The following is a 210993-nucleotide window of genomic DNA, read 5'->3' as shown; positions in this document are numbered from 1 at the left end:
TTCAGGGAAGGGTGCCAGGAACCTTCTTTCTGCTGCACTCCAGTGCTTGACTTCCTTAAATGTAATCTTGTCCTCAAACCTCAGCAGCTCCTCCACACAGCCTGGTGCCATCTCCTTGCCTGCTCATGGGACCACAGCAGCTCCCCCTATGGGGCACAGCTTCCCTGATGGGGCACAGCTCCCCCCAAGCTTCAAGACATGGGTACAAAGCTGTGTAGCCTGACAGCTGCCTGTGACCTGACACAGTGCTGCTCTGTCCTGTGTGCTGCTCTACCCTGGTGTGATGGTTTGAAACTGGCTCACACTGACACACCTGGGTGCTGCTCTGCCCTGGTTACCTGCTCCCAGCAGCCCCTCACAGCTTTAGTGGCAGTTTTTGGCAAACAAACCTCCCTGGCCTTCCTTGCTCTTCTCCTGCAGCGAAGGGCTCCTGCACCCATCTCCTGCAGCGAAGGCCTCAGTTCACCCTCTCCAGAGCAGTGCACATCACATGGGGCACATGCAGACAGCAGACACAGTGACAGGACACCTGCTCCAGAGCTTCAGTTGGAGCAGGCCCTGTGCAGAAGTTCTTGACCTCCCACAGCCAAGGGTTGAGGCTCTGAGGGAGACAGTGCCACTAAAGCTTGTGTGGGTCACTGGGCACACTGTGCTCTGCCACCACAGGGCAGTTCTGTGTGTGCTGAAGTGAGCCCTGAGATGCAGACTCAGAGACTTCCCTCACTCTGCCCTCCCAGAAACACCCTCTGTGGGGTGGGGAGAAGAAGCTGGAACGCAGCCTCGCTTCAAACCAAACCCAGCCCTGGGCCCAGGGGCCTCTGCTGCAGTCATTCTGATCCAACAGTTCTGTTCTGCACCACTGGCACAGATCCAGTCTTGCCAGAGCCAAACTTGCCAAGGACTCTTTGCCTTTACTCCAAGCCTGTGAAGGCTTTGGGGGCTGTGGTGCAAAGCAGAAGTTGTGCCTTGAGCTGCACCGTGTCCACAGGCAGGGATGCAGAGGTCATCTTCAGACACTGTTCACAGGAGTCCATCTGATGGAACTGGTTTCCAAGGGGAAGGAGGGGAAGCAGGGCAGGAATTCTTGCGGCAGGGAGGCAGAGTCTCAGTCTGCAGTCTACCACGGCGCAGGAGGCTCAGTGCTGAAGGCAAACCAAAGGCAAACCCAGAGTCAGATGAGTGGCTGCAAAATTTAATATCTTGCTGTCATCTCTGTTCTTAGCAGGGAGTTGCTGTAGCAACAGACCAAAAAAAGAACTTGCAGGAGAGGAGGAGCTTGGTGCTGTGCTAAGGACGTCTGTGCTCCGTCCCTGAGCCCCTGTGCCTGGGCACTCACACCCAGCAGCAGCTGCAGACATGCAGCCAGGTCCTGCCAGAGTCACACACGGATTAAAGCCTCCAGCTCCTCTCTGGGGTACACCACAGCACTTCTGTTCCCCGGGCCTGAGCCTGTTTTTGTCACATGTGAGAGGCAGTGACCCTCGACCCGCTGCAGCCTCCCCAGGATGCTGCTTGTGAGTCTATACATAAGGACAGCTTTGCCTGACCCCTTCCTGCCCCACGGTGCAGCTGGCACATGGGCACAGGGCAGCTCCGGGGCTGGCTGCAGGAGGCAGACGCCCAGCTGACACCACAGAAAGGCTCACAGAGCACCACTGCCCCTCTCAGAACACCACTGCCCCTCACAGAGCACCACTGCCCCTCTCAGAACACCACTGCCCTCACAGAGCACCACTGCCCCTCTCAGAACACCACTGCCCCTCACAGAGCACCACTGCCCTCACAGAACACCACTGCCCCTCACAGAGCACCACTGCCCTCACAGAACACCACTGCCCCTCACAGAGCACCACTGCCCATCACAGAGCACCACTGCCCTCACAGAACACCACTGCCCCTCACAGAACACCACTGCCCCTCACAGAGCACCACTGCCCCTCTCAGAACACCACTGCCCCTCACAGAGCACCACTGCCCCTCACAGAGCTTGGGCACAGCCCTGTGTCCTCTTCTGCACATGGGCTGAGCATTCCTGCTTTCCTCTGAGGGTGCTGCTGATGCCAGGCTTGCATGTGGCTGTGGTATCCCTGCTCTCCTGCCCATGCCAACAAGATTCAGCCTGGCTTCATGGGGTTTAAACCTCACCCTGCTGCTCCTTACTCCAGCAAGTCCCAGCAGCAGCAGGGCAGGGTCCCCGGGGCACTGCACCTCCCCACAGCAGGCTCTAAGCGTGCCAGGGAGCACACCCAGGCTGCCTCCACCCCTGTCCCCTGTGAAGCTGTTGGAGAGGGGCTGGAGCCCTGCCCTGCACTGCATGCTGAAACCACAGATGGGTTGAAAAAGCCTCCTAAGATCCAGACCAGCCATCAACCCAACCGCACCATGGCCACTAAACCCCCAGGTGCCATGGCCACAGGTTTCTGGAACACCTCTAGATGGGGACTCCACCACCTCCCTGGGCAGCCTGTGCCACTGACCACTCCTGCAGCAAAGAAATTTTTCATCTCCAGCCTAACCCTCCCCTGGCACAACCTGAGGCCATTTCCTCTCCTTCTGTCACCTGAGACTAGGCAGAAGAGCCAAACCCCCACCTGGATCCAGCCTCCTCTCAGGGAGCCGTAGAAAGCAATGAGGTCTCCCTCAGCCTCCTCTTCTCCTGACTGAACACCCACAGCTCCCTCAGCTGCTCCTCCCCAGCCCTGCTCTCCAGCCCCTTCCCCAGCCTGGCTGCCCTGCTCTGGCCATCCACAAGTCCTCGCCACTGGACCCAGGCACGGGGGCGGAGGGACCCCCACGCCAGGCGGGAACCCCCAGGGCCCTCGGCTCTTTGGTCGGCAGCCGGTGGCAGCAGCCCCTGGCCGCTGCCTTGTCGCCGGCGGCTTGCGGCGAGAGCGGGGAAAAGGCCGAGCCTGGGAACGGGCAGCGCCGGGACACAAAGCGCCTTTGTGCGGGGGGCTCCGGCGGCATTCACCGCCCGGGCCGGCCCCTGCCAAGGGGGAGCGGCGTGCGAATGACAGCGATGGATGGGGGAAAGGGGCCAGAGGGACGCCGCCTTTCAGGGACAGCTCAGCGCTCTCATTAGAGCCGCATCCAGCCGGCTGGAGGGGCCCTCTCCTGCCGGAGCCCCGCACCGCAGCCGCATTCACAGATTCATTGGGAATTCCAGCACGGCGCTGCCGCTTCCTGGAGCGGGCTGCAGCGCTGGGCTGGGGCGGGGGGGTTAAGCACCCTGCTCGGTGACAGACCTGAGCAACCCTTCCTCTGCCTCCGGCATCAGCCCTACAGCTCTCCAGACCCGCACAGGGAGAGGGAGGAAAGCAGGCAGTGCTCTTCTGCTGCTGAGAAAGGACCCCCAGAGGGTCCTGATGCTGAGAAAGGACCATCACAGAGGGTCCTGCTCACCTCATTAATTATTATTACAACAATTTCATCTCTGAAGACAGGAGAGGCCACGCTCGTGTTACACTTTGGTGCTGCTTGGGGCAGGGGACAGCACTGATAAAGGAGAAAACTCGAGAAGTGCAGCAAGGAGAGGAAAGAGCAGAGAGCAGCTTGGCTAGTGCAGCAGCTGGCTGCAGCTGAAGGCACCTGGGGAAGGTTTAAGCCACCTAGCTGCAGCCCAGCTGGGGGTCAGGCAAGGCACAGGGCAGGGGGCTCGGCATGGTGTTCATGGCTCTTGTGTCCCAGGGAGTATTTGCCACGGGGCACAACCAAGAAAGCACCAACACCAACAACCGCTCCCGAGTTCCCGGCTTCAGTGTTAATCCATCAGACAGGGATTTGCTGCTTTCCACCAGCTCAGCTGCATGCAAAGTAGCTGAGGATAATCACAGCTACAGGAGCTGAGAGGCAGCCTGGAGAGGGACACAGCAAACGCTCAGCCTGCCGCGTTTGTGCACTGGGACATGCCCAGGTTGCATCTGGCTGAGCCTTTGCCTGTGTGCCCACATGGCAACCACCGCTAGTGCCCTGAGACATGGAGGAGCCAGCACTAACCCCCTGTGCTGGACTGGTTGAGGAGAGGGAAAGGGAGAGGGAGAGGGAGAGGGAAGAGAGGAGGAGGAGAGGAGGAGGAGAGGAGGAGGAGAGGAGGAGGAGAGGACGAGGAGAGGAGGAGGAGAGGAGGAGGAGAGGAGGAGGAGAGGAGGAGGAGAGGAGGAGGAGAGGAGGAGGAGAGGAGAGGAGAGGAGAGGAGAGGAGAGGAGAGGAGAGGAGAGGAGAGGAGAGGAGAGGAGAGGAGAGGAGAGGAGAGGAGAGGAGAGGAGAGGAGAGGAGAGGAGAGGAGAGGAGAGGAGAGGAGAGGAGAGGAGAGGAGAGGAGAGGAGAGGAGAGGAGAGGAGAGGAGAGGAGAGGAGAGGAGGAGAGGAGGAGGAGAGGGCATCCAGCTGACCGCAGTTCTAGCTGACAATGAGTCCCTATGCCAGTCATAGCACTGCCACAGTGCCAACAGCTGGGAAAGCACAGGGGACTCCTGTGATCCCAATACAGCTGTGGCTCTAGCCACAGCTCCTCAAGTAGAGTCAGGGTTAAGTGCAGTGCTCTGCTCACTCTGCCCCTGTCTGCTGCACAGTGCTGCTGAAGGAAGCCCTGCACTCCCTGCACCCCAGGAGTTGTGCTGCTGGAGCTGCATCTTCCCACCAGGGGCTGGCTCCTGGAACAACATACATCAAACCTCCCCAGAAGAGCTGAAGCAACCCAAGCACTTTGCTAACATCTGCTGGATCAGCACACCTGGCATGGGCCAGGGGCCCTTCCTGGCTCTGCAGCAGAGCTTGGGCAGATGCCCAAAGCCTTGTGGCGTGCCCAAGCCATGTACTGCCACCCTCTGAGGAGGGCCAGTGGCCCCTCTGCCAGGGCTGGGGACAGATGCTCCATGCAGGTCCCTAAGTGTGGCTCCTTCACACAGGCTGCAGCTTGAGCTAAGCAGGGCTCTGTGGTGTCATAGGGGAGGGAAGCAGCCCCCATCCCCAGGGATGCTGCAGCTCCATGGGCATGGGGAGAGCACTGCCAAGGGAGCTAAAGCACCACAACAATTAGCTGCAGGCACAGTTGCGCGGCCCTGGCATGGCCTCCCCTGCTTGTGCCTGCAGAATGCAAAATGACTGCAGGAGCGAGGAAGGGACAGCATCTGCCCTCCTGCCTTGGCTCCACAGCTCTGCTCTCTTCCCTCTATTCCCAGCATGGCTTTGACAATTTGTGTGCAGAGAGAATCTAATTGGATTTGTATCCCTCTGGTTCCTTCCCTTTGCACACTGCGTTAGGCTTTTGTTCCCATGCAGTTCCGAGCAGCCTCAGTGTGTGATGAGATGCTGCTGAGCAGTGGCTGGCACAGCTTCAGAGCAAAGCCAAGTGCAGCACAATGGATGTGCTGTGGGGAAGCTGGGGAAGCTCTCCCACCAGAAAAGTAGGGATCTGGGAGCAGCAGCAAAGCCAACTGTGTGTGAGCAGGTTGGTTCTGCTGGCTGCAGAGCTGCAGCAGCCAGGCTGGAGCTGCAGTGCCTGCGTGGGACTGTGTCAAGAAGGGCTGGACTGAAATAGCAGTGCTGCTGCTTCCCCCCTGCTGTTTGCTTTCTGCTTTCCCTTTTTTAAGCCCACCATGTGCTGTCTGTGCTGCTTTTGCAGATCTCTGAGACAGGCAGGTGGGCAGAGGAATAGCCTTCTGCCACTAGAGCTCTGGCCTAGCACAGCCATGTGTCACCCCTGTGTGCCCAGCCTGGGCCAGCCCCTCTGGTGCTGCTGCTGAGCAGGCTCCTGGGAGTGCCCCAGGAGTACCCTGGCATGCCCTGGGCAGAGCCACCCAGAGAGGAGGCTGCACTCACTTGTGCTGGCACTGGCTTGGTGCTGGTTTCTCATGTGCCAGCCATGGTGATGTTTCCTGTCCTTCCCCTCCCCCTGACACTGCAGGGACAAGAAGCTGCAGGGACAGTGGCACTCCCTGGGCTGTTACTGAAGCGTGCACAGTGTCAGAGATGTTCCAAGGTGCTTAGGGCCCAAGGCCTGGAGCAGGAGGAAGCACAGAGGTTGTTCTGTCATAGGATGGTCAGCCACTGGTACGGGAGCAGCTGAACACTGCTGGGAACATTTCATTACTGTGCACCTTCAACACCTGGGGGTTCAGCCTTCAGGAAGGGGACTACGCTCCCTAGCAAGCCACATGGGGCTCAGTCCTGGAGGAAGGGAGGGCTGAGCCAGAGCTGCTGCACTCCCATGGCAGCAGGGTGAGGGGCACAGGTGATCTACCCCCCTCATTAGTTATACCCCTGGCAGAACCAGGGTGCTGGCACTTAACAAGGGATGGACCTGAGCAAAGCCCTGCTCGGGACTGAGCCAGCAGAAGAGCTCTTGCTTGGTTTAATTCAGAACACTTCAAAGAGGCAATCAGCTCTTGGGAGAGACCCTCCTGACATCCTGTCCTGGCAAAATGGAGATCAGAGCAGGCAGGATGAGGAGAGAGGGAACAAAGGTACAGAACTCCTTGGCCATGTCTCCAGCAGTGCCCAGGACTGCACAGAGCCCTGCTCCTTGGTTCACACCACTGCTGCAGCTGGCAGAGCTGGACCCTGGTGGGCATTGGTGACAAATTAACCTTTCCTTGCAGTCTTTAATTCAGTTTCCCTGCCTCAAAGCTGAAGAGAAACATCCTGAGCAGTCTCATCCAAGGGCAGAGTGAAAGCTCAGCTGTGAAGGAGGAGCAAAGGCCTTGTTGTTTTCACTGCCCTCAGTGTTCTGAGGGGAGCAGCATGGTCCTCAAGGACCAGCTGGGGATGCTCTGTGCTCCCAGCCTGTGCGTGGCACACTGATGCCAGCCCAGGGGCACTTGGGGGCCCCTTCACTCTCATCAGGAGATGCTGATTCAGCTGCACTCAGGGTACTGCTTCCTCCAGCCCCTTTCTCCCAAATAACTCAGAGCTCTCCTGGTGTCACAGCCTGAAGGACCTCTCCAATCCACACTTCTTTCCTTACAAGCAAGTTTCCAGCCCCTTGTTCCTGGGCAGCATGACCTGAGCTGTGCAGGGTCCCCCAGCACCCTCCTGGGCACACAGGCAGCCCCTGCCATAGTCACTGGACAGTGCCACCGACTTCTGCTGACAGCTGCTCCTTCTGTTCTCTCTGTGCTTCCCAGTGTGTGGCACAGGCTGCTTCCAGAGGGTTTGCCTGGGATCTGGTTGTTTTTCCCCCGGGGCAGATACACAGGTAGCTCAGGAAGATTCACAGGAGGAGGCCAGAAGCTGTCTCCAGCATAAGCAGCTCCTCTTCCTTGCACTGGGCTGCAGCACAGGGTGCTGGAGATGTGGTCCTCCCTCAGCCCCCATACTGGCAGCTGCTGTCCCTTGTTTCTGTGAGCCTTGGCATGCTGCCCATGTCCCCTTCTGCTCCTGCTCTAGGCTCTTCCCAGAGCTGCTTCATTGCCAGCTTTTGGCATCTAGCCCCTGGCATACACTTGGGAGGAGGAAATGGAGCAGGGAGCAGCAGCAGAGGCTGCAGCAGGTGGGAGGGGACTGCTGCATGCGCAGGGAGCGGGGCCAGCACCGAGCCAGCAGCACCTCCCGAGAGGATCCCCCAGCAGTGTCCCTGCTCTCATAGCAGCCAGCCCGGGCCGGGCCACGGCAGGGCAGCATGCAAAACACTGCAGACCTCCAGCTGCAGAGCCTGCTGAGTGCTGGTGCACCGACGGCACCAGGCTGCTGCTACAGCCAGCGGCAAATGCCCTCAGCCAGCGGGGCTTGGCCAGGTGAGGGCATTGCAGGTGTGAGAGTGGGGCCGGAGGGGCTGCCCCCTGCTCCCTCGACTGGCAGCTCTCATCCAAACCAGCTCCAGCCCACAGAGCATCCAGGCTAGGAGAGCAGACCCAGGTCAGCAGAGACAGTGACTGACACCTCCATGCCCTGTGACATGAGAGCATGAGGGACTCAGCAGGCAAGGACAGCCCCAAATTCAGGGAGCCTGCTGCCTCCCCAGGGCCACCCCCATCCCCCTCAAGGGCACTGACCCACCCCCAGACAGCACAGGCTGACAGGACAGAGCTTTTCACTCCTGCTTGGGAACCACCTCTGACACCCTGCAGGTGGCTTTGCACTGCAGCCTTCACCCAGATGCAGGGAAGTTGGTGCCCTGCAGACCACATCCCCCACACATGACCTAAACCACAGAGGGACATCACAAGTGCAGCTGGACTGAGGCAGACTGCAGAGGCCATGAACACAGAGGGATATCCCAACATCCTCCTGCAGCCAGGAGCTGGGAGCTGGATGTGCTGCCCCAAAGGGTCCTCCCCTGGCCCCATGACCTTTCACAGTCTGATGATCCCTCATGTATCAGGGTTCCAAACAGCCACTCTTGACTGTCTGGCAGCTATCAGAGGTCACTGTCTGGCACTGCAGGGATTCCCTCCAGCCCAGGGCGAGGCTCCCTGGTGGGGCAGCATCAGAAAGCAAGATAGGCTGGCCAGGGGTGGGCACCCACGGCCCAGGGAACCAAGGAGGCAGGAACGACTGTGACAGCTGCACAGGTTCCATATGAGCCACAGCTAATGAAAAAAGTCTGCTTCTAACAGCTAGGTAGTCATAGATATGGAACAAACAAACTGCAGAAAACCAGCCAGAAAATCCAACCTGGAGCTGCTTCTAGGCCCTGCTCCCTGGGCAGTTGCACAACTCTCCCAGTTTCACTTCAAAATACCTTCCTGATTTAATGCCCAATAGCTGGGCCCAAGTCTGGATTCCCCACAGCTGATTTCACAGACTGAGTTCAACAATATCTAACCCAGAAGGCATCTCCCTCCAGCAGTGCTGTTGAGTAATCAGTCAGACATCTGCTTGGGAAGAGCATCCCTGCCCCTGCAGCACCACTGACAAGTTCCTGTGCACACCAGAGCGTGCCCGGGGGCTGCCCTGGCCTGAGGATGTCTGAAGAGCTGCTGCAGACCTGTGGTGCTCCGTAAGACCCTGCTGGTGACTGCCGGTTTGGAATGGGAACCTCAGTATCAGGTGTGAGTTGTCAGCTCACTGCCTTACACCACATGATTCAGAGGGAAGGTGCAGCAGGAAGCCTCTGTGGCACCCAGGGTTGCTTCTCCTGGCGTCACAGAACCACAGAATGGGTTGGAAGGGACTTCAAAGCTCATGCAGGGAGCAGGACAGCTGAGTGCCCAGCACCTCTTTAGTGTGGGGGATCCACCACAACAGGCCTCAGGAAGGAGGCTCTGGGGCCCCTGCATCCTCAGAGCAGGGTCACAGGGACTTTAGCAGCAGGTCAGTGGATGCAGCTCTTGAGATTGCAATGCAGCAGAGGTGCTGCAAGGCTGCTTCCCAGAGAGGAGTTAAAGACTCTCTAAGAGCTCCTCTGGGAAAACAAACACAAGAGACTGAGACTGCATCGTTCTGCTAGATTCCATTCTGCCCCTAAGGGATGTTTGCAGGTCCTTTACCATGCAAGCCTCAGTCTCCTCACTAAGGAATCAGCTCCTAGGAAAACAAAGCTTCACACAAAAGGTGCTAAAAAAACACAACTGGGCAGCAAAGCTCTGCAGGGCCATCCCAAACCAGCCACGAAATGGATGCTGTCAGCTCATCAGGAACTGTACTGGGATAGAAGTGAGGCCAGCAGCTCTGCCCAGCCAGGGCCTGCTTTCCTCCATGGCTCACTGAGTCACTTAGTTTGCAGGAGACCTTTGAGCTCACAGAGTCCAACCCTTACCCCAGCACTGCCAGGACACCACTGACCCATGGCCCTCAGCACCACATCTGAACAGCTCTGACACCACTCCAGGGATGGAGACTCCACCAATGCCATGGGCAGCCTGAGCCAGGCCTTGACAACCCTCAAGGGGAAGAAATTGTTCCTCATGTCCAACCTGAACCTCCCCTGGGGCAGCTTGAGTTGAGTCCCTTTCCTCTTGCCCTCCCTCCCCTCACTCCACCCCCCCGCCCCCGACAGCCCATCGCTCTGGTCCCCAGCTCCTTTCAACCCCAGCTGCTGCTGGAGGCCTTTGCTCTGTGCTGTCTGCAGTGAGGGTCAGCAGGAGTTGTGGCACAGCACAAGCAGGGCCATGGAGTGGTTTCCTCAACTGGAAGAGCAAGAGCTCCTCAGCCATGCAAGCTCCCCTTGCACACAGGCCACTGAGGTGGCATAAAGGACTGGAGGCCATCAGACCTGCCTGGCTGCTTTGCAGGCACACCACAGGCTGGGCTGTCCCTCTGCATCCAGACCTTACCCACACAGCTCAGCCTCAAACCCTGGGAGAAAATCTGCACTCTGCACTTTGCCTTCTTCATCTGTGTGCCTGGGAGACTTTGTTGTCTCCCAGCAGAGCCAGCTGTCAGCAGGGGACGAGATGCTTGGAGGTCAAAAGGTTATCTGAGCAAATCCCTCACTTCCCCCTGACTCCTGCAGTGACTAGGTGGCAGTGGCAGGCAGAGAGGAGGTGAAACCAGCACCAAAAGGCAGGCAGCAAATGTGACATTCAAAGAGGAAGTGGTAAAGCTGCTGCCCCAAGTCCTCTGAAAGCAGCACTTTGCTACAGAGGGCACAAAGAGCCTGAGGTGCACTTTTCACTGAGAAGCTCCTCTGCCACTCAGAAGGTTTTAGACTGGAAGAGCAAAGGTCTGTTTGCACCTCCCACTGTGCAGCCTTCAGTGCAGTCAGGCACTCAGCAGGTTTGCTGCTACTCCAGGAGTCAGAGCAGCAAGGAAGGAGAAAACAGAGCAGCCCTGGCCAGCCAGCTCCTTTCTACAGGCAGCTGGCAGTGTGCACACCACAGCCCAGCAGCCACTGAAGGTCCCCCAGAGACATGTTAGTGACTGCAGAGCTGTTAGGTGCTCAGAGCAGGAGTTCATCCTCTGGGCTAGGGCAGCCTTAGATTCACAGAATGGGTTGGGTTGGAAGGGAGCTCAAAGCTCATCCAATGCCAATCCCCTGCCATGGGCAGGGGCATCTCCCATCAGCCCAGGTTGCCCAAGGCTTCATCCAGCCTGACCTGGAACACCTCCAGGGAGGGGAAATCCACAGCCTCCCTGTGCAACCTGTTTCAGTGTCTCCCCACTCTCCCTGCCAAGAATTTCTTCCTCATCTCCAGCTTTTTTCTGCCCTCTCCCAGCTCAAAGCCATTCAGGATACCCCAGAAGTGACAATGAGAGCAACCCCCCCTGGATCCAGGGGTCAGAAACTCATGGTGCTAGGCCCCTGCATGGAACTTCTGTGCCCTTGTTTTACAAGGAGGCAGAGATCACCAACCTGTGAGTGCCAAGGGCTCCTCTGTGGTGAGCAGATCCCCACCTACAGAAACTACATCCCTGCCCCTCAGCCATTCCTGCTGTCTCCAGAGGACTGTCACAGCTCTGGAGGTGCAATGCAGCTCCTCTACAAACCAAACCAGAGCTGCAGTTTACAAGTTCAGACCTGAGCAGAAGCCATGGAAGTGGCTCCATGCTTTTAACCAAGTTCAAAGAATTCTGCCTTGGCTTTGCTGCAGTTTGCCAAACCCACAGAGCTGCAAAGCTCATCAGCACCTCCTCTCCTTTGGCTTTGGCCTAAAGGATGTCCCACAACAGCAATGGGCCAAGGGACCTCTCCTGTCAGAGGACAAACTGGGAGAAGCTCTTTCCTCAGCCCCCTGCTCTGAGCTGTCCTCCACCATCAGGCTCCAGCTCCACTTTCCAGCCAGCCAGCAGAGCCCCAGCTCAGGGCTGGTGAGGAGTACTCTGTGCCAGTTTCTGACTCAGCAGTGGCCCAGTGTAGGTGTTGGTGTGAACAGTGAAAAGCTCAGCTCCCACCACCTCTTTAATAGCTTCAAGCTGTGAAAGACCATTTTGCAGACCAGCCTCTGGAGCCAGGAGCCAGTCCTGTGAGACTCCACCAGAGCGCAAACATGAAGCCACAGACACCTGCTCTGTATTTTTGAACATTACCTCCCTGAGGGTGGTGCTTAGGAGTCCTCACAGATGGATCTGGTAGTGCTGGGAATCAAATTCACCTTCTCCAGGTTCTCAGTCCTTGTGCTTGTTGAGATGGAGGCCATAAACCAACAGCCAGAGCAGCTCAGCTCCTTGCTCAGGGGACAGCTTCATGGCATGAGAGCAGGCAGGGACCTGCAGCAGGGAGAGAGAGAAACTGCTGGGAAGCAGAGTTCAGGGATTGCCATGGACTTCCAGGGAAAGAAGTCTGCTCAATCCCACTTGAAGTTTGCTCAATCCCATTTGAAATCCACTCGATCCCATTGGGAACTGCTGCTCAACCCCCCTGCATGTCTGAAGTCTCCCCCTACCCAGCAGGGGTCTGTTCCCATTCCCCACACAGCAAGCCTGGGCCAGTTAAATGCAGGTCCACCAGCAGCTCCTGTGACCTGCCCTCGGGGAAGCAGGCGGCTTCCTCCCTGCTGCCAGGGCTGGACCCCTCTGTCTCTGCTCTTCACCTGCTCCTCAGCTGATCTCTGGTGGTGCTAAGTGGAGCAATTTCCATCTCATGGCTCTTGCAGGAGTCTGGCTGCTGAGCCCTAGTGAGCTGTGGATGAGAGCTGGCTGAGCACAGGGAGCTGCCACCTTCCCTGTTGGCAGGGGTTCAGACAGCACCTCCCTGGTACTGTAGGCAGACCACAGCCGTTCACAGCAAATGAATTAATTCCACAGCTCTGAGATGAACTCAGCCTAAGCAGTTCCTGCAGGCAGGGCAAGTGCAGGCAGAGCTCCATGCTTCATCACTGCAGATTCAGTGCCACCTCTGCAGCTGCTGATGCCCTTCCACATTGCTTACAGCAGCCCAAGCAATTCCCTTCAGCTGCTCTGGTCCAAACTAAGCAAGGCCTTCGAATGCCTTTCGCTGCTTCCAGGCAGCTCTCGGTGCTGTGGAGCTCCCTGTGCACACTGCTTGGTGCCAGGCAAGGCTCCAGCAGCAGAGCGTTCCTTCCACAGCCTGGCAGAGGACACAGCTCACTGTCCCTGGGCAGAGGTGTGCCTGACCCAGTGCTCCATGGCTTGGCAGGCTGGACACATCAGGCACATCTTTACCACCCTGTGGGATGAGCTTCTCGTTGTCATGCCACCTTCTCACCCAGCTGGCTCCCAGGGCAGGCAGCTCTGCAGCTGCCCAAGCTGCCAGTGGGGCCTTGTTGGTTCCTGTGCCAAGCCTGCTGGGGACAGGAAGGGCAGGATAGAGCCTGACTAACAAAAGGCCTCCTGTGCTAGGGGTTTGCCATACAATTTCTCACTTTGAGCTGCTAACTGCCTGAGCTTGTCACCTGCTGCCCTCAGGTCACACCTCTGCTGCCACAGGCAGCGGGCTCAGCACTGCTGCAGCAGCACTGACTCTGCCCCTCTGCCAGTCCCCTCCTCTGGGCTGCAGTCACATCACTGTGCCCTGCTGCAGGCTCCCAGCACTGCTCTGTCTTGTTCCAGGTGGAACACTAAAGCTGGAGAACAATGGAGTAGCTTCATGAAGAACACAGCTGAGGGCTTCAAGACCATTGCCTCCCAGGCTGGTGTGACAGAAACAGCCATGAGGGCTCTACAGCCCAGCACTGCACTGCCCAGTGCTCCTCAGGAGCTGTGTGACCACCAAGGCTTTGCCAGCACCTGGTCATGTCAAACCACCACAGGCTGGAAACTCCTCTGGCCCCCTGGCTTTGGCCAAAATTGGACTCCTGACACTGCCTCTTGCCCCAGCACAGCATGTCCTGCTCACACTGTCCCCTGTGGATCAGGGGAAGGGTGATCCCAACCCAGCCCAGAAGTGGCAGCTGAACTTCCGAGGAAGGAAAGTTGGCTGAACTGTTTGAGGTCCTTGGGGTTGGGGGTTGCCTGCTTGTGGTGCCTGTGGTCACACAGCTCTGCAATCACCTTCCTGAAGGGCCTGGCACCTGAGCTGCCTTGCTGAGGTGTGAACTGAAGGACTCCAGCCAGCAGTGCAACCCCAAGGCCAGAAACTCAGCATCTCTCCCATAGCAGCAGCTTCAAACAGTGCCCAGTGCTCAGCCTGAGAGATCCAAACCACACTTCTTACAAACACATTTGCCAATGATGCTTGAAAGACTCTGCCAAGGTGCCCCAGCAGCCAGCCTGCTGCTGGGCACAGCCACAGGCCCACCCTGAGCCAGGGGGTGATGAAGATCCAGAACATTCTGCTGTGTGTTCCTTCTATGCCCTAGCCACAGGTAACTGCCTGTGCTCAGTGAGGTCAGTTCATGGCCAGGACCATGAGCCATTTACTGGAGCTCAGGAGACTTCTGCAGCTGCAAACTGCTGCTGAGCTGTGAGGAGCAGCAGTGTCCCCTGTCCCGAGCAGACCCAGCTCTCCTGGGCTGCAAAACCTTCCAGAGAAGAGGGCAGCAAAGCTCTGCAACCCCTAAAAGCAATGCTGGCACAGCACCATGTGGAACTGCCACTGCCCCCATGCAGGCCTGGCCTGCACCCTGGGCACAAACCTCCATGTACCCAGTCACCCATGCTGCTGCTCTGGATGCTCTCCCTGCCGCCATTCACCAAGGGAACATCTCCACCTGCAAAGATGCTTTGGCTCTTCTTTCACAGAGCACCTCAGGAGTCAGTAGGAGGAAGCCTGCAAGCATGGTACTGTCCTCAGTGAGAGCCTAACACAAAGCCCAGGCTCAGCTGTGGCAGGGCCTGGCCACCAGCAACAAAGAATTCCATGAACACTGCTGGGACAGGCTTCAAGAGCGGAAGCACAGGAGGCTGGTTACTGCTTCCCACCTTTCCAGCTGGGACCAGCTGGGAAAGGTCAGAGATGCTGCTGCCAGGCCAGGCACAGGGAATCAGTGCCTGGCAAACAGCTTGACCAGAAGGTGCTGCAGATTGTGCTGCTGGGAGCAGCTCAGAGCATGGCGAAGCTCTCCCTGGCTGTAGGAGCTGCTGCAGCACAGAGCTGAGAGAGATCTGGAGGTGAGCAGCAAGACACAGCCCAGCACCTGGCTCTTGGGGCCATGCTGCTGCAGGAGCTGCGTGCCCACAGCATGCCCACCCTGCTCTGCAGGCAGGGAGCCTGGGAGCAGGCCATGTAGCACTGCAGCAGCCACAAAACCACCTCAGCATTATCCACACCTTGAAATTCACTGCAGGGCCACAGATCACATCCTCTACCCTCCCACTGCTTCAGCAGCTGCCAGGGGCACCTTACCTCACTGTGGCACAGGCCCTGCTCCATAAGCAGCTGTGGATGTGCCCCACGGCTCTCCCTGCTGCAGCTTGTTTTCAAATCTCCTCAAAGGAGACACTTCACAGAACTTTCTCCCCCAGTATGTTCCTGACCCAAATTCCATGGTTCTAATTCTCTATTTTCAGACTCGACTCATGAGTTAAAAATAACTGGGTGGCACAGAAGGCACAGCTCTGAGCCCTGCCTTCACACACCTCTCTGAGGAGGCAGAGCCTGCTGCAGGAGGCTGCCCGGCAGCAGCAGTTCTGCAGGTGTCCTGCTCCCGAGCAAAATGTCACAGCAGAATCAGCATGCAGGGAAGGCAAATCAAACAGAGCTGCTGCCAGCAGGCGCTGCAGCTGCTGCAGGAGGAGCTGCAGGGACAAGGGCTGTTTACATTTATAAATCTGGGGCTGAGGAAAGGTGAAGGGGTCAGAGAGCAGGGGGGAGCAGGGGACCTCTGCAGCTGCACACAGCTCACACCTTGTCACGCTGCCCTGGCCATGCAGGACACTTAGGGTGGGCTACTCTCTGTGCCTCCTGAAGAAAAACATTCAGCAGATAGTTTTTCAGTTAGAAATCAGCTCTGGTGCTGCAAAGGGGCCAAGGACAATAGCCAGCAGAACAAGGAAATTCTGCACGTTTTATAACAAGGAAAGAAAGAAAAGAAGGCTCAGGGCAGACCTCAGAGCAGCCTTCCAGTACCTGAAGGGGGCTACAGGAGAGCTGGGGAGGGGCTTGTTACAAAGGCCTGGAGTGACAGGATGAGGGGGGATGGCTTCAGAGTAGAAAAAAAAAAAAATATTTAGATTAAACATTAGAAAGAAATTCTTCCCCACGAGAGTGGTGAGGACTAGAACAGGTTGCCCAGAGAAGCTGTGGAGCCTCCAAGCCTGAAGATGTTCCAGGCCATGCTGGATGAGGCCTTGAGCAGCCTGGGCTGGTGGGAGGTGTCCCTGCCCATGGCAGGGGTTCCCTTCTAACCCAAGCTATGATTCCAGGGTTCTATGAAGCGGCCAGATAGGGTCTGCCCCCCACAGCAAACACCTGCAGCCACCGCACCGGTGCCATGTGGGTGCGGAGCTGGCACAGCACCAGCTGCCCAGCCACAGCCTGCGCAGCCCTGCACACCCAGCAGCAACACCTCCGTACCCAGCACGGCACTGGGGCCTCGCAGGGTCTGGGGGACATGAGGGCATCCCCACACTGGGATCACGGAGGGCTCCTGGGTGCGTGCCTGAGGCTGCACCATGAGCTGTTAGCACTCCAGAGGGGATCAGCACCCAGGAGTTACGGCGCTCACGGATCACCCTTCCCGCCCTGCTTTGGTCCCTGTGCCCGTTCTCTGCCCCTCCGGACAGACACCGACCTTCAGCTCCCAGCACAGTGTCACACAGGCACCCGCCCACCCGGCAGCGCCTTCTCCGGGCGACAGGCAGCGGCCACAGCGGCTTCACCGCCGAGCCACAGCAGAGCCCAGCGAAGGGGCCGCTGCAGGCCTCTCCCTGGGCGGCTGTCCCGCCGCTCCTCGCTTCGTTCCCACCACGGCCCGGCATCGGGCATCGCCTCCCGCCCGCAGCGAGCAGCGGAGCACACCGCCGGGGCACACCCCCGCTGGCCAGCAGGGGGCGCTGCTGCCCGGCCGCCTGCGCTCGGGAGCCGCGCCCGACCCGGAAGCGGAATTGGCCGTGGCACGTGCGGGAGGGTCCGGCGCCGTCCACCGGTCACCGTCCGCAGGCCTCCTTCAGTGGCCGGGCATGGCGGAAACGGAGGTGGCCGGCGCCGCCGGCGGCGATCAGGGGCCGGCCCCGTGTGAGGAGGGTGCGGAGCTAGCCGCCGTTATCGGCGCCACCGTCCCCACTGGGTTCGAGCTGACGGCGGCCGAAGAGGTGCAGGAGAAGCTGGGCTCAGCCTCCAGGATCAGCAGGGACCGGGGCAAGATCTACTTCGAGGTCCCGGCCGGGAGCCTGCCGCAGGTCTGCACGGGTTGCCCGCTCCGTCCCCGCTCCCTGCCTCGCTCCCAAGCCCGGCCTCGCTGCCCACCCAGCTGCGGCCGTGGCTCGCCCCTCGGTGGCTGTAACGGGAGGGACAGGGTCCTGGCCCGGCCTGAGCGGAATGCTGCCGGTGCAGAAGCGTTCGTAATGAAAAAAAAACACCCAAAACGCTGTCCCAGTTTCAAGAGGTAGTTCCAGGTCACGTTGTGTTTGCTGGGGTGGGTGAAGTCAGAGATGGGAAGCTTCAGCTTCCTGCTGACTTTGATATGGGTAACCCCCATATCAACACCGACTGGGAGGATGTGGTCTTGAAGCTGGCTGTAAGGTGACAAAGTGCCGATTGCAATAAACAACCCCCTGGGCATGCACAGTCACTAACGTGCACTGGGGCTTCTCATTGCTTCTAGGTGCGTCGCCTGAGGTCAGTGGATAATTTATTTGTTGTTGTTCAGGAGTTCAAAGACTATCAATTTAAAGCAAGCAAGGTGAGTTACTCTTTTTTCCATAGTTTTGGGGTCTGGCGTGGGTTTTAATTTAAGGCAAGCTTCAGAAAATATCCTGTTTCATGAAGAAGTTAGGGAGTTTGTGATGTTATCCCAGTTCTTTGCTGGCTGGGGAACTGGAAGTGTATTTCTTTGGTTCAAGGTGTTGCATAGTTAATATCTAGGACAAGAGCTGATGCTATGCTGGTAGAGGACAGTGAAGTGTCACTTCAGCCACTTAATTCAGTGTTGGCTCATTATTTAACAAGAGAAGTTATTAAATTCTCTGGGTCCTGTGACTTCAAGTGCAGCTCAGTTTAGTCAGGGCAGAATTCACAGAGGAAGCTGCAAGCCTGGCTCGAGTGTGTGGGGGGTTACCTGTCTGAGGAACTGCTTTGGGACAGACATGTAAAGGGATGGACTGACCACAAACATGACTCTTTTGTCTTTTAAAGGAGGATGCCCTAAAGGATTTGGAAGATTTGGTTAAAAAACTGCCTTGGGCCAATCCCTTGAAGGTTTGGGAGCTGAACAACAGCTTGAAAAAGAAAAAGAGCAAGCGCAAAAAGCTGAGTGTGCAGCGTGCTGCCAGCAGAGAGAAGCTGCAGGATGGGGGGGAGGAGGAAGGCTCAGAGCCAAAAGGTATGAGCAGAGAGGAGGACTCTGCCCAGAACTCTGCCAGTGTGGAACCCCCCCATGACCAGGACACAGGGGAGCCACAAGCAGTGGAGGCCCAGAATGGGGAAGAGGAGCAGGAGGAGGATCCTGAGCAGTCAGACCCCAAGGATGAGCTGCAGGAGGGCTCTGGGAGTGAGGCCAAGGCTGGTGAGGGGCAGCCAAGCCAGGCAGGCACAAAGGTGCTGAAATTCCGAGTGACCTGCAACAGGGCTGGGGACAAGCACAGCTTCACCTCCAACGAGGCTGCCAGGGACTTCGGGGGAGCTGTGCAGGAGCACTTCCAGTGGAAGGCTGACATGACTGACTTTGACGTAGAGGTACAGTCTGCTGCCTTGGCCCTGCTCACCTTTCTGTCTGTAACACTTCCTAGTTCTGATGCTCAGACGTCTGAGAATGCCTTCAGCAGCTGCCCCTGGAGCTGAGGCTGGCAATGCTGAGTCACAGCCTCCTCATTCCACTGGCACACTAAGTGCACCCAGAGGTCCCACCGCTTCCTCGTGCTTTGGCTGCCCAAATAATCATCTTATTGTGGCCCAGTGGGGCACTTTTGCCCTTCCCTGAGTCCATCTTTGCCAGCACTGTTGTGTTCTCCCCAGGCTCATTGGCTACCACCATTACACACAGGGCATCTGGGCTGGGTCTCCCTGAACCACAGCAAAGGCTTTGGTGCCAAGGCTCATCTCCTCCTGTAGCATTTGGTTGCATTTAGGTACATGCAGCACCTTCAGCTGTAGTTGCACCTGATGCAACCTTCCCTTAACCCAGCGGTTTGTGTGAGTGCAAGCTGACAGCAGGTGCCTCTTCCAGAAGCTGTAGGTTGATGGCTGAAGAGAAAAAAAGGGTTAACAGTAGCTGCCCAGAGTTTCTTTCTTACCATGGGGAAAGCAGAGATTTGAAAGGACAGCCAAGGACCTGCTCTACTTCTGAGGGGCAGAAAAGGGAAGTTTTCCCTGCAGGTCTGTTAAGAGCTGGCTTAATGTCCTGGGCCTTCTGAAGTGCTCCAGTGGAGGAGATCAAGAGTGGGATTTTTAGTGCAGCTCTGCAAATGCTTCACTGTGACTTGCAGGACTTGCCAGATTTCTCCCCCATACTTACCAAAGAGAGCCTTTTAAGAGCCAGGCTGCTGTTGTAGCACTTCTGAAGGCTTGTGTGAAAGGAAATGTTCTGTATGAATGAGGACAGCTGTGCTCCATCAAAACAGTGCCTTCCAAGAATGCTCTCTGTCCATTTCTTCTGGCTCTGAATTGCCAGCTGAGGTTCACAGCTCTTCCCCAGGCTCACTGTGGAAAACTGCTGCTGCTCCTGAAACTGAGTCCAGGGTTTTTCTTTAGGTTCTTCTGAACATCCACAACAGTGAAGTAGTTGTGGGTATTGCACTGACTGAGGAGAGCCTGCACAGAAGGAACATCACCCACTTTGGCCCTACCACCCTCCGCTCCACACTGGCCTACGGCATGCTGAGGTCAGTGTGCTGCCACAGTGGGGCTGTGCTGGGGGTCACAATGGGGTCCTTTAGCCCCCCACTGCTTCCTCAAAAGCTAATTGTTAGATGAGAAAGCAGCAAGTGGTGAAGCAGAATGCCCTGTGATTACCTGGGGGTGTTTGCTGTGTTAGCTCCTTGCCAAGTGCTGGATCACGCTGAAGGTATCTCTGTGTTGCTGCTTATGAAATGCTAATGAATGAGTAGAAAAAACAATCACAGAGGGAGGTTTTGGTAGGATAAGAGTGATTAAACTAGTTCACTTTCCCTTCCTTGCAGAAATGCAGGTTTTCAGACTCCTCTCACCACATCTTTTTCCATTCCCCAGGCTCTGTGATCCACAGCCAACAGACATCATCGTGGATCCCATGTGTGGCACTGGTGCAATCCCCATAGAGGTGATTTTTACTTCACTGTCTAGGGCAGTAAAATTTGATGCTATCTGCAGCTGATTCATACAGGGAAGCTTTATTGGTGAGAATTGAGTAGTGAACCCCAGAAGTATCTTTCCAGCTTCTGAACAGATGCAAGTACCATGACCACATTTTCCTTCCCAAAGCTGCAGCAGGAAGAGACCAAATCCCAAAGCCTTTTGATCTGTTAAGATGCATAATGCCCATGACAGGTACCTGTTGGGGAATTCTGCTTCCACTGCCAGGTACTTTGTGGCATTCTGGCACTCTGGGTGACTCTCAGGTTTTGTTACAAGTGAAGCAGTGTTGGTGTTGATGTTGCTGATTCTCAACGTTTGCCCCCAGGGAGCCACAGAGTGGCCAAGCTGCTACCATATTGCTGGAGACAACAACCCACAGGCTGTGAAGAGAGCAGCAAACAACATCTGCTCTTTGCTAAAGAAACAGGAGAGTAAGGAAAGGTGAGAGGAGCAGCAGGGATCTGTGTTTCCTGCAGTGTTGTATGTGAAGAAATCCACTGTGCCCTGGTGCATTTCTGTCCCTTGTTGGTACTTCCCCCTGCTTTTGCTAACCCAAGAGACTTTCTCAGCTCAAACCTTCTGAGTAGGCCATGTCTGAGGCAAAGGTTTTGCACTTGTAGCAGCACTGCTCCAGGCATAGCTTTGGACATCATCCAGTGGGACATCTGCAACCTGCCCCTGCGGACTGGCTGTGTGGACATCATCGTCTCGGACATGCCCTTCGGAAAGAGGTGAGGCTGGGGTGGCTGGAGAGGCCTCTGAATGTCACTGCTGCCTGGGGCTGGGGTCCCTCTGCTCACTTCCCTGGGACTGATGGAGAAGTTCTGGTGTGCTCTGTTCAGAACACAGGCTGATACTGGCAGTGCACTGGTCCCCAGTGAGCTAGCCCACGTCTGGAGGACCAGCAGCAGTTGACTGGTTTTCAGCAATCACAAAGATAAATTTTGCAGGATAGGGTCAAAGAAGAAGAACTGGGATCTGTACCCAGCCTGCCTGCTGGAGATGGGCCGGATCTGCACACCAGGGACTGGCAGGGCTGTGCTCCTGACCCAGGACAAGAAGTGCTTTGCCAAGGTGTGTTCTGTGGGACAGCAGACCCCCCTGCACCTGCACAGACACTCAGGGAAGCATTGTGAGCTGACTTGTATACAGAAGATAGAAGGTGTTCAAGGTCAGGTTGTCTGGGGCCCTAAGCATAACTGATCTAGTTGAAGATGCAGGGAGACCTTCTGGCAGCCCTCCAGTACCTGAAGGGGCTACAGGAGGGCCTTTTGCCAAGGGCTGGGAGTGCTTATACAAGGGACAATGGCTTTGAGCTGGGAGAAGGAAGATTGAGACTGGAGATGAGGAAGAAATTCTTGGCAATGCGGGTGGGGAGACACTGGAACAAGTTGCCCAGGGGGGAGGCTGTGGATGTCAACTGCCTGGAGTTGTTCAAGGCCGGGCTGGATGAGGCCTTGAGCAACCTGGGCTGGTGGGAGGTGTCCTTGCCCATGGCAGCGAGTTGGGACTGGATGAGCTTTGAGGTCCCTTCCAGCCCAAACCAGTCTGATTGGATGATCTGTTCACAGTGCAATCAGCAATAACATTTAAACCATTTTGTACCTGAAGAGTCATTTGATGTTGCCATCAGGCACGGGGTTTAGAATAACCAAGCTCTTTGCAAAAGCAAACTTACCCTCTGGTGAAGCCCCAGCACTCTGTCTCTGTGCTCTGCAGGCCTTGTCGCGGCTGGGCCACATCTGGCGCAAGGGGCAGACGGTGTGGGTGAATGTCGGGGGGCTGCACGCCGCTGTCTATCTGCTGAGGCGCACCTGGGAGCGTGCCGAGGAGAGGAGATCCTTCTGGTGACCTGCCTGGGGCAGCAGGGACAGCCCCAGAGTCTGCTGAGCACCCAGGAGCTTTGCTCGCTCAGTTCCTGAGCAAAGAAACCAAACCATCTGTCTAGAAGTTGTGTAACAAACACTAACCTGGGGATCAACTTGAGAGCTGCCACTTGTGCTGTGTGTTCTGAAACCTTGTTTACATCACCTCTTTCCTCCCTGTCCCCCAAACTGAAAGTAGGGGAATTAGTAATGGTTTCCTTCACCTGAGTTTTCCATGTCTTGTTCAGTTAAATGTTTGTTTCCTCTGCTTATGGTAGGGAAGGTTGAGGCAGCTCTTGGGGTAACAGCTGATTTCCTTCCCAAGCTGGAGGAATCTCACTTGTATCTTCACATCACTAACAGGGCTACTAACCTGTCAGCCTGAAGGCTTTACAGATGTTTCCTCAGGTGGCATCTCTTTGCTGTAAGGTTTTCCAAACTGAGGTTATCTAATTATATAGCCTTGACCCAGTGTAAGCTACTGATGAACCAGACTCTATATTCTGGCAAGCAATTGCCTGTTGGTACGTGGTGTGGTGGTGCTGCTGCCTTCCCTACTGCTCCCCCAGCTTACTGCTGACCCCCAGCAAAGGTCTGAGCCACACCTGAGCAGGACACTGCTGTGGGCGAGGGGCTGGCACACAGCCAGAGCAAGCTGCAGGTGCTGCTTGAGCACAGCCCCTGAGCACCCACTCACGTTGCTGGTGTCTGCAGTGTGTGCTGGGGACACGGCGAGGGGTGAGCAGGGGGCTGGCTGCCATGGCTGTGGCACCATGGTCACAGAAAGGTTTCCCTCTTCAGCAGCCTGCCCTTGCAAACGTCTTGATCTCTGTAGCTGTAGGGTCTCAGGCCTCTTGCCCTGCTCCTCAGGGGCTGAGAACAGCCCTGCCCACTTCCGTTTTCCCGAGTCCATGCTGTGTGTGTCCCTTCAGAGATGAATCAACGAATATTAAACTTTGGGAAGTTTTGCACAGGAGCCGAGTCTCAGTCGTGTCCTTTTTCCTGCCTGTGCCCAGCGGCTCCTTATTTACCACACGCCAGGCTGCCCGCAGAGGTTGTGGGAGCTCTGCAGGGTGCCAAGGGCATTCAGCCGCTGCCCGCTGAGCCCCCTGCCGAGCGCTGCCGGCCCGGGGCAGTTCTCCCCCTCGGGCTCAAGCGCGTGCGCCGGGAGCGGCGGGGCCGGGCCCGCCCTTGGCGCGTGCGCACGGCGGGCGCGGGAGCGGAGCTGAGATGGCGCCGGCAGAGCCCGGGCCCAGGCTGCGCTCCCCTAGCAGCGGGGAGCTCTCCGAGATCATCTTCAACAACCGCAGCCCGCGCTCCGTCCTCCCGCTCTGGGTGGATTTTGAGGGCAAGCTGCGTTCCTATCCCGTCTTGCGGCCGCGCACCGGCAGGCTCATGCACAGCTACCGGGGTGCGTGAGGCACAGAGGGCCCCGGTGGGTTGGGGAACCGGCTGGATGGTCCCGGTTAGCTGAGAAAGGTGGTTTGGGAGTCCGTGGCCGGGCGTACAGGCTGCGAGGATCATGAAGCCGCAGCACTGTCCTGTCCTCGGTGACTTCCTTCCCAGACCGCGGTGGTGGCCTCTGGCCTGGGATGGGTCGTTCAAAGGAGGGGTAACGGTTCTGCTTCCGCCGTCCCAGGTCACCTCTGGCTGTTCCGGGACGCGCGGACAAACGATGGACTCCTCGTCAACCGGCAGGAGCTGTTGGTGGTGGCTCCAAACGTGCGCACAGCAGACATCACCCTGCCAGGTAAAGGCATAGGCTGCGGGTGCCCAGAGAGCAGCGAGGCCCAAGAGAGCTGAGGCTGGAAGAGACCTTTCCGGTCACTAAGTCCTAACCCTGACCCCAGCACTGCAGCACACCACCAAACCATCTCCCTCAGCACCACATCTACACAACTTTGATACCCTGCCAGGGATGGGCATTCCACCACTGCCGTGGGCAGCCTGGCTAGGGTTGGACAACCCTTCTGGGGGAGAAGTTGTTCCTCATGTCCAACCTGAACCTCCTCTGGGGCAGCTTGAGGCCATTTTCTCTTGTTCTGTCTCTTGTTCCTTGGGAGAAGAGCCCACCTGGCTCCAGGTTCCTTTCAGGGAGCTGTAGATAGTCAGAAGGTCTCATCAGCTGTATCAGGCTGAATACCCCTAGTTCCCTCAGCTCCTCCTCCCCAGCCCTGTTCTCCAGGCCCTTCCCCAGCTTTGTTGTCCTCTGGAGCTGCTCCAGCCCCTCAATATTCTTCCTGTAGTGAGGGGCCCAGAGCTGAACCCAGTACTCCAGGTGTGGCCTCACCAGTGCCCAGTACAGGGGCACCATCCTTGCTCTGATCATGCTAACCACACCTTTTGTGATCCAGACCAGGCTGCTGGTGGCTTTCTTGGCCACCTGGGCACACCCTGGCTCATCCTCAGCTGACCAACACCTGCAGTTCCTTTTCCACTGGGTAGCTTTCCAGCCACTGTTCCCCAAGCCTTTAGCATTGTTTGGGGCTGTGATGTGCTTGGATTTAAGTGTGATGATTTAGTGAGAGATCTGGGACCCAATCAAACCTGCCTCGCAAACAGGAAGAGGTGGTGAGGGTTCCTGTGTAGAGCTCCGAACAGACAGCCCTGCCATGCAGAGACCTCTCTGATGGGTTTCAGGGGGTGTCTCACACAGCAAATGAGTTCTTGTGTTTGTAGTGAACTGTGAAGGCTGCTGCTGCCTGTTCTGGAGGAATGCTTGCTGGCTTGGGGCAGCAGCTGGCCAGCCCAGGTGACCAGCTGGTGCCTGCGTTTGCTTCTCACCCAGTGTTCACCCTGAAGCAGAGATGCCTCCAAGTGGTTCGCAGCCTGGTCAAGCCCATGGACTACAGGAAGCTGGACATTGTTTGGTCGCTGTATGAGGAGCTGGAGGATCATCCTGACGTTGGGAAGGATCTTCAGAGGCTTTCCCTGGAGAGAAGCAAGATGCTGAAGAACGGAGCTGTGGAGCAGGGTCAGTGACCCCAGACTGCAGAGCGAAGCACTGAGGTTGAGCAGGGATGGTCCTCACCAAATGTGCACAGAGCTGCTGCCCGTGTTGTAAGTTCTGAAATACAAACTCAGGCTGTGGGGAGCTCGCTGTCATGGTAGAGCAGATCCAAAGGACTCAACAGCATGGAGAAGTGCACCTGGTCTTCTTCAGCATTCCAGGGAGGTGCCTGCTCCAAGTCCTTTCCCATCACAGGGCAGTGGCTCACATTGTAGCTGGAGGCCTTCTGGGGGAGCATGGACCACAGCAGCTGCTTGTGTCTCTCAAGGGCTCCTGAAGGCCTGTTGCAGGATCAGCTCACAGAGCCCTGCTTTATTCAGGTAGGGAAGCAGGGAAAGCATTCCCTTGCCTGTCTTGTGTTCCTTGGTGGATCTGTCTGCACAGGCTGCATCCAGAGCAGGACTGCTGTCAGCAGGCACATGCTCGTCCGCCCAGCAGCAAGTGCAGTGCTGCAACAGCTGGCAGGGGAAGGGGCAGCTGGTTTGTGTGACATAGCTTGGCAGCTACACATCCTAGTGAACAGCTGTGAACAGGAGGGGATTCTGTGGGTATCAGTGTCCTCCCTTCTGTCACTTCCCTGACATACCTGAAGAGTATGAACTGATCTTTGTCATAAAAGTGTGAGTCCCTGCTGGCTTTTTCACTCTGGGGCTGTCCAGTCACTGCCTGTGTGTTCATCCTGCTGAAGGGGGTTGCAGCTGATCAGTGCCACACTCTGGCTGTGGTGTTGCAGCTGTCAACCCCCATGGCTGCAGGCCTGCATCATGGCCATCACCAGGCTTACCACAGCTTTAGGCAGTGTCTGTGTGAATATAGTTATGCTACAATTGCAGCTTTTGTCCTCTTTTGCCCAAAAGCCAACATTAAAACTTCCTCATGATGTCATCACTCACCTGAGTATCCTCTCTTTCCTTAATTTCTAGTTAACACCACAGAGTTCCAGGCCTCTGAAATCCGCAGCTCAGAGCAGCCCCTGAGAGCAGCAGTTAGCTGTGGGGGTTGTGTCCATTTGCTGAGGTCCAGCCCATTGTCTAAGGGACATTTTCTGCTCACCCTTCCAACACTGACTCAGGGGTGGTCTGTGACCACGTGGAAATGAACCAAAGATCCACCAGTCCCCAAAAAGCTTGACTGAGGAGGGCACACCTAAAACAGGCAGCATGGCATCTTTCTTCAGTGACTGAAACTGCACAGACGTGCAGAAGCAGAAGAGTGGCCTTCAGCTGTGTGCTGCCACCTGCAGTCACACCCTTCTGTCAGCAATTTGAAGTTTAAAAGTGAAGCTCATTTAATTCCTTGGGAGTCAGTGCATTTACTCACAGAACCCTGAGTGGAAGGTCTTTGCCTGAATCCTTGAGGTATGTAAGTCCTAGGACAGGAACTTTACAACTCTGCTCCAGTTCTTTGGCATTTTCATTTTTCTGGTGCTCTCCATCCCCTCCTGGAGTGGCCAGTGCTTCACTGGTACAGAATTTGGGATTCTACATCAAGTTTGGCACTGTGGTGTCTGATTTCCAGTACCAAAGTGCATTTTCTGGATCTGGCCTCCTTTCATGCTGTCCACAGCAGCTGGCTGTCCTTTGCACAGCCCTGAAGGGTGGGAAGTGCTCTGCTTCAGAGCAGGCATTGCCTCTTGTTTCCTGTGCAGGGGCAATCCCTGCTTGAAATCTTCCCCTTTCCTAGAGGAGGTAACAAAGGAAACCCTGGCCTCCCTTCTGCAACTGAAATGGAGTTTCCCAACATTGTGCAAGCAGTCTGGGAGAGGAAGGGAGTAAACACAGAGCCTGATGCAGAGCCCTGTTTGTGCAGCTGCCACCCCAGTTCCACCCACAGCTCTTTCCTTGCAGTGGGGATGTCTTCTCTTGTAACGTGAGCCCTGTAACTACTTAACTAATTTTAGCTCTCCCACACTGTCCAAGTGTTGACTTTCCTGTTGACACATAAAATAGCATTTTCTTTCCATATATTGCGTTTGAAAACTCAGCAACTTCCTCTTTAAGACAAGGAGAAGCACTTCAAAACGTCTCTGACCAACAGCTGCCAAGGTTTGGTGTCTACAGACCTCTGGGCCATACCTGGTCAGGTGTGAACCTCTTGCCACAGCCTGACAGCACTGTTGGAGGCCTTGCCATTGCAGGCCTTACTGGCTCATCCTTCTGAGCAGCATGGCAGTGGCTGGGCGCATTAAATGGCACCTTCATGCAGCTGGGCTGGTTGTGATGAAGGACCTAGCCTGGAGTGGTTCAGTGACAACATCAGGCCAGCTGTGGATCTTGCTGATTTTACTGGCAGAGGCCCTGTGTGATTGCATATTGTAACAGCTCATCCTAGTGCTGACGTCATTTGGGTTGCAGTCTTCAGCCAAACCCCTGCCTTGGTGTTTCTTGCAAGTACAAAGCACTGGAAGGAAGCAACTGCCACAAAAGCCTGTTCCTTTACAGCTGCTGAAGCAGGTGCACAGATGCTGTGGTAGAAACTTGGGGTCACTAAAGAACTGCTATGGATAAAATACATTGAAACAAGCCACAAACCCAGGTGGAGGCAGCTCAGCTTCTGGAGGAATGCTCAGCCCAGCAAAGAAGTTCCTTTGTTCTGTTGTAGAGTGCTCCTTTTGGTCAGAATGGGAAAAGAACAGAGCAAGCCCCAGCTGGCTCTGAGACATGAACGTTGTATGATCAGTAAGAAGAGAAAGCTGTCCTGGACCTGCTGCAGGCCGTGGGAAGCTGGTCAGTTGGTCATGGCCTTGTCTCCCTCCAGGGTCACAGGAGCAGCCTGGAACCAGGAAGGGCAGCTGCTGGTGGAAAGCACCAGAGATACGAGCAGCTGCCCTGTCACTGGTGTAGTGTCTGAGGGCTGGGGGGCAGCACTGCAGTCCTGCCCTATCCCTCGCTGTCTGACAGGGAAGGCTAAACAGGAGTGCTGGGGGCCTTCTGGTCTAGCTTGAAGAAGTCCCTTTCAGTTCTCTTGCAAACCTTGCAAGCGGGTCCAGGGCTGGCTGCCAGGCTGCAGTCCCCTCACAGATGTGCTTTCCCGTGGCTTTCCCATGAGCTAATCAGTTGAGGTTTCACAGGTGTTTTCCAGGGCTCAAGGGGAAGAAGGGTCCTTCCTTCCTGCTTTGATCCAATTCTTTGCCACACGAGTTTCAGTCTCCTCTTAAGTGACTTTCAGAGGTGCTCTGCTTGTGTGCCTGTGATATAGAACTGAGGTGTGTGAGGGACAGGGATCAGGGAAAAGAGAGGGGGAAACCCTGGCTGTAACTTGGCCTCTTGAAATAGCATCTCTGCTAAAGCAGCTGGCTCCCAAGGCAGCCTTTGAGCTGTGGTGTTTTAAATAACCCCCACTCTGGAGGTGTTTGGGTAGGGTTGCTCTACTTTGTCCTTGTAATAGCATGGTTTTCAGCTTGTCTGTGCCACATCGGGGGTAGGAAATTCGTTGTTACTTCAGTGGTACTTGAGAGGTTCATGATTGCTGAGGTAAGAAACACAGAACACTGCCAAAGACTGGAAATCAGGTTCTGGAAAGGAGTTAGCTGTACTGCAGATGTATGCAGGATACAAAGGAATAGTAAATAAAGGGCTCCTCAAACTCACAGTGCTGTTAGTAACGAATAGAAAAGACCTGGAGATGAGGAGGTCCAAAAAAGACCAGAGGGAGGAAGGGATCACTGCAGCGTTGCAGGCTGCCCTGTGGCAGCAGAGGTACAGCTGCAGGGCTCTCCAAGTGGAGCATCTTGCCAGCAGCAGCCTGTGGAAAGAAACACGTAAGAATGTAGGGAAACAGTTGACTCTGAGAACATACTTGGAACTCCATCCCTGATGAGTGAGGCCTGGCCATCTGGCCACTCTTATGTGTTATGGCTAGAATTGTGCCAGGGGAGGGTTACGTTGGAGATGAGCAACAATTTCTGTGCTTCAGGAGTGATCAGGGATTGGCACAGGCTGTCCAGGGAGGTGGTGGAGTCCCCGTCCCTGGAGGTGTGCAAGAAGGGTGTGGCCACTGCACTTCGGGACGTGGTTTGATGGCCATGGTGGCTGGACTCAATGATCTTAGAGGTCTTCACCCAAAACAGCTCTGTGATTCTCTCCACTGCCACGCCACAGGCCACAATGAGTGCTGAGTGGCTGTAGAGCCCTGGCAGCCGGGTCACTGCTGGGAAGGAGCCTGTGCTCTCTATCCTGCCCTCTCTGCTGGTGCAGCTTCTTGTGAACTCTTGAAACGTTCCCCATCCCCGGGGGCACAGCGCCCAGCTGGGAGCATGGCTGCTGTAGCTCCTGGCGGGGGTCCCTGTCTGAACACAGCCTTTGGCAGCGGGCAGCCGCCCCGCAGCCCCTTGGCAGCCCCCGCGGTAGGTGACAGCCGCCATGGGTGTCCCTAGGAGCGCGTCGTGCCCCCCTGTCACGCGGAACGAGCAGTGCGGCCCCGGGCCAGGGCAGCCACGGCTCCTGGAAAGGAAAAAGTGAGCTGTGAGCTGTGCCCAGCCTGACGTCAGCGGGCAGGAAGCGGCGCAGCGGGGCCGTCCCTGCCGGCAAGTGCCCGTCCGCGGCGCTTGGCTCTTCCTCGGGAAAGCGCTGGGCCGGGGCGGGGACAGGCGGTCAGGGCCAGCCCCTGTGACGAGAGGAAGCCTCCGGAGAAAATCCAGCTCCGGCGCGCACAGAGGCAGGCCGGGGAGCTCGCTGCTGTACCCTGCGTACCATGCCCGGCCGCCGCTGATGGCCGCAGCGGGGACCAAGGACTCTCTGGAGAGGGACTGCGAGGCCATGACCATGCAGCAGGCCCCCGCGGCCCTGAAACGGGGCTGCCCCCCGGCCCTCTACATTCACAGCATGCCCGCCTGGGTGCTGGAGGACTTCTGCCAGAAGATGGACTGCCTGAGCGACTACGACTGGATGCGCTTCGGTGAGCGGACAGCGGGGCCGCGCCTGGCAGGGGCTGGCTATGGAGCAGCGACGTTTGGACGTGCGGTGGCAGGGGGCGAGGGCCGGGCGGGGCGTGTGGCTGCCCCACTCAGGGTCCCTGGCCGGGCCATCCCCGTTCCGCTGGCAGGGAGTTCCGTCCCGCAGCCGCGCCGGGACCGAGCGAAGACTCCGCGGGGTCACTGCAGTTCTGACTGCCGTGTGCCCGTGGCTGTCCCGGCATCCCAGCCCTGCCCTGCCTCTCGGCTCGCACTTCCCCTCTGTTCCGTTTGCTGTCTCACAGCAGCCCTCGTGTGTCCAGGGGCTGCTTTTGTTTCCTTCCCTCCCTTCACAAACGCCCCCTCACCGCCCCTTCTTTTCTCGGGCCCGGCCATGTCCAGTTAATGGGTAATAGAAAATAAAGGCCCTGGGTCTTTCATGCTTTTCTCTGTACCACTCTGCCAACAGCCGCGAACCTCCTCCTCCCTTCGTTTAGCACGATTTCCTTTCGTTCAAGCCCTCCCTAGCTCTGCCTGCTGAGGAAACTCTCACCCAGTACCTTACTGACCCCGGGTGGGATTCATCTCCAGTGCCAGCTGTCCTTCCCTCACCTGATGCTATTTGGGAATTGGGGCAAACTGCGTGGAGTTGGCTTTAGCACAGTGTCACCTGCTCCTAAAACCAACAGCTTTCACCCACAGCTTTACCTGGCTGTAAGCAACACCCAGGTGAATCAGCTGCTGCTTGGCTGACCCCAGTGCAGGCAGGACTCAGACCCTGCTTGGGTTATCATAACTATGGTATTTGCTCAGCAGGAGGGCAGTCTCACCACTGACTTCTACCTGCTTTGGGAGAATCACACCAGCAGTCTAACCTGGACTTCTTTGGTACAAAGCATTGAGGTGAAGGCAGATTATGGGGAAAAGATGCTGAGAAGTGTGCCTGGGTTTTCATGGTGGGGCTCTGGTGCCACATTTGAACCCGAGTGATTGAAGGGATAAAACGAGAGTCTTGCTCTAGGAGCTGAGTTCTCCCCATGTCCGGATGGCTGCTGTGTTGTGATCCTTCCTTTGCAGAGTGCAGGGGAGCAGCAGTGTGTCTCACCCCAGGCCCTGCCTGCTCCTGCTTGCCTTTCCCAGCTTTCAACAAGAGCTTCCCTTATCCCCCTGCAGCCTCCTATGTGATAACTGACCAGACGGAGCTGCGCAAGATCAAGTGCATGGAGAAGACAGGGATCAGTGTCACCAGAGAGCTGATGTGGTGGTGGGGAGTGAGGCTGGCCACGGTGCAGCAGCTGCTGGACCTGCTGCAGGGGCTGCAGCTCTACCGAGCGGCAAAGGTCATTCTGGACTGTGAGTAGCTGCTTTCCTCCTGCAGGCAGCCTCTGCTGCTTCCCAGAGCTCCAGCCCAGCATCTCTCTCATGCTGGCTGAAGGGACTTGGGGGGAGTCTGATGCTCGAATTCTAAACGTTCTCCCCTGATGATGATTTTCTACTGCCTCAAATAACATTTGTGTGGGGTAAGGAGAAGGTGAGATAGGGGGGGAGGAATCACTGGTCCCTCAGGGTCATCACCCCACCTTTGCAGTGCCCACCTTGGCAGACTGTCTGTGGGTTGAGGTGCCCCAGAAAGCTGAGTGGCCTACATCCCCCGTTCCCCCATGTCCCCCACATCCCCCGTTCCCCCGTGTCCCCCACATCCCCCATTCCCCCATTTCCCCCACATCCCCCACATCCCCTGTGTCCCCCACATCCCCCATTCCCCCGTGTCCCCCACATCCCCTGTGTCCCCCACATCCCCTGTTCCCCCATGTCCCCCACATCCCCCATTCCCCCATTTCCTCCACATCCCCCACATCCCCCGTGTTCCCCACATCCCCCGTTCCCCCGTGTCCCCCACATCCCCCATTCCCCCATTTCCTCCACATCCCCCACATCCCCTGTGTCCCCCACATCCCCCGTTCCCCCATGTCCCCCACATCCCCTGTGTCCCCCACATCCCCCGTTCCCCCGTGTCCCCCACATCCCCCCTTCCCCCATTTCCTCCACATCCCCCACATCCCTTGTGCCCCCACATCCCCCACATCCCTTGTGCCCCCACATCCCCCGTTCCCCTGTGTCCCCCACATCCCCCGTTCCCCCATGTCCCCCACATCCCCTGTTCCCCCATGTCCCCCACATCCCCTGTTCCCCCATGTCCCCCACATCCCCCCTTCCCCCATTTCCTCCACATCCCCCACATCCCCTGTGTCGCCCCCATCCCCCGTGTCCCCCACATCCCCCATTCCCCCATTTCCTCCACATCCCCCACATCCCCTGTGTCCCCCACATCCCCCGTTCCCCCATGTCCCCCACATCCCCCGTGTCCCCCACATCCCCCATTCCCCCCGTCCCCTACATCTCCTGTTCCCTCATGTCCCCCATATCTCCCCTTTCCCCCACATCCCCCGTTCCCCCTGTCTCCCACATCCCCCATTCCCCCTGTCTCCCACATCCCCCCTTTTCCCCCTGTTCCCTACATTGCCTTTTCACTCGTGTTCCCCACATCCCCCTGTTCACTCGTGCCCCCCTCAGAGCCTCCTTTCTGGCAGTCAGGGGTGTGTGTGAATTGTGCCAGTCTTCCACCCTGACTTCAGCCCCAGCACTCAGCTCAGGAGACCCAAGCAATCCTTGCTGCTCACTCCTCAACACAGCAAACAGCTCCAGGAGAGTAGCCTTGCTTCTCTTTGTGTCTTTGTGTCACTAACCCCACTCACAGGGCCAGTCTGAGCAGGCAGGATTGCAAACTGGACTTTGGTTTGTGACTTTATTGGAGACTCTGAACTGAATCAGCCTGGTCTGGACACCAGCACTGCACCAGGCCTGGGGTGACTGCCAGCATGTGGTGACAGCCTTGCTCTGTGCCTGTGCAGGACTTAAGGAGATTGCTTCCAAGGCCATAAGAGAGTCTCTGAGTGTTCTTGTGTCAGACAGTACAACCCCCAACACCTTGAACTCTGATGGTTACAGTCCCTGTCTTCTCTCCCTGTCAGAGCACGCTGTGCGCCCCACCTTTGTTTGCAGCTGGCTTGTTTCAGTGCCTTGCTCTGGAGCTCTTTCTGTGGTCCCACTTCACACATTGTCATTTAATAGACACCTTGCACTCTGCTCATGAGGAACATGCAGGCTGGAGCTGAGCAGGTGCTGTGTGTTTTCCCCACTCCATAACAGCAGTGGTACTTTTCACCCTGCTTTTCCTCTGCCTGGCTTGGAGCACTTAGGTGGGATGCTTTTTCTTTCCCATCTGGGTTAATTTCACCATTTTTGCAAAAGCTCAGCTCAAAGAGCTTAGCAAATGTGCCTGTTACAACAACTGAGGTGCTGCTTTTACCCCAAGGTAGAGAATTTTCTCTTCTCCTAGCAGCCTTGAGAACAAGGTCGTGAGTAGATTGTAAGCTGAGAGTAGCTCCACACAACTCATTGGTGAATCATTCCCAGAGAAGCTTAATGTGTTCAGTGTCAGAGCAGCATTGCTTGCAAAACCACAGCACTGCTGGACTGATGCAGAGCTGATGTGTTCAGTGGAAACCCAGAGGCTGTGCAGAGGATCCCTGATCCTGTGTGCAAAGGCCAGGATGTGGCAGTGGATGAGAAGCAGCACATGAAGCCCCTGACAAGGCTGCTCACACACAACCTCTCTGACGATTTAAAAGGCAAAGGCTCAGGCTTCCATTCCACCTGCAGCTTGCACCAGCATGGCCAGCGAAAACACAGGTACAGCACAGCCCAACCAGTCATCATCCCTTCCCAGAATCATTCCACACCCTCCTGCTTGGCTGGTTTGCTTTTAGCTGCTGTGTAAATACCTGCAGCTTGCACAACAGGCACCTGCCTTTAGCCTCTGGCACGGGAGGGGGTTACCTGTTTTCACTTCTGCTTCTTTCAGCTAAGCTTGCTCAAAAACATCTCTGAGACCTTTTGAACTTCACTTACCACAAGCTGCCAAGCCAGGTAAAAGCCCATGGTAAAAATGACTGCACGCAGCTTCCCCCAGGCTGCAGGAGGACACTTTGTGACTGCTGAGGCAAGGCTTGGGTTGTAAGAGCTGGAGCTGCCTGCTGCACCTCAGCAGGGTTCTGTGTTGTGGTCCCTGTGGGTTAGGCAGTGAAGAGAAGAGAGGCTGTGAGGAGATGATGGCCACACTCAGTTCAGCTCAGAGAGCCACTGCAGTGGGGGATCTATCAGCCTTTGGCTCTGGTTTGCTTTGTGACTGTGGCACTGTTCCAGTAAGGGCTTCCTAGGGAGTCAGAAGTGATGTGGAGCGGGACTGAGTTCCATAGAGCAATGTGAAGGCTAAACCCAGAGGGTTTAACAGAGGCTGTGAGAGACACCCTGGGCAGGGAGCAAATTTTAGATGCGTTTCTAGATGATAATTTCTGTCCCAGATCAAATGCACTAAGTTGCAAAACTGCCTTGAGCTGATCCTTTTCCCACAGATGTCTGTTACACCAGAGGCCAGAGCAAAGCCTGACATGAAATGAAGGGGCAGAGTCTGCCTTGATTTGTGGTTCTGCCAGCTGAAGCAGCTCTTGTTTGCTGGACTGCACTGAGTGCTTTCTGGCAGACCAGGTCGGTGTTTTGCTGGCAGATGACTTGCAGGAGACCTCTACCTGCCCTCCACAATCGCTTGCACTGCTCTAGGCCCACCTCTGGCTGTCCATCGTAGTACTTGGATGTCAGTTCTTTGCCTGATGTGCAGGAAGTTGCAGAATTCATGAAAGCCCCTGCAGAGCAGGTTGAAAGAGGGAAGTGATCCTGGCTGTGGCGACTGCTCGGCTAAAGCAGCAGAGGAAGAGCCAACAGCTGCAGGACACAGGGACTGCCACCTTGGCCCAGAGGCCTGCAGGCTGTTGGATGGCTGCTCTCAGACCCTGTGGAACTGGGGACTTAGCATCATAGAGTTACTTTAGTTGGAAGAGACCTCTAAGACCATCCAGTCCAACCATCAACCTAACACCACTGTGGTCATTCACTGCATCCTGGCACACTAATAAAGAAATGAACCTGATTTTCCTGAATTTAGGCTGAAGACCTCCTTTCAATCCAACCTGCATTCCTAGGTGATATTAGAGCAGGTCCAGAGGAGGACATGAAGGTGATGCAAGGACTGGAGAACAGCTGCTGTGTAGGCAGGCTGGGAGAGTTGGGGTAGTTCAGCCTGGAGAAGAGAAGGCTCCAGGGAGCCCTTGGAGCAGCTGGAATGTTCACTTTCATGTCCATGCTCATGCACTCTCTCTTTCCCTCACTAGGATTGTTTCCTTACAGCTGACTGCAGTCAGACTCTGTTTTTGTGGTAACCTTCATCTTTCTTTCTTCTTTTTCCAAGGGACATCAGCCTCCAACAGTAGCAGCTCTGAAAAGGAGGAGCTGGTGCAGCCCCACAAACAGGAACACATATCTTTACCCCCCCCAGAAATCAAAAAGAGAGAGAGAGAAAATGAGTTCAGTCTGTTGCCTTCAGCAGGCTCTTCCCATCTGGGAGCAGCAGCAGCAGCTGGTAAGTGGAGGCCTAGTTTCTGAGTTTGCTCCAACACTGAAGTGGCCTAGGCCATGCTGCTTCCCACCTGCCTGCTGTGCCACAAGGAATGCCCTGCTCACAGTGCCCACCTTGGCTATTTGACTTTCTCCTAGTTGTACCCTGAGCTGATTATTCCTAACTAGCCCATGGCCTCCTCCTTCCTGGAGAGATGCTGCCTGTATCTGCCCTTGGGATCTCAAGATGTTTCCCAGGTGTCCATGAACACCCTGGCTCCATACCAAGGGTAGATCTGTGCCTCATGTCCCTCTCTGTGCAGAGGGGAGCTGTGGAGGGTCAGCAAGTCCTTCTGCCTGTGACAGGGGGGAGCAGAGCCGCAGGACATGCTGAGCAGAACCTCTCAGCAGCAGTGTAGGCTCAGGGAGCTCTGTGTCCCTGAGCCAGGACTAGAGAGGCCTCTTGCAAAGAGGAACTGGGGAAGTAGCTCCCTCCTTCACCCAGTGTCCCACACCTCAACAGTGTGCCACAAGCTGTCCCTGCTTAGGAAACTCAACTCAGCCACCCTAGACCTCCACTGTTAGTCCCAAGCTGTGGTTTGCCACAGTGAGGTGCATTTCAGTGCTGCTGTTTCAGTTTCAGGTGCTGTTGCTGAAGGAGTCTTCTCTTCACTCCCTGGTCCACCACCTCCCCCAAGAGACCTTTTGAATTCCTTGCAATCAAACCCTCCTGTCTCATCCAGTGTGAAGGTAAATCCTGCCAGAGCTTACTGCTCCCAGCCATTCAAAGGGCCTTTGGGACATTCTGGGGGGGAATCAGTGCGTACTCCTCCTCTGCTGGTGTGAAATACAGACCTGGGGGCTTGACTGCAGATGTGGGAGTCCACAAACAGCAACTACATGGGAAGGAACTTCCAGCAGGGGTTTTACAGAGGACTTCATAGTTCTGGTGTGATCACAGGGCAGTGCAATACACAGCACTTACAGCCAGAGGGGCATTCTGGCTGCTGGTAATTGTACACTTCAGCTGTGCTTTCTGCTCAAAGCTGGGCTAGTGCTGAGTTTAAGCCAGACTGCCCAGAGCCTTGTGTGGCTGACAAGTGAGAATCTCCAAGGATGGGATCCCATCACCTCTGGGTTCCAGGGGTTCCAGTCCTTAGACATCTTGCAGTGAAGTTTTCCTCCTGTTCCTATTGACTTCAGCACTCTCCTGCTCCCTTCTCCCTGTAGCTCTCTTGTCTCTGAGATGGTCCAACTGGATCTGTCTTGTGGATCCTCAGGGTTTCCAGATCCACATGCACACTCTGGTCCCATCAGGCCTTGGCCTGTTTTCTCTGGCTGATTTTTCTCTGGGGTGTTTTGAAGCAGATTGGTGTTCAAGACTTGAAACTCTCGCAGAGTGTCCCAGTTCAGCAGCAGCAGCCAGCAGAGCAGTGCTGCAATGCGTGCCAGAGCTTCTGGAGAGGGGGAGGTTTTGTTTTCTCCAGCCTGGAGAAGGTTGAGGGTGTGAAAGCTGCATGACTAGGCTACAGTGGAACTGTAATAGCAGTTGGTATTAGGACTTGCCAGGCTGGAAGCAACAAATTGTTGTACAAGCAGCAGCAGGTGCTTCAGAAAGTGGATGTGAAGTTCCCACCACAACATAAATATGTTAGGAGGGACCCAGCCTTCTGGTCCAGCTGTTTGTTAACATCTGCCCCAGGCACAAAGCTGAATGGGTTCTGTTGCTTGAGCTGATCTCCCGTCAAAGAACTCTATGGACAGACAAAGTGAAGCCCCTGGGCAGGGTGGAGGTGCAGGCTGCTAACAGCAAAGGCGTCAGGAACTGCTCTGCACCTTCCACAGTTTCTTTCTGCCCACAGAGATTGCTCAAGTCCCAGAACAAACCATGGCTCCTGAAAGGAAGAAAAGGCACAGGAATCTGCATGAGCTAAATTTGTTCCTTCTACAACTCTGTAGCCTTGCAGCTCCTCCAGCCCTCAGCAGGAGACCATGGCTGACCTGCCCAGCGGGAGCCTGCTCTGGACACAGCAGGAAGTTACAAGTGCCACCAACAGCTTCAGTGACAAGAGCAGAATTGGGGAGGGGACTTTTGCAGATGTCTACAAGGGTCAGAGGAACAAGGTGGTGTATGCCATCAAACGACTCAAAGAGGCAAGTACCTCCCTTTGCTCCTTGGAGGGGGGTGTCAGTCGTGTCTGCTGGAGTGAGCAGTTGTTGCTCAGTGCTGTATGGGTGGGGACCCAGCAGGAGGGGAGACGACAAGGGGGTGATGGAAAGTACCCCCAGGCTCAGCAAGCACAGGGGGCTGCTGCCTTCCTGGTATGAGCAGCTCTGTGAGCTCTGCCTGCACTGGTGGCTGGATCAGAGGTGTCTCTGTGCTGGGCTGTGTTCTAGCTCTCCAGTGCTGCCTGGGGCACAGAGCTGCTTTCTGGAGTAGTTTGTAGTCTGGAGACTGACAGCTCTGCACAAATTCAACATCCCAGTGGCTGCTGCTGACATTCTGCTGCACCTTTGCCTTTTTCAGACAGAATGCACTAGCCCAAGTGCCACCCAAAGGTTCTTTCACACAGAAGTGCAGATCTGCTTTCGGTAAGCAGCTGGCTGTCAAGTGCAGCCTGAGCATACCCTGCCTGTGTGCTTGCTTCCCTTACCAGTGCTGTGCCCTTCGGGGACCAGCAGGGTTCTGTGTGGTCTTCACAGGAGCCCTGGGCAAACCATGTGCCTCCTGGTGCTGCTGCAGGGCTCTGCCAGTCCTGGGATGGTGAGAAAGAGCTGCCCTGGGAGCTCTTGTGTCCCTCCTGCCTGCTCAGAGTAGGGCTGCACTGCAACCACCTCTCTGCTGCTGGGTTAGTCAGCCTGCTGCCAGCCTGCTGCTGTCCTGCTATCCTGCTGCCAGCCTACTCAGGGCCACTCTGCTTCCTGTTGCAGGGGCTGGTGGCCAGTTGCCAGTTGCCTTGAAGTTATGATTTGTTGCAGCTCAGGACTGTATTTATGTTGCTCTTACATCCTTGGCAAACCCCTGGTGGTCTGTGCCTGCAGGTGTTGTCATGTCAACATTCTGCAGCTGCTGGGTTTCTCCATAGAAACTGGACTGCACTGCCTGATCTATCCTTACCTGCCCAATGGATCCCTGCACAGCAAGCTCCACTCTCAAGTAAGCAAGCAGCTGTCATCCACCCTGGTCTGGCAGTGCATGCAAAGCAAGTAGAGCTCTGTCAGTTCTGAGAAGCAGACCAAAACCAGCTAAAGGTGCCCAGATACCCTGACTGCCAGTCCCAGAAAGGCTGCAGCAGTCTTGGGTTTCTTCTTGTAAAGCAGGTCAGGGCAGCTGGAAGTTCCTGCTGGGCAGCCTTTATGTTTCTGAAGTTCTAGGAAATCTATTCCTGCTGTAATGCTTCAGCGGGTTGGGAAATGCAGTTCTCCAGAACCCATCAGCATGCTCAGCAGCATTGTGTGCTGCAGGTGTCACAAGGACCCCAGAGGGAGCAGCTGGAGGTGTTCACACCTGCTCAGTGAGCATTGCAAGGGAGGTCACAGGGCAGGGAACAGCAGCCACACAGAGTCCATCCCAGCAGTGCTCTCAGGGGTGGACTTGTCCTGCTGCCTCCTCTGCCTGCCTCCTGTGGCAGGCAAAGCGTGCAGCAAGATAGAGCAGAACTGGTTCCCTCCTTGGCCTACAAATCTGCCTTGCACCAGACTGGAGATTTAGCTCAGCCTTGACTGGGGCTAGAGCCAAGTGTTTGGCTGGAGGGCAGGGGTCTGTTGTGTCAGCTGCCTTTGTGTCCCAGCAGGACAGCTGCGTGGCGCTGCCCTGGGAGGTGAGAGTCAGCATTGCAGCAGGGCTTCTCCAGGCTGTGCAGTACCTCCACAGCTCAGGAATCCTGCATGGCAACATCAAGAGGTGAGCACTCTCCTGGCCACCTGCTGATTCCAGAACGCCTTCAGCAGCAGTGGCTGGAAACTGATGTGCAGAGCCTCAGTGCTAGCTCCTGCTGTGGGGTGCTCACTGCTGTGTGACTCAGGCCCCATTTCTGAGCAATGGGATTCTCTGGATCCAGTTTCTTACTCTTTCCTCTCTCCCTTTCTACCCTTTGTTATCCTTATGTTTACAGACAGCAGCCAAAGGCTGGACATGCTCAGCACTTCCCTTCACACGTGTCAGAGTGCAGCTGTGTCCCTCAGCTGCATTGCCTGACCAGCCTTGGCATCACCTGCTCCAATCTTGCTTTGTCTTTGTCACAGCTCAAATGTCTTGCTGGATGAAAACCTGACTCCAAAGCTTGGCCACTCAGGCCTGAGGTTGCTTTCTGCTGATAAAAAGTCAGAATATGCCATGATGAAAACCAAAGTGCTGCAGGCTTCTCTAACCTATCTGCCAGAGGACCTGGTCAGGCATGGGCAGCTGGCAGCCAGGGTGGATGTGTTCAGCTGTGCTGTGGTAAGTTGCCTGCTCCATGTGTTCTGCTGCATTCTTTAGTGCTTCTGGACAGCAGGATGAGTAGGGGAGCAGGGCCTGATGCCATTGTTCTGTGGTACCTTCACAGTGCAGCTGTTGCCTGTGCAATGTGTTGAGACCCTGCTTTAATCATGGTCACACTCCAAATGCAGCTCAGTGTGTGGCAAGCTGAGGCAGATCTTTTTGAACCACAGTCACAGAATGGGTTGGGTCGGAAGGGACCTCAAAGATCATCCAGTTCCCACCAGCCCAGGCTGCTCAGGACCTAATCCAACCTGGCCTTGAACACCTTCAGGGAGGGGACATGCACAGCCTCCCTGGGCAACCTGTGCCAGTGTCTCCTCACCCTCACTGGCAAGAATTTCTTCTTCATCTCCAGTCTCAATCTTCCCTCTCTCAGCTCAAAGTTCTCTTGTCCTGACACTCCCAGCCAGTCAGAGGTCCCTCCCCAGCTCTCCTGGAGCCCCTTCATTGTTGCAGAATAATTGTTCCTGCTGTTCACTTGAAAATCCCAACAGAAGGAGCACAGTCAGGCTCCTTGGGGCCTTGCACCCTTGGCTCTGGAATTTCAGCTGGGACAGCTGTCTGCAGGTGTGACTGTCCTGCGTGCTTTTTCTTTACCCTCTGTTTCATGGCTGTTGCACCTAGCTGTGAACTCTGCACTTGGCTCTGGGGTGGATCAAAAGTGTCCTCAGGCTTGCCCAGGTCTGGCATTGTGAAGCCACTTGAAGTAGCAATGTGATTCCAGACACTCTGGCAGTGCAGCATTTCTCTAGCTCCAAACCTCAGTTTTGAAAGCAGGATTGATTCTGAGCACAGCCTCTGCTCTTTCACCTGTGCCCCATAGGTCTTGGCAGAGATCCTGACAGGGATGAAGGCCCTGGATGAAGGGAGGCAGCCTGCTTACCTGGTAAGAGAGAGGGGTGGTGAATGCCAGCAGAAGGGGATGGGGCTGCTGTCACAAAATGACTTTTCATTGTCTCTAGTTTGTTATTTGCAGTCTGCTGTGCCCATCCTGAGGAAAGGATGTTTGGAAGCCATCCCCTGGTCCTGCTGACATCAGTAGCTGCCCTGCTTTAGACATTCCCATGTCACATACCCCACTCAGGAGTGCTGGCCTGCCCCTAGGGAGGGACTCCAGAGTAATGAGTGCTCCAACAGCAGGGCACTCAGTGTTACACAGCTGCCTATTGCTGCCAACCCGAGTGGGGCAATGCAGGTGGGCAGGAGGTGCCAGCACTCACCACGGGGCTGAGGGTGGCTCTGGAATTCACAACATGCCCAGGCTGCGCTTGGAGCTGCACCAGCTGCCTTCACAAGCAGCTAGGACTGGCCCTGCTTGCTGATGCCATCAGCAGACCCTCATGGAAGCAGGCTCCACCTGTGTTCCTTGGATGGAAGGTAGTCCTCTGAGGCCTTTGAGGGGAAACCCAGGGGATTATACCCCTGTTTCCAAGCAGCTCATCAATGCCCCGAGGTGTTCAGAGGACAAAGATCCCCAGGTCTGGGATGTCTTTAGCAAACACTGGAGAGGCAGTGCCAGAGTGGTGCCATGCACAGCATGGGCTGCTCTTCATCCCTGTCAGTGGCTCCAGCTAGCAGAGCTGGTTCTGCCTCAGTGAGCCTGACAGGAGCCACAGCAGAGCAGACCTCTGGCCTCCTCTCTTCTGTGCTAACAAAGCCTTTGTCAGCTGCACCAGTGGAGACTCTTCTGGCTCTGAGGCCTGTAAACAGCTGTGAAGGAGCAATAGGCTCCTGCTCAGTGGTGCAGAGAACAATGCTGGTGATTTTGCCCTCATGGCTGCCTCTTTCTCCTGCACACAGAAGGACCTAATTGCTGATGAAATGCAGCTGGCAAGAGAAAGCTCCTGCTCTAAAGGAATACCTGTTGAGAAGCTGGCTGCCAAAGAAATCTGCTGTAAATACCTGGACATGAGAGCAGGACCCTTGCTGGAAGAGACTGCTGTGGACTTTGCCTCAGCCATCTGCCTCTGCCTGAGAAAGAAGAATCCCAGCATAGCAGAGGTAACAGCTGGAATACAGCACCAAGGTTTCAGTCTTCTTGACAGCCAGGGCTGAGGCTCCACCGTCCCTGTCTTGCTTGGTTTGAGGCAGTTGGTGTGGGAGAATGCAACAGACAGGCTGAGAGAGTTAAGGCTGCTCAGCCTGGAGAAGGCTCCAGGGAGACCTCAGAGCAGCCTTCCCATACCTGAAGGGGCTCCAGGAGAGCTGGGGAGGGACTTGTTAGAACGGCCTGGAGTGACAGGATGAGGGGTGGTGGCTTCAGAGTGGAAGAGGCTGGATTGAGATAAGACATGAGGAAGAAATTGTTCCCCAGGAGGGTGGTGAGGCAGTGGAACAGGTTGGCCAGAGAAGATGTGGTGGCTCCAGGGCTGGCAGTGTTGAAAGCCAGACTGGATGGGCACAAGAGCTGCTGTGCACTGACTGATGTCGTTGTTGGAAACAGGCCCTTGGCATGGTGGGCACAGCCGAGAGCAGGCTCAGAGAGCACTGCCTCTGGGGGGGCAGCACCTCTGGGCTCTCCATCAACACCCCAGAAGAAACTGATGACGAGACAAGCAGCGTGAGCAGGGAGGTGCCCTCTCCGGGGGGCAGTGAGAGCAGCAGGCAGCCCCTGGTGCTGAGCAGTGCCCCCCTGTGCCCACCTCTGCTGGCAGCTGTGTGCCCTGACACCTGCTGCGAGCCGGTGTCCAGGGTGCCCTGCGAGTCAGACGAGTCCAGCAGCTTCACCTGGGGCCCTTCAGACACATCTGCAGAGGAGCTACCCAGCAACAGCTGTGACACCTCAGCACAGGCAGCAGCCTCTGCCCTCGGGCAGCACAGAGCCGCAGCTGGGCTGCAGCAGAGGAGTGCAGCCTGCAGCAGCCAGGAGCCCACAGTGCTCTGCAGCCTTCCTCCCCACAGCGCAGAGCTGCAGCCTCCCTGTGCGCAAGGTAAGGGCAGACCAGGCTGCAGGCACACACACAACCTTCCAGCCTCTGCAGGCTTCTGTGGCAGAACTGTGCTCTAGGTAAGGAGAAGCTGGGCTGCAGGGCACACACACAGCCTTCCAGCTCAGCCTCTGCAGGCTGCTGTGGCAGAATTACCCCTGCCTCTCTCATGGTAGCAGACTGTGTGAGTGCTCCAGTGTCATAGCAGCAGGGACCAGTCAGCCTCTTCTCTAGCTCTGCTGAGCCTCTTCTGCCTGCTTCTGAGCTCAGTGCAGGAAATCTTTCCTCCTTAGTTACCAATTTACCAATGGCCCCTCCCTGCAGGTGTTCAAGATCAGGCTGCACAAGACCTTGAACCACCTGGTCTAGTGGAAGGTGGTGCCCATGGGAGTAGATTGGAACTAGGTGACCTTTTAAGGTCCCTCCCAGTCCAAACCTTTCTGTGATTCCATGGAAATGGTTCTGGGGCTTTAGTAGACTTTTTCCCTAGACCAGGTTTGTTTGCATTTGTTCAGTTTGAAGCTGTCAGGCAACCCTCAGACAGCAGGTGAGTTGGTTTTGTCACTATTTAGCTTTTTTGTTTTCCAGCATTACCCAGAGAGACATCTTGGAAAATAAAGATTAATGACCAAAAGAGGAAGCTCATGGAAAACATTTTGCTGTATGAAGAAGACAAATTGAACAGTTCTGAACTGTTTGACTCCTAAATGGATGATTTCTCAGCCATGGCCAGCTCAGAAGAAGAAACAAGGACTGTTCCTTCATCAGAGAGATGGCAAAGGTGCACCTTGCATGTAAGGCCAAGTAGCAGATTTGGATCAGAAACATTAGCCCTGCTGAGCAAAACAAAAGTGATCACCCTGAGAAGAAACTGAAAATACCTCTTGTGCAGCAGAGACGAGTACAGTGCCACTGTCAGCAGCCATGCCTCTTCCTGCCCACCTGCAGTGTGCAGAGGTGGCAAGCAGCTGCCAGAGCAGCAGTCCTTTTGCAGTGCATTTGCAGTGTATGGCAGCACCTCTACCTTTAACCTGTGTCTGAGAGCAGGGCAAGCAGCAGCAGAGAGCAGCACCACTGTCCAGACAGGCAGGACCCTCCAGAGGCTGGAGCAGGCTTCATTTTGCAGAGCAGCCCACCCTGTTCCATGCCCCATTCTCAAACATTGCAGTGCCAGAGGGGATCTTCATGCAAGTTCTCAGGAGTTCTGCCTGCCTGGGTCACAGCCTGAGCTGCACTGAACACAGCTGTAAGTGACTCCCTAAAACCAGGTCACTCTGCTCCACTACACACACAGAGCACAGCTCAGTCTCACCTCTGAGTCTCACTCAGCAGCTCCAAGGCACTGTTGATATTTCCTAAGAGTCTTTCTGGAAGTTAATCTCCTAAGTGTCCTTGAGCTGTCACTAAGGCTTCTCACCAAGGGTTCTCACTGTTTCACGACAGAACTGTTGTACAGTTTGGATTAGGGACAAGACTTTGATTTAAAGTCTCTTGAGTTTTGTTCCAGGCCACTTGTAGGTGGCTGTGTTGTATTTATTTTGGCAGTGGGCTGAGGATCCAGTGAAGATGAGCTCCTGAGGGCAGCTGGTGCTGCTGCCATGCTCTCAGTGAGGAAGCCTCTTGCCCAGCACTATTGTTGTGATTCTCTATTGTCTGTAGTGTTGTTGCTGGGACCCCCTTGTGTGCAGTCCAAGGAAAGCCAGGTTTATAGTCAGCAAAAAACACTGCCAGACAGGGGCCTGGTGCCTCCTGAGCACAGGGGACAGGGCCTGCTACACAGGACTGGCTCAAGCTCCGGGGCAGGTCAGGCTCTGGCTTTGCTCTGGCCAGGGCCTCACTAACTGCAGGTGCTCCCAGGAGCAAGTAGAAGGATCCTAACTAAAGGCCTGAGCATTAGAGCCATCTGCACACCTGTCACACTGATTTCTACAGTAAGGCCTGGTAAAATGCCTTAATCTTAAGTGCCTTGGATGCTGTTTGTCTGTCTGCCAGTGTCAGTCCCTGTATTTTACCAGAGTCAAACCAAGAGACCCCTGGCACTGACACAGGAGACACTGAGAGTGCCCAGAGTGGTCCAGAACTGCTTTTTTCTCCAGATTTTAATTGAGATGCTTTCTGGAGCTGGAAATTTGACAGCCATTGTCTCTCATGGGTGAATCTGGGATATCCCTGGGGAACAGCTGGGGTCTCCTGCAGGAAGCAGTGCACCCAGAGACAGCCCAGGGCTGGTTTTGTGTCAGAGGGACACAGGTCAGACAGTTCAGTTTCACACAAACGCTTGGCAGATTTTGTTCTCCTGCAGCCATGAACTGGAAATGTTTCTCTCTGCCTTGTTCCATGGTAGTGTGGAAGCCTCCCAAGGTGAGAGCTATGGGCTTGGAGAGTTCCATCAGCACATGAGGGGACCCTCTGTACCCTCCCAGCACTGGTGCTGTGCTGCACAGCTTGGCTAGCCAGGAGGATGCATATTCTAACCCCACCCTGGCAACCACCATTGACTAACACCACCTTTGTGAATAAAACACCTGGAAAACAACCTTCTCCTCACAGCATCTTGTGCATGGGGAGCAGCACAGAGAAATGGCTCAGTCCCCCCTTCTCTAGGTAAATTTGCATTTGCAGGGCAGCAGCTGGTGGGGTTCCTGTAACAGGACATGGCCACAGCCCAGCTGAAGCTGTGAATCCTCACCTGTGTTGAGGAATAAAGGGGAAATGAGACCTTATTGGTGCTTTGTCTCTTGAAGGGGGGGAAGTGCCTCAGCTTTCAGCCAGAGGTGCACTGAGGTGTGGTTTGCTACAGCTGAAGGTAGGGGCCTGCAGGGCAGTGTCAAACTGCAGGCAGCCTTTTCTCACAGGTCTCCAGTGAACCTGGGACCTTCCCAGCTGTCCCATCAGGGGTGGGAGCACAGCCTGGCTGTGGCCTGACAGAAGGCAGACTGCTGGCAGCCTCCACAGGACCAGTGAAAAGAGCACTGAGCACCCCACTGCAGGCTCTAACCAATAGACTTTATTCTGTTGGTACTCAACAAAAGACTCCTGAGGTACAGAAGCATGGCTAAAAACCTCTCCAGGTTAGGGTTTGATTTGCTGCTCTGGTTAAAGAACCAGCACAACTGCAGAGCAAAGGACCTATGCATTGCACCACTTCTGGCCAGCCTCAGGAGGTACAGAGGCTGTCAGCTGGCCAAGAACATCACTTCCAGGACAACCAAATCACCACCTCGGTGCCCCTGCAGGGCCAGCTCCACGCTGCCATCCGCTGCCAAGGCTCCCACCTGCCCTTCCCTCCCTCCACACCTCTGGCCTCTGAAGGCTGTTTTCACCTCCTCAGAGGCCTTCATCTAAGGACTCAGAGCAAGGAGCAACTCCAGATTTCTACCACTGATTACTTCAGGCCCTTTAACCTCCCTCCCAGATTTCGGTGATTCTAGTGACTGCTTGAGGGTGCAGGCAGCCCTGTGACTGCCAGCCCAGTCTGCCACCATCAACTGAGTTTTGTAGGCAGTCAGCTTCCTCTGGGCAGCAGCTCTCTGCTGTGAGCCAGCTCACTCCTATGTCTCCTGGCACACAGGAGGTCACAGCTCATCACTTTGACAGCCTCCTCCTGTTCTTGCCCAGGTGCTGCATGTCTGACCACAGCACCACCGACTGGATCTGAGCCCTACCCCACGGGAGCAGGAGTAGCCCAAGGCACAGTGCTTTGCTCTGCTCTTTACCTTCAGTTTCAGGGAATGTCAATCAAGGCTGGAGCCTCCCAGGAAGGGTTACAGAATGCTGACAGAACCGGCTCCCTGCTGCCCAGTTGAGCTGCAGTCAGTTCTGGTTGGTCAGGAACAGGGCAGGTGAGGAGCAGCAGCAGCAGGGCCGTGCTGCGGGGCCCTGCGGGGGCAGTGGGGCCCTGCAGGGGGTCACTGCTCGTTCTGCTGCCCCTCTGCGGTGGCTGAGACCCCACCCTGCCCTTTGTTGACGTCGCTGATGCAGGCCCACAGTCCATCCACCGACTCCTTCCACAGCGTGACCTCAAAAACACAGCAGGCAGCAGCCTCAGCACAGCCTCAGCCTCCCATTTCCCCACAGACATCATTTTGAGGCCTCGAGCAATCCGGGCTAGTGGAGGAGTCCCTGCCCATGGCAGGGGCGTGGGACTGGATGAGCTTTGAGGTCCCTTCCAACCCAGGCCAGTCTGTGACTCTGTCTATCCCCTCCCTGGTTGTGTGACATCCTGGTGACAGCAGTGAGCCCTGCAGCCTCCTGTCGGGCTGGCTGTGGCTGCATAGAGTGCTCAGCCAGCGGTGAAGGAGAGCACAGGAGTGCTACTGTTGGTCCCCTACAACAGGAAGCCAGGCGTGGACTTGACTCTCCAGTAAGGACTAAGAATGCAGCCCAAGTAGCTGGCAAAGGTTGGGGTCCCCTCTTGGTAAGTGAAAAGAAGACAGTGGCAGTACTGCAGCAAAGGGAAGCCTGCAGCAGTCCTGCCTGCAGCAAAGGGACCACAGCCCAGGCCAGGCCAGTGCAGGCTGGAAGGCAGGCAGCAGTACTCACTTTGTTGTCTCCTCCAGACACTGCAAGGATGTTGGCAGTGATGGACCAGCTCACGTGCCAGACCACATCGTTGAACTTGTGCAGCAGCTTTGGGGACCAGGAGTTGCCAGAGGCATCGTCACAGCTCCAGATGAACACTCTGCCATCCTGCAGAGGCAAGCAGAGCAAGGTGCTTGGTCACAGAGAAAGCCTTCCCACAGGACTGAGGGCTGCACCTCCGACCCACAGCCCCAGGCGTGGACCCCAGTGCTGTCTGTGGCTTTTCAGCCAGCACAGCAAAGGAGCTGTCACTGTTAGGGTAGAGTGCAGCTCTGAGGGCAAGAGCTAAAACCAAAAGGGGACCTGCAGACAAGAGAAAAGCTCCCAAAAGCCACACAAATGGCAGGTGCCATTTCTTCCCCACAATGAAGTTTTGCTTTCCAGGCAGGTGACAGCAAGTCAGCAGAGAACTGAGCAGGCTCCTTGGTAACACAAACTCAAGGCATGTCCAGAATGGGTAGCAGCAGGAACAGTCCAGCCAGCACGAGGGCTGAGGACACCAGGGCTGCTCAGGAATGCCAGTTAGCAAACCCTAGCACTTGCAGCTGGAAGCTCAGTGAATCTGACCCAGACCTACTGAAATATGATCTCCATTGAAGGTTTTCCCCATAGTCAGATCCCCCCTGCCCATGAATTTCAAAGCAGAAGCTGCTCTTTGGTCTAGAGGCAGGTAGGCCAAGCCTTTGTTCAGAAAGGTTTCCACTGGTATATGGGGGGAACAGGAATCAAAGGCTCCTAGCCAGAGACAGCAAAGGACTGCCAGGAGGACCTGCTGCAGCAGCTCTGCCCTTCCTGCACTTTTGCCAGAGGGAAGGGAGTGGAAGCAGGGTGCTGGGAACCTGCCTCTGTCCTGCAGCAGAGGCCTCACCTGTGAGCAGCTGGCAATGGTGCTTGTGGGCAGCCCTATGGATGGAGCCCAGGCCACATCCCGAACCCAGTCACTGTGAGCCTCCAGCTTCTGCTCCTCCTTCCATTGCCCATCTTCTTCCCTGGAAACACACAGTCAGGAGGTTGGCAGCACCAGCCCCCAGTTATGCTCCTCATCCTCTCTTCCAGCAGCTTTTGTAGCTTCCAGCCTCCTGGTTTGCTCCAAGGGGTCCCCACTCCTCTCCAAAAGCTCTACAGCTTAAGCAGAGGCCCTCAGGGGACAAGGCAGCAGCAGGGCTGACACAAAGTGCTGTCACCACTGATGGGTTGCGCAGCACCACAGCGTCTCTGTTTCTAAAGCACTGCTCAAAGAGCAAAGCACCTGAGAGACTGCTGAGGACGTTCAAAGGGTTTGTAAGGGACAAGCCTGGCCACAGAGTACTTACTTCCAGATCTTGATGAGGTTGTCACAGCCCCCAGATGCAAACCTCTTGATGTAGTTTGGTTTCTGACCAGATGGTTGCTCTATGAGGCTTCCTGGGACCACAGCAGGAGCCCAGCTGACTGCATTGCATCCAATCTAGGGAGGGAGAAGATCCATCCCTTAAAGCTGCTGACTTTAAATAAGCAAATCAAAGCTGCTGAGGGGGCAGGGTGCCCCAGGCATGCTCTGTCCGGGGGTAATCCCAGCTCAGGAAGAGAGGAGTCTTGCACACTGCTGAATGGATCTCAATGAGTAAAAATGCAGGCACAAGCTGGCCTCAGTGGGGCACTTACTCCAGAGGCCTGAGGGCGCTAAGGAACTGTGGTGTGTGAAATATCATCTTGGAGCTGTGAGCAGTGGAGGCAGACTCCAGCTGGAGGGATACAGGAACACTTGTGTTGCTGCTTAGCAGCTGCTAACATTTAGGAGTGCAGGAGGAACCTCTGGAGCCCAGTTTCCTTTTACTGCTAGCCACTGCCATTACTTCAAAAGCTCTGCTAAAACCCCCTGCTTTGGTCAACCTACGAGTCCTGCAGCTTACTCACAGACACTTTCTAGAGGTGTCCTTAGTGCCAAAGCCACATCCCCCCAGAATAACCTCCAGCACTGAGCTCAACACTAACTCTAAGCAGAGAGCTGTTACCAGTGCTGCTGAGTGCGCTCCATGGTCCCTGCTGCACTGCAGTAATCACCTTCCCACTCTGGAGCAAGGTCAGGCAAGGTACTGCTTGCTCTAGGCACTGCTGCACAGTATTTCATTCCACCTCGGCGTTCACCCAGGCCTCAAGGTCATTGAAGCACCAACCTGGTGTTTATCCATAGCCCTGAGACCCCCCTGCTGTCCCAGGGACCCCCCCCTGCTGTCCCAGGGACCCCCCCTGCTGTCCCAGGGCCACACTCACAGTGTGAGCGTTGCTGATCTTTTTGACTTCCCACTGCCCATCTCCTGTGTAGCTCAGCAAGGAAATGGCTCCGTCGGAGCTGCCGCAGGCCAGGATCAGTCCATAGTCGTGTGGTGCCCAGCAGACAGAGTTCACTGCAGGGGGAGAGCACTGGGTTACACCACAGTGACTGCCTCGAACCAGCCACCCACAGCACTGCTGAGCACAGCAGGCATGGGCAGGGAGCAGCTTGCTTGCATCTCAGCACAGGCAGAGCTGCCTTTGAGCCTGGCACCCTCTTAAGAGAGCACCCACAGAGCTCTCAGTGAGAGTATTAAAACAGGGACTGCCCCCTGCAGCAGGGAGCAGAGCTGTTGGCTCCAGGACAAAAGCCAAGCAGCACTGAAAGCCTGGGCTGGTACCACAGCCAAGGTGCAGCCAGACCTGCAGACAGGAGGAGCAAAGCACCTCCCATTGTGAACACAGTGTGCTGAACCCCACCTTGCCTTCTGCTCCTGGACACATACAGTATTGCCCTCCAGAACTCAGCACTCCACCATCTGAAAGCTGATTTATTTGTAAGCTAGATCCCGCACAAGCATGGCACCAGTCAGCACTGGAGGCCCTCCAGCAGCATGCTCTTGTTTAAGCTGTACAGCCTGACTGTCTCTGCACTAATTCACCCCTGTGTGACAGAGGCTTCCTTCCTCACCACTGTGGATTGATTCCCCCTTCCTGAGGGCTGCCAGCCTGCCCTGCCCCCGCAGTGCCCAGGTACCTGAGGAGTCATGCCCTGTGTACTCATAGGTCTTCTCCCAGGTGCCGTTTTCCTCCTTCCAGATGATGACCTTCCTGTCGTAGGAGCAGGAGGCCAGGATGTTGCCGTACATGGGATGAGCCCAGGCCACCTGCCACACAGGACCTTCGTGCCTGCAAGAAATGCTGCTGGTTGGGGAAGCTGAGAAACCCTTCCACACCTGGCTGGAGTTGCCCAGTGTTCTGGGGCTGGCTGACATGGCCCTATAGAGAGGGAGCAATGCCAGGCAGCTCCAAACATTCTCCTGTGTCAGCACCCAGGCTGGGAGTTCACTTTCTGGAAAGCGAGGGTGGCAAAGATTTCATGAAGGGAGCAGTCCCTGTGTGGCGCTGGCCCAGACTGGCTCTGTGCCCCCTCACAGCTGTATAGCCATAGCCACACATTGCAGCCTCACTGGTGCCGACCATGCCTCCCACATCAGCAAAAGGACAGCCTCTGAAGCCCCTGCCCAGCTGAAGCCCTCCTGCTCAGCAGCCTTTACCCTCTCAGGTCAGCGATGAGGATCTGGCCACCGTTGCGCACGTCGAAGATCTTGAGGGACCTGTCAGAGGAGCAGGTGGCCAGCCTGGTGCCATAGTAATCCATCTGGGCATCATGCTGCAAGGGAGAGAGCTGCCTCAGCACTGTCAGCTCTGCCTCCTCAGCCACTCCACCACTGCTGCAGCAGCTCTGAGGAGCTCAGTCCCAGCACAGCAGGTTAGAAGAGAGAGCAGTGAAGCCACCCAGGCTGGCTGCTTCCCTCCTCTGTTTCCCCAGCTGCTGTTGGGGCACCCTGGGGATGCAGAGCAGCAGCGTTTTCAGCAGAGGGCAGGAAACGAGTGGTAGAGACTAGAAAGCCTCAATCAGTTCCATGTTTGTCTTCCCTACAACGTGAAGCGGGTATGAGAGGACTGATAGCTCTAACTTCTGCTTGAAGCTTCAGTAGCTAACCGGGTTCCTTACTTCTCCACATAACTCATATGTCCTCCTCCCCATACCTGCACATCTACTCCTGGAAATATCCACACACAGTTACAGAATTGTTTAGGTTGGAAGATACCTTTGAGATCATCAAGCCCAACCCTTACCCCAGCACTGACAGGTCACCACTAACCCATGGCCCTCAGCACCACATCTTCATGGCTTTCAAACCCCTCCAGAGATGGAGACTCCACTGCTGCCCTGGGCAGCCTGGGCCAGGGCTGGACAACCCTCAACAGAAACAAATTCTTCCCCATGTCCATCCTAAACCTCCCCCGGTGCACGTAAAGGAAAACCAGGGTCCTCTGCTGCAGCTCTGCACCACTCAGCACCTGCATAGGCACACTGCCAGAGCACCGAGCAGGAACAGGCCCAGCAGGAAGACTAAAGCTTGAAATCATTTCCTCTTCCCCGCGCCGCAGCACCCCCCACACTTACTATCATGTCCTCGTGAGAGGTGTCCACGGTGTTAATTACCGAGACCTGCAAGAGAAGGAGAACTAGGAGCAGGCACAGCGCACACCGAGGCCCACCACCCGCACACGTCAGCACCTAGGCCCAGCTCGGCCCCACCAGGGCACCAGATGAGGGAGCTGGCACCGGCCGGGGCTGCCGTTAGGGGCGGCGCCGTGCCCAGGTGCGGCGCAGATTCCACGCTCGAAAGGCCGAACCCGGCCGCACTGGGGCCGAGCACCGGGACGCGCCGGTCCTCGCCCGCGCCGCCCCCGCCGCCTGTCCGTCGGGCTCTGAAAGGTGCGCGGAGCCTCCCTCAGCGGTCACCCCGCGGAACCGGCCGTAGGCTGGACCCCCTCAGCCTCCGTCCCGAGCCTACCATGGCGACGGCGGTGCCCGCGGTACTCCCCGGCGGCGAGCGGCCCGGGCTGCCCTCCGGCCAAGCAGCTCAGACGTGGCACAGCGGTCAGCACCGGGCGGCGCCCCCGCCCGCGCCCAGAGGTTCCTCTGCACCGAGGTTCCGGCGCGGCCGCTGCCCCCTGCTGGAGGGAGGCAGCCAAGCACCGGCCGTGCGGCCGGCCCGCTCCTGGCCGGGACAGCCAGCCGGGGCCGCGCCCTCTGCCCTTGTGCTCCCCAGCTGCGCTCCGGCGTTCCCGCAGCGCAGGAGGCAGCAGGGGTGAGGCGCGGCAGCCTGCCCTGCCCGCTGCTGGGCGTCCGTGGGGCGGGCCGAGCCATCTATGGCGGCGAGGGGCACCGGCCGAGCCCGCAGGAGCAGTCCGCAGGGGCTCCGGGCCCGCACTGCCCGTGGCCGGCCGGCGGTGCTCTGAGGGGAGCGACCCCGGGCCCGCGCCCGCCGCCATCTTCCCGCGCAGGAGCCGCGGCACCGGAGCTATGGCCGGCGGCTCGTACCATATCTCCAGCCTGCTGGAGAAGATGACCTCCAGCGACAAGGACTTCAGGTGCGGGCCCCGCGGCACGGACCGGCCGTGCGGGGGCAGCCGCCCGCGGACGGCGCCTCAGGTCCCGGGAGGTGCCGCACGGGAGAGCGGCTTCGGACTTGGGTTCCGCTTCGGACCGGAGGGGGGTTCGTTCAACTGGGAGGGCGAGCTGTGCCCACTGGAGGGGTCCCTTGTACTGGGCAGACCCTCGGGTCAGGAATGGACAGGTTTGCGGGCAGCTGTGCGACTGTGTCTCTGGCAGAGAAGGGATCACTTTTGTTTTCGGTATTTAACCCGATTTGGAGCTTCTAGCCGAGAGGGGAACGCAGAGAAACCATCAGCGCCCCCGTCCCGTGCCCAGAGCTGCATGAAGCGAAGTGGAAGGGAATGAAAGTCCTGACCGCGGGACCTGAAGCTCTCACTTGTCTGGCAGGCGAGCAGCAGGGTGCAAAGCGCTGCAAAGTTTCCTGCTTGGTTTCTCTGATGCAGGGTTGGGTGGGGGGGGCTGAGCAGAGAGAGGGACAGCGGCTTGAGAGCTAGCACCTGGAGGGTGGGCGCTGTGATGGCTTTGTGTGCGAGGGGCCTGTCCGCCGGGCTCCGTGCCCCCCTGCCCGCCAGAGTCTCTGCCCCTGCCCGGGTCTGTCACTCTCTTTATGCCAGCAGATAAAGTCGCTCTCTCTTTAGGGCTGGGGCTGGTGGCTGGGTGCTTGATGTGATCTGCAAAGAGCTGTTAGAACTGACAGGTGAGGGAGGCTTGACCCACGAGCGTGGTGTCCTCTCAGCACCAGCCTGGAATGGAAGGTTTGTGCCAGACTTGGTATTTGGAGCTCTTCTAGAAGAGAGGGGCTAATGGTGCCCTCAGAGGGGGTTAACTTGTGCAGGGCTGTTACAGCAGGGACTTGGTGAAGGAGGCAGTGGGGAGGGTTGCATACAGTGTGTCCAGAGAACTTGTGTTTGCTTCCCCAGACAAACTGTGCCCACTGCAGGCTGTGCCATGTCACAGCAGTGTCCCAGGGCAGTCTGGACGTGGTCACCCTGCAGGGTGCAGACACCCTGCACACAGTCAGAGGTGAGCTCACTGCACAAGTAGCCCGAGGAGCAGGTCTGCCCTGCCTCCCTCTCCTGGAGCGATCCATGTGCCACCTGTGAGGTGCTGTGGGCAGGATGGCAGCAGGTAGCCAGTCCAGGGCCAGCAGTGCTGCCGTGGGAGCCCCAGCTCAGCCCCTGGCCATAATTGGTCATGCTGGTTCTGCTGGGCTGAGCTGCGAGCAGAGCCACAGTCAGGCTGTGTTGTGACCCTTACAGGACCTATGTGTCCCTCTGCTTGGCTCAGGCTGTGCTGTGACCCTTACAGGACCTGGGTGTCCCTCTGCTTTGCTCAGGCTGGGTCTCAGGCTGCCTGTGCACCACCACAGCAGCCCCTGGCTCCAGGTGTGCCCAGCTGCTGCTCAGCAGCAAGCTCACAGATTGGGAACACAAACACTGCCCTGGTACAGGAGGGCCCTTACATGCTGGGTGAGCTACCTCAGAGCCACATTTAAAGCAGAGGCATCACCTGGAAACTAAGAGGTGAGAGCCTTGAGACACCTATGCCTGTGCTGGGCTGACATTAGAAAGCAGCCAGTGCAGCACAGCCACGCAGAGATCTGTCAGAACCTCAGCCTGCTGCCCTGCTCCAGCAGCACAGACCCTCCCCAGGGCTCCTCAGCCCCCATTTGGATGCTGTCCCTGCTGGAAGGTGGCACTGCCTGTCCCTGCTAGAAAGTGGCACTGCCTGGCATTCAGCTGGGAGTTTGTTTTCCCTTCTGAGCTGGAGTGAGAAATGCTTGCTTGGGTTTGCTCACAGCAGGCTAAATATAGCCGGGGGGGCTTCTGCAGTTTGCACAGAGGCATGGCTCTGGCTTTCATTTATCAGCCTGAGCAGCCTTCCCCACACGTGTGCTACTGCTGTTGGTGCTGGGTAAGGCAGAGTCAGCAACCACATGGGCTCTGAGCCCCCACTCTGCTTTTCCTAGGCTGGGCAGTTGGGGAAAAATCCTGTCAAGAGTTTTCCTGTCACGGTTAACCATTTGGAGTTAGTCACTGGGGAAACCTACACCAGCTGGGTGCCACTTTGAGGGCTTTAGTTCACCCCAGCCCTGCTGTGTGTTTTAGGGAGAGGAGAGAAGGTGTCTGTGACAGGTTCTGCAGATCCCTTAGCTAAAGACTCTTCACCACCTGCCTCTAGCAGAGCTTCCCATTCCTGGTACAGTCACCATGTTTTGTGCCTTGCTTTCCAGGACAGTGTGAAGAGCTCTGAGGTGCCCTCTGCAAGGGTTTTCAGACAATCACTCACTGCCAGGCTTCCGTGTCCAAAGTGATGTTTTGTGCCTGCTTCTCAGCCAGCCCACTCCTGCTCTGTGCTTTTGCAGGTTTATGGCCACCAACGACCTGATGATGGAACTGCAGAAGGACTCCATAAAGCTGGATGAGGACAGCGAGAAAAAGGTTGTGAAAATGCTTCTAAAATTGCTGGAGGACAAGAATGGGGAAGTGCAGAACCTGGCTGTCAAGTGGTAAGAGCCTGGCTGCCCATCTCCCTTGGCAGCCCTAAAGCTGCCACAGACTGCAGAGTGTGCTCCTGTGGAGCCTGGCCCTGAGCCTGGGCACCTCACTAAGGAGCTTGCTCCCTCTCATGCTCAGAGGGGTGAGCAGAGTGGTATCTCTGCTTTGGGGAGCTCAGTGTCAGTGTCAGGAACCTTGCCATAGCCCAAGGAGTCTTCCTCGGCTGTCCTTTAGCCCAGTTTAAAGCTCTGCTCACCGAACTCCTCTGCTTCCCTGTGCCAGAAGTGGGACCGAACATATGCAGCCCTTCAGAAACAGCATTGGAATTTCAGGGGCATCTCCACTGCACTTTGTGGTGCACTCAGGTTGTTCCCTGCCTTCACTTCACCTGCAGTTCTACCAACCTTACCCAAACCCCACTGAAGGCTGCTCTGGAGGCAGCAGGGCAGGGTGCCTAAGGCTGGGGACATGACCTGTGGTGGGCGGGGGGGACTGATGCTGAGGCGTTGGTGACATTGGCACTTGGGGCTGAGCTAGGGCAGGAGGAGTGAACCTGAGCATGCCTGTGGGTGGTGGCAGGCACCCTGCTGCTCTCCATTCTGCCCTCTCCTCCCACAGCCTGGGCCCGCTGGTTGGCAAGGTGAAGGAGTACCAGGTGGAGACCATGGTGGATACGCTGTGCACAAACATGCTGTCAGACAAGGAGCAGCTGAGGGACATCTCCAGCATTGGGCTGAAAACTGTCATTGCTGAGCTGCCACCAGCTGCTGCGGGTGAGCTGTCTGTCTGTCTCTCTGTCAGACTGGGGCAGGAGAGCTCACAGACTTGGGACATGCATCATGTGGGCTGAAACTGCTTTTGGGTAGCACCAGAGGAGTCTTCCCCTTGAGGGCTGGCACTGGCACTGTGTGGGGAGAAAGCCCCCAAAGCAGTGTGGGTTTGCTGCAGAAGGCAGGGGGTGAACCTCTGCCCTGTGCTTCCTTCACTCTGAGCCCCACTCTGAGGGGTTGCTGTTGCTGTGGTGGTTTGGGGCAGCCTGTTCTTGAACCCAGGCTATATCCTGAGCCAGATTTATCTACTCCTACCCTTAAATTCAGTTATGGAGCTGAGAAGCAGTTTATGTCAGGAGTGCCCTTCCTGCTGAGCAGCCCTTGCCTTGCTGAAACTGAACATCTGCAAGGTAAAGAGCAGGGAAAAGTGTGCCAGGAGCTTCCCACCCAGCTCTGCTCCTTGTGCTGCAGGGGCCTGGGAGCTGCCTGAGAGACAGCCAGGAGGGTAGGGTAAAGGGCACTCCCAGAGGAGAGAAGCCTCCTGGCAGGCCTGCCCCTGAGGAGTTCTTGCTGTAATGAAGGAGGGACTCAGTCATCCTCAACAGTCAAAGGGCTGCTTCTTGACTGGCAGTGGGGGAAAAAATCTCTCTCTTGCAGGCTCCAGCATGACAGCAAACGTGTGCAAGAAAATCACAGCCCAGCTGACAGGAGCCATTGGCAAGCAGGAGGATGTCTCTGTGCAGCTGGAGGCTCTTGACATCCTATCAGATATGCTGAGCAGGTACCAAAGGGCTTCCTTCTGGCAGCTCTGCCTGGCAGGAGCTGCCTCTCTCTGCCTGTTTTCATTTCTCTGCTTCCATAATCCTGCTGTGAGGACTTAAAAATGAGGGATTTGGGTTGGCTGCCACTGGGGGCTATCACCAGAGCTTATCCCCCAGCAGGGGTGAGAGGTGCCAGGCTGAGTTGTGCTGTACTGAGGAGCAGCAGTGGTGCTGCTCCTGAGTCCCACAGGCAGGTGTGGGGAGGCAGGGGGCAAGGCAGGGAGGCTTATTTTAGCCCTGTGACCTGAGCACACATGCAGTTTTTTCCTGGCTGCCTTTCTCTTGTTACAGAAGTTAGAGTGACAGTGTCATATGTCAGCTGCATGCAGGGAATTACTGACAAAGCCCCAGGTCACCTAGAAGGACACAGCCAAAACCAAGCCCTCCCTGTGTCCTACAGAACAAGTCCAGGCCATGGTGCCAGGCCCACTCTTCCCTCTCCCTGCCCACACACAGGGAGTCTGCGCAGCTGAGGGGTTTTACGTTGTTTGCTGCCAAGAGGGGGAGAAGAGAATTAGCTCTGAGGCTTTTCTGCCTTGTTCTGTTGGTTGCAGGCTAGGGGGAACACTCTGCTCTTTCCATTCCTCCATCCTGAGCTGCCTCCTGCCCCAGCTGACGAGCCCCAGGCTGGCAGTACGCAAAAGGGCCATCATTGCCCTGGGCCATCTTGTCTTGACCTGCAGTGGAAACATCTTCTCAGAGCTCACAGAGCATCTGCTGGCCGAGCTGAAGAGGAATGAGTCTACCTCCACTACCAGGACCTACATACAGTGTGTGGCTGGCATCAGCAGGCAGGCTGGGCACCGCATCGGTACGTAGCCCTGGGAACCCTGAGTATGGTGTAGAGCAGCTCCTGGCAGTGGTGAAACACATCTGCTCCCTCTGTTCCTGCTGTGTCAGTGCTCTGTGATTCCCTCTGTGCTCCTGGCCTGGCTCTCTGAGCTCCACTTGGAAGGGAGGAGACACCTGAGTAAGCCTCTGGCTATCCTTCCATGGTGATTTCATCTGAAGGTCCTGCAGCGCTTCCCTGCCCTGCATTAACACCTCTGGGAAAGAGGACAGAAGATAATCCCTGTCCAAAGGAGAGGAGGAAGGGAAGGCAGCATACTGTGTCACCTGTCTAAAAGACCTGCCAGAGCTGAGGCTGGCTCTTACAAGATCACTAATCCCTGTCTGTGACTGAAATGCCAACAAGGGGCTGAAGACAGGGAGCAGTGGGTGGGCTGCTGAAATGCCTGCAGGGCTGGGCCTTGGTGGGCTGCTGGCCCTTGGCCCCTGGGCTTCAGGGCAGGAAAGCTCTGCCAGCAGCCAGCACATGAAGGAGGTGGCAGAAGGCTGTTAGCTGCTGGGTGGAGTGAGGGCTGGAATGGTTTTTCAGTGCTGCTGCCTTTGTATCCCCCAGGAGAGCACCTGGAGAAGATTGTTCCCCTGATCGTGCAGTACTGCAGCGTAGAGGATGATGAGCTGAGGGAGTTCTGCTTCCAGGCCTTCGAGTCCTTCGTCAGCAGGTGTGCCCCTGGGGGGCAGCTCTGCCTGGCCTGGGTCACTGGCCTCCTGCTGGGGCTGGGCTCAGCACCTTCCTGTGGGCATTGCTGGTGGGAAGGATACTTCATGAGTTCAGGCTCTTCTGCATGAGGAGGGCTCAGGCAGGAGAGGTGCTGAGCTGCAGCTCTCCTGTTGTTTGGCCAAGCATTTACTGCTTGTCTTGGAGCAGGAGCCCTGCAGGGCTGCTGAGGTTTTCCCCCATGAAGGGAGCACTCAGCCAGGGCCTGGAGGCAATTTATTGGATTTTCAGCTCCTAGAAATCCTTGTGCCCTCCCCAGGGTAATGTGGCCCAGCTCAGTGCACAGCAGGAAGGAGCAGCTCTGGTTTCACCCCTGTTACCAATACGTTCCTGTAGCCTGGGAAGCATTTGGGGTCCATGTGAGGATATTGCATTATTTGGATGTTTAAGAGAGCTTAGTCTTCAGTTTGCTCCCTCTTTGTGTTCTCACAGGTGCCCAAAGGAGATTGACCCTCACATCCCCACTGTGATGGGGCTGTGTTTGAAATACATCACCTTTGACCCAAACTACAACTATGACAATGAGGAGGAAGAGATGATGGAAACTGAAAATGAGAAGGATGAAGAGCAAGGTGCCTGCTTGTGAGGGTGACTGTGCTCAGCAGCTCCCTGGGTTCACACTTCTCCCCTTCCTGCTCCCTCACCTCTGTGATGTTACCTTCCAGACCTGCTGCCAGTCAGCTCTCTCAGATGGGCTCTTGTAGTTCAGTGGTGATGACACAGCTGTGTGTGCAAAGTTGCAGCAGGAATTGACTCTGGGAGTTTTACTTCTTTTTGAGAAGGTCCTCTGAGCTCTGCCTGCCTGAAGCAACTGAAACTTGACCTCTGAGCTGTCTTAGTGGAGAGCTATATGAGGAAAGTGCTGCTTTGCTCTGCCTGCTGTCTGCAGGACTTCCTCAGCACAACCAGCAAGCAGCCAGGCTTGGCACCTAGAAATCCTGAGGGGCAGGCATTCTGCCATTCCCGCTGTCAGGAATACTGCCTTGTGCTCCCAGTGTTGTGTTTCTTGCAGCCTGCCAGGCAGAGCTCAGAGCATGCTCCATGGGTGTTCTTCAAGGGCAGGAGGGAACACTGCTGCCCTTGCCTGCTCTCTGGCTCATCATCCAAGCTTCAGGTGTCTGCCCTCACAGCTGAGCTTGAGCGGTCCTGGGCTCCTGTGAGAGATGGCTCCTCATGGGGTGCTGACAAGGCTGCTGCTTCCAGGGGAATGTTGCAGGCAGTGAGCAGCTCCCCTCTGGTGCAGCCCTGATGTGACAGTGTCAGGGCAGCTACCTCAGCCTACAGAGGCAGTGCCCAGGCAGCCACAGGTTTACTCTAAGCAGCTGTTTTTAATTCTTTGTGGTAGAAGAGGGCAAGGCTAAAGTCCTGACCATTTCAAAGTCCCACCATTAAAAACATCTTGGCCCAGCACTGGAAACATCCTGGTGAGCAGGGAATGCAGCCTGATACTGGCTGCAAAAGAGGCCTTGGACTGGGTGGGGGTTAACTGTGGTGTGGGAGTGCAGCCTTGGGCAGAGGGAGGGGCACCCTCAGTGCTTGTAAGCTGCAGACACTTGGTGCTGCCTCTGCATAGCTCCACACTCTGCAGGCTGAGAGCAAAGGTTGGGGCAGGATCCTTGAAAGAAAGGCATTTGTGTCTCATACTTATTGGGGTAGGATCCTGAGGGGCTTCCTGCCAATAACACAGGAAGTTTTTAGGCTGTTCAGTGCCATCCAGGAATTGCTCAGACAAATATTTACATACTTCTGCCCTTAAAATTTGCAAACCTCCTTCTCCCTTCAAAACCAAAGCCTCAATGCCTGAGCCGAAGAGGCCAGGAACGGCAGCTACAGGAAGGTTTATTCACTGTCAGCTCTTGCTGGGAGTGGGAGAGCCTGGCACAGGGCAGCCCTAGGTCACACTGGCTGGCACAGGCTGCTCTGTGTTCCCAGCTGTGTATCCTGGCTGCAGAGGGAAGCTCTGAGGACCCAGGGAGCCTCTGCCTGTGGTGCTGTCCTGATGGAGGCCTCTCCTCTGCAGAGAGTGATGAGTACAGCGATGACGACGACGTCAGCTGGAAGGTGCGCAGGGCTGCAGCCAAGTGCCTGGAGGCCATGGTCAGCAGCAGGCACGACCTCCTGCAGGACTTCTACAGAATCCTCTCCCCAGTCCTGATAAGCAGGTTCAAAGAGAGGGAGGAGAATGTCAAAGCTGACATCTTCAGCACTTACATCTCCTTGCTGAAGCAAACGCTGCCCACCCAGAGCTGGCTGCACACTGCCGATGCTTCTGGCAAGGATGAGGTTCCTCTGAGGATGCTTCAGGACCAGGTGAGTCAGGACCTGCTTGGCTGGCTTCAACCTGGGAGCAAAGAGAAGCACACATAGTGCCACTGATGGATGTGCCTGGTAGTTAAGCTTGAGCACACTGCTTCTTCCTGAAGATTTTCCTTTTTCAAATGGCAGGTCCCCAAAATTGTCAAGGCCTTGCACAAACAGCTCAGAGAAAAGAGCATCAAGTCCAGACAGGGCTGCTTCAGCCTCCTGACAGAGCTAGCCAACGTCCTGCCTGGCTGCCTGGCAGAGCACCTCCCTGTGCTCATCCCTGGTGAGCCTCTCTGGGGGCTGAGGGAGCAGGGCTGGGGCTGAGAGAGCTTTCACAAGACGTGGTACCCTTTAAAGCAACTCTTTGTGCTGACTGCTGATTGCATTTGCACCATCACATTATCCTCTGAGCTTTCCTGCCTTTGGGCTTGGGAAGCATCCCACTGAGGGAGGGCTTGGAATGCTGCAGGGAGCAGGAAGGCACCAGGAGAGTCACTTTGCTCTGCTCCCCTGGGAGGCTGCTTGTGAACCCCCCTGCGAACTGAGAGCAGTCACTGCCGTCTCCCCTCACAGGCATTGTTTTCTCCCTGGCTGACAAATCCAGCTCCTCCAACATGAGGATCGACACCCTGGCTTTTCTGCATGTCCTCCTCTGCACCCACCAGCCAGAGGTGTTTCACCCTCACATGGCAAGCCTGCTGCCTCCAGTTGTGACCTGCATTGGAGACCCCTTTTACAAGATCACCTCTGAAGCCCTGCTGGTGGCTCAGCAGCTGGTGAAAGTCCTCAGGCCCCTGGACAAGCCCTGCATGTTTGATGCCAAGCCCTACATGAGGGACCTTTTCCCCGCTACTCTGAAGCGGCTGCAGGCAGCTGACATCGACCAGGAGGTGAAGGAGCGTGCCATCTCCTGCATGGCATACACCATCCACCACCTGGGAGACCACCTCAGCACCCATCTCCAGCCCACCCTGCAGATATTCCTGGAGAGGCTCAGGAACGAAATCACCAGGCTGACAACAGTCAAAGCCCTCACCCTGATTGCTGCCTCTCCCCTTCACATCGACTTGAGGCCCATCCTGGGGGAAGGGTTCCCCATCCTGGCTTCCTTCTTGAGGAAGAATCAGCGTGCCCTGAGGCTGAGCACTCTGACCGCCCTGGACGTGCTGGTGAGGAACTACAGCGACAGCCTGAAGCCTGTCATGCTGGAGGCCGTGCTGGCTGAGCTGCCTGCCTTAATCACCGAGAGCGACATGCACGTGTCGCAGGTGGCCATCCTCCTCCTCACCACTCTGGCCAAGGTCTGCCCCTCCTGCCTCTCCAAGGCCAGCGGCCCCATCCTCGCCGAGATCTTCCAGCTCGTGCACTCGCCTCTGCTGCAAGCGGGGGCGCTGGGCGCCATCACGGACCTCTTGCAGGTGCTGGTTGTGGCGCCAGCGGCGGCCGCGGGCTGCGCGGAGCTGCTGCGGCAGCTGACGGAGCCCATCCACCGCTGCGGCGCCGCGGAGCCGCCGGCCGCGCACCGCCAGACCTTCCACGCCGTGGCCAAGTGCGTGGCCGCCCTGTGCGCCGCCTGCCCGCGGGAGGCTCCTGGCGCCGTCAGCCGCTTCCTGCAGGACGCGCGGAGCCCCGGGCGCAGCTCGGCCGTCAGGGTCTTGGCCTTCCTATGCCTGGCAGAGCTGGGCCGCGGCGCCAGTCTCGACGAACAGGGAGAGCTCCAGGCTGTCCTCCTGGAGGCCTTCGCCTCCCCCAGCGAAGAGGAAAAGTCGGCGGCGTCCTACGCGCTGGGCAGCATCGGCGTGGGGAGCCTGCAGCAGTTCCTGCCCTTCCTGCTGCGGGAGATCGGCAGCCAGCCCCGCAGGCAGTACCTGCTGCTGACCTCGCTCCGGGAGCTGCTTGGCGCCTGCCCGCCCGCCGCCCTCGGGCCCTACGTGGAGGATGTCTGGGCGCTGCTGTTCAGGCACTGCGAGTGCGCCGAGGAGGGGACGCGCAGCGTGGTGGCCGAGTGCCTGGGCAGGCTGACGCTGGTGAACCCTGCCCTGCTGCTGCCCCGCCTGCAGGAGCAGCTGGCCTCAGGTGAGGGGCTGCGCGGCAGGGCACTGCCCACCTCGGCTGCCGTGGGGGGAGAGGGAAAGGAGGAGGCTCTGCGAGGGGCCGGCAGAGTGATGCTGGTGTGCCCGACGGCAGGAGAGTTCTGGGAGCAGGCGCTGCATACGAATGGTGTGGGAGCAGGGTTAATCAAGGAGACTGTGAAGACAAATGCTCCATTCTGTCCAGCCCCTGTGCAGTGTGATCTAGACTGGGACGAGCCTGCAGTGGTTTGGGGGCAGTGATTTTGTCTGGTGGCCTTTCACTGTCTCTACTCCCACCCCACAGGCTCACCACACACCCGCAGCACCATTGTCACCGCCGTCAAGTTCACTATCACGGACCAGCCCCAGCCCATCGACGCACTCCTGAAAGGCTGCATAGGTACCAGAAGCAGGGCTGGGGGCAGCTCTCGCTGGCTTTGGCAGCTCTGGGACTTCCACACCTATGTGAGACTTACCCAGGTGGCTGCCCTCTGTGCTGCTCTGCTCTGGGGCTTTAGCAGCACTGCTGTCACCTGAGTCCTTGCATAATGCTCTGACACCTTACTCTTGGGTGGGTTCTGTGGGTGCCAGAGTTCTTAGGGAGCATAAGCTCCATCTGCCTTGAAAATGATGGTTCAGGCATCTGCTGACAAGGATCTTGGCAAACGCAAGCTACATGAGAAGGGTCTCATGCCCATGGAGGCCACACCTCAGCTGTGTTGTGTAAAACAGCCTTCTGCTTCAGAGGAGTCTGAGCTGATGAGAGCTGAGCAAGAGAAAATCAAACCCAGCTTCCTTGAGTACTAAAGCTTCTGGCTGGACTTCAGGATGAGGTAGCTGAATTGTGTGGGTTGGGTTTCTGTCCACAGCCAGGAGATGTGGCGCTGTGTGCCAGCTAAGGGAGGGAAAGCATCTCCAGTATCTGTTAGACTGTGCCCCTGGAGCAACTTTGCCACAGGTCCTTACATAGCCAGGTTCCTTGGGCTCCATTTTATGTGCTCCTGAACAGCAGCTCTGACAAGGGTGTCCTTACCCACAGGTGACTTCCTGAAGACCCTTCAGGATCCGGACCTCAATGTGCGGCGTGTGGCCCTGGCCATGTTCAATTCTGCTGCTCACAACAAGCCCTCTCTGATCCGGGAGCTGCTGGGCTCAGCCCTGCCCAGCCTGTATGCCGAGACCAGGGTCAGGAGGGAGCTCATCCGGGAGGTGAGTCCTGCCAGGGCTGAGGGTGACCTGCTGCTGCTGCCCTGCCTGCTCCAAGCTGTCAGCTCTGCTTTTCTCCTGCTCAAGGTAGAAATGGGGCCCTTCAAGCACACGGTGGATGATGGCCTGGACGTGAGGAAGGCTGCTTTTGAGTGCATGTACACTCTGCTGGATAGTTGCCTGGACCGGCTGGACATCTACCAGTACCTGGACCACGTGGAGGATGGGCTGAAGGATCACTATGACATCCAGGTGGGTGCTGTGCCTTAACCTGCTGCAGGGTGGCACTGGGGACCTGGGATTGAGCTGAGCTGGTGTCACCACAGCACAGAGTGCCTCTGCCCTGCCTTTCCTGCTCCTTGTTCCTACAGGATGAGATGAAACAGCCTCAAGTTGCCCCAAGGGGAGGTTTAGGGTGGACATGAGGACAATTTGTTCTCCCAAATGGCTGTAAAGGCCTGGCCCAGGCTGCCCAGGGCAGTGGTGGAGTCCCCATCCCTGGTTTCAAATCCATGGAGATGTGGTGCTGAGGGCCATGGTTTAGTGGTGCCCTGGCAGTGTTGGGTTAAGGGTTCGACTCAATGATCTTAAAGGTCTCTTCCAACGAAAAGAATTCTGTGATTCCATGGTTCTGTTTTCTGCAGCCTGTGCCCTGCCATTGTCTGGCTCTGGTGTGACCATGCTGGCCTTGGACACACAGCCCTGGGGTAGTTGTTTTACAGGAGTTCTTTCTGCTTTCAGCCTTAAAACTGTCATTTGCTCAGTGGGGCCAGTGACACTGGATTAAAATACCCTTAGCACTGTCATATTGGTGGCCTCATTCCTCAGCTGCTTTGCCTCCACTCAGCCCTGACCACAGCAATGCAATGGCAGGAGCCCTGTGCTGTGTCAGAGGCCATCAGCCCTCCAGAGTCAGCCAGCAGCAGGACACAGCTGTTGCAGTGTGACCAAAGCTCTTGCTGCAAGAACCTGCCCCCTGTGGCATGGTGCCTCAGCTGCTGCAGCAAGGAGGGTCCCAAGTGCAGGCTGGGGCTCCCCAGGTGGGGGCTCAGCAGGCAGGGCAGTGACCCCCTTTTCCCTGTGCAGATGCTGACCTTCATCCTGCTGGCTCGGCTGGCTGCGCTGCGCCCCCAGGCCGTGCTGCAGCGCCTCGAGCGCCTGATTGACCCCCTGCAGGCTACCTGCTCCACAAAGGTGAACTGGGGCCCTGGGGGTGGGCCCTGGGAGGGGTCTGCCCCACAGCTACCACTGCTGAGCAGTGTGAGTTTGTGAGTGTCATTCTATTGTCCCTCTCAGGGCAAGAGAAGATCTGTCTGGCCTCAAACCAGCACAGCTCCTCAGCTGGGGAGCCACTTGCTTGTCCCCATCCCCACTGGCCTGTCCCAGTCCCTGTGCCCTCCCTGCCCGAACTGCCAGCTGAGGGGGTGCCTGTGTCTGCAGGTGAAAGCTGGCTCTGTGAAGCAGGAGTTTGAGAAGCAGGACGAGCTGAAGCGATCTGCCATGAGAGCAGTGGCTGCCCTCCTGACCATCCCTGAGGCTGAGAAGAGCCCAGCCATGGCAGAGTTCTCCTCTCAGATCAGAGCCAGCCCTGAGATGGCCTCACTTTTTGAGAGCATTCAAAAGGACTCTACTACCCTGTCCAGCGCTGAGTCCATGGACATGAATTGAGCTCTGCCTCACCACCTCCTGCCCTCAAGGCACCCACCCAGTGCAGACACCAAGGACATCACCCAGCTGGTCCACAGCCACCTGCGAGTCACTGGGCACCAGCAGGAGGAAAGGGCTGGCTCCAGCTGCACTTGGAGCTGGAAAGTGATATCCTTAGCTAGGGAGGGGCAGGAACATCCCAGTCCTGCTTTCTCAGCAGGTTCAGGGCGGGGTCCACGTGAGTGTGGTTCCACAGCAAAGGGAGATCACTGCGTGGAGCCTTTCCTTGCTGCAGTACCGAGAGTTGCAGAGATTTTTAAGTACTGCACCTGCACTTTCTGCCCCCAGCTGCCTGAAGAATGAGTTTGTAGTGTTTCACTTCAGAACATGGCTAAAGGCTAATCAGTGGAGAGCATCACAACCACAGGCCCTGTTTCAGAGGGCACTCCTGCTGGCAGAGCTGCATGGGGAAGGACATCGCCCCAACCCCCAGCCTTCCACCTGGAGCCACCTCATGGCACAGGCACCAACAGCTTGGTGGTGTTGCCTGCAAAATACCTCAACCAGCTGCCTTCCAGGAGCAAACTCACACTGAGCTCACCTCTGCCTTCAGCTCTGGCTTGTCCCCCTCCAAGCAACTCAGTGTGTCATGACCAGCAAGTGTGTGCAGAGCTGTTCAGCATCACAGCAACAAGAGAGGGAAGCCACCCACCATAGGCATAAGCACACCAGCAGCCCCCACTAACCCCTCTTCTGCCATCTAAAAACTTGCCCCACAGCAGCTGCAGTGGCCACAGCCTGCTCTGTGGAGGGCAAAAAGCTTTAAGACAGAGGCCACGGCAGCAGCTTAGAGAAGAGGGGCCCCACCCACGCTGCACTGCTGGAGCCATGGAGCTGCACCTGCTTCCCTCCCTCCTTTCCTGACAGAGTGCTTGATGCAAAAAATATTTACAGTGCCGTGTGAAAGAGCAGCTCTTGTGTGAGTCCTGTCAGAAATAAACCTGCCTGTCAGCCAGGAGCATCCCTGGGCTCCTCAGCTAGGGGGGAGATCAAAGATCACCCCTGCAAACAAGCACATTGCTGGGCACAGCCAGGCTGTGCCAGGGCCACCCAGGGCCTCCTGACCCCACTGGCAGCAGCCACAGCCCTGCCCTGGTGTTGCAGGCAGGCCAGCAGCAGGCCAGCCCTGCCCTGGTTGTTCCAAGCGGGACAGTAGCAGGCCAGCCTGGGTTGGTGATACCCTTTATTTAAGGGTGGCTGCAGGGCTCACTCATTCTCCTCGCTGCGCAGCCGCGCGTTGGGATTGGTGATCTTGATGGCCAGCTGGGCTGCACGCTCCACGATCACCTTGCGGTTCTTGGAGGACACGTTGTGAGCGATCTCTGCACAGAAGGACCTGGCAGGAACAGATCTCCGGTCAGCCTCAGCTCCAGCACACACCCAAGCTGGCCAGAGCTGGCCCTGGCAGTGCCAAAGAGCACCCAAAGCATCACCACGCAAAAGCCACCCTCACCGCCATGCCCAACCAGTCCTGTGGTGCCCCACAGCAGCAGCTCACCACCTGCTGCTTTTCCTGCTGCAGATGGAGTGAGGGGCACCTTCAAATGCTGCTAATTAACTCCTCATTACTTTGTTTTAGGAGTGCCTCAAGCAGCTGCAGCGTGCGTCTGAACAGACCTGGTACTGTGCTTCTGACCATACAATCACAAATGGTTTGGGCTGAAAAGATCTCAAAGGTCATCTAATGCAATCCCCCTGCAGCCAGCAGGGACATCCCCAACCAGAGCAGGCTGCTCACAGCCACAAACAACCTGACCTGCAATGGTGCCAGCCATGGGGCAGCTCCCACCTCTCTGGGCAGCCTGGGCCAGGCTCTCCCCACTCTCAGGGTCAAACATTTCTCCCTTCTCTCCACTCTCAAGCTCTTGGAGTTCAAACCATCCCCCCTTGTCCTGTCACCACAGGCCCTGCTCAAGAGTCTGGCCCCAGTTTCCTGCTCAGCCCCTTTCAGGGGTCCCTGGACTCTTCTCCAGGCTCAATAACCCAAATCAAAGTGACACTGGGCCAGCACTGCCTACCACCACTGACCAGCACGTTTCAGCCCAGCACATGTGATGCGCACCAGCACCAACACTAAGGAAGCCTGAGACAACCTTGAAGAGCACCACAAGGCCATCCCTCATCTTCCCTTGACTCTCTACCCCCCAGCCTGATGCCACTCAGGGATGGGCAGTGGCTCCACAAGCACAGGGAGCATGCGGGCCCCACACTCACTTGTTGCTCATCATCAGCACCTCCAGCTCCTTGACGTTGTGGACCAGGAACTTCCTGAAGCCCGTGGGCAGCATGTGCTTTGTCTTCTTGTTGCTGCCGTAGCCAATGTTGGGCATCAGGATCTGCCCCTTGAAGCGCCGGCGCACGCGGTTGTCGATGCCCCTTGGCTTGCGCCAGTTCCGCTGCACAAACGACAGACAATACTCAACAGCTGCAGGAAGCAGCCTGAAAACATCTGCCCAGAGGTGACAACCAAAATAGACCCTGCAAGTCCCCACCAGCCCTAAAGGCCACCACCTCTGACTGCCCCAGGATCCATCTGCCACCCGACTTCCCCTGCCCTGTTACCTTGATCTTGACATAGCGATCAGACTGGTGCCGGATGAACTTCTTGGTCCTCTTCTTGACGATTTTAGGCTTCACGAGAGGCCTGAGGGCGGGCATGGTGCCTAGGAGAAGCAGAAGTGGCTGAGCAAGGGTCCTGAAGCAGCGGTGCCTTGCTCCCGGCGCCAGCCCATGTGGCAGACTCTTCTTCCACTCGCAGGCCACTGACGGGGCGGGCGAGGGAATGGGTATGGCCTGCAGTGGCTTTGCCTCCCGATTCCGAAGCTGGAAGAGCACGGGGAGCTCTCCAGATGCGATCCTGAGAGGTGCTGCCTTGCTCAGGCCCTTCGGCAACCGCCCTCGCTGCCATTACGTTCCCCACGCGTCCTGCGGCCCGACCGGCCCCAGAGCCCTCCTAGCCCAACTGCGACTCCTGCTCTGCGGGCCCGCAGTGACCGAAACTCGCCCATCGCCAACCCCCGGTGGGTTCAGCCACGGCAGCCTTTGCTCAGGTCCGCCAGCCGACGCAGCCTCCTCAGCACCAACACCGAAACCATTTCACCTCAAACTCTCCGGTTCAGCGAAGCGCCGGCCGCGTCCCTACGAGCCCTGCCGCAGCGACGCGCCGAGGGCCAAGCGCCAGCGCTTCCCGGCCCACGCACGGCCCCGCTGCGTGGCCGGGAGCGCGCAGCCGCCGCTCCCGTGGTTATCCAGTTATAACACTATGGTTATCCACGCCGCGGCTACCCACGCCGCGGCCTCGGTACACGCTTCGCCACCCGGCGGCAGCCTTTTCTCGCCCGCCCCATGCAGGATGCCCGCGCCCAGTGCGAACCGGTAGCGGAGGGAAGGGGGTGTGCCCGCGGGATACAGCCGTGCCGTGCCCCAGGTGGTGGAGCGCCGGGGATGGGAGCAGATGGCAGCGGATAGGACTCACCGGGAGCGCGATGGCGCCGTCCACCACGGGCGCCGTCGAGAGAGGGGGGTGGAGGGGGCCGCGCGCAGGGGCTTATGGGATACGCGGACGGTCCTACCAGGCCCGTACAGCGCCCGGGCTGCCCAGAGCTGGCACCGGCCCTTCGCGGGGCACCGGCCCGCGGCCGAAAGCCGTTGTCTAGAGCATTCTGTTCAGCGAGGACGTCCCGGGAGAAAGGGTCCGTGTTCGTACCCCGTCTAGAACCGTGCGCTCGATACAAGGGTGCCAGGACCTGCCTGACGTCACTTTCGCCGGCTATGCCCGGGAGCGCTGATTCCGCCAGTGCCGCTGGGCGGGTGGCGCCACCTGGCGTCCAGCTGGGGCGCTCCGCCAGGCCCCGGGCCCGCCGACTCGGGAACGGCAGCGGCCGCTCGGGCGTGGGTGCGACGGCAATGACCTGGGTACAGGCGGTGTGTCTTCAGCTGAGCAGCGACAAGCGAGCCCTGCTGGGGTGAGGCGCTCAAAGAAGCGATCTGAACCCACTGGTGGCAATAGCCACTTGTCACAGCCGCGGGGCCAGGGCCGGCCGGACAGCGGCAGCAGCGCATTCTGCTCGGACCCGGCCCGGGGGCAGGCGGCGGCTCGGAGGACCCCGGAACGGCCCTGCCCGAGCCCCCGGTTCCTGCTTCCGCGGCGGAGCCGAGCGTCGCCGGTACAACAGCGAGGCCTCGCCCCTACCCCTGCCGCAGCCCGTACCCGACACGAGCACATGCTACAAAACCTGGGATACTTTTTATTAAAAGAGAGAGGTTAAAGAGGCCAGGCCCGCGGCGGCCCGAGCCGGTGTCAATAGGCATAAACAGAGAACTCGGGGACAGAGCAGCACTGCGGGCACCCGAGGTACTGCTGCCATTCAGCCCCTGCCCAGCTGATGCTTGTCCCACGTTCAGCCGATGCTCAGCCTCTCATGGTTCTCCCACAGCCACGTGTGGTACACGTTCAGCTTGTGGTCCTGTGGCTGCACCTGAAACACAGCAGGAGCCTTCAACACCGGCTCCACTACTGACTCCTACAGCACCCCCTGCTCTGGTCTGGGCTCTGGCTCCCCCACACCTTGTTCGGAGCAGTGTAAACCATGGGGTACCGTGTTTGGTCAGCCCCCAAACCACCCACTCGCTGTGAATCAAGAGACTGTGCTGGAGAGCAAAACAGCTCAGCTGCTCCTCAGCCCCCTGCCATAGCAAAGGCCCCACCACCAATGATGTGATGCCAGGATCACAGGGAACTTGAGCATCACGAGAACAAGAGGAGAAACAGTGAAGGTGGAGAACTGCAGAAAAAAACCCTCAAGGTGACAGCCACCTTCATTTGGGGGTTCAGCACTGGGGAAGTACCATTCTGAAAACAGGTAAGCTGCATTTTCTCTGCCTCAGGGATCCCACAGGGCCAGGCCCCCACAGTGGGCAACAGCACCCACCTCCTGCCACTCATTGACACAGAAGATGCGGTAGGAGTCGTTGCCGTACTTGCCGATGCCGTGCAGCTCGATGGGGTAGCGCCAGCGCTTGCTCAGGTACTCGCCTGCAACACAGCCAGGCCTCAGTGCCCAGCCACTGCTCTGCCCATACCACACGCCTCGTGGGGCAGCGTCTGCCATGCCAAACACAGCTCTGGGCTATTTCCTGGGGAGCGCGGGCAATGGGAGTCCTGTGGGGCACACCTTAAACACCTCTGAAATCACTGAGGGTCATTTTAATTCCAACTCTCTCCCCAGAGCCTGCAAAGGAATAACTCAGTTCACAGTATAAACCACAGCAGGGTGACTGAAAAAACCCAGGCTGGAAGGGCCTTCTGCAGGACCTGTGACAGCACAGGGCAGAGCTGCCTTGGCACAAAGCAGCCTTGCAGGTGTCTGTGTCATTCTCTACTCAGGGAAGCCTCCTGGGCAAAGATCTCCTGTGGAGCTCATTGTGTTCCTGGCATTTCATTCTCAGCAGCTTTGCACAGAGAATCCCAGAGTGGTTTGGGTTCACAGAATCAATAAGGTTGGAAAAGACCTCAAGGATCATCAAAGTCCAACCTGTCACCCAAGAACTCATGACTACTAAACCATGTCACCAAGTGCCACGTCCAATCCCCTCTTGAACACCTAAAGGTTGGAAGGCATCTTAAAGGCACACCCCCTGCCATGGGCAGAGACACCTCCTCTGGAGCAGCTTTCTCAAGGCTCCATCCAACCTGCCTTTGAACACTTCCAGTGTTGGAGCCTCCACAGTTTCTCTGGGCAACCTGTTACAGTGCCTCAGCACCCCCATGGTGTGAGCCCAACCTAACCCAAAGCTGCAGGAAATGAACCATTTGCCATACAGAAGGCAGTCAGGGAGCTCAGCAATGCTTTGTCTCTCCAGCCTAATTCAGACTCCTCCACAGCCATCTGCAGAAAACCTACCTGAGAACCTGATGATAGTTTTGGCTCTGAGCTCATAGAGGCCAAGAGGTTTGAGCAACTCTGACATCTCTCTCTGGTCTGCAGCCCTGGCTACTTCTGGAGAAGGATACTTCTTGAGGAACTCCCAGAGCACAGGAATTGCCACCTTGCCTAGAGAGAGAAGCCACCGTCCACAGACACTGCACAGGGAACTCCGATTTCTGGTCACTTCTTGAGGTGAGCTTTGCCAAACCAAGAGCCACCAATGAAGGATGATTTGTCACATCGACACATTCACGCTTTCATGGATGGCACCATAAATGGCAGCTGTGCTGCCTCCTCTGCCACCACCCCAACACTGACACCACATGAAGCTGCACTGCTCCATTTACCTGAAGTTTTGTTGAGAAATATGGTTGCAATGAGAAGCTTCCAGGGGTCATGGAAAAGTGTTTCTTGGACCAAGTTAAAAGGGGAACGTGGAGGAATCCATTTTCTGAGGGCTTTCCTTCTGGGTGGGCTGAAAGCTGTGTACAGAGGCAATAAGGGAAATTTATTGGGAAGTAAAATATAATTCACCTATTTAAGTGAAAATAACAAAACTAAGAGCTTCAGAGGCAGATTGATCTTTGTGGGGGCCTTGTACATGGATGGGGCCATGGCAAGTCCCACACAAAGTCAGAGAACCGCAGGGGGCTGAAGGCCAGGTGAGGGCTGGCTGTGAGTGGCCTCTGGCTGCATGTTACATCCATGCTTCAAGGACAGAGACTCTCCTCAGGTACCACTGCACTCCTGTGCACGTGCAGAGCAGCAGCTGTGGGGGGCAGGGCTCACCCTGGCAGGGGAAGCAGCTCAACAGCCTGAAGAGGTCTTCCCCAAACACACTCACACCAGAGCCATGGCAGAGCTGCTGAGGTGTTTGATACTCCAGCAGTTGTTTGCAAGACACTAACCCCGAGGTTCAATGTGGGCCAAGCTCCCCAGTGCCACCTGCGCATAGCCAGCCCACCCTGATGTTGAGCCACCCCCAGGAGGAGCTGCATCTGCCCAGAGGATTCCTACCTTCTTTACTGCATTTATTTGAAAAATAGGGGCTTGTCTTCCTCCTGTCCACTTGTGTCCGTAGTATAGACTTTCCTGTAAAGAAGTGATTCTGTACAATGACAAAGATAACCCCAGGTGCTCTGCTGTCACCCCACTGTGCTGTGAGGAAGTGCCAGGATTTCCTGTAGGTGCCCGGAACATCAACATGCTGTAGACTCACTCCAGCATTTCAACTCTGTGGAAGATCTCAGGAAGACAAACCATGACTCTGCCACAGTCTGAGGAAAAAGCTCAAGCGGCAACCAGGAATTCAGTGTTTGCCACACAGCCCAGCACATCAAAACAGGCCAGAAGTGACACTCTTGGTGAATTAAATTGACCAACGACATCCAGGGTGTGCAAGAGCACCCAGGGCGTCAGTGCAGCCATGGTAATGAGGGGAACAGATTGCACCACAGCTGGAGGGAGCAGCAGAGCAAGCTCCAGCTGCAGTCTGCACCAAGTGAAACGCTTCTTCAGGCTGGAGAGCAGTAGCCTGAGAGATCTTATTAATGTCTGTAAATATCTGAAGGGTGGGGGGCAAGAGGAGGGGGGCAGGCTCTTCTCAGGGGTGTCCCGTGACTGGAACAGGGGCGAAGGACACAAACTGGAACCTGGGAAGTTCCACCTGAACACAAGGCAAAACTTCTTTGTGTGAGGGTGCTGGAGGCCTGGAGCAGGCTGCCCAGCGAGGTTGTGGAGTCTCCTTCACTGGAGACTTTCAAGCCCCACCTGGATGTGTTCCTGTCTGACCCTGCTCTGGCAGGGGAGTGGAACTTGATCTCTGGAGGTCTCTTCCAACCCCTATCACTCTGTGATTCTGTGATTTTATTACAAGGAAATGAGACAGATTCAGATGCTGAAGCAGCTTGACCTGAAAGGGGACAGTTTGCCTGCGCAGTAGAACCCCTGTAGCAGGCTCAGGTACCCCTGGCACCGTAAGCACTGTGAAGCTCATCTGCACCTGGCATCAGCCCCAACCCCCTGCTTACCCAGGCTCCCTCGAGCCCTCTCTCTCCATGTTCCCAGTGCAGAGGACTTCTCCTCCAGTGCTGCAGAAGATGCATCATCAGGACCCTTCTCCACAGACTCCTGTGCTGGGCTGCCCAGTGTCCTCTGTGAGTGAGCCATGGCAGAGTCCAGCTGCCTGCCTGCCTGTGCCCTCTCTGTGGTCAGCAGAGCTGCCCCTGCACCCATGGGATCTGTGTCTTGAGTGGCTGTGCCCTGGCTGGCAGCCACACGTGAGGTTCTCCTCCTGCAGAGCTTCTTGCTCCCAGCGCCTTCCTCCTGCCTGCTCCATGCTCCTCTGTGCCTCTTGGCATGGCTGTTAGCTTGACTCCTCTCTCCAGAGCTCTTGCCACTTCCCTTACTCTGACCACTTTTTCCACGTGCCTGCTGCTCTCTTGTGGTTTTCCAACACTCCCCTGGGTTTAAACCTTTCGTGGTCAGAGCTCCACTTGTAAGAGAAGCCTCTCCCTGGGGCTCCTTTCCAGTTCTCTCCTCAGCACTGTTCTGCACGCTGAGGCCTTGCACGTGGCTGTGACAATCCTCAGCCCCTGCAACAGTTCCTGCAGCTTTTCTGCTGCATCTCTTCACCCTTGCTCGGGGACTCCTCTGGGGTGAGGCTGCAAAGACAAAATCTTCTGCTTTCAGCTTTGTCTCCCCAGTTTTCTGCAAATACTCCACAAGCTCTCTTTTCGACCTCAGCTTATGTCCTGCAGGGCTGTGGTATGAAAAACAAACCAATTAGTGATGCCTTCCTCATTCTCTTGCTCTGCACTAGAGCACATCTATTCTAGTGTTTAAAAAAACAAGCATCAAAAACAGTTGAGAATTTTCTGTGCCTTGACCCAGGCAGGTATACACAAGAAGTTTACAGCCAGTCCTGCACACATGGAGCTCCCTGCGTGGCACACTCATGCCATGTGCACCTGCAAGTCTGCACTGTGGGGATGAGAGAAGTGGTTTGCCCAAGAGCAGGCAGTGCTCAGCCCTCCACTCCACGGAGTGGGTTGGGTTGGAAGGCACCTTAAAGCTCATCTGGTTCCAAGCCCCTTCCGTGGGCAGGGACACCTCCCACTAGCCCAGGTTGCTCAAGGCCTCACCCACCTTGGCACTGAAGACTTTCAGGGATGAGGCACTCAAAGCCTCCCCGGGCAGCCTGTCCCTGTGCCTCAGCACCCTCACGGTGAAGGATTTGTTCCTTACATCTACCCCAGCCCTCTCCTCTCAGCTGAAAGCCTTCACCCCTTGTAGGAGGTCCCTCTCCAGCTCTCCAAGGTTTCCTCCGCAAGCAGCCCGCCGGCCTCACCTCACAAAGTAGACATCGATCCTCCCTGCCGTCCTGCCCGACTGCCGCCGCCTCGCCACCTTCTGCCAGCCGCTGAGGGCGGCACTGGGCCTAGCCGCCGCAGCCGCCAGTCTTCTTGCCAGGCTCCTCTCCGCCGCAGCGCCGGTGCCGCCGGTGCCGCCGGTGCCGCCGCCGCTAAGGCAAGGGCCGGGCCGTCCAGCCGCCTCCACCACCGCTTCGTCTGGGCTCCCACCCGGGAGGCTGCATGGGGAAGGAGATGCTCGGCGGGGCCCTGTTGGGAGCGGGGGACTCCGGGGCCCCGGGCCTGCCAGGCCCCGGGCCTGCCACTGCCCAGCGGGGATCACCTGCCGCCATCACCCCCATCCCACCGGTGGGCTCTGCGCTTTCCTCTCCGCCCCACACACCTACCCGCGGCCCGCCGCTCCTGGCGCCGCCATCGTGGGCGCCTTAAGTCACCTGACGCCGCTGCCGGTGCCGCCGGCTGCCGGCGCCCCCTGCCGTGGCGGCGGACCGGGGACGCTCCAGGCGCGTGCGCGTTGCCCGTGGCGCCGGTGGCGCGCGTGTAAACAAGCGCGCGCGGCGCTGAGGCGGCAGCGGCTCGGCCCGGCCCGGCCCGGGGAATGCGGGCCGCGCTCACCTGGCGCGATCGGGCTGACCAGTGGTGAGCGGTCCCGGGGGCAACCGGCCCGCTCCCTGCTGGGGAGGCCTTCGAGTAGCCGCGGTGGCGCCCGGCGGTGGGGCTGAAGGCCGGCAGCGGGCTGAGAGCTGGCAGCGGGCGGGCGGGTTGCGGCCTGGCCGTCGGAGCGGCCCGGGGAGCGGGACTGGGTCTTGGGCTCAGCGTCGTCTCTGCAGGCAGCACTTCTCTTTCCCCTTGGCCGGCCGGAGCGGCCTCGGCTGCTGGGGCGGATCTGGGAGGGCAGAGCCTTTCTGGACTTTCAGCCTTGCTTCCTCCACATGCGGCTCGCGGCTGTGTCGGGGCGGTCCTGCCTGCCGGCACCCCGCCGCGGCCTCCCACCGAGCCTCCCGGTGGTGCGTGTCGGGCTGCAGCCGGGCGCCGGCTAGGGCAGGGAGCTCCGGGAGCGGATCCCAGAGGGGCCTGTTTGTCTGGGGACTTCTCGGGGATCGGAAGGTCTCTCACGGGTCTAATTCCCAGGATTTGTCATGGGGCATCGCTGACATGAAAGGAAATATGTTTTCTAGTAACAGGCATCTGCTTGTGTTTGTGTTTGTTTGCTCTTTAGTATTTACGATCTTGCATTCAAGCCGGATGGGACTCAGCTGATAATTGCTGCTGGAAATAGGCTGCTGGTAGGGAAATTTCTTTTTCTCTTGCAGCTAACAGCTGTAGGAATAGGATTTCTTTCACATTAACTTCAGGATATGACTGATCAAAAATCCTCTTATCTCTTCTGTTCCAGCCTCGTATCTACATATATATTAATGCTTGCTAACTGTAAAGTGTTTGGAAGCCTTTTAATGTTTCTTACCAAGTTTTAATCTCTCTTTCCAGAAGTAATGAGGTTTAATTTCTTTGTGTCATCTCATCCTCTCTCACCTCACCCAGGGCTTTGAAATCCATTAACTTGTACCAAGCTGCACAGTGGTGTGCTGTACAGATGCTGTGGTGGTACAAGGTTCATGCAGATCTCTGTGAAAAGGGGAAATGAACTCAGATTGATGTCCCTACTTTGTGGAGGGCCTCAGCTAGAGCTTTGCACAGTTCCCTGGGGCCACTTGCCTGCTGCTAAACCCTCAGTGAGAGCAGCTCAGGATCATGCTCATGATTGCTGCAGAGCTTCCAGATGGGGCAGGGGTGGAAGCTACAGGCAGGGAGGGATGGCTCGGGTATCAAGATGCAGCTCGGAGCTGCATGGATGGTACAGGTATTAAGATGCAGCTTAGAGCTGCAAGACAGCAGGCTCTTTATTTTCAGTAGAGTGGCACGTTAAGTGTGGTCCTTTCCAGGAGCTGATGAAGTTTAAGTATCTAATGCAAATTAAAAAGGTAAAAAGTAAAGCAAGCTGGGCAAATTTGCTGCATGCAATTTTCTAAGACTGGTTCTTCCTCCACTCTGGGAAGTTGTAGGTTAAAGAAAGCTGCTTCCACACTTTGAAAGGTTTTGTCTTGCATATGATGTGGCAGTGCTGGGTAAACAGCTGGGCTCGAAGGTCTTTTCCAATCAAAATTTTTTTGTGATTCTGTGGTTCTATGACTGCAGGCTATGGGGAAAAAGCTAACACAAAAGGAAGGACAGAGTTGGTGGCCTTCAGGAGCTGTATAGCGTAGTCCTCAGTGGAAGGTTTTTTAGTGTATGGTTTTTCATTCGTGTGTTTGTTCTTTTTCCTGTTCAAACAGGTGTATGACACTTCTGATGGAACCTTAATTCAGCCTCTGAAGGGACATAAGGACACTGTGTATTGTGTGGCTTATGCCAAAGATGGTAAATTGCACTTTGTGAGTGTCTGTCTCCCATTCCCTGCTGCCAGTGGATCCAGAGAGCTCAGAGCTGCTTCAGCAGCAGTGGAGCTTGGTTGGGTATCATGGAGAGGTTGAGCTTCCTCTCCCTTTGGGAAGTTTCTGTTTGTGGAAGGAGAGGGTTTACCCCAGAGATCTCTCCCTGGCACTCCACCTGCTTTTGATTTTGATTCCTGTGGTTCCTCCACACTAGAGCTTCCTGATCTTTGATCCTTCACACGTTGCCATGCTCACCATAGACCTTACTCTGCTTCCAGTTTTTCCCTTGGCTTTGATTCTCAGTCTGTGGGGCCTTGCTGTCTGTGACCTTGGGACTTCCCTCCCAGATACCTCTCTGAGTGCCAGGGATAGCTGTGACAATGTCCCCTTTTCCCTTGCTGCTTTTGACACGTCTCCAACCTCCAACTGGCTGTTAGTAGGCTGCTCCCTGCTGCTTGGCTGGACCGTAGTGAGGTGTGGGAATGGCAAAGTAACCTCATCAGAGCTGGTATTAGGCCCTTCGTTAACTGAGCCATGTCAAGTTCAAGAGCTCCCTGCTGTCTCTCTGAGCATTTGGAGTGCCAGTGTGGCACTGAAGTTGTGTTTCCTTCCTAGGCAAGCGTTTTGCTTCTGGCTCAGCTGACAAAAGTGTGATCATTTGGACTTCAAAGCTGGAAGGAATTCTGAAATACACGTGAGTGATACTCTCACTTCTCTGCCTCTCTGAAGCAGCTTGGCCTCTCTGAAGCAGCTTGGATCTGCACCTGCCCTCCACCTCTGCCTTGAGATTTGAGAGGTGGCTGGCTCAGGTCAGAGAAGATGCTGGAGGGAAGAGGGAAAGAACAGCTCAAGTAGCTGAACCAGACGGGAAAGCAATTAAAGGCATAAAAGAGGGTGGAGAATCTAGAAAACTCTCTGAATGTAGAGAGCTGGCAGAGCACTGGGGAGACTCTGTAGATTGAAATTAAATAGGATATGACTCTGGCCTTGTGTGCTGAACAGAAGTCAGGTAATTCTGATTCAAAGGCTAAACTCAGTGTAAGCTTTGGCACTTTCAGAGTATTTCCCCCTTTTTCTGGCTCTGTTTTTGTGCCACCCCTCTTAAGGGGCACCTTCAAGTGCTGTGTGTGCATGGACTGCCAGGCAGTGTGCTGCTGCAGCACACAGCTGGGTTACAGCTTGGACTGGACCTTTAATTGCATTTCACAAGCCACTGCCTTGCTCTGTTTTAGCTGCTTGTGAGGAAGTGCTGCAGGTCCTGCCCCTCAGAGAATAGCTTAGCCAGGCTGTCACTGGTGCACAGCAATTGCAGAGTGATCTGATGGAATCTAAACTGATCCAGTTGTTTCTGGCATCTGGGAAACCTTTCAGCTGTCTTGCTGGCAGTCAGAGAAGGGGGCGTTTAAGGGTGGAGTACTGAAATGTGATTGTAACTTCCTTGCAGGCACAATGACTCCATCCAGTGTGTATCCTACAACCCCCTCACTCACCAGCTGGCCTCCTGCTCCTCCAGTGACTTCGGTATGTCTTCAGCCCCCCCTTTGCCGTGCCAGCTGTGTGGCTCAGCTAGCTACAGACAGGTGGAGTCAGAGCTCTTTGTGTCCAGGGAAGATGAGATGTGAACTACCCTTGGATAGTGTTTGAACCACTGCAGCTCCACTGGAAGGCTGTGTGCAGTGAGGTCACGTGCAGTGCATTGCTAATTTCTTGCAGACACCCTCTCTGTTATTCAGATGGCTTTTTCCCCCTTTACTGATAAACAATAAGTACTTAAATGTGCTTCTGGCAGTGCATGAGTCTTTGACCCCTCTGAAGCCCCAGCAGAGAACACCAGTCTCACCCCTGGGAAATGCTCCCTTGTAACTGTGGCTTTTTGCTTGCTGTCCCCAAGGCCTGTGGTCTCCTGAGCAGAAGTCAGTGTCTAAGCACAAAGCCAGCAGTAAGATCACTTGCTGCAGGTAAGTAGAAAGGGTTCCCTGTGTCATCTGGGTCACTTCCAGTGCAAATCACTCTCAATCATTGGCAAGCTTAAAGAAAAAAGGGTCCAGAGCAATAGTCAGTGAGCAGAGGCAGCACCCAGCAGTGTAAGGTGGACTGTCCCACCTCCCTCTCCTACTTCCTGCTGCTCTGCCATTCTCCTCATTCAGACACCTCTGTGGTGGTTGTGGTGCTGCTGGAGGAGTCTGACTAACGTTTATTGGAGATGAGATGTTCTTTCTGTGGAGTCTTCTCAAACAGAGCTCCCCTCACCTTCCTTTTAATACAGAGGGCTGTGGGATTGGTTTGGTGCTGTTCAGAACTGAATTCTTTAAGTTTCAGAGAGATCTCCTGATCTTCAGCAAGTGTCTTAGCTTCTCTCTGTCTCTGCTCAGCCCTCTTGTGCAGCAGCAATAAAGTGAGTTTAGGGGAAAAATGCACTTTGTAGCGCTGCTCCCTTCCTGTGCTGGTACTTTCAGCAGGAGACATTCCCAGTGAAGGCAGAGCACATTGATCTGTGCAGAGTCATCCACCTGACTGCAGTGGAAACAAGAGCCAAAGCCCAGGCCCCTGTCGTGCACCAGTGGCTTCCATCAGTGTTCTTAGTGTAGCTGTTGGTGCAGCCTGGTCTACTGCCAGCTCTCTCGTGCCCAAAGTGTCTGTTTCCTAGCACATGTTGAGATGCTCAAACAGATGCTGGCTGTGATGGGTTTGTTTCTGATTTCCCCACGTGTGGTCTGTGCCCATCTCAAAGGCCCTCCCTGTGCTGCCATCAGTGTGGGTTTTGATGCACAAACAAACTGTAGTTTACTGCCCACCTCCCAGAGCTCCCTGCTAGCAGGGGATGCCAGTGCCTGGCTGTCTATGCATGCTGTGCCATGCTCCAGCTGGCTGCTGTGTGTGTTTGGCAGCTGGACCAACGACGGGCAGTACCTGGCGCTGGGCATGCTGAGTGGCGTGGTCAGCATCCGCAACAAGAGCGGTGATGAGAAGGTCAGGATCGAGCGCCCTGGGGGCACTGCAGCCCCCGTGTGGTCCATCTGCTGGAACCCTGCCAGGTAACTCACCTCACCTTGCCCCTGGCCTGCTGAGCCCTGGCCTTGTGGATTGCAGCAAGCCTTGGCTTTTAGCCCTGCTGAGAGAGATGAATGCCACCTGTCTTACTCTTTCTGAGTGATTAGCTACTGGGGTTTGGGCTTTGCTACCAGGCCTTAAGAGAATAGAGAAACTGGGAATGAGTTCCGCTGGGATCATGGAGTCATAGAATCATGAAGAAGAGAAGGCTGGAAGAGACCTTTAAGATCCTTTTTGTTCAGTTCATGGCTAGGGACATTGTTCATCTCTCTTCCTCCTGGGCAAGAAGCTGTGGAGCTGGCTGCTGTGACTTGCACCAAGCTGAACAGACTGTGTCAGGGTAGCAGAGTGAGCAGATCTGAGGCTGAGGCCTCTCCTCACTCTGCTGCTGGGCTCTCCTGAGCAGCTTTCCTCCTCCCTGACTTGCATTGCTGACTGCAGTTCACTTGTGCTCAGTGCATTGACTGGGATGTGCTGGCTTTGTGCAGCTGGAGCTGAGGCCAGAACCAGGCCAGGTGCTTCAGCTGCTGAAGGGACCGCTGACCATAGCCCTGCTTGCAGAGCTTTCTGCAGATGGCCCCTCAAGCCCTGCAGTTCATGAGCTCTCTGCTGTGTCCCATGCTGTCTCCCTCAGTTTTAAGCCTGTTGAGATGTGCTGTGCTGTTGGTGGGGCTTTGCAGAGTGCTGTGACATAGTTGTGCTGCTGGGGGTGTTGCTCTGAGCCATGCAGGACTGAATCCCCTTCCAACTGTTGTTGTTGCCAGAGATGCTCACAATGACATTTTGGCTGTGACAGACTGGGGGCAGAAGCTCTCCTTTTACCATCTCAGTGGCAAACAGGTATGTTGCAGGAGGTGCCCCCAGGAGTGGCAGGCTGTGTGTGACTCTGCTCTGTGTCCTGTGCTGCCACCCCAGTGCTTTACTTGCACATTAAATCTTTTCTGCTTTCCCACACTTTGATGAGGGCCATTTCTTACCCACCCTTTCCTCCAGCTCTTGTTTCCCCTATGTGAGTTGCTTGCATTCTGAGTAGACTGGTTGGGGACCAGAGGGGTTCTCAGGTGTATTTGGGAGCTGCCTTTGGCAGCCTCAGTGCAGTTCTGGGGCAGTGAAGAGCTGTGTGTGGCCAGAGGGTGACAGGAAGGCTGTCAAGTGAGGCCCCTGGTGCCTTGGGAAGGTGTGAGCTGATCCTTCGTGAGTAGTTTATTGGTGAAGTGGCTTTCCCCCTGCAGATTGGGAAGGACAGAGCACTCGGCTTTGACCCTTGCTGTGTCAGCTACTTCAGCAAAGGAGAGTACCTGCTGCTGGGGGGCTCTGACAAGCAGGTCTCCCTCTTCACCAAGGACGGCGTGCGCCTGGGTGCCATTGGCGAGCAGGGCAGCTGGGTCTGGGCCTGCAAAGTGAAGCCAGACTCCAACTATGTGGTGAGCAAGGGCCTTGCTCTGACCTTCTCACAGCTTGTCCTCCGAGCTGGGACGTGAATGTCACACTCAGTGTCACTGTGCAAATGTGGAGAGAAGTTAAAGCAACCAACTCCTCACCCCCCAAAAACCAAACCCAAAGCCACTAACAAAATACAGCCAAATCACACCCCACCTGCTCAGCATGATGGGCTGGGGGCAGATCAGTCAGAGAATGGGGGGGTTGGAAGGAGATCATCCACTCCCACCCCCTGCCAAAGCAGCATCACTTCAGACAGGCCATGCAGGAACACATCCAGATGGGTCTTGAGAGTCTAGAGAAGGAGACTCTACAGCCTCTGGGAGACTCCACAGCCTTTCCTCATTTGCATTGTACCTCTGCTGCTGTTTGAGTGCAAGCAGCCTGTAATTAGAGTCCAGCCAGCAAGCAGGAACAGCCCATAATAATCACATCAACGCTGCATGCTGCCAGCTCTCCCCTCTACGTCCCAGCTAACTGCAACCTTTCTCCTCCTGCCCAGGCAGTGGGGTGCCAGGATGGGACCCTGGCCTTCTACCAGCTTATCTTCAGCACTGTTCATGGGCTGTACAAGGATCGCTATGCCTACAGAGACAGCATGACTGATGTCATTGTGCAGCACCTCATCACTGAGCAAAAAGGTAACCTCAGCCTTGCAGCTGGCCACAGCCTCACTCCTTTCTGCCTTGCTCTGGGGTTTCAGTAGCTTGCAATAAATGCTGCATGTGGCAGGCAGGCCGTGGCCACTCCGACAGCACACCTGAGGAATGCTATGGACAGGAGAAGAGTGCAAGCTAGGCTCCTGGAGGATCAGCTATGACAGGCTTAATGGAAGATATGGGGATTTGAAAGGACATTGGGAGGGGCAGAGGCTTTTAAGATAAGGTTTTAATCTCTGCAAATGAGATAAAATACATCATATCGAGGTGGGGTTTTTTCCTTCAGTTTGCAGCCTCAAGGATTTGTGCTGATTTTGCTTCTTTTTACGGCAGGGAGTCAAAGCATTGCTCTAGGATGTGCTGTTGACAAATAACAGAGGATGATGGATGGGGATGGTGGATTACGTATAGATGCTGAGCAGCAAACTTCTGAGCAGGAATCTGCTTTTCATTTCAGTGGTGCTGAGGAAGATTCAATCTTAATGCATTGCTAAGGTTTGTGATTTCTGTATCCATTATCTTTGGCTTGGCCTAAAGTGTGTTGTTTTTTGTGGTTTTTTTTCTCTGTAGTTAGAATAAAAGGCAGAGAGCTGGTGAAGAAAATTGCCATTTACAAGAACAGATTGGCCATCCAGATGCCAGAGAAGATCTTGGTCTATGAGCTGTACTCCGATGATTCTTCAGACATGTACTACCGAGTGAAGGAAAAGATAGCCAAGAAGTTTGAGTGCAACCTGCTGGTGGTATGCTCAGATCACATCATCTTATGCCAGGTATGTGCCTCAGAGGCTTGGGCTGCACCCAGAGCTGGAGAGAGCTGTTCAAATAGCTGCTAAGAAAAGCTTGTGCCACTTGAGCTGTGATGGTGTTACGCCAGGGTACCAACGTGTAGAGCTGCTGTGTGTGCGATGCTGCCATCCTCCCGCAGCAGCTGTGGCTCTGTGTCACTGCAGCAGCCTCTGGAGTGGATGTGGTGAATGAGCAGAGTCCAGGGAAACCTTTGGGTGGGGGAGAACTCCAGGGAGGGGGCAGGGGGTGGGTTGGTTTGGTTTTTTTCATAGTACATTGAAAGCTTTAAAGAAGAGACCCTGTTGAGCTGACTCAGCACAGCAGGTGCAGGGCCTGTGTTCACCTCCATGCTCTGCCCCTGTGCCTGCAGGAGAAGAGGCTGCAGTGCCTCTCCTTCAGCGGCGTTAAGGAGCGAGAGTGGCTGATGGAGTCCCTTATCCGCTACATCAAGGTCATCGGAGGACCTCCAGGGAGAGAAGGGCTTCTGGTGGGGCTGAAGAATGGCCAGGTAACAGCAGAGTGCTCTGAGTCTCCGTGTGCGAAACCTACTCTGTGCTGGGGTGGGCAGAGCTCAGAAGCAGCATGCTCTCTGATGAGCCAGGCTTTTGTTGGGCAGTCTCAGCTTGTGATGGAAACCTGCTTGGTTCCACCTGAGTGAGAAAACAGAGATACGGTTAACTTTGTCTGAAGTCCAGAAGCTGTTAGGGGCCACCGACAGCAAGGGACTCTTGGTGAGCTGAGAGAGAGTTTGTCTGTGATGAGGCTTGGTGTGGTTCTCTTGTCTTGGTGAGCCCTCATGGATGGTCAGAGTGGACATGGCTGGCTGGCCCACAAGCTGAAGTCTACAGCTGGAGCCCAGAGGTGTTGGTACAGAGAGGAACTTGAGGTCCTTTGTGCCTCCTGCAGCTGTGCCATACATTGCTGCAGTGCATTCATGGAATTGTTTGTCTAGTGGAGCACTGGCAGTCCAGGATGTGCAGCATACAGGTGTTTGGTAAGCTTGCAACCTAGAGCGTGCTGGGGAGGCTACTAACATGTCCTTGCCTATGGCAGGAGGGCAGAACTGGCTGATCCATTAGGCCCCTTCCAACCCAAACCATTCTGTGACTATGAAAGGAGTCTTCAGGAGAGAGCTTAGACTGAAAGCGTTTCCCTGGTTTTACTGCCTGGTGTCTCTGAAGCAGGCTGCAGTTGCACCCATCAAAGAGCATTCAAGGCTGCAGCTGCTGTTCTTGGTCTGAGAAACAGGGGTGGCCTGACTGTGGTTTCCACCATGCCCAGATCCTGAAGATCTTTGTAGACAACGCCTTGGCCATCGTGCTGCTGAAGCAAGCCACAGCTGTGCGCTGCCTGGACATGAGTGCGTCCCGCAGCAAGCTGGCAGTGGTGGATGAGAACGACACCTGCCTGGTCTATGACATCCACACCAAAGAGCTGCTCTTCCAGGTCAGCTTCCATGTGCTGTGCTTGCTTTACTTAAACAGGAAGGAGGGCATAGGAAGTGGTCTGGATTCAGAGAGCTGTCATTTAAGCCATCGATCACATTGGTAGCATTTGACTCCCCATTCCTCCCCAGACTACCTTCCTAGAGATAGTTAGGAGTTTGGAACCAGGAGCTGCATGTGAGCAACAGCTGACTGAAGAGCACTTCAACACATGACCTTTCCAGTTTAATTTAGAGCTCTGTCCTGCTTCCTTTGAAGCGTTACAATTAATGAGCCTTTTGGCTTTGTCATCACTGCCAAACTGCTTTGTTCCTCACATATTCCCTGAGTGTAAAATGAGTAATGATCATCCTCTCCTCCCTGGAGTTCAGCAGCCACTCCAAGAGTTCTCCTGTTAACATTGATGGAATGTTTGCAGAGAGCCCTGGAGAGAAAGTAGCAAGTGCCACAGAGAAAGGGTCTGTAGCCTGAAGTTTGTACCAGGCAGCAGAACCAGCAGCTCAGTGTGCTGTGTGTTGTGGTGCATGCTAAGTAATGTTCTGGAGCTTGATGGTCCAGGTCAGCAGTAAAACACAAGCTGTTCATTGCAGTGTCAGTCTGGGCAGCAGTGTGCTGGGCTTTAGGTTATCCCAAGCGCATACAGTGAGGGTGTGTGTGCTGTAGCAGGTCAGACCTAGCCGCAGGCTGCCTGCTCCATGAGAGCTGTGCTGGCATCTGTTGTGATCATTGTTCCTTGTGCTCCTCAGGAGCCCAATGCCAACAGCGTGGCGTGGAACACGCAGTGTGAGGACATGCTTTGCTTTTCTGGAGGGGGTTACCTCAATATCAAAGCCAGCAACTTCCCTGTCCATCAGCAGAAGCTTCAAGGCTTTGTTGTGGGTTACAACGGCTCCAAGATTTTCTGTCTTCATGTTTTCTCCATGTCAGCTGTTGAAGTCCCACAGGTAATCCTTTAATCTCATTAAGTGGTGCTTTACATTTCACAAGCAGTGTTTGAGGAGGGAAGAGGCTTTGCTGAGATTTACCCCCCTTCCACTACCAAAACCATTGCACTTCACACTCTCTTCAGCATCCTTGCAGTTCTACTGCATGGTCTGTTTAATTAAGCTAACTCCCTTCTTGCTGCTGCTGATTGTTCTTGATTCTCCCTCAATTTGCAGATGCACACAACCTCGAAGCAAAGCTGAAGATCTGTGCCTGTGCCTCTGCCTGTGTTTTTACTGTCCTTTCCCTCTGTCCCTCTTGCCAAGCTGTAATTTCATTTCTTTTGTCAGTACATCAAAACTGTTACTGCTGCTTCATCTAGAAGTGTTTAGCCAATATTTAAGCTGTGTATTTCAATCTGGATGTGTAGTACATCTAAATTTAGAGAGTGTCTTCCACAAAATGCTATTTTCTGACTTGGGAAGCAATGGAGGAGTCTAAAACTGTGCAAGAAAGGAAACAAAAAAAGAAAAGGAAAGAGAAAAAGAAAATACTCTGACTTGAGCACCCAGGTGTGGGCAGGATTAGAAGCTGAGGATCAGTGAAGAAGGCTGTGCTGGTTTGAGGCCAGACAGATCCTCTCTTGCCCCGAAAGGGACAAAAGAACGACACACACAAACGGATTGGAGAGTGATGGAAAGTTTAAATGGAAAAGCAATTGGTGAAGCTACAGAGAACTACAAACTACAAAGCATAGTGGAAAAGAACATACTAAAGCATACAGAACCCCTCACAGAATTCCCAAAAGCTTCCCAATCCTCCCTTCCTCCCACCTGAGGGTCTACCCAAACCCCCAGGGCTCTTTCTTCCCCCTCCCACTGCTAGGCAAGTCTCAGGCTGGCCAGGTCTGAGATTGCCCCCCCCCTCCATTCTCCTCCTGGCATTAGGCCTAGACAGGCCTAAGAGGCCTTGAGGATGCTCCCCCGGCATTACCCGATAAGAGAGGACATCTCCCATGGGAGCAGAGAGGGAAGAAATAGGAAGAGAATGACTCTGCAGATGGCTTTATAGGGCGCAGGATTTATGGGTAGAAATACGCCATTTCCTGTGTCCACTCCTATTGGCAGGGCACCCAGGACACCAGAGGTGTATCTCATGCAGCAGTGGCAGGGGGCACCCAGCCCAAACTGCCACAAAGGCCAGAGTGCCTTTGGTGCTAAAGGATGCCTGTTGTAGGCCCCTCTCTGCTCCTTGGAAGTGTTGTGGAGATCCATAGTTGGGCTGTGGGCTGTCCGAAATGGTGGATAGCTGTGAACTTGAACAGGCCTAGCCTACAGCTCATGGCATGCTGGAGGCACCAATGTGTTACAGCATTCTTGTGATGTGTCACAGAGGCAGCTTTTACAAAGCCACCTTTCTAGAGGGGGAGTACTAAAAGTTCTACCATTTTCAGAAAAATAACCCAGAAATCAGTCTGCACAAAGTCTTTGGTTGCAGCCCCAGAGTTCCAGGAAGTCTGGCTGCAGTGCTCCCCATTAGCCCAAAGGGTTCAAGCTCTAGCTGCAGACGTTGAGCCTCAGCCTGTGCCAGCCTGCAGCTGGTGGTTTCTCTCTTGAATTCCCTTCTAAGGCCAGTCCTTGAGGTCAGTGGGTTTGGGGCTTAATAGTCACAGTTGTGGTAAAACAGCTTTGTCATCAGGGTTTGCACAGAGGGGTTACTTCCTCTTGTGTCTGAGTCTCTCCAGGGATGCCTCACCAGGTTGTGCTGCCACTGCTCCTGGCCTCTGAGACCAAGCTGTCCCCTCCTTTGTGCTCGGAGCCCCAGCTCCCATTAGCTTGCTGTACCTAATGTTTAGGACCTGCAGTGCTCAGAGAATTCACATTCTTAACATTCCTGATGCACCAGGGACTGAGGAGTCTGAGGTAGATGAGTCTGGAGTAGAATTCACCGAAGATACAAAGAGCTTACATCTCCTCTCTGTGGAGTTTGCCATGGCTGTGATGAGGTTTTTCTGTTCCCCAGTGTCTGGGAAGGGTTTCACTGATGTCTCTCACCCTTGCACCTCCTAACGTGTGTTTCCCACTGGCCCTCCCCAGTCTGCCCCCATGTATCAGTACCTGGAGCGGAAGATGTTCCCAGAAGCTTACCAGATTGCCTGTCTGGGAGTCACTGATGCTGACTGGAGAGAGCTGGCCATGGAAGCCTTGGAGGGGCTGGAGTTTGAGACTGCTAAAAAGGTAAAGCTCGAGTTGTGTTTGCTGAATGTCTGGCTCCTGGTTGGAATACTAAGCAGTGTTCCTGGGTGCCCATCCTGCTTGTCTGTTACTGCACAGCCCAGAGGTGCTGCTTCGTTACAGACGCAGGCTGCTGAGCTGCGGTGTTAAACTGCAGTCTCCTTTATCTCTCCGGATGAATGCCACCTCCTCAGCCCGAGTGTTAAAAGCAGGAAATTATTTCTTTCATCTGCTGCAAAAGGCGCTAATGAGTCAGAGGGGAGTGGGAGCAGGAGGGGACCCTTCGGTGCTGCCGACACCGGGTGGCAGCAGAGAACGCAATGCTGACTGCCTTCCCCCTAACCCAGAGCTCCAGACTTCTCCCCCCCCGAGTGTTTAATGTGACCTCAGTTCAGCGCAGGTTTCATGCCTTCCTGCCTGCGCACGAACGCTCTTTGGAGGTAGCCGTGTTGGGGCATCGTGGTTGCAGCTCATTGAGGGTGCTCTGTAAATGGGCATGTCCTGAAGAACTAAGTTTTCTGCAGCATGAAATACTTCCTCTTCTGTCACCACCTTTTCTCAACTGGAAGAGGGTGAAGTGAGTTCAGTGTCATGAATATTGTATGAAAGGCAAAACATGCTAAAAATACCCAGGGACTGGCCTGTAGTGACAGACCTCTTCTGATAACAGAGTTTTAAAGGAAATTAAAGGCTTTATTTTGCTTTTTGCCTTAAGTGGAGGCATCAGAATAATTCCAGTTTCATGGAGGGCTTTATGCAGATAGATGTTCTTAACAAGAAGTTTTCAGTGCCTCCTTGGAATTTGAAAGTGGTGCCCTCTTGGAATTAGAGCGGATTAAGCTGAACAAAAGCAGCTTCTTGACATTAAAGGCTCTGGTAGTGCCTAGGCCCATCTGCTGTGAGCAGAGTACTCTGTGCCCTTTGAAGCATTACTTTGGTTAGAAGCCTTGAACATTCAGGCTAAAGAGTTAAATTCCTGGCTTTTGAAGAATGTCAAGAAGTGCTAAGCTGCTGCAACTCAAACGTGACCGTACCACTGGAGACCCTGGCTTGCACATTTAGATCCCTTTGTAAAGGCACTGCCTTGCCCTGAGCTGTTCTTGCTCATATGAGGATGGGAGAGCTGTAAGGCAGCCAGAGCAGAGGTCTACAATGTTTGAAGGGTCATTTTGTGTTTCCTGGGGGGCTGCTGCTGATGTTCAGGGGTGAGCATTGTAGACTGCACCTTGTCCTGCCGCAGTCATGGGCAGAGCCCAGGGGTCAGGGACTGCAGGAATCCTCTGGCCTGCTCACAAGGCAGCAGCCTGCTTTGTGCTTCACAATGTGCTGCTTTTCCTGGTTTTTCAAGTAAATTCCTTTATCCTTTTTGTCTTTCCAACAGGCATTTACCAGGGTCCGAGACCTGCGCTATTTAGAGCTGATCAGCAGCATAGAGGTGAGAGTGCCCAGCTGTGCCCCTTCCTGCTGCCCCAGAACCAGGGTGCTCTGGGGAGACTGTGCTCAGAGTGCTGCAGAGTGCTGGACAGGTGTTCAGAGTGAAAATCCTGATCAGCAAGGCTGACAAATTCCAGCATGTGACTGAAGCTTCACAGGGATAAAAAGGGATGTGTGGGACACTGAGAGCTGCTGAAGCAAAATGTGCAATACTCAGTGAATGGTTGGGAGAGCAGCACTGTGCTGGCAGAGCTTAGGACAGAGTGCTTCATAAACATGAGTCAATTAAGCCTTTCCTTACCCCCTGGAGATAGGTAATTACTATTATCTCCTCCTTGCAGGGCCAGAAACAGGCCCAGAGAAATAAAATTACAAACTCAAGGTCTCCTGACAAGTCTGTGACAACTGGAAATAGAATTTGGGCTCACTCACTCCAGTACTGTGCGCTAATCGCTGGTTCTTATTCTTCACACTTCTTGATAGAAAAGAGATGGTACCAGCCTTGTCCTGCAGGGTGTGTGTGGCAGTGCTTGCCCTAGAGATCTGTGGTGAGAGGGCAAGTGCTCCTTCTCAGGCTCATTAGATTTACACTTTCCCTGGAAGAATACATCCCATGCCTTCCACTTCTGCACAGCTGTCCTGGTTCTGCCAAAATACCAGCTGGTTGTAGTTAACTTTTCGTGTCTGACATGGGACAGAGGTCTGTGTTGGGAGCCCCTCTGCTTTTCCCTTTGCCTTTATAGGGTAGGCAGGGAGATGAGAGGATTCTCTGACCACTAGTAACCTCTTGTTCGTACCTGCTTCTCCAGGTCTGCCTCTGGTGAGGATGCCCTGGAATTGCCATGCTCCATTCTGCTCAGTGAGAAAGGTTTCCTTTGGCAATAGGCATCAGCTTCCTTTCAGGCTTCCTGACAGTGCTGCTGCAGAGCTTTGCACCACTGCCTCTTGCTCATGGTGTGTTGGGTACAAGCAGGGAGACATGAGCCATTAAGGGGATGGCTTCCTCTCAGGAAGGACGCTTTCTTTTCTAATTGCTGCAGCAGGAAACACAACTGCCAGAGCTCTGTGAAGTCTTTAAAAGCTGCTGCAAACATTCCTGTGATGATGATTCTTGTGACCAGGTGTCCAACGGGAGCTTGCAGCAGCAGTGCAGTGTCAGCCTGGGCCGTCAGTGTGACCAGGAGCGGTGGCCTGGAGCTACTTTGGCAGCAGGGAACTGAGTTTGTTTGCTCTTCTCTCATGCAGTTTTCTTTATATTCAGTGCACATCTCTGTTTCCATGTGGGGAGGGCTAACAGCAGGAACAGTTTCATGTGGAGCAGGGCAGCAGTGTGTTCCCACACACATTAACCATGCACACAGACACACGTGTGTGTAACACTGACCCCTGGAAGTCCTTTCACCCCTGTGGCTCTGATGGATGTGGAGGGTTTCTCCATGGCACTGCTCACACCTTGCCTTGGTGGCGCCTTCCCCACAGTCCCTGAGCAGTGTGGATGTGCAGGAGAGCATGTTGTTCTGGAGCTCTGCCTGCCTCAGGCAACAGCCCCTGCAGCTGGGGACAGGGCTGGTGGCATTGGGCTTTATGCAGAGGCAGGTGGAGGTGCTCTATGAATCTGCTTGTTGCTAGCAGTGGTTTCCCTGCTTGCCATCCCACATAGGTGTTGGTAATTCAGCCAGATGATGTGTTGGTGAGTTTTGGGCAGGAGGTGAGCCTGCCAGAGGCCTCCCTAATGACAGTGCCTGTTCGGTTCCCTGTGTGAGAGCAAGGGAGGGCAATTTTCATCACTTTGTGTAGTGACATTTAATTTTGTTCTTCCTAATTTTAATTAAGAAGAGATTTAGTCCCTCAATTACAAATTCACCAGGACTGTAGGAGAGGCATAATTATGATATCCTCTTGCAGGCTTTCATTAACTGGTAGAGTCAAAGCCTGAGAATCCAGTTCTGCAGTGGCTGTTTCTCACCTGGGTCCTGATCATCCAGAGTATTTCCCGCATCTCTCTTTTGGTTTTGTTTCCAGGAGAGGAAGAAGCACGGAGAAGACAACAATGAGCTGTTCCTAGCAGAGTTTTATGCCTACCAGGGCAAGTTCCAGGAGGCAGCAAAACTGTACAAGAGGAGTGGGCAGGAGAGGTTGGCCCTGGAGATGTACTCAGACCTGCGCATGTTCGACTATGCGAAGGTAGCAGCTTGCAGCAGCAGGCACCTGCCTGTCACTGCTCCCAAAGCATGGTCCTGCAAAAGCACTGGGGGAGAAGCAGGCTTGGAATTCCAGCTTCATTTTCCCTGCTCAGTGGTTGGAGGTCCTTTGGCTATAAGGGGCATCATGGCTCCCATCAGTGTCTGGCTGGAATGGAGGCTGTTTCCTTCAGGGCCTGCTGCTCAGACAGCAGCTTCTGCTTCCTGTGCTCTCAGATGTGTCCATGGCACTGTGTGGGACACCCCCAAAGGTGACTCTCTTCTTGTTTAAAAACTGAAAATTCCCTTTTTATGGCTCTTTCTTGCCCATGGTCTCACTTGAGAGCCTTTCATTTTGCTCTTACAAAGGTAATTATGCAGCACATGGCAGAGTGGAGGTGAGAGCAGCAGGTATTACTGCTGCATTGCAATGAAGCTCTTGCCTTGGAGAGTCTGGTCTTAAACAGGTGGCAGTTCTGTGTTCAGGGACTCCAAATGTCTCATCATGTGCTTGATCACCTCCTGCACAATGCATTAACCTGGCTTGGTGCTTCTCATGGAGGATGTGCTGCAGGGGTCCCATGTGCCTGGGCTTTGTTATTTTCTCAGGCTCTGTCTGCATGCAGAGATGACCTGAACATGGTTTTACAGGAGATGGTTTTCTGTGGTGATAAGAAAGCATTACTTGACTTTTAAGTCTTTATGGTGTTTCCTTATCAAAATCCCCAAGAATGCCTGTGCTGTTCAGCTTCATTCACCACTCAGCACAGGACCAGCCTTTGCCATGCCATGCACAGAAATTCCACAAACTCTGCTACAGAAAGAGCTTTTTCTTCCAAGAGCTTAATATAACTACTTTGGGGCTTTGCTATTGTAAGTCTGACTTCCCTTGTTTTTGGCTGATGAGTCTTTGTTAGCTTCAGTGTTTTGGCTCCTCTTGAACATGAATGTAATTCACAGATGAACATTTTCCCATCAGCCTTTGTAGGGATCTTTTAATTCTTGGCTGCAGCCATGGCTATGTTTAACTAGCAGAGGGCAAAAGGTCCTTCAGAGACACTCCAGGCAGGGGAGATTCAAGGTATATGAAGGAGGCTTCCTGTTGGGTACTGTAGAGAAGAATACGGACCCCCCCCTGCTAGTTTGCCAGGGAAGAAGGTGGACTGGGGGTGGATTTGTGGGTGTTGTTTCAGTGCTGTCAGAGTTCTGCAAAGGGACCCTTACAGAGTCTGACTTCTTGTGCTCAACTGTGATTGGCCCTGGCTAGCAAGGCCAGGCTGGAGGCTGAGGTCAGGAGGCCTTTGATGTCTGGTCACAGGTTTGTTTTCATGGGGCTGGATCGCTGAGGGCTCACAGGACACTTTTTATGCTGGGAAAGAATGAGTTTTGGACTTGAGGTTTGCTTGTGTGACCTAAGCTGGGAAACCAGTTGAGCCAAAGATGTTGTTTGGTTTCTCTTACTCAGGGATTGTCAGGACATCTGTGCAGAGTTACTCAGGGCTGGGTGGCAGCAGGGATGCTGGAGCTGGCAGAGCTGGACTGTGCAGTTCTCCACCTGTCAACTGCCTGCGGCAGGGAAGCTGCTGAGGTGTAGGAGTGGAACAGATCTGGTGTGTGTGTGCTTTTGTGGGTGATTTTTGGCCTGTTTGTTGTTTTATTAAACCTCAGTCAGAATTTATCAGTAATACAGAGGATAAGGTAATTTTCCACTCTCACCTTGCCACTTCTCTGTTCCCATTTTTCATTTGATGGAAGCTGTTTTAATGGCCAGGAGTGTGTCCTGTTAACAGACAAAACTGTCCCTAATCCATCTTCTGCTGCTGGAGTATTCTCCTCCTTTCTTCTCCTTCCCTGGCACAAGATGTCAGCAGATGTGAACTGTATGGTGCCAGGGCTTTGGTTCTGGCAGAAGCAGCTGAACAAACCACTAGGAACATCTCCAGCCCAGCATCCAGGTTTGATGCTGGCATTCCTTGCAGAAGTCCAGGCAGCAGTTCAGAGCCTCTCTCACTTTTGAGCAGCTTCCCAAAGCACTTCTCTGCTCTATTGTCATGCACTTACTGTTCTCTGCAGGAGACAGAATTTCAGCCCTTAGCTGATTTGTGGCTGGGCATCCTGGTGCTAAGCTGTGATTGAGTGGGCATAACATGGCTAGCTGGGTCACTGCACAGAGTGAGGCTGTACCTGCTTGGCCTGCAAAAGAAAATATGACACTTGGAATTCGTCTGCTACAGCTCTTGAGATCAGCTTCCTGTTTTGGAAGAGCTGTTCCTGAAAAGCAGAGGTCAGAATGTGTCCCCTCTACACAGGCTCAGCACAGGCCAGGCTTGCCAGGATCAAGGGGCATCTGTTTGTTACCTCTGAGACATTGCTGCCATCCTTCTCTTGGCCTTCACACCATCCCACTTTTTTTGTTTTTATTAAATCTTTTAATTGTAAACTACCTAACTGGCAGAATTGCCATTGCTGCCTGCCACCCCTGTGCCCTGGAGAGCTGCTGAGGCCTCTGGGAGCAGGTCGCTCTGTGTGCAGCATTCCTTTCCTTAGGAGCTTCATTACAAAAGCCTTCATCTGCTCCAGCACCCGGGCTGCAGCAGTGTCTGTGAGCAGAAGCTAATGCACATGTCTGTTGCACCCTGTTGCAGGATTTTCTGGGGTCTGGAGACCCCAAAGGCACCAAGATGCTGATCAAAAAGCAAGCAGAGTGGGCCAAGAACATCAAGGAGCCAAAGGCGGCGGTGGAGATGTACCTGTCTGCGGGGGAGCACATGAAGGCCATCGAGATCAGCGGGGACCACGGCTGGGTCGATCTGTGGGTTGGGTTGCACTCACAGCAGAGGCTGGGAACTTGGAGCAACTGTTAGGAGCTCTGCACGTTTTCCAGCCAAGGCTAAGCTGGGGGCCAGGTGCCTTTGTTTGCATCAGATTGGTATTGGAAGCACAATTCAAAGTGCTTCCAAAGTTAGATGTTTGGAGGGTAGGGACAGAAAGCTGTTAGGAAAACAAATGGCTTGAGCAGGCAGGGGTTCAGCTGTAGTGTGAGAGGCTCCTGAAATATGCATGGCCTGAGCTCCCGGAGCCAGCCCCAGCAGCGTGGGGGTGCAATAGCCTGCACCTGCTGCTGTGAGCTGTAAGGGTAATCACCTGGGGGGCAGAGCAGGCAACTGGAGCACAGCATCCCTGGCAATTCCAGGGTTGCTCCTGCCCCTGGTTAGGTCCTGCTGGGTGTGCAGTAGGTGACACTGTGAGTGGTTTGAAGTGCCCCTGGATCCCAGGCAGGTCACTCAGCCTTCCCTTGCCTTGGTTTTGCTGACTCAGGCAGGTCAGGTTTTGCTGTGTGGCAGAGGGGGTGACATTTCTTTGGGAGTCATTTGTCGGGTTCAGGGGTGAGGAAGTGTGTACTGTGTCACTCAGCAGGACCTACTCCCTCCCTCCCTCCCTCCATCCTTATGGCTCTGCAAAGAGCCTGGGTATGGAGCTGCACTGTGAGAGAAGACTGAAGGAGGGGGTGCAGAGCTGGGACAAGGAAAGGAAAAGACTTTTGCTGAGAAGTGGCTGGTGTGGGTGGGGCTTTTTGTGATAGTTGTTCAGGGGAGTTGCTGCAGGGGTGAAAAGGCAAAGCAGCTCTCATCTGACACCCAGCTGCTCTCTGCTCCCACAGGCTGGTGGACATCGCACGGCAGCTGGACAGGGCAGAGCGGGAGCCCCTGGTCAGGTGTGCTCTCTACTTGGAGCAGCTGGCTCAGCCTGGCTATGCAGCAGAGACCTACCTGAAGGTCGGTGACCTGCAAGCTTTGGTCCGGCTGCAGGTGCGGATGCATCGCTGGGAAGAAGTAAGTTTGGGCTCACCCCTGGGTTCCAGCCAGCACCTGCGGCCCTGCTGCAAGGCAGGGAGGCACAGCTCTGACTGCCCCCACTGCAGCCTGGGCTCAGAGCATTCCAGTCAGATCCCTGTGCTCAGGGATCTGACCCAGGGTTGGGTTGGTGCTGCCTTTGCGTTTATTGTTCTGTTTTCTGTTAGCTTCCTGGCCAAATGTTTCTTGCTCTTAATTCTAAGCACCTTTTTTGCCTGCTAAGTTAGTTTCCCACTTGCCTTGGTAATCCAGGGGATGCTGCTAGCCCACTGGAAAGCATAAGCAGTAATTCTGCCATGGGCAATGCTCTTTGGAGCTCCTCACACATCACCCTGATCTGATGAATGTGTGCTGGGTTAGTGTGGACCCCACTCTGTAACTGGGTAAAGTTCTGACCTCACTGGACTAGCCCATAAAAGCATGGCCCTGCTAGTGCCATCCACATCACCCTCGGGGCCCTCATGCATTCTGCTCTCATTTCTTCACCTGCAGTTGTTGACAGGAGCAGTTTCCTAAGGAAATGTTCTCAAAATGCTGCTAGAATTGGCAAATCCTCTGCCCCAGTTTTGTGGGAGCTTTGGAGAATGGCAGGCTTGGTCCTTTGTGAGTTTAGTAAGTGCCTCCAAACTGCATTCCCAGCATTACTTCTTTCCTTCAGAAGATGCATTCAGTTAAAATAAAGGTATTTGTTGTCCCTTGCTGTGAAATCTGCTGCATTTCCTAGCTGATCACTCTCAGGTTTGCCTGGCTCAGTAACCAGGCTGCTGCTGTGCTTTAGTTGTTGATTGCTTTTTATTTCAAAGTACATCAGGTTCCTACTGGAGCAAATCTGGATTACACTGCCCATTCCCTCTGTGCATTATCATTGTGAGTTCACTTTGAGCTCAAGGTTTGGTACCATGGAACATTCTAAAACCTTTAACTGTTTAAACCATGCGGTATTCTAAAAATGAAATTTTTCTTTACCTCAGGCATTTGCTTTGAGTGAAAAGTATCCAGAATTCAAAGATGATGTCTATGTGCCATATGCTCAGTGGCTAGCAGAGAATGATAGGTTTGAAGAAGCCCAAAAAGGTAAGAATGTCACCAACAGACCACTGGCCACTCAGAGTTCACTCCTGCAGGGCAGAATGTTCAGTCTCTGCCCTGGAGACCTGGGTTTGGACAAACAAAATCCTCCTGTTTCTCTAAGAGTTCTGATGTGTTTTGCTAGGCCTATAAAAGCAGCTCTCAATAGAGCTGTCTGCCTCCCAGCCTGGGGACAGGCCTCACAGTGTAGCTCAGGAGCTGTTCCGGGGACAAAGAGGTGCTGAAGCAAGCCCCAGGTGGAGCCAGCAGGTTTTCAGTAGTTGCTGTTCAGAGGTGCAGCTCCATGTGAGTGGTGCAGCTGCTGTCTCCAGACCACTCAGCTCTGAGGGTACAGCTGCTTTGGCTCACAAGGGCCAAGCCAGGGCACGTGCCAGCCACCAGCTGTCTGCACACAACCAGTCTGTGTCTCTCCACTCCAGACCCTGGAGCTTCTGGGTTAGGGCAGCTTGGTGGTTTGCAGGTAGAGCTCTGTGCATACAGCTAGGCTGTCCCCGGTCTGTTCCACAGAGCTCTGTGCTGCTGTGCCTCAGCAAACTCCCCAGAGCTGGGTGAGCTGCAGACCATTGTGCAGCTCTGTGAGAGCTTGGATATAGCCAGGCTGGTCGAGTCAGGAGGCAGCTGTGCCACGGGGCTGAGTTTCTCCCCCCATACAAGGGCTGCGTTTGCACAGTGTGTGTGTAAAGTAAGGTCCTGCTTTCACACCTGGTATGCTGAGCATCAGGAGTGCTGTTAGCATCTGCCATTAGCAGATGACAGGAGGAGGCAGGCAGTGCTGTCCTCTCCAAGTCCCTCAGCACTAACGTCGAGCACTAATTTACTGTAGTTTCGAGTGAAGCTGTGATTGGCAATGCTCGGAGATTGCCCTGTTTGCAGGGTGATCTAATCATCACAGCACTTCTGCTCTTTGCTCTCTTCAAAAAACAGGCAGGCAGTGTTGCTCAAGATCTATGAGCTCAAGAGCTGCTGAGTGCAAAAGCCACAAAATACCTACAGATGCTTCTCATGTTCCATTAGTGCTGCCGCTTTCAGGGAGCGAATACCAGCGCTTAATCCTTTCCATCCTGCTGCACAGGCGGTTTGATACTGGCTGAATGGATTGCTCTTAATTTAAAAACATTAATTTCAGTTAATTGATATAATCATGCTGTAAAATCCTCTTTGTCTTGGCCCTTGCAGCCTTCCACAAGGCTGGCAGGCAGAGCGAGGCCGTGCGGGTGCTGGAGCAGCTGACGCACAACGCGGTGCTCGAGAGCCGCTTCAGCGACGCAGCCTACTACTACTGGGTGCTGTCCATGCAGTGCCTAGAGATAGCCCGAGGTGAGGAGCTGGCAGGGACCTGCTGCTTGACCCTCCTGCATGCAGCTAGACAGGCACTGGGTTGTGCTGGCATCGCTGCAGCCACCCCACAGGCCTTGTCAGTGCTGTGCAGGACTCTGGCTTGTGCTGGTTCTGTCCTCCCCTGGTTTTCCTATGTGCTTGTTTTAGACAAGTAAGCAAACAAGCAGCATCAGCACGCACAGACCTCCCTTGGGAGGCTGACTGGAGTTACAGTCCTGTGCCCCAGGACCATATGTCCTCAGCACACGCTGGCTGGGGAAGCAGCTAGAGGGTTAATATCCTGCTAAATAAAAGATGGTCGTGGAGTGTAAACTGCAGCTGGGGTTTGAACAGGGTTTGCAGAGGAAGTTGACAAAGTTTTACCTCTGTGGACACAAATAATCATTGTCACCTTGCCATCTGAGGGGCTGCACTGGGAGAGAGCTGGAGCTGGCAGTGAGTAGGTGTAGTTCACAGCTAACAAATGCAAAGTGTTGGTGAAGAGGCCCTTGGCTGCTGCTGTCCTCTGCCCAGCTACTGCATTGCCCCTCAGCTGCTTTGGGGAGGTGCGGATTCCTCCAGATGCCTTAGCAATGTAAAATCAAGTGTCTTAATTGCTGAGCTCTGGGGTTATGGGTGAGGTTTCCAGTGGTGCACATCTCCTGCTTTCTACCTTTACCTGAGCTATAGCTTCTAGCTCTGTTCAAACCATTGCCTCAACTGCTTGGTGTTTTGCCAGGCTTGCTTTAGACCAGAAACTTGCTCGTAGAACTGGTAAGTCTGTGCAAGGTGTGGTCTGCAGAGGTGGATGGAGCACAGTTAAACTGCTGCACACCTCTTTAGGAAGTGCTGGGGCTGAAATCCACAGTATGCTGTTTCCTTCCAGCTGAGTCTCACAGCCTCCTCTTGGAGACTGACCCCAATGCTTTGCCTCCCACAGAGAATGAGGAGCAGAAGGCTGAAATGTTGCAGAAGTTCCATCACTTCCAGCACCTGGCAGAAGTTTACCATGTCTACCACTCCATACAGAGATACACTGTAAGGACTCACTGTGGAACCTGTGTTTGTGCTTCCTGAGCTTTTTTCCTTGGGAAATAACTGGGAATAATTAATGACTCTGCAGGCAATTAACTCTTGAGTGCAGATTAGTGATACTGTGCAGCAATTGCATTTATTTCTTTGCCTTCTGCTGTCTCAGTTCCCAAAGCTGCAGTGCAGTGCCAGCAGGTCTGTTTTTACCTCTGTGGGTGGCAGACGTGAGGATGAGTCGCCACCCCCAGCAATTCCTGCTTGTTCTGTTGGTTTGGCTCCACAGTGCCCTGAGCCTCTGCTCCTGCACAGTCTACTTTTGGCTTTTGCTTTAACAGGGGAAAACAAGGCTGGGCAGAAGCACCCTGGCTAAGGGATTCCCTTGGTGTGGTTTGTGTGTCACCTACTCCAGGGTGGAAAACAGTCACAAGTGAGAGGCTCCTGCTGCAGTGGCAGTAATGTTGTCACCACTGCCAGTGAAAATATCTTTTGTAAGACGTCTGAGAACCCTGATCTGTGTTCTTGCCCCACAGAAGCCTCCATGCTGGTCAGACCACTTAGGTCTTAACATGCTGGAGCCCCTTCAGAGGTGCTGTCCAGTCTGCCCCTATTAGAAATGGCCTGTTGGAGACTGCTTCAGCTACAAGGATCCCTTCCTCTCTCTTTCTGCATGTGGCAGGCATGAGCTCTGGTGATAAAGACATGCAAAATCCACTTGCTGTGTGCTGTCAGCACCTCATTTTGCAACTGTATGAAAGAAACAGAGTGCTTGAGGTGCCTGCTGCTGTGGTGTGTGGTGAGAGGGGTTGTTAGTTTCCCAGCTTAGAAAGACATGTCTGTATTTTTAATACTGCAGGAGGAGCCTTTCAGTTTCCACTTGCCTGAAAACCTCTTCAATATTTCCAGGTTTCTGCTTCACAGCTTAACAAAGGAGACTCCTCTGGGGATCTCAAAAGTGTATCCTTCCAATACAGTACAAAACCCAGAGGTTATCTTGTGAGATACATGAAAGGAATAATTGATGTTGATCCACAATGCAGAGCTCTCCTGTAGGCTATCTTCATTCTCGGCTCTTGGTTGTAGTTAATGGAAACTGACTTTTGTCCCTCTGGAAATAATCGGCATCTTCAAACCTTTGTGTGTTTAACTGCACTGCATTTTGGGGCTTTCCAGGAGTTTTATAGAGCTAGACAAATGAACCAAGGTGGAGCTCAAACCCAGCCAGCCAGCCAGCATGGGGTATCAGCTCAGTCAGAGCAGCAACTCCCAGCACAGCAGCCACTGCAGGAGGGTGTTGGCTCTGAGTCCTGGCAGAGTGGCTGCAAGGAGACTGAGCTGAGGCAGGAGGGAGAGAGAGCCATGGGGCTGATGGAGCTGCAAGGTCTGTCAGACTGACAACTGCACAGTTCATCCTCGGAGAGAGCTCCACAAAGCGAGGCACCTTGCTGGAGAAGAGAGCAGGGAGGGTCTCTGGATGCCTTGTGCAGACCTGGCTTACTTGGGCTGGCTCATTTGTGGCCTAGGGGATGTTAGCCTTCCTCTTCAGAGCCTACTCGCCATAACCTGAGTTGAAGTCTTTCATAACATGCCTTGTTAGGAAGTTGCTGCTATACCCTGATGAAAGGGCAGGGCAGGCCTTGGCCCAGGGCAGGGCTGTTGCTCTCTTTCCAGTAAGGTCCTGTGTATTAAACTGGTGTCTGTGGGTTGCTGCTCTGCTAAGAATTTCTTTTTCTTTTTTTTTTTTTCTGGCTGGGGGAAAATCCACTGAGCCTAGAATGACTGAAATTGTGCAAATGGAGTCAGAATATGTAACCAAAGCAATGTTTAAGTAGGGTCAGTTCATTACCTTGCTAATAATCACCCACAGACATTCTGGTGGCTGTTCCACACTTGAAGTTAAATGAAGAGATTCTTGTCAGAGCCCGGCTGCAGCAGCAGCGCTGGATGCAGCACAAGTGCCTGGATGAGGAGGAATGCTGCAGCTTTTCCTGGCTGCCATATGTATTTTTATTCCTTAATTAGATGCTAGCAATACCTTGTTTGCCCTGGCAAAGCAGAGCAGAGCTCTGGGGGCATACAAGCTGGCTCGCCATGCCTATGAGAAGCTGCAGGGGCTGCAGGTCCCAGCGCACTTCCAGCGGTCGGTCGAGCTGGGCAGCCTGACCATCCGTGCCAAGCCCTTCCACGACAGCGAGGTAAGGGCTGCTGCCACCTGGCAGCTACCCCAGGCTGCCTGTCCCTGAGCCTCAGCTGCTGTGCACACAGATGTGCAGCATCTGTAATTTTCATTGCTGAACACAACTTTGTTGTTGCTCACAGGTCAGCCTTGTGCTGGCTCCAGAGAGCAACCTGAAGCCAGCCCTTTCTTCCTGGCAGCTTCTGTCCTTCCTCTCCTGTCCTGCACCCCTCTTCTCTCTGCCTGTTCATTCTCCCCAGCCTTTTCCCTCCCATTCACAGGCAATTACTCCTCAGTCTTTGTTTCTCTCTTGGGATGGAGGTCACTTTCATTCGTCCCACTCCTAGCTCTGCTCCCCTCCCTTTCTCCCTTACTTACTTTGAACACCTTTTCTTTCTCAGCTGCAGTCTGCCTGTCTGCAGTGCTCTACAAAGCCCCAACTCATGGAGTACTCACTAAAAATAAACTGTATTGTGCCAGGGAATGTGCACCTGGCCACCTGAAATAATGGAAACACAGCCTTAAGAACTGCCTAAAATAGTTGCTGAAAAAGGGAGAGGAATCAATGGGAGAGCTTCAATCTGAACAAACCTTGGAGCAAAAAAAACTTTACGTGGGTGACCTTCCCTGCAACTTCTGCTCTCGCCCTGTGTTTGGCGCAGAGTTTTGCTTCTGTTGCTGCAAGGCAAGGTAAAGATGCAGTTGTGAGAGTGGTGAGGGGGGCAGGTTTTAATGTGAAAACTTGTGGTTTGTGGCCAAGGAAAGTATTGTCAGGTGCTGAAGGATCAGAGTTCTCATCAGCGTTTCTCCAGTTCAGCACTGACAGCACAGCAGTGGTGCAAAGCGAAGGAGCCGGTGGGAAATGGAACACAGAGAGCTGAGCAGGTGTTACTGTGTTCACCATGCTTGTGCTGTGTCTCTGCAGGAGCTGGTGCCCTTGTGCTACAGGTGCTCCACCAACAACCCCCTACTGAACAACCTGGGGAACGTCTGCATCAACTGCAGGCAGCCTTTCGTCTTCTCTGCCTGCTCCTACGGTGTGTTGGGGTGTCCCAGCTGGCTCCACCTGCCAGCAGCACAGTGCTGCCTCCTTTGTGCTCTCTGCAGCTGGATCAACAGATCTTACCTTTGAGTAGTGCTGAACAGATCTTGCCTTTGAGTGGTGCTGGATGTGACCGAGTGGCTGCCTCTTGTCCCAGGGACTGTTTGGTTTCACAGGATCACAGAATGGTTTGAGTTGGAGGGGGCCTCAAAGCTCATCCAGTTCCAACCCCCTGCCATGGGCAGGGACACCTCCCACTACCCCAGGGTGCTCAAGGCCCCATCCAGTTTGGCCTTGAACACCTCCAGGCTTGAAGCCTGGACAACCTGCTGCAGTGCCTCCCCAGCCAGAGCAGCAGTTGAAGCCTCCTTTGTCACAGGGCACTGGGTGTGCAGTGCTTCACTGCCGCAGATGGGACCTGCTGGGGCTTGGGTTTTGAGTTTTCTTTACCTGTCTTTGTGAGAACGTGTGGTCAGGACACCATGGCCACAGAGCCAGAGGTGTTCATTTCTTCAGGGGCACAGCATCTGCTGAGATCTCAGGGCTCAAATGCTTCTTTCTTTCCCACCCCTCAGAAGTGCTGCATCTGGTGGAGTTCTATTTGGAGGAGGGCATCACAGATGAAGAGGCTGTAGCTCTCATTGACCTGGAAGCTCCAAGACTGAATAAGAGAGAGAGTAAGTGGCAGGAGACCATGAATGACTGTATCCTTTGGAATAAAGCTGGCTTCCAGCTCTTTCCTTGGGGAGAAAAAGCCACAATTTGGAACTGGTTTCCCCCCCTCCCAGGTTAAAAGTTGTCTTTGTGCCTTCTGACTGCTGTGGGTACAGTTCATAGTGTCCCCTCCTGCAGCCCAGTGTAACCAAGTGACGTTTTCACTGACCCTCTCCTCCTCCTGAGGCTTTTTCCCAGGCACAGTTTGTTCCTAGTGATGTGAACCATGCCTGTGTAACAATGGAGTGCCATTGCTCTCCCCCTGCTCTTTGGGAGTGGGGCAATCTGGAGAGTGTTACTCAGTTCCTGTAACAGCTGGCCTCAGAGGCTGCCCTCTTCTAGCCAGGGAAACCAGCGTGGCCTCCTGGAGCCATGGCTGTTGGAATCCCTTCTGCAAGGCTCTGGCACGCAGAGCTCCCAGCTGCTGTGGGGGCTGTGTAATGTTAGGTGCAGGGCCATGAAGGAGCAAACAGTCCTGGCTAGAGTTGCTCAGGGCTGGACTTGGAAGGGGCTGCTGCATTTGCTCTGTCAGGAGAGGGCAGAGAGGGAAAGGAGGCAGAGCTGCTGTGGCTGTGGTGGGTTTGCTGTTCCACAGCAGATGCAACGACAAATTCCACCAACTGCTGTGAGTCACAGCAAGGCCATCTCTGGCACTTTCTGCCGTCATCAAGACACTGCAGCAACCTGAGAATGCTCTGGAGAAGCCAGGACAGAAGTCCTGCTGCTGTGCTTTTGTGTTTCTCCTGTGCGTGCTGGCTGCTGTGAGCACAGACAATTCCATAGCAGCTCTTCTCTTCCTTAAGAAAGCCATCCAGATGCACAGAGCTTGAGGCTCGATGACAGTGCAGATGTCTCTGAGGAGTCTGATCCCTTTACAGCTAAACTGAGCTTTGAGGTAAGAGCCTCACTTGTCTCTTCCAGTTGTTTCCATCTTGCTACCAATGGAAACTAACAGAAATTTGTAACTGGTAATCTGTGCTGACTTTCTGGGGTGAGTGTGTCACAGATTGCAGGAGAGGTGCGGCACTTGAGAGGGAAAGGGATTTACCAGTCACCTCTTCTCTTAGAAAGAAAAACAACACCAAAACCCAGAAAGCAACAAAGAGCTTAAAAGAAATATTCTGGGACTTGGGTTGTCATCACAGAGCTGTTTCTGTGTGGGCAGCACTCCTACAGGCCGTTGCTGGGAGGTTCTAATGCCAGGCTGTGGGCACAGGTGTCATCTACAAGGAGTTGTGTTGAAGTGGGTGTAGGAAGCTCCAGACACCAGCTTGGCTTACCCAATGCACCCTACATCACAGCTGGGTGCTGCTGTTGCTAAAGGTGCTGGTGAGAGTGGCAGTGAGCGTGGTGGGGCCAGGTCAGGCAGTCCTCAGCTGACTTTTCCGACTGAATTTTACTCTGCTTCTTACGGGATCTTGGTAGTGCTAGGAGGGCTTTGCAGCTGGTGACTAATCCTCTCTGGCCCTGCTGTCCTGCAGCAGGGCGGCTCTGAGTTCGTGCCGGTGGTGGTGAGCCGTGCAGCGCTGCAGTCCATGAGCCGCAGGGATGTGCTGATCAAGCGCTGGCCGCCGCCGCTGCGCTGGCAGTACTACCGCTCTCTGCTGCCCGACGCCTCCATCACCATGTGTCCCTCCTGCTTCCAGGTAGGCTGTGCCTAGGGAGGCCTACAACAAATCACACCCAAACACAAAGCCCTGCTGAGAACCCTGTGGCTGAAACAGCTCTTACACTGAAAGCTCCTACTTGAAAATGTGCAAAGCAAATTCCTGTGCACTGTCGAGACAGCGGAAGGCAGTGGAACCCACAGACCAGCTAGACAGACAGAGCAGCAGCTGCCTCCTGACAACTGTGAGGGAGCTGAATCTGAGAAGTTGCACTGACAGCAGAGCCAGAGCCTCTTGAGTAGAGCTTGGCTGAGCAGCAAACGCTGCTTTGGATTTATTCCTGCAGCTCTGCCCCTCTGACTTGCAGCCTGGCCTAGCAGGGTGCACCAGTCAGCACCTGGCTTAGCCTTCCCTGCCTCAGGCTTGTGCACATCCTGGGGCCCAGCCACATTTCTTACACACAAACTCTCATTTTTGTCCTCACTTCTGCAAAAGTGATTAATTGCTTTGAGCCTCTTCAGCACCCTTGGCAGTGGCTGAGCTGCTGGCTGCTCAGCACCAGGTTGTGGTGCGCTTGAGCAGCTGCGAGACAGAGGAGCCGTTCCTGTAGCAGCAGCTTGACAGGGGCCAGGCTCTGTGCTGTGAAGCCCTGCAGCTCAGTTTGCATTTCCTTTGAGCTAGTCACAGCCTCACTTGTCCCTCACTCTGTTGCTAATTACAGATGTTTCACACAGAGGACTACGAGCTGCTGGTGCTGCAGCACAACTGCTGCCCCTTCTGCCGGCGGAGGACAGATGAGTCCGGCCTGTGAGGGCACACAGCCTGAACCCTCAGCTGGCTGCCTTCCCCCTGTGGCTTGGAACCACTCTGCTGGGCTTCAGCCAGCTTCCTCACAGCTTCATGAAGTCATCTTATGCTTGTTTGTACCCAGGAGTGGAACTGAGCTGCAGAAATACAACTGTTTTTTAAATGAGGTTGTCTGTTGTTGGTGAATGTCCACCCAGGTGAGCAGCTGCAATGCCACAGCTGCTTGCAGGAATGTTTGTGGGGTCAAGGTCAGCCCTGGTTGTGCTCTAGCTTGTGTTTGAAACTTGATTTACTCTGTAATGGGCAGGTCTTCAAATAAAGGGCACTATTTTTCACAACTCTTTGTCTCAGCATTTGCTAAGAATGCTGCTACTCTGAGCTTCAGGTTTTATTTCCTCCTTTCTTTTCTACTTGGGCAAGAACAGCATCAGAGTTTGCACCTCAGGAGTTCCCCTGATCTTGGCTTGCGGACCATCTCACAGCCATGCTGAGAGGAGGCAGGGGGGAAGCTTTTCAGCTGTAGAACTCACCTTGTTCCAGGGCAGAATGCCAAGGTGGAAGTGTTCCTCTCATGGCTCCCTGCCCACTGCAGTGCACACACTCTGAGCAAGAGCCCCTTCAGGGGAGGAAGCTCCACGGCCCCGAGGGGCTGTGCTGGGCAGATCTGTGTGCTGGCAGCAGCACCACGGAGCCAAGGGCTGCCAGCCAGTGGCTCCCACAGCTCCTCTGTACCCAGGGCAGGAGTGTTCTTCACTGCTGTGAACATCAGCAGTGATGTTGTTAGCTGTGATCCTGAACCCAGGGGATAGTTGCCAGGACTCCTGGCAGGCCCTGAGCCCCGCCTGACCTTATGCAGGCCCCTCACTGTCCTGCTGACCATCAGTGATGTCTGAAGGAGAGCTGCTCAGTGGTGTTCCCCCAGCATTGTTTCAGTCCATGGTCATGGGCAAATGATGCGTAGAGGTGGAAGGAGATGGACCTGCTGCCACCTGCTTCAGCCTCCTGCTGAGGCCCAGGGACTTCTCCTGATGCAGCTGCCTGACCAAAGGTGGTGGGTCAGCCCCAGGCAGCAGCTCAGCTCCCAGGCAGCAGTTTGCTCACAGCCTCCTCCCCTCCCTGCAGGAGAACAAAAGCAAAAGAAGCTGAGGGGCTGAGGTAAAGGCAGTTTAAGCAGTGAAGCAAAGCTGTGGGTGCAAGCAGAGCAGTGAGGAACATGCTCAGTGCTTCCCAACAGTGGGCAGATGTCCAGCAGAGCAGGGCCCCGGCATGAGTGATGGTCACTGGGGAAGGCAAACACCACAGACACAACATCCTCCCTCCTTCCTTCCTGCCCTCAGCTTTTATTATCCAGTGTGCGACAGCTCTGGCCAGCTTCCCCAGCCCTGTCCTCCCATTGCTGGGGGGAGACTGAGAAGAAAGCCCCAGTGCTATGCAAGCTCTGCTCAGCTGTAGCTACAGCCCTGCTGTTAGCAGGAGTGGCTATATACCCAAAGCCACCACACAGCTGCTGGGAGGAAGGAGTACCAGGGTGGTGAGACTGGCACAGGCTGCCCAGAGAGGCTGTGGATGTCTCCTGCCTGGAGGTGTTCAAGGCCAAGCTGGGTGAGGCTTTGAGCAGCTGAGTCTAGCTGAGAGGTGTCCCTGCCCGTGGCAGGGGGTTGGAGATGAGCTCTGAGGTCCCTTCCAGCCTGAGCGATCCTAGGATTCTGTGATTCCATGACAACTCCATCCCAACCTCTGTCCTGCTCCAAGGGGCTTGGGTCTGCTGAGGACAGCTGCTGAGTCGTTCCCTGGCAGCAGGAGGGTCTGGATGGTGAAGCAGCTGGGCTGGGCAGGAGCTGGGACAGAATGGTTTTCCTGCCTTCCACACAGCACAGCCTGTGCCCATGTTGCCATCAGCTGCACTGTTGTGACATCCTGCCTGTCACAGCCTCCCTTTGTTGTGAGTGGAAAATGTTCTGCTCGACTGCCTTCAGCTGCTGGCTGGGCTGGCTGGGTGCCTGCTGAGGCAGCTACCACGCAGACACCACTTTGCAGATGGGACTGGGGATGCCCCCGGCTCTGCTGGGCTTCTCCTTGGGAGTGCCAGCCTGCCATGGCACACCAGGGTTCCTGAGCCCCTCAGTGGTTCCTGACCAAGCCTGCTTCATTTGCCACTTGGCAAATGCTCTGCTCTGACACCCCTCTACTCCTTCCCTGCTCCCTGGCTGTCTGTAGCAAGGACTCTGTGCAGTGCTGGTGGAGAGAGAAGCCAGGATGGAATCCAGATCCTTCTCCAGGAACTGAGCTGGCACTGTGGCACCGCTGGGAGCGGAGAGGGATACAAGAAATAGCTGCTGCCCTGACAGACAAAGTGGATCTAGCAAGGGAGCTGCTCCCTAGTTTCAGACACCTCTGACCACAGCCCAGCTTGGGCCAGTGTGTTGGGCAGAAGAGGGTGGGCAGAGCTGGTACAGTCTGAGGGTGCTCTGGGCCCAGGCTGCCCTGTGCTGGGCAGCTCCACCAGCAAGGAGCAGTCCCACCCTGGGCTCTGCCTGGGGCTGCTGTCAGTGGCTGACCAGCTGCTGCCTTTGATTTGCACCACTGCAGCCCCCAGCCCCACACTGTGCTCCAGCAGTGACGCAGGCCAGGCCTAAGCTCCAGCAGCAGCTGCTAAGCTCAGCAGTGGCTTTGCTGCACCAGAGCTTAAGGTGCCATATTGGGACCATAAACCCTTAATCTCCTGTGCCAGCTGCAAGCACCAACAGCTGTAGGTAGCTGGTGGCACTGCTCTGGCTTTGGCAATGTGTGTGGAAGGTTAATCAAGAGGGACTTGGGAGGTGCAGGAGGATTGTGAGGACCTGGGGATTGCATGGGAATGTGGAGGAAGACCTTTGAGACTGTCCCCAGTGATGGTTGCCACAGCCAGCCAGGTCTTCTTTTGTCTGTGGTGTACCACCTCAGCTCCTCCAGACCTTCCCTGCTTAGAGTGAAGGTCTCCCAGCTTGGTCTCTCTCTAGAGCCCGGCACTTGGTGCTTTTCCTCTTTCAACTCTCCATCTGCTAAACTAACCCCAGGGAAGACTGGACACAGCCAGGCCAGGCCTGGAGGAGTTTTCTTCAGGTCTTTTGCAATCCCAACAATTCTGTGTCTCAACCAGCGCAGGAAGCTGAGTCACAACCACCCTCCAGTGCTGCTTTGCAGCAGTCTCCTCATCAGTGCTGGTACCTGCCTGGGACAGGTTATCTGTTTGGTGTTGCCCCTGCTGTTGACATGACCCAAAGCTGGTCACAGGGGAGATGGTGCAACTGGACCCTGCCAGTAGGGTCAGTGCCTCACTGTGGCCTTCACAACGCCCCAGCCAAGCCCCGAGGCAGGAAAAGTAATGGCTAGGAGCATGTGAAGAAAGGGTTGGTGATGCTCCTGCTGTGGAGAGCACCCCTGGCGGCCTCCTACAGGGAGCAGCTGCTGCTCCAGTGGACACTGACTGCTGGGGGGGAACCCCACGTGCCCTGTGTCAGGCCCAGGCCTGGGACACCTCTTTGTCACTGATTGACCATACCACATCTGCCCAGCCTGGCCACCATATGCAGCCCCCAGTACTAGTCTGGGGCTTTGAACTGCAAACTTCCCCCCCTGGTAGCAGGGAGTGGAAAGGATCTTCGGGCTGTTGGTGGGAGCTGAGAGCTCAATCTGGGCGCCCTGCAAATACACAGCCAAGAGAAGAATCCTTGTGTGTGTTGTCTTCCCTGGCACCCCCATAGGCACACATCCCATCCCCAGACCTCTCTGTGAGGAAATGGAAGCTTCACCCCAGCACAGCCCTGTGAGCCCATGGTGGGTGGCCTGGGTGCCTTACAGATGTGAGGGCAGCAGGAGCCACAGCTCAGCACCAAGGGTGGCAAGATGGCTATGGGGGCAGGGCCCACACCAAACCCTTGCTCCCAGTGCATGAGTGGATCTGCTGTCTGGGTTGGGGCCCCCCAAATGAAGGGGGTGGTGCTGAGCTACCTTCACAACTATGAGCTGTGGTCTCCAACAACGACAGTGGCAGAAGCAGGAGTCACCTCAGTGCCCCCACAGAAAGCCCCTTAGCCTGGGTGATTATGATCAATAATGCTCTGAGCCCTAATCATGCTGACTCTGGTGCCTGTGGCTTACCCTGGGGCAGTTTATAAGGGTGGCCCCACTCAGGGGAGTGCAGCCACATCTGGAGGTGACAACAAGGGCTGAGAGGTGGCCACAGTCCCACCTCAGAGCCACTCAGCACCTAGAGGGAGCGCGGCAGGTGCTGCAGGAGCCGCAGCCATGAACGGCACAGAGGGGCAGGACTTCTACGTGCCCATGTCCAACAGGAGCGGGGTGGTGCGGAGCCCCTTCGAGTACCCCCAGTACTACCTGGCTGAGCCCTGGAAGTTCTCGGCGCTGGCTGCCTACATGTTCATGCTGATCCTGCTGGGCTTCCCCATCAACTTCCTCACCCTCTACGTCACCATCCAGCACAAGAAGCTCCGGACTCCTCTGAACTACATCCTGCTGAACCTGGCGGTCGCTGACCTCTTCATGGTGCTCGGAGGCTTCACCACCACCATGTACACCTCCATGAATGGGTACTTTGTCTTTGGGGTGACAGGCTGCTACATCGAGGGCTTCTTCGCCACGCTGGGTGGTAAGCTTGCCAGGCAGCCACAAGCTGCCAGGGCTCACCTCAGGCTGCAGCAGGAGGGAGGATGCCCAACAGTCTTGGAGAAATGGCATGTGGAAGGTCCTGGGGCTGCTGCTGCTGGGGGCTGAGGCAGCTGCAGTGTTTCAGGGCGGGAGGTGAAGTGACAAATGACACTTTTAGGGGTTTTGACCCTGTTTTGGTAGCCATCTGGTCAGTATCCTGAGCACGCCCCTGCAGCAAGCACAGCAGCTCCTGCAGCTCTTCTTGGCTTGCTTTCTGACTTGAGAGATGACAAATTGGTTCCTCCTGTTCCATGGGGCTGGTTCTGTCACTTGCTGTCATGCGGTGTGTGGTGTGCCTGGGCCAGCAGCGTTGGATCTCCTTCCAGTGCCAGCCAGCTGTCTAAAACCACCCTCCTCCATCAGCTTAGCCTTCTAGCCACCAGAAACTGCTGTCCTGGTCCTTGGGGCACCCTGTGAAGCTCGCATTAGTGAGGGGCAAGCCTGGGGGCATGGCTGCTCATCGCATCTCAGAGTGGGGCCATAGGCTTGTGGGGGCAGGTGCTGCACAGGACATGGTGGGATCCAGCCCTGGGTCTCAAAGCACAGCAGCCAAGCAGTGGCTGTGGGTCAGTCGTGCAGTGAGGAGGTCTCTCTCATGCCCTCTCATTGCATCCACACTTGGCCTTCATTCCTTTCCCTTTGCCAGCCCTTGGTGGAGATTCTCCTGCTGCCAGGTGCCCTCCTTGGGAGCGGTGCCCAGAGGAGGCCCTGTGCTGCCAGCTGCTCGTTCTTCCCCTCCTGCAGCTCACAGCTCCCTGTGCCATGTGCCCTCTCTCCTTGGTGCAGGTGAAATCGCTCTCTGGTCGCTGGTGGTCCTGGCTGTTGAACGGTACGTGGTGGTCTGCAAGCCCATGAGCAGCTTCCGTTTCGGGGAGAGCCACGCGGTCATGGGCGTTGCCTTCTCCTGGCTTATGGCACTGGCCTGTGCTGCTCCCCCACTCTTCGGATGGTCCAGGTAGGGAGGGCCCCATGCCTGCTACCCTGTGCCCGCTGCCCAGGGGGAGCCTGGCTGGCAGCAGCTTGGCTGTGGCTCCAGCCGCTGCGCCCTGCGGGTGCTGAGCCACCCGGCGCCCCTGGCAGGTACATCCCCGAGGGCATGCAGTGCTCCTGTGGGATCGACTACTACACGCTGAAGCCAGAGATCAACAACGAGTCCTTCGTCGTCTACATGTTTGTGGTTCACTTCATGATCCCCCTGACTGTCATCTTCTTCTGCTATGGCAACCTGGTTTGCACTGTCAAAGAGGTTGGTACCTGCCGGCAGCGGGGGGCTGGAGGCTGCTCCCATCCCTGGTTCTGGGAAGGGGTCATGTCAGGCTCCAGGCTGGCAACCAGGCTGGCAACCAGGCTGGCTGGTCCTCCACCAAGGGAGAAATAGCGAACTCCAGATGTGCAGCTCAGCTGTCCCACCCCTGCCCCTGTCTCCCTCCCAGTGCAGCCCTCCCTAGCCCCATCATGGTTCCATTGGCTTCTGCCCACAGGCTGCTGCCCAGCAGCAGGAGTCTGCCACCACGCAGAAGGCAGAGAAGGAGGTGACTCGCATGGTCATCATCATGGTGATTGCCTTCCTGATCTGCTGGGTGCCCTATGCCAGCATCGCTTTCTACATCTTCACCAACCAGGGCTCAGACTTTGGGCCCATCTTCATGACTCTCCCGGCCTTCTTTGCCAAGAGCTCTGCCATCTACAACCCTGTGATCTACATCGTGATGAACAAGCAGGTAACTGGCAGGCAGCAGGAGCTCTCCAGCACCTCCAGCTGTGGGTTTTGCTTGGTAACAGCTTGCAGAGTTCCAGGACTCTGAGGCACTACTGGGCCAGGAGCGAAGTTCCTCTCCAGGCAGCCTTGTTCTGCCGTGCAGCAGGGACACGGTGCAGCTCCTCCTTGGCATGGCACCCATCTCATACATGCCAACCCACCCTGTCAGGAGGGGCTTAGGAGCTGGCTCGGTAGAGGAGATAGAGGCTGCAGCTGCACCGGCAGCCAGGCGGGCAGCAGGCAGCGGGGAAGGAGCCATGGCAAGGCTCCGCCGGAGCTGCCTTGCGTCCAGCCGCCTCACCCGGGCTTCCCTCTCTCCCAGTTCCGTAACTGCATGATCACGACCCTGTGCTGCGGCAAGAACCCGCTGGGTGACGAGGACACCTCTGCTGGCAAGACAGAGACCTCCTCGGTCTCCACCAGCCAGGTCTCTCCCGCCTAGGCGCCGCTGGAGCGGCCGATCCCGGGGTGCGCGGCGCCGCCCGAGGAGCACGGAGCCGCCCCCACCGCCCCCAGCAGCGGGCCGTGGTCCGGGGCGGGCTCCTCTCCCCCGACGTAGCCCCCGGGCAGCAGGCTGCACCTGCATACGTTTGTAATTAACACAAAGGCTTTAGCCCATGGCCGGGAGGCTTCGTGCTCCTCTCTCCATCTGCTGCGAGCTCTGCCCCCTGCTCTGGCGCCTGCCGGACGCGAGTGAGGCCATTGTAGAGTCACCTTCACCATCCTAATATCTCCACCCGCCAGAGCCTGGGGCACATCCCTGCTCCCACCGCAGGGGCCAGAGCCGGGGTCACTTTAGAGACGGAACCTGGCCAGTGCCACCCAGCTGCTTGGCCCGGATGTGCTTCCAGCTGCCTGGGAGCAAGTCTGGCTGCTTTGAGGTGCCCCGAGCCCTGTCAGATGCTCCCAGCTCCAGCCCTGCCAGATGCTCCCAGCTCCAGGCCTGCCTCACCTCCAGTCTTGTCAGAAGATGCGGGAGGCACTGTGACCCCTGCACTGGGGGATGGGACAGGGCACCAGTGCACATGGGTCCCTCCGTGCCACAGAGGTGCTGGCTTCGGATCCTGCCCAGCAAGCAGGTGGCACAGAGGGGACCTGGTGGCATGGCACGGCACAGCCATGTGTGGCCACAGTCAGATGTGCTTGGGGAAGGCTTGGTGCCTGTCCTGCACAGCATGGCACCCACGGGCAGTGTCTGCACCCCAGGCAGCAGCCCCACTCCGTGCACCCCAGCAGGCAGCCCCCTCCCCATAGCCCTGCCATGAATCCGCAGGTACCTCCTGGCCGTGCCTGAGACTCACTCCCTGCCCCTGCTCCTCCAGGCCCTCCTGGTCTTGCCCTGTTTCAGCTGCTCTCAGCCTGGCATCAGCCCCGGCAGGGGGCTTGTTCCTGAGCCGGGCTGGGCGTGTGGCAGAGCTCCCCTGGCGCAGTGCCAGGGCAGCATACGGCGCAGCGCCACGGGCATATGCTGTGGGCATGGCGAGCGGCAGATTGCGATTGTAGCAGCACTCCGCCGGCGTATTTTTAGCTCAGCCATACAAATAAGATGTTTTTCTCCCTGTTCAGTGTTATCAACATTTGAAACTATTTTTGTACATTATCATCCTCTCTGATTTCTAATCCTGTGCAGCTTTGCAAGGTCTAATAGGGAACACACAGAACCTGTGCGAATGAAACCTTTAATAAAGAGCAATTTGCAAGTACAATTCTCTCCTTAATTCTGTGATACTTCTGCATATTCAGTGAAATCCGAAGATTAGAGGTCATGAATAATGCAGTGTTCAGGGTGATGGTTGATTCATGTGCTTCAACTCTGAGAGATGGTTTTGGAGGGAAGAGGAGGAAGGGCTGGGGGTGTGTTTGCTGGCCACAAGGCCCTGCTCAGTGGGAGCTGCTTGAAGCTTAGCTCTGTGGCTTTCCCACCTGCACTGGACCAGCCCTGGTACCTCCTGGAGATGTCCTGGCCCTGAGCCCACAGGCTGTGGCCCCACATGATGTCTAGCCCTGCAGCTGCTGCTGGTGGTGGTGGTAGGGGCAAGCAAGGGCTTGGGATCACCTCACCAAGCCAGGTGGGTGCTGGAGGCTTCATGGAATTGGAGGTGTGGTGGCAGGATCCAGGAGGAGATGGGGTGGAAGAGATGCATCCTTCCTACTGTGGTGTCAGCCCTTCCAACTCTCCAGTGCCCACACTTGCCCCTCCCTGGGTGACTCAGAAATGGACTGGAAATGGAGCAGGGAACAGGCTGGCAGTACTGGTCCCAGGGGAGCCTGACACACAGAGACTAGGCACTGGGTGCTTCTCCTTGCTCCAAACCAAGCTCCTGCTGGCACCATGGTCCCCTGCCAGGGCCTAGCTGCTGCACTCAAGAGGTGGGTGCAGCACTTAGCTGTCTTTCCCCTGGGGCTCAGGATGACCACCCCACAACCCTTTATCACTTAGCTCTCTCCAAACAGTTTGCTCAGACAGATCCCCTCTTCCTCCAAGCCCCTCACCAAACACTGGCAAAGGGCTCTTCATTTCTCCACCACCTGCTCTCCCGGGGGCAGGGACCAGAGCAATTAGCAGCTGCCAACCGGCCCCAGCAGTGAGGGTGCTAATCACATAAATGAGCTGTGGCTGAGTCTAGCTTGTGAGCATGGGCAGTGGTCCTGGATCTTTGAGCTGTATGTGCTGCCATGGAGCCTGCTCTAGGTAAGGGTGGGCTGGGGCTCCGCTGGATGCGGTCCCCGTTGGATGTGGTCCCTGTGAGGCTATAGGGATGAGCAGGGTTGTGGCTGCTTGTTGTGAGGGGATGAGCAGGGTTGTGGCTGCTTGTTGTGAGGGGATGAGCAGGGTTGTGGCTGCTTGTTGTGAGGGAGCAGGTTGGCGTGTGAGGGAGCAGGGTTGTGGCTGCTTGTTGTGAGGGGATGAGCAGGGTTGTGGCTGCTTGTTGTGAGGGGATGAGCAGGGTTGTGGCTGCTTGTTGTGAGGGGATGAGCAGGGTTGTGGCTGCTTGTTGTGAGGGGATGAGCAGGGTTGTGGCTGCTTGTTGTGAGGGGATGAGCAGGGTTGTGGCTGCTTGTTGTGAGGGGATGAGCAGGGTTGTGGCTGCTTGTTGTGAGGGGATGAGCAGGGTTGTGGCTGCTTGTTGTGAGGGGATGAGCAGGGTTGTGGCTGCTTGTTGTGAGGGGATGAGCAGGGTTGTGGCTGCTTGTTGTGAGGGGATGAGCAGGGTTGTGGCTGCTTGTTGTGAGGGATGAGCAGGGTGTGGCTGCTTGTTGTGAGGGGATGAGCAGGGTTGTGGCTGCTTGTTGTGAGGGGATGAGCAGGGTTGTGGCTGCTTGTTGTGAGGGGATGAGCAGGGTTGTGGCTGCTTGTTGTGAGGGGATGAGCAGGGTTGTGGCTGCTTGTTGTGAGGAGCAGCTGAGAGACCTGGGGGTATTCAGCCTGCAGAAGAGGAGGCTGAGGGGAGACCTCATTGCTCTCTACAACTCCCTGAGAGGAGGCTCGAGCCAGGTGGGGTTGGGCTCTGCTCCCAAGGAACAAGTGATAGGATGAGAGGAAACAGCCTCAAGTTGTCCTGGGGGAGGTTTAGGTTGGGCATGAGGAACAATTTTTTTTTTTCCCCAAAAGGGTTGTCCAGGCCTGGCCCAGGCTGCCCAGGGCAGTGGAGTCTCCATCCCTGGAGGGGTTTCAAAGCCCTGGAGATGTGGTGCTGAGGGCCATGGGTTGATGGTGCCCTGGCAGTGCTGGGGTCAGGGTTGGACTCAACCCTAAAGGTCTCTTCTAACCAAAGCAATTCTTTCATTCGATGCTCAGCTTCTGGGGGCTTTGCAGCCCTTGGGGGCATGAGTGCCTCAGGGCTGTGCCAGGCTCCCAAGAGCTGCCTCTCACTTCTCCCAGGATCTGAGGCTGCTGGCCGAGCCCAGGTGCCAACACTGCTGGCCCGGGGTCACCGTCCCCTGCATCCCCCAACCCTGCACATGGTCATTGAGGCACTAGAGGCCCAGGGCCAAGACCAGAAAAAGGGGGTTTCTGTGGTTGCCATCAAGAGGTTCATCCTGAGCAAGTACCCTGCTGTGGACCCCATCCGCCTCAAGTACCTCCTGAAGCAGGCCCTGTGCAAGGGGCTGAGCCATGGGGACCTGGTGCGACCCCACAACTCCTCTGCCATGGGTGCCACTGGGCGCTTCAAGGTGAGCTGCTGGCCCCAAGGTGGTGGGGCTGAGAGCTGAGGAGGTGTCTGGCCTTGCTTCCACCCTTCTCTTGCTCCCAGTTAGCTCCCAAGAAGCCACAGAAGAAGCGATCACCAGGCCAGGCAGATCCTGACAGAGGACAAGCCCCAGAAGCAGGAGGCAAAGGCAGCAGCAAGACCCTCCAGGCCCCCACAGCAGGTGAGCAACAGCAAGGTGCTGTGAGCCACCCTGGGCTGCTCCAGCCCTGTGGAGGGGCTCTTGTAAGGGCTCGTCTCTGCTCCTCTCCCAAGGAGGCACCAAGGAGGAGAAGCCACTAGTGGCAAAGAAGCCAGCAGCAGTGAAGAAGCCAAAGGCAAAGCTTGTGGATGTGAGTAGGGCTCAGCAGTGGGGCTGGGTGGCTCATGCCATGGTGTGCCCAGAGAAGGGCAACCAAGCTGGGGAAGGGTCTGGAGAACGGGTCTGATGAGGAGCAGCTGAGGGAGCTGGGGGTGCTCAGCCTGGAGGAGGCTGAGGGAGACCTCATTGCTCTCTACAGCTCTGTACAGCTGGAGCCAGGTGGGGGTTGGGATCTTCTCCTAAGGAACAAGTGGTAGGACAAGAGGAAATAGACTCAAGTTGTCCTGGGGACGTTTAGGTTGGACACAAGGAACAGTTTCTTGCTGTTGAGGCTTATCAAGGCCTGGCCCAGGCTGCCCAGGGCAGTGGTGGAGTCCCCATCCCTGGAGGGGGTTTCAAAGCCCTGGAGGTGTGGTGCTGAGAGCCATGGGTTGGTGGTGCCCTGGCAGTGCTGGGGTCAGGGTTGGACTCTAGGACCTTAAGGGTCTCTTCCAACCAGAACAGCTCTGAGGCAGCAGGCTGAGGTGCTCTTTCCTCCCCAGGCCAAGCCACCAGCAGCAGGGAAGCACAGGAGCGATGGAGCAAAGCCCTCACAAGCTGTTGGCCACCCCCGGGCCCCAGGCAAAAGCTGTTCCCGGCCCCCCATGGCTGCGGCTGCTAAGAACACAGGACGGGGCCCTGACACCGCCCCCGCGGGCGCTGCAGCCGAACAGCCTCGAGAAGCCCCAGCGGGACAGAGCAAGCGGAAGGCACCCAAGGCAGTGCAGAAAGACCCCCTTGAGGCAAAGAGGGGCCCAGGCAAGGCGGGGAAGCCACGGGTGACTCCGGGAGCTGGCAAGGGGAAGGCAGCCCCCAAAGCTGCAGACAGGAAGGCTCCATAGAGGGTCCCAGACTGCCCCATGTCCCAGCCTCACGTGCATCTGGTGCCCAGTCATTGGGTCTGGGTCAGTTGTTGTCCCTAGGACAGGTTTTAACCATGTTCACCTGCTAATAAAGCTGCTTCACTGCCTCATGACATGGTGTCACTGCTGCCCTGCCCTCCCACTGCAGACCCCCCCCAGCCCTTTCCTAAGAGGCAGGGTGGAGAGCTGGTGCTGCCAGCAGCTGCACCATGCCTGCTTTCATGGAGGTGCCTGGTCTGTCTCCACTGTGCCAGCAGTTGTCAGGGGGTGTTGGGTTGTGGAGTCTGGTGGTGAGCCCCAGTGCTGGGTGATGGCCTGGAACCCAGCACAGTGGCACTCATGGGCACTGTGCAGCTCAGGTTTGGACAGTCCTGCCTCAGCACAGAGTGGGTATGCAGACCTCTGCCCCCCTGGCTGCTGGGATTACACCAGTGCTAGGGCAGCAGGTCCAGGAGAGGGAGGATGCCATGGGCAGGGGTCCCCAGCCATCTGTGTGCCAAGCAGGGCAAGAGGAATATAGGTGTGGGTTAGGGCTCAGAAAAGGAGTTCTGGGTGTTTGCTGTGGCCTGCAGCATTCTGTGGCACAGCTCCCACCTCCAGACCTGCTTCTATTGAACAGCTTCCCATGCCCACATTCCTTCTGCTCTGTGCACAGCAGAGCCCTTCTGAAGGTCAGCCTGATAATGCAGTAGGCTGCAGCCCTCCTGGGCAGGAAGAAATCAGTAGAAGTGAAACTCTTCCTAAAGAGGATTTGACTAATCTGTGGCTGGCCTTGCCAATGCCCTCCAAGGCTCCTGGCCTTGCTTTAGGGCTTAAGCAAGAGCTGAGCAAACCAACTTCTCTTTAAACTTAGCCTTGGCCATGCTGATCCATCTTTAATGGAGCTGACGCTCATGTCCCCCCAGGGGCAGGGCTGGGGATGCTGCAGTGACAGCTGACCAGAGCTCACCCAACACTTGGCTGCTGGTGAGCCTCCCAAAGCCCTGATCACAGGACTGGCAATGTTCCAGAGGAGAGCTGGGCAGGAGCTGTGCCCTTGCTCACCAGGCACTCCCTGTGAAACATGAGGTACTTTGAAAGAGGCTAGCTTCTCTGATGGCTGGATTTAGCTGCACTAAGAATCCGCTTCCCAGCAGGAAAAGCAAATCCCTCTGGTGTCTGGGGAGCAGCTTTTACTGAGGGAGGGGGAAGAGAGAGGATTTAGCAATGCTATGGTCATTAAGAGCCATGGGCTGTGGCTGTTATCACTGCACTGAAGCCAGAAGGCAAGTGGTGGTGGTGGTGCAGAGCACGGGCTGGGAGAAGACACTGTCCTGTGGCAACTTGGCAGGGGGGAGGCTGCCCAGCACTGGGCACTGCCAGAGTGTTGCTGGTCCCTGTGGGTGCAGCAGTGTGTGGTCACTTCAGCAGCATGGCTATGTCCCCAGGCACATCTGTTCTGGTGGGAACCATGGTGCCAGCAGTAGGAGAGTGCTCTGCAGCCCAGAGAGGTAAGGACCCATGGGCATGGGACAGCTGTCAGCAGAGCTACCACACCCAGGCACACCTCCAGCAGGTGAAGCTCCCCATGCACACCCAGGCCAGCCCAGAGGCTGTGTCCCTGCAGGCAGTAAGGCAGCAGCAGGTTTCAGCACCTTGTTTTATTACAAAGAGGCTTCTCCAGGAGTCTGCCACTTCACCACACAGCAGGTAAGGGCACCACAGCCACCACATGTGCCAGTCTAAAACCATGGTACAGAGGGCTCGGGGTTGGAAGCAGCCCTGCCAGCTGCTGTTCCCTTAGGAAGTTCTTAGTAACGACTTTCTGCTCTGAGAAACTTAAATAACGAAGCAGGAGGCTCCAGCACATGGCCCAGGCATGGCACTTGGAGGCAAACTGTACTGGCTGCCACCTCACTGTGTCCTTCCTTGTCACAGCATGGAGCTATTGCTCCATCGACCCTTCCCCACCTCCAGCCAAGCTCCACGTCCTCTGCACCTTTCTCCTTCCCATCCCTGCCCTCCCCATGCTGGGCCTGCCTGTCTCTGGCAGCTATTCACAGTTTCTAAAAGAAAACAACAACAAAAAATAATTGAAGACTTTGTGTGAAATCACTTTCAAAATAAAATGTAGCCCAGCTACATTGTTAGTTTCTGTCCTGAAGCCGCCTCCTCAGCAGTGTTTGTACTTCTAGAGTTCGCCTTAAAAAAAGCTCTGCTCTCCCCTCCCCTCCCACCCCCCCACTGGATAAAGTCTTTGCTTTGTTTAAAATAGACATCTATGTACACAGGGCTGACTGGCACAGTGCTCACAGGCGTGGCACTGCTGGGCTAATGGGATGGAGGCCCCTGGCACTGAGCCACCCAGGAGGACTTGTGGTGGACCAAAGTCACCTAACAGCAGGTTGCATCCTTGCCAGTGGGAGGAGCAGCAGAGGCTCACCTGGGACCCTGCCTGTAGTGAGGTAGTAACTTCTTCTCTTTATTTGGCAGATGAAATGCAGTGGCTACAGCTGGGCTCAGCTGTGGTGGGCAGGGTGCTGCTGCCTGCAAGTGAATGCTGGCTCCAAGGTGCGAAGGCAGCTGCAGTCCAGCCCCTGCAGAGGGACCAGTGGGAGGCTGGAGAGCACTGGAGCTGCCACAGCTCCCTGGGTGTCCCAGCAAGCTCGGGCAGGGGTTCTGCCCAGTGCAGAGTCTGAGGGGCAGCAGAGAAGTTGCTAGGTCTTGGACAAGCTCCATCTGTCTGTGCAGTGAGACCCTGCTGCTGAACCCAGCAGAAGCGTGGGACACTGTCTGCAGCTTTGGTGCTGGAGCTGCTCTGCTGGTGTCCTGCTGCCAGGGGCTGGGGTCCAGTCCCTCTGCCTGAAGGGGCTGAGGGAAAGACCAGACCTAGCAAAGCTGCACTCTTGTGGCTGCTCTCAGGTGGACTGGCTCCAGAGCTGCTGCAGCAGACCCTCTGTAGCACTGACCTTGCTTTTGGTGGCAAGCGCAGGGAGATGCTGGTGGGGCAGGGAAGGGAAGGTGCTCCTGGTGTTCTGCCCTGCGTTGCTCCACCCAAGGGCTGTCAGCAGCGGCTGCCCCATGCTGGCCTGAGTAGCATTGCCAGGGCTGGGCTGGGGCAGTGCCACAGCCATGGGCACAGCTGGAGGGTGGGGCACAGCTGGAGGGTGAGTCACAGCTCCTTCTCCCCCACTTCAGCTGCTGCCTGGGCAGAGGCTGTGCCTGTGGCCAGCTGGCTGGAGGGTAGGGAGTCTTCTCCTTCCCACAGCAACTCCAGTGCACTCTGCAGGCAGAGGTGGAATCCAGGAACAGGGAAGGAGCCCTCCCCCCACCCTCTCTCTGACACCAGCACATTTCCCCTGGCTCCAGAGCAGCCATCACCAGCTAGGAATAAAGTGCTTGCTCCATGCCTCAGCTCCCTGGGAAGCGACTGCTGTGCCTCAGCCCCATGTTCCCCGTTGCCCAGGTCTCAGATGGAGGGGTGGTTATGTTTACGCATACAGTACAAAAATTAAAAGGCACAAAAATACACAGAATGCAGCAGATAGTGAACAGCTGAGCCAGTCCCTGGTGGTGTTAAAACAAGGATGTCAGAGGGATGGTGTGGAAGGGAGCTCAGATGCCACTCCCGTGGCCTTTGCCGTCACTGCTCATTACTCCCTGAGGCTGCTCTTTGCTTCACCTCCCGTTAGACCTTCTGCAGCCCCACCTCTTGTCCTGAGGAGCCACAAGCAGGGGTGCACGGAGCTGCTGACCAGAGGGAAGTGGTGATCTGAGCTTGCCACGAGTGTCACATCTCCATTTCTGTCTGGCAACAGCAAATAAATTATGGGTGCCATAGTGCAGACCAGAGGGGTTTTGAGCTGCTCAGAAAAGCTGCTTTTTAGGTGAAGGGAGCCTGTCAGCCAGGGGCCAGGCCCACCCCCACCACGAGGCTGGTTGGGGAATGACCCTGGCAAGATGATCCATGGCATATGGTGGCTGAAGGCCCTGTGCTGCACAGGTCACTTCCAGGGCTGCAGTGGGCCTAGGCTTCGCTGCAGCACTCGTAGATGTTGTCTTCCATCAGTGCAATCACTTGCTCAAACTTGTGCTGCAGCTGGGTGCGCTTGGTCGTGGGGTTGGTATCCAGGGCGGCAACAATCTGCAGGAGATGCGGGCAGGTGGGTGGCTGAGGCATGCAGGCAGGGCTGGCTGCCCACCCACCAGCCCAGCTCTGCTGAGCCAGACTTTTGATGGGGAGAGCCTGCCCTGCCCCGCTGCTCCCTGGACACTCACTCTCTGGCTGTTCTAGGGGCACAGCTGAATCCCTGGGCAGGGGAGCACAAGCAAAACAAACCCAAGGTGCTAATGAACTGCTCGCAGCACAGGGTGCAGGGGGTTGGGCAGCAGGCAGGGCCGGTGCCCCAGCTGGGGGCTGCAGATGGTGAGTTATTTGGGTGTGAACTGTATCAGCAAGCATCTGGGGCAGCCCAGCACAGCATGGTGGCCCAGGATTAGCTGCCCTGCTCTACCAGGAAGCCAGCAGCCTGGGGACAGGGGAGCAGTGTGCCTGCCTGTGCATCTATTACATGTGCTGGGATGGTGCCAAGCTGGAGGGCTGGGTGCAGGCTGGGCTGGCACCACTGTGGGCACTCACCTGGCAGCGGTAGCGCTTGGCATATTTGTAGATCTCAGCCATGGCCACGTTGGTGTTGAACTCATTCCGGTATTTCTTTAGAGGCAGAAAAAAGAGGGGGATGTTAAAGTTCTGCAGCAAGTGAGTTAAAGCCCCATCAGCAGGTATTACCCAGACTGGCAGAAGGTTGTGCCTGGGCATTTCTGTCACCCCTTGAGGCAAGGGGCATTTGTTTGCAAAAGGCTCAGCCTCTGCTATCCATGCCTGACAGTGCTCCTCACCCCTGCCTGCCCAAAGCCATCTCACAGCATGGGACAGCACAAGAGCTGGACAGAGCACTGCCAGCAGAAGCAGCCTGCTGGGCAACTGAAGCTAAAGCAGCAGAGGGAGATGGTTTGATTCACAGGGAGCCGTGGCACATTGCTGGCAGGACTTGGATTCGGAGCACAGCTGCCAGCTCCTGGAGCTGGTACTGGTGTCTGACACCTGGGCTGGCTGCCAGGGCCGGCTGCCAGCAGGCTGCCTGGACTCAGGGCTGGCCCTGACGGTAGGTGCCCAGCAGCCAGCTGGCTGGGGGCTGCAGGATCGCAGAGATCCTTTTCCATGCTTCCTGGCTCTTTGGCAATGAATCTCACTGCCAAGTCCCAGCGGTGCCAGAGCTAGTTAAGTCCAAGCTAACTCATGGGTGTTTACCACAGCTCTGGCAGTAATTGAAGATGCTCGGAATTAGGTCAGATGAAGTTTGTATACGGAAGTTTGAGGCAAAAATCTCCGTTCTTGGTTGTAGCATCTAAGCAGTAGCCGATGCAGCCCTTCTGCACTTCCTGCCGCCACCAGACCCCTGCCTCTCAGGGCAGGAGGCTGCAGCCCTGGCCCCTCCCCACAGCCTTACCCGTGACTCCTCGGCCAGGTGGGCGTTCATCTCCTGCTCGCTGAGCGGGGGCATGTCGTGGATCTGTTTGTAGTATCTCTGCACGATCTTTCTGTACTCAGGGATCTCCTTGGCATACAGCAGCTTGTTGGTCGGGGAGTCCTAGAGCAGGGGCAAGACGCAGACATCAGGCACCTGCTGCCGGCTGCCAGGCTTTGATCTGTTTGACCAAAGCGCTGACCATCAGCCATGGGCTCCAGGGAGCAGCCATGGCTTTGGTCCTGGTTGTAGAGGAGAGTGTGCTGGGATGGCACAAAGCAGCTAATGACAGAGGTGCTGCCCAGGCACATCAAGGTGCTGCGGACGGGCACCGCCGGCCTGCGGAGCCAGAGCTCTGGCCCCGGCCCTGCTTCCTGCCGAACATTTGTTAGCTGCGGTGCCAGGGAAGGTGGCTGTGGCAGCCTGGCTTAATTTGCAGCAAGGGCAGGCTCTGAAGCGTGCCCGGGATCAGGCAAGGTGGCTTCTGCCGGGCACTGCTCTGCAGATGAGTGGAGCAGGGCTGTGCCAGATCAAACGCTTGTGCTCCACCACCCTGCATGTGCAATTGGTAACGAGAGAAGGGCTTCTGCAGGCTTGGCTCGGGTCTCTTTGAGCAGCCAGCTCAATCTAAATGGAAGAACAAAGCCCTCTCAAAGCTGAACTTTGTCAGCTCAAGTGTTCCTCTCGGATTTTTCATGTAGCTTTGATTTATTTTGCATTGACTAACCCAGCCTGCCTGGCCTATATTGAGTGCATCTGAAGTAATTAACAGAAAACACTAAGCTCTCTTGATTAATGTCAGCTTGGACAAGGCCATCTTAACCTCATACCCCCTGCTTGGGTTGTAGCAGGGCAGGCAGAGCCCCGGTGCCCTCCTGGCACGCAGCAGCATGACTGATCTTCACCTCACAGCGCTCCTGCCCCGCTGACATCATTACCCTGGCAATGAACCTGGCTGCCTGGCCCAGAGCTGTGCCCCGAGGGCATACGGCTCCAGCTCGGGGACAGGGAGAGGAGTGAGCTCAGCGTGTCCCACTGCCCCGACATGGTGTGTCAGGTGGGGAGGGAGGCTCTGTGGAGGAGAGAAGCCCGGTAGGGTGTGTTGGACAGTGGCCATGGAGCCCCGGGGTAAGTGCAATCTGCTGCTGCAAGCTGTAGCACAGCTGCAGGGGAATGGGAAATGGGCACCAGGCCGTGGCACTAGATCCCAGAGCAGTTTATTTTCAAACCCAGCAACAAGGCATTGCAGGAATAAAGCCAAGTTATAGAGCTGCTCACAACAGAGGTTTTTTCCCCTTGGAAACACAAGAGGAAGCTGTGCTGCCTCATCCCGGGAAGGGCTTTTAATTTGTCTGATTTCTCTGCATGATGAAGAGGAAGGTACTGGGTCATTAACCAGTATATGTATGGAACCTGAGCCTTGCAGTACCACGAGCAACATGCTGAAAGCAGGGGACGAATCCATCCTGGAAACCATTCAGTGAGCTGCTGCATGGATTTGCAAGCTGATTTTTACGCTGAGGATTTATTCTTCCCACATTACTCAACAATTCCTTCCCTTATGTTATCGTATTCCTGGAAACTGTTTCCATCTGCTGTCTGACTCCAGCTGACCTCTCTTCCCCTCATCCACAGCGTGACAAGGACAAATGGGAGGTGTTTCCTAATGCGTGCCAACAGAGAGCCCCGAACCCAAACAAACAAACCCCAGTGCTCATTAGATCTTCCTCCGGCCTTAACCTCTCCCAGCCAAGGCTTCCTGTCGCTCCCAGGCTGGGGGATGCATAGAGCAGCTCCCATCCCTTCTCTGCAGGGTCCCCCTCGACGTCAGAGCCCACGCTGCTGCCAGGCTCTGCGCATCACTTTTTAATAAAGCTGCTTTCTGTGGGAAGGTTTCAGATGTCAGCCCGGGGCTGGGCCAGGGGCAGAGCAGGAGAGCTGGGGGCTGGAGTCCTGCTGCCTGCCTGTCCCGCGGGACAGCAGCCCTGGAGCCTTGCCTTGGCTCCGTGCGCCGGCAGCTGTGCTGAGCCCACAGGGCTCTGCTCACACCCTGGAGGGGCCCAGCATGTGATGGGGATGTCCTCAGAGAGGTGCAGCAATGGCTCTGCTGGCAGCACTGTGGCAGCATCTGCCAGCTGCTGCCCAGGTCCTGATGGCTGGATCTGAGAAGCACAGGCTCATTCTCTTTGGGAGAGAGCTTTGGGATCATGGAGTCCAACCCTGACCCCAGAACTGCCAGGGCATCACCAACCCATGGCCCTCAGCACCACACCTCCAGGGCTCTGAAACCCCTGCAGGGATGGGGACTCCACCACTGCCCTGGGCAGCCTGGACAACCCTTCTGGGGAAGAAATTGCTTTTCTTGGCCAAACTAAACCTCCCGTGGGACAACCTGAGGCCATTTCCTCTTGTCCTACCACTTGTTCCTTAGGAGAAGATCCCAACCCCCCACCTGGCTCCAGCCTCCTTTCAGGGAACTGCAGAGAGCAATGAGGTCTCCTCTCAGCTTCCTTTTCTCCAAGCTGAACAACCTGGTTCCTCAGTCACTCCTCAAAAGACTTAAGACTCATTAACGATGGTGTCAAGGGGATGGCCCTGGGTGGTTCCCACACCTCCAGGCTGAGTCTGTGCTGCCTGGGAAGGCAAAACCCACATTCCTGAAGGCTCAGCTGGCCTCCTGAGCTTCTCACAGCTCTCCCAGGCAAGAGGCTTTGCAGAGACCTCTGACAGCAGTGAGTAAAGTTTCACCTGAAGCTACATCATAGAATCATAGAATCAGTCAGGAAGGGACCACAAGGATCACCCAGTCATAGGTAGGGACACCTCACACTAGATCAGGCTGGCTAGAGCCTCATCCAGCCTGGCCTTGAACGTCTCCAGGGATGGGGCCTCAACCACCTCCCTGGACAACCCATTCCAGGCTCTCACCACTCTCATGCTGAAGAACTTCTTCCTCACATCCAGTCTGAATCTCCCCACTTCCAGCTTTGTTCCATCCCCCCACCAGTCCTATCACTACCTGATAGCCTAAAAAGTACCTCCCCAGCTTTCTTGTAGGCCCCCTTCAGATACTGGAAGGCCACAAGAAGGTCACCTCAGAGCCTTCTCTTCTCCAGACTGAACAGCCCCAACTCTTTCAGTCTCTCCTCACAGGAGAGGTGCTCCAGCCCTCTGATCATCCTGGTGGCCCTCCTCTGGACACCTTCCAGCATGTCCATATCCCTCTTGTAATAGGGGCTCCAGAACTTTACGCAGTACTCCAGGTGGGGTCTCACCAGAGCTGAGTAGAGGGGGGGAGAATCACCTCCCTCGCCCTGCTGGCCACACTTCTCTTGATGCAGCCCAGGATCTGGTTGGCTCTCTGGGCTGCAAGTGCACATTGACAGCTCCTGTTGAGCTTCTCATCCCCCAGCAACCCCAAGTCCCTCTCCTCAGGGCTGCTTTCTAGCCAGTCACTGCCCAGCCTGGATTTGTGCTTGGGATTGCCTCGACCCAGATGCAGGACCCTGCACTTGGTCTTGTTGAACCTCATGAGGTTGGCTTGTGCCCACCTCTCCAGCCTGTCAAGGTCCCTCTGGATGGATCCCTTCCCTCCAGCTTGTCTTGCACCACACAGCTTGGTGTCATCAGCAAACTTGCTGAGGGTGTACTCAATGCCACTGTCCATGTCACCAACAAAAATGTTGAACAAGACTGGTCCCAGGACTGAGCCCTGAGGGACTCCGCTTGTCACTGGCCTCCACTGGGACATGGAGCCATTGACAGCCACTCTTTGGGTGTGGCCATCAAGCCAGTTCTTTATCCATCTCATGGTCCACCCTTCAAACCCATGTGTCACTCAGGAACTCATCCTTGGACAGCCAAAACTCAACCACATGAACCTGAGCGAGTGGCTCAGGGGGATGGGCTGGGTGACCTGGGGCTGGCTGACCCGGGATTGGCCAGCCCTGCCCGAGGAGCGGGATGCCCCTCGGGAGGGTACCTTGCCCAGCTGCAGGTCGGAGAGTGAGCAGGCGTCGATGAAGGCCTGGGCGATGACCGAGAGGCAGGCGTCGATGTGGTCTGTCTTGTCGATGTCGAAGACAAACTGGGGGTTCTTCAGGATGTTGACCCAGAACCTCAGAGGCAGGCTGCGAGGAGACAGCCCCGGAACACACATGGGTGAGGGCTTGTGCTCCAGGGGCAGTAGGGAGGAAAAGCAGGGCAGATGGGAGAAAGTGAACAGTAGGGAGCAAAAGAACGAGTAGCCAGGTTCTGCTCTGCAGTCACAGCCTGGCAGGGGCAGGCACAGCCCTCTCCAGGGGAGTGCACACCATAGCTGTTTCAGCAGTTCCTGCAGCTAGTGTGGCTCCAGAAATGCCTCTGCCAGGTGTGCTGGCACTCGGCTGTTGAGCCAGACGTCCCCACTTGCTGATTTTCCTAGCAGTGGTGTCAGCTCTTTCTCCTTTCTCCCCAACAGGACCTCTCATCTGGTTCTGATGTCTTGCCTGGCCCCATGAAATGCAAATCCTGTGTCTTTCTTTCTGCTACTAGTTTTCCCCCCCAGTTACTTCACTGCTTCTCTGGCCATGACAAGAGTTTCAGTGCTGGCCCCTCCTTACCTTGCCTCCCTGGCAGCTGAGCAGTGGGAGCTGCTCTCAGTCTGTGCTTTACCAGCAGCTACAGTCAAAGAAGGGCAGGCAAGGCTGCAGCTCAGTGCTGGTACTTGCCCCGCGGCTGCCCAGCCACACTTGAAGTTGATTTTCACATGCTGGAAATGGCTCCTGTCCCTAGGAGCACTCAGCCTCTCCTCAATGCCCCTCCAACCTCCCTGCTTCCCCTCTGGTTTCTCCCCTGCTCCATTTCCCCCCCAAATGTGGGCTCCCCCCGAGTCCTGCTGCTCCCCGTGCCCCTTGGCATGGCTGCAGGCTGGTGCCAGGGCTGCAGGGCAGGCAGCAGGCAGCTGTCATGGCACCAGCAGCCCTGCCAACAGCCAGCAGCCCCAGCCTGGGTACAGAGATAAGTCAGGAGAAGTGCCCCAGGGGCTGAAAAGCCAGAAAGCAAATGGCAAGGAGCCAGCCACCCTGTTCGAGAGGTCTCCATGCTGGCTGTAAGACCTGAGGTGGTTCTGGCCTGCCTCAGATCCTCAGTGCTCACAGCTGACACTCCAGGCTGCTGCCTTCCAAGCACCCTGACCCTCTTCTGCTCCTCCTTTCAGTACCTGCAGGTGTGCCAGTACCTCTTGCCCCTTATCTGCCTTTGTCTCCTCTTCCAGCTTGCTGCTCCCCTAAGCCATGCTTGTTCTCCAAGCCTGCCTTTGGCCTCCTCTCGCACTGCTCCTCTGCTACCCCTCCTGGTTTCCAAGCCCCTTTTCCACTGTTAGCCACCTAACAATTTGTCCAGGATACCAAGGGCCTGCAGCTGCTGCTCTCCAGAGATGGAAGCAAGGAAGAGACAGAAGAGATTTCCTCTCCAAACCTGTTGGTCTTCCAGATGTGCATAGTGTCAGGGTCTGTGATCCCTCTTCTCTCTGCCTGCTCCTCTAGGAAGTCAAAGAAGTACTTGACAGCCAGGGGGGGTTTGTCATCCCGGATGCTGAGGATGGCTTTGAACAAGTCGTCCAGGAACTTCTGCAGTGTGCCCTGAGGACAAGCACATGGTGGGGAGGGCAGCACCAGGGGCTCCAGGGAAACCCTTCCTTGCCAGCTGGACAGAGCAGCAGGGAAAGGGGCTGCTGGAGCAGGGAGAGAGGGCTGCTGGTGCAGTGATATAATTAGCTTGTGTTTGGGTTTAATTTCTTTTGGCATTGAGATTTTCCTTTCTTTCTGCTAGGATCTCACATCTGTGATTGTTCTGCACAGTAAATACAAAGAAGACCAGAGACTGCTGGCCAGTCTTGTGATCTCTGCTCCAGTCAGGCATCATGCTGAGATTAAAGAAGGGTTGGGAGCCCAGCTGCTGGAGTGGAGCACTCGCAGAGTGGGCAAGTTCCAGGCTGAGTTAAGACTGCACAGACATTCCCCTGCTCCCAGTACTGAGCATCTCCCACTCCTTTCCCAGCAGGACCTCTTGCTGAGGAGGTGGGGGTCAGGTCTGACCTGTGCATCAGAATCCTGAAGTGATCAGCATCCCTTTCATGTGCATAGACCCAAAACCAGCCTGGGGAGACTACAGGGGGCTTCAGGCAGCAGTGCTGTCACTCCCAGGGTGAGCTGGAGGGAAGCCAAGGAGCAGTGGTGCCCAGCAGCCTCACTAAACACTCTCCGGCTGGCCAGGACAGAAGGGTCCCAGGTTCCCCCACACCCCTCGAGAGTGACCAGCCCCTACAGACCACCACCACCACGAACCCCAGCATCCCATCTCCTACCTTTGTGGAGAGCAGCCTGGTCAGGTAGATCTCTGGTAGGACTTTCTTCCTGTGACTCTGCCTGTGGGACTTCTTGTGTTCAACAGATTCATCCGTGGGGAGAACCTGCCCCCACACAAAGCACATGCTCAGAGAGCTCTCTGCAGTGTCATGCTGCGTTTGCCTTCCCGTGCAGGGTTTCAGCTGCAGCTGGAATTCCACCAGACTGCACTCCCTGCTTACAAATGCTCCCTTATATGGCCTTGGAGGCACGATTTGTAATTCTCACTTTTCCTGAGGCTTGTTTCTCCTGCGCTCTCATCCAGCTCTCCACTGCCCCTCTCAAGCCAGACCAAGAGAACAAACCAATCCATCTCCCTCTGCTCCCCTCCTGCCCTGCAGCTCCCCTGGGTGGCTGCAGATGGGGCTCCAGCACCAGGCTCCCGCAGCAACCAGTGAGAAACATCCCCCAGGATTCCCACCCAGGCCTTCTCAAGCACAAACATCAATCTTGGCCCAGATGGGTGGGTTAATGACAGCTCTGGACTGACCCAGCAGGCCAGCTCAGGGCATCTTGGCACTGGTTCACATGGGCAAGTTCAGTTTCCCATCCCTTCTCCCTCCTCCCTCCTCATTCAGCTAGGGGTTTGTGCTGTCTGAGGCCACCAAACCTTGCTGCTGCCCACAATGCTTTTCTCCCAGCAGCCCTCAGAACTTCACAGCCCAGCACAAGCACAACTCAGCCCTCAGCATTTCACAGCCCAGCACAAGCAGAGCTCATCAATGCCCCCAGCCCTGGGGGCAGGCAGTGTGCCAGGAGCTCCAGCTTGGTGACTGGACCCAGGCTGCCCAGGGTGTTTGACAGCACCATGCTCCAGCTGTGCTCCCAGGCTCTCTGGCTGCTGATGGCTACACGAGGCACAAGGACTCCCCTGCCACCCAGCTCATTTTTATGATGTCCCACAGCACCAAAGCTTGTCTAAAGATAACCTTTTCTGTGCCTCTCTGAGCCCCTCTGAAGGACAGTAAGGAGCCCTGCCCCAGCCTGTTCATCACTCCTGACAGCCCAGCCTTCAGAGGGGGCTCAGTTAGCAGCAACAAGGCTGAGAAGATTTTCACCTCTTTCATCACATTGACTGAAAAACCACAGACTGGAGTGCAGATGAGGAATCCTGGCTGGTCACTGCTGCTTCCAGCACTGTCAAGGGGACATCTTCCTGACTGCCAGGGGACAGCCTGGGACTGGCTGATGCTGGAGCACAGCAGAGATGGCTATTTGAAGGGATGGAAGCCCACATCTGCCCAGGGGCAGCCACCATGCAGAGGAAATATGTCAACACAGGAGCAAGAGGATTATATGGCAGGAGGTCAGATGGGCTCCTCTCCACTACCACAAAGAGCTTTTCCTCAAGCACCTCTGGGCTGGGCCATGCTGCCCACCTGCCCTCCACCAGCATCCTCACTGTCATGGCAACAGGAGAGCAGAGCTAGAGCTGTGGCACATCCCCTGCATGCCCTTCACTGCAGAGAGTGTCCTGCAGAGTTGCTCCATTCCCCTGGGTGGGCAGATTGCCCCCAGCCCCCACAATGCTGGGAGTGGGATACTCACCAAGTGGAAGTACTTCTCAGTGTCCAAATCCTTCACTGTGAGGACGACAGAGACAGCAAGGCTCAGTCAAGGCACCTAATCAATGCCCTCCCCCACAGCCACCTTCCATGGCAGGAGGTGTTTTGGTTTCCCCAAGGACCCCAGCACTGAGCTGGGACTCCTACCCCAAGTGACTCAGCAAGCTGCTGTGTCTGGAGTTGTCTGTTGCCTCTGGACATGCAGCAGGTACCTCAGCAGCTACGTCAGGGAGGACTTGTGGTCTCCCAAGGTGGGGGGACCCAAGAGGGCATGAAAGCAGGATCAGCACAGAGGGACTACCACATCATGATGTCCTGCAGTGCCCTGTGATGCCCCACTGTGCCCTGCAGTGCCCCACATGCCCTGGGCTGTGTCCAGCCTCATGGCTGGGGCAGCTGCAGCCTCGAGCAGCTCCTGGCTCCAGCAGGCAAAGGAGTTCTGTGCCACTGCAGAGCCAGGCTCGGGGCAGGGGGCCTGCAGGCAGGGGCTGACACTCCTTTTTCAATGTCAGTTTTTGTCTCCCCTGCTCTGTTCTGAGCCTCTGCACAGCCTGGAACCTAGAAACAGGCTGGCAAAAAGCTGCAGGTGTAACTGAGAGGGAAGAGCCTTTTCCAGTCAAGTGATTTCAGATCCTTCCTCTTTCCCCCTGCTAGCACAGACAGAGGCTCCAGCCCTACCTCTGCTCAGTGTGGTGTCCTTCTTGTCCGACAAGCTCATGGCCAGTGATGCCCCTTCAGGGATCTGTGGAGGAAGGGAAGAGCAGATGCCAATGATGGGGGCCTCAGTGGGGCCAGGAGATGGCCCTGGGGAGATCCCAGGAGCTGGGTGACACTGGTGCCCTGCCACAAATGCTCTCTGCCCTGCTCCCCAGCTCAGGAACCAGCAGGAAGGGCACTGCTCTGTGTAGAAAGGGGTTTAAAAGCAAATCCAAGCTGGTGAGGGTCTCACATCTAACAGGATTCAGGCAAATGCTTGTGCCCAAGCTACAGTTTTGGATCATTCTAAGGTAGCTGGAAGAGGAGAGTGCTGGGCTGTGCTGCAGCTGCTTTGCCTTTCCCAGGAGGGCAGAAGGAGCCTGGCTGCAGCCCAGCCTCTTGGGGTTGCCTCTGGCTGTGCCAAGGGCAGTGGGCCAGCAGCAGGCTCCCTGGCACAGCCCTTACACAAACAGCAACAGCAGCCAGCACCCGGCCTGGGCTTGAGCTCCCATGCAGGGCTACAGCCCAGCCAGGCTTGTGCCCCCAGGCACCACAGGCACTGTGGGGAGCATGCAGGGACTCCTGGTTCCATTTGGTTCTCAAAGGAAAAAGGTCACAAACCCCACCCGAGCTGCCACCTCTGGCCTCTGCTCCTCGGCAGCAGCAACCTGAGCGGGAGCAGAGTGATGCTGATCGGGCAGGCTGCTGGCCACGGGGAACAGCAGCTCTGCCTCCTCCTCTCTCTGCCGTCGGGAAGAGCTTGTTTTGCATGCAGAGTGTTTAATGAGTGTGCTTCAGTGTGCTGCAATATTAACGAGCTCCTCACCAGGGCAGATGCCTATTCCCCGGAAGCTCTGGCGGAGCTATGGCAACCTCCTTGCTCCTTCCCAAGGCTGCTGCTGGTGGTGGGGGGCTGCCCCCGGGGCCAGGCAGGCCCCCTCCAAGCTGCTGTCCCCTGGGGGCTTACCTTGTAGTGTGCTAAGGTGTTGAGCTTCTTCCTGCCGTCCTCCACCACTGAGGTGTCATCCAGGTCCCGGAGGATGTAGCTGTCGGTGCTGGTGGCAAACCACTCTGCACAGAGAGGGAACAAGTGAGACATGAGCCCCAGGAAGGCACCCCCCTGGCATGGGGGTGCCAGGGACTGGCCACAGGGAGCTCAGGGGCTGCACAGTTCTGATGCCAAGGCCACTGGGGCTCTGGGAAACCAGATGTTTAGCCTCCAAGGTCAGCCCTGCAGTAGGGATCTCCAGCCTAGAGCAGACCTGGATCTAGGAGAGGTGACAAAGGCTCTGCTGGAGAGATGGAGAGGTGCAGCTCTTCTCCTTTCCCTCTCATGTGGAGATTGTGTGAGACCTGCCTCATGGAGCACCTGGCACTGAGGTGACTGTGGCCACTGCAGTTGCTGGTGGCTCTCCACAGGGCAGAGCTGGTCAGGTGTCTAAGAGGGGACATGCCACATGCACCAGCTGTCCCTGCCCCAGCCCAGGTGTTCCTCTTTGGAGGCTCCCTCTGGCACTGACCCAACCAGGGCATGCTGCCATGGCCTGGCACGAGGCACCACAGGCAGCGTGGGTTTCTCTCACCATCAGGGCCTTGGATCCTTCTTAAACTTGGGGAGAAGGAGTTGAGGAGACAAATGGCTTGAGTGTGTGTGTGGGCAGGAGCCCCATGGCTCAGTTACAGCTGCTCATGGACAGAAAGGTGCCAGCAAGCCACCTGCAGCCTCAGTGGTACGAGAGCTGGAACCTATTCTGGAGCTAATCCTTTAAAGGATGCAAGTCCCTGTGCTCCACTTGGGCTTTCCGAAACCTTCTTTCCAGTTATGTGCCATTTTTTTTTTGCCCACCAGTATCTGGTCCCATTACTTTTTCCTGAGGACCATGCTCAGGTAAAGGCTGTCCTGCTGTCTGCCCTCTTGTCAGCGCTACCTCACTCACTGCCCTCTGCCAGACACCAGGAGCTGCTGTGCAGGACCAGCTGCTTCAGCTGCTTCTAAGGACTGCCTGGTGCCATGCACCTGGTCCTTACCAAGGTCAACATCTTCCACCCTTGGCCACTGTGAGTAGGGCACGTTCTTGCAGAAGGCCTCCAGAATCTTCTCCTTTACTTGGCTGAGTGTGTCTGTGTCCATGGCCCTGACGCTCAGGGAGTCCATCCCACAGCCTTGGAAGGAGACGTTGAGGTTCTGCAGGCAGAGGAGGAGCTGGGGGTGACCTTCCCAGTCCTGCTGGCTCCCAGGGACACACAGAGGCTGTGCACCCACACGACTCTCACTGGTGTGCTCTGGGCCCTGTGCTGCTGGAAACCAGGCTGAACAAATGAGGTCATCTGGGCTTCAGCATGAGCCAAAAGCACTGATTTACAGCCCAGGAGGCTGAAGCCCCTGTTTGTTGATGGAACCAGGAGGACACAGGCAGTGACACTGCCTTGTCCCTGCTGCCTTGCTAATGGACCTTAGCTCTGATGTGCAGAGACCACCTCAGGGCGGTAGGAGAGGTCAGCCCCCAGCACAGCTCCCTGGCTCCAGCCACTGACTAATGAGGCTGCCAAGGCTCATTGCTCAGACTCCCCCTGACACCACGGCCCAGCTCCTTTGTCTAAACATGCCACAAGCTAGGGTCTGTTGCAGCACTGGAGCCCACCACCAGCACCACCCAGCAACCTGCTCGAGAGCCTCCTCAACAGCAGGACAGGCAGTGAGTGAGTGGCTGTGGGCTGCCACAAGGCACCAGATTGGACCCCAGGATGCACAGCTACTGCTGCAGGAAGCTGGAGGCAGTGAGAGCAACTCTTCCTGCAGAGCATCCTCTTCTCTTCTGGGAGCAGCTGCCATGCCAGCCAAGAGAGGAGAAGAAAGGCCCAGGTGCCTCCTCCTCGCACAAGCTGTGCCTGGCTGGCAAGCCCATGGCCAGGGGCGAGGGCACTGGCTGGGCACAAGCAGAGCTGCCTCAGAAGGACCTGCAAGAATCATGGCTGGGATTTGCACAGTCTAGAGGCAACTTCACAACTTTCCAGCATCCTTGACTATGAGCGCTGTGAATGCAGCGGTGGAGGCCAATGGACATGTGATTCACACTGTGCACCACCGCAGAATCACAGACTGCTTGGGGCTGGAAGGGAAGTTCCAAGGTCATCTGGCCCAAGCCTGCTGCAGTGATCAGGGCCATCTGCAACTGGAGCCAGATGCTCAGAGCCCACTCCAAGCCACTCTGCAGGGTGTTCTCCAAAGTGAGCTTAATTACCAGCATCATGGGGGTTTACCTAGCAAGCTGGCACTGCTCCAGCAGCTGCTGCTTCCTCCAACGCACCCTGCTCACACTGCTCCTCTCACAGAGCAGAAGCAGGGTCTGGCTGTGCTGGACACTGACAGCTCAGCTGGCAACCTGCAGAGGATGTGGAGCTCCAGCCTGCTCCGTTACAGTGATGTCCATCTGGGATAACCCCTGAGTGCTGTGAGGCTGCTCCAGATTGATGCCAGGTTATTGCAAGCAGGATTTGGCCCAGGCTGTGGGAAGCATCAGACCTGGGGGGACCTGAGCCCCTTGCAGGCACAGCCCTGCCTGACTGCCCCCACCAGAGGCATTTTGCAGAGCCTCTTTTCAGCACCATTCCTGCCACAGCCTGGGCAGGGCTCCCACCCTGCGACCTGGGCTCACAGCTGGTGCCTTGCTGCTGCCAGGGATGATGTTTTTTTGCTGGCAATGGTAAATCTGTAGCTTTGATTCTCTGAGTATGGCAGAACTCATTTTCTTCCCTCTCTTCATTCCTGACCTGAGCCTAGGTGCCAAGGGATGGATGTGAGAACAGCCACTATGAGCCTTGTTCTGCAGGCACAAGCTCCAATCAGCCTCTAGCACAACCACCCCAAAGGGGTCTGTGCCCACTGCCCCCCAGGGTGCAGGTACTCACCCTGGGCTTGGCCTCGATGTTCTCCCTCAGCAGCCACTCCTCGTTGAGGGTGTATCTGGCCTTGCCCGTGATGGCATCGATGGAGCCTTTGTTAATCTGCTGTTTGATGGCACAGATCAGCAGGAAGAAAGGCTCTCCAACTGTCTCCTGGGGAAAGGGAAGAGCACCAAGTAAGCTGAGCAGACCTGCTGCTGGTACCTCCTTCCAGCAGCATGGTGGAACAGCCTCTGCATGGACACTGGAGGTGCATGCACACTGCAGGGAGCAGGACTGCGCTCTCCAGGCACTGAGCACCCATAGCTCCCCCAGCATCTCCCTGAAGCTGCTCTGAAGTTTTCAGACTCATGGCAATGTGACAGCACAGATGGGGAAGGGGACACAACAGCCCCAGGCACTTTTGGGGAGGGTGAGCTGTGACTGTCAGCACCAAAATCCCCACCCACTGCTTCTGCAGCGCGTGGGTCTGTGGGTGCCACCAGCAGTCTGTGCCACCTCTGCTGCTGGCCAGAGATGTTTCCTGCACTCTGACAGCGCACAGCCTGCACAGTGTCCTGCACTCAGCAGGGCAAGGATGGGGACTGACTGCACAAAAATCTAGGTCTGCAGAGAGATTCGGGCCCCCAGCCTTCTCATGAAGGTATCCAGCTGAAGCCCTCTGGGGCTGCCTGGCTGGCACTGAGCTCCATGGAAGGGAGCCCTCCGCCTGCCTGTGGCGCTGGGAAGCAGCTCGTGCTTCTCATACCAGAGTAAAGCCCTGGTCCCAGCACAGCAGAGAGGACCAGGGTCAGTAGGCCATTCCCATTCCACAGGAGCAAGCACCATTGCACTCCTTCTGTGCACCAAGCCCTGTCCTGCAGGGTGAGGTGGCTGCAGGCGCTGCGAGGAGCAGAGCGCAACAGGGACCAGCTCAGTGCCGCAGTTCAGCCGCGCGCTGATGCCAGGCCCCTGCTGCATGCCAGGCTGGTGTGCAAGGCAAGCACCAGCTCTGTGCTCAGGAAATTTTCTACTGGTAGAGTGCAGCCCACCCTCCCTGCCCCTCATCTGCCATTTCCCTCCAGCCAGGCAAGTGCAAATTCCTGCGCACTGCTGAGCTCCACAACCTGCGCCCACTGCCATCTGAAGCCTCCTCAAGACAACACATACCAACTGAGTTTGAGATTCCTCAGTTATAGCTGCTAAATCCTGTTCAATCTGCTTCTTAATTAAGACTTGGTGCTTCTTCTATTCTAATTGCCCTATAATTGCTAAAGCAATTAGCAATTATTTTGAATCAGCTGCAGTTGGTGCGGCTGATGCCAAGACACTGCAGCAAGGTGGTGGGTGGGCACACACCATCTGTGCCCACGCTGCACCCACTTTATTTGCCCAGGACAACTTCTTTTATCAACACAGGGAAGCTCCTTGGGCCTTCTGCTGGATTTAACGATTTCCTGCAATGCTTCTTCTGAGTAGGCAGCACAGACCAGGCTCAGCAGCAGAGCCACTGGTGCTGGAAATGGAGAAAGGCACAGCTCCATGACAGACCTGCAGGTGTGGGGACCTGGAGAAGCTGAGGATTGTGGACAGAGTAGAGAAAATGTCAGAGGTCACACAGAAGAGTTGGTTGCTGAAAGCAAGGCAGGAGTGTGGGGTAGTGAGCAAGGGGTGACACAGATGTGCCCAGGCTGCCTCCCTGTGATGGAACTGCAGAGTGCTGCCAGGATGACCCCATGCAGAAGTGCTGGCAGCCCCAAGGGTGATTCTGCTAGGCACAGGAGCTCTGCTCGTGTCCCATGTGTGAGCACACAGTAGGGATCAACCCAAGGCCACACTCAGTGCTTGGTTTTGAAGCCTGCCCCATCCCCATGGGAAGCTCTGGCCCTGGCTCTGACCACGACTCTGACCACAGAGATGTGAGGGACTGCCTCCAAACCCATCAGCAAAGAGCTGCTGCTGCAGGAGCCCTTCACAGCCTGAAACGAGCACAGGCTGTGCCAGCTGGGCTGGTAGTGTGGCACCATAGGAAGGAGTCACAGTCATGGGATGGTTTGAGTTTGAAGGGACACTTCAAATCATCAACTCCCTGAAGTCAGCTGGGACATCTGCAACCAGAGCAAGTTGCTCAGGGCCCTAAACAGCCTGACCTGGAATGGTTCCAGGAATGGGGCTGCTCCCACCTCTCTGGGACACAGATGAGAGGGCTTTTGGGACCCGCTGCAGCCTGAAGGAGCAGGACCAGCCCCATGCAGGAAGTGACGCCAGCCCCACACCAGATACTGTTTCTATTTGGCTTTCTGGCTTCCAGGGTCAGGCACCATGGGATGTTATGGAAATCTGCAAAAGTGCTAATCAGAGAGCAAATTTCAAAGTGGGGAAAGAAGGGCTGGCAGGCTGGGCCGAGAGATAAAATGGCAAACTTGGAAACCTCAATCATTGTTCAGAGAACTCCTCTGGAAACAAATCAAAACTGGCTTTGGACTTGGCTGGCTGGAGAAAGGAAGTTGAACTAGGAGAGATCAGTGCTGATTCAGGACAAAAACACCCTTAAAAAAAACACAGTCTGGGGCCTTTTTTCCTCCCATTGTGACTGTATTTTAATGAGAGTTCCTTTTCATTTCTGACTGAACTGTTGCAGGCTCCTGCAGTTCTGCAGGGCCCTGGCAGCACTCAGCAGTAATGGGAAGCACAGCTTGGGCTGGCATGGCTGGCACTACTTCACCAGTGTGGGAGGGCTGGGGGCTGTATGCTTTACAGCACAGCCTGGGCTCAGATGTTGCTGCCCTGTAAGCAAGGCTGACAGGCACTCAGGGATGTCCTCTGTGCAGCACAGTGCAGTCATCTGCACATCCTGGTGAGGCTGGGGTGGGAAAAGCACAGCCACAGCTGCTTGGCCCAGGCACCTGCTCCTTTTGGGATGCTGATGATCTGTGTGCACTCTGTGCAGAACCAAACTCAGCTTCATCCCACATGCCAGACTTTGGGAAGCTTGGACCCAGACCTAACAGCTGAATTCCAGGACCTTAATTTTGCTTTAAGTTCTAGTGCCCTGATGCTGTCACGAGCCAGGCACCACAGTACCACAGCACCTGATAGGGAAGGCTTTTTCTTCAGCACCTTCCCCCAGAGCTGTAGCAGAAAGCAGACACCTGCACTGTTTTATCCACAACTCTCAGCTCTGCAGCAGCAGAATCTGCAGCAGCTGTGCACACACTGCCCTCTGAACCCCATCTCTAGCAGCAAGGATCCCACCAGCTCCCCATCACATCTCCTGCACACACCGAGCCAGACCTCTGCATCAGCACCTCGCCTTCAGGTGCCCTCCACATGTGCAGGGCAGTGGTGACTGCAGTCTGCAGCTCCTGCTCAGCTAAAGACAGCTCCTCCAAACCCTCTTCCCCTAGAACACAAAGGGATGGCTGAGAGGCAGAGCAGTAACAGCAAACAAATGTTCTGGGCATGCGGTGCTGGCGCACAGGGCAGAGGACAAGTGCTTGGAACGCTCCCGCGGGCCGGGCACAGCCCTGAGCCCTGCCTGCCAGCCTGAGCAGCTGCCCTGCTCTGACCACAGCCACTCCAGCCTCTGTGTGCCAGGCAAGAGCCTGGCTCTGCCAGTGCACACTGAGACCCCTGCCCCCGGGCACAACCCAACTCATGCCCACCTGGGACAGTCAGAGGGACATTTCACTGACTAGTTCTGCCTGATCAGGTCTCTGCCTCCTCCACACTCCAGCAGGCAGCATGATTTCTCCTCTTTTCAGCTCTTCGACCCTCACCACGGAGCACGCACAACATGAAAGGCTCTTGGAAACCAGCTCTCTGTTGCTCTGCAGCATGGCCACCCTTTGCTTTGCAGGGATGGGAAATGGGCTGCCATGCAAGGGACTTGACTGCCATAGCTGAGACAGGGCAGGTGAAGGAAAGAGCAGACTGCGAAGCCAGCTGCAGCTAGGTCTGCTGCTGAGGACCTGTCTGCAGGAGGCTGGAACACAGGCTCAGCTGGTGGCCCAACAGCTCTATTAAGGGCCACCACAGACCTGCACGGCTTGTTCCATTTGTACCCTGTTCCTCCACCTCCCTGCATGGGGCCACACAGCACAGCAAAGCTAACTCACGCCTGGACCAGCACCACCCTGGCCACAGGGACAACCACCAACCCTGGCCAAGCCCATGGCAATGGGCACTTCACTGCCCAGCACACTGGCACGTGGGAGCTTCTGGCCACGGATCAGCTCTGCAATGTGCCCGAGGCTCCAGGCACGTGTGCTAAGACTCAACTCCTTTCCTCTTTTTTTTCCCTGAGAAAGCTTTCTTGCACAATGTCCATTTTTAGCATAAGCTGGAGCTGGATCAAATGCCTCACATGTGGTCTCCACTCTCCAAAAGGAGAGATCAGCACTTTTTTCTTTCTCCAATGGTTTAACTACAGGCACAAAAACTGAGGATTAAAACACATTCACTAATTCACTCCTTTCTGCTCAGGCAGCCTGGACCGTGGTGCTGTAGCACACAGCCACCTTCCTTCCTTCTGTAACTTTGCCTTCATTATGCTGCCTAATTATGTGAGCTGCAATGAAAGATTGTGAACTACAAACCCAGAGGCTGCAGGACAGAGTGATCATCAGCTGGGATCAGAGGACAGCATGAAATGTCAAGGACAATAAGAATCACGTCTGCAGCTACAGCAAACACTTTGAGAACAGAAGTTTTTCCAAGGCTCTATCAAGGCTCTCCCCTGGGGGTATAATGGGGTGTCGTCCAATTAACTGCCATGGAATCAATTAAGTTATTGCTCAATTATTCTGGGAAATTCCACCCAGAACTGGCAAGCATTGGAGATAAAGCACCAGGCAGATGGACTGCTGATGTGCTCCAAGATCCACACACTCTCCTTTGCCTTACCCTCAGAAGACAGTCAGGCTTCAGGGACACACACCCCACCACCCCTGCTGAGGTCTGGCCAGGGTGGAGCCAGGGCACACCTTCCACACCACCAGGCACCAGCCTCTGCCCTGTGTCACTGTCCTGGGGCTGCCTGCTCAGAGACACTGCCGAGCTAGCAGTGACCACCAGTGCGGCTGCGTGAGCTGGTCAGAAACAATCAACAGCTGGAACCAGCTCCAGACCTCAGTCCAGGGTGGTTCTTGTTCAGCTTCCCTGTGGCTCTCTTCTCAGGCGCAGGGAAACATTCAGCCGTGCTCTGACCTGCCACGAAGGCTGATCTCACCAAACCCCCAAGCAGAAGTGGGCAAGCGACTCAAGGCTGCTTCTCCACACCTGAGACTTCCAGTACACTGGAGCTGGTCAGCCACGAGTGACTGTTCAAGGGGCAGTGGTGGGAAGCGTTCAGGTCCTTGGCTCCCCAAACACAGCACTGAGCTCACCCCCCACTAAGAGCAGAGAGGTGGTTCTCTTACTCTGAGATAGCTGTACATGCAGATGGACATCCAGTTGGTGAGCATCTTCTCCACCACAGACTCTGTTCTCCTCAGCATCAGCTTGGGGTTTTTGGAAGCTGAAGCATCTATTAGATCCACCAAGAGGTCCTTCATGATGCTGGTGTAATACTCCAGTTTCCCATGCAATGCAATAGTAAGCAGGGAGGCCAAGTTACACCTGGAACACAGAGTTGTGTAAGACTCAACACCAATCCAACAAGACCCAACTGCTGATTGACCAGAATCCCCAAAACACAGAGGCAGCATTTCTGACAACTTTCATGAGCCCTCTCAATAGTGCTAAAACTTCAAGCCCTCTTCCAGTGCTGCAGGACCTTGGGTCAGCTCACACCCTCCTGCTGGTAAACCAAGGGTTGAGACACACAAACAGCAAGTCACTGGTTGCACCTTTTGGTGCTCCTCAGGATACCAGAAGCTCATGGCTGTCCATCTGTAACAGAACAGTGGGAGGCAGGTGTGACAGCCTCCAGCTGAAATGCATGGCCACAGACACAGCCTGGGCTGCCAGCACGGCAGGGCTAAGGCAGAGTGTCCCCCAGCTGCCAGGTCATTGGTTCATGCCAAAGCAGCTCATACCTGTCTCTTACAGCAAAGTCCTTCTGCTGCTCAAGAGCGTGGACAAAGACAATGAGAAAGTGCTTGTTGTTGAGCAAGGTGGAGAACAATGAGATCCCTTCTTCCATGTTGGGCCTGCAGCTTTCAGGGATCTAAAGAAGAATTCAGACAGCAGAGTGAGAAACCCTGCCTGTTGTATCCTTCCTGACTGCCAGGATGTCCCTGCTGAGCATGGGGTTGCTGAGCTGAAGCCCCCTGACTCCCTCAGCAGAAGACTCTCCTGGCAAGGACACAGCTGGGTGTGACACATGGCCAGCAGGACAGTGACAGTGGTTGTTCCTCTCTGCTCAGCACTTGTGAGGCTACCTGGAGTGCCACGGTCAGTTCTGGGCTACCTGCTGAGAGATGACATTGGCCAACTACGGGAAGTGCAGCTGAGGGCTGCCAGGCTGACCAGGAGGTGTACAAGGAGGGGTGGAAAGGTTTGCTCAGCCTCATGAGGTGAGAAGAGCAGATCTTACTGCAGCCTTCAGCTGCAGAGCAGAGGACCAGAGCCAAACTATTCCTTGGCAGGGCAGCGCTAAGACACCTTGTGGGAGAATGCCTGGCAGTGCTGGCACACGTGAGCCTGCGCAGCAGCCATCCAGCAGTGGCTTTCTCAGGGGGGTACTCACCTTCCATTCCCCCACCAGGAGCGGGTGGGTTTCCTGGGCCTGGGAGCCCCCCTGGGAACTGAGCTGCTGGGCCGGCAGGATGTAGCACTCCTCGTAGAGTGAGGAACACTGTAAGCAAGCACAGCATTAGGCAGGGGACACAGACACGGCCTGAGGAGTGCAGACCACCGAGCATGCAGACACCCCCTGCAGTGGCCAGGAGCCTTGCAACACTCTGCAAGAGCCTCCTGAAGGACTTGCGGGAGGCAGACACCGGTGCAGCCACAGGACTGCGAGGGCCGGAAGGCTGCACACAGACTGATCTAACAGCTAGGGAAGTCCCCCAGGAGCGAGCATTAAAGCAGACTGAGTCACAACAGAGGAGCTCTGGATGCTCTAACATAGGTAGCTCCTGAAACACATGGGAAACATCTTCAGCACTCACAGGACATCCTGGCTCTCTGCTGTGTGGGCATACAGGGACTGGCTGACTCGGTCCCGAGCAGTGCCTACTGCTGACACTCTGCCGCCGTAAATCAGGTGCTCAGCCACAGCTGCCTCGGGGCTGAAACACGGCCGCGGCTCGGGGCAGCCAGGGAGGCAGCTACCGCACCAGCGCCTCTGGAGGAGGGCACCGAGCAGACAGACCGCGACTGGGCATCTGACTGGGAGCACCATGGGCCCAGCCTTTGATGGAGAGGAAAGAAAGGGGCAGAGACACCCAAGAAGCTCCTGAGGATGAGCAGAGCAGCTGGGCATGCTCGGTGGTGCTCTGTGGGGTGCAAAAATCGCCCTGAATGTAGATACACCTCCAGCCCCGCCCCAGCTTCAGAGCGGGGTGACACTGGAGCCCCTGGGGAGTCCCCAGCACCTGCTCACGTGGGAGATGGCCACCGGTACCAAATGGGTGAGCCTCAGCCACCTCAGGACCGTGCCACCGCCGGGCTCAAACCATGTGCCTGCAAGGCAACCTCGCTTCACAGCCTGGGAGCTGCAGCACCACTTCTGACCAAAACCGAGACCGACTGTGACAACTACACCCACAGCAGTGGGATGATTTTGTAAGCCCTGGGCAGAGGGAGAGCAGAGCCCTGCTGCGGCCGGGAAGGACCCGGCAGCACAAGGGCCCCTGCGGCGGCGCGGGGCTGTACCTTGGGAAAGAAGGTCCTGGTGACAAAGTGCTTGTAATCCAGAAACGGGATCCCCTGGCTGCGGTTCAGCTCCTTGGTCAGGTCTGTCATGTCTGTCTGCAGCTCTGCAAAACCTGGCACAGAGACCCACGGACGGTAAGGGCTCCGCCAGCTGGGACAGCAGGCAGGCTGGCACTGCAACACGTGGCATGCCCCCCCCACCCTGCGTCCTCCAGCCGATCCCTCCAGCGGGCTGCAGCAGGACTTTCTCGAGGAGCAGCAGATTATCGTCAGGCTTTAACCATCAGCTCCACACATCACGTCCCACAGCACTGACAGAACATCTTCCCTGCCCTCAGGAGATCACCCCCAGCCTGGTTCTACAGCAGCAGGAGCTTGTCTGATGTCACAGTCACCTGCTGTGGGGACAGCAGTTGCAGGCGCTCAGGCTGCTTCTCCCACTGCTCTAGCGGGAGTGTGCTGCAGCTCTTGCTGCTCTCAACCACAAAGCACACCAAGGATTAGTGTGGCCTTCGAGCAGCCCTCTGCCATAGCCAAGGGCCATCGACCCAGAGGCAGGGGAAGGAGTGGCACTGAAGATCAGCAGCTTGCCCAGGCAGGACAGTGGCAGAGCTTTGCTGGAAGCCATGCAGCCCCACTCACAAACCCTGCTGAAGCTCCAAAGCAACAACAGGAATTCTCCTATCAAGAGTTCCAGGAGCTTCTGCAGAGCAGAAGGGGAACAGCTTCAGTCCTGCTACTCGGGCACCTCCCTGCCAGCGCTGGCTGCTCGGTGCCCAGCAGGATATCTCACCTTTGCGGATCTCCTCCCGGATCTGTGACTCCATCTCCTCCATCTGCAGCAGGGTTTTCTGCCAGTACCGCTCGGCTCTGCGGCTCTTCGTGCAGAACACAAAGAGGGCTGCAAGAGGAAGCAACAAGCCCTTGGGACTGGGGCTTCGGAGCAGCTGCAGAGGGGGTCAGAGCAGTCCCCTGCCAACAGGGGTGCGGGAAGCTAAACTCAGTGTTGGTTTAACACCTCCAGCAGCCTGGTGTCTGATCAGGCAGCTGTTGGTTTTATCTGTTAATACGCAAAACCAGCTGGAATGTAATGATGGGGCTGTACCTGTCACCTTCAATCGAGGGCTGGGCTCTCTGCATTCAGCCTAGCTGCACATTAATGTGTTCCAGCTGATTAATGAACACAGACTTTAAGACGTTCACCACCTGTATGACAGTGTTCATGTCTGACGCTCTTCCCCTACTTCCAGAAAGATGTTTCTAATGTCAGGTGGTGCATTCATAGATGCTGTGCAAGATAATCTTTATTAAAAATAGATGAAGGCCCACTTAGAAGCCCCTGGTGTGCTGGGAGCTGACAGGTTTGGCTGCACAGCCACTCTGGGCATGCGATGAGCAGGGACCAGAGCCAGAGGACACAGGTGTGCTGCACAGCTTCCAGCCAGCCTGGCAAACTTTTGTGTCTGCTCCAGATCTGCAGCTCTGCTCTCCACACACTTTGCCAGGCACCTGTCACTGACTGTTACTGATGACAGGACCTGGGGCTAGGTGGCCCTGGGAGATGGTTTGCCACAGCCACGTCTGTGCCCAAGCCTGCTCAAGCCAGCACGAGTCCAGGAGCAGTTTCTCACACCCTTCCTTGCTCTGTATTGCAGCAGCTGTGAAGTGCTTGGGGGGAAGGGGATGTCTGTAACTGTCACAGGCTCCAGGAACAGAGCTGTGGCCTCAGCCAGCCAATGCTCCATGCTGCCGGAACCTCTGATCCCGGGCGCTGCCTTGGGCCTGTACAAAGTAGCCTGTGCAGTTACTTGCTGCACCCACAGCAGGTTCAGGCACTGCACAACTGCAGCACTCAGAGGTCTCCTAATGTATGAGTGAGTTACCTCCCCTCTCCACATGCAAGGAGAACCCTGGCAGAGCCTGGGAGCTGTTGCCTCACCTACAACAGAGAGCAGCAGCAGGATGCTGCAGATGACAATGGAGACGATGATGGCAGTCTCTCCTCCCCCCAGCTGCAGCGTGGCGATGGTGTAATTGAACTTTCCCACTTGGATCTAGGGAGGCAGAGGCAGGAAAAGCAGGAGCTCAGCTGGAGCTCAGCAGCACGCTGCCAAGCGGCTCACAGGCTGAGCAAGGAGGGCACTGCTGGGCAGACCTCTGTCCAAGGGCATACTGACCAGGCTGGCTCAGCCCACCAGGCTTGGTGGAGACACCAGGAGAGACCAGGCTGTGCTTTTTGCTGCCAAACCTCAGAGCTTTGTGTGTCTCAGAAGAACCCAATTCCCACCCCATGTGCTCTGGTGGGCAGCTCAGGCCAGCTCACATCACACTGCACTACTGCAGTGGTGCCCATCCCAGGGCCACCACAGGTCTTTGGTGGCAGTCGCAGGCTCCAGCCAAAGTCATGCTCCCCCCTGCCTAGAGCAGATGACCCTTCCTGGGAGACCTCACTGCACCACACAGCACTGCCTGGACTACTTCTACTAGGAACCCATGGATCACCCAACGCTGTCAGGCTCTGGCTGGCCTTTGGTTCCCAGCTGCACTCCCCCTTCTCCTCCAAAAGCCACTTGGGAGAAGAAAGGGAAAGAAACTTTAAGCTTTTTGAAATACAAAAAAGAGAATAAAAATAACCCAAGAGAGCAAAGAGGAGCAGTGACCTTGTGGCCAAGGTGCTGCCCTGGGTGCCAGGAGGTGCTGCCTCTGCTCCCAACCCACACCTCTTACCATACCAAGCAGAAACCGCTCGAGCTCAGTCCCTTGCCTCCTGAGCACTGGAAGGGAAGAGGCCAGCACCCATCACAGGCAGGCTGGCCAGGGTTTACTGATGGTTCTCTAGGGCCCTGGGAGGAAAGGGTTCAACAGCACCCTTCCAGGAATGTGAGTTTCACTTCTCCCAGGGAAGGAGAGACGTTTGAGTTACTGGCTGAAGGCATCTGAACAGGTCTGGTGGTCTCCCTGCACTGCTCCTTCCTCAGGCAGGACAGCATGAACTGTCCTGCCACAAGGATCAGCAACACCTTCAGCATTTCTGACCATCAGTGCTGGACCTCTTGGCCAGGCTCCTGCAGCTCCAAGCTCCAGTGTGCCCTTGTCCCAGTCGTTCGACAGACTCTTGGCTTCTGGGCTGGTGCCTCCAGGCAGTGTCCAACACTAAGGGCTTCAGTCTCCTCCCCTGTGCACACCAGCTGGAGCTGAGATGCTGGAAGAGGCCAAGGAGCCACGAGCACCAAACAGGCATTTGCAGAGGTTCGCCTGACAGCCTGCACAGCACCCTGCCTAGCATCAGGACCTCCACCTCTTCCTTCTAGAATGCTGCAATGAAGCAAGTCTCCCTAACAGCTCAACCTTTTGCATTTGCCAGAGCAGAAATCCCACACTTGCTGTTTAATTCGGTGTTTAAACAGTTTGGTCATGACAAAAATGGGTTTGAAGGCCTCAGCAAGCTTCCCCTGTGTATCTGCACTGCTCAATGAGGGGAATTAATTAGGCTGCAAGTTAAATGATAACATTCCTGTCACCAGCATGTGGAGGGGTGCAGAAGGGGCCAGGGCCAGAGGACATTTCACTCCCAGGGAGAGCCGTTTGGGCTGGGCAGGACTCCTGGGGCCACCTTGGGGATTGCTGGGAACCATGCTCCAGCTCCCCAGATGCAAATGGCATCCCCTTGGGACTAACTACACCAAAATGCAGGTCATCTAAAGCACTGCCCAAAGAGCTGCTCAGACGTGACCCCCAAAACACAGGGATGCTTGGAAGCCCCATCTTCCCCACCAGCTGCTCATTACAGACAGCCCCTGCTACCCTGTGCCACCTGCTGACATGGACCTGGCCCCACACCACCGCCTCAGGACAGGCCCACCCAGACTCATGGCCAGGACTAAGATCAGCAGTGGGACACCCTTCAGAGGGCTGCTCTCTGCAGATGGAGGTTCCATCACCTGAAGTAGGACAGCCTGGGCTGTCACACCACCAGGCAGCTCAGCTTGCCAGGGGTAACCTGCACCAGCAGCGAGGCTTCTGGAGTCTCTGAGACCTGTCCTTGGTGCACATCATGCAGGGACTACCACACCAGTCTGTCCCCAAGCTGCTGCAAGGAGGTTGTAAGGGCAGCTGCTGCCTCTGAAAGGTCCAGCAGAATGTAACTCAAACCAGGAAGGGTCTGTGAGTGCTCAGGGGCGGGACACTCAGCTGTGCTCTCACTGGAGGCACACTCAGTAGCTGCCTTAGGGCTGGCTACCATTCTCCTGCTTCCTAGGGACCTGCCTGGGCACTGCCCTGAATGCTGTATGCCAGATCAAGATGAGTGAACTCACAAATCCCTCTTCCTCCCCAAAGGGATTTCCCTGTTTCTCAGTTCTCACTAGACACAAAGTTACCCAATTTAGAATTTCCAACAGAAGGACTTGGGAAATTCTGCTGCTTCTGCATTTCCACCCTTCCAGTGTGCTGCAGAGCTTCTTCTGGCAGCCAGCCAGCTGGACAGCCCTGACAGTGAACTGCTGCTGCAGCTCTGTGCCTTTCTCTTGGGCAGCACAAGTTCTCAGCCCCCTCAACCTCCTTTGAAGCCTTACTTCTCCTCCTCACCCACTCCCTGGGAGGGGGCTGCAGGGTCTCAGCCCACAAAAACGGAGGTGTTTTCTCACAACTACCAAGAGCCATAGTCCCAGCCCTGTGTGGTGGCATGAGGGGAGCCAAGGGTGAGCAGAGCAGGTGAATCGAGTCCTCTGTGGAACAAAGGGCAGTGACAGAGCACTGAATGCTGCAGAGCTGAGGCTGGACAGCCCTGAGCATGGAGCTCTGAGCAGTGATACCATGGCAGCCCCTGGGAAACAAGATGAAGCCTTGCAGCCCCAGGTACTCCTGCAGGGATCCCTCTCCAGTGGCTCCTTGCTGCTTGGTCAGAGTCTCATGCCCGCTTGCAGCTCTGCTGCTGGCAGAAGAGGCCAGCTGGCTGAGAACTGCCTGGAAATCCCCACAGGTGTCTCATGAGGGGCAGGGGGAAGACGACAGTAAGTGACCATCAGTCACACACCTGGGCTTGCCCAGCCTGCAGCAGCTGACCAGCCCTGCCCCACGCCCACAGCACCAAACTCAGCAGTCAGCTGCTGCTGCCCACAGCATAGCACAGCCCCCCCTCACCCACCAGGGACCCACCCGGGCACTGCTCCGGGCACCGCTCCAGACACCTTCCCACCACCCCTGGTGCCCAGCAGGTCCTGCCCGCCCCCCGGTTGGGTTTGCCAGCAAGGCCCTAGTGTCCCGCCGGGAGCCGGCTTCCCGGATGCAGGCTCTGGGACGCACCGTGACGGGCAGCTGGCGATGGGCGGTGCTGAGCGACTCGTTGACGGAGCAGTGGATGACTCTGTCTGACACAATCTGGATCTCGCAGGACACGAGGCCGATGCGCACCTGGTACTCGTTGCTCTCCAGCCCCAGGCTGTCAGGCTCTTTCTGGTGGAAAAAACAGAGCCAGGATGTCAGAGCCAGGATGTCAGAGCCAAAGCAGCAGTCGGAACTGCAGCCCATTTTCTTGCTTTCCTTCCCCTGTTCCCTGCTGTTTTGCAGGCGTGGGAGGACTGTCCCTCACCAGGCACATTTTTCCATGCCCCACAGGAAGCCCAGAGCCAGGCCACTTCCCATGCTCCTGCTTCCCATTCCTCACTCAGCACCGGGCACAGGAGGGGCACGCCCCCCCACGGGACCTGGGACAATCTGCTTTTGACCTGGCCTGGCTGCACACCGCAGATAAGGAGGGAAGCATCCACCTGGGAGGGGGAAGGATGTGGAGTGGAGGAGTTGGGGGATGCCTGCAAGGGCTGAGGAGCAGGGACCCAGGAGGAAATCCTGCAGCCAACAATGGTCTTTGAGTTACCGCTGCACACTGTCCCAGCCCTCAGCCACTGCACCCCAACTTCCTCCTTACCCAAGGAGGGTATGCAGGACCTGCTCCTGCAGGAGTAAATCCCATTGTCAGGAGCCCCCAGAGCACATGCCTGACCTCAGGCCAGCTTTCCACTGAGCTCCTTGCTGTCACATCCTCCACACACAACTCTCTGCCATCAAGCCCCACAGGGCACCCTTGGGTCACACTGTCTTCTGGTGAGGAGATGCAGGCGCAGGAGGCTGTGCAAGAATTGAATTGCCTGTGCTGCCTCTCCCATCCTTACCATCCCCTCTCTCCTGCATGTGTAGGCAGGCTCTGTGCTGGTACTGGAGGCTGAAGAGTCTCCAGTGGGGAGCAGACAAGACCCTGGCAGCAGCAGGGCTGATGTGTGGCTCCCTTACGTGTATAACCAGAGTCAAGGGCTCGCCAGGATGGTGCTTGATCCACTTCTCCTTCTTGGCTGTGAAGAACTGAGGGTCAGCACAGTACTCCAGGCCGAACTTGCTGATGTGCAGGGCCTCCTCAGGGTACATCTCCTCGTCCAGGGCCGGGCGGTCATCAGCATAGCGGCGACCGTTGAGGTAGAAATCGACTGGCGCAGGCTTGCCTCCGGCAGTGATGTTGGAGGCAGCCGGAGAGGGGCAGGTGATGGTGGTGTCGGTGTGAACCTTACAGCTCTGAAAGCAGAGTGACTATAAAGCACTGCCACCCAAGCACTCCCACCAGCCCCACTGCCGGCTCAGGCTGGAGTGTGGCCTCAGCACTGGGCACACAGCGCCAGGCTGTGCCCAGTGGCACACTCACCGTTTGCTCTCTGCCAATGCCACGGACAGCCATGGACACGTTCTGGACCAGCTCAAAGCCTTTTCCTTCCAGGGTGATGATCCTGCCCCCACTTCAAGGAGAAGGGAAGAGAGAGGGTGATTGCAGAGGACAGCACAGTAGCCAGCTGCCTGCATCTCCCTGCTCTCTCTTTCCCAGGGATTTTCCCTTTGAGCAGAAAATGCAGCCCAGCAGCCAAAGTCCTCCTCCTCCTTGCAACAAGCATCCACACTGCTACCAAGACATCAGGGAAGGATGCAGGAGCAGCAGCTGCTGTGGTGGGATGGGGGTACCTCTTCTAGCAGCAGCAAACTGTCCTGCTTAATCCTGCTTCCCAGAGGGGTAGCCTGCCTCTGTGTGCCAGGGCCTCACAGCAGGCTGCCCAGGCCACCAGTGATGTAACCACCAATGCCTCAGAGCAAGGGCCAGGAGATGCTCCCTGCCCCACAACCACCTGCAGAGAAGACCTGGAGAGGGAAGAGACCTCTTCAAGGCCGGCAGGGATCCCTCACCTCCCAGACATTTCTGATTCAGATGAAAATCTGAAAGCTGTTTTGTGTTCTGGATTTTGGGCACAGGGTTCCAGTCAGGTTCTCTGGGCTTTGTGGATGTTACCACGCAGCTGTGATCCAAGCTCCCAGCCAAGACCCTGTCACATCTGCAGAGGAGTTTCCAACTTGTGCTCCATTGTAAGCTTCACCCACAGGGATTATTTCAGCAGCATGGAAACACAAATCAGATCCAGCTGGATTTCACACAAGTTATTGACCCCTCATGGTCAGCAGCCCTGCGCCAGCAGAGACCAGAGCGAGAGCGAGCAAGAGCCTGCTGCCATGTTCTGTGCTCTGAGACTCAGCCACTGCTGCCAATACAAGAAACCAGGCCAGGCTGGTGAGGAAATACCCTGGGGCTTCCCCCTGTGGGGTTTGCTCAGGATATGCTCTGTCTGGGTGTCTCAAGGCACGACTGGGCGAGCTCAGGTTGCCGCAGCAGGCTACACCAGGGCACCCCAGTGAGCTCTGCCCTTTGGAGGGAGAGCTCTGCCCGCTCCTGCCTTCAGCAAGAATGAAGAGGCTGAGCCCAATGAAGGCCACCAAGGCAAGGGAGGGTGCTGGCACAACTGGCTGTCTCCCCTGGGGGAGGGAGCTCACCTGAGCTGGCTCTTGGTGGGGCTGATGCCCGATATGAGCGGGTTCCTCTCGTACTTGAAGGTCATGTTGTGGCTGGCACAGGACTTGTTCTCAAACTGGACGCAGACGGGCACAGTGCTGGTGAGCTCCGCGGCTGGCATGGTGCAACTGATGGCACTGTCGCTGCGGCTATGCGGACACAGCAGGGTCAGGGCACGGCCAGAGCCAGGTGCCCCTCGGACCCCAGGCAGATGGCAGACACGGCTGTCCGTGTGCCAAGTGCCTGCCAACCGGGTCGCATCATCCCAGGCTGCCAGACTGATTTCCCACACAGCCAGAGGGAAAGGGCAGGGTCCTGCTGCTTCCCACCGACAAGATGGGGACACACAGAAGGGGATTCTTCTGAGCACCAAGCCTGGAGCCTGGCACCAGGTGCCTCCTGCCCCCAGCAGATGTGGGAATGAGGCCCATGTCTGCTCCACTCCCAGGGTTTTAGTGCTGCTCCCAGACCACCCATGAGGCCTGGCAACACTGCTGATGGTGCCTGAGGAGCGTTCAGTTTGCTGCTGGCTGCTACTGCCAGGGCACAGCCACCCCGTGGCAGCCACTTTGCCAGAGCAGCTGGCCTCAGCCTGTGCCACCACAGTGCTGCCTCACTGCTGTGGGCACACTGGGCTGGCAGAGCGCTGAAATGGAAAGGGCAGGCTCCAAAGCAGCATGCAGTGGCATCCCCCACTCAAAGCCAGCCCTTCCCAAGGGACACAGTCACCCTGCCCAGCACTTCTGCTCTCAGCACCAGCTCAGCCCCAGTCCCACCTGAGTTCAGTGCACTGCTTGAAGGTGTTGACGAGGACGCGGAGCTCAGAGCCAATGTCCAGCCTGCTGCCTCTGATGGTCACCCTGGTTCCTCCAGCCTTGGGGCCGTTCGGGGGAGTTATGGAGTGTACCACGGGAAGCTGGAAACAAGGGAAGTGGAAATCTGTTTTCTAGCCTGGCAAATTCCCAGCTGGGTACTTCACACTGCACATGGGAACTGCTGGAGTAAATTTAAACATCCAGTGCTGGGATGCTCTGAAACAGCAGCACAGCAAAAGCTTTTGGCAGCAGGGTTTCAGAACAAGGGGAGAGATACCAGTGAGACCAGATAAAACCTCTGTGTCTCTGCAGCCCCTGAATTCTGGCAATAAAGGAGACATGACTCCAAGTTTCAGCCCAGGATCCCACCAGTCCCCTGATATTTCCAGCGCAGGGTCCAGAGCTCAAGGTCTGTCAACAAAAGGCAATGTCTTATTCATTCCAGCTCCCACCACTTCTGCCCTTCCTGATGTATTTCCTCCTGCATGCAAAGATAATACCCAAGCTCCTCTGGATGGTGGCCTGGGGATGTGTGGAAACAGCCACCTGGGTCTGGATAATTGAATATCAAACCCCTTCTTAAGGAAGGCTCAAAGCTGGCTCTCCAGAGGTGACAGGAACTAGGGGAAGCTGCTTTGCCTCTCGCCATGCTCAGCAGCCATCAGCATGTCCCTTATCTGCACTTGCAGCCCCTGGAAATCTTCCTGAGATCCCTGAGCCTCAGGCTTTGATAACTAATGAAGCACTGAGCCCTCATGTCCGCACACATGGCACCCAGAAGAGCCCTGGGCAGCCTGCTCTGCGCTGAGCCGGAGCCAACAGCAGAGCTAATGATATTCTGCAGACCCCCAATGGGCACTGGGCAATGCCCTGTCACCCACTGCAGAGCCTGCAGGCTGCTGCAGCCCCCTCACCCCCACAGCTGCAAATCCACCCCACGGCAGCTGGTGCCAGCACCCTGCCCGTCAGCCCCAGCCACACAAACAGGTGTGGGCAGCTGTCCTTGCCCTTGGGCAGCCTGGCTCCTCCCCAGCCTTCCCCCTCCTGTTTTCTGCTCTCTGCTCATTTCCACAGGATTCCTCCTGCTCATTTGTGTTTCCCTGAGTGCCCGCAGGCAGCTGTCTCCTGCCCTTGGCCCTTCACCTCCACACTTAGATGTGCAGTTCAAGAGGATTATTTGTGTTCCCCAAAACCTTGCAGCTCTTCCCCTTAGCCAGGGCTCAAGCTCAGGTCTCACCAAGCCCAGCCTTGCATGGTGTGGTCTGCTCCATATTCATGCCCTGTATGTGAGAGGAGAATCAAGAAAACTAAAGGGCATTGCTTAGTTTGCAGATGGTGTGGAACACACCAGCAGATACTCATTGTGCAGCTTCACTCCTGCCACAAGCACAGAGTAAGGCACTCTCTCCTCTCCTGGCTTTGCTGACACAGACAGGAGGCAGCTTTCATCACAGCAGCAATGGCTCCTCTCCCGCTCCTGAAGGACAGTCTTCTACTTAAGCCTACCCAGAGCTGCCAGCACTATGCTGCCATGAGCCTGGTTTGAGCTCAGTGCCTGGCTTCTGCCCCTCTTGCTTTTTTACTGCCAGCCCCTTCACAGGTGTTTCCTGAGAGGGCTTCCCCTTGCATGCTGGCAGCCACTGAAGCAGCTGCCCACCCCTTTGCCACTCTGTGTGTCTTGCTCCTCTTTGTCACCTGGGCAATCAGCTGGGCACTGCGCCCAGGTCAGCACAAATCCTGAAAGCAAGCTGCCAGAACCCCCAAACCTGCCCTGGCACCCACCCTGCTGGGCCTGCTTTGGTACCCACCCTGTTCACTCTGCCCTGGGCATACACCCCACTGGGCCTGCCCTTGGGCATGGGGCACTGCATGTGAGCAGCACCCAGCAGGGGACAAGGGTGCTTGTGGGAAAGGGAAGAAACAGAAGATTTCTTCAGGTTTACAGAGGTGAAAGTTATCTTTGTGAGGTGGTTCAGAAAAACCCTAAAGGGCTTTTCTCTCTCTAATGACACAGGGTTAGCTCAAGTCTAATCCCTGCATATTATTCTCATGCAAAGGCTAAGACAATCTCTGCAGCAAAGAGTAGCAGCTCTAAACTCTCAGAGTCCATGGTAGGGAACTCAGAGAGCACAAAGAGAGCTTGTGAGGCTCAGAAAATCTTGGAGGTTTTAACAGCACTTTAGTAAAAGAAGGGCAAGAAAAATGAGCTCCTTTCTATAGCAGGGCAAACAGCCAGGGTGAGGACAAGCCACAGCCAGGGTGAGAGACAAGCCACAGCAGGAGCTGGCACAGAGCAAGGCTGTGCCTGACAACACCCTGGCTGGCATCCTGGATTTGCCAGAGCTGGCTCAGGTAAGCAGGGATGAAGGGGCCACACCAGCTGCTCCTCGGGGACTCCAATGCTTTGTGTCATAGAGCCACTTCCTCAGGCAGCTGGAGCCACAGGGGCTGGGGCTGCAGGTGTGTTTGAAAGGGTGCAGGGAACGTCAGGGTGAGAACCAGCCAAGGAAGAGCCAGGAGGCAGCTACTCACCACATAGGAGAACCGCTCCCGGGACCTCCCCTCCCGGCTCATGTTCACTGTCACCACATCTGAGAAGGCCTCCAGAGCCTCCCCGGTCTGGCATACGATCCTGTGGGCAAAGGGGAGGCTGGTGGGCACCCACCCCACGGAGCAGCAGAGCACACCTCGCAGCTGCCTCCTCCTGACGCTGCACCCAGTGGCAGGAAGTGGATGAGCAGCACAGCCGGCGGGGCAGGCAGGGACCTGGGCCATGCAGGGACGCAGGCAGGGACGCGGGCAGGCAGGCAGGGATGCGGGGCGGGCAGGCAGGGACGCGGGGCGAGCGGGCAGGGACGCGGGGCGAGCGGGCAGGCGGGCAGGGAGCCGGGCCCTGCCCCACTCACGCCTCGGACACGATGTATCGGTGTGGCAGCGGCACGCAGGGCACGGCCCCAATCCGCACGGCACCCACGGCGTCGCTGAAGCGTCGGCCCAGGTTCCTCCCGCGGATGGTCAGCAGGGTGCCCCCCTCCAGGGGCCCACGCAGTGGCTCAATCTGTGGCACGCACCAAGGGCAAGGTCAGAGAACCACCAGCAAGCTTCTCACCTTCACACCCCCAGCCTGTGGCTGTGCTCATGCCCCCCATGAGGAAGGCAGAATTGCTCTTCGCAATCCTGGTGCCCCCACGGTGTGCCCACTGCCACCCTCTGTACTGTAGCTTCACAAACAAGAAGCCATCACCAAATTTGATACCAGGGTTTAGTCAGGGACTGCTGCAGCTGCAAATACATCTGGGGTGAAGTGTCGCTCCCTCCACACCACAGCTTTGAATAGAGCTCAGGCAGAGACAAACCCAGAGCAGGGGTGACAGTGTGCTCCAGCTCAGAAAGGGCTCTCTGCCCTCTGCAGTGGCACACAAACAGCACAACATGCCCAGAGCACTAGCTGGCCAAGCTGGCCAGGACCTGCCAGCATGCTCAGTGCCCTCCTTCAGGCACTTCAGCCCTTCCAGGAGGGTCTGCAAGGGCTTCTTTGCTGGCATGCCTCCAGGGGACTTGGATTTACTTGCTAAGGAAACTGCAACAGCCTGCCAGGCTCTGTGGCCTCAGCTGTGGTTTCCTTCCATTATGTTTTGGTGCTGATAACACTTGGTGTGTGCTGGGGAAGGACAGGCTCATGGGCAGCACTCCTCTGCCACAGGGATAGGAGGGAAGGGGCAGGTGATGGGGGTCCTGCCACCCCTCTGCTACAGCACCCACACTTTGAGCAGCTACTGCTGCACGCACTGGAAATGAAAAGAAACCCCCAGCCCTGCTGATTTCCATGCTCACATTCACTGGTTTGCCTCTCCAGCTTCACCTTTCTAGGGAGCTCCTCTTAAGGCTTCTCTTACCCTTGTACTGCTGACTGTCAGGGTCACACTTGTTGGCTTGTGCCCTACACCTCTAAGCAGAGCCCCAGATCCAAATGCCCCCCACAAATACTCATTTGACTGCAACTTAAACCCAACTCATTTCCAGATACATCATGCCAGCAGGTGCCTCTGCCTCTCCCAGGCCCAGCAGAGCTGCAGACACAGGTGGCTGGAGGCAGGGCTCACAACCACTTTCCAGCTCTGCTCCATTCAGCGCTGCTCCCAGTGAGGATCCTTCAGCCCACCCTACAAATCTGCCTCACTGTTCCCAACCCCAGGCACCCTGGGACATGCTGGCTGTGGTGCTGTTGGCTGTCCCACTGACACTCAGAGGAGCAGACATCAGCACTAGCAAGATGTGCTTGGCATGAGGTAACTCAACAGCACAGAAAGCCAGTGAGTAATTCAGCCCTGGTCTTGACCCTGTCCTGTGCCAGAGCAACTCAGGTGCCTCCCTTGCCCTCAGGCAAGGGCAGCACAGCCAGCTACAGCCCTGGCAGCACGGCCAGCCACAACCCTGGCACCACCTGCCACCCTCCACGCTGGGTTTGGGTCTTACCTTCCGAATCTCTGGAGCGGGGCACACGTCAGAGACAGGGGAGGCCTCGCTGTGCAGCCTGCAGCTGGAGCTGCTCTCGCTCCAGAGGCAGCGGTGCCCCAGGTCCTCCCTGCCCAGGCACTGGGAGCAGTCGGCACTGCCAGTCGCGCAGTTGTACACCTCCACTGCAGCACCAGAGACAGCAGAAAGGGTCAGCTGCTGGCCCGAGGCTCTCACAGCTTTGGGCAGCCTGAGGCCCTGCTGCCCCCATCCCCCACTCATCCAAGCACCCCTCACAGCCAGAGGGAGCAAAGCAGCTTGTGCTTCCCAGCAGGCCTGGGTGCTTGTTCTCACTGCAGTGTAATTTAGCACTTTCTTTTCCTTTTTCTTCCCCCTGAGAAACAAACAACACCCAAACTTGGAACCTTTGGTCAATTTATGCTGCATGTTGCCAGCTCTCAGCATCCACATGGGAAGCTGCTTGGCACGGCTGGCTCCAGCCTGTTAGAACAGCGATGGTGTGGCCTCCCCAGGGACACAGCTCAGCTGCTGCAGTGCTCCATGCAGTGCCTACAGCTCCCTTCCTTCCCCTGCTGACCATGGGTCCCTCTCACTGACTTTCCCTGCACTCAGCTCAGCTCCCACACTGTATTCCTGTGCTGCTCCCAGCCCTTCATTAGCTGGTGTCCTGGGTTACATTTCCTCTCCAGCCTAAAGCCTTCTACTGCTGGAGTGTGGGTATCTGCTGAGACAAACACCAGAGAGGCTGAGGAAATGCTGTTTTCACACCCTGATCCCCAGGAGACAATGTGCAGGAGAACATAAAACACTGCAACAGTCACATTTTGCACTTCTGCTCACAGGAGGATTTCAAGGTGCTTGGGAAGCAGTTAATGAATCCCTGGGCTCTTGGTGGGCTGCCTGTGCCCACGCAGCATCATCTCACCGAGGCCTTCTCCTGCTCCCCACAAACTCTGAGCTTCTTTCTCCTTTTCTGGAGCCCACCCAGTGACCTACACTGGTTGGTTTTCCATCCCACATCAGAGAGCTGGGACCCTTTAATGGACTATGCCATTTAATAAGCTAATAAACACTGAAATCATCATCACTAATAAGAGTAACTCCACTAGTGATGGTATAAAAGATGCATACAGCCATGAGCAGCCACCAGCCTCTCTGAGGTTGCCTGCTCTGCTCTGCTCAAGGCAGGAGGAGCCAGAGCAGCCCAGCAGCCTATGGGAGCTCAAAATACTCTGGCAGGTTCAGGCTGCAGCACACAGGGTCTGTGTGAGTAAGCTCTGTGTGAGGAGGAGGGAGATCCCACCCTGCTCCTTCCACTGTCACCTCTGCTGCCAGCAGCACCCACACTGAGAACCATCCCGGCCTTAGCTCAGCTCTGCTGTCCCTCTCAGCAGCTCCCTCCTCAGCATGCCTGTGCTGCTGTTTCCAAGGCTGTTTCTCCAGCCTGGAACACACTGCCAGATAAGCCTCCTGCAGACCCTGGGATTTATCACGGGGAGACCTTTTTATCCTGAGTCAGTGGCTATGGGTGTCATTGTCCCTGCCTGTCACAGCTGTCCTCCAAAGCCCCTGGCTGCAGGTTGTCTGGCTGGTCCCTGGGCACACACATGGGGCAAATATACTTTGTGTGTGTGCCTGAGGGGACAGCCATGCTGAGCCCAGCTGAGCCATTTTGTCTCTCCTGAACCCCCAACTTTGCCAGGATTTTAGAGCCATTCAAGCTGACCAGATGAGAGCAGAATAAAAATATTTTTAGCTCAGACCTGTCATTGTCTCCGGGCTGTCAATAAATCTGTCTGGGCTGTCCTTCAGCTGGAGGTTCACTGGGAAGAGATGGCTCTTTTCTGATGTGTGGAGCTGTGCACAGAAAACCAAACACACAAAAGCTGTGTGAATCCAGTGAAACAGGAGGTTCCATACACCTCCCATGGATGAACATCCCTCCTGAGGCTGCTCTGAGCACTGCTCCCCATCCCAGGCAGGTCTCATCTGCAGCAGGCAGAGAGGGAGGGAGGCTGCTGGTTTCTCCTTTCTTTTGCTGAGGTCTCAGCGCAGGGCACCAGTGCATGGCACATGCCACAGTGGGAGCAGAACCCTACCTGATGCTGGTTTTACTGGAAGTGACAGGAAAGCCAACAGAGTGGCCAGTTTGTGTTAGCAGTGCCAGGCTACAGCAGAGTGATGCAACAGGGAAGGGCTCCTCTCCAGCTCCTCCTCACCATGTCCCACCATTGGAAGCCCAAATGTGTGCCACGTTTCAGAGGCGCAGTTTGCCCTCCAGCACTCTTTGATGAACCTCTGAGCATTTTCTCAGGCTGGTTGCTAGCTCAGAATAAAAGCTCCAGAAATAGCAGCATGGAAAGGTGGCCAATGCTCTTGCCTGAGCTGAACTCCTCCACTCAGAAAGGTAAACAAGCAGCTCCCTCCCAAAGCCCAGGGGAGTGGGGCTGGGCCCTGCAGACTCCCACAGAGCCAGGCTGCAGAGCTCCTGCCCAAGGGGAGAGCCTGGGTTGTCAGCTGGAAGTGGAGGGATGGAGAAGGGCAGGTGGTGTCCCAGTGTCGGGTGGGAGGTAGGAAGCAAGACCCTCCCTTGCCCCCAGAGCTGCCCCATGCTGCAGGGTCAGCAGGGCTCGCAGCCTCAGCCCCAACTCACCACCACATTCAGGCACTCTACAGCAGAGGAGTTCACCCAGCGGGCTTCAAACGTCCTGTCCAGCCCGAAGTGGCACTGCAGAGCTGTGTCCTGGGCAGGGGAGACAGGGGCAAGGCTGCAGTCAACCGGGGCAGGGCTGCAGCCACCCACCCGTGCAGGTCTCCATGCCTGACGCGGCAGCAGCCACAGCCACGACACGGCTGTCCAAGCCAAGCAGGATGGCTGGGGTCTCTCTAATTAACACCTAATTAACGGTGCTTTGTTGCACACCTAGAGATAAAACTGCTGAGGGCTGAGCAGCGTGGTGGCGTCTAGTCCCAGCCTGTGGTGACCAAGTGTGGGGCAGCAGCTCTGGTGCTAGCGATGTGCTGGGCCCGGCCACGCTCCTGCAACTCCACCAGCAGGCACCGGGGTGCTCTGGGCTGGGCTGTCCCAATAGAGACCAAGAGCCGAGGTGGTCCCAGGTTGACTCGCCCAAACCAGACCAAGCCAGTGCCTGCGTGGGCACTCAGAGCCAGCCTCCTCCTCCTCCCAACAACTGCACACAGCCAGTCTCCGCTTCAAACGAGGGCCCAGCCGGGAGCACCTTCAAAGGCTGCTTCTCTGTGCTGCTTCCCTGATAACAGAAGGATGATATCCTGCCGTGGGTTACTGCTGTGCCCTCATCTGCCAGCAAGAAGCCTATCTCCAAGCAGGTTGATGCTCCAGCACTGAGGAGGTCTAACTGCCCTTTGAAAACCAACAGATCTGATAACAGACATGAAAGAAAATGCCAGAATCCTGGCAGGCAGCTGCTGACTCAGCAAACACACATGACCATGAGAGGGAACCTGGAACCTTCTCCAGAGCATCACTCGTGCCCAGGCAGCTCCTGCCCAGCAGACTGGTCCCAGCCCCTGCCCTTTTGCCCACCACCCAGGCACTGCCCCTGCAGCAGCCCAAGCTGCCGGGGCATGTGTCTCTGATGCTTCAAGCTCCTGTGGAGAGGAAAGGAGAAGGAATCCTGCCCAGCACCCTGGGATGGCCTCCAGATGGTGATGAGGGGGAAGCAGGGCTGGCAGAGCCACTCCAGCTGCCCTGGGAGTGGCAGCCTCAGCCCCTTCCTTGCTGACTTCGTTTCCTATGGGGCTGTTTGTGGAGCTGCTTCCTCTTCAGCCACCCCCAGCTGCCACACAGGAAAGGTTTCTCACCCTGTTCTACTGATTGCAGAGGGCACATCCTGCTGCAGAGAACCCAGATCCTGCCAAAGGGTAGAGCTGCCCTCAGCTCCCATGCCAAGAGAAGGGTGGTGGGGTTGGGCTGGCATACGGTGCTGGGACACCAGCATACTCTGCAGTGGAGAAAACACCCCCAGGGACACTGGGAACTCTGGTTCCCCCAAAACATTTCACTGCAGTAACTGTTTCCCAAGTGTATAACCCCCCCTTCTCTACCTGAGGCACAAAGCTTGTCACTAGCTGCAGGAGCTCCCTGGAGAGTGCCTGGACATGAAAGGCATCTCCTGGCTTTGCCATGGCTCCCTGCTTGCCATCCAACTGCTTCCCATCAACACCTTCTGCTCACACAGCAACGTCAGCTGCTGGCACAAGCTGGCAGCAGCCCCACCACCCGCTGCCGAGGCTCAGCCCAGCCCTCCCCAGCAGCTCCCTCACCTTGGAGATGGTCGCCTGAGCCAGAGAGATCCTGATGTCCCGGAACACTCCCGTGGGCATCGGCTCCAAGGGGGCAGCCACAATCCGTGGACAGTCAGCTTTGTTCTGCTAGGTACCAAAGGGGAGGAGGAGTTAGCTGGGTGCATGCTGAGTTTCCTCCCTGAGGAGGTAAGGACCCATGGCAAGGTTGCTTTCCTACATCCTACATCCTACAGACCACACAGGACGTGAACTATCGAAAGGGCACTGCGCCACATGGAACGGCCATGGCACCAGGAGCCTTCCTCCCTCAAGGAAGGCTTAAGCCCGGCCCAGCATGGCCAGCTCCAGAAACCACCCCTCCACTAGCTGTCAAGACAACCACAGCTGCCAGGCTTCCAGGAGGGCTTGTCCACAACCACAACCTGGCAAAGGCAGGAACACAGCAGGAGTTTGGAGTGCAGCAGGAATTCCCTCTTGCTCCTGCCCAGTTTCTCCAGCAGCTCCAGGCCCCTGGCTGCACTTCACTGTTGTGTGCTGGGTAACAGGTACTGCACACCCTGCTTGGATGCCACCCCAGCAGCTCCCTCACCACTTTAATACTGGTAAATGGGACTGGAGTGACACTAAAAAGAGGGCTCTGCAGCTCCAGCAGCAAACCTGGTGATGTGACCCCCTGCAGGGGTTGCCTGGGAGGCACAGGAGGATGCCTGCTTGTGCCAATGCATGCACAGGGCACAGCGCTGTAGGAGCCATGGGGGCTCGGGTGAGGGCAGCAGCAGCTGAACAGCTGAAACCAAAAGCCCAAATGAAGCTGAAGAACAATTTCCAAAGGTCATCTGTCCCCCTTCCCCCTGCTTTTGTTCTCACTCCAAATTGATGGCTTGGGTACTGGAGTTGACTTGGAATGCAAGGCTGTATGACAGACCCATCCTGTTCTCTCTCCAGATGTAAATCATTGCTGCACAACGACAGCAAAAATGAAGCCACATTCTCCACTGCCCCGGGGTACACCCAGATTAATGATGCCTTTGACAGTGCAGCTGTCAGAGTGAAAGACAACAAAATATTTGGTCCATTATGCAGAATAATCTGCAGCAGGCAAGATTTCCTTCTTGCATTAAAGGTAACCCCACGGCAGCTCAGCTGCTGCTCTGAGGAGGCAGAACCTGCCCTCCCAGCACCACCATGCCCAGCAGGACATGTCCCCAGTGCTGGACAGGCTGTGAGCATGGGGGTGTATGTCCTACCTTCCCCAAACCTCTCTATGCTGTCTGCCAGCACCGGTTTGGCTGAGGAAGACACACAGCACAGCTGGTGCCACCCAAACATGGGATTAAAGACCAGAGAGAAGAGAGGCAAAACCAGAAAGCAAAGCCCTGGAGAGAGATTTCAGTGCCAAGCCTCTTCCAAGGGAGTCAAGAGTTAAAGTAAACCCAGCAGGGCTACAACTAAAAATTCATGGCACAGCTCCTATGCCTGGTACATCCTTGTGTGCAGGTAAATACCTTCCGAGGGCTGATGAACTCTCTCTGCAGCCCCTTCCCCGCTGCTCAGCAGGCCTGGGCACGGGGCTGGGCACAGGGCCCCCAGCTGGCTCCTTGGCCCTGTCTGCAGCAGGGCAGAGGGTGCGTGTTTAAGATGCTATGCATGGCGCCGGCACTGCTGGCTTCCCAGCAGAGCTGCTTCAGGTGCAGCCAGGGCTTGTTTACCAGCAGCAGGATGCAGGACCAGGCACCATGTTTCCAGGGCTACGGAGCACCTCATCCTGCAGGCAGCTCCCTGAATCAGCAGGAGAGGATGAGAAAGACAGAGAGGAAACAGGGATGTGCCCAAGCTAGGTGCAGCATCCAGCTGAGCTGTGTCTCTGGTGTCCCTAGGAGGTGCAGGAGAGAGGAGGTGCCCCTAGGGCAGGACAGGTGCAGCCATGCCTGACACAGGGCAACCCTGGCTGCCTCTGGGAGCTGTCATCCAGCTGCCCCCCAGCAGGCATGGGAAAGCCTTCCCAGGGTTTGCCACTAGACATGGCCGTGTGGGGCTGCAGCATGGTGGCCCCAGCTCCACCATGGTGCCCTGCACTTGCAGCTGCCCACCTCCTAGCAGATGGCAGGGCCAGCCCTGGGGCCAGCTCAGGGTGAGGGTGGGGCAGCTGACACAGGGCCAAGCTCCTGCTAGCCCTGAGCACAATAACACTGGAGGATCTGAGCTGAGAGCAGGGCAGTAGCGCTGGAGGGATGTTCCATTTGCAGGGTAAGAGCCTGGCGTGGACCTGCAGCAGATTGATTGCTAAAATCCAATTTTATTTAAATTAACTTCCATGTAAATTTCAGAAGCAGCAACACTCTGAGTCTCTGGGTTATTGAAGCTGTAATTTATAAAGGGGAGATTTTCTCCTTCAGCCAAGCACTGCCAGTGGTGCTCCACCAAGCCATTACCGTGCCACAGCAACCCCACTGCCAGGCCAACTGCAAAGCTCTGCTGCCTTGGTGGTGCCCCAGATGCAGAACGGCAGAGGCACTGCTCCAGATCTGAGAGGGGATGAACTGTCAAGGGATGGAGCCTGCTGAGGGCACTGGGGCAGTCCTCACACACATATGCCTCCAGTCCTGGCATGGCTGGAGCTTACTGGGTAGTGCTGTCAAACGCAGGCCATCTGCCTCCATCCCAGGGAAATGAAGCACGGCATGGGAAGATCTCCCAAAAGAGCAAAGTTTGAGGGGCTTACCTTCATCTGCAGCACATCATCACACTGCAAGTGGTTAGAGACACAGGCGTATGTGGAGGGGCACCAGTGGCACTTCCACCTGGTCGAGAGGCAGCTGGTGCACCTGGAATGGCAAAGGGGCAGTGAGAAAAGCAGATCTCCAGCTGCTCCGGGGAGCTAAACCTCAGCTATGCCATTGACCTCCACACATTGCGCCCAGCCTTTAGTAATGCCCAGAAAAATCCACAGCAGGTGCTGGGCTTTCCTCTCCTTGGGAGCTGCAGGGGCACATAAGCAGAGCCCATCACCCCCTGTGCCACTCCAAGGCAGCTCTGAGGCATCACCACCTGCAGTGCCACTGCCTGGCTCCAGGCTTCAGCAGACCTGAAGCCACCCTCCTCTGCTCAGCAGAAAGCCCTCTGCCCCCCAAGGCTCTTCCCTCATTGTCTCTCTGACAAAGGTGGGGAACAGGGTGTGGGGATCCGTGGGTCAGGGCCACGTTTTGCTCCTGAAAGGTTGACGAACTTCTGTGGGTGGCACCAGATCCCTTGTGCCCATCCCACCACGCTAGTGAGGGGTACTCAGCTGCTCCCACCCAGGGCTGGAAGGGGCAGAGAGTCAAGGGCACACGTCCCCCACTCCCTCGTGGCCTGGCAGACCCCTGGGAAGGCTGGTGAGGTGGGCACTGGCACCTAAGGGTTAATAGAATGAGTTTCTGTCAAATATTATTCATGACTAAAAAAACCCAGCACAGCCAGATGGTTCGAGCCACCCGAGGATCCTCCCTTGTAGATCCCTGGCAGCGCAGCTCCCGCGCTCCTGCCAAGCCCTGCCCGGGCCCCATCCTGCTGGCACAGGGAGCTGTGCTCCCTGGGAACCCCGCAGGAATGCAGGAGCACCCTCCCAGCTTCAGACTGCCCCATCTGCTGCCTGGCCAGCGGGGTGGCCCCACCCGGGAGGGTGGCCCTGCTGCCCGCCCCGCAGGGTCACTCACGCTCTCCTCGGGGAGACGTTCCCGGTTCTTTTGCAATCGTAGATGGTGAAACTGGCCTGGATGATGTTCCTGCTGTTGACCCGGAGAGCAGCCTGCACGACCACGTGGTCTGAGAGAAGCAAGCCAAAAGCATATTGGGTTGCAAGAACCTCTCGCTTACACTTAAAGACAAGGCAGCCCCTTGGGAAGACAGGGGCTAAATCTGGCTTCTTCTCTCCCGGGCTCCCTTCAAGCTGCATCTCAGAGCCTGGACCTTTCCACTTTTGCCCTCTGACTCTCAGCAACTCCCTCTTAACTCCAAGCTCTCCATCAGACCCACCAGAAGAGACCACTATGACTTTCAACAGAGAATCCCAGCCTGTTTGCACGTGTTAATTAGCAGAGTTAATTACTGTCTTCACTTGCAGTCGGTGCTAAACAGTAGTTAACCCCCGTGGTAATTACAGCACGTTCGTTACCGTGCTTTGAAACTCCACTCACGGTCCCCATGACAGCAAACCCACAGAGCAGAGTGCCAAGCCCTTTGCTGGCTCTGTAACAGGCCAGCCTAACTCCCCCTCCCCAAGAAATTTGCTTAATATTTTTGTTCTTTGCAATTTTGCCACCAAAGCAGCAGGGATGGGAGACAATGCCTCTTTCAGAGCATGAACAATAAATCAGCACTCTGGATTCCAGAAATCGGTCAGGACTCTGCCGTACCCAACAATGCAGAGCAGTTAATGATCTCCCATTCTCTGGGTAGCTGGGGGAAAAACAATGCAGCCTTATAAATTAGCCTATGGAAAAAGTGGGACTTTCAAAGGGACTGCCTAAGTCTTCTTCCACTGAAGTCATCTTCAATGGAGCATTCACTCCAGGCTTGAAAGATGAAAGTGGAACCAGCACACAAGTCTTGAATGAAGCAAAGAGCTCCTCAGAAGGAGCCATACAATGAGGCTGTCTCCACTGACATGCAGGCAGTGCAAGAGCTCCTCAGCATGCCCATCAAGGCTTGGGTGATGCCAACTGGATCTGCAGCTGCTCATCCCCTTTGGAATGCAGCTCCACACAGCCTCATAATGGACCTCCCCTTCGGTACCACTTGAGAACGGCCTCAGCCTGTCTTTGGGATGCATAAAGGGGACTGAGAGTTTTGAGCTGCCTTTACATACCTATACTTGCTCTTGCTGCAGAAGCTCTGCTGAAGGGCAGTGTGTGTTCAGGAGAGCAATTAAGCAAAAGCAACTGGAAATAGCCAGGGCTAAAAGTAGTTTTGGTTCAGCACTCACTGACACAGGAGCTCTAACCAGATAAATCTTGGTAAGCACATGAATTGGCTTCTGAGTTCTGGTGTTCAAAACAAAAACTGATAGATCTGAGGGAGTGTCAGCTTGTGCTAGCACGTGGAATTCCTGTGCTGGGCTGTCACATTCCCATGGAGAAGAGAAGCAGCTTGGGCCATTTTGTCCCTGTGTGTATTTGTCTGTAGCTGGGTAAAGGAGGGAAGCCCATGATACACAATGCCCACGAAGGAGGGCAGAAGGAAGGGAGCCCGCCTTCCTCTACACACCCTGGTGCTCTGGGAATGCAGGGTATTCCTCCCGGGGGAGCAGGCTGCAGTAGATGAACTGGGTCACATCATCTCCAGCCACTCTGGCCACTGTCTGGATGTTGTTTCCATAGTCACAGGAGATGTCTGTCCCATTCAGATCTGGGATTGTCCCGTTTATTTGTATGATCAGGGCCTAAGTGGACAGAAAAATGACTCCATGACCATCACACAAAATCCTGGTTGGCATTCACAAGCTGTTACAGGCTGCTGGCTCCAAAACCAGCCCACGGCTGCCAGGCTCTTTCCTTGCATGCACTCTAAACTCTAAAGCCACCTGCACACAAGACCTTGCTTCAGTAGTGAAAGCTCAGTCACTACCAGCTCCAGCAACTGGATCTGGCAGGAAAACCCAGCCCCGGGCTGCCTGGAGCCTGCCTCCAAGCACCTGGGGGATGCAGGACTCAAATGCAGCACAAACCCTGTTTGTCCCACCAGGGAGGAGCAGGAGACTAGCAGAAAAAACCTACCCCTGCTTCTGAGTGCCTGAACATCTTGGCTTGCACCAGCCTGGACCAAGGACCAGTGATGGAGGTGCCAAGCTGGCAGGGACCCGCCACAGGCCAGCATCCAGCAGCAGCACAAGGGCTGAGCTGCCACCAGCCCCCAAGGGAAGGGCCTGGAGTTCTGCAGGCAGGGAGCACCTTGAGGAGGGTGACCCAGGAAAACGTGCAGCCTGTGAGCCTGGCTCGGGACCTCAGTCCTCAGGTAGCAGACATGGAGCCAGGGCCCCATGGGATCCCTCCTTCAGCTCTGGTCTGGGCTCTGCCCCAGCCACTGCTGGTTTGTGAATGATTTCCTCATCTCAGGGCTGGTCCAGAACTTCAGCACAGAGAGATTTTTGCCACTGGGAGAGGGCCTTGTGATGAGAACACTTAAAATATCATTAAAATGCTGTTAAAAATAGCAACATTGCAAAACCAGAAAGCGATTCAGCTGCCTGCAGCTGATCTTATTTTGCAATTCTGCAGATCTCTGCAGCACATTCGCTGTAGCAGCTTCAGCAGCCCTGTTCGACCACAGGCTCAGAAGCTGGTGTCCTGCAGGCTGCCAGGTGCCATGGCACAAGACATCACCTCAAACTGCCTTTGAGAACCTTGGCCTGACTTGGTGGCCTATGACAGAGCTCAGCACCCCATGACCACCACCCGATCCATGGGTACTGCCCAGCCCAGAGCAGGTACCGGCCCTGCTGTTGGGGCTGTACTGGCACTCACTCACACGCACCGGGTTCTCCTTGTCAATGTTGATCTCGGGCTCCAGGATGGTCATGGAAGGGCACTGCTGCACTCCCTCACTTGCACTCGCCCAGAAGTTGGCCCCTGTGAAGTTTGTGCACTCATGCTGCAGAGAACACCTGCAATGGGCAGGGGAGCAAGTGGCTGTTGGTTGTTAGAAAAACAAGGGATAAAATGTTGGCTTCCTTGCGAGGGGAGATCCGGAGGCATCCTGCACCTATGTCCTTCTCTACCTCTGCAGCTAAGCCCAAAGGTTTGCTGCTCTATTTAGCCACCACAAGAGCATATAGTGCCCTCGGCATCAACAGGGCACCAGGATTCCAGGTAAGGCAAGAGGGAGGCCAGGCTGAACCCAGAACTGAAGAGGAGGAGGTGGCACTTTGCCTGACTTCTTCAACTGGCAAATGTGGAGTATAATTCTGAACATCTCTTTTGGGATACTGATCATCTCCTACTCATAACTGCAAGGGCAAAAGATGGCCTTCAAGAGGGTGTTGGCTCTCTTGCTCCCATGGTTGGATGCCTGCAAGATATTCTCTGCACTGGCAGCTGACTGCAGCCTAACAATGCAGCTACAGTTAAACCCTGGCTCTGAGGAGCATCCCAGCCCTCTGAGACCAGATGCAATTGTTTTTGAAAGCACAGATTTAGCAAGGGATGGCCAAAGAGCAGGGCCAGAGTGTGACTGTGAGGAAATCCTTGGCTGGGCATGAGGGCCAAAGTGCCCTGGGACACAGCCAGGCCTACCTGGTCTCCATGGTGCACCATCCGCAGTAGGCGTCCGCAGCGGCCAGGCACTCCGTGCACGTCGAGTACTGGTTGCAGGCAGCCACCTTCACCCGTGCCATCTGCACAACAACAGCACTCTTGTGCCATCTGCTCCACCACACTGCACCACCTGCCTGCCGTGGCCACCTGGAGCTGGCCACCAGTGTCTTGGGCTGCTGCACCCATCAACATGGACCAAGCCTTAGGGGACAGACAACGTGGAGCAGGCCCTGGCCCTGCTGTCCTCCACCCCACATCACTCAGAGCCCACAGGGGGATGGGCGGCTGCACACTGCCCCCAGCAGAGCCCATCCCAGCCTGTGTGCTCAAGGCAGGGGAGGATGCCCAAGGAATGGGGCTTGCTGCCACCATCATGTAGCCCCACAGGGTGCACAGTGGTGCTGCTCCTCTGCAGCCAGCACTTCGCAGTGAGTGCCTGGTGGCCAGGCCATGCAGAGCAACACTGCACTTTCTTGACCTGACAGATGGAGATGGCTTCACAGCTTGTCCCTCCCTGAGGAAAGCTCTCACAGACCTGCAGAAACCTCCTTCCCAGATACTGCTGAACGCTGTCTGGATGTCTGAAAAGTGAGCAGAGAGCAGCAGCACTCTGCAAACCTCAGCTTGTGAGGAAACCAAAGCCCCTCTGGGGACTCGAGGCACTGGAGCAGCTGGAGAGAAAGCATGTGTCACCTTCTGTCTTTTCCTCCCTTGATGTCTAAATGTTTGGGAAGGAAACCCGAGTCCTTTGGTACAGCAGAGACTGACAGCATGAAATGCTGAGAGCCCTGAGCTCCCACCAAATAAGTGCAGTTCAGACCATGGCCCCCTTGTCCTGATCCTGCTTCACTCGCAGCTCCCCAGCCCTGCAGTGCTCAGCACCCCCAATCCCTCTGAGCTCCAAGGAGCTTCCCCAGATGCCAATTCCACCAAAGAAAAACTAATTCATCTGGTTTATAGGAAAAGAACCAGACAGAGGGGATCCACACAAGTGCTGCAGTGGGGAGTCTGATGAAGCCCGAATGAGGTGCAGGGTCCAGCCCAGGAGCTGAGCTGAGAGCCTGGAATGTTGCTAAAGAGGCACCTGGGGGAGTCAGTGAAATGGTAATGACCAGTCTGCAGGGAAGGCGAGGCTTGGAAAATGCAAATGCACCACAGAACATTTGTGGTTGTGCATCTGTTTTAACAGATCCAAATGCAATTCAGGACAAACCCTAGTGCCTGGAGTGCTCAGCTCTCATCTTCCTTCCCTGCTCACTTGACAAAGCCGGAGCTGTCTGCTTCTACCTGCTGCAGTATTCTCACTCTCCATCCAGCCCTCCTGCCAGCCAGAAACCTTCCCCAGGGATCACCCCTGACAGACAGACTTTGGTCTGCAGGATCTCCCAAAAACCTCCTTAAAGCCTGCAGGTTTGGGGGTTCTGTAGAGGAACAAGCTCTGCTAATGCCTGCCCTCCCGTACATGGGAAGGGGGTTGATAGCCTTCACTCTTCCTCTTACCTGGCCACCACAAAGCCTGCCAAACTGGTCTGGTCAGTGTGACCCCCCCCTCCCATGCAGAAGAGTGGACAGGCACAAGTACCCCTCTGGAAAGCCCTTTGACACCCTGGCCAAAGCTCTGAACTTCTGGGCTCTGCCTGCTAAAGCCAATGTTATTGTCCCTCCCTGCTGCCAGCTTGGTGCTGAGAACTGAATAAATGCACGATGCTGGCTGGACCCTTGTGCTGAAGACTGAAAAACTCACCTGATAGGAGGTCATCAGATAGAGGTAGGTGGAATCAGAAGGGTCAAACTGCATGATGGGGTGGACAGGCTCCCCGTAAGCCACAGAAATGGATCTCCTGCTGATAACCTTCATGTTACTGTCCAGATTAATCTGCAGTGAGAAGAAGCCACTCACTGAGAGCATCTTTCAGACACACTGGGGAGAAGATCTGTGCTGCCTGGTTAAAAACAAGCACCCAAGTGGCACCTAACAGTGCTCCCCATTTCCAAGCGCTGTAAATCTCTGCACACACAGGAAAGCTAGCTCTGTACCAAGGGGAAGGTGGTCCAGAAAGCAGTGGCCAGGAGCCCTGCTCCATGTCGAACAACCCACGGTTCCTCTGTTCAAAACCCTCCTTGAGAGGGTGCCTGGAAAACCTCTGGTCTCAGACTGTGCCTCCTGCATAGCTGCTTCCAGGCAGCCACCACAGCGCAGCTCCTGTGGCACCCCACGACAAGGCAGTGGCCTTCAGCCCCAGCACACTGGTGCCTGCTGCCACAGGGAGCTGCAGCTGCAGCTCCAGAGCCTAATGAAAACCAGCAGAGACCAGCACCAGGGATCTTACAACATTGCCACCCCCTGTTTCTTGTGTAGCTAGAAAATAGCTGCTGCGGGAGGGCCAAAGCCTACCTTGTCTCCTGAGCCACTAGCTGCAGAGCCCACAGTGCTGGCAGAGGCTGTCAGGCATCAGCCTGCCCTTCACATCTCAGAATGTCTTGGCATTTGACTTGAAAACTCAGCAAATTAGATGTGGCATTGCTGAGAGGAAATAACAACAGGGCCACACAATTCCTCCTGACAGTCACTTTTCATCTTAAAACAGAAGGGAAGAGAGGAAAATTCCTACCTCCCTGCTAGCAGGGGATGGCAATCATTGTAAGGACCAAGCATGCCTCTGCTCTCTAAAGCCTGGATTAATTAATTAACATAAAATTAATTAATTCTTACACTAGAGCAGCACAGACATGTCCTAGTGAGATAGCAGAAGCTCGAAGCGGAGGGCTTCTCTCTGCTAAGAACCATGTGCAAGCTGCTGTGCTCATTATGCACATCCCAAAGCTGGGTACCCAAAATGAAATCACTTCCCTGAGATCACCCAAGGCATCCATGAGCTGAATCCTGACAGCCTCCTCTTCAGCTCTCCTTTCTTGCTGGGATGTGCTCTATACTCAGCTGATTCTGGGTACCTGTCCTGAGGTCCAGCTGCCTCCTGGGCTCACTCACCCCATACTTTCACCGTGCAGGCTCCTTCCCTGGACCCTCATGAGCTGTGACCCCCAGAAGAGCCACCACAGCAAGGCAGAGGGGCAGAGACTGCCAGTCCTCTCCCTGGAGGATGTGCTGCACTGGTGCTGCTGAGAGCAGAGAGGGCTAAAGTTCTGGGTACCCCTCCACAGCACCTTGTCTATGGACTTCCAGACCTGGACATGTGGGGACTGGCCAGAACAGAGCTTCCTGCCACAGTGTCCTCTGAAAGCACAGCACCCTGGCACACCCTGCTCTGGCCGCTGCTCCCCACGTGCTGGTTTTGCCCTAATGACTGCTGGCCATGACACTGATAACAGCCCTCATGAAGGGTCCCATCTGATCAATTCCCTGTAGGTGCCCGTGGCAGCCATAACTGCTGCTGGCAGGAGCTGGGCAAGGCTCTTTCTACCCTTTTGCTGTCTTTTCTCAGGCAGCACATCCAAATGATAGCTCACGCAGTGTCTTGTATCCTGTGCCAAGTAACAAGGAGCCCCGAAGGTAAAAGGGCTTCTGGTTATGCAGCTGTGTTGAAGAATTAGATTAGAGCTATCTGAGCAAATTATCCCAGCCAAGAGGAGCCAGGAGTCTCTCCCTAATGGAGCAGCAGCAGATAAGGCTTCCTTCTGCAGGCCGATAAGGGCAGCAGAGCTGTTGCTGCTGTGTGAACAGTGCTGCGCTGCGTGTGGCATCTGCCTGTCCTGCCCGGGGCACCCTCCTGCCCCGCCAGCTTCCTCCCACCCTCACCAGTTACCTACCCCTATGGGCAAAAATCAAAGCAGTGAGCTCCTTTGTCAGCATTCCTACCTTTCTGCCAGGAGCACTTGGATGGAAAGGAAGAGCTTGGATCAGTTTTCTTCTCTCCAAGCATTTGGATCCAATATCCCACACCACGGTCCACTTTGCCCCAGGCTGAGACTAAGCAGCTATCAGCCCAGGCTCTGCTCCAGGGCTTTCTTCCCCTCTCCTCTCTGGACCTCTGATGATGAGTGCACCAAATGAGTGGCTGGCTGGAATCAAAACCTTCTTTGGCAAACTCCTAGTGCTGAGCTCACTGATACCTTGGCCTTGCATCTCATCTCTGGAGCCAGGGCACTGCGTGGCCCTATGCTGCCCTTGGCACATCACACACAACATCCACTCGCTCAGGGGCAAGGGCTCACACCTGCTCTGGGGAAAGCACCTCTTGGTGACTCCACTGCCTACGTGGAGCCTTCCAAGGCCATCAGCTGGAAGGGAGAGCTTTTAGAAGAGCTGTTAATAATTAGAAGCTGTACAACAGCATTCCCAGCACAAGGTTCATCAAAACCACCCCCTGGCATGGCAGCCTTGAGCAGCACTGACCAGCCACTGGTCACCAGCCAGTGGTCACCAGGCAGCACATGTCACTGCCTGGGCAATGGCAGCACCCAGCCACTGCCCTCTCCGTGTCCCACCCTGGCTCCCTGTGCCCAAGCTACTGGGCCCCACTTGCCTTGAGGAGTCCTCCGCTGGCGGTGCCCAGGAACACCACAGTGTAGTTGTTGACGCTGGCCACAGCCACGGCAGTCAGGCCGCTGTAGGTGAAGATGGGGGTGGCAGTGACAGGGTTGATGATGGCCAGCGGGTGCTGAAGATGTGCAGCTCCACAGTCCAGCTGCTCTGGCTGCAGCTGCAGAGAGACCTGGCTGTCAGGGGCTGCAGCACACATCACGGGACCACCCCTGGCATCGGCCTGCACAAAGCACCGGCGGCCCCACGTGCCCAGGGGAGGCTCCTCACTAGGAGCCATGGAATGGGAAAATGCACCTGGCTGGCATGGGAGCAAAGGGCTGCACCAGAGCCTCCTCTGTGCTTGCCAGACCCAGCCCCACTGCCAATGCCAGACCAGGCTGTGTTGGAGAAGCTCTGCCCTTGCCCAGAAGATGGGCAGGATGAGGGCAGCACCAGGATTGCTGCGAGATACACTCAGTGCAGGGCATCCCAGGAGGGCAGCCTTCAGTCATTTACCACAGCAGCACCCCCACCTTGGCACAGAAGTCTGCTGTGACAGTGAAAGGGGACAATGGAGCTCTGTACCCCCATCTCTCACTGAAGCAGTCAGAGGAGTCTTCTCCTGCACGGTGCTGGAAGCCCCTTGCTGGAGGGAGCTGCAACACAGGGGAGGTTTCTCCACCCCCTGCAGACAAGCCCTCCCTTGCAGAGGTGGTGGCTCTGATCCCTCACCCACTCCAGTGCTGTGCCAGGTTCCCCTGCCTAGGGGTCAGTGCTGCGCTCAGGTCAGCCTTGGGATCAGGGCTTGGGGCAGCCACAGAGAGAGCAACACACAGCTAGGGTGGTGCAAACCCATAGCCATCTCCAGCTCCTTCCTTCTCAAGCAAAAGGTGAAGCAAAAGGTTTCTCCAACAGAAGAGCTCCAAGTATCATTTCTGTGCAAGTGAGGAAAGAACTGAGAACAGAGCCAAGGGGGTAGGGGAGGAGCCCGCTGGCAACTCTCAGGACTGTAAATCTTGGCTCTGACCGTGCTGCTACTGCAGTCAACAGCAAAATTTCCACTGGGATAAGATGAGATTGGATGGATAGGAGAGGGATAGGACAGGACAGAGCTGCTGAACAGAAGGAGGCATGGTCCTGCAGAACATGGAGAGAAGAGCACAACTCTTCCCAGGGACACTGGATACACTGGCCCTGCCCAGCCTCTCCCCACAGGCACTCGCCATGCCCTGGGGAGCAAGTGTAGCTGTGCCTTGTGCCCATGACCACAAGATGGTCATTATTCACCTCTGGCTTCTGCTTTCAAGCTGTTTCTCAAAGCACTGAGAGAGCAGGACCGGCCTTTGCTACAGAGATGCTGAATCCAGCAGGACAAGCAGCACTGCAGCCTGAGCAGGCACCTGGCTCAAGCAGGAACAACCATGGTGAGCAGCACTGCCAGGCTCGCCCTGGGCATGAGGGCTCTGAGACTGATATTGAGGCTCCATATTAACTGCCTATCAGGTGTCCAGAGGCGAAGGCAGAGGACAAATGTTAAGGACTCCTCATCTGTGAGCAAATATTTGGCTCATTTGGCCCAAAGCAAGACAACAGACTTCAGTACCCTGTGCTAAATCAATTAGCAGAGCTGCTGCATAACAGCAGCACTTGAGAACAGGACTGATGCCTCCTATTTCTCCTACTCTGCCAAGATGCACCCAAGATTTATGACCACTCTCCTCCAGAATTCTCCTTACAACTCCTGCTCAGACATCATGGATGGACTCAGCAGTGTCTGAGCATCACAAGTCTTGCTGCCCACCAGCTACCTGCTGTCAGCTTTTATGAAGTGCAGCCAGAGTTGCTCCAACAATGGGCACGTTTCAAGGGCCATTGCCACAGCATCATTTCAGCCTTAGCTCAAGAGAAGCCACAGCTACTGTCACCCTCCCTGGGTGTGGGCATGCAGCTGCAGGGCTGATGTGCTGACAGCTGTGGGTGTGTGCAGGCTGCTCCAAAGCACACCAAATGAAAGCAACCAAATGAAAGCAACCAAACAAAAGCACACCAAATTAAGGCCCTGATCCCAGGAAGTGCTTGGGACCTCCAGACAAGAGACAATGGCGGACTGCAACCCACACCCCTAAAACTAAGCACATTTTACACCTTGCTGAACTCAGCCATAACTTGGATATTCCTTCCCAGATCATTGTCAGGAGTAGTAATTGAAGCAGAACAAACACATTGCTCTGAGGCTGTGTCTGATCAGAAACTGGACTGTGTGCTTCCACTGGGCAGCAGAAGCTGACAAGCAGCCTGCTTATCACAGTCCCTTCTCACTGGCCTGAGCACACCAGGGCCTGTGTTTTAATTCCCTTATTATTGTTATGATTTCATTAATGGAACTGGAGTAAATCTTCATCTCTCCCCCTCCCCAGGCACTTCAGAGGATCAGACAAATCTTCAGGCTCTGCAGTGAGCGAGACCCAGGCAGGACCACTCCTTTGCTCTGACCCCGCTTTGGGGTACGCCTTGTGCCTGGTCCACCCTCCCGACCACCACCACATCCTGGGTACTGGACAAAACAGGGACGAAAATGGCTAAAACCCAAAACAGATGTGAAGCAACTGGGTGGTGTCTGAGAACAAGGGTCAAGGTCCCCTTGCAGGTGGCAGGAAAGAAGCACCACCAGAGCACTCCAAGGCTGTACTCCAGGGTAGGAAGGCTCTGCAGAGAGATCTGGACAGATTAAACCCATGGGCTGAGAATGAGGGTTAACAAGACCAAGTGCTGGATCCTGCACTTTGGGCACAACAACCCCAAGCAACACTACAGGCTTGGGACAGAGTGGCTGGGAAGCAGCCTGGTGGAAGAGGACCTGGGGGTGCTAGTGGACAGGTGGCTGAAGATGAACCAGCAGTGTGCCCAGGTGGCCAAGGAGGCCATCAGCATCCTGGCCTGGATTCTATGCTCTGTGCCAGCACATGTTGCCAGTAACAGCAGCCCAGGTCCTCTCCATGTGAAACCATACTGATCTCAGTGCTCTCTGCCCTAGCAGACACCAGAGCCCATGTTGGTTGTGTGGGACGTGGAGGAACAAAGAGTGATGTGAGAAACTTCCTCTGTGGCAGCAAGAGCCAAGCAGGAGGCAACATGCTCAGAGCTGCAGCTCGGCTCATGTGCAGCCCAGACAAAAGCATCAAGAGCCACAAGTGGCTCTGCCAAGTGCATTCTGCTGCCCTACAGCACTTCATGCTGCTGGAAGATAAAATCACTGCCCAAGCTCTCAAGGGTGTACACTTCCCCCTCCAACAGGGGAACAGCTTTCCCACACCACGCAGAGGAGGCACAAGCCATCCCTGGGTCCTTCCCATTCCCAACCAGCCCTCTAGAAGCACAATTGGGTTTATTCCTTTATCCCAGTGTGATGGTTTGAAACTGTCTTTTTAATTTTTCCTTGCAAAGTTCAGAACAGAGAAAGTGAAAGAATGTAAATAAGTCACTATTGGGTGTAAGAAAGCAAAATAACGATTGTTCTAAACACTTCCATTGGATAGATAGAAATGTTTAAGAACTATTACCCAAAACAAAGTAGGCATTCTGCACATTCTGCGTTCGGCAGTGGGGGCAGTTGCTGGGCTGTCTGGCTGCTGTTTCTTCTTCTCTTCTGGCTGAAGATAACACGTACTGACCTTGGCAGCTAAGTTAACAACTTTCTGCTTAACTAACTCTGCTTCTCTGTCCAGGGGGATCTGGGGGGGAAGCTCCTGGGAGAGGGAGGCCCCTTTGGGAGGGTCCCCTTGGGGGGGGAAGCAAAGGGAGCTTGGTTGTGTTTTTCTGTTGATTGTATATATTTGTAAATGTTGTGAATTTTGTATATTTGTACATATTCATTGCATTTCATCTGCTTGTAAATACAGCCTTCATTTACTTCCAGACTGGGCTAGCCTGGTTATTGTCGGGGGGGGGGGGGAATTTCAGCTCACACTGACACACCCAGGGATGGTTATCTCCAGCCCTTGTCGTTCCTCCTCACCAGCACTAACCACCTGAAGCTCACAGGGCTTCTTCCTGCCTGGAAACCAAGGCCCAGAGGTAGCTCCATGCATCCAGCAGGATGCTCAGCAGCTTGTCCCGGCAGCAACTGGCAGCAAGGTCTGCCTGTGCCCCGAGGGACACAGCCCTTTCTTCTCACAGGTGGCTGGGAGCAGGGGAAGTCCCTTATCTGCAGTGCTTGCTATAAAGCAGCCAGGGAGCGAGCGGCCAGGGTGTCTGCCCTGTAAACAGGATGCAGCCATTCTCACACAGCCCAGGCTGTGCTCCAGCCACACATCCTTCCTCCCAAACACCTCTTTCCAAGTGACAGCAGGAGATGTGGTGCTTCCCTCTCCCTGGTCCCAGGCTGGGGGGACGTGCTGGGCTGCTGCTCCCTGCACACCACAGCACCGAGGGACATCTGAACTGTGTCATGTTAGGATAAACAGGATATGGCCAAGCCACATCCTCCTGCAGGCACCGGGCAATCCCTGCGGCTCGGGAAGGCTGGGCTAAGGGGCTCTCTCCATGGGTATGGGGTAAGTTCTGCTCTGCCTTAAACCAAACTGCCCTGCCTCGATGTGGGGAAAGCAGAAATGTTAAGCATTTTCCAAACGAGCCTCCCTCTACCATGGAATTGTTTCACTTGAAAAGACCTCTAAGATCACTGAGCCAAATCATCAACCCATCACCACCATGTCCCCCGGTGCCACAGCCACACATTTCTGGAACACCTACATTGTAAACAGCCCCAAGGGCACTCATTGCTGCATGCTCTGGATTGTCAGTAACTCACAGAGCACTGGGCAAGAGGAGTCAAATCCTTCTGCACCCAAACACCTGGCGCTGCCACTTCAGCACTAACCAAGAGCCACCTTGGGCACATGCTGGGGACAACCCCCAGCCAGCACTGGCCCAGCAGCCCTGCCATCACCCAGAGCGTGCACTGAGCATTTCTGCAGAATTTCACAGCAAGGAGCCACGTCAGAGGTGGGTTTGTCAGATCAACCCTTGAGCATGGCTGCAAACCCAGGGCAGGACAGAGGAGTATCTCCAGCTGCACCAGGGCTCCAGAGCTTAGCTGGTTTCACCATGTGAGGTCAAGTCTTTATCCTGGGCCTGAAAGGAGAAGAAAAAGCAATTTCCCAGAATTTCCATTACAGCTCCACATCCCCAGAGGCAGGCGTGCAGGACATCCCTTCGGGAAGGAAGTCTGCTGGAAACAGAAGGAGGAAGAGGAGTGGTGAGGCAGCACTCAGGAAAACCATGAAGCACACTGATTTCTGCATCCTGTGTGACCTTAAAAATAGTTCTGAAGCAAAGATGGAGTTTTTGTGAATCGAAGCAGACCATGGTTCAGAGCAAGCCCTGCAGCTTCTGCTCGCCACAAGGCTCCTCTGGCTCTGCCGGAGTGGGTTGGGAGCCCGGGCCCCCCCATGCCTCACATCAGAGAGCATTAAAGCCTTGGCTCCCAGCATGCCTGGAGTCCTGGGAAAATGACACAGCTAGCCTCTGATAATCTGCTCCAAACTTGTTGAGTTGTGGGATTTAGCCATCATCTTCATGGGCTCAAAACCTGGCAGCTGCTCCCACACAAATGACGTTTTCAGGCCACTAAAGTCGGCGATAAAAGGGCTCTCATTCTATCTCCTGCCTTCCTTAACATCACCCATTAGGCTTTATTAAGGTTTAGGTATGACTCAGGGAAATCGCTGGCTGTAGAGAGAATGCCCAAAACAATTCAGAGAGAGAAGAACAGGACATGGGCTCAAAGCTCAGCCGCAGGGAAAGGCTAAAATCTAAGGTGGAGATACTGTGCAGGCACAGCAGGGAAAGGAGCAGCGCAGGAGCTGGTGGCAACCAGCCCAGCAGCATTCAGAAGGCAACACAAGTTGCCCTCTGTGCCCCTGAGCCCAGCCAGCCCAGGACCCGCTTCCCTGGAAGTCTGCACACACAATCAGGCGTTTATCTGGTGCGTGGTGAACCCAGAGCTGTCACAAACCGGCTGCTTGGGATGCCTGGAGGGAAATGTCAGCCTCAGAAGAGGGCTCTGCTGTGGAGGCACTTGAGCTGTAATGAGCTCTAATTGCAGGCATTATCTCTTAGCTCCTCCAGCTTCCCAGCCCTTGTCCCAGAAACTGCGAGACAATGCAGGGAGCACTGCTGGCCAGCCCGGCACCCCTGATCAAATGAACCTTGCTGGGTCCTCAAGCATCACCCACACCAGGCAGCCAGCACCACCACAGCACAGCAGACATCCTTAACAAGACTTAAAGCGAGGTCTGCACCCTGATTTCACTGCTTACTTAAACCACAAGTTCCTGGCATGAGGAAGTGGTTTTGCTGTGTCCTGCACATCTGCACAGTGCCATCCCTGGCCCCAGTGCACTGTGAGCCACCAGTGACACTAGTAACTGGCTCTCAGTGGCAACCCAGGTCATGTCCATGGGCCTACTGTCCCAGTTCTATCACACCAGCAGCCTTCAGGACCTCTCCTACAGACCTCAGCAGTGGCTCATGCCCTAGGAAACCACAACAACCTACCCATGGCCCCAGGCACTTTGTACCCAACATGGCACAGGGGGATGACCATCACCTCCAGCCCTGGCTCAGGCAAGTGCCTGTCCTGCTGAAGAGGAGCAATTGCTAATGAAAAGACATCACCAGACTCCCTCTGCCACCCCCACCAAACACTGCTCCCAGGGCAAAGCCATGTTGCCACACAGCTGTACCAGGACACCTGCTCCTCCCTGCACCACAGCCCAAAAGCACTGCTTGGGCTCCTGCTGCCTAAAGCTTTTCAGCCTCCGATCTTCATTATTGTTTTACAGGAAAGCTTCCTCCCCACCTCCCATCTTATAAAACTCATTCTTCCCTCTCCCTGCTCCAGTCCTTTTCTTTCCTGCCAGCTCCCAACATTCACTCAGAAGCTTCATGTGGGACATTCCCCGATTCCAACAGCTGAGGCATTCAGGCTGGTGTCCCCCACAGGAGGTGAGCAGAGTGAACGAGGAGGAAGCCCAGTGAGAACTGATGGGCACTAGGGGAAGACAGCAAGGGCTCTGCTGGGACTTCTCAGGAATTCAGACCTGTTCTGCACTCAGGAACCTGCACAGTCAGGTAGAAGATGCCCAGCAGCCCTGGGTGCCTGTGTCACTTGTCCTGCCTTTCACTGATGGCTGAGTTTTGGCAGTGGCCGAGGTGCTCACCACTCACAAGGTGACAGGCTCAGCAGTACAGCTCTGAAGCTGGAGTGAGGGCCAGACCTGACCTGCCAGGCTGAGCCCATCAGCCCCCTGAATGCCATCAAGAAACTGTTCTCAGTGAGCCTGCAAAGCCACAGACCTAGCTCAAGGCCAAGCCTGGATCAGGTCAAACCACTGCATCTGAGCAGCAGCAGCCACATTCACCTCCCCCGTGGCCGCAGACCTCAAACCAACGGAGGCAAGGAGGTTTGAAATGCCAGAAGATGCTGTCAGTGCCACATCTCAGCTCAGAGGGTGAAACCCAAGCTCTGACTTCTCTAGACCCAGCAGCCCAAGCAGAGTTCATGTTCAGCTGCTGCCCACCAGAACCCATCTCAGAGGAAAGATGCAGCTGAGTGGAAAGTCTAGAACAGGGCCAGGGAAGAGCTGGGTTGCAGGCAAAGCCAGGCAGTGCACTGAAGTGAGGCCAAAGCCCAACAATGGCTCAACAAACATCATCTTCTTGCAGCCATCCCTCTCGGGCTGTGCTACTTCAGGCGCAGAAGGAAAAGGGCAGGGAGTGTCTATAACCTTCCTCGGGGTGTCAGGGAGGATGTAAGAGCTCTGAGCAGTCCCCAGGGGCTCCAGCAGTGGCATTGAAGTTGGACAGGTGGTTACCTCCTTGCTCTCCTCTGCTACCTCCTCCAGCAGGAACTGGCTGGGCATCACACCATCAGCCCTGGTCATCTATCAGCCCTGGCCACCTATCAGCCCTAACTGACCCTTTTCAACTAACCCTGAAGTTGAAAAAAAGGCAAAGAAAGATGAGGACAGTGCTGGGAGGACCTGCTCTGCACAGCCTTCCCCCTAAACACCATGCCCCCAAGCCCAGGGAGCCCTGGCATGGGTCCCCCCTCTCCACTCCACACAAGCCAGGGCCTGGCACACGTGGCACTTGACCCTGCAGTGAGGTGGGCAGCATGTGTGATGACACAGGGAGCTGCTCAAAGCAGAGAAGTATGAAGAACTAGCAGCCCTTTAACTGCAATCGCACATCCTTCACACCACCAGGAAGACTGGCCAGGTTTATTACGTTAGCCTTCACCCTGCATTAAATACAATACTTCGGATTATACAATCAAATCCCCCAGGAGTGGGCAGGCAGAGGGATTAGCCAACAGCAGGCTCCAGAGGGGCTCTCACAGCCAGCACAGCCCTGTTTCAGCAGCAGTTTGCATGTCCTTTAAATTCACCCTGCTTGGAATTGTGGCTCCTCTGCCCTGCTCCCCAGGGGCCAGGAGGGAACCAGCCCAGGTGCCTTGCCCCAGGGCCACCCCAAGCGGTGCTGAAGGCCAAACTAGCTGGGAGCTGCCTGGAGCAGGACTCCTGGCTCATTCAGGCTGTATTCCTTAGCCGCTCTTTCCTGGGGACAGCCGCCTCTGCACCACTCAAGCTGTGTTTCTCATTTCTCTTCGGTTTTGGCTTCAGGAGCCAAGCTCGAGCCACCCAAACCTCCTTCCACAGGAGCAGTTCTGGGCGGATCCTGGCTCCTCCACCTTCAGGGTTTGTTTTCCACTATAGCTCCGACCAACACTTAGCACTTTGCATGCCCAGAGCACCGCACCCGTGCTGCAGGGCCGAACTACACACCAATTAAGGTACCAACCTCTCAGCTAACGCCACGGTCCCTGCCTTGTGTCACTTCAAATCTGCTTCATTTAGCAACAGTTTGCAGTAAATGTTTTCCTGTATTTTTCTCATTAGTTCTGCTGAACCAATTAAGCTCTGTGATAATTAGCAGAACTCTGCTCTTCCTTTATGTATCCTCAGTGAAACCTGCCTCTGCCCATGCTGCCGTACCACAGAGGGTACCAGCGTGCCCCTTGCCTGCAGCTCCCTCCCAATGCTGCACATCCTTCTTTTTTGACAGTGGCCAAGTGACTCTTCTGCAGCCAGGGAGCCCCAGTGCATGGAGGTGGCCAGAGGCTGCCCTGGCAGGGAGCCCCAGGAGGGGCATGCAGGATCACCCACTCCGGTCTCTGCCATGTGGCTCTTCCCCAGGACACACAGGGAAGAACTCATCTAATCAGCTCCTCTCCAGACACAGATCTGTCTCCTCGAGCCACCTTTCCTGACCTGCCACACTGACTGCCAAAAGGGTGACCTAAGCCCACTCCCCGTGTGAGCCAGATCCAAGTCTTTGGGTCCACCACTCTCCAAGGAGCCACATACCACAGCACACCAACCCTGGTGCCTCTCTACTGCCTGCAGTCAACATCTGGATCTGAGACCTGCTGTAGGATGCCAGGGACTCAGGAGTCAGCCAGCTCTTGGAACGTGCTGCTTACTATTACACCAAAACCTGCCCAGCTCCCATCTGCACCCAGGGCTGGCACTACACTGTCCCCAGCTCCTCCTAAAAGATCACACAGCCGTTTCTGGGTCTTGTCAGGTTTTCAGTGTCCCCTTCTGATCAGGGGATCCACTAGAGTTGGCTTTTGGTCTCAGCAGTTCACAACCCACAGAGTGTTGGCAGTAGTAAGCAGAGGGATGAGAACCTGACAGCGAAATGTGCTCCCCTCCAGCAGCAGCAGTGCAGTGCAGCCTCATTCCTTCAACAGAGGTGAGACAGAGGCAGGAAGGCAGCTTTCACATCTCCTCCCCATAATAGCATTGTCTCTGCAAAATCCAGACTTGCAGGCAATTCTGCTCCTGGGTTGGGATAAAAAGATTTGTGGTCTGGTGCCACTGGCAACACCAATTGTAGAAATCTTGCCAGACAGAGCAAGAACTCTTCAATGGTTCATGTCCAAACCAGGGGCAGCCTTGTTCCAGCAGCTGGGTCTGGCCAACTGCTGCTGCCCAGCACCAGCTGCCCAGCACTGTCTGTGTTGCTGGCAGCATAAGTTTGGTCACTGCATGACTCTGCTGCTGCACTGAGGCCTGAGACTTGAACAGGGGTTTGTGTCCTGGGCTTGACCAGCCCCACCATCTCTCTCCAGCACCACGACCTCTCTCAGTGTCCTGCAGCTCCACTGGCCACCTCTCATCCATATGCCAGCAATCTTTGAAAAAAGAAACAACAAATCCCTTCATTTCCAGCCACTGAAACCCTGTGGCCAAGCTGGCACCTGCTGGGCTCCCAGGGATCAGGGTCCCGTTCACACATGGGACCCAGACATCTTCCCTGGGAAACATCTGGAGCTACAGGAAAAGCAATGGTTGAAAGCCCCTAAATGAAGGCACTGCTGTTGAGATATGACCACTGCCTCTGTACCATCCTATGAGCACATCTCCAGAGTGCTCCAGCATCCCCCGGATGTGATGTACCTTCCACATGAAACACTGGACTTGGCCACTGGACTGTTTTCCACCTGCACCATTATTTAGTTACTGTAGGTCTGATGACCTCAATGGGTCACAGTTAGCCTGGCCAACTAACTACCAAGAATGACTATGGGCAGCCAGATGTGGTCACATCTCTCAAAAAATCCAAGGGAGTGGCCCTGAACCCCTCTACAAAGGGACCTGGTGCCATCTGGGCAGCACCAGTTGGCAGCACCAGGAGCTGGCAGGCACCTGGCCACAGCCAAGAGCCACTCGCTGTTCTCTCACTAAAGCAGCACAACTTCTGGTTTCCAGCACAGAAACTTCTGCCACTTCCACCCAACTCCCCTTCGCAGTCTGGGATCTGTTTAAGCTTGAGCTGCAAAGCAGGGATGAGCCCTGGCAAGCACATTCCCACCGCCCACTTTCAGCTCGGGCACCAACCGGCTCCCTGGCAGTGCACCCTGCTCCCTGAGCCCCCGGGCACAGGCAGCCCCTGGAGGCCAGCTTGCCGTGGCAGGGAGGGCCAGATTCACACAGCTCCTGCTCCCAGCTGCTGGCACTGCAAGCCCAGGGTCCTGTTTCCTCAGCAATACCAAGGGAGGGCCCCCAGTGCTGGCCACGACTTGCTAACAGCTGCTGAAAGATGGGTAGGCACCAGCACACTCAGGCAGTGACTCTAACTCCTCATCCAGGGCATCCCAGGCCCTGCCAGCCTCTGGGACCACACTTGAGAGGTGACCCTGCCCATGGCAGGGAGGTTGGAGCAGATGACCTCTAAGGTCCTTTCCAGCCTAAGCCATTCTACAATTCTATTGCGCCAACATCCAGTAGCAAACCATGTCCTGGTGACACTGTGGCACAGTGCAGCTCTAGCACAGGGACTGGCACCTCCTGGTGTGTACCAGCAGCTCCAGACAGGGCCCAGGCTGCAAAGCACAGCCATTAATTCTGCTACAAGAACTCCTGCCTCATCTTCAGTGTACAAATTAAGTGTAAATTCCCAGCTTCCTTTCTATGGCTAATCCTCTGGATTTCTGTGAGCAGAGGCAAGGTTAGAGCCTATTTCTGTGATTTATTTTCATGTTTGGGATTTCTAAATTAGTACAAACGAGCACTTCAAAGAAACTCAGCTCCTATAAAACCCAGTCCCACAGAGCTGCCACAGTATGTTTGGACAGTAAGTAGATGCTTGGTCATATTCCCACGTGTACATGAGGGTTTTTTTGTTTTGGAAACATTTCCTGACTGGTCTCAAACCACATTTCCATGCCCAGGCACACATCTATGCTGAAACTGTTTGTACAGCCTACCCAAGGAGCTTGTTTTATTTAAGAACCCATTACAGCAAAGCTCACTGGTGGGTATCTCCCATCCTTGCACCACAGCATGCTCGCTGAGCATACAGGATCTGACACCAAGCCACAAGGGCCAGAAAGCTGAGAATTAATGCTGAAACACATCATTATCCCATGCCGCCCTGCCTCTGCTCTGCAGCAGAGGAACCAAACTAGGTTCTCAGCCTTTTTTGAGTTGTGGACCCCAAACGGTTCCCAGGAGAGATGCAGATCCCTGGCTAGTACAGCTCTGTCTAATGAACACAGCCTGCTTTCCCTCCTTGCCTCTCTGGAGGCTTCAGGACAGTGTGGCGCTCGGCACGGAAACCACAGAGGAGGAAGAGTCCAGCACAGCCGGGCGTGTGGGCTGCGGTCACCAGCTCAGCTTCTCCTCAAGTGAGCTCTCTCCTCACGCCATGTGCTTGATTTCATGTTAAACTCAGACCCCCATCAGCCACCAGTGGGACACCCAGGGCAGGAAGGTCTGCAGAGACCCCTGGAGATGCACTTTTGCTCACCCTTATGTGCAGCCATGAGGACAGGGCTGAGGCTGCCCAGGAGCCATCTCATTTCCCTGCCCAAAAATGAACTCCAGGTTGGAGCATGTCAAAGATGTCCAGACCTGTCCTCTGTCCCAAACACCAGAGCAAGTGACAGGGCCATGGCGAGAGGATGACCAGGGGCTTCACTCCACATAGTGCTACAGCAGGGTCACCATATTTCTGTTTCTACCCCTCTAACCACGTGGGAAGGCTCTGGGACCTCTTGCATGGCCAACAGAAAGTCAGGACAGGAAGGGTCCTGTCCACACTGCTCGCACAAGGGCTGTGGTTTATATGCGTGCGTTACAAAGCCAGCCCAGGATCTGATACCAAACTCATTATAAAAAGCTGTTTCTGCTGAGGGAAAGCAATCCTAGAGCTCACCCACTCATTGTTGCTACAAAAACTCAATCGAGCTAAATCCTTCCCTAATACATCCTCCTTCCCCTAAGCCCCTGCTATGAATTCACCTCCTCAGCAAGTACTTTCAAGCTGCACGCACTGAGACACACCAGCAGGCCTCTGCTCCTGGCAGCACCATCCTCCTCTCCATGCTCCATGTCTCACAAACCCATTAGATGCATGCTTCATTCTTAGAGGCACACACAGGTTTGGCTTATAAGAGACCTTTGAAGCATACCCAGTCCAACTTCCTTGCAGGGACATGTTTCTCTTTGTCCTGGAGAGTGACAGAGCAGCTTGGTCAGCACCTAGCACCCAGCCAAGGTCAATCCACCACAACTACACAACACTGTGCTGGCCTTAAGTATAAAGAATCCAAGCAACAGCTTGGAAGTTCATGTCTCTAAGGTCCAGGGAATGCTTTACAGAACCAATTACAAATTAGTGCTTCCATCAAAGCAGCAGGCCTCTTCCCATGCCAAGCTGGTGACTCCCCTTGCCCCATCGAGGGGACACAGGCTCAGCAGCCAGCCAGGCTCCTCTGCCAGTTGATGGAAATGCACTGCCCCTGGCCCACCTGCCTCCTTGTCAGGATTCTGAGGGGTAGGGAGCCTGGCCCCTTGCTGTGGAGTGCTGCCGCAGTGGTGCCACAGGGCCAGCGGGCATGGCCAGCACCAGGGTCGCTCCACCAGCCCTTCAGTGGCCGAGCGCTGCCGCTCCGAGCTGAGTCGCAGACGAGCGCTGCAGGAGAGCAGCATTCAATTAGAAAGAAGAGCACACAAGGGGGCAATGATTTTCCTTTCACACCGCATTACACCCAACAGCCTGTGCTCCGTGTTCCTAACGAGCCTCCACTCCACACAGAATGGATCAGGCCAGCATTAGCTCTTCACATTTCCTTCCAGAAGGAGCTTTAGACCCAGCCACTAATGAACCACCATTTTGATAATGCCAGAGCCCCTGTCAGTGGTGCAAAGGCAAGAAGAAACCTAGAGACCCTCCAACGGCTGGAGAAGTGGAGCTCATAATAGGAAGGCAGCTGGATACTGATCTGCGCTGCCAAACCAGCTCCTGCTTTAATACATCTTCCTGCTGGGTTCCCAGAGCTGGGACACAAAACATATTGGAGTATCTCCTTGTCTTGAAGGTGGAAATTGATGCCGGGCTTTAGCATCACAAAGAAACACAACATCACAACTCTTCTCTTGTCACTGCCACTCTGGGACTTGAAAATGAAAACAGCTTGTTAACTTGTTGGCAGTTCTAATGATTAAGTAAAAGGCAAAAACAAAAGCAATGAAAAGCTCTCCTCCTGAGTGGCAGGAAGGCTTCCCAGCAGGCTGGTCAGTGACGGCAGAGGAACACACTTCAAGTAAACAGGAGGCACAGAAATATTAGACATGAATGAATATTAATGGCTTGCTTCATCCATCTCCTGCTGCACCTGACATCAAAGGGCCTCAAAGCAGCTTTACAAATGCAGTCTCATGCTCATGTTAGGTTTCTGAGGAACTGTAACAAACACAGGAATAAGCTGCAAACCAGGAAACTGAGGCACCCTGGGTGAAGAGACTGGTTGAAGGTCAGAGTCAGTGGGACTAAGCCCTGCTTTTCCCCATCCAACCTGTGCAGCCTCCACCTATGCTGTTGCCTCCACGCAAACACTTTCCCACATGAGCCCAAGCTCATCACACTGGTGGCTGTGGAGCATTTCTATGAACTCTAAAGGACTGGCAAGGCTTGGTGCTGCCCAGCTTGCTCCTCTGCACCTCACATCCCTTATCACCCACCCCTTCAGAACACAGCCACCCTTCACAGACCACTGTGGTGGCATCAACTGACAACATGCCCATAGCAGCCTCCCTCACCACCCCATCAGGAGCCCCTGGGGAGAGGGGCTGCAGCCAAGAGCAGGCATTAGGGCAGGACAGACCCAGAGACAGTGAAGTGTCACTCCTGCGCTGGCTCTCCCTGGAGCCACCAGGGAATCAGCTGCCCGAACACCTCATGCAGTACCTGGTATCTGCAGCAATAACAGAGTGGTGCCAGTCAGGAGCATTCTCTTAAGTGAACCAAAACCAGAAAATCCAGCATCTTCCCAGCAGTCCTGAGCACTGAGGAAGCTCAAGGGAAGCAGGTGTCCTTCTGCCCAGGCTTCCAGTTTCAGTGAGGCTGTGAACGTCCAGAAGTCCCAGACCCAGCACCTCCTCTCAACATGCCTGGCACAGCCATTCAACCCTGCCAGGATTCAGGGGCTGCCTCACAGGGATGCTGAGATCAACCACAGCCTGCAAGAGCTGTGGGTGCCTGCCCATCCTTTCAACAGGATTCCTAACTCCTAGCGACTGCTTCAAGAGCTGTGACTGTGCCAAAGCTCCAGGACTGGGCTCCCAGCATTTAATGCATAGAGTCTTTGTGAAATTAACTCAAAAGCCAGAACAACTACCAGAGTTCCTGGCTGTCAGGCAGCTGCTTGTGCTCTGCCACCAGGGAAAAACTATTCAGCTTGGGAAGAGCAGGTCTAGAAGCCAGGGCATTAAGACCACTTCTCGTAAGGCAGTGTGGATGCCACACCAGAATCTCGGGTTACCAGGGGAGACCTTTCTCTGCCACAGGCGCTGCACGGGGAAGCCCAAGCCCACACACTCTGTCTCGCCTTTGAGAACAAACAGATGTTTTTACAATTTCTGACGGCGCTGAGTTATGCATCCTCCCCAGAGGAGTGGAAAAATGCAGGGTTACAGCAGCCCTTTTTTCTCTTTTTTTCCCAAGCACTGCATGTCTTTAGCGGAAGGGAAAGAGGCAGCTTGGTTGGCGTCACTTTCACAGCCCCTCGCTAACAAATCTTGACAGCGGCAAACTTCTACCAAGAGCCACAAGGCAGCCTGGGTGCGGGTCCCCTGGCACAGCTGCCGGCTGCTGGACGAGCCCAGAGAAGTGACCGTCGGGGCCGGCGATACTCACCGGGCACGCCCTGGGAGCAGGGTCAGATCGAGTCACAGCGGCTGGCTGGAACTGGGACATGGGAATAACGGCGTTCCCCCGGCAGAAGGGAAGGTGCCCCCGGGTGGGCTCCTCCCTCAACACACATTCGCTGCTCGGGACGAGCCCACCGCAGGCGGGTTTGATAACATGCGCTGGTGCGACATGGCACCCACAAACGGGACCGGCGCGGAGCAGCTGGAGAGCGGAGCTTGCGGACGGCAGGGAGCGGGGCGCACCGGCCTGTGGGAGGCGACGGCAGCGGTGGGACGGACCGGGGCTGCTGCTGCCCGCCAGACACGGGCTTCCCGCGCCCGTCCCGGGACTACCCAGTCCGCTATCCCGGCCCCCTCCAGGATGCCTGATCCCCGCTGCCCCTGCCCGTCCCATCCCGGGACACTCCACCCCCGCTCTGAATGCCCATCCCCGGCAGGTGCCCACCGCTCGGCCGTACCTGTATGTTCCTCTTCTCGCAGGCCGGCCCGGTGCCCTGCACCACGCTGTCCAGCACGGTGACCATGCCGGCGGACGGGCTGACGAAGCAGGAGTTGCGGGCGGCCCGGATTGTCTCCTCGATCTCGGCGAAGCGGAAGACGCAGAGCGCAGACTGCGGCCGCCCCCCGCCGCCGCCGGTCCCGGCCCGCTCGAAGACGCCGAAAAGCAGCTCCCCGGGAGGCGGCGGGGCCGGGCCAGGGTCGGCGGGGCCGCGCCAGACCGCTCGCGCCGGGAAGACAGAGACGAGGCGAGTGAAGGCGTCGGCGGGGCCGCCGCAGCGCAGCCCCAGCTGGATGTAGGACTCGGTCAGCTTCTTGGTCTCGCCGCTGCCGTTGAGCGTGGCCTCGGCCGGCTCGCCCAGGCAGATGCGGGCCAGCAGGCTCTGCGAGGGGCTCTCCTTGTCACCCGCGTTGGCCTCGCTGTTGAGCGCCAGGTAGGCGTAGGGGCGGCGGGCGGGCGGCGCAGCCCCGCGCTGCAGGAAGGCGCGGACGAAGCTGAGCTTGTGCCGTGCCTTGGCGCCCTGCTTGATCTTGAAGATGTTGTCGTCGGAGGGGTTGATGTCGAAGGTGAAGAGCTTGGCCAGGTCGCCGCGGGCGTTGAGGGCGCGGATGGCGATCTCGGGCGTGTTCTCGAAGCGGTGGTCCTCCAGGCTGCGGTTGCGGGGGAAGAAGGGGCTTCCGAAGCCGGTATAGGTGGCGGCCACCAGCAGCCGCGCCCCGCCGCCGCCGCGACGCAGCACCAGCCCCACGGTGGAGGCGTTGGGATGGTTCGCCGCCACGTTCAGCATGCTGGGGAAGACGGTGACCGCGTCGCTGCCTCCCGGCGGGAAGCGCACGGCCACGGCCGAGATGTTGGCCATGCTGCGCAGCTGGCAGAGACCCTGGTAGATGGAGCCGCAGACGACGAGGACGCCCTGCTCGGGGTCGGGCTGCAGAATCTTGTTGTAGTTGTTGGTGAGCACCTTGGGGTGCTCGCAGGAGGCCTGGGGCAGCTGCGGAGCATGGCAGAGAGGGCTGTCCAGCACCGGCCCCACCGCCGCCTCCGCCTCCAACGCCAGCTCGCCCCCCGACAGCTGGAAGAGGCGGTTGACAGCAGCGAGGTAGACGCGAGAGCCGGGGCCGTCCAGGGCGAAGTTGTTGGTGGGGGTGGGCGAGAGGAACTTGCGCTGCACCTCCAGGCCGGCGGCACGGCCGGGCAGCAGCAGCGGCAGCAGCTGCAGCAGCAGTAATAGCGCGGGGAGTCGCGGCTCAGCGCCCACCGGTACCGGAGCCATTCCGCCGCCCGCGCCGCCGAGTGCATGAGCCGAGCGGCGGGAGAGGCCGGGCCGGGCCGGGTCCGCTTCCTGCGGAGAAGCGCCCGCCGTTGCGCGACGCCCGCGGGAAGTGGCGGCCGCGGCGCGGGGCGGGGGGGAGTGGCGGCGGCGGCTGGGCGAGCTCCCGGCCGCGCCTCCTGCCCGCCCCCCGCCCCGCCCTCCCGGACGTATCCTCGGGGCTAGGTGCGGGCCCTACGTGGGGCTCGGAAGTTACCGGTGTGTCCCCGCGCTGCCGACCGGCCGCGCACCGGACAGGGCCTCCCTGACCGCAGGAGCGCCTCCCTGCTGGTTCCTGCGCGTTGTCGAGCAGCAACGGACGGGCCGTGGAAGGAGGCGGGGGAAGGAGCGCGTTTCCCGGCACGGCGAGCCGGCACGGACAGACCTCTCCTAACCCCCAGCAGCAGCCCCCTCATCTCGACCGCGCCCCGTGAGCCGCCCCCGGGGCAGGCAGGACGCGGAGCTGACACACACGCCAAGCGTGTAACGGGGGAGGTCTGCCCTGGGGTTTCTCCCTACAACCCCCGCAACAGGAAGGGCTGCCGGGCCCTCCCGAGCTGCCCTGTTGAGGGGAGTATCAGGGGGGCCAGCGCGGCTGCGGGGCACCTGCGGCCGTGGGCAGCCCCCTCGGGTCGCTCCCTAGGGACGGGGCGGGGGAGAGGCGCGGGCCCGTAGCAGCTCTGCTCGCACGGCTTGCCAGCAGCCGAGCTCGGAGCAGGACTGCGCATCTCCTCCGCCCTCCAACGGGCTTTTGCTTAACTGGAGATAAAAGCAGCTCAGGGAAGCAGCGACGCGATTCCCGAATTCCTCTCACGAGGATTCACAGGCTCCGAGCCTCCCTCATCAGCGTGGGAACACCCTTGGGCTCCACGACCGTGGGTAAAGGTGCCACTCACACCCGCTGCCACTCCCCCTGGCTGCGGACGTGTGGCCTTCCCCCTCTGCAGGGAGGGGAAAGCTTCAAGGTCTAGGGGCACTGGTGAGTGCACAGGAAAGGCTAGAAGCTGACCTGGGACAGGGCACTGCCCAGGGCCACACTCAGAGCAGATGCTTGCAGGTCCGTCATGCCCCTGCAGTCCAAGAACCCTGAGCCACCATGCTCACCAGCTGCCACCCATCATGACACTGGACACAGAGGCTCAAGGCACACCCAGGAAAGACTTAACTGCTTGGGTGGCACTTCCAGGTGCCGATGCGAGAGGGAAAACTTGCTGGGTGTACTCCAGCACACAGCAGGCACCCTGGTCATGCTGGTGTGTGGAGGCTTTGAGACAAAGCTATGGCCAAGGTGACAACCCAGTGGAGCAGTAGGGTGTGGGCATGGCCTCTGCGCCCCCAGCATGACTTTCACCAAGAGCAGAGGTCTCACTGCAGCTACAGCAGCATGATAGCACAGGTCACCTTGTACGGTTGCGCATGGGCACACCATGCCAGCCACCAACCTTTAAAGCCAGGATGGAAAATAGAAGGTGGTGTTTGGCCACAACTGCCTGGAAATGCTCTACAGGCAACCCCTCTAGGAAGCTGTCACCCTTCACCCTGTCCCCAAGCTGTGCCCTGCTACCCTGTCCTCCTCAGGGCACGTTTCTCACTTGTACAACACATGTTAGCGAGGCTGAGGAGGATTCTCTGTGACTTGTGTTCTGGAGAGGAAAATCCTCCGTTGTTGTCTAATCTCATTTCTACACCTGCCAATTTCCCTCTCCCCCTTCCTGTCCTCCTCACCCTCTTCAGAGCACTAATTAATACACAACTGCCTTGTCCATGCCGTGGACACCGAAAATGTGCATTGAATTAAATGCTGTGCTTCCCTGCTATCTCACTCTTTGTCTCTAGTAATCATATCCTTAATTAATACACTTATTAGCTGTTTTTAAATGTGGGACTCTAGGTTGTTGGGTCTTTTTTAAAACTACAAGTTAGCATTTTCTAAATGTGATCATGTCTCTAATTGCATAGAAATAAAACCCCACGATCCCAAACCCTTAATCTGCCTATTTTAGGATTTCTTATGGCTGCTTACCCTGATAGTAGAGGATCTTCCATGTGAAATCAGCCTTTTAAGGCATATCAAATTAGGTTCCAGATTATAGTCAGTTAGAAAAAAAAATAGGCCAAAGAACACTGAGAAATGTGTGACTTACCCAAAGGTATCCAGCACTGGCTGTGTCAGAAAAGATCCCCAGGGAGCTCTGACTCCCATTTCCTTCCCCGAGCAGTTATCTACAATGATACAATTAAAGCCAAAATATTTGTGGTATTGAAGGATTATTTGACCAACATTTCACTGTCGCTGTTAGGAAACAATCCCTTGGTAAGATGCTTTGAAGAGAATGTTTTCCAGAAATTATTTCCCACCCCTATTATCTGGGCTGTTAGAAACTCCAGTGAGTACTTCAGAGTAATGCTCCTAATGGAGCAGCAGAGGTTTTACAGTCTCTCCTACACTAATCTCACCACCGTTTTTTTTTTTGCTCAGGAAGACAGAAAAGGTCAAAATTAAACCACATGCCTCTTGCCATAGGCAATCACCCCCTCCAAAGCCCCTTCCCATGTGAACCCTGTGCAGGTTCAACAGCAGCAGCCTTTCCACCCTGGTGGTGGGGAGGGGGCTGCGCAGGAGGACTCAGAAGCTCTTTAATTATTAATAAAGATATTTACATGAGAGCGGCTTCCCTTTAGGGCAAACATGAGTTACTCGTGCAGCTACTCAGGGTGTATTGGCTCAACGCTGTCAAAGCCCAGGATCCAATCACTTAGCAGGGGAGTCCCAACACCTCTGCACAGCAGGGTTCGTTCCAGGGATGGCCCTGGAGGCGCTGGGACAAAGCTCACCCTCCCACGTCGGCAGTGCCAGGTTTGTCCCAGCAGGCCGCGGTGAGCCTCTGCAGTGGGGTAGAGCAGATGTGCTGCCTGTGGGACAAGCATGCAGGACCACTGCTGCCTGGGCACCCAGGACTCCAGGGATCACAGAGGGCTGGCACTGGAGCTGGCACCTGGAGAAGAGCAAAACACTGTGTATCCTTGCTTGTGACACTGAGCACGTTGGGAAGGCCTGGGTGGAGAGCATGCCCAGCATGTGGAGCAGCCATCCCCTCCCCTGCCCCACACAGCCTCCCTGGGAGCCAGTGACCACAGAGGGGCCACTTGGCACCCTGGCAAAGGAAAGCCAAGATAGGGCCTCAGCTTCCCTACAGCTGCTGCTGGGAGAGCCCCAGCAGGTCAGCAGGTGCCTCTGCTATGACTCAGGCAGCCAGTTCCCTGCCTTTCTTCATCTCCTCCCCTTTTTGCCTCTAAGTGGGCAAAAACCTGGTGGGGTTATTGTCTGTGTGACTGTAGGACAGGTAGGCAGGAGAGCACAAGGTGCAATTACAAAGGCAGAGCAGACAGGTGTTTAGAATCTCTTCATCTGCTCACCTCCCCTCTCAGAAGCCTGTACCAATGGGAATGGCCACTGAACAGCTGTGCTGGATCAGAGCAGGGGTCCAGCTCTTGCCTCTTCCCCATCCTGAGAGAGGCCAGTAGCAGTCATCTGAGAAAAGAGGGTAAGATGTAGGCAAGAGTTGGGCAGTCCTGCTTGGTCTCTCCAGCCCAGCCCAGAAACAGCCAGGACAGGGCTCTCCGCAGAGTGGCATTTCCAAGTGGAGAGGAGCCATGCACCAGGAAAACATGAGGGAAGCCGAGGAGGAGCTGAGGAGCATTTTGACACAGAGAAACCATTGCCTGAAGAGGAGCCCTGCTTACCACACTCATCCAACACTCTCCAGCCCTGTCTGCCACCCTGCCTTTGTCCAGTCAGTTGTTAACATCCTGTGTCACCAGGCTGGATGCATCAGCAAGGTGCTCACTAAGGCACTTCAGGGCACTCAGGAACAGCAGAGGGTTTGGAAGTGGCTGATGAGCTCCTTGGCATGTTTTTGGGTGCGAACGGACTGAGTCCTTGTTTTATTGTTATTGCTCTGTGCTGCAGGCACTGCTCGTGGAGGTGGTGGCCAGACTGTCACTGCTGCTGTTACTGATGGTGTAGCAGGCTGGGAGTCTACTAGGTGCTTAGCAAAAAGATCAAGGCAAGGTTGCTTCCCAGTCATCCTTTAATCCAAACACAGGCTCTGGTGTGGTTTCAGCTTCACTGCAAATGGCAGGGATTGCATGGATGCAGCACACTCCACTGCCACCCCGCTGCTGGCCTCCAACCCTGCTCTGAGCGAGGACAACAGGGATTTATGGGGACCTGAGGCACTTTCTGAGTAAAATCACACTTTTTTCCCCCCAAGCCTTTTTTCTCTTCCAAGATGAACCTTTCCCAGTGTAATATAGAGCACTGTGTAATGCAGTCGTAACCTTGTCTGCAGCGTGCAGCTGGCTGACAGGCTCACCATGAGGGATTCACCTCCAGAGAGGGGCCATGCAGACAGAGGCTGTGAGCATGAAAAGGTCTCCTTCTAGGTTAATGACAGATTCAGTGCTGGTGAAAGTTCACACACAGAGTCATGGCAGGATTTTCCAGGCCAGAAGGTTTATCACAAGGCAATAAAAACATGAGTCATTTGCAGCCTTTGCTGCCTCTGACCTGGCAGCTCTGGGTGGACTGGAGCGATCCCACTGCTGGGCCTTTGGCTGGGACACATGAGCAGCACATTCTCCAGCTTTCCACAGGTTTCCTTGGTGACCTGTTGCTCTTATTTTCTTTAGAGACTCCAGAAGCACTCACCCAGCTCCACAGGACTCAGGGCTGGACGCACAGCTGGTGAGCTCAGCTGTGTCTCCAGCTTTGTGCAGAGAGACATGCAGCATGTGCTGGGGCTCTGGATCAGACGGAGTCACAATCCCACCGAGTCCAGCCATACTGCACCAGTGGTCTCCCATCTGTACCTCCACGGGTGGAGCTGTGCATGGTGGAGTAAGGTCTCTTCTTTTCTTGGGGGAAGCACCAGCCTGAGAGAGGTTCTGGCCAGATCAGAGTCAGTGTGACTGTAAAGGAGCTCTGAGCTCTGGATAAACTGAGGCACAGGCACCTTCCTGAGCTTCAGAGGGATATCAGACAAAGGATGTTTCAAGAGCAAGCACCATCACTGATACCCAGCACACACACTTTCCCGGCAGCACAAACCCAGGAGGACATCTCCCAGCATCCTGGTGCACAGTCCCTGCTTTACAGGTCCCATCCTATCACCAGCCTTGACACTCCACTGGGGCCAGGCAGCTGCTTACCACAGGGTCCCAAGAGCCACAGACATCACTGCCCAGCTCAGGACACACTCTGGTGATGCCCATGGCCCGTGCCACAGAGAAGTGACAGCACTGGCACTGTAGGTGCTGGTGGTTTGAGCACTGCATAAGCCTCCCCTAGACAGATCTACTCTGTGTCAGACCATCCAGGCAAGCCCTTTGCTTCCTGACAGACTTCCAGCACCACAAGCTGCAGTGCTTGGCTCCAGCAAGGGAAGTGATAGAGCAGAGCATCACCGGTGGAATCTCAGCAGGGCCCTGGCGTGCTCCAAACACAGCCTGGCTGCGCCACAGCCAGCCTGGCTTGTACCCTGGCATCCACACATGAAGGCCCCAGCTGACCCAAACAGCAGAGCCCCGCAGTGACAAGCAGCAAGGCTGCTCCTCCCAGCGTTGTTCCAGCATGCTCCCCAGAGCCTGGAGGAAGCAGTCCCAAGGCAGTTCTGCAGTGTGCCAGCCTCCCAGCCAGGAGTTGCTCCATACGTGCCGAAGCAGACAGGCCACCGCTGCTCGTTAACTGAAACAAACGGGAAGGGGGAGAGCTCACAGCACAACAATTGCTTTCAATTAGGGGAAGCATCTGCTGCCAAACGATGTCAGTGGGATTTGACAGACTACATTTGGACTGTGCACTACTGAGGAACTGGCTGCACTAAAATGCAGCTCAAACTAAACAGGGATTTAATCCTTTTCCTTTCCTTCCCACAGTATAATCACCAGGCTGTAAATATATTATTACAGCCCACGCTACCCTTGTTAATTCCAACCAATTGGACTTACCTCAGTGGCTTTAGTGTTGTTCTTTCCCATGTTCACTGGGCTTGTTGAGGCTTCAGTGTTGATGCTCACTATGTGTTTTGAAGTGAAAGGGTTAAGTGTAGTTAATGGTAAAATTAGTTTGCTTTGTACATATCAGTACAACCCTAAGCATCATGGTTAAACCATGGGATTCCTTTGGCAGACCCACACCAGGTTCCTCTGCTGTGCTCCACTGACCTTGAGGCAGCATTTGGAGTGCACAGCTCCAAGCATTTCTGGACTTCACACAGATGAACAGAGCAGACCCCAGCCCAGCGCCAGATGTGCCCACAGCTTGCATCCCAGGTGGCATCTCCTGGCTCCATCCTACATCCTCAGTTTCCTCTGACAGACTCTGTTCTAGTCCCAGCCAAGTAGCTACAGCCACCCCCTGCCCTGACTCAGCCCCAGTGCCAGACCCAGAGCTGGTGTGAATTCAGGGGCTGGTACTAAGGTCAGACCCTGCTGTAAATCACTTGTCTTTGCTGTGACCCTTGGCCATCCAGCTCTTGACAGAGGCAGCCCTGCACACCATCCCATAGCTTCTGCATCCAACTGTAGTGCAGACCCACAGCCCCTGCCAGCCTTTTCCTCATCTGGATTTAGCCTCAGCCTCATAACACCAGCCAACCCCAGCCACCAGTCTGCTTCAGAGAACTCTCGACAGCAGCACCTCCAAAACCTACCCGAGCAGTAATTACCACGCTCAGCAGTAAAGCCAGCAGGGTACCAGTGCCTGGCTCCTACCACCAGAGAACCTCCAAGCCCTGGCCCATCAGTCCTGTCCTCCAGCACCCTCACCCCGTGCACCACTCCAGCCCAGAGGCCCCTGCCAGAAATCCTCCTGTGACCAGCCTCAAGCCCTTCTCCTGCACCCCAACCCTACCCACAAAGTGCCTATGCCACTTCCAGTCAAGACAAGGCAGCACTTGGCCAGTAAGGAAAGACCCTCCTTGACCTTGCTGTACTCCATATGGAATGATCAGGTCCTGCAGTTCCTGTGCCACAAGAGGTGTGGGGTCAGTCTGTCCCAGTCCCTCCCTAGCAAACTCCAGTCACAAGCACAGGTGGCCCATTGCCTGGCAGGATTTCATAACCTGCGCCTCGTGGTGGCCTCTGCAGCGTCCAGGCACAGCTCTGACACGTGGCACCCACATGGCCTCCCATAGCTGTCTCTCATCGTCATGTCACTTGTGGGGTGCCATCTGGCACTGGGTATTTCTGGACACGTTGTAAGCAATGTGATACTGTGCTTGACATTTCTCCCACAAGTCCTAGAGGCTTACATGTTTCTCCTGTGTAGTGCACACAGCTTTAGAGAGAACCAAAAGAATTTACACTGCATGTCCAAACAGACACTGAAAATCTCAGCTGGGGTCAGAGGGAGCATTTGGAATCTTGTAGCAGAAAAGGAGAGCTCTCAGATTTCAGCCTGGCCTGGAAAGATCCTACCGGCGTGCTTTTGCTACAGGTATTTGTGTCTGAACTCACCCCAAGATCAATGATGCAAAACCTGTGATATTCCAAAACTGCACACTCATGGGAACTTTCCCACCAGCCTCCACACACTGAAATCAGATTTTCCTCTGCACTCTCTGTGTCCCAGTAGGACAGGCACCCAGATGTGAAGGTGACCCTGAAACTGAGCAGAAGCACTGATAAAGCAGATGTGGAAAGCAGAAAAGGTAATCAAGCAGCCTAAACAGTGCCAGTGACCTTCCAGCACTCTCTGCTGTCACATGTTGAGTTACAGAGCAATGCTGCCAGTCCTGACCACCAGCTGCTCTCCCTGCCCAAGCAGTGGTCTCTGTTCTCACATCCACCTGTCCCACTGCATGCAGGTGTGCAGGGTGTTTCAGGGGCCTAGATGTCGCAGGGCATTCTCTATGCTCAGCATCTTCTGCCCCAGCAAGGTAGAAGGGATCATAGCAGTAACTCAGCTGTCTTGCCCCAGCTGGGTGCGAGTGATATGGGCACTTACAGAGGGTACAGAGCCAGAGCTCTGCCAAGTCAAATGGCCAGGAAATGGTAGCCACCCATTATTGCTCTGCAGGCACTGGCTCCGTGTGGAAGATGACAGCCCAGGCACAGAGCTCCTCTGTCTCTTGCATCACAGAATTGCCTGGATTGGAAAAGACCTTTAAGATCATTGACTCCAATCATTAGCCTAATGCCCTCAATTTACCCATGTTCCTCAGCACCACATCTACAGTGGAGGTGAGGTGTGTGCCAACAGGATTCGTTGCCTGGGGCTGGACAGAGGTAAACTCTGTTCTCTCACACCATCAGGTCATGTTCAGGCTCTGGCCACTGCTGTGTCCTCAGAGACCTGAACCTGGGGCGTCCCATCCTGTGATTGCCACCTCCTGTGGTCAGCAGCAGAACACCCACCTGGGGCAGAACCCTGTGCTGCATCCCCCTGCTGTGGGGCCACCCAGCCCTGAGCACTCACAGCCCAGCCCAGCAACATCTCTCCTGGGTGAATGCCTCAACTGTGCCCACTGGCTGGGCAAGGTGACCAAGGCTCTGCCAGGGCTCACAGTGGAAAAACATTTAATTAGGTGACTTCAGGACATGCCATGAAATATGGGGGCCTTCTGCCTCCCTGCCACTGAGTCCTTTCAGGACAGGCAGCTGAATCCCCATAATTTGTTCCCCCCTGGAAAGCTCCTGGCATACAGAAATGAGTTGACAGCCCTGGGTCAGTTCCCAGAGAGGAGAGGTGCAAGCATCACCAGACCCACCACAGCTGGCACACGTTAGGCTCTTGCCTGCAACCCACACAGAGGTCCCCATGACAGAGCAAGCCACTGAGGTTTCTGTGGCCTAGAATCTGACCTTGTAATCTTCTTATCTCCTTCTCTGTGCTCTCAGTCCTCTCACACAGAGGACAGCTTGTCACACAAGGGCAGACTCCTTTAACCTACTTAATGGTACTTTTCACCTCCAGGCTCCTCTGGTGCCCAGGGTTTATCTTGCAATCGATGATCTCCTTCTAAGTAATGCCTGTTTAAGTCTGGCTTTAAAAAAAACCAGCACAACTCACTTCTGGCTTCAATCAGATCTGTCGATCAACTGCCCTGCTTAACAGTGTTTAGACTTCTGTGCAGCACTCAAGAGAGTCCAGGGGCCAGGCCCTGAGCTCCTTGCACACACACAGAGGTTTGCTATCTCTCTATTAGTCCCACTGATCTTATCTTTACTGAGCAGGTCACTAACCATGGCTAGCAGGTACAAAGAGTGTGGCCCATAGAGAACAGGAGCTTGTTCCTGGGGCTGCACAGAGGACAGGAGTTATCCCCAGAAGACCTAACATTTCCAGGGCTTTCCATTAGACACCCATCTCTGGCACCAATTCTGCTCAGCCACAGCAGAACCATACTCTCAGGGCTGTCCTGCAGTCTCTTCTCACTTGGATGAGACCTGAGGACTAAGCACTGCAGCAAGAGGGGCAGGATGTGGCCCAGCTGCTGTTCAATGTTAGTGGTTGTGCTGGCAATTCACCCTCCAGTTGGGATATCCAGCAGATCCCACGTTTTCCTCACAGCTGATGCAAATGAGAGTTGATTGTAAACATCTCATGCCTAAATTATACCTTAGAGAATCCAAGCAACACAGTTGGCCTTGCCTGAATTACTTCAGTGGAAACAAGGCAGACAAACAAGTGCAGTTGTCCAGCTTCTTCCACTCGCTGGCTTCTGCCTGGCCTGGGACCTCTCGCAACTGGACGTCCCTGCAAGGTTTGGAGTGCAAATGCTCCTCTTGCCTCCAGATTGGCACTATTGGCAAACGTCATTTTCATTCATTCTAAGACAGAAAGTGGGAGGGAGTCAAAAATGGGAAGAGTCTGTTTGCAGTCTGTGTTTCAAAGGAACCTTGCACCCAGCTCCCAGACCATCCACAAGAAACTGGTGGCCAATTCTTTGGTTCCTGCGCTGGGGTCTCACACTTAATCAGCTGCAGATCTGATCCCGTGGGAGGGAGGGAAAAGGCAGTGTGTAAAAGAACATCAGCTTCCCTATGCCACTTTACTTGTTGCATGAAGCTTTGCATCTGTTTTAGACTGAAACCTGATCAGAGCAGCTCATGGATGGAGCTTTTTGTTCTGGAATCAGACAAAAACAGCCAAAAAGTCTACTTCCTCCCTGAGGCACCAGCTCTTCCCTCCTTTCAGGCATGTATCCTCCAGGGACAGGCGTGTGGAGGGAGCAGAGGCAAGGGAGGAAAGCAGCAGAAACAGCAACCTGAAAATGAACGGATTTAGGAAATACAAAGTAACTGAGGAAGTTGGTCACAGCATGGCTTTGCTTCCCATTATGTCTACATAGCTCTTAGTAAAGGTGTTGGAGGTGGTGAATTTTGCCACAAACCAGACTGCAGCATGAGGCACACAGCCAGATCCCGGCATGGTGAAACCATCACCCCACCAGACAGGGATTTCAAACTGGAAGAAGGGAAATTTAGACTGGATACAAGGAAGAATTTGCTTACACTGAGGGTGGTGAGACCCTGTCCCGGCTTGCACAGAGAGGTGCAAGATGCTCCATCCCTGGAAACATTGCAGGTCAGGTTGTCTGGGTCTGTAAGCAGCCAGTTCTGGTTGGGGATATCCCTGTTGGCTGCAGGGCAGTTGGAGTAGATGACCTTGAAACCTCCCTTCAACCCAAAGCGTTCCATGACTCTGTGGTGTTATGCCCAGGTATGCTGTGCAGTGCCTGACCACCCTCAGCAGGACTCCGCAGTCCAGGCTGGGTTTGCGCCCTCCATTGATGGTGCCACAGGTGGGCTGTGCTGCTGGAGCAGCAGGTCTATGCAGTGCTGGCTGCAGCCAACGTGGCCACAGCAGTCCCCCCGGCTCTGCCTTACATCTGTTGTTTACCAGGACTGCAGCAAAGCTGCTGTGGGGAGCTGCCTGTCTCAGAGCCAGGCTGGAAATCTGCTGGGAAGAACTGAAGGACTGGGCTGGTGGCTCGGGACCACGAGAGGATGGTTTGCAGTAGCACATTCATCAGCCCTGGTGTTGGCAGAGGCCAGCAGAGCCACAAATCAGCCAGGCTGTGAGGTGGCCACATGGAGCCCTGGCTCTGCACACACCAGCAGAGAACTGGCAGCGTGCGAGGGGAGAATCAGAAAACAGCATTTGATTTGTATCAGACCTTTGCTCTCATCGCCTCTCTCGCAGGGAGCAGTCATCTCTGCAAGATCTCCCACCATGCAGCTCTGCTGAGGAAAACAAATAGCTGTTCTCATTGCAGAAGGGGCAGTTGAGAGCTTAAAGCTAAACCCATCCCCAACCACCTTCCTGAACCGAGCAAGGGAGAGAGCAGGGCATTGCATTTCCAAGCTGCAAGACCCTTCACTTAGGAAAAACAAATCTGTATCTCCTTATCTTCTCCTTTGCTGCAGATGCATTGACTAATGAATTCTTAGCAGCTGTAACATTCATCTGTACGCTTAAAAATCAATATTGTAAAAGTCTACTTGTCCACAGTGAGTAATTCCTTTGATGGGTGAGTAATTTGTCTCTGTGGAGGGGCTTGTGTTTGGTATCCTCTGCTGCTCAGGATAACATGTAGAGGGACCCAGCCTGCTTTGCATAATTGTGTGCTTCAGCTGAGCGTCATGGGAGCTCACAGGCAGGGATGGGTAATTTCATTTTTATTGTTATTAATGGCAACTGAATAAATAAATACAAAATAAACTACCAGATGACAATCTGGTTCTTGGATTTTTCTCAGCATTATCCCAGTAAAGGATGCAGGAGACAATATAATGGTCAGGCTGGGAAATTTCCATGGCAGTTCTTCAGGTGCTTCCTAAAATGTTTTCCATTAAGTGTCCCTAGAGGCCCAGTATTTGTGCGATTATCGGAAGGAAGAGGCCTTGATTTTTCTTGCCTTCTTTGGTTTCCTTCATCTAATGGCTCCTTAAGACTCTGCAGCCCACATTTTTCTTTACAGAAGAAACACCATCCCTTGTTTTCACACTTCGGAGAAGAGACAGAAAGAGACCTTTTGGCAAAATGTCAGATTGTGTGACTGATAACAACCCAGATCATTCCAGACTGACTTGTGGCCACAATAGCGTCTGATGTGAAAACAAAACACACACATGTATGTTCGCCGCTCCGCTCCATTCTACTAAATTAGGACCAGTCATTAGCGGGTGGAGAGCAGCAGCACTTCCAGCAAGGCACGGGCCGAGAGGGCTGTGGCTGACATCCCCTTTCCTCCCTCCCCCAACTTTCCAGCATTTTCCCTCCAGAGATGCTGGTGTGAAACCGGCTCACATGACAACCGAAGTGATTCACGGCGCAGCTGCAGCCTCTGCTGCCGAGCCCGGAGCGATCCCTCAGCTTTTGTGCATCCCAGGGCAGCAGCCTGGGGAGCGGCGGCCGCGGCGCACAGGAGCCCCGAGGTGCCTTGGCTGAAGCCACCCGCAGCAGGCCAGGGCCAAGTGGCTGTCACTTGACAGCAGTTAATAATGGAGTCTTAAATGGGATCTTTCCCCTGCTAAATCAAATTTCCAAGACATCACCAGCCTTATCTTTTAGTCTGCAGTGTCTTCTATTATTTTTTGGCTCTCCTATCAGTCTTTAAGCACACAATAAGGGATCACATAGATAAGCCCGCAGTGGGGTTCGTTCTGGCAGTGGCTTATCAATGGTGTTAATTAACTTGGTGGATCCATAAACCAGACAATTGAGCAGCAATTCTCTTTTCACCACTATCAGGTTAGAAACTGAGTGACAGTTTCGGACATGCCACCCTGTTCTCTGCAGCTGCACAGCAGCCCAAGAGCAGGGACCCCTCATGCTGGACAAGAACACTTCAGCTGACACCCAGAGGAGCTCATCACACCCATCCCTTCCCACCCTGTGCCTCCCTCCTTAGGAGGGCTAGATACTGCTGTGGGTTTGCATTCCTTCACTGAGGAGCTTAAAGCACTTCTGGCTACCGTCACCCACCATGGCCACCCACCTACCCTGCCCAGTCTGTTATTGTCACAAGCAGTGATTCACACACCCTGCTGAGCCCCCTCTGAACTTGCTGTCCCTGTTCAGGGGCCAACCTGCACTCCTTGCTTCCCCTCCTGTGCCCAGGTGAGTGCTGGAATCCTCCTTCCCTTGATGATCCCCAAATGAGGGTTGTACTGGTCCACATCTCCTGACCCAGGAGCTGCACACAGGCCACCCCCAGCTGTGTCAGCAGAAACTCCTGTACCAACTCAGGGGGACCAGGAATGCTCTGGAAACCCTGAGTCATGCAAACAGGGAGCACTTCCTTGCAGACTCCACCACTTTCAGTTCCCCAGGATGGCAGACAGATGCCACATGCTGCTGTGGTTGCCATTCTTGAAGGTCAGCTGATGCCCTGGCAGCTACTCCTACACTCACACACCACTTACCTGCACTTCCCAGCAGCTCTGCAGGACACATCAAACCCTTCCACAGTTGGAGCTGGAAAGCAGCAACTACAACACAAACCAGCCCAGCCCTGGGCTTAAATGGGGCCCTGGCCAGTGTGTGGGTGGAGGCGCCAGGTGGGGCTGCTCAGGGACATTAAGGTCTGTTGGTGCTGACACCAAACTGGCACTCAGGAGGCCAGCAACTTCTGACAGGTCCTCCCTTACCTTATCCAGTGAGACCTGGGGCACTGGCTCTCCACATCATCCCATGGGAAAGTACAAAAGGTGGGGAAATACCTTGTCAGGACCTCAAATGTCACACAAGGTGGGTGGTGGCTGCTCTGTAACCCCCCAAGGGAAGAGGTGTTTAGAGGTATTTTCATCACTGCCTCCACTGTGGGAGAAAAGCAGCAGCAAAAATGCAGAGGAGGAAAATGAGGGTTTTAAAAATAATGACCTAGGCTGATTTTCACTCCAGAGTAGATGGAAGGAACGGAGCTGGGATCTGTTCCCATCAGATGGAAGCAAATTGGACCATTTCCCAGACAGATTGGCCCCAGCTGGGAAAGATAGAGAGAAGGCAAGGAAGGAAGATGGCTCAAGGAGAACAGCAGCTCAGTGATAGCGGTGATTTCGAGCAAGCCAGATGAGAAGCATGATCAAATCAACAGCATCAGACACGCTGGCAACCGTGCAGCCGCTGAGAGACAGAGCTTGTCAAAGCCCCTGGCAAATCAGGTGCAAAAGCTCCCAGGCTTTGTGGGATTATTCTTTTTCTGAGCGTGACAAAAACTGGGCTCTGTCCATGGCTCACAGGGCAGAGGGGGCACACTGGGGGCTGGCAGGGCCTGCAAAACCTCTCCCACCTCTCAGAGAGACTTTGGGCAGCATCTGGAGACTAATGTGACTCCCCCAGGTGAGAGGGGCCCCTGCTTGTGGCCACACCAGAGGCTTTGAGCACTGACATCAGGGCAGACTGTGCCCACCTCAGAGGAGGAGCAGCAGTGCCCAGCAGTGGGCACACTGTGAGACCCTTCAGCACCTATGTCCCCATTCATGCTTATACAGAAGCCAGCCCAGCTTCTGCCAGTGGCCCAGAGGGCTCAAGGCTCTTGTCTCCAGACCTGCCACCCATCGGTGACCTTGAAGATGTCATCCCACCTCCCTTTGCCTGGCTGGAAGGGGGCTGCTCTGCCAGGCTGCTTGGTAGAGATTAATTAATGTATTAATTTAATTTTTATTAATATATTTAAATTAATTAAGATTAATTAATGCATCCTTAGCCAGAGCTTCAAGCACCTGTTCAAGCTTCCTTGGTGAAAAGCTTCATCCCTCCTGAGATCCTCCTCCTTTGAAGGGGCAGGGCTGGATTGCCTGTGCGTTGTGGTAGCTGCCTGCACTCTGAAGTTCTCAGAGTTTCCAGCTGCTCCAGACAAAAAAATCAAACATCCTGGGAGAACCCAGAAGCTCCAAGCCAATGGTGAAAGGAAACAAATCAACAGGAGCACTGATGAGTGCTGGCTTGCTCCTGCCTGTGGGTGGGGACAGGAGAGCACAGGTATATACTGAGTCTCAGCTTGTGTCTGTGACCTGGCCAGCTACTGAAGCTACCTGTGCTGAACAGGCCAAAGCTCACCAGTAGCTGCCCTGCCAGCCCCCAGACAGGAACTTGCAGAGGGACCTCCTTCAGCATTTGCGAAGGATGAGTGGTGGTGGGAAAGGAAGTGAGTCAGAGCTGAGGCGTGCTGATGGAGAAGTGAAAAACAGCACCTTTAAAAGCTGTGCTCTGGCTTTGGACTGCAGGAATGACCACAAGCAGTGGAAATGGGAAGTGTGGCAAGAAGAAAGCACCAGACCCAGCTCTCCTCTGCCCCTACTCCCTGCCCAAAGCCTGCATCCATGGTGTGAGACCCCTGGCAGGGGCCCAGCACCAGACCTTAGGGAGCAAACTGCAGCTTGTCTGGAGGAGTCTCTAGCTGCAGCGAGACCCAGGACCACCTGGCCAGCCAGTGGAATTTTCCTGGTCCTCAGTCTGTGCCTTGAGCCTGTTGTCACTGGGGGAGGCACTCAGGGCAACAGTGCTGTGTTCCCACTCTCAGGCGATGAGAGCCAGGAGCTGCTGGTAGCCAGCTGGCCTCAATGGAGCTGCTGGTCTCTGGCTATGCAGGGACACACTGCGCAGACCTCTCTTAACTCTAGCCCTGCTCTCACTGGGGGCAGATGCCTTATCAAGGGGAAAAAAACCCTCAGTGTGAAGTCTTCTGATCTGTGTGGTACATCCAGGAAGACCTTCACAGTCCACCACCCTGGGCAGTGAGATGCTGGCCCCTGCACCTGCTGCTAGATCTGGATGACAGACACCACAGAACAGGAATCCAGAGGAAATGGATTGAGCACTATTAAGTAAAAGCCCTTTTGTAACCCAGACAGGAGCAATCTCTCGCTGCCATTATCAGTCCTTCCCCCTGCCACGGCTGCGTAAAGCCTGTGTGGGTTAGTCTGACAGGAGCTGTTATCTCGTGCCCTGCTCGTGTTTCTGTACCAGACACAGACGCTGGGCACCCCTACCTCTGCTCTCCACACGCTTTGTGCTCTCAGCCAGCGCAGAGGAGCAGTCACCGCTGCTCCGCTCTCGGCGCTCCGCAGCCGCCAATGCCCGCGGCGGGAGCAGCTTCACCGCATGGCACTGGGAGCCAGCTGCGCAAGCCACCACGCCCAGAGCCGCCGAGGCTCAGGCTTGTCAGGCACCCACGGAAGGATCCAAGTCACGCTGGGTCAGACAGGACCTCCTGTCACACTCCCTGGCGAGTCAGTGAAGTCCTGACTGAGGGACCATGAGCAGCTCCTGCGGCTGTGCAGTGCCAGAGCAAACCACAACAGCGGCCGGGACAGGGGCGCTTCAGATATCCCTTCGCTTGTGGGGAGAAGGTGGAAGGATTTCAGCAGCTCAGTGACGACTTTTCTCGTCCAGCACCCTAAGCGGCTCACTGCTGCCCGCATCGTGGGCAGTCCTTGCTTCACCCGCCCCGTGCTGGCTGTCTCCACGCGCTGCTTCCGGTAATTAACCACACGATTAGCGCTTGGCTGAAGGTGCTGCCTGTAAGCAGAGCCCGGGAGGGGACGCGGCAGAAGATGGGCGTCTTGCTAACAGGAGAGAGCATCCTCAGTCTGATCCTCTGCAAATCTCAGCCCGGGCAGCTTGTCCCTGCCCACCTTGCCCTCACTGTCCCGTGTTCTCCTGCTCGGTGGGCCACCTCCCTGGCCACCTCCAGCCCTGCTGCCCTGCAGCACTGTGCCGAGGTCCCTCCTTCCCTGGCTGGCGTCAGGAAGTGGGAATTTATCAATGTGGCTGTTGTTCTTGCACTCTCTGTCCTGTCCCCAGAGAAACTCCAAATCTCATGATTTTCTCCCCTGCTGTATTTTTGTTGGAGCCTATGCTGTAGCTGAGAAAAGACTCCTTTGTGTGTGCTTTCTGCTGCAGGGGACAAAACTCCACCAGGGCCGGGCCCTGAGGGACCCTGGCAAACCCTTTGCTGCTGGGCAAGGCCGCAAACAGGATCCATGCTGTTGAGGAGCCTCCAGAGCCAGGACTGCCAGCAAATACAAACTGTGCTGCAAACAGGAGCAAGAGAGGCAGTGGCAGGGATCAGGCCTGTGCCCAGCAGAGCCTGCCAGGTACAGTAGCTGTTGTGCATGAAGCAGGGAGGAGCACACCATTGAATTCTTGTAGTCTCCAGCCCCACTTTGAGGAGAAGAGAGGAAAGCTCCAGTTCAGAAAAAAATGACTCATTTTTACTGTAATCACAACCCCAGCCATGCTTAACACAACAGAACAGCCAGCCTCACATGAAAGCTGGTTCGAGAGCCATCAGCATGTGCCATAAATAATTATGCCTTGGAACATCTCCCTGCAGAGCCAGGGCAATGATGCATGACAGAGCCACAGCCTATGGCCACATCATCCCTTCCCATGCAGAGGGGGAGGGAAGAGCTGAGGACAGGCCAGGATCTGTGCTGTCGAGCCTGGAGAGGGCTGCTCAGCCCAAGCAGGGAGAAGCTGCACCTCACCTGGGCCAGCACTGGGCATAGTTGTAGATTTGAGCAGTAACACCACAGAGTTACTGCTTTAGCAACACCGAATCATGGGGGAGAGGGATCCTGACCAACAAGGACAGCTCAGAGTCACTGCTGTGCTGCCACAAATGCTGCCTGTGGCCCAGCAGTGGAGCTGAAACGGAGGGACAGGGACACTGGGGATCCCACGGCAGTGCCAGCAAGGTGTCCGTGTCACCTTTCATTCCCCGGTGCTGCAGTGACTGACCAGAGCGGATGGTTGTGCATGGTCGCAGTGGTTTGCCAGCACCAAGGCCTTCCCCTGGCGCCTGTCAATCCTGCCCCTGGCAACCACCCAGCACTGTCATCTAGACGCAGCCTGCCAGGGTGCATGGGAACGGCCGGCAGAAGTGCAGCCAGTGTGGGTCAGAAAATTCTTGGGAGGGTCCCTGTCCTCCTTTGGCACTTGGCACAGCTGCCCAGAGGCTCCCAGCTCCAGGCCACCCTTCCTGGCGATAGCCGGTGCCTGTCCTGGGCCCCGGGGCCGGTCCCACCCGTGTCCCGCCAGTCCTGGCTGTCGCTGCCTGCACCCTCGCTTCAGGCACCACACGAGCAGGACACCCGCACGGCAGGGCCCGACACAGCAGAGCCCACGGACACCCAGGGCACCAGCTGCCGTCGGCGGGGCAGGACCCGGCGGGGGCTGAAAGCCCTGCGCGGCCGCCAGGTGTCGCCAGAGACCGCGGGCGGGGCGGGCGCGCAGTGCCAGCTACAGCCGCCAGGAGGCGGCAGGGACCGGGGCTGCCCAGAGGGACCGGGGCTGCCCGGTTTCGGAAAGGTCATTTCTGTCTGCGTGTCGCTGGGGGGACCACCTACTGCCACCACCCTGTTTGAGCTGCTAGACCGGGTTGCTCGTCCCAGCCACCTCCTTCCAGACGCGCTCTTGCCTTCCCGGACTCGGTCCTGGGCTCGGGGGCTGCACGCACTGTGCAGCCTTTCCCAAGTGCAGTCAGCAACATTTCCCATCTGGAAAAGGGATGGACAGACAGGGAATGCCAGCTGATCCTCAGCTTAGTCTGCTTCCAAAGCAGGGAGATGCAGCTGTGACCAACAGAGGGGCAGACCTGATTTGAAATAACCAAAAATTCTTCTGACAGAAGGTTTTTGGAAAGAACAAAACCCAAGCTCTGGAGCAGTCTGGGAGAGCACTGTTGTGCCCATGCCAAGGACTTGAACAGCCTCGGGATGCAGACAGCAATCAGGAGGATCAGAGGATGTTACTTCCTTGAAAATGTTTTCCACCAAGAGCACTCCAGTGAAGCATGAGCTGCTCCTCATGTGATCCCTCTGCTCAGGATCCCTCCCCATGCAAGCAGGGGCTCATTTCCAAAATATCCCCAGCTCCCAGGGTGTGCCTCAGAGGCAGATGAGCCAGACTTCCCTTGCCCTCAGGCTGCTCACCCGTGTCAGCAGCCTCTCCTCTACTCACGTTTTCAGCTGGGCCAAGGACCAGCGAGAGCTGTCTTAAACCAGAGCTTGTGTTCAGAAAGGGCTGGAGCAACACATGCCTGCCACAGGAACAGCTGAACCAGCTGGAAGTGAGGAGGAGCTTGGATGGAGCAAAGCAGCATCACACTCACCTGCTTGTGCTGGCCGAACAGGCTCGCATGTCCAATGGGCACTGCCCAGGGCTCCTTGTGCTCTGTGTCACAGCTGGTGTTAGGCATGAAAATTTTCTTCAAACAATGCAGCTGGAGAAAGGGATGTCCTCAAGGCTGCCACAGCAGAGATCTGATCATTAACCCTGCTCCAGGACTTAAGTGCTTTTTTGTGTGGAGGAACTTCTGAACTGCAACCCTTCCATTCTGTGACAGTGAGTGTGTGGTTCTCTAAGCTGAAAACCAGCAGCAAAGCTGTGCTGAGGAGGAGGCTGAGAACACACCACAGCTTCCCATCCTGTTGCTGCTTCTCTCCTCAGCAGCTGTTCCCTATTTTATGCCTTTGGGCCAGGGCTGGCAAGAGGCTGGTATTGAGGCAGAGCACACATAGTGGTGACTCTTGTTCCTCAGCTAAGAGGGGATCTTGCTAGGGAAGGAACTACTCGTCTGAGCTGCTGTGTCCAGGGGTGTCCTGTTTCATGCTAACTTGGGCAGCAGGGAGCCCACTTCCCACTTCTGCCAAGCTCCAGTCAGTGAGGGAGGCTCCATCGAGCCAAACAAGCCACTAACCAATGCTGTCTTTTACAGGAGAAAGTGGATTTGGTGTTTGTTAAGAAACAACTTGAAGACAGAGGTCTTCTGACAGGGAGCTGTCTGCCCAGACTTCCCCTGTCAACACCTCAGTGTGTTGTGATTTGACCTGACTGCTCCAGCGAGAATGCTCAGCCAGTTCTTCATACCCACCGTGGCAACCCAACATAGCCATACCCTTGCAACATCCCTGTTTGTCCCCCAGGACCTGGGTGGAGCCATCAAACCACTTCCCACAGACCAACCAAGAAGCTGAGTAATGGCTCCTAATCTTCTAAATTATGGGATTAAAGCTGTTGACATGGCAGTAGAAGGCCCTCCTGCCTTCACCCTCCTCAATCATCAGGCCCTCCTGCTGGTCCTGAGCCATGTTTCAAGAACCACATCAAGTCCAACTAGCACCTATCAGTGACCACCCCAAAAGAAGACCGAGACATTGAACTTCACAGGCAGCACCCCATGTCCGTCCTGAGCCAGACAGTTCCAGTGAAAGCAGCCCCAAGCACTTGCTGCAGCCACATCTGCTAGAGTTTGCATCCTGGCTGTGGTGCAGGGGGGAGGAGAAAATCACTGCAAACAGCTGCATCTAGGTTTGGTCTCCCACTGGGTTTACAGCTCTCACACCTGTGTGTGCAGAGACAACGACTGTCTCTTTTGCCTTAGGAAGCTGTTGCCCTTCCCTTCTCAGTTGTGTTCTTGAGGCCAGACCCCAGAGGAATGAGCAGTTCTCTGCCTGTCAGTGAGGAATTTGTTCACTGCCAGCTTGGACAAATGATAAAGAATTCACAAATTCTTCTATGAGCCATGGCCCACAAAATCCTTGTGCTTAAGAGTGGTGGTCCCAGCAGCACCACACAGCAGCATCATGTAGCCCTTGCCTTTCCTTGGAGAAGGCAGTGGGATTGCAGTCAGTGAACACTGCCCTGCCATCTGAACTGAGATGGGGACTGAGCAGCTCCACTGCAAGATCCACACCAGAAATACAGGCGAGGCTGGAATGAGACCTTGCTTGGCACATCAGCTCAGCACAGCACTGATCTGACCACCCCAGTAAGAAAAGAGTCCACAGCAGGAAGAGTCAACCCCGACCCCTGCTGACCTGGGACAGCAGAGGTGGAAAGCACAGCACCAGATGCTTGTTCTTCACAGTCACCTCAGCTACCTGTCCCCACCTCCAAACCCAGGCTTACAGCAGGGAGGGCAGAGAAGCACCATGCTGGGTGAGATACCTGTGGGGGCCCTGCAGAGAGGCTGTCCCAGGCTCTGGTGGACTGGAATGGCATGGGAGAGGAAGGCAGCAGTGCTGCTCTTCC

The 210993-nt window shown here is 55.8% G+C and overlaps 11 protein-coding genes across 17 annotated transcripts; 7 read left to right on the top strand and 4 right to left on the bottom strand.

The window, feature by feature from the left end:
- The first annotated feature begins 16898 nt into the window (after nucleotides 1-16898).
- On the top strand, nucleotides 16899-22153 carry THUMPD3 (THUMP domain containing 3). Its single transcript, XM_054387325.1, has 9 exons — nucleotides 16899-17117; nucleotides 17543-17620; nucleotides 18073-18612; nucleotides 19627-19757; nucleotides 20104-20173; nucleotides 20534-20649; nucleotides 20829-20939; nucleotides 21159-21282; nucleotides 21928-22153. The coding sequence occupies exons 1-9, from the start codon at nucleotides 16899-16901 to the stop codon at nucleotides 22057-22059; spliced, it is 1521 nt and encodes a 506-aa protein (XP_054243300.1). The 3' UTR covers nucleotides 22060-22153.
- A 1150-nt stretch (nucleotides 22154-23303) lies between these two features.
- On the top strand, nucleotides 23304-25331 carry VHL (von Hippel-Lindau tumor suppressor). The gene is made up of 3 exons (XM_054387572.1): nucleotides 23304-23484; nucleotides 23713-23823; nucleotides 24862-25331. The coding sequence occupies exons 1-3, from the start codon at nucleotides 23304-23306 to the stop codon at nucleotides 25053-25055; spliced, it is 486 nt and encodes a 161-aa protein (XP_054243547.1). The 3' UTR covers nucleotides 25056-25331.
- A 4461-nt stretch (nucleotides 25332-29792) lies between these two features.
- IRAK2 (interleukin 1 receptor associated kinase 2) lies at nucleotides 29793-43602 on the top strand. Its single transcript, XM_054387534.1, has 13 exons — nucleotides 29793-29979; nucleotides 31148-31327; nucleotides 35340-35510; nucleotides 36123-36235; nucleotides 37445-37643; nucleotides 38017-38077; nucleotides 38528-38642; nucleotides 39280-39389; nucleotides 39731-39926; nucleotides 40792-40854; nucleotides 41769-41969; nucleotides 42412-42898; nucleotides 43484-43602. The coding sequence occupies exons 1-13, from the start codon at nucleotides 29793-29795 to the stop codon at nucleotides 43600-43602; spliced, it is 2202 nt and encodes a 733-aa protein (XP_054243509.1).
- Nucleotides 43603-45892: 2290 nt separating this feature from the next.
- Nucleotides 45893-52347, bottom strand: SEC13 (SEC13 homolog, nuclear pore and COPII coat complex component). Its single transcript, XM_054387274.1, has 9 exons — nucleotides 52318-52347; nucleotides 51924-51968; nucleotides 51007-51122; nucleotides 50487-50638; nucleotides 49730-49863; nucleotides 48790-48923; nucleotides 48345-48465; nucleotides 47438-47584; nucleotides 45893-46914 (listed from the first exon to the last, which is right to left on the bottom strand). Exons 1-9 carry the CDS (start codon nucleotides 52318-52320, stop codon nucleotides 46804-46806), a joined length of 963 nt encoding a protein of 320 aa, XP_054243249.1. The 5' UTR covers nucleotides 52321-52347; the 3' UTR covers nucleotides 45893-46803.
- Nucleotides 52348-52829: 482 nt separating this feature from the next.
- On the top strand, nucleotides 52830-66806 carry LOC128971906 (cullin-associated NEDD8-dissociated protein 1-like). 3 transcript variants are annotated; one of them, XM_054387636.1, is made up of 16 exons: nucleotides 52830-52897; nucleotides 55288-55431; nucleotides 56039-56193; nucleotides 56848-56971; nucleotides 57566-57822; nucleotides 58414-58519; nucleotides 59008-59147; nucleotides 59792-59798; nucleotides 60600-60885; nucleotides 61021-61162; nucleotides 61453-62955; nucleotides 63256-63351; nucleotides 63991-64160; nucleotides 64245-64409; nucleotides 65244-65351; nucleotides 65598-66806. In XM_054387636.1, the coding sequence occupies exons 1-16, from the start codon at nucleotides 52830-52832 to the stop codon at nucleotides 65823-65825; spliced, it is 3699 nt and encodes a 1232-aa protein (XP_054243611.1). In that variant the 3' UTR covers nucleotides 65826-66806. The 3 variants fall into 3 exon arrangements, with proteins under 3 accessions (XP_054243611.1, XP_054243610.1, XP_054243612.1); XM_054387635.1 differs by lacking the exon at nucleotides 59792-59798 and having other exon boundaries at nucleotides 60596-60885; XM_054387637.1 differs by lacking the exons at nucleotides 56039-56193; nucleotides 56848-56971; nucleotides 59792-59798 and having other exon boundaries at nucleotides 60596-60885; nucleotides 63256-63349; nucleotides 64061-64160.
- Nucleotides 66807-67035: 229 nt separating this feature from the next.
- On the bottom strand, nucleotides 67036-69371 carry RPL32 (ribosomal protein L32). 2 transcript variants are annotated; one of them, XM_054387239.1, is made up of 4 exons: nucleotides 69340-69371; nucleotides 68427-68527; nucleotides 68079-68260; nucleotides 67036-67200 (listed from the first exon to the last, which is right to left on the bottom strand). In XM_054387239.1, exons 2-4 carry the CDS (start codon nucleotides 68520-68522, stop codon nucleotides 67071-67073), a joined length of 408 nt encoding a protein of 135 aa, XP_054243214.1. In that variant the 5' UTR covers nucleotides 68523-68527; nucleotides 69340-69371; the 3' UTR covers nucleotides 67036-67070. The 2 variants fall into 2 exon arrangements, with proteins under 2 accessions (XP_054243214.1, XP_054243215.1); XM_054387240.1 differs by lacking the exon at nucleotides 69340-69371 and adding an exon at nucleotides 69081-69084.
- An 833-nt stretch (nucleotides 69372-70204) lies between these two features.
- Nucleotides 70205-75577, bottom strand: MBD4 (methyl-CpG binding domain 4, DNA glycosylase). The gene is made up of 7 exons (XM_054387571.1): nucleotides 75549-75577; nucleotides 75141-75380; nucleotides 72809-72972; nucleotides 72139-72273; nucleotides 71768-71917; nucleotides 70796-70899; nucleotides 70205-70342 (listed from the first exon to the last, which is right to left on the bottom strand). The coding sequence occupies exons 1-7, from the start codon at nucleotides 75575-75577 to the stop codon at nucleotides 70265-70267; spliced, it is 900 nt and encodes a 299-aa protein (XP_054243546.1). The 3' UTR covers nucleotides 70205-70264.
- A 183-nt stretch (nucleotides 75578-75760) lies between these two features.
- On the top strand, nucleotides 75761-105700 carry IFT122 (intraflagellar transport 122). 4 transcript variants are annotated; one of them, XM_054387535.1, is made up of 29 exons: nucleotides 75761-75801; nucleotides 76382-76448; nucleotides 77496-77580; nucleotides 78210-78288; nucleotides 79039-79115; nucleotides 79486-79552; nucleotides 80483-80629; nucleotides 81410-81485; nucleotides 81878-82069; nucleotides 82588-82726; nucleotides 83315-83517; nucleotides 83904-84041; nucleotides 84815-84979; nucleotides 85725-85922; nucleotides 87999-88139; nucleotides 89518-89571; nucleotides 91593-91754; nucleotides 94396-94562; nucleotides 95412-95583; nucleotides 96576-96678; nucleotides 97870-98010; nucleotides 98951-99048; nucleotides 99896-99996; nucleotides 101069-101234; nucleotides 102141-102252; nucleotides 102833-102961; nucleotides 103787-103866; nucleotides 104453-104617; nucleotides 105300-105700. In XM_054387535.1, exons 1-29 carry the CDS (start codon nucleotides 75761-75763, stop codon nucleotides 105387-105389), a joined length of 3555 nt encoding a protein of 1184 aa, XP_054243510.1. In that variant the 3' UTR covers nucleotides 105390-105700. The 4 variants fall into 4 exon arrangements, with proteins under 4 accessions (XP_054243510.1, XP_054243511.1, XP_054243512.1 ...); XM_054387536.1 differs by lacking the exon at nucleotides 89518-89571; XM_054387537.1 differs by lacking the exons at nucleotides 78210-78288; nucleotides 79039-79115.
- Nucleotides 105701-109672: 3972 nt separating this feature from the next.
- On the top strand, nucleotides 109673-112293 carry RHO (rhodopsin). The gene is made up of 5 exons (XM_054387346.1): nucleotides 109673-110033; nucleotides 110879-111047; nucleotides 111173-111338; nucleotides 111574-111813; nucleotides 112174-112293. Exons 1-5 carry the CDS (start codon nucleotides 109673-109675, stop codon nucleotides 112291-112293), a joined length of 1056 nt encoding a protein of 351 aa, XP_054243321.1.
- A 3386-nt stretch (nucleotides 112294-115679) lies between these two features.
- LOC128971849 (histone H1.8) lies at nucleotides 115680-117244 on the top strand. The gene is made up of 4 exons (XM_054387570.1): nucleotides 115680-116027; nucleotides 116108-116225; nucleotides 116318-116398; nucleotides 116985-117244. Exons 1-4 carry the CDS (start codon nucleotides 115680-115682, stop codon nucleotides 117242-117244), a joined length of 807 nt encoding a protein of 268 aa, XP_054243545.1.
- Nucleotides 117245-120880: 3636 nt separating this feature from the next.
- Nucleotides 120881-189908, bottom strand: PLXND1 (plexin D1). The gene is made up of 36 exons (XM_054387658.1): nucleotides 188595-189908; nucleotides 172353-172529; nucleotides 169613-169744; nucleotides 167848-167948; nucleotides 167090-167219; nucleotides 165824-165998; nucleotides 164275-164383; nucleotides 163302-163404; nucleotides 160598-160705; nucleotides 158946-159035; nucleotides 158056-158149; nucleotides 156293-156456; nucleotides 154723-154874; nucleotides 154349-154448; nucleotides 151778-151917; nucleotides 150983-151150; nucleotides 149814-149904; nucleotides 149411-149686; nucleotides 148427-148576; nucleotides 145062-145176; nucleotides 143916-144023; nucleotides 143123-143235; nucleotides 141993-142100; nucleotides 141340-141470; nucleotides 140722-140920; nucleotides 135329-135475; nucleotides 133448-133604; nucleotides 132387-132490; nucleotides 131402-131465; nucleotides 130707-130741; nucleotides 129119-129223; nucleotides 128230-128393; nucleotides 126755-126902; nucleotides 122755-122895; nucleotides 121884-121958; nucleotides 120881-121388 (listed from the first exon to the last, which is right to left on the bottom strand). The coding sequence occupies exons 1-36, from the start codon at nucleotides 189906-189908 to the stop codon at nucleotides 121272-121274; spliced, it is 5805 nt and encodes a 1934-aa protein (XP_054243633.1). The 3' UTR covers nucleotides 120881-121271.
- Between the last annotated feature and the right edge of the window lie 21085 nt (nucleotides 189909-210993).

The sequence above is a fragment of the Indicator indicator genome, chromosome 15 (genome assembly GCF_027791375.1).
Source record: "Indicator indicator isolate 239-I01 chromosome 15, UM_Iind_1.1, whole genome shotgun sequence".
NCBI classification, from domain to species: Eukaryota; Metazoa; Chordata; class Aves; order Piciformes; family Indicatoridae; genus Indicator; species Indicator indicator.
Note: the sequence above shows the minus strand (reverse complement) of the source record. Positions and strands in the feature narration are given on the sequence as shown.

Bases quoted from the DNA above. Each gene is read 5' to 3' on its own strand.
- MBD4 (XM_054387571.1), bottom strand. From the start codon at position 75,577: ATGGCGGCGCCAGGAGCGGCGGGCCGCGG. The intron at 72,973-75,140 runs GTGAGGCCGGCG...GGGCACCTACAG, and splicing joins ATCGATGTCTACTTTGTGAG to GAAATCCTGGCACTTCCTCA. The intron at 72,274-72,808 runs GTAGGAATCCTC...CTCTGTACACAG, and splicing joins AAATAAATGCAGTAAAGAAG to CTTTCAGCCCACCCAGAAGG.
- RHO (XM_054387346.1), top strand. From the start codon at position 109,673: ATGAACGGCACAGAGGGGCAGGACTTCTACGTGCCCATGTCCAACAGG. The intron at 110,034-110,878 runs GTAAGCTTGCCA...TCCTTGGTGCAG, and splicing joins CTTCTTCGCCACGCTGGGTG to GTGAAATCGCTCTCTGGTCG. The intron at 111,048-111,172 runs GTAGGGAGGGCC...CGCCCCTGGCAG, and splicing joins CCACTCTTCGGATGGTCCAG to GTACATCCCCGAGGGCATGC.
- LOC128971849 (XM_054387570.1), top strand. From the start codon at position 115,680: ATGAGTGCCTCAGGGCTGTGCCAGGCTCCCAAGAGCTGCCTCTCACTT. The intron at 116,028-116,107 runs GTGAGCTGCTGG...TCTTGCTCCCAG, and splicing joins GTGCCACTGGGCGCTTCAAG to TTAGCTCCCAAGAAGCCACA. The intron at 116,399-116,984 runs GTAGGGCTCAGC...CCCGGGCCCCAG, and splicing joins GGCAAAGCTTGTGGATGTGA to GCAAAAGCTGTTCCCGGCCC.
- PLXND1 (XM_054387658.1), bottom strand. From the start codon at position 189,908: ATGGCTCCGGTACCGGTGGGCGCTGAGCCGCGACTCCCCGCGCTATTA. The intron at 159,036-160,597 runs GTGAGGGAGCTG...TCCCCTGCCCAG, and splicing joins CTCAGGCGACCATCTCCAAG to GACACAGCTCTGCAGTGCCA. The intron at 145,177-148,426 runs GTGCGTCCCAGA...CTGCCTCCCTAG, and splicing joins ATCGCCAGCTGCCCGTCACG to ATCCAAGTGGGAAAGTTCAA.
- IFT122 (XM_054387535.1), top strand. From the start codon at position 75,761: ATGCGGGCCGCGCTCACCTGGCGCGATCGGGCTGACCAGTG. The intron at 81,486-81,877 runs GTATGTTGCAGG...TTCCCCCTGCAG, and splicing joins ACCATCTCAGTGGCAAACAG to ATTGGGAAGGACAGAGCACT. The intron at 101,235-102,140 runs GTAAGGGCTGCT...GTGTCTCTGCAG, and splicing joins AGCCCTTCCACGACAGCGAG to GAGCTGGTGCCCTTGTGCTA.
- THUMPD3 (XM_054387325.1), top strand. From the start codon at position 16,899: ATGGCGGAAACGGAGGTGGCCGGCGCCGCCGGCGGCGATCAGGGGCCG. The intron at 17,621-18,072 runs GTGAGTTACTCT...TGTCTTTTAAAG, and splicing joins ATCAATTTAAAGCAAGCAAG to GAGGATGCCCTAAAGGATTT. The intron at 21,283-21,927 runs GTGTGTTCTGTG...TGTGCTCTGCAG, and splicing joins ACAAGAAGTGCTTTGCCAAG to GCCTTGTCGCGGCTGGGCCA.
- SEC13 (XM_054387274.1), bottom strand. The intron at 51,123-51,923 runs GTAAGTGTGGGG...TCTCCCTTGCAG, and splicing joins CCTCTCACGAGGACATGATA to CATGATGCCCAGATGGATTA. The intron at 50,639-51,006 runs GTAAAGGCTGCT...CATTTCTTGCAG, and splicing joins CTCATCGCTGACCTGAGAGG to GCACGAAGGTCCTGTGTGGC.
- IRAK2 (XM_054387534.1), top strand. From the start codon at position 29,793: ATGGCCGCAGCGGGGACCAAGGACTCTCTGGAGAGGGACTGCGAGGCC. The intron at 36,236-37,444 runs GTAAATCCTGCC...ACAACTCTGTAG, and splicing joins CTGTCTCATCCAGTGTGAAG to CCTTGCAGCTCCTCCAGCCC. The intron at 38,078-38,527 runs GTAAGCAGCTGG...CTGTGCCTGCAG, and splicing joins GAAGTGCAGATCTGCTTTCG to GTGTTGTCATGTCAACATTC.
- VHL (XM_054387572.1), top strand. From the start codon at position 23,304: ATGGCGCCGGCAGAGCCCGGGCCCAGGCTGCGCTCCCCTAGCAGCGGG. The intron at 23,485-23,712 runs GTGCGTGAGGCA...CCGCCGTCCCAG, and splicing joins GCTCATGCACAGCTACCGGG to GTCACCTCTGGCTGTTCCGG. The intron at 23,824-24,861 runs GTAAAGGCATAG...CTTCTCACCCAG, and splicing joins AGCAGACATCACCCTGCCAG to TGTTCACCCTGAAGCAGAGA.
- RPL32 (XM_054387239.1), bottom strand. From the start codon at position 68,522: ATGCCCGCCCTCAGGCCTCTCGTGAAGCCTAAAATCGTCAAGAAGAGG. The intron at 68,261-68,426 runs GTAACAGGGCAG...TCGTTTGTGCAG, and splicing joins ATCGCTATGTCAAGATCAAG to CGGAACTGGCGCAAGCCAAG. The intron at 67,201-68,078 runs GTGAGTGTGGGG...TGTTCCTGCCAG, and splicing joins GTGCTGATGATGAGCAACAA to GTCCTTCTGTGCAGAGATCG.
- LOC128971906 (XM_054387636.1), top strand. From the start codon at position 52,830: ATGGCCGGCGGCTCGTACCATATCTCCAGCCTGCTGGAGAAGATGACC. The intron at 52,898-55,287 runs GTGCGGGCCCCG...GTGCTTTTGCAG, and splicing joins TCCAGCGACAAGGACTTCAG to GTTTATGGCCACCAACGACC. The intron at 64,161-64,244 runs GTGAGTCCTGCC...CTCCTGCTCAAG, and splicing joins GGAGGGAGCTCATCCGGGAG to GTAGAAATGGGGCCCTTCAA.